This window comes from Candoia aspera, chromosome 4, assembly GCF_035149785.1.
Source record: "Candoia aspera isolate rCanAsp1 chromosome 4, rCanAsp1.hap2, whole genome shotgun sequence".
Lineage (NCBI taxonomy): Eukaryota > Metazoa > Chordata > Lepidosauria > Squamata > Boidae > Candoia > Candoia aspera.
Genome location: NC_086156.1, coordinates 72,247,707 through 72,536,064, shown reverse-complemented (window position 1 = coordinate 72,536,064; position 288,358 = coordinate 72,247,707). Strand labels below are relative to the sequence as shown.

The window sequence follows — 288,358 nt, the reverse complement described above, 5'->3', positions numbered from 1 at the left end:
GATCGGTCTCCTCCACTCAATCTGCCAGGGCCAGACTCCAGTCCTGGCCTTTTACAAAGATAACAAATCCCTGTTGCCCACTGAAGAGGAAGCCACCAAAAATACTCATAACGTTATATTTCATAACGGTATATTTTCCCTGGAAAAATGAATTTCTATCTCCTACCACCAGATATTATAAAGGTAAAGCTATGAACTGGGCTGAAATATAAAAATGTAAGGACCCATTATTACCCCTGACATTAAAACCCTGTGCATATCTTTTGTCCCTGGTTAACAATTATATTTCTCGGGAATATCACCTTAACATTTGTTCCTTTAACTTAAACTAGTAACAGTTTTGTAATCCATCCTCGTATTAGAGAACTTTTTTGGGGGCCTTTTGCTAGTGAATGACTAACATTCTGCACAATCAATTGATGGATTATGTGCCATCAAGTTGATGTCACCCATTAGCAACCACAAAGATAGAGATTCTCCAGGTGATACGTCCTCAACCTGGCCCTTAAGGTCTTCCAACCATGTATCCATCACTGCTGCATCCTTCCTTCCAACTTTCCCAGGATTACAGATTTCTCAAGAGAGCTAGGTATTTGCATAGTATGTCCAGAATATAATAACTTGAGGCTAGTCATTTGTGTCCCAAGTGAGAACTCTGGACTGCTTTATTCTATGAATAATTTGTTCTATGATTCATTTGCTTTCTTATTTTTAAGATAACTCTTAAACTGGTTTGTTTAACCATGATTTACTGAATCAACTTAAGCCAAAAGTAATAGTCTTGGATATTTTATAAAAAACAAAAACACATTTAACTGATTTTTAAATTTATCGTTTGATTGAAATTAGTAAACCTAGATTAACCATAATTTTTAAAAATACACAATCCAGAGTGTCCTTTGTTTGATATTGAAGGAAGGTATAGAATCAAAAGGCATGCCTACTGTATATGACAAACCACTTAAACTACTCTGGCTTTTGGTCTTTGTCTTCAACATTTGAGATATCCAGCTTGATTAGGATACTATCAGTTGATTTCTTAGCTTTGTTGCATGCAAAATGCGGGCTTCTTGGTTCTTTGCCCGGCACAATTTAACAGCCGATTGATCATGCAGAGCGGGGGAATCAAGCAGCTATTTATTCAAGATGTCTTGAAGAAATAGGGCCTCCCCATGAAAAGGGAATGACCTCGAGCATATCACAAGCGGCAATTTTATACAGTTTGACAGCAGTTATCAAAACAGTTCATCAGCAGATCAAAGCTTCTTATTGGTTAACTATTTCAGCACTTGTGCAGTTTCTTCACATACATGGTATCATTACATCCCACATGGTATCCCATAATAGTTCTTAGCATGTTCTATGTTTTCCCCTAAATCCCTACCTTGGGGTGGAGATTTTAGAATGGTAGTTAGCTAGAGGTCACTGCCCGGTGAGCAGCAGCGTTTGGTTTGTCACGTACTGTGACCCATCCCTGCCTTAAGTGCTGGCAACACCCTCATCTGGGGTCTGATAACACAGACCCCTGCCATCCTCCCTCTTCCTGGCAACCACACTGATAATGCAGGCATCCTGAGTCCATTTTCAGTACTTTTCCATTCTTTCCAGTTTCACGCTTCTCAGCTTCTCAAGTGTGATTGTTACTAGGTTAGACTATATGGTGACAAACTTGGAAAGAAGAGGAAAAGCAACATTTGGTAAAGCTTGGGGATGCCTGAGGATGGCAGTGTGATCCCATATCTCTCTGTTGGCACTGACATTGGATAGGGTGGCAGAAAGCTGAACATGACATTGCCCCTAAGAAACAACCAGCAGAAACTGAAAACTGTCTTTGACTTACCTGAGAAACATGGAGAAGTCACAAGAGTTTCTTCTTGTATTTTTAATATTTGGGTGATCAAGACATGTTGGCCAGAGGTTTAAGATCAGGGCTAGTCACAATTATAGCAGGCCAGAACTCTGCTTTAGACAGTTTGAAGCAATAAAAGAAACAGTACTTATGATTGCCCATTATTTATTTATTTGTTTGTTTATTAATCACATTTAGCCACCGCCCATCTCCCCCAAAAGAGGGACTCGTTTTCTGCAATCAAAATAATCGTTGAGTCATTTTCTGCAATCAAAATAATCACCCAACTGCTTTGCCTACTGCTACACTACTGACCTTGGAAATGATATTCAAATGTTGTGATGTGTCTGTACCCACAAAGATCAGAATCATGCAAGCCATGGTATTCCCTGTGACACTATGGAAGAGAAAGTTGGACTTTGAAGAAGCAGGATAGGAAGCATAGTGACGCTTTTGAACTTTGGTGTTAGAGCAGACTCCTGAGAATACTGTAGATGGTCAGAAAACAAACCAATGGATCATTGAACAAATCAAGCCAGAGTTCTCACTCAAGGCACAAATGACTAAGCTCAAATTATCCTACTTCAGACACATTATGCAAAAGCCCAGCTCTCTGGAAAAGGCTCTAATGCTGGGGAAGGTGGAAAGAAAGAGAATAGGAGGATGACCCCTCAGCAAGTTGAATGGACTCAGTTACAGTGGCAGTGAGTGCACAGTTGGAAGGCCAGCTTAGGGACAGATTGTCATGGAGAAAATCTATCTATGTGGTTGCTAAGAGGTGACAATGATTTGATGGCACATAATCAATCAATCAATCAATCAATCAATCACACCACTAATTATTCCATGCCCAAATCATTCCTAAGCCTCGCCTAAAGCCACTGTAATTTCCCCCAATTCATTCACTTACCTCATTTTCAAATATCAAGACCCTCTAGAGGAGGGGCATGGTCCAAAACTGCCCCCTCCTCATTCTGTGGAGCTGGGAAAGGGGAGGCATGACTGAAGGACACAGAAGAATGTTCTTCCTAAAGTGTGAAAAACCTGAAAACCTTGTCCTCTGAAGTGATCAGGCATAATGCTTAATGTTACAGACCTCTTTGTGTTTCTGTCCTTACTTCAATATGTATTTTTTTTAAAAAAGGAAGAAATGATGGCAAAACATGGAAGTGTTACTAATGAAAAACAATGGACACTGCACAAAATGCTGCATAATAAAAGTCTAATCTGAAAAGGTCTGAAGCTCTTTGTTGACTGAAGCAAAACTGGCTATTAGATATGCCTGTCAATACAGTTGCTAACCATTTCTGTAACAGAACAAGTATAACACAGATTCTCTCCATTTGTTCACCTATTCTTATAATGCTCCTTAGATTCTCTCAATGGGCAATTGTCATTCTCTAATCTGAAATACCCATACATTTTCTTATGCATAGGTGTACCTTCCTAATAAATCACATATATGCCAGAATCTTATTCCAGCATTCCAAACTGTTTTATATGAAGCCAATTCTTACTTTTCCCTCTGAAAATCTTCGACAGTTTCCCACTCAATGGTAAAAGCAAGTGAAGGGACTTTTGTCTGACCTAGGCAAAAGGTGAAAGTAGATAAACTAATCAAAGAGAGTGTTTGAGTAGTGATTTAAAACTAAAAGTCTGTGAAAATTTAGGTATTTCAGCACTACGCATAGGACTTACTATTCTAGAAGTGAATGTGGTAGGAGTTAAATATGTACCTCCATTTGCAAAGTTAATACTGATTGCAAAACTTTCCTTTCAAAGGAGTTTCTACTTCACTTATATCTCAATAACGTAATGGGAGAGAAAGTGCACAGTTGCTTCAGCGACAGTGAATAAACAAATGGTCCACTGGTAGGAAATAGAAATTGAGTAAAGAGACATTGAGGAATGGCATGGTTATGAGTAAAGGAAATATACAAATATCAGCACAATAGCTAGGCAAAGGGATCAGTGTTGACCAGTATTTACTCTTATAAAAACATGTATCTTACCCACCAGGATGGATTTTGTAGAATAATTATAAGAAATACAGAATTAGTTGGAACTAGCCTTTATATTCCATTTCCAGTTAACTGCAGAACAGCAGCATTTAAGCAGCACTAAAAGTTACAATAGGGAAGCACCTGGGAAGCTCAGAGCCGCTGGAGCAAAGAAGATAATCTTTCTGGTAGCCTTGTCAGTTTTAAAAGAGCAAGGGGGAGTGGAAGGATAGGAGGTACTTGGTTTTAGAGGGGAAGAGAATCTACCATCCCCGAGTATTTCCTCCTTTTTGATGGGGTAAAGAAACAAATTCCTTCTGGGGGCCTTCTGGGAAGGCTGTACCATCCGGCCACACTACAAGATGGAGCTGCAGAGTTGCAGGACCATCTGATACTTGACTGGCTGCCCAGAGGGATGAGTGCCAAAGCTGAGAGAGAGGAGGATGCTACCTGAAGAACCCGGAGGGCCTCAGGTTTCACCATGACCATTTGAAGGCAACAGCAGCTGTTCTGCCAACAGGCAGCACTCGGCCCCGGGCTCCCACTCCCGAAGCCAGTCAGAGGGGAGTGAAAATTGGACCCTAAAAGGGTCTTCGGTGGGATAGTGCTCACGCCGTCAAACAGTAAGTAGGCAACAAAATCCCCAGCTGCTGGCTGGCAGCTTTCATGCCCCACAAATCGTCCTTTGCTCTTTTCCCTCTCTGGAGTTCCTTAACTTCCACGTCTTCTTGCATGGCTGATTATTCATGCCTGGCTTTGACTACCCTGGGGCAAGTTACGGGTTGCTACTGCTGCTGCTGTTGCTGTCACACCTTTGGCAGAAGGAATGCTTGGCTATGTTTTTTGCCCCCCCCCCCTGCAAGAAAAAAAAAGCAAAAGGCTGCCATCCTCTGTTAGAACCCTGCCGGTTGGTCATGTGAACACAATGTGGAAGGGAAAGGGGGCTGTGAAGATGGGGGGGGGGGCAAAATAGAAGAGAGTTTGGGAGGGGGAAGGGGGTGTCTGTGGGCCTATAAACAAAGCTGACATGACCAACTGGGTGTGCAAGAAGAGTTAAAGGACATGGTTGGGATGGGAGCAGCAAAGAAGCTGCTAAGGTCTTACAGAGTTCCAAGACTCCATCCTCCTCATGCTTCTGAGGATGACTCGAATCTTGGCTTTAAAAGCAGAAATACCCCAGCTCCTGGCGTCTTCATCTATCAGTCTAAATATAAACCCAGGTCACACAGGGGGTTACATGGAAGGACTTAGAAGTGTTATTTGCTAATGCAGTATTTAGAGAGTAGGGTATGTTCTGAAGCTGGATTTCATCTGTGGAAGCACAAGGTAGGAATTGAAGCCTTCTGGGATTGTCTTGACCTGGAAGTCCCAGAAGCTGACTAGGTTGCTCAGTAGTTGCTACTCAGATAATGCCCATAAAAGACATTCTGTCCATGTTCAGAAACATTCTTATCTGTATTGTTTACTTTATATGTTTGAAGGATGAGCTTGGGATTCAGGCCAAGTTCAGTTTGAAATCCTGGGGGTAGAAGGGAAGTAAATTACTGTTCGTATATATTTCCGTTCAATCATGTCCAATTCTCAGAGGCTGCTTGGACAAGTCCCTGCAGCTTTCTTGGCAAGGTTTTTCAGAAGTGGTTTGCCATTGCCTCCTTCCTAGGGCTGAGAGAGAGGGACTGGCCCAAGGTCACCCAGCTGGCTTTGTGCCTAAGGCAGAACTAGAACTCAAGGTCTCCTGGTTTCTGGTGCCTTAACCACTATACCACACTGGCTGTCTGTTCTTATATTAGGTGAATGTTATTACTGATATTCCCTGGATATGATTTGATACTATTGGATCAAAAGTACAATAATATTACCCAAATGCTGTGGTGCATCTGAGATCTCACTAAAAAGCAGGGTCTTTGTTCACAGTTATGGCATGACTTGATTAACTCAAGTGCTAAATGTAGTAGGACAGGTGAACTTATCTTCTGTTTTTGAACTGTGGAAGGCATGACATACTTCAACCCACCCTCTTGGCTTGTCGATGGAGGAAGGATACAGTTTCTGTATGTTGCCCAAGGAGTTCAGATCCCTTCTGCATTGGAAGCTGAAATAGTCATGCAAGCTACTCTTCAACTACCCTCCCCAAGGGGGAGGGGGAGCAGCAGTTGATACCCTGTTGCCTTGATGGAGAATTCTCTGCTAGGTGACTTACCCCCCTTCCATACTGAATGTTCAGAAAAGAAAAGAATTATTTGTTCAATAGCCTTCCTAAATAACAGGTGAAATCCTTGTTTTCCTGAAATAACAAGCACTGGGGCTCAGACTGGTGTGGAATTAGGTGAGCAGTGTATTCGGCACAAGATCAAAGGTCCTTTAAAATTTGCGCATTGTTCAGCTGAACTTGGTCCTTAGTTAGATGCTGTTGGCAAATCATGGATTCAGCTGGGTCCTGTTCAAGTGCCCTGAATGGTGGGGGGTGGGGGGATATATTAATCTATTCACTAAACTACCTCGTGCTGGCATTTTACATCTCCTTTCAAAGAATTTTGGGAATTATTGTATGGAGAAGTGCTAAGAATTTTCCATTAAAGACCATCAGACCTTCAGATTCTGGGTTCAAACAATATGCTAAAGTAGGCTGAAATGTGGTTTATAGATCAGCGTATCGTGAGAATCCAGCAATTTCTTAACATGTGAAACAGTTTATCACGTATTATGCATACTTGTATGTTGTTAACCAGTGTTCAAAGTTCAGCACATTGTATAAACTCAGAGAGCTACAGTTCTGAAGGAACAATAGCTCTCCCTATAGTTCTGGAGTGTTTCTCAAGGTTTCCTTAAAGCCCTGTACACTGCAGATGCCGAGAACCAGTTCATGCAGGTAACGGAGCAGAGCTTCTCCGAGCCATTAAGTTATTTTTATGATTATTTTTCCAAATTTAAATGAGATTATGAAAAGGTATAAATGCATTGTTTTGATATCTCTAAATTTTTCAGTTTTTAAAGGTGTTTATGATACTTCATTTTCAAGGCTGCCACAGGGAAGAGAAAGGTTTATGCATCTCTGTTGTAATGCCCAGATGTAAACTGGATATAAGCATATTCTTGCTGTTCCTTGAGCCTGGTTTCTAAGAAGCAATCCCAGATCACACATGGTTACGAAAGTTTCCAAAACTGAGAAACAGGTTGTATGAAGAAAAGCTTCACTTTAGGTGGCCACTGATACATTACCAAAAATGAGGAAAGATACACTATGAATCTTCTCTTCTGGTGACTTGGAAATAAATTTCAAAACTTGATTAATTTAGAAGGAACTCCTGTAATTCAGTTAAAAACAGAGCACATTTCACCATAGTGGGGACGACTGTGCACGAATAAGCTCTGTGCCGGCAGTCCTGGCCATAACTGTTTACGGGCAACTTCAAAGCTCTTGTTCTTCTTGTTCAGACTCAGGCTGGACATCTTATCAATGTCAGCTTTTATCCTGGCTGTTTAGCACTTCAGAAGCAACTTCCAGCATCAAGTTTGGAAGCCTTAAAGAATCAGAACAAGCTGTTAATTCTGTTGTTATGAGCCATCAATTCTGCATTAGACCATCTGGTGCAAAGCAGACTGATGGCTTTTTTTGTGTGCAGGGAAAACAAACTGGGAAACTGCAAGGATTCAAAACGGGCTTATGAATACTGGAGCTTTTTGGAAGCAGTTAACGGAGTTTTTGATTCAAATATAATGAGTTGCTTTCAAACATGACCGCTTGCTTTGTTTCCCTGCTTGCCAAAAGGAGGAGCAAAGCAGAAGGGTCAGGCCATACACGACCACATGCAGCACTCACGGTATTCCAGAATTTACAAGAATGAGGCAGATGCAAACTTGAAAGTTGATTTTGTAATAATAAAATATAGTCAGTAACATGATAATAATAAAATACAAAACAGCAGATGACAGATGAATTTTTAAAAAGTTTTTTTTTTAATGGTAGAACAATTGGCAGATATAAGGATGAAATAAGTGGACCAATGATTTGATTTTGTGTGAGAGTCAGCTTTGGAGTCCTTGGTGCTCTCTGAGTTTTTGTTGGAAGTCCTGGCAAATCCAGCATGCCTCATTTTCATGTGAATTAGCATGTAAATTAAGTTGTCCCACAATGCAACTCCGAGGAAGCTGTTTTGTCAGCACCTGCTCATTCAAGCATTCACACACACAGTCAAGAAACTGGAGTTCTTTGAACTGGTTTATTGAAGCGTAATGAACGATACAGAAGGCAAGCTGCGAATAAAGACTTCCCACCAAAAACCTACTTTAAACTACATTCCCTTAGCTAGTTCCCTTTCCCACGAAACATGTCACTCCCCCTCCCAACCAGATGGCATTTCTACCATATCTCAATCTCCTGTCCTTGATGTGCTTATAGCCAAAACAACCCCTTACATTCCAACTTCGCAAACCCCCTTCCACCTCCTTCCCATCCTGCAACCTGTGAGAATGACACAATGGGAGATGTCCTGATAAGGGTTTCTGTGAAACCTTTGATCAGGAAATCTGACATGTTTGTCGCCACTCCCTGTCTCTCTCCTCTTTCCCCTTCTTCACCCAGGGAGAAGCAAGCATGCTGCTCTGCTCTCCATTCATCAGGGCCATCTGCTTGGGCCTTGATGAAGGATTCTGCCCCTTTCTTCCACGCAGCTCTTGGTAGCTGTAGGGCTGAGGGTTTAGGGCAAAAGAAGAACAAAGGAACTTCATCTTTTCTACCAAGATGGATGTAACAGAACAACGAAGAATAAAGTCAGTAAGAAATTCTTTTACTTATCTTAACCTAATCTGTCTAAGCATATAATTCTTTATGCTTGGGAGGGCTGAATGTGTAAGATCAATAACCAGTATTTTTCTGGCATGCTCATTGAAGCTATCTAAGATAATTTTCTTTTTCTGTGCCAGCTTCTCAGCTGTGTTATAGGCTCTGCTCCATTTTAGTGGTTCTAGCAGGCCACTAAAATTGGCTTCAGTTTTCTTGCAGACGTTTCATTGACAGACTAGGCAACATCTTCAGTGCCTAGATGATGATCACTGAAGATGCTGCCTAGTCTGGCAATGAAACGTCTGCAAGAAAACAAGGCTCAGAGAGCACCAAGGACTCCACAGTTCAACTGCTGCCAGCTTTTTGTGTCTAGCCTTTATGCTCCTGTGTTTCAAACAATACAGCAACTGAATCTGCAAAAGCCCACAGCTGAAGTTTTAAATGCTATAGAGCAATGTTTCTCAACCTTAGCAACTTTGTGGATTTCAGCTCCCAGAATTCCCCAGCCAGCATGCTAGCTGGGGAATTCTAGGAATTGAAGTCCACACATCTTACAGTTGCCAATGTTGAGAAACTCTGATGTAGATGAAAAAGTTATTAAATGATGTCCTGGAATCTTCTAATGATTTCATTTCTCTCACCACTACCTCCTTAACACAGCTCCTTGACCCTTCTGAATGTTGGCTGGGGAATTCTGGGAACTGAAGTCCACACATCTTAAAGTTGTAAGTTTGAAAAAGACTGCTACAGAGATAGTAGACATTTATTATTTGTTAATAGATATAGATAGTTGCTATTCAGTTTGGTAACAGACAGATTACTACTTTAGTTGAGCTGCATAATTGAAATCATTCTCTGGGGTTACCCCATGACTAAGAAATGAAATCAAGGGGTGCCAGATAACCTAGCATCTGTAATAACAACAGAGAAATTTCAGCAGATCTTGCTGTAACCTTTATGCAACTATTAAAAGTTCTGAAAGCTTTCCATTCTTCACATTTGATCACCTGCTGTAGTAAATAATATATGAATGGCAATTGGATTTTTAGTGATACAATCGAATTCTCAGAGCTTACTAGAAAACATAGTAAGGGGGAAATGAACAAACTGTTTAGTGGATTCAAAGGGAATTAAGTGGCAGGGGTGGAAGTTCTAGCCCTTTCCATAGGGGGAGTAAAAAACATCAAGATGATGGCTGCAATTGTGGTGCGATCAAAGTTCTGTCCCTTTTTAAGGTACATCACTATTTTCACACACATACCATGGATGCCCCTGTCCATCCCTGTAGTGAAAATCAAACTGCATTGGCCTAAGTTGGCAAAACTGAGATGGGGCAAGATTTGCACACATCCCATATAAAGTTGGCCTTCACTCACTCACTCACTCACTCACTCACTCACTCACTCACTCGATGTGCTCATAATGTATCTCTGAACAGGGAGACTTCTTCAAATACAGAGGTCCTTGTCTTCTCCTCACAACACACATTGCCCACCATAATGTTCAGTGTTACACTAGTAGGTGTGAACAGATTGTCTTCTTCACCAAACGTGTGGGATGTGTGGGTATACTGATACTGAAGCGTCAGTACCTTCTGTCTCCAAATTACTGGTATTTTCCAGGAAGTTTTATTTCTGATCATTTGCACTAATCTTTTACATAAAGAATAAGGATATAGTCATTGTTTTGCTAAGATGCTAAGAAGTTATAGGAAAATGGAGTGGGGAATGATGAAGATACAGAAGTTCTGGCTTTGCTAAGTGCCTACTCCAATCCTATTAACACATTTGTTAACAGTATCTGCCTCTTAATTAAGCATCCTTAGTGTTGTAGGTTTAACATTCTTCTGTCAAGGATTTATCTCAGTACAATTTCTTCTGCAATGAGAAGCTTGCAAGATCAGCCAGGTTATATCCTGCTGTTGCTTTTTAAACCTGTTTTCCGGAAGGGTATTTTAATACTGGCCTTGTTTCACTTCCAAGTATAAGATTCTCATCCGCTGGAGTTAAGTCAGCTTCCTTCAAGGCATCATATAATCTCAGAAAGTGAAGGAACATTCTTTGTGCAGTTTTCAGAGCAGGAAGTTTAAAGGAATAATGTGTGCCATCAGAACCACAGAAGGAAATAGATACAGCCAACTAGCATTGGGTTACAGGAGCCATTTGAGGTTTGATGGAAGTCTGCTTTTTAGGGTTGCCTTTCAACCCAATACTTGAAGTTAAATATTTGGAAGCCCTGCCTTCTTCCTTTGTGACCACTGTGTGATTGATCCCAAATGTGTGATCTGGTTATACTTACAAGAAGCTCATATACTGTTCACAGTGAAAGATAGACAGTTCCAGTGCTGCTTGATCAAAGCCAACAGTGGTTAGTCCCTAACTAGGGCTGTTCAGCACTACTTTTTCAAAATCAGCTAGAAACAGAATTCAGATGATTATTTCATATAACAGTATAATGCCATGCTATTTTGCAGTGTCCATTCTCATGATCAAGATCCATCTATAAAGATTTTCAGAATTTTAGTTCAATGTTAAATGGTAGCTACCTACTTATAGCTGCAACCCCTTTTATTTCTTTCTATTTGGTGAATGTGTTGTTTATTCGTTTAGTCGCTTCCGACTCTTCGTGACTTCATGGACCAGCCCATGCCAGAGCTTCCTGTCAGTTGTCAACACCCCCAGCTCCCCCAGGGACGAGTCCATCACCTCTAGAACATCATCCATCCACCTTGCCCTTGGTTGGCCCCTCTTCCTTTTGCCTTCTACTCTCCCTAGCATCAGCACCTTCTCCAGGGTGTCCTGTCTTCTCATTATGTGGCCAAAGTATTTCTGTTTTGCCTTTAATATCATTCCCTCAAGTGAGCAGTCTGGCTTTATTTCCTGGAGTATGGACTGGTTTGACCTTCTTGCAGTCCAAGGCACTCTCAGAATTTTCCTCCAGCACCACAGTTCAAAAGCATCTATCTTTCTTCACTCAGCCTTCCTTATGGTCCAGCTCTCGCAGCCATATGTTACTACAGGGAACACTATTGCTTTAACTATGCGGGCCTTTGTTGTCAGTGTGATGTCTCTGCTCTTAACTATTTTATCGAGATTTGTCATTGCTCTTCTCCCAAGGATTAAGTGTCTTCTGATTTCCTGATTGCAGTCAGCATCTGCAGTAATCTTCGCACCTAGAAATACTAAGTCTTTCACTGCTTCTACATTTTCTCCCTCTATTTGCCAGTTATCAATCAAGCTGGTTGCCATAATCTTGGTTTTTTTGAGGTTTAGCTGCAAGCCAGCTTTTGCACTTTCTTCTTTCACCTTCATCATAAGGCTCCTCAGTTCCTCTTCACTTTCAGCCATCAAAGTGGTATCATCTGCATATCTGAGATAGTTAATGTTTCTTGCAGCGATTTTAACTCCAGCCTTGGATTCCTCAAGCCCAGCTTGTCACATGATGTGTTCAGCGTACAAGTTGAATAGGTAGGGTGAGAGTATACAGCCCCGCCATATTCCTTTCCCAATCTTAAACCAGTCCGTTGTTCCGTGGTCTGTTCTTACTGTTGCTACTTGGTCGTTATACAGATTCTTCAGGAGGCAGACAAGATGACTTGGTATCCCCATACTGCTAAGAACTTGCCACAATTTGTTATGGTCCACACAGTCAAAGGCTTTAGAATAGTCAATAAAACAGAAATAGATGTTTTTCTGAAACTCCCTGGCTTTTTCCATTATCCAGCGGATATTGGCAATTTGGTCCCTAGTTCCTCTGCCTTTTCTAAACCCAGCTTGTACATCTGGCAATTCTCGCTCCATAAATTGCTGAAGTCTACCTTGCAGGATCTTGAGCATTACCTTACTGGCATGTGAAATGAGTGCCACTGTTCGATAGTTTGAACATTCTTTAGTGTTCCCCTTTTTTGGTATGGGGATATAAGTTGATTTTTTCCAGTCTGATGGCCATTCTTGTGTTTTCCAAATTTGCTGGCATATAGCATGCATTACCTTGACAGCATCACCTTGCAAGATTTTGAACAGTTCAGCTGGGATGCCGTCGTCTCCTGCTGCCTCGTTATTAGCAATGCTTCTTAAGGCCCATTCAACCTCACTCTTCAGGATGTCTGACTCTAGCTCACTGACCACACTGTCAAAGCTATCCCCGATATTGTTATCCTTCTATACAGGTCTTCTGTATATTCTTGCCACCTTTTCTTGATCTCTTCTTCTTCTGTTAGGTCCTTGCCATCTTTGTTTTTGATCATACCCATTTTTGCCTGGAATTTACCTCCAATGTTCCTAATTTTCTGGAAGAGGTCTCTTGTTCTTCCTATTCTATTGTCTTCTTCCACTTCCACGCATTGCTTGTTTAAAAATAATTCCTTATCTTTTCTGGCTAACCTCTGGAATTTTGCATTTAATTGGGCATATCTACCCCTATCACTGTTGCCTTTGGCTTTCCTTCTTTCTTGGGCTACTTCTAGTGTCTCAGCAGACAGCCATTTTGCCTTCTTGGTTTTCTCTTTCTTTGGGATGTATTTTATTGCCGCCTCCTGAACAATGTTGCGAACTTCTGTCCATAGTTCTTCCGGGACCCTGTCTACTAAGTCCAGTCCCTTAAATCTATTCTTCACCTCCACTGCATATTCCTTAGGAATATTAGTGAGCTCATATCTAGCTGATCTGTGGGTCTTCCCTAATCTCTTTAGTCTGATCCTAAATTGTGCAATAAGAAGTTCGTGATCTGAACTACAGTCAGCTCCAGGTCTTGTTTTTACTGACTGTATAGATGTCCGCCACCTTTGGCTGCAAAGGATGTAGTCAATCCGATTTTGGTGTTGTCCATCTGGTGAAGTCCATGTATAAAGCCATCTCTTAGGTTGTTGGAAGAGAGTGTTTGTTATGCAGAGTGAGTTGTCTTGGCAAAATTCTATCAGCCTATGTCCTGCTTCGTTTTGTTCTCCCAGGCCATGCTTACCTGTAATTCCAGGTGTCATTTGACTGCCCACCTTAGCATTCCAGTCTCCTGTGATGAAAATAACATCTCTTTTAGGCGTGTTGTCCAGTAGGAGCTGCAGATCCTCATAGAACTGCTCTACTTCAGCTTCTTCAGCATCTGTGGTTGGGGTGTATATTTGGATCACTGTGATGTTAGATGGCTTGCCCTGAATTCGAATTAAGATCATTCTATCGTTTTTTGGATCGTATCCAAGCACTGCTTTAGCCACTTTACTATTAATTATGAAGGCTACTCCATTTCTTCTGTGGTCCTCTTGTCCGCAGTAGTAGATCTGGTGGTCATTTGATGTGAAGTGGCCCATTCCAGTCCATTTCAGTTCACTGACGCCCAAAATGTCTATCTTTAATCTTGACATCTCACCAATAACCACATCCAATTTGCCCTGGCTCATAGATCTTACATTCCAGGTTCCAACGGTGTGTTGATCCTTTGTCATGAGTGCCGTTGAGCTAAAGTCATCAGCGCAATGGCACACATGACAATGACAAGGAAATAGGTGAAGGGGTACAAGTTAAGTAGCCATCAACCCACAACGACTAACGGCTAACAAACAATAGCTAAACGGATCACGGAGCCACCCAAGCCATCAGCGGCAATACAACGGGGATCGCCCAGCTGAAAGCAATCAGCAGAAGAATGGAAACCTGATGATGGGCGATCCCGGAAACCCTCACCCACCGGCAGGGCAACGCATGGGACAAAGGGGGGTGACGTGACCGTGAGCGAGGGGGCGCTGACCGGCGCGGGGTATTTAAACCCCGCACCGGCGCGCTCCTGTCACTCTCAGCTTTTTTCTACCAACGCTGTACCTGCCCTGCAATAAACCAGAGCCTGATTCGCAAACCAGTGTCTGAATGTTATTCAGAGGTAGGCAGCGCATGACATCCTTAGAACATCGGATTCGCCGTTCACCACCAGCACCGTCGGCCGCTAGCCGTCCTTTCAGCTTTGAGCTAGCTGCGTCATCACGTCTCGGGCTAGTTGAACTCATCCTCTGTTCCTCCCCAGTAGCATTTTGACCATCTTCCGACCTGGGGGTCTCATCTTCCAATGGTATACCGACATATCTCAGGTTGTACTGGTCCATTTAGTTTTCACGGCAAGAATACTGGGGTGGGTTGCCATTACCTTCCCCAGGGATCGCATTTAGTCTGACTTCTCTGTCATGACCTTCCCGTCTTGGGTGGCCCTTCACGGTTTAGCTCATGGCATCATTGAGATGCTCAAGCTCCAGCACCACGACAAGGTAACGATCCTTTGCTGAAGATTTGGTGAATCGTTCCTGATTAATTAACAAATAACAGTTTGGGAATGTTAGTGTAAACTTGATTATATCTTTCTATTTTTAAAGCTGCCTAAGACTGAAAATAACTGAAAGTATATGTTATGTAAAGAATGTACATTAAAACAGATACTCACAACTTCCTCAACCTCTGAACCAGAGAAGAGGATTAGGCTGTGTGTCACAGTCCCAATCTGGGATGGGGAAAAGGTTAAATAATGTGTTTAATATAACATGCCACTTTAAACTTTTGGGTGTATAACAAAAAGCTGTAGAAGGATGAAGAGTATAAAGGCAGCTTTTCTGATGTGAATATAACATAGGCTGAAATAAACATGTAACACAGACTGAAATAGGGAGAATGTGTCTGCTATTCTCTCAATAACCATGGGCTGAATTACCATGATCTCACAGAATGTTTGCAAACATTCAGTTTTCTAAAGGAGAAGATTCATTCACAGAATGATGCCAACGGGGAATTTTCTCCTAGTGTAAATGCAAAGTGTTTTCTATCCAGATCTGCTGGAACTTGATAATTACAGTGGCTGCTGTTTTGCACTATAGGTCCAAATATCCAGAAATATTTAACATCTCGTCTACTCCGGCTCACTTGTCCTCTTGAGATTTTTTTTTAGAACATAGGTTAAGTTGGGCTATTGATGTCTTTAAAAAATGCTAAGATTTACATATTTAATTTCAAGTACATATTTGACTTGCAAAATTGAAGCCATATAAATAGTAAAAAAAAGCACACTAAAATTACAGAAGAGTAAATTAAAATATAGCTTTAAATTAAACATTGGAAAAGCCTATCCACTAAAAATATTTTTTACCTAGTGCAAAAGCATTAACAAACCTCCTTATAGAGAGAATTTCTGAGGCCTGGAGCCTCAGTAAGTGAGGCCCTGCTGCCATTCATAAACCACCTTACTTTAAAAGATCAGAGGGAAAGGCTTATATAGGAACTGTTAACACCTCCAATGCCCTTCTATATTTTCTATCTATTTCTGCACTTTTATAGTTTTCCTTTTTTCTTTAGTTCTGTATTCTATCTCTCCTGTACTTTACATTTTGTATTTTACTTATACTTTGAAAATCAATACAGTTTTTTCTTTTTTTTAAAAAAAGAAAGGTTACCATATATGAATGGATAGAGAATTTCACAGGAGGGCTAGATCAAGGGACACCACAAGGATCTGGATAGTTATGGTTATTAAGAAGGGCCTTAATCCATGCTGCATGGAATGACAAGAAAACGAAGTAGGAAATTAATTATTTAAAAGCAATTTTAGACTAAAACCTTTACAGGGAAATTCCTGCTTAATATAGGCAAATAGTTGCCTATTTTTGTTCCTGAGATGGCTGCAGGGCTCTTCTGATGTAGGTCTTGATTACTTGAGACCAGAGTTGGATGTTTGTGTGGATGGCATAGAGCAGTGTTTCTCAACCTTAGCCATTTTAAGATTTGTGGACTTCAACTCCCAGAAGTTCCCAGTCAGCCACATCTTAAAATGGTTAAGGTGAGAAACACTGGCATAAAGTCTTAAACCCTGTTCCTGTGTTACAAATGCTGATATCACTCCATTGGCACCCTTTTTCCTAGGGATGTTCTAGCTTTCAGTCTGAATCCCCTCAGCAAGGAAACTTTCACAGGGACAGTGATACCCATTTTGGCTTCCAACTGCATGAGAAGCCCTGAGCTAAGACTCTACCCATAACCTGGAGGGTCCTCCCTGAGCCTCCAAATTTACTTCCTTGCCCAATATGTGTGGCATCTATTTGCTTAGCAATGGTTTGTCCTCTGCTATTATAAAAATGAAGTCAGAGTTTGTTCTTTTTAGCTAAGGAAGATTTGAAAGCACACAACTGGCCAATAAGCAATGGCATTCAGCAGCTGTGGTTTGTGGAATGGAGGCAGGTTGCGCATTGTGTGGAAGCCCACAAGCAGCTGGGTAAGAAGGCTGTAAGTAAAAGGGAGCGAGGGCATGAGAGGGGGAAAGCAGCTAGGCGGCAGACCGCAGGCGTGGCTGTCAAGTGGCAGGGTAGTGAGCCTGGGGCTTGTTTTCCTTGTATGCAGCTCCTCCTGCTTCTGTCCTTTGCTCCTCTTCCTTGGGAGGAATGGCCTGAGTCATCTTGTTGCTGAAACCCAACACCACCTATGATGGCCCACAGCAGCTGGAGAAACAGCAAGATGCAAAACTCTCTCCAAGGCTGGCTGCATAGAGAAGGCAAGACACACACACACACACACGCACCCTGAAACTGCTGCCGTAGGGCTTACTTTGTCAGTCCCAAAGGAGGGAGAATTAGAGTCTTCCCTCTGCTACCGGAGGCCCTGTCTCTCTTCCAAAGTGCCCTAGATAGGTGAGGTTCATAAATTTAGTATCAACAAAAAATCAGTATCAATAAATATACACTTGTGTAAGTCTTCAAAGAGCTTCATGGCCTTCATTGACTTCACACGCAGTTTTCTTGTGAGATAGGTCACCATTACTCTGATTTCATAAATGGGCTGCTGAAAAGCCTTTCTGTTTCTCCATGGTATCTTTTGCTTGGGTTTTTTTGCACAAACAAAAGGCAGAGTTACTTGTTTCCTGCCTGTGGCGTGTACTCTGCATGAGAACTGGAGACAGCATAATGTTAGGCAACGTGTGTGAGCTATGAATGAATTTCCTCTGACATGACCTCAGTCAAAACTCGGTTCTCTCTGCCTCATTTCTATATCGGTATATATAGGAGTAGTGACAGTGGCCCACCTTACAATATTATTTGAAGGAAGACTGAGAAAGGTACACTGAACACTTTCAAGCACTTTATAAATGCTTATTGTTATTTTATTTTATTTTATTTTATTTGAAGTAACCTTCCTATGGCAGAGTTATATCATCTTTCTGGACACTCATGGTTCATATCTACACTTTACCCCATACCCAGCTCAAAATGATTGCTATGTGGAATGTGCCTGCACAAGACTTTCAGATATGTGTTGCCTAATTTGCATTATAGATTTGGTAGCAAGAGACTCAATTTTTAAAATCGACCCATTCTCACTAATAATAAAGAACTTAAGGCATAAGTGTAGTATATTTTTTCTTGATGGTTCAAAATCTAGCCAGTTTAAACAGAGGTCAATATGGTCTCCAGTTATCTGATGCTATTCATCCCTCAGTACACTGGGGGTTTTTTATCCCAGCCTTTTTGTGGTATTTTTATTTATCTGTTTGGAATAAAACAAAGGGAAACACCTACATGGCGTATCTTGGGGCTCCCAAAGAAACGAGAGGATATAAATGGAATTCAGAAAATAAAGTGATTTCACCTTGAAGTCACAGAGCTCACAAGTCGTCGGGTGTGAGACCCTGTTCTTTAAGTTGGGTTCCCGAGAACAGTTGGGAGTATTGCTACTGTACCAGCCCCCCTGCTGCGTAGCAACCTCCCTGCCTGAGCTGCTGGAGTCCGTCTCGGGTTTGGCGGTGGAGTTCCCCAAACTTACGGTTCTGGGGGACTTCAATCTGCCTTCCCTGGGGCATGCCTCGGAGGCAGCTCGGGAGTTCATGGCTACCATGGCAGCCATGGGCCTGTCCCAGATCATCCGGGACCCGACTCAAGACAGTGGTCTCACTCTGGACTTGGTCTTCTTGTTGGAGCAGTGGCAATGTAATCTGAGGGGAGAGCCGCATCTATCCCCATTGTCATGGTCACATCACGCCCTGGTGGCCCTGAGATTCTCCTATGCCAACCCCCTCCTCAGGGAGGCAGGACCCATTCAGTTGGTCCACCCCTGGCAACTGATGGACCCAGCGAGGTTTCAGAGGGAGCTGGGGGTGGTGCCCAGGGATCTGCTGCACGGTCCAGCGGAGGCCCTGGCTGCTGCCTGGAATAGGGAAGTGGCCGGGGCCTTGGACAGGATCGCGCCTGTGCGGCCTCTCTTACCTCATCCAACCCGACACTCCCTGTGGTTCACGGAGGAGCTGAGGGTTTTGAAGAGGTTTAAGAGACACCTAGAGCACCGCTGGAGGAAGACAAAGACCGAATCTGACCGAACACAAGCTAGAGCCGCTATTAAGGCCTACCTTGTGGCGGTAAGAGCAGCGAAACGGCAGTATTTCTCCGCTCTTATTGCATCCGCAGATTGCCATCCGACGGCCCTGTTTAAGATCACACGTACCCTTTTGGGGAAGGTGGGCCCAGTGGCCCACCTACAGGGCCGTGTGGAAGAGTTTTCTGAGCATCTGCAGGATAAAATCACTCGGATCCGGTCTAAGTTGGACTCCATGCATGAAGCAGGGTCTGTGGAGATACCGAGGGAACGTTTTAGCCTTGTTATCTGGGAGCAGTTTGATCCGGTTGGACCTGAGGAAGTGGACAGGATCCTCTGGATTGTGAATGCCACCACTTGTCATTTAGATCCATGCTCCTCCTGGCTGGAGAAGGCAGCTCGGGAGGTGACGTGTGGTTGGGTACAAGTGATGGTAAATACATCCTTGAGTGAGGGGGTGTTCCCAGTTGCCTTTAAGGAGGCACTGGTGCACCCCCTCCTCAAGAAGCCATCACTGGACCCAACTGTGCTGGACAATTTTCGTCCAGTCTCCCACCTCCCCTTTTTAGGGAAGGTGGTTGAGAAGGTGGTGGCGTTGCAACTCCAGAGGGTCCTGGATGAAATGGATTATCTGGACCCCTTTCAGTCAGGTTTCAGGCCAGGATATGGGACAGAAACTGCATTGGTCACACTTATGGATGATCTCTGGCGGGAGCGGGATGGAGGCAGTGCATCCATCCTTGCTCTCCTGGACCTCTCAGCAGCTTTCGATACCATCAACCATGGTATCCTTTTGGGATGGCTCAGGGAGTTGGGGGTGGGTGTAGTTCTGCACTGGTTCACCTCCTTCCTCCAGGGCCAGTCCCAGTTGGTGGTGATAGGAGAGGAGAGATATGACCCTCGACCCCTCCATTGTGGGGTGCCGCAGGGTTCAGTTCTCTCTCCTCTCTTGTTTAACATCTACATGAAACCACTGGGTGAGATCATCCGTCACCACGGGTTGAGGTATCATCAGTATGCTGATGATACCCAATTATACATTTCTATCCCGGGTGAGGTAAGTGATGCAGTGACTGCCCTTTCTCAGTGCCTGGGGGCTGTGGGGGTCTGGATGGGGAACAACAGGCTTCAACTGAACCCTGGTAAGACAGAGTGGCTGTGGATTGATGGTGCTTCATCTTCCAGGAAATTGTCATCCTTAGTTCTGGATGGGGTTGCACTGCCCCAGACAGACTCAGTGCGTATTCTGGGAGTTCTCCTGGACTCACGACTCCTGCTCGAAGAGCAGGTGGCAGTTGTGGCTAGGAGGGCCTTTGCGCAACTTCGGGTTGTGCACCAGTTACTCCCGTTCCTGGATCGAGAAGCCCTCCTCATGCCCTGGTTATCTCCCATATAGACTACTGCAATGCGCTCTACATGGGGCTAAACTTGAAGAGTATCCAGAAGCTTCAGCTGGTCCAGAATGCAGCCGTGCAGGCTATTTTTGGTGCCCCTAGGTCAGCACATATAACACCGTTGCTGCGCGAGCTGCACTGGGTGCCAGTTTGCTTCCAGGTCCAATTCAAGGTGTTGGTTATTACCTTTAAAGCCCTACATGGCATGGGGCCAGGTTACCTGAGGGACCGTCTCATCCCCATTACATCGGCCCGCCCCACCCGATCATCCAGAGAGGGCATGTTGCGGACCCCGTCCATAAGAGAATTTGATCTGGCAGGGTCCAGGAAACGGGCCTTCTCTGTAGTGGCCCCCGCTCTCTGGAACATCTTGCCCCCAGAGGTGAGGCAGGCCCCCTCACTCCTGACCTTCGGAAAGGCCCTGAAGACCTGGTTCTGCCGTCTCGCCTGGGGCGGGAAAGTGAATAACCATTCTTGGGGGTGGCTCGCACCCTAGAGTCCCTCCCACCAGCCTGGATTTTATACCTTTGTTGGATTTTATTTATTTACTGTATTGTATTATAACTGTTTTATGTGATTTTAATGTTTATATTTTGTGCTGGATTTTACTGTAAACTGCCCAGAGTCCCTCTTTTGGGGGAGATGGGTGGCGGCTAACTTTGAGCAATAAATAAAATAAATAAATAAAATAAATATTGTAAGGTGATAGGATGTGAAAGAAAGTAAGAAAGCATCAGTGATGAGTACAGAAAAACTTTTCTTTCTTCCTTCCTTTAGCCCATTTTTGTTTTAGTCTAATGTGTTTCAGAGTTTTTTCTAAAGGGTGTATTTGAGCTATAGGTTTCAGTGTGGCATTTGAATATGGTAAGAATTTAATTCCTTTATGTAAATTAAAAAGAGGTAAAGTCGCAATTCTGCTTCCAGTTGACCAGGTAGTGTTATAGCTATCCAAACGGTTGTTTTTTTTTAAAAGCATCCATGATTTTTGAAAAACCGGGGCAAAGTTTACAATTTCAGAGTAATATTCCAGAAGGAAAAGGGCTAGCCATTTTTATTCAGGAATCAGGACCCATCTATTTTTTGTAGTTTACAGTTCCCCAGCAGTATTCTTTGTAAGGAATAGTCGAATGGGAACAATGGCAGTGTCAGTAGAGACTGGTATTTTAAAATAAATGCATGACCAGAAGAACAGTGAGAAATGCAAAACTCACATAAATAAAATCTATTGGCTGTGTTGATACATTCAGTCGAAATACATAGAAATGAAATGATAGAAATCTAACATAGATTGTGCCACTTTGGTTTATAGGTAGAGTTTCCTTAGAGTTTGTTTTCTTCAGTGCAGCCTACAAGAAGGTATGTACATTGAAGGTTTAAATCTCCAAGAAGAATAAAAGCTTTTTAAGAGTTACATGTACTGTTTGAACACATCCAAAGCTATTGCATCAGTAAGCTTGATAGTGGTGTATAGTTAAGTCCAGTCCAAAATTAAACTACTTCTGTTCTTCTCTTTAGCCTTCCCTCCATTGTCTCGTGACTCCACACAGAACTGATCCAGGAGCAGAATGCAAAGATGGCGGCCATGCCACACATCCCAGGTCCAGACAGCCTGCGCCCTTTCACCCGTGAGTCTCTTAAGGCTATAGAGAAACGGATTGCTGAAAGGGAAGCCAAGAAGTTGAAGAACCAACATGAGGAGGTTCTTGAGGAAGAAAAGGAGCTGAAGCCCCGTGGTGACTTGGAACAAGGAAAAAGCCTCCCACTCATTTATGGGGACCCTCCTCCACAGCTCATTGGAGTGCCTCTGGAAGACTTGGATACGTTTTACAGTGATCAGAAAGTAAGTGGGAAGAGTTAGAAATACAGGGAAAGATAGAATGCAGTAACAATATGAAGTGGTATTGTGAAAGTCTTCTCCAGACCAGTACTTTCCATATATGTTGGTCTACAAGTGTCATCATCCCCAGACATCAAGCCATACCCATTTGGAAGGCATCAGCTTGGGGAGGGCCGTATTACGGTATAGGCCATATCACAGTAATGAAGAAAATAAAGCATCTGCCACAGACTCTGCTTTGTGACTTTTCGTATCCCGAAGTCAGCTCTTCAAGATAGACCAGACAAGGAAACCAAAGCCATGCAGGCCAATATCACTTTTATTATAAAAATATAGTAACAGAATCTTGCAAGTCTGAATGTGCTGCCCCCTCCCTCCTTTTATCTTCATGAGGGACTTGGCTGAGATGGTTTCTCAGGTTACATTTCTGCCCGGTCTCAGGTCTCTTTCATTTGACTGTTGTCTTGGTAGCAGCTCTTCCTCCTGTCCCTCAAGGCCATTCCCTCGTTCCACTATACCTACCAGTGACTGGAGCAAGACAAGATTTACAAAGTTGCTCAAAAATGAAAGGCCATGCTTATTTGGAAGCATGTGTAAGAAACAACTTAACGGTTCAACCAATCTAGTGAAGCATTATTACTTTACAACATTTATATGTGTACACATAGTGGCTTTGTTTTGTTTCACATTTATTTGCTATCTCCATTACTTACTCGGTGACAGCCAAATCATACAGGATCTAGATGCACAGCCTAATCAGAATTAGCTTAAATGCATCTCTGGACAGTTGTGCATGAGAAAAGGATCATTTACTTGTTCCTTTCTGCATTGTTTTCCTAATCTAAATCTCCCTTAAAGCTTTGTGGATATGTTTTCTTTAGAGGGGCCAGTAGTAGCTTGGGTGGGTGGAAAGATAGACTGGGAAAATGGGGAAAGTTAATGTACGTACTCCAATTCCATTGCCTCTTTTCAATACAGGAATTCCCATGACTTTATATAAGTTAAAATTAAAATGTTTGGAGATCTAAAATTACTGGACATATCACATCTGTAAAGCCCAGTATCAACCCCACAGAAATGCTGAGCAATTGCCTGGGCCCTAAAATTAAATAAATAGGGTCCAGAAATCAGAACAGAAGCACTGGGCCAAGCAATCACAAATACGTTTATGTGCTCATCCCGGATAGGATTGATTTGCCGTTTCTCAGGTTCCAGAGGCTTTCTAGGAAATTGAGATGAACATCAACCACAGTGTATTCCGCACTTTTAAAAAAATGTTGGATTTTTAAAAAGGAATGCTAGTGTTGCTCAGTATTGCTATCTTAGAGTTCAGAGGCATTCTGGGGAACCAGGTTGATGGTGGCTGTAGCTGCTTCACCAGAATTCTCTTCAGAGTACCATGCAGAGAGAGTAGCAGTTGCCTAGAGCTGCTTCTCCTTTAACTGTTGCCCATTGTTGCATGACTGGCTGCTACATTCATCCCTGCCATTTTGAGCATCCCTTTCCTCACAACAAACCATTGTGCTCCATTTACTTCCTCTCCTCCTCCATAATTGCTTTAATATACAGAGAGAGGGAGAGAGAGAGAGAGGGAGGGAGGGAGGGAGGGAGGGAGGGAGGGAGGGAGGGAGGGAGAATAAAAAAGAGAATTTAAAAAAGGGTGGGGGGATCCCAAAGACAAAAAAAAGGAAACACCCAAAAGATATTATATTGTATGTGAGAAATAATTCAGCCTAGTTTTTAACACATCATTAAACCTTGACCACATGGCATAATACTAACCAGTCTTTCCATTATATTATAGGCAACCACTTTATAAAGGGAAGGTGAACACACATCAGCAATCCAAGATTGTAAATCTGGGGTTGCCCTGACTTGCTAGTACTGAGCACACTCTTTTTGCTGCTCCCAAAATATAAACTGTATTGATATTTAAAGCATTGTATGAACAAACTTATGCATATTAAGCCAAAATGGGGCAAGAGTAGAACAAGCTCATATGAGTAAATGTCTCCTACCCATATGACACTCCAACATAATGTGGTTGACAGCCAACCCTTTTAAAACATTCTTTGGTATTCCATTTTTAAAAAAAATCAAATCAGTCTTTTAAGATCATAAGAAACACTTCCCAGTACTGTAAGGAGTTTAAGACTCTGGTAGTACAGCTAGACCAAATTACAAAATCAAGAAAGATTTCAATTGAATATACTGCTATTTTTGCACTTTTATGTGATCCACTTATAATAACTCGAATGAATTAAAAACTTGATTTGGCAATCAACTGATTTATACAATTAATACCCTACTTGTCCGTGATTCAAAATAAAAAAAAAGGATTTACCTTTATTTTTCAGACCGGTATTGCATTACCCCAGAATGGAAATTTATCTTATGATTTAAGAGTGAAATTATACTTCCATCCCAATGTCTTTCAATTATTTCTTGCTGTCTTTAATATATCCATAGAGGTATGGCTAAAAGGGGAGCCAGACCCCTGCTGTCACGTAATAACTTTCTACCTGTGCCCATACAGTAGTATTTTTAAAAAATGTTCCATAAAGATACTGAATTCAAAATATATGCCTAATATAGTTGCCTAATATAAAAATATAAAATATATGCCTAATAAAGCTGAAAGTCAGGAAAGTTAAAATTCACATCATCATATGGTGGTTATAATTAAATACAGGAAACCTAAGGGTTTGTCCTATTCATAAAGAACTTTTAAATATCTTTTCAGTCTGATTAAAATAAAGATATTAGCAGAGGAATACCTCCAAATAAGTGTATCAATGCTTAAGTGATATTCATTTTAATGACATTTTTATAACAAGAATCAGCATTAATAGCTCTACATGGCTCTCTGGAGAGCAGTAAACAGTGGAGTATTGTAGAGATCTGTCTTGGGACCAGCATTATTCCAGCGTTTTATTAATGACCTGGATAATTTGCAGATGAACAAAATTGGGAGGTCTGGCCAAAACAAGGAAGGCAGAACAAGATTGCAACCTAATCTGAACAGGTGCAAGACTGAAATGAGAGGAATAAGATGTCCTTCAACAGGGAAAGGGAGGAAAAAACAGGGCACACATACAGGATGAGGGGATTCATGGCTTGGAAAAGCGCTGCATCAGGTAAGGACTTGGGTGTGGACACTGGCAAAAAGCTAAACACAAGCTAGCTGTGAGAAGACCTGACACACTTCTGGACTGTATTGGAAAAAGACATGAAGTCCTTATTCCCTTGTGCTATGTACTGGTGAGACCACACCAAGAGCATTGCATAAGATTCTAGGAATCACATTTCAAGAAGGATATTAATAGGCTAAACAAGTTCAGAGGAGGGTGACAGAGTTGATACAGGGACTTGGGGACAGTGTGAAGGAAGTAATTTTTCCGGAGAAAAGGAAATTGAAGGGAGGCATGATATCACTGTTCAAGCATATAAAAGGTCGCCATAGGGAAAAGAAGTCAGGAGCTATTTTCCATTGCCACAGAAACTAGGACCAGAAATAGTGGGTACAAGTTGCCGCTACTTAGATTTCACTTAAATATAAGGAAACCCTGCAGATAAAACAGGGGAACGGTCTAGCTATGATAGTTGTGGATTTTCCCTCTCTGGAGAAGAAGCAGGACAGCCACTTCTTGAGAATAATTTAATGGCTTTTCCTCCATATTACAAAAGGCTAGACAAGATGCTCCTTGTGGTCCCCTCTAGATCCATAATTCTATGATTCTATTTTCCCCCATAAATTCAGTGGGATTTTAACTATTTATATCTACAAATTTATTTATTTAGCTATTTATCTGAGTTTTTAAAATGATGTATCTACAAATGAAGAAAGTTTCTTCAAGTTAATTATTTTCAGATATTTAAAAGAATTCAAGCAAGATTTGAAAACAACTGAATGTAAATTTCCATAGACACATTAAATGTTTGAACCTATGGGAAGTTTATAAGTTAATTAAATAACCCAATAAATTTCTATACTACTACTATTTATATGTTGTCACCAATAATAAATTTGTTTCTTACTGGTATTCCTATGCCACTTTACTCCAAATGGCTCTATTCTAAAATGGTGATCAATGCTATTTGTCCTCTTTGATGTTATTGTACTTGATTCCACCATTGACAATCTTCTTGGGAAAATATAGTCTCCACTACTATCACATTTCTGTATGAATGTGTTTCTTCCTTACTACTCTATGTGCCACTGCCACTACAAGTGTTTCAGACTACACACTTCCACTTATAGTGGCTATCAGTAGGACAGCTGCCCTCTACCAGGGATAAGATGATTTATTGGTAGCATTAATTGACAGGTCACAATCTTAACTGGTTGTATGTGTTGGAATTATCAGGGATCAACTCAGCATTGTCTCTGAGTTGAAGCATCTCTATTGTGCTTGTGGGATGTCACGTGGGTCACCTGACTTCCTCTTCCTCTTTCTTCTTGGGCTTGGGGATTAACAATCTCCATTATCTTGTGGGCAGACATGCAAGCAGGGGGGCTGCAGAATGCAGCTCCTCGCCCTTTGTATTCCACATAGAAAGTGTCTACAAAGAACCAGTGATGATTAAATGCTTTCTACTGTGAATATACTTGTATCCAGATCTACTGAATAAAAGTAAGCTATCTCTATTTTCTTATCTAACTACAGTGTGAAGACTGAATTTATTTCTGAACGTAATTAAGCTTAATGTGCAAGTTCCTTCTTTTGGTTCACGCTTCTACTCTGCAAGATTGCTGTTAGCTGCTTGGAGTTCTTTTATTAACCTTTTAAAAACTCCATCAGTATGTAGTACTTTGGTCCCATCAGTAACATATTTCTGTATGTTACTATTCTAAACCCTGCTAATGTTGCTGCTAATTATTCATGGCTGCTTATTAAATAAGCTTACATCACATCTAGTGGAGGCATTTGGTAGTGTAAACCTCAGCTCCTGGAGATTACCAAACAGTTGCACGCTATCAATAGAGGTTCATTTAGAATATACGTAATTATCAATAAGAGATGTCATCAGCATATAAATGCAATTTGTGTAGATGATGAGATAATTCCATCTGTGATATCTGTAGTTTCAGAAATTTCCACTGCACCATATTAAAAGGCCTTTCCCCATAAAACAACCATCATCAGAAATTTTAATTTTTCTGAATTTATAATGTCAATTAGTAATCCAGTGTTATCATTTGCTTGGTGACCTCTCATAAAATCTGATTGTACAGGGTAGGTCACTGAAAGTAATATTGTCTGTAATGTATTTGTTAGGGTCATTGTCAACATTTTTTGTGTCAACATTTAACAAGAAAATCAGATGTCAACTTGCATAGCCAGCAGGAACCTTAGCAGCCTTCAAAATCAAACTGGTTATTTTTTTCTAAGTTACAGATGATTTGGTATTATACAATCAACAGTAATAATTCTGTAGAACTTGATCTTCTGAATAGAATCATTATATATTTTATCTGGGGTGGCTTTAATAGTTGAGATAATGTCACATTGTCACTTGGTTAATGTTTTTCTTTTTTTCTTCAGACATACATCGTCCTCAACAAAGGAAAAACCATATTCCGGTTCAGTGCCACTCCTGCTCTCTATATGTTGGATCCATTCCACCCTATCCGGAATGGTGCCATCAAAGTGCTTATACATTCATATCCTTCATAATGCTTGAGCTGGATATGGTGTGGAGCCACACTGGGTGGAAGTTTTGGGGGTTTCTGGTCAGTAAAATGTTGGGTATTTATGGCCAGCCAGATAAAGTACAATTTATCTGTTGTGGTTTAAATTACTTTAAAGTACAGTTCCCAGCAGCCTTCACCGCTGACTAAGCTGGCTGGATCTACTGGAAGCTGTAGTTCATCAACATCTGGCAGGATGTTCTCTACTATAGCAAGTTGAAGTAACTGGCTGAAGGAAAGCAGTTGGGTCTGTGTCAAGATCATGGGTTTTTTAGGGAAGGCAGATGACTCAGCACAAGACCACAAGCACATAGGAAAAAAGGGGGAAATGCTGGAAGGTACCTGTACAATAGTACATATATGACCTGGATATAGGATACAAAAAGGAAAAGCAGAGAAAAGTGGGAGAGGGGTGTTTGTTATAGCAGATGCTGCAGGATATGCTGCTGGAGAAGACGGTCACCTGGTAAACGGAGTGAAGTGGAGCTTGCAAGTCCAGTGATTCCAATCCTGAGATGAGAAGGAAGACTGGGAAGAACTTACTGGAGCAGCTTGTAAACGCATGGAGAGACCAGGAGATTGGACTGTGTTGTGTTTAAGGAGTTTTAGATACTGGACAGTGGAATTGCATGAGTTAAAGGCCTTGTCTGGCAGCACAACAGCCAGGAGAACTCACAGGCTTTCCATTATCAGCCATTGAGATAAGGAGGTAAAAAAGAAGTCAAAATACAGCACAAGCCAAAGTGAGGGAAAGAGAGTTGAGAGGCTGAGAATTAAGGAATAGTAATATGAACATACACACACACCCCGACACACACAGAGTCACATACACACAGTTATGTACCTACTAAGTTTTGTAAATTATATTTTCACTTGTATATATTAGCTCATATTATTTTATTTGTTTAAGAATCTTAGCGGTTAGAATAAACTCCCTCATTTGTTTAAGTGCTGTCTGTGTGGGTGTCTGTACTATCAGCTCCTATCCTGATCCACCCTCTCACATCTACCCTTATGGAGAACAAGGGTTTTGTCAGTATGTTTTCCTGTCTATTAATGACAAAGATTTCTTTTAATACTCACTTTATCAAATCATTTCCTTAGCCAACAGTGGATTCCAGCTATTATGTGCTGAAGACATGATATAACAGTCATAATTTCCAGTATCTAAAAACCCAATAGATTGGTTAGGCTACCTCCTTTTCTTTAATTCTCCAACATTTTCAGCTCATATTCCTAAATCACCTATCCCCAACCTGGTTGGCTCAAGTTTTTCATGATAGTGATATTTTTAGGGTTACTGTAACAGTTGCGCCCATCATCCTTCATAACTTTACAAGGGACAGTTGTACTTTGGGGTTCTGCTGTGTGCAGCTACTTGGGGAAGCAAGAGGGGAATTCCAAACAGCATGCTCAAGATTTCTTCATTGAACATAGCCTTGGATTCATTTCTAAACAACTTTTCTTAATTCTTTAGTTTGAAAAGCTGATTGCTGTGAGAACTGGATGACTTTTTAACAAGCACAAACCCATAGCCTTGTTGATAGCTTTAGCTGAATTAGTTGAACTGTGAATTTTTGGACTCTGGCTGAAAGTGCTGCTGTCCATAAGAGGTGTAGTTCTTAAGAAATAAGTATTTTGTGGGAAAGGGGTATTTTCAGTGGAGGTCTGAGGCATTTCCTTGACTTTGTTTTCAAATTATTCAGCATGTTTATCATGATAACCATCTTAACCAACTGTTTCTTCATGACTATGAGTGACCCACCACCATGGGCCAAGCATGTGGAGTATGTTTTCTTTTTTCTTTTCCTCCATCTTTAATGATTTTATGTCTGGTCCTTATTGCTTAGAATGGATGAAAAAGAGTATAATCGAGAAGGGCAAGAATTCACAAGACAAGGTGAAACTTGTGTGATCTAATCACCTTGACTTTTATAAGCATTTAGGGTATTTCTCTGTGAACTCACACAGTGTCAGAACTCAGTTTGCATGAGGGAGGAGAAGATGATAAGGCAGGTTTTTTTCAAATTGAGGACATCTTTGCCTTTTTATGAAAGATGAATTTGGACAGTCAGTTACCCAGTGTTGCAAAGGAGAGTGTTCCCACATAGTACCAGCTAATTAGCACTTATGCAACAGGTTTCTGATGTGCTTTGGGGAATGATGTGGTGATATCAACAGGGGAGGTGGGACAAACATTTTTGGCCCTTCAGAGGGCTTTTCTGGGGTGGATAGTTAAGTAAAATAAGTGTATAAAGGAAGCCTAAGGCATCTATTTTGCTGATTGTTTTGATTTTAGCAGCCTTGAAAAAACATACCCCTAAATTTCAGCCATCTCTAGAGCTTGCAGAAAAGGGTATGGTAGAAGGTCATGAGGCCCATAGTCTCCCATTCTTTTATAGTTCTTTAGGTCTGATGGCTGAATATCTGTAAGTTAAATGGCTCTCAAAACTGAAAATTTAACTCTGGAGTGGAAATACTGTACATCTAGGAAATAAGTATCAACCAACTTTCTTCTGCTGTAAATTAGTTATAATTTATCTTATTTTTGATGCTGGCCTGAGACTTTTATTAAAATAGGCTGTAAAAGCTGGAATTTTATGTTACTGTTAAAAAAATCAACAACATATATTTATATTTTCGTAATTAATTCTGTTTCCCTTGTTCCCTGACACTTGCTTGTTCACAGATATACTTTTACTGGCATTTATACCTTTGAGGCTATGATCAAGATACTCGCTCGGGGATTCTGCATTGACAGCTTTACATTCCTGCGAGATCCTTGGAATTGGCTGGATTTCAGTGTCATCGTCATGGCGTATGTTGCATTCTGCGAGAGTATTATGGAAACCAACTTTTGGAAATTGAATGGGGGTCAGCATGGGAAAAATAATTTCCTGTGATACTCTATGGAGATAGCAATCCATGAAACCACAACTCTTAATCCCATCCCCAAAGTGTTTTTTTTTAAAGGATGTATATCCTGCTTCTCTGAGACCAAGCAGAATTAAAGAGATGTTGCTCTCTAGATAGTTGGCTAGAACAGCTTTATTTAGATGAGTTTGTAATAGTTCGTGCCACTTTTATTTTTAGTAGTCCTTGATTTTAAATTGTTTTGTTTTTATAATTTATAAAATTTTATAAATAGTTTCTTCCCTTAGAGTTGTTAATTACAAATGTGTTGAGCACTCATTAAGCTGAAGGAGTGTTCATTGAGCAAGAAATGTACACTAAAATAACAAAACCAATTAATAAAACTTAGTAACTTGCCCCTTACCATTATTCATATACATTGCAAACCAGTCTGATAAATAATGGTGAAAGCTGGTCCTTAGGTGATCATGATCTGGCTGGTCTCTGTTTAAAGCTAGAATTTAGTTCAGAATATACTTTAAATCATAGCCACTGTTTAGGGTGATATCTGTAATCAGGCTGGCCTGGCAGAGCATGTATAGAACAAGCTATATACAGGTAGCAGTATACTGGTTTCTTTGTTTTTGGATGGACAGAGAACTGACTGAGGGACTAAACAGACATTACAGAGGGTGGCAGCAGGTGGCATTATCTCCATTGTGATATCATGCCATCCAGCACTTCTTCAGCCTCCCTTTAATTTACTGCCTGCTGATTGCCAAGAAGGGGGTGCCATTAATGTAAAAAGCAAATTTATTTTTAAATTGAATTATCCTATACTAATAATTCTAACAAGTAAAAAGCCAGAATACCTACAACCTGATATTTTCCATATATATTTCCATATCTAGCTAGCTAGCTAGCACTAAGTGAGGGAGACCAGCATGCCATAGTTTCTGCTCACTCAAGGATGGGTAGATGGCATGTTAATCCAGATAGCTAAATAACTAGCTGTCCGATGTTCAGGTACTGGCCCTGAACATACAAGGATCCCAGCAGGATTTCAGCAGAGCCAAATAGTAGTTTTCAAGATGAGCCTGAAGTATAGGTGAATTCTGAAATTCCTTATTCCAACCAGTGACCAAACCTAAAATAAATGCCCCAGGAGTGTATAAAATTAAATCCACCTTTCCCAATAGGCAATTACACAATGGAAATTTCAAAGGATGCTCTGAATTTAATATCATATAAATTTGTTTAAAATAGAAAAATGGAATAAAATAGGAAAACCTCTTAAAATATAAATCAGCCTTGGAGTTAAATTCATTTTAATAATATTTATCTTAACACAAATATTCAAAAAAATTCTAGACTGTCTAGATAAAAAGTCCAAATGTGATTTAAATTTGAATAAAACATGCCAATCCAGAATATATAGCTGAGAAAGTACATCAAAACGTATTTCAGAAACTTTCATACAACCCTATCAACAAAAAATGATAGCCGCTGGATTTTGTCTGTCTTGAATAAAGTAATTACAGCAATCAGAAATGCTATATTACTAAACATTTGTAAATACCAGTAAACAGTAAATAAATGTTTAGAGGGATATTCACATGGTTCTCCCTACTAAAGTGCACTCAGCCTGTAACTGAGGTAAGCAAGAATGGAAAAATAAACCTTGAATTCTTTCATATTTGTTGAACAGTTATATTTAACAAATGTCTAGATGATTTCTTCAAAATAAGTGATTAATGAAGGGTGTTGTCATGACTTTTAAAAACTTTATACATTCTGACATACACCCCAAATGGATCTAACAGAAGCAGATTTCTGTGCCTCATTAAAGTGTGTCTGTTCAATTTTAATAACACAGGAGTTACAAAGAATACTTTCTAAGTGAAAGTTGTGTTTCCGCCTATCTGTCTCCAGTTCTATCTCTCTAGCTTGTGCGTAGTCCCTCTGTAAATTGTCTTTACATTAACAACTTTCTTGCCTTTTTTTTTCTAGTTATGTCACAGAGTTTGTAGATTTGGGTAATGTCTCTGCTCTACGGACATTCCGTGTTCTTCGAGCGCTTAAAACTATTACAGTCATTCCAGGTGGGTAATGGGGATGATAAAGCCAAAGATGAATTTAGGGATATTGCTTTTTTATACAAATCAGTCAGGCTTGTAGTGGAGTGGGCATACCACTTTACTGGATCATGAAATCTGTAATTGATATTATAGTAAAAAGTAGAGTTTTGGTTGCCTTTATTTAAAAGCAATATAATCATGCTACTGAGGGGAACGGTGGCGCTGCGGGTTAAACCGCTGAGCTGCCGATCGGAAGGTCGGTGGTTCGAAACCGCGCGGCGGGGTGAGCTCCCGTTGCTCGTCCCAGCTCCTGCACACCAAGCAGTTCGAAAACATGCAAATGTGAGTAGATTAATTGGTACCGCTTCGGCGGGAAGGTAACGGCGTTCCGTGAGTCATGCTGGCCACATGACCACGGACGGGTCCTTAGGGACAACGCCGGCTCCAAGGCTTAGAAACGGAGATGAGCACCGCCCCCTAGAGTCGGACACGACTGGACTTTACGTCAAGGGAAACCTTTACCTTTACCTACTGAGGGGAAAGTGGATCCATTGTATGCCCATCATTTGGAATTATGAGAATTAAATTAAATTAAAGCACAGCAACAAATGACTTGCCATAGTTTATGTAACTAGCCTTCCAATTCTTTTCAAAATATACCTTCTTAAAATTTTCCTGCTAACAAATATAATTCATAAAAGAAGGTGTTTTTTTTAAAAAGTCAGATTGGAAGAAGGTCCATTTTATTGCCTATAACAAATGGGAATTTCTGTTCTCTCCCTTCTCTAACCCCCTCCCCAAAAAGGTCTGAAAACAATTGTGGGAGCTTTGATCCAGTCTGTGAAGAAGCTCTCTGATGTCATGATCCTCACTGTGTTCTGTTTGGCGGTCTTTGCCCTCATTGGCCTGCAGCTGTTCATGGGGAACCTGCGGCACAAGTGTGTTCGATGGCCACCCTTCACCAATGACACCCTGCAGGATGCCTTAGGGATGGATCCATTTGACAATAGCACTCTGAATGACAACTTTACTCTCAGTGGCAATGGTACCTTTGACTGGGATGAATACATTGACAATGAAGGCAAGACTCTTTTATTCAAGAAATCCACCATTTTAAAAAGTAAAAAATTGAAATAAACACAATATCAAAGATAAAAATGGAAAATCCAAAATAGTGAGGACAGGGGAGGGGGAGAAAAAACATGCAAACAGTGTGTGTGTGTGTGTGTGTGAGAGAGAGAGAGAGAGAGAGAGAGAGAGAAGCACGCCACACATATATGAATACTTATTTTAAGAAGATATACTCATGTATTAAACTGCTCTGAAAACTAATCAGGAAAAACGTAACTAAGAAATAAAGACCAAATTTGAATAATCAGCTAATAATTTAGCTAATACTAAAAAATACATTAGTATAATTTGGTTCTCCAGTGTTTTACAAGAGTAAATTTGGCCACTGGCAACAAAAATTAAATTATTTCTCATGCTGCACAAGTTCTGTATGCAACACTTGTGCACAAGATGTCAACAGAAGTTGTCAAGAGTTATTTATTTATTTATTTATTTATTTATAAATCAAATTTATAGGTTGACCTAATCATAACAACTCTTTCCGATTTCCTCAAAAACATTTGATCAAAATGGGTATATGGACATTGCCACTACAGATGGTAATACAGTATGACCAATTTCAATTCATCCCCTCTGAGACAATCTAGAACACTTATAATTAAAATAATGTAATTTCAGAGGACTGTAATACAATTTACGGATTTTTACAGTCACTTCCTGGTGACCTATAAGAAAGGTTTGTGAATTTGTTGAGCTTTGCCATCTCAAAAAATTCCAATATGCATTTTAATCTGGAAAGTATGAATTAGATCTGTTTCCTAAAGAATGTGGACTTAACAAAATCCTAGAGTATCCTTAATTATTGAATACAAGTGGTTTACAAATACAGATAGTAAACATCCCTATGTTGTCAATTATTTGCCCTGCTTCCAATGGCACATGCCAGCTTAGGATGAAGGACAGATGTATAGTTCTATTCTTCAATAGTTTACCACCGCTGCCGCCACCATCACCCACCTATTCAATATTACCATCTTAGGCAGCAATCTAACTTTGCCTGTTGTATGGCCTGCGTGAAACTGTAGATAATAAAAGATGAATTTCTCCTGATTCTCAGAATGTGATACATCAGGATCAGATTTTTGATGGAAATTCTTCTCATTGATCCTTATATTCACAGAGATAAAGTGAAAGTAACCCCTTAAGACTAATTGCTGTTTTTCCTTCTCTTTTTCTCTTCCACAAACCCACAAATACTCATACATGCTCCCAACTTTCTAATACATGAGCTCAAGGAAAAACAGTCACTAAATTACTTTAGATTTACATTTGTGTTTTTTGGTTCCAATCCATTCTTTTCCATTTGATTTCTTATCTTTCTCCAAGGAAGTTAGATTGCCATGGGCAAATCACTCTTCCATTTTAAAAGAATCCTATGAAACGGATAAAACAAAAACGATAACTTACTCAAAGTAATGAGTTTCGTGATTGTGTGGGGAAGGAAATACATTAGTTACTATATTACACAGATTCCCATCAAGTGTCTTACTGTAGATGCAGCTATATGAGACACAAGAGATTCTTGATTAGGATTTCCACTTGAGTGGGAAGATGATTTTGCTTTTAGTTAAAAGCAGCTATCGGCAGGGGACCCACTTATGATAATACAGTACCTGTATGTTTCATCTCAAGGACAAAACAAATATATCCCCCCATTTTTCAATGTCATGGCCTTGGTTCACCTTGATTAACTCCTATCCATAGTACCTGTATAGATGTTTTCCTTCCTGCTTGCAGTTCTGGCTCTCCTCCTAATTCCTATTCTTCTGGCTGTTTTTAAATGAAGGTGAAATTGCTCCAAAGTCAATTCTTATTCTTGCTTTTTATGTTTTGTTTGCTTGTGAAGCCAATTTCTATTTCCTTGATGGTGCACTTGATGCTTTGCTCTGTGGGAACAGCTCTGATGCTGGGTGAGTGAGGTCTCTCTCAACAGTTGAATCTTTTTTTGAGTGGGGAGGGGGTTTCATGTCTGGGAAAAGAATATGAGAGCCAGTTTGGTGTAGTGGTTAAGGTGCTGACCTAGAAACCAGGAGACTGTGAGTTCTAGGCCTCCCTTAGGCCTGAAAGCCAGCTGGGTGACTTTGGGCCAGTCACTCTCTCTCAGCCCAACCTACTTCACAGGGTTGTTGTTGTGAGGAAAATAGGTAGGACTGCTAGGTATGTTTGCCACCTTAAGTTATATATATTTAAAAAGTGGCATAAAAATCTAGTAATAATTATAATGGCTCCTAGCAGCATTCCCATTTCTGTTCCTCTTGCAAACTATACATAGGGGACTCCTAGTTTCCTAAGAGTCCATGGAACTGACAAGAACATATTGTAAAAATAATTTCAAACAACTGGGGTTGGAATTAAGTGCTAGGAAAAGCTATATAGAGTATGATGATTGTCAGGTTGCTGTACAATTCTTAAAGCCAGCAATATCTCTATAATAATGACCCTAGTATATAAGCTGGGACAAGAATGATGATTGTGGCTATCTAGATTATGCCTCAGATTTAAGAAGAAAATTCTTCTGTTATAGCATGATACCATATTGATATTTTTTGTATAACCCACTGTAGACAATGTCCTGAAGGATTTCTCTGCATGAAAGCTGGCCGAAACCCAAATTATGGCTATACAAGCTATGACACTTTCAGCTGGGCATTCCTTTCACTCTTCCGCCTCATGACCCAGGACTATTGGGAGAATCTCTTCCAGTTGGTAGGTTTATATATTATTATTGTTCTAGGAATTCCCTTTTACTTTTTAACCTTGTTCATGTTTCCCAGCATTTTTGCCAATGTTCATGGAAGCTTCTGAACATGTGCTGGGGTTGCATTTATCTCACCAGATAGAATCAGACCCCAGCTAGGGAAGACATTGAAGACATTGGTCCAGATATTCTATTTTTCAAACTTTTGTAAACATGCATGGGATGCAGGGAAATGGTAGAAAGACCTCTCCCCCCATGCTATTTTTCCAATTAAAATTTCCCCCACCTCTACTTGTATGCACCCCTATTAATTTTCCTTAATAGGAGAAATAATGGGAACCGGGGAAGGAAAACAGGGTACAGGGATCCAGCACTAGTCCAAATTCCCCATCTCTGATTTATTTATTCTTCAAATTTCTATCACCGCCCATCTCTCCCAGAAGGGGACTCTTGGGATTGTTTTACAAAAAGGTAAAGAGGTAGGAGCTCCATTGACAGATAAGAACATAAGGATCCAGCTGGGTCATTTCGAAGTCCCTAATGACCACCAACCATGGTCCCTTTGTCTAGTTTGATCCTCAGTCTCAGAACTGTATTTTAAAATGCCAAGCAATATGTGAAGTACAGCACAGAGGCTTTGAGTATGCTCAAAGTGTATTCCTCAGACTACTGACTATATACAAAGGCTATATATATATATATATATATATAAGAATGGAAGTCTGGACTTCCAGGTTCAAAGAAGGATAAAATTCTTCTTTTCTTATTCCAGACCCTGCGAGCAGCTGGGAAAACATACATGATTTTTTTTGTTGTGATCATATTCTTGGGCTCTTTCTATCTCATAAATTTAATCCTGGCTGTGGTGGCGATGGCCTATGCAGAGCAGAATGATGCCACCTTACTGGAGGAGCAAGAAAAAGAAGCAGAGTTCCAGAAGATGCTGGAACAACTGAAAAAGCATCAGAAAGAGCAACAAAGACTGGTCAGGACCCTTTTCTTTATGCTTATTTATTTTAATTCATCCAATTCCAGAAGGTTTAAGTATCTACAATTCCCCTTCCTCAAGGGATTCAGAGCCTTTTTGATAGCTCAACTTCATTCTGCAGGTAAGAGAGAGGACACTTCTAGACAAAGGCTTTGCCCCAGCTCAGAATCAGCTTAGGACCCCTTTGATCTCATAATATTGGCTACTTTGGGGGGTTGGCAATTTATTTCTGGTGCAATACCAGTTTATCTGAAACCAGAGCAACGCTGTTTTTCCCCTTGAACCACTGTGGCTCTGCAGAGCTTGTGGGTGGTCTGCTTTCCCTGCAGTGGAAAATGTTGTCTCCCACTGCCTCAGAGCCCCTGGACCCAAGACAGACTTCAACATCTCCATCCTGGTGTCTGTCTTGATCATTGTTCAGAATGCATGTTCCCCTCTCCCTATTTGAGCCATAGGCAGCAACATGCTATTGTGAAAAACACCTGATTGCAACATTGCCAGCTTTTATATGAAGTGCAGATGGCGGTTTTGTAGCCAGGAACTTCTTTGGGTTACAAACAAGAGGAAAAAAAGATATAGCAAGCCCTAGGAAGGAGGCAAGGGCAGACCATTTCTGAAAAACCTTGCCAAGAAGATTGCAGGGACTAGTCCAGGCAGTTGCTAGGTGTCAAGACTGACCTGAAAGCACCCCTCCCCCCAAAATATTATTTTGAAGGGAGGGAACTTTTGTTACTCTAGGACTGGATGAATGACATTCTTTATACTCTCTTATTGATCAGCTGAAGAGAACACTGATTAGCTAATGATGTGCTATGTATTCTCAGCACTTTGAAATTTGCTGAAATGAAGAAAATCATGAGTCAGCTTCGGTTGCTTTGTGAAATGTTGCAAAGTGGAAACCCTGTTGTGTGGAAGGGTCCAGAAAAAATGGAATGTAGAGAAGAAAGATTAAAGGAAAGCAAAAAAAAAGTACTTTTGTTACATTCCTTTGTTTACAGGATGAACAGGTAGCAGTAAAGCCACAATAAATACCAAGCTTTACTCATATTAATTCACTGGAAAAGCTTCTTACTATGATATATGGAAAAGGGGAGCTTACTTTTTTCCCCTCCTTGCTGTGGTTCTTCTGGAAACCCCACCAAATCTGTTATTAGCCCTGCAAAGGAAACTCTTTGGTACCAATGGGACCTTCTGAGACAATGTCTGCTGCAACTGTGGTGGTGGGAAAGGAAGTGGTGGACTCTTCCACACAGTTTTCAGCAGCTACTTCATTTTGAAAACATGCTTCCACAAAGGACCAGTTTAGATGTGGCAATTGCAGGAATACAGTTAACATGCCTGGCTGTTTTGTTATATAAATAACAGATCCAGAAGAGCTGGATTTAACACTTTCTCAGTCTGCATACTTCCAAGAACAAAAAGCTAAACTGGTTATTTACATTTAAAGAGAAACCTCAGCTGCAAATTGAAGCTCTTTCCAGCCCCCAGCTCCACCACCCTGTCCCTGCAAATAGCAGCTTCAGGAAGCTGATTTCTATCAGAATCATAGCAGAGACTAGTTTGAAGAACTTGTCTTTAGCCTCAAGGCGGTCCCTGAGGGGGCTCACCCCACCAAAACTGGCAGAGCAAGCTACTGTATATAAACAGGCAGTAAACCCCACACTCACACTGATGATGTTACCTTGCTGGGTACTGAAATGTCTGCAAGCAAACAACCAAGCTCAGAGAGCACCAGGAACTCCACAGGGCTCACTAATATTTCTGACCAAATTCTGTTCCCACCAATTATTAGCTGAATACTCCATTTTTTAAAAGATTAATCACTTCGTTGGCTTAAAAAGTATATTATTCAGGTTTGAACAAATTCTTATGTGTGTATGTGTATGTGTGTGTGTTTAGTTTTATTGAACTAATATTTGGTATAATTTGGCCCAGGATAGATTAGATTTATTTTTTAAAAAAAGAGGGGCAGTGCTGCTGAAGTTCTTAAATTTTCTTTTAAGGGTATTATTTAAAGGTATTATTTGGTTTGCTGAGTATTTCAAGTCATTATTGTTGTCATTATTTTAACACAAAGTGTGTGAGAAATTGACATTTATATGACATACCCCCTTTTGTTTGCACACTCCCTCCTCCCTGCCGTTGCAGCCTTAGAGTTTTAAGCATCAACTGTGAGCCAGCAATTTGCTTACTATTTCATTCCTGAGTGGTGACATACAGGACATAGCCTCTCAGACTCCTTGCCAGGTTTACTGACAGCAGAAATCTTACCAACAGGATTGGCTTCCTGGAGCTGCTTAAATGGAACACACATAGAAAACATATTTTATTCCTTTGGTCCTCAACAAATGATACGTTGCTTGCACAAACATTCAACATGACATTCTAAAAAACACAGAATGGAGTACAGGTAGTCCTTGTTGTTCAGAAGAGCTCTTCACCCAGCCTTTGGTGAGGGAGAGTAGGACCCCTTGCTTCATTCTATCTTGTCTATCACACTTGCCATCTTTTATCTTTATCTTTAATGTTTTATTGATTTTGTTGTAATTTTTTGTTTGATTGTTGCAAGCCATTGAGAGTTGGGCAGCATACAAGTTTAATAAATTATTATTATTTATCATTATTTGATACTATTTAGTGGATCAGCAGGTTACACCTGAACAGTGGAAAAAATGGCCTGTTCTGCAGAAAAAATTAATGTATAGATAACTATTAAATGACAGATGATCAAGACCTGTTGGAATCATGCATGTTGACTAGCAAATATGTGAAGGCTGTTGAAATATATCTTGTTTTATCATCAGAAATCAAATCTTTTTAACAAATAATGATACTAATATATGTTGCAATGCTTATATAAATATTACTGAGATGATATTTACAGAATTTTTGGATACTTTAGAATGCTGTACTGTATAAGTTCTGAGCATCGTATTTGTCACTATTACTCATCTTTTCCAACAGTAATTTTAATAAAGTTCATAAATACAGACATTTCCATTTCCCTGCCTGGTCCCCTTGAGATTTGTGGGATCACCACTTCCACGAGCCATTACTAACTTGGCTGTCCTACTGGCTGGGGACAAATGGAAATTGCAGACCAACATAACTGAAGGGCACCAGATGGGAGAAGAAGACTCTGAAAAAGTAACATAAATAACATACATACATACATACACAGCATTTTTTCATCCTTCTGAAATAGGATTCCATCTTCCTTACTCCACTCTGAAGAAATCCATGAGTTCAAAATTCAAGGGAAAAGTTAACAAGTCACCATTTCAGTAATGTCAACGGTCTTTTCCTGGTTCTTTTGCTGCCAGTTCTAACGTTGCTCAGTGTGTCACAAGGAGATGTTCTTTCAACCCAAATGAATGACTTGAATGTTCCAGATGCTCAGTAAAGAGGTTCTCGTCTGCTAAATCTCTTATATTTTTGCAGCTTCAGGAACAGGCAGCAAATAACAGCTCTGCAGAAAGCATCATAGTGGAAAAAAAGAAAAAAGCAGAATCAGATCAAAAGGCTCAGAGTGATCAAGAGGGACCAAAAGACTGCAATGGTCAGGTCATCCCACGTTTGGTGTTGGAGCGATCAGCTACAATAGATGAGGTATGTTCTCCACCGACCAGGAACTAAGGAGGAAAATATAATCTTCTTGCTGCCTATTCAGAAGTTACAGAAATCCTCATTAGAATTTTATTGGTGCAAGCTGAAATGTGGATGGCAAAGCCAATTTAGTGGCCTGCTAGGACCAACTGAATTGGAGCAGAGCCCATCAAACTGGACTGTAAGGGTACAATCCCTTTTTCATTTTCTCCACATCTATCCCAGTGTAAATGGAAATCAGCAAGAAGCACTGATTAATGAACACAGTTGTGAAAGCAGAAGGTTGTTCTAGGGGAGAAAAGTCTGCAGCATAAAAGGTAGCTTTTCAGCTCTCTGAGACACAGCAGTAAACGATACCCCATCCAAATCCAGTTTCATATTTCCAGAAGTCAGTCAAATTGTTTTGGTACTTGAGGCAGAAAACCTCTCTGCTTTTGGCACTGAAAACATAGCAATAATAAATTTTATAATCAATAATTAACTAACTGAATGCGTTACTACTTGATATGGCCATCTAGTGGTTAGCTTAGTCCTAGCAAACCCTGGTACTGAAGTTCTTATAGGGCTCAAGGAGTATCAACAATCACCTTTTGTTGATACAGAGTGATTTCCTTATTGATATGGTTACTTTTTTAAAGTCCTTCCTTTAACTAGAGTAACATGATAGCTTGAATTCCTTCCTCACATAGCTTAGATCTCCAGTTCAAGGGCCATTTCAGGTTTTAATGCTAATGGTCATAGAGGTTTCTTTATCCAAAAAATTACATTTTTGCCACTGATTTTATTTTAATCGTGGATCTCATTTTTCTGTTACAGTCAGACCCAGTGAGAGAACATGAGAAATCTGATCAAAACCACTTGTGTGTAGATGGCAGTGAGGGAAAGGGCCTGGAGAAGCGAGCAGAGAGTGCACTCAGCGTGGTCTCCAATACTCTGGAAGGTGAATGCCTTGACTTTAGAAGGAACTGAATTGCTTTTTGAAGTAAAAAAAAAGCTGTTTTTATAATATTTCCATGTTTAGTATGTTGTAGATTGCTCTAAAATAGAGATAGTATAGGAGATAAATGAGCAAATACCAGATTATTTGGTAATGGCTATAAAGTTTAGCCAGAAATCATAGAAATGGAAGACAGGCTAGTTTAGTTTGGTAACCAGTGAAAATGTAGCTTCAGAGCCATTTGTCACATTCATGAGAAAGTGTTTTGAAAGAGATTAGCTTCCTGCCACAAGTCTTGTGCCTTTTACAGTAAAGTGAACATCTTTACTTGAAACATATGTTCAACATATGTTTGACATATGTTTCCCTCTTATATATTATACAGTATCCATACATGATAGTACAGTATTAAGTTATAAAATCATTCTGGTTCTATCTGCTGTTTTGCTTTGTATCTAGTATTGTTTCCTTGTTCTTTTTCAGTCTTCCTACTCTTTTAATTCCTGTAGACACACCTCCTCTTATGTGGGTTGGTTCTGCTTTCTTTTAGTGTGTTATTAGTTGCAGCAATCTATATTGTATACCCCCAGTGCAACATAATGAAGGAGGTAAAACATGAGATTTCAGCAGACTTGATAGGCAAATTCTGGTAATCTCCAGTCCAAGTATGGATGGAAAGTACAGTATAGAAGTTGTAATCTGATATAGTTTTAGATGCCAGTTTGAGGAACACTGCTTTAATTAATTAGTCAATCTCATTGATTAGTTGGCTGAAGTTAGCACTCTTAGTAATTCATGATTTCTATCTAGTGAAAGTGATTGTGTGGTAGAGATTCCTCTTGATTTTTGGTTTTAGAACTGGAAGAGGCACACCAGAAGTGCCCACCATGGTGGTATAAGTTTGCCCACACGGTGTTAATATGGAACTGCTGCCCACCCTGGGTGAAGCTGAAGCGGTTTGTTAAGTTAATCGTCATGGACCCTTTTGTTGATCTGGGAATCACCATCTGCATTGTCCTCAATACTGTCTTCATGGCCATGGAACACTACCCAATGACGGAAGAGTTCAGCAGAGTGTTGAATGTGGGCAACCTGGTAGGAGAACTGCTCTTCATTCTTTGGTTTAATAGTATGACAACTCTGAAGTGCCTGCAAGAGAGAGATGACCACTGATCCCATAATAATGTAACACTTGGCAAGTTGGAACAAACAGGTGGTCCCTCTATTTTCAGCAGTGACAAATCAGATATTTCTGGTATATTTTTGATACCTAAAAGGAATTGACACACCTGTATCCTCCATGATGCTTGCTTGTTTGCTTGTTTGTTTGTCAGTCTTGCTACTGACCATCTTCATACTGTTTGGGAATGAATAGCAAATGTCATAGACATTTTGTTAAAAAGTGTTTTGTCTTTATTTTGATCATAATCTCAAGTAATTGGTTGACAATGACTTTTAGTTCTTTGAGAGAAACAAAGAACTTTCTTTATATTAGTTATACTTTTATTGATCTACGCAAAGCACTATTTTCTCACTATTTTCTTTTTCCTAAGCCCAGAGCCCAGCTTTTCTCATATTACAGGGTCTCATAGAAGGCCAAGTGAAAACGATTTTACCATTTCTCTACCCTATTTCAGGGTAGCAAAATGAGGAGGCTATATAAGCAAACTTTACTGAAAGCAATGACATTTGAGAGAAGACAGAGATGAAACTCACTGTTGCTGCCAAAAGAGGAGTTTTAACCTTACCATTCCTCATGCCCAAAGCCCTAGAACAGGAAGCATAATGTGGCCTCTAAGTATCATTGAATTAAAACTTCTATCAGCTCTTGACAGCATGGCCAGTGGAATGGAATGATGGGAGTTGTAGTGCAACAATATCTGGAGAGCCTCCTTTGCTCATCCTTGCTCTGAAGCAATGTTATAAGAAGATGCAGCATTGCCATGATGATGGCCTCACAACCACCAAGGCTGTATTCTCAGCTAGAGATTCAAGTCAGTGTGTAAACATTTGTGGAGATTGGGTTGCATAAGCAACCCTGCCTCTTCATTTAGTGTTTTGCATACAACTAGATTATTATGATTGGAGATTTAGGGGAGGCTTAACAAACACCTTTGTTATGAACTGACCATAAATTAGTTTTAACAGGAATCCAAAATTCAGCAAGGATTCAGGATCAATAATGTTGATCTCTCTAAGGAGATGGATGGACTCTGATCAGTTCCCAATAACTCTGGGGAACTTTCCTGCTGATGTTATTTTAGTTCTGCCAATGCCCTCATTTCAAGTAGGGGAAAAGACCTAGGTCCTTGGTTCACTGCCAAATTAAATGAGATGTCATCCATGCAGATCTCTGTTCAAGGGAGCTATACAGCAGCTTTACTGTATTAAAAGAAGTCTCCTATTTTAGACTTCTTTATGTGCAGGCAAATAAAGGGTTCATAAGTAGTCTCTGCATGTGGAGACCAGAAGGACATTGAACAGACAATTAAAAAAAAATCAGTTGCTGGTATCTTCCTACCAGGGTCACTGTAACCCATACACTAAAAGATGCTGAAACATCCTCATGCCTATGTGTGGATACTGAATGTATAGTTTGCATGTGATTGTCTCTTGTGGCAGGGTTATCTTTGTATTGGAATCTTGCAAATTTCATTTTCAAATTTCAAATGCCACATTTCTTCCATTATATTAGAATACGGTATTATATGATAAAATTGTAACTCAGTCACAATTTTTTAGCTAGGTTAACATGTGGTGTACATAGTACTACTTCTTTGGACCATATATTTTTAAAAATATATGTTTATACTTTTATATGCTTTCTTGTAATTGAATCTAAAGATTATGTCAATATAGCTATTATATTTGTACAAGGTAAACTTTTTTTTTAAAAAAAAGGACTTATTTTTACTTCCAAGTACTCAGAGAGATTAATAATTGGTAGTCCTTCTGTTTCTGTAATTAAATCTTTCAATATTTTCCCCTGTAAATATGTTGTTTTCATTTTGTCCTTCTAATGCTTCAGCTATCTTCATCTGAATGCTTCAATTAAAGCAATATTTAATTAAAATAATTGATAAATTAGAAGTAAAATCTTACATTACTATCATATAGATATTGGTTAATTCAACAGTTCTTACCTAGCTATGGGTATAGGATTGTCCCTTAAATAACTTAAACATCCAACTCTGTGAAGTTTTTGCTATTTTGCAGTATTTCTGGCAATTTATCTTAGAGAATTTGCAGGCCTGCACTCCCCACTGAGTTGGGTCACTAGCCAGTTTCCTTGGGAAACACAGCAGACATATTTTGTTCTGTTAACCCCATTGTATTTCCTTCATGAAATCCAATTACAAGATGAATGCTTCTGGGGCATTTGTCAGGTCTCTGATAGATTGCCAAGTCAGCAGTACTCCATCAACCCTGGAAAGCAGAAGAGCATCCAGACATAATAGTATGATGCTATTATTATTTATATCGTGCCGTGGCATGTCACAGGTTAGCACAAGGAAAAGGCAGGCTACTGATGAGCTGCTGTTAGGCTAAATATCATAAAATCTTTAATAACCATCTTTTTGGAGAAATGTTTAACTTCTATTTTCATCCCCTGAAGAAACTTAACTACAGAAGCAGAGTATAACTGCATTTTTGCATAATTTCTCCTTTATTTTGTTGATTTTCCTCTCCTTTTGTTTGCTCTTGAAACTGCGTTTCTCTCTACAAGAGAAAGGATACAGTATCATGGAGAATAAGAGTACCTCAGGTTAAATTCCAGAAATGTTTATGTCTGTGCCTTCCTGTTTGCTTGTCGTGCTTCCAGAGAGATAGTACATGATGGTGGACCATTCTGTCTTCTCTGTGGGTATGCAGATCAGGATGAATCTGGGCCATTTTATTGTCCAAGTCACTAAGGAGTATTCTGATTTGTCATTTGATGATTTGGTTTCTTTAAAATATTGTGCATCTGTTTTTGGCTGCTACTTTCCCTAACATTTGAAACTTTTGCGTACACCAGTGTTTCTCAAACTTGGCAACTTTAAGATGTGTGGCTATTTTATGAAAAAGTGTTATGAAGGAAGAAAGGGAGGGGAGGGGAGGGGAGGGGAAACTTCTGCAGTTTCCTCTGATGGCTCCGTCCCTGGAAAATTATCAAAATTTTGCCTGTCTTCCACTGAAAAGTATATGGACTGCCTGCTCTTGTTAGTTGTAGAAGGTAGTTTATGGCTACCTTTTGAATTAAACATTTTTCACTGGCACACTCTTAAAGAAAAATAAATTCTTCTCATTTTTAGAAGTCAAGTTTATATTTTCTTTTTCTGCAGGTATTCACAGGGATATTCACAGCTGAGATGGTGCTTAAATTGATTGCTCTGGACCCTTATGAGTACTTCCAGCAGGGATGGAACATCTTTGACAGCATTATTGTCACTCTCAGCTTAGTTGAGCTTGGTCTTGCCAACGTCCAAGGTCTGTCTGTGCTACGTTCCTTCCGTCTGGTAGGTGACTACTTCTGCAAACCCTTATGAAAAGACTTCTGCAGCTTCATTCTTTGACGCCTTGCCACTGAGGGCAAATCTTTTGTCTTTCCTGCACATGCTAGATGGGATAGTGTCATGCGCTGCCTACTACTGAGTAAAACAGAGACACTAATTCAGGGAAGATCAGGTTCTGGTTTATTTCAGCATAGTGCATAGCTAGAAAAAGCTGAGAGTGAAGGGAGCGTGCCGGTGCGGGGTTTAAATAGCCCGCGCCGGTCAGCGCCCCCCCCCCACCTTGGGTCGTGTCATCCCCCCAAGTCCTGTATGCTTCGTTGCCGGTAGGTGAGGGGTCGCGGGGCCCCTGCTGGTGCCCCGGGCTTCGCTCATAATCGTTTTCTTCCTCCGGCCGGTGATTGCTGTCAGCTGGGCGATATCCGTTGCGTTCCTGCTGACAGCTTCAGGTGTGCCTCGTGATCCGCCCTGTCTTTGTCGCTCTTTCTTCCCCCTTTGCGTTCTTTTGACTGGATTTTCCGGCCGGGGTCGTTCCCTTCTCCTCGGGGTCTGTGTCTGTTGTGTGTCGCTTTGCTTATCTTTTAATCCCTTACTCTTGTTTCCGTGGTATTGTCATGTGTGCCGTTGTGCTGATGCATTCAGCTCAACGGTGCTCATGACAGATAGGGTTAGGATGTTTGTTGCAAATTGGGAAGTGATATCTCGAGACCCCTTAAACAGTGCAGAGAACTGCAGATTAAATTGTTAGTGCAAAAACTGGGCAATGCCAGAGTCAGTTTCACAGCCTATGCTTTCCTGATGATTGCCCCTTGGTTTGCATTATTGTAGCTGTCTTGACCAGTGTTTCTCAACCTTGGCAACTTTAAGATGTGTGGACTTCAACTCCCAGAATTTCCCAGCCAGTCATCTTGACTGTTGTTACTGACACACTGCTGGAAATAGAAAAGTACCTGCCATTGCAGTAATAATGGCTTAACAGCAGTTCTCAAAGTTTAGTCTGAGGACCTCCGGGGGTCCCCAAGATCCTCTCAGGGAATCCGCAAAGTCAGATAAATAACTATTTAAAAATTTCACAGTTTTCATTTCTAATACAGTAAATGTCGATAGATATAACCCACATAAACCAAAGCTCCTCAATCATTTTTAAGAATGTAAGGGGGGCATGAGACCAAAATGAGAACTGCTGGCTTTGTATATTCTAACATTGCCATACAGATTTAGCCTTCTTGACTACATTTTGTTCAAAAGGAAACAAGCTAGCAGAATGTACATGTACATAGATGCATACATGTTCATGCATCTACAAAAATGTGCATCACAAATAAACATGCATCATATTCTTCTAGTTCTCCCTTTCTTCCTAGCAATCCAGCTTACATCACTGCAATTCTTGCTGCCGTTTGAGCAAATGCAGCTTCCAGCTTCTTCTCAGTGGGCTTTTCAAGATGCAGTAATTTGGGAAGGGATGCTTCCCTGTGGAAAGCCACCTAGGAAGCCTATGAGGATTGCATGCAACATAAAAACAGCCCATCCATGTTATATAGGGAAACTCAAGAAAAAAATAGCAAAAAACTATAGTGGAAACAACTCAGGTCTAAAATGCAAGCAGAAGCTTGTGATTTCAGAATACGTAACTTTAATGATCTAGAGATGCCTGTATTACTGTGGCTAAAAGCAGAATTCCATAAATTAATCATGGTCCCTCTTCCTTTTTCAGATGAGAGTTTTCAAGCTTGCCAAATCTTGGCCAACCCTCAACATGCTAATCAAGATCATTGGCAACTCAGTAGGTGCCTTGGGAAACCTCACATTAGTGCTGGCCATCATAGTTTTCATCTTTGCTGTGGTGGGCATGCAGTTATTTGGGAAGAGCTACAAGGAGTATGTCTGTAAAATTTCCAGTGACTGTGAGCTGCCACGCTGGCACATGCATGACTTCTTTCACGCCTTTCTCATTATCTTCCGCATCCTCTGTGGAGAATGGATTGAGACAATGTGGGATTGCATGGAAGTGGCTGGACAGGCCATGTGCTTCATTGTCTTTCTGATGGTCATGGTCATCGGGAACCTAGTGGTGAGTAACAGGAATGTAAGACTGAGGAAGTACAATAAAGCAGGGGTGATGAACTTTTTAATGTTTTTTTTTAAATTAGGCCTGTGAAGATCACAGAGGTGTGTAACAGTGATTCACCAATGTCACAATAAGGGATTCAGTTGTGTGTGTGTGGGTGTGTTTTAAAAGGCTTGGAATGTTATGTAAAGGCAGAAAGGTTTGCTTTAACATGCTGTTTTTGTCCCTACATTTCTTATTTTAGGAAAGACAAAATAATGCTGCTGAAAATTAGTTATTTGCTACTGAATTTCAGTGGTTTACCATCTTGGTGGAAGCTTCAAGAGACTGCAGAAATAGGCCACAAGTTGCCAACCGCTGCACCTTTTTTTTAAATTGATCAGATCCCTTTTATGAGTTTTGCAATGGAAGGCACAGTGTTTCTTTAATGCCAGTAACTTGATATGATATACCAAAAAGCAAGCAGACAGAATATGAAACACTATTAACTTCATGGATTTAGACATATTTTTTATTTTAGTAAGTACTTAAAAACACAATCAAAAGAAAAACAGAGAGAAAAGAATAAATATTCACCACTTCACCAAACTGGCTCCAACATTAGATGAATGCTGCATGTTAAAATATATTGTATTGATTGAGAACTTCAAGATTAAGCAAAAATGCAACAACTAGCGATAATACCCAGTATAATATGAATCATAGTAAAGCCTTATGTTAACAGAAACCCAAACTCTGGATGTGATACAAACCCTTGTGTATTGTTATAATCCATTGATGGTTTCCAACTTGAATTCTGTATCAGATTTGTTTTTCAAATATGAGGCTATTTCTGATATTGCTGCATATTCCTGAAACTCCCACTGCATATTTCTGACTTTAAATCAGAAGTGTTAAATGTGAAAGTCACCCGGTCAAATATGGATGCAAGAAGTTAAAGCAATTCCACTGGTTTGCCTCATGACCTTGCCATCTAACTGGAACCAGGAAAACAGAGGTATATTTTAGCTGAATGGTCCTGATGCTTCAGCCCATTTGGAAAGTATGCCACGTATCTATCCAGAAAATATTGTCCTTTTTAGTCAATATGCATGAGCTCAAATTATGGGATTGACTTTGATTTTCTACTGGAAACTGATACTGGAGCTGACACTTGTCAATTCCTGGCACAAGTCAAGTCCTCTTCACCTGCCTCTTTCCTCCCTCAGCAGGCAGTTTCTAGGTCAAGTAAGCATATTTACTTGCGATTCTCATATCTACTCAGTGGTTAATTTTAGACTCTGGAATTAGTAGTAACACTAACTTCAAAATATGATAATCCAGCCCTGCTGTGTTGGGGAGCTTTCCTTGCTCAGACTGTTGAGTGAGCCTATAGATTGTGTCCCAAATCCAGCCTTAATGGCATCACTTAATCCACCTTGAGCCTCTACATTACACTTTGAATGTTTATTTTGCTTATAAGTCATTTTCTGGTGGGCTCTTCAGTTCTCATTTTATTTCATGCTGAGGTTCAAACTATACATGCAGTTCATCTCTTATTCTGCTTGCAGAAGAAACATTCTACAACATAGGAATAAGGATCCTTTAGGGCAATGGGCATGTTACAGATTAGTACACAAATTAGTCTACAAATTAGTCATGAGGAGTTTGACTGTTAACAAAATGGCTGCTATGGTGCACATGGCAAGGTACAAAATGTCAACTTAGTAGAAGGCAAATTAGCAAGATCGTTCCTATCACCTGCTACCCCACTCCCATGCTCTTTGCCATGAGCTCATCGTTGACTTTTAACCCATCAGTGGGTACAGTTCTGAGCAAACCATTGGATTACAGGAACCCACACTTTTAGTTTCTAACAATGTTTATGGGGTTTAAGTGCAGCCCAGAGGCAGCATTGTAAATGAAGCTGATGCTAGAGGATGCTGCTTTGCTTTGTAACATGATAGCTTTCTATTTAGTTTTAATATAAAAAATCTCAAAACCTAAGGAGACTGCTGGACACCAGTAGAGGCATCTATATGCATAGACAAATACAGAAAAAACATTTTAGAGGTAAACAAAAAAGCTCTTCCCCTAAAAATGATCTCCCCACAAATCAAAATTTTGCTGCAGATATCTGCTGCTCTGGGTATTGGCTAAAAGTTGCTGTTGGGAAAGATTATTTGGACTCTTATCCTTTGTGATTAATGAAACAGCCCCTGGGAAGACAATAAAAGGAATGAAGCTTACTCAAAGCAAATTCCCAAAATGGTAGGTTCAGCTGCAGCTGCTAAGTGTACGCTACAAACTGAATGTGTGAATGAGATGCACATGTCTGGAAAAATTTCTGTGATCTGCATATGCTCAATGAAGAAGCAGAAAGGGCTGTGGCTCCATAATAAATCTTCTTCCATCCAGGCTAGGTGTGGAGAAACCCTGAAAAGAAAGAAAACATACCCCACCCCACCCTGATTTTAATGTTAGAAATTTAAGCAACAGGGTATCAATGTTGCTGCTTAACACCCCACAATTGCTGGATTCAGATATGTTGACTTATTTTCAGTTGAAACACATTTTCTCTATGGGAAAATAAGCAGGTGGGAATGTAATTCAAGCAAAGAAGGTAACAAAGAGAAAACACCTTTTAAAAAACAATAGCCTTTCTTCCTTCCCCCAGGTTGCAGCCAGACAACCACCCTTTTTTGGAAAAAGACAGTGGAGAGAAACTATATGCTACTAAAAATCATGTGTAATTTGCTCCCTCCTTTTTTGTCCATTGGGGTGTGCATCTAAAGGTGCAGGAAACTGCTGCTTCTGCTCCTCACCTATAATCAACACTCAAGCAAAATGGAGGAGTTTTGAAAGTTTCACACATGCCTTCTGACAGTTCTCTGAGGACTGGCTATTTTCCTTGGGTCCCTTAATCTTTTAGGAAACTTCTTGGAAAGTGATACGTGCAAAGGAACTGCTTGCTGTCAGTGAAAGGGATGACCTCAGTAAATGGCTGCATTGATATAAAATAGTCTAAGGTAAAATTAAAACAAAGTAATATATTAAAACTGGTTAGTACTTCAGTGGAAACCACCAAGAAATCCTGGGGCTGTAGGCATGGCTCGAACATCCCAGGAGAAGGCAAAGGCAAACCACTTCATATTGTTTCCAAGGAAAATATATGGATGCTTCAAGCTCAACCCAAGGGAACCTTTTGTTTTAGCACCACACATTTCAGAAAATAACCCCCCCTGCCATGCTAGGAATAGTGGAACAATAGTAGGAAGCATCTATGTATTCAGGTCAGGTGGATACTACTTGCTTTCATCATGATGAGAATCCCAGAGAGAAGAGTCTGACTGAATTTCTCAGATTATTTTGAAAGAATTAGGCAGATAACTATTTGCAGATCTCTAGTATTATATGTAGAATTGACGTTTGGAAATCCTCTACCTGAATCAATGGTACGTGGATTTTTCAGGTAGAACTTTGTCATGCAGTCCAGCTTTTATTGCATGAAATGAAGCTCAATTCTGTTTTTGGAGTATGCGCCAAAAGGCTTCTTGAAAAGGCAGATGCAAGGATATCAGTTTGAGAATATCCTTTACACTTTGCACTTTCTCTTGAGTTGTTTATGAGATAAGTGCATACCCAAAGGCTCATTATGACTATGATGTTGGTATGGGAATGCATACTAACTTCAGAATTCTATAGCCTCCTCCTGCTTAACAGTATCTATGAGGAGTATTACCAACAGTGCTGTCAAAAGGGATGTCTCCCGTCCTATTGCAATTCAGCTTCCATAGCATATCCAAAGGCCCCAATCTCTTTGTGGGATGCTATGCCTTGAGCATGAACAGAAAGCCCCTCCACAACACAAAACAATCCCATTAGTACGCATGTTTCTAAACCTGCACATGTGACTTCCAGTCTCCATTCTGTCGTCTCTCATTTCAAGCCAAGAACTTCTCATGTTAAGATTGTTGTAGCCTGACCTAAGGAACTTGGTATACTTCTGGAGTCTCTTGAGCTAGCTACCCTTTTTCTGCCTATGCCAGGTTCAGGACTTACATCACAATTTATGAGATTTATAGGAAAAAGAGTGGAAGTCCCCAACTTGAGCCAGCGTTAGAGTTATAAATGGTAGCCACAACTCTGTGCTGTAAGGGGTACTTAAAAGAAGCCCCCAAGAGCTTAAAGGAAACCAAAGGAGTTTATATAAAGGTCCCAGTTAAGTCATGAGGCATAAGATGTGTGCAAATAGCCGTGACCTTGAATATCAGCAGAATCCCTTCTCAAATGTATTCCTGGCAGGACAGAAGCACAAACATCAACAGCTGTGAGTGGGCAGGAAGCCGGCTTTTCACAGCAAACACATTCCACTTTTTTGCTGATGTTACTGTACGCCCTTGTGCCAGTCCTAATGGTGCTTATGATAAGAAAGTTGTGGGAGCGCACAGAAGAGGATTTTGCTTTCAGCCGAATGTGGGAGCCCAAAAGCAGGGTCCCAAATTCAGGAGAACTTCCTTGCTGGAGCAAACTGAGATCCAGCATCCTGTTTTCAACAGATGACTACAAGAAATCCAAACGTAGGCCATGTGGGTATTAGACTCCCCTGCTGCTTGCCCTGAAGAGTTGGTATTCAGTGGAATACAGCTTGTGAATATTGGAGGGTCTGGTTATCTGTCATGGCTAAGAGTAGCCGAAACCCCATACATTTGTCTAATCCCATTATGAACCCATATATGATCATAGCTTTCACTCATCTTTTGGCAATAGATCCTGTAAGTTCATGATGTACTGTGTGATGAAGAGCTTCCTTTTTTCCTGTTGAGAACTGTTGCTGATCAATATACTGGGGTTGTCTGGACCACAGTCACTAAACCCTGGAGCCCAACACTGCCTATTGCTCATCAGTTTTATTTCATAAGAGAAGAAATTTTTCTCTTCCCCCCTTTCTTCTTTGGCCCCTTCCAGACCACCATGGGTTGCCACCATTCTCAAAATATTAGAAGCATATAAGCTCTCCCCCCGAGTGACCAATTACAAAGCGCAAAATAGTGCAAATAATGACCCTTTCACCTAAGTATGGTATTGTGTGTCATTGTGATTTAGCGACCAAGTATGTTGGGCTGTCTCATAATGCTGTTTGCCAAACCGAGCAAGTGTTTTTAGGCTTCTCTTCAAAGAAGAGCAAATATTTTAATACGATTTTTGCTTATTGAATATAATAATCTTGAATCAGGCAAGTATCAATCAAGGTAGAATTTATATTCTTACCATTATACACAGTTGAAGAAAATAGTGGTTTCTTTGGGGATTTTAACTTGGGAAGACATTTGCTATAGTTTTCTTTCTATCTTTCCTCTGGAGCCTATCTCAGAAGCAGGGAATTAATTAGGGAGGAGGTTATTTTACTTGTTTTAAATATACCTTATCCATAACATACAGTATACATCTCACTGGCTTTTACTGCTACTGTATGTTCTCCACAAGTCTCAGAAAGCACGCCAAACATGCAGAAGTTGGTGTAATAGCGTAATACGGATGGGTTATGACTCAAGGTCTAGATCTGTTTCAATGTTTTAATGTAACCAACCTGCCACAAAGCTCCTGGCTGACAAGTTGATAAATAAAATAAGGTGGAGACTTCATGCTTAGATGCAGAGAGTAGCATCCTGATAAAATTGTAGGAAATGCTTAGATAAACAAAACATTTGAGGCAAGAGCAGCATCTTTGGAAGCAAAATAAACCGTGTTATAATACAGCAAATTCTTATTTTGCATGATTTATACCAGTCATATAAAATTCAGATTTTCTTAAAAGAGAACATGGATTATTTGGGAGCATAAGTTATTTTTCTACATTTCTTTTCCATTCTCTTTCTCTTTCGTTAATCCTTATGAATTGGGTGACCGTTTTCAGAGTGTTTCTAATGAACATGAATATGAATCTATCTTTGGTTACTGCCCACTGTTGTCTCGTGGTCACAAGATCAGGACTGGGGACAAAGATCCCCATTCCAGAGCATGTGAAAGCATTCTGAATAAAATTTTAAGTGATATTTGCTTTTGTTTTTTTAGGTACTCAACCTGTTTTTAGCTTTGCTGCTTAGCTCCTTCAGTGCTGACAGCCTGGCAGCATCCGATGACGATAGCGAGATGAACAATTTGCAAATTGCAATTGGCAGAATCACCCGAGGGATTGATTTTGTAAAGAAACATGTCCTCCTGCTATTTCACAGGGAACTGAAAGAGAAAACAGAGCTACCATCTGAGGAACCAGATGACAGTAAAAAGAACTTTGTTCTCAACCACATGGACACTCTTAACCATGTGGACACAGGCCAGGATTTCAAATTGGAATACATGGATGGAATAGTAAAAAAAGAGCAGCTCATTGATGAACTGGACCAAATGAACTTCATTAATAATCCCAACCTGACCATACATGTGCCTATAGCATCTGAGGAGTCTGACCTTTATGATGAAACTGATACAGGTGAAGAGACGGCTGATGACACCCAGGTGAGTTCTGTCCCAAAAGGCTAGTGCAGAGATGCAGCTAGTTGGAGTTCTTTGAAACATATTCACATTCAATGTCCTTTGATGAGACTTTCCTCAAAAATGTTTGTTCAAAGGTAGGTTGTCTATCATTACCAAATGCATTATGCATTGAAGGAGATTCTAGGACAATTCTTGTTCACCAGAAGTGTATAGTTTCATGGGGGAAGTGAAACTGGGAGGAAAGAAAATGGAGCGACTAGTAACAGAAGAATCAAAGGAGATTATGGCAAGCTACTCCTCTAACAAAAAGCATTTGTTCTTTTTCAAATGCATCCTATGATTTTGTTTACATACATACATACATACATGCATACATGCATATATCAGTATGCTACTTGTACTGTTTTCATGGAGAAAATCTATGTGGTCACTAGGAGTCGAAAATAACTTGATGGCACATAACCAATCACATTATTTGTACCTCCTAGTTGGTGGGATACAGGCAACAGTATGATGGCTTGCAAGGGAGCCTCTACTTGAGAAATCCTAGGTTGCAGAGGATGACATGATAATGCTAGGAGTGAAACTGATCTTTGGTTGCACTTGTGGTACATTGTCTAAAATGGGCCAAAATCTGATTTGCATTGTGTCCTTGCTGTTAGCAAGAAATGCTGTATATAATATGGGTATGGTTAAGGCTGGTAACCAAATCTACTCTTTTCTTCTCCTATTAAAAGTGTTATGTGAATGTCTTGATTAAACAAAGTTATAATGGGCAGCAAAAGTCAATATATAAAAGCATATTCAATGATGACCATGATATATAGTAGACTGAGAATATAAGGGAAGTAAATAGGAAAGAGAATGAATTAACAAATGAAATGGAAGAAAAATAGGTATGTTTTGTGTTTGTGAAGCTAAGAGAAAGGTGAATAGTGTAGTAAATTGGAATGAAGATGGACTGACCTTATGAAGAGGGGTTGATGGATACATGCATGGAAATGAAGCTTTAATTATGAATGAAGGGATTAAAGTGTGACTTGTTTGTTTGTTTGTTTGTTTGTTTATTTATTTATTTTTCAGACTTCTATTACCACCCATCTCCCCCAAGAGAGGGGGCTCTGGGTGGTTTACAATAAAATCAGAGTTAAAATCATGAAATATAAATTACAATATATAAACGAATAAATAAGAATAAAATAGATACCAGACCCAAGGAGCAAAGCTCTTATTCAGTGGGGAGAGATCTATGGTGCTAGCCACCCCCAAGAAGTTAAGGCAACAGGCTAGAAACTTTCATGCCTCAGGCTAGTCCCGCCTTAGGCATGAAAGCCGGCTGGGTGACCCTGGGCCAGTCACTCTCTTTCAGCCCAACCCACCTCACAGGGTGGTTGTTGTGGGGAAAATAGGAGGAGGAAGGAGTATTAGGTGTGTTCACCACCTTGAGTTATGTATAAAAATAATAAAGGCGGGATAGAAAATAAACAAACAAACAAACATTTAAAAGTATAAATTGGTATCATTCAGGTTGTAATGAGTCCAAACAAATTCTTAGATTTATGGTAATTGCATGTTGCACTCCAGTCTTTTACAATAGTAAAAGAACCAAGGATGACTTCTTGGAAAAAGACTGTAGCATTCTGAAGGAATGTGATTGGGGGAAAAAGTTATTTTATTAGATGAAAGACTGAAAGAATTAGTGGAAGATACAAGGGTGATAAGTGATTCTGATTGTAGGATGGACCATTTTTTTTGCTAGTGTCAGGAGTAGATATTGGGGGGGAAATGGACATCCAAGAAATGGAAAGAAGTGAGAAAAATGTGAAGTGGAAGTAGAATAGGTCTTGATGAAAAAGTATTAGAAGGTAGAATAATCCATCAATAGAATGAATGGAAAGTTGATAAAAGAAAAGAAGATGTGGAGCTGTTTGAAACAGTGAAAGAATTATGTTACAGAGTGACAATAAACATTTGTGGAGTTATCTAATAGGAAGTATGAAAAGGGATCTTTGGTGGAATTATGAAATGAAAGGTTTTGGATGAGGAAAAATGCATTTAAGAAAATGCTGCAAAAATGTAAAAGAAAGATATTGTATAATAAGTCTAGAGAGAAAAAGATAGATGTAATGAATATAGAAAGCAAGGAACTATTAAGACTAAAAGAAGCAGAAATAATGTACAGTAGTGATTTTGGAATCAAGTGAAAAGCGCTTAAACAAGAACGTATTTACTCCAGGAGAGTAAATGAAAAGAATACGGTGCTGATCTTGCTGGTTCTCACTCCTAGAAGGTAACAAGTCAGCATAAAACAAATGGCTGGTGCACTATTTACAATACAAAAAGAGAGGAAAAATAAAAATGCTTCACCACCCCTTATCATCATACTGTAGGCTTGATTGTGAGCTCATGCCCACCTTCAGTCGAGAACAGGCATCTTTCTCCTCCAGCGCGCTAGGCCTCTCTTCTGTCCCTCTATATTCCAGAGCTGAATCAGTGGAACTGCCACCAGATTGCTGAGGAAAAACCCAAGTGGCCATTGAAAGGAATGTGGTAGCAGCTTTTTTGATTAACACATTTTATTAAAAGGCATAAGCTTTCATGATCTTCATCTCACTTCACCAGATGGCTAGAGTGATATAGTATTTAAATTGGGGTGAGGTGAGAGCGGGGAAGGGAGGGGAAGATAGGTTGGTTATTCAGATGCAGGTTACATGTGAGACAGCCTTCTTTAATTGTAAGCCACCCAGAGTCATGAATGTGAGATGGGCAGCTATATAAATTGAATACATGCATACATACATACATACATTGCAAGCACCTTATCAGTTAAAAACTGTGCTCTGTTAAAAACCCATAGTGTTTGTTGAGACCTTCTGAAATTGCCTGAAACCTCTTGATGTATGTAAGTTCGGTAATTTCTCACTCAGTGGTGCTGTTAGTGGTGCTCCACTTTTCCAAAACAGTCACTTTGCTATTTAATGATGTCCTATTTTTCCAAAATAGTCACTCTGCTATAGAGTGTTCTGAGAGTCTGAAATGTGCTGTTACTACTTTGTCCTTGTTTTGAGTCCTGATTTCAAATTTGTGTCCATTAATTCTTTTATGCAAGATTTCTCCGATTTGTCCTATGTAGAATCCAGAGGGGCGCTGCTTGCAGATTATGGCATATATCACATTAGAGGAAGAGCATATCAAGGCACCTCTAGTCTTGTGAGTGTACTTCTTGGGGTCTATGATGGTGCTCTTCACAGGAGCAAGATAGATACCTGGATTTGTTGCCAGACTGCTTTGTATCATTCCACCAGATTTCCCAAATTTGCCAGTCCCATTTCTAGCCAGCAGAGCTGTCTCTGTATCCAATTCAGATACCCCAGAGCCCCTTCCTCCCTGCTTCTTCATCCTAACTTTAAATTGCACTTATCCGAACAAGCTGGTCTTCTAACTGGTACACATTCATATTACATTTTTGCACTTTCATACCAATGCCATCCATTTTTTTTTCTGTTTTCTCAGCCCCCTCTTGAAGGCAGGGATCTTCTCCCACCGTCACTCGAGGAGGACCTCCTTCTTCAGTCTGATTTTCAGCCAGACTACCCTGATCCTGGGTGTTGGTGCTTTCTCAATAATTGCACTGCCAGTAACAATCTGGTCAATCACTTTTTCAGCCACCACTTTTTTTAGTCAACGTATTTCTGTGCCACACCAGCTCAGCTGTTAGTGAATCCCATTCTTCTTCCTTTCTGATATTTTATCACTTTCTTTTTCTTTCCAGCAATTGCCACTGTCACTTTTTGGCTGCTTCTCCTTCCCTCTCTGTCCTAATGCTCCTTAATCCAGCTCTGCCCTCTCCTCAGCTTCTTGCCATGCCACAACTCCATGTACTATTCAACAATTCCAAAATTCCTGTCAACAGCATTCCTCTAACCGCCTTCTTAACTATCTTCTCTTTCTTCCGACCACTATTAAATTTCCCTGCTTGTTTTTTTAACAGCCAACTAATAGCTTCCAGCCGGCTTCCCTGTCCTGTTGTGAGTAGCCTACCCACTACACACAGACACTTGCCACCTTTTGGGGAAAGTCACAATGTTTAGAACTCACCCCCTTTTCTACCACCTGACTTTTCTCTCTCCCAGGACCTAAGACATACCACATTCCTCAGCTGCCATTACTACACACACAGAGAGTCATAAAATTGGTGTGTGGGGGGGGGAGGGGGGCTAGCCACTCTTCTTGCCACTCCATTCACCCAGAGCAAGGCAGGGGCCAGGAGGAATCTCAATATTAGGAAGACTGTAGTGGTTTCCTGGGCAGTGACATCTTCAGGATGTCATGACAGCAGATGGCACATTAAAAAATGCTTTCTGTGTTCCAGTGTAAGATACTAATTCGATAGCAATGAAGTATGCACTGAAAGAGGCTTATATAGTAAGCATTTAAAGAGAGCACTGTTCTGAATAGAAATGTGTTCCTTACGAAATGGACTTTCAAAGAGAGCGGCCTGTTTAAATGGAGTGTGTGAATGAAAATTTGGAGTCTAAATGTGCATGTTGCGTAAAGGCAAAGAAAACCAGACCCATTGTTCTTCACCATAAGAAAAAAGAGACACGGTACCTCCTGGAGAAGATTCACACAAGATCTTAGTCTTGTCACAAAGGCTAATATCACTGGAGGGAACAGATTACTAACGACAACATTTAATGATGACTTTTCCAGATACACATTTACTTATTTGATCAGTGAGAAAAGTCAAATGCTGGAAAAATTTAAGAAGTATATTGCAAGAGTCTCAGACTCTGCAAATACTGGAGACAAGCACACAATGAAGGAAGTAGTAAGAATGAACAAGAGAGTGTTGAGTTTTGAGGCAATAACATGTATCCTTGAGCCAAATGGGAATTGGCAAAGAAAAATAATTATTTTCTGACAGAAATGAAAGGATTCATGTTGCTTGGATGCCAGACCATAAAAGCAAGTTCTTAGGAGACCCACTTGTGCCTGCTATTATCTGCAGAACAGGTTATCACCAAGGCCATAGAAGTAACACAATTGCGGCATGAGGACTAATCCAATATAGTTCCTATCTGAGAATCTGGATCCAAAGCATACGCAAACATCCAAAGATAAAAAGAACCAAACTGAGCTATAGAATTGAAGAAGAGATGCTTGTTGGGTAGATTTAAGTCTATCAAGGAAATAGAATCCTGGAAGGAACATAAAAGCAGTCAAGAAGCACAGAAACAACACCTGACTGACTCACCTTCTTCTACCATAACTGCCCCTCTTTCTTTCTCTGACTTGCTTGATGACCATTCTTGCAGTAGAGTGGCAAGAGAGATGAGCAGAATTTCAGATGTCCAGATGCTTCGCATCGCTCCTAGTCCCCTTTCCCCCAACTGGTAGCAAGGTAGGAGAACCTACGCAAACTTGTTTGGTTTGCAAAACATTAATACAGGCATACCTCATTTTATTGTGTGTCACTTTATTGTGCTTCGCAGATATTGCGTTTATCAAACAGCATCACATGCTAGAGAAAAATCTTCCATGAAAGGAAGAGTCAATCGATGTGGCAAACTTCATTGTGGTCTTAGTTTAAGAAACTTTTAAATTAAGGTATGTACATTGTTTTTTTAGACATAATGCTATTGTACACTTAATAGACTACAGTATAGTGTAAACATAACTTTTATATAGACTGGGAAACCAAAACATTTGTATGACTTGCTTTATTGTGATATTTGCTTTATTGCGGTGGTCTGGAACCAAACCCGCAATATCTCTGAGGTATGCTTGTATATAGACAATGAATCTCTGTTTGTAAAACCAGTAGGGCACAAATCATTTTAGCCAGAATGATTCCAGGAGCTTCAAGTGCATGTGGGTTCACACTTTCCTATGGTTTTTAAGACTGGAAGCAAATTCGGAACTGAATAAAGGAACTACCTCACGCAACAGATAATCATGTGAGGGTCTTCCATAGCTTCCAGCTTTATTTGGCTGCCAATATAAAACTGCATTTAAAAATGTGAGATAGTTATGCAGAGGAGAATCTCTTACAACCAGAGGTGAAAACTATCTCCAATGCCAATGTGATTAAGGGTTTGGGGGCTTTAGAGTCCCATACAATACTATTAATTCCTTATCCCAGCTGTGCTTGTGAAATTTCCAAGAGTATCTGGCTGGCTTCTGTGAGAAAGAGAGTGCCAGGCTAGATAGGTAGTTAACCCAGTAAGTTCAGATCAGTGTATCTGTATGGGTGCAATGCATTCATCTTTTTGGTAAACATTTTCCTCTCACTCGTGAACATATTCCCATAAGTACTCTTAAAGCCATTGAATACACAGGTAAACTCACACATTAACCTCATGGATGTTGTCTCTTTTTGCTAAATTTATATTTTTCAGTGGTAAATTAATTTTTTTCTTAAAATCTATATGCTCACTTTGATCTCACAAATAGACAAATATATTTGAAACTGAGGTCCTTCAATTATTTTTGAACTACAAAGTGATTCCTTGGTCAGTTACATAGGGAATGCTAGGAGTTGGTCTAACAAAATATAGAAAACTGTAAGTTCTCCAGTGTCCATCCTATTTTCTAACCAAAGTGTAGGTAAAGGTAAAGGTTTCCCTTGACATGAAGTCCAGTTGTGTCTGACTCTAGGGGGCGGTGCTCATCTCCGTTTCAAAGCCAAAGAGCCGGCATTTGTCCATAGACACTTCCATGGTCATGTGGCCAGCATGACTAAACGGAACGCCATTACCTGCCCGCCGAAGCGGTACCTATTAATCTACTCACATTGGCATGTTTTCGAACTGCTAGGTTGGCAGGAGCTGGGACTAGCAACGGGAGCTCACCCCATCACGCGGATTCGAACCGCCGACCTTCCGATCGGCAAGCTCAGCAGCTCAGCGGTTTAACCCGCAGCTCCATCACATCCCCTAGAACCAAAGTGTAGTTTGTTCAAAATCGGTTTTGGCTTTACAAATAGATATGCTGGTTCTCTTTATTTCCATAAAAGCTAGAGGACTAAGGATAGGATTGGGGGATGTTATAGTGATTTTTTTTTAATCTGTTCAGTCATGTCCAATTCTTGGAGACTGTCTGAACAAGTCCCTGCAATTTTCTTGGCAAGGTTTTTCAGAAGTGGTTTGCCATTGCCTCCTTCCTAGGGCTGAGAGAAAGTGACTGGCTCAAGGTCACCCAGCTGGCTTTGTGCCTAAGGCAGGACTAGAACTCCCGGTCTTCCAGTTTTTAGCCTGATGCCTTCACCACTACACCAAATTGGCTCTCTGATTGTGATCTATAGTATAGGGATGCTATATTTTGTTCAGAGTTCTTGACTGAATAATTCTTGGTTCTGAATGTTTTTACCTGTGGTTGGGATGTATTGAAATATTCTGTTATTATACCAGCTACATCTTTCCTAATGGTCTCTCTATTTGATTTGACTGAGTTCATTGGTCTGAGATGTACTATATTGGGCCAATATGTTGCTAGTCTCAATTGGGCTGATTGATGATGCTGTATTGGGAAATGTAGTTGTAGTTTTCAGGATTTTGGTAATTCAAGGACCATACTTCAAAAGGTTGATAATGCTAGGATCCAAAATCAATTAAATAGGTGCCTAAAGCTTTTACCTCTTAAAATGCCCATATGCCCCCAAAATCTGGAGCAGGTTTTAGGGCCTGGCCACTCAGTGGGGCTCAGGACAACCATAATATTGGTATTGGTGGATGTTGCAAGTTATACTTGAACCTCTTTCTTGGGGCCTAATAGGGGGCTTCCATATGAAATGGCCGATATGCAACTGTCAAAGCCTTTCTTGCTCAATGTGTTAGACATAAAGATGATTTAGTGCCACTACTATGCACCATTTTACTTCGCCTTTTCATCAAATTCCTTCTTTTGTTCTACTAAATAAAGTGTGAAACATTTGCACTCGTGTGTTTTCAGGATCTTGACTTTGTACGCACACACAGATACTGTTTTGGATGTCAGTATATGTAGAGAAGAATCCTTTTCAGCACATAAAAACTATAAGCCAGCTGTCAGATATAAATGGCCTCCCAACATCTTGAGCAAAAATGGCTGTCATGTTGGATGGAAATGATGGGAATTTTAGGAGTCACCAAGCTGAGGAACATTGCTGTGTGATTAATGTGTGTCCCTGTTTTCAGTGCCACTGTTTGGAATAAGTGATGATAAAGAAAACAGAGTCATGAGCATCCATATATTGCCTTTTCCTGAGCTATTGAGATCAATTTCCTGCCCATGTAGGCATTGGTGCTTGAAATTTAGGAGATATGACTTCCAAATCAGAGACTCCAGCACATCCTGAAGCCTTAGCATTCTCTTCACTTAGAAACAAAGCTCAGCTTGGGAACCTGTTTCCTAAGGTCAGGGCTCAGGAGCAGGACAGCAAACTTCCTAAATCTAAAGAGAGGCTAAAGGCTTTTAGAGAAGCACATTGCCACTGCTTCAGCTGACAGCCAAAGATTTCCTATATAGTAGTGTCTTGTGGGAATAGGGCTATATTAAAGCGGCACCTAGTGGCATATTCTAGGCACACCAACCATTTTACCTCAAATTATAAATACATAGACAATTATTTATATTTTATACTGTATATATCCTCCTCCCCTTAAAACATGTATACTTGAACATTGGTATCAATTAAAGAGTTGGAGCTCCGTACTTGAAGTGAAACGTTTCCCACATTCTATCACATTATTTGCCCTGATAATTGCATTTATTGTAAATTGAAAATGCCACATTCTGTAAGTACGCAGTTTCGTAGAGACTAAGAATCAACTAAAGAAGAGATATAAATCTGGCAGAATTTCAGAAAAATCTACAAAAATTACTAAGCAGCTGCTTTTTAACAAACTAGAGCCATCACAGTATTTGTAGTCTTATTTGTGCCTGCCAAAATGTCTTCCCTTCCCCTTCCCCTTCCCCTTCCCCTTCCCTCCTTTCTTCCAACATCCTAGGATATTTATTTATTTGTTTTATTTATATGAATTTTATCCTGCCATAATTTTGTCATTTTATTAAATGCTGGTTACAGTGTCACAATAAACACAATGACAGAATTAAAACAACATGCAATGCAAATTGCAAAAGAAAAAAACTCTAGTAAGAGCAACAAGAGATTCAGATTAAGTTCCTTTTTTAATAACTCCCCCAAAATTCTGGAGAGGGAGCCAGGCTGATCTTAGTGGGGAGACTACTCCATAGCCTCAGTGCTGCTACAGAAAAGCAACACCTGTATCATCTAACACATTTGGCTGCATCCGATTGGAGGACATGGTCCTGTAGGTATCCAGGTCCCAGGCCATATAGGGCCTTACGGTATAAGCTAACACCAGCACTTTAAAGTGCACTTGGAACAAAACTGGTAACCAGTGCAGGCCCAACAATATAAGTGCAATATGCTCCCAATGTCAGGGACCAGCTAAGACATGGGCCACCACATTCTGGACTAATTATAATTTCCAAGTAGTCTTTAGAAGCAGTCCATGTAAAGTGCATTGTAGTAGTCTAGGCAGATGATGGTGAGAAAGTGTTGCTAAGTCCTCCTGTAGCAGGTAATGATGCAATTGGCACACCAGTGGAAGCTGGGAAAAGCCCCCCTTAGCCACAGCCTCCATCTATTGTTGAAGCAGGGGGCACAAGTTCAGAAGGACCTCTAAATCACAAACCTGCTTCTGAATGGGTAGGGCCTGTCCATAACACTGGCACCAAGGAGAACTCAGTGTACAAACAGCAACTCTATCCTGTTTGCATTCAGTTTGAGCCTGTTCTCTCCCATTTAGACCCTCACAGGCTCCAGGCATCAGTACAGAATATCAACAGCATCTCCCCCATAGCCCAGGCTAGTGCTGTATAGTTATGTACCCGACGATACTGTACCACAGTCTCAAAAACCACTGAGAGGTATAAAAGACAAGGAGAGATGCACTACCCCTGTCCTGGTCCCAACACAGGTCATCCAGGAGACCAACCAGCGCCATCTCAGGCCCATATCAGGGACTGAATCCAGACAGAAAAGGTTCCAAATAGTCTGGTTCATCCAGGATGCTGTGCAGCTGATCCATCACCACCTTCTCAACAACCTTCTCCAAAAAGAGGTTGGAAACCAGATGATAATTATCCAGGACCACAGGATTGAAAGGCGGCCTCTTCAGCAAGGGGCACACCACGGTTTGATTGATTTAGATTTAAATGGAGGGAAATTGCAGGATCTCAATTTGCTCACATTCCTATTGCTCAGGAATTCTGTTACATAATTTTTCAGCTATGTTGTCCTGAATCTGTTTAAAATCACAGGAAAATATTGCCAGCGTTTTCTGCTTTGGAAATTGTTAAATTTAAAAAAATGTAGACGCGAAAGGCTCATTAAAACATCCTAAATACATCTTTGATTACCTTGCTACATCTTGGCAGAAAAATAGCCAATTTTGTACTAAGTACAGTAGTAATGTCAGTTGTTGTTGAAAGAAAGGAATTATTGCTGCTGCTAGACATATGTGATAAAAGTGTGCTGCATAATGTTGTTTTCAGGGAGTGGGAAACTATTGCCCTTTTGTCTTAGGCCTCTCTGACTCTGTCCCATTCTGTCTTTCCTATCCTGTGCTGTGTGAACAATTTATATTGTTGTGTATAATTAACATCCATTAAATAACCTTTTTCTGTATTCTGTATCTGAAAAATGCATAAACATTTTCTGCAAATTTAATTTGTTAATTGTACAATCTGAATTTTGATTATATGTATGATACATGGTTTGGTTCACTGCTTTTAATGCATATTCTTGCATTATGCTACGGACTCATATTTCCATCCTGTACGAACAACAGTGGATTAATTCCAGGGTTATTATAAGCCACTCTTTGAGAAACTACCACACAGAGAAACCATTGTGGCTTTGCTGTTAAACATGTCACTACTATCACAAGGTTTTGTTAGCAAGCCAGTGGTAACTTACTACAAACCACACTAAATACTGGTAACACTTGTAAAATCAAATTTATTCCCCCTTCCCATGCTTCATATCTACAGTAAGTTGACTAAGATTTTCTGTGTGTTTGCGGGTGATCAATTTTTAAACAATGGAATTGTCTTCCAGCAAGTGGATCACCATCATCCAAAAATATAAGGCACTGCAACCACCATCAATCCATATGACTGGCAGGAATCAACCCAGGATTAGTATTGTCTGTATAAATGGCTTTTGCACTGAGCAGTGGTGTGTTCTAGGAAAAATGGGATCTGTGCAGTCTGTCTATGAGAAACTGACATATTTAAAAGCATGACATTATTGATCTACAGATCTTTCCATGTAATGGGCAATTCTAAATACAGTCCCCACTCACAAATAGATAAGCACTGCTGCCAAAGCCCACCTTCTTGACTATCATAGTAGAGAATTGTGCCTGGATCAACATGTTGTGCATAAAGCATGGTATCTGGTGGAGCAGGTTGGAAGCTAGTTCCAAAATGGAATTTTGGCAAGAATCAGTTCAAGTTACAATTATTTTATTTAATAATGTAACTTAAAATGTTTAAATCAACCTGACCACTTCCTTGCAAAGGATTTAGGCAGAAAAACCTATAATATTCCTACAAATGCTTAATACTTTAATTCTATTAATTTAATTTAATACTTAAATACTTATCAAATACATACATGTGCATATTTGCCATGGAAGCTCACTAGGTGACTTTTGGCTAGTAATTGTCTCTCTAAGCTACCTCACAGAGAAATAGAGATACTGATTTGTGAAAAAAATAGGAAAGAGCCTGATATGTGCTGCCTTGGGCTCTAAATGAAAGGCAGGATGTGAATCGTTCTTGTTCTTGTTCTTATTGTAAGACCTGGATTTGTGTTAAGCCATAAAGGTTTGGTTTTGGCTTATATATTGTAGTTATAGATCATTCTTAGTGCAGTGTATGAACTCAACCACTATAGTTTGTTCAACAAATCACAATTTAAACAAATGATTGTGTGGTTGATATTGAAATCCAGCCAGCATATATGAATGCACAGTACGGTGTGAATGTTTCCACCTATGAAATGCATGTCTGAATTTAAAGGTGTTATATTTCCTTTAGATTAATAGGTAGTTGAATAATCCCACTGGATCCTTTTCCATATTTTATTTTGCAGATTCCCAAAATTTTGATTTGATTCTTAAATCATAATGGCTGGAAAGCCCTGAATTTACCATTATATCGTATTTTATGAGAACAATTGGAAAGCAGATGGCAAGAAGATATAGATTATAGAGTTGTAAGTGGTAGGCCAGATTTCCTGTGGACAGTGTTCTTCAGATGTATTTAACCTCATAATAATCACACTGGTGTGTTTAATGGCTATGATGGCTGTAGGACTGTTAAAGTGATACTCCAGTTAATCTAAAGAGCACCAATTTGGAAAAGGTTGGTGTACTGTAACCTGTGTTCTGACCTGGGATAAACTTCGACCTAAACGCTCATACACATAAGCTAAGACATAGATGTTTGAAGGAACCAAGCTCAACTGTGCTAATTATAACTAGTTGTTTGTCATAGCCAACAGTAAGCTGAGAAAACAACAACAAAGATTTTGAAATTTGGTAGGAAAAACTATAGCATGAAAGAAGTATAAATTACTATTTACAAAAGATGAAATCAAATGTGGCCTGTAGCAAATCTAGTTTAAAATAATTCACAATTGCTTTGGCTAATTTAGATCGATTCCAGGTTTCAACCAGGAGCAATTCCTCAGTGTAGCCTAAACTGTTTCTCTCTCTGATGTTCTCCTGGCTGTTTCTTAAGCCAACTTCAGAAATCACAGTCCAGTTTGTATTGGGTTTTCAGTGGGACTGGGTTGGGCTTATTTTGGATTATGGCCACTGCAAGATCTGATTGTTGGGCCCCTGCTTCTTGCAGTTCTTGTGCAGACTATTCTCCCAGTGCCTCCCTTTTCCTTTAAGGACACAATTCCCAAATTGCCTGCTGCAGCAACCCAGGACACCACTGTGAATTCACGGGGGCATTTTACTACTTAATAAACAAACTTTTGGTGAGTTTGCCACAGCATACATTAGGGGCACTGTGAACAGAGAAAGTTTGGGAACCTCTTCTTTAAGGGATGTTTTTGTGCTGTCCCCCCACCTTCCCAGATGTTTGGACACAAACACATACGCCTTCACCCCACCCCACCCTTTCCAAATCTCCTTTGACACTTCGTGTTTATCTTGTAAAACTTGGGGCAAGGAGACACGTATATGGAAGCCTTAGAAAGCTGATTGGTTTTCTTCTCACACCACGTTTTTCTCATCAAGTTCTGATTAGACTACAGGAGTTAGATTTTAGAGAAAAGAGGCAGGCGGGTGATAGTTCAAAACTTTGCTTTTATCCCCCTGATTCTTCACAGCTTATTTTGGGCTCATCCTATATCTCCTGAACACAGTATAAGTCACAGTAGCCATTTTTATGACATGGACTCACAATATTGTCTTTGGCTCGTCTGTAGCCCACCGTTGAAGCAGCTTAAAGTCAGTCAGTCAGTTTATTTGTCTTAGTCTTTGGCCAGCTTAAATATAAATCAAACAATCAGAATACATAAATCTGAAATCTGTATCACTATAACAAAGGTTCCCAAACTTTCTCAGTTCACAGCACCCTTAGTGTCACAAAGATATTGCAAATGGATGTTGGCAAAACCAGCTTTGCAAGTGAACATTGCAAAAATTTAAAACCGCCCAGAGTCCCCCGTCGGGGGAGATGGGCAGTGATATAAATAAAATAATAAAATAAAATAAAATAAAATAAAATAAAATAAAATAAAATAAAAAAATAAATATCCCACCGCGCCTCTATGCTTTAATCTACTTTAAAATGAACCCTAGCTCTGGCCCTACTAATATAGCTATTCTCTTGCTCTCCTCAGAAGCCACTGTCAGATGGAACAGATTCATCCATATGCAGCACTGTGGATTACAAGCCTCCGGATCCTTTGGAGGAGAAAGCAGAAGCTGACGAGAACATGGAGAACAGTGAGCCAGAGGAATGCTTCACTGAAGGTAGAATGGTCAGGAAACAAACTCCATGTATTCTGCTCTCCAAGGACTCTGTTCCAGCGCTTGTGAAAAAAGAGTGCTCCAACTTGTACATAATGCTTTGGTGCCATCATAGAGGAATCCCAAATTGTGTTATCAGCATTAAGGGCACATGAGGAAATATGTTAATCGGTCTTAAATGAGCCCTGAATGCTCTGGCCAGTTACTTGCTCTGAGGAAGCACTTGAAATCAACTATAGCAAAACTAAGGTTTTGATCTTTGCAAAGAGACCTAAACTGTAAGCCTGGAGGATAAATGGCCAGAATATTGAACAAGTAAAATCATTTAAATACTTGGGCATGGTTTCCCATAGCTCCACTAAACGCACTGCACACCAAAACTATGCTATACAAAATGCTGAAAAAACAGTGGCCGCAATTCAGTCCTCTCATTTTACCAGAGGAGCACAGCCTGTCCCAGCAGCACGGAAGCTATATTCAGCTTAGCTCGTGTACAACTACTCTTTGGTGCCCAGCTAGGACCTTACCCTTCCTTCATTCCTCTGGAAAGGGTTCAGTCCAAATTCCTAAGGGCTATATTCCAGGTAGCCCCTGCATTCCAAATGTAGCATTAAGGAGGGAGGGAGGGCTGTCTTAAGCCGAAACAGGTCCATGGCCTTAACACTATAATACAGCACATCGGTTGAAATTACTGTTCTTTCCCACAGGTTTGAGTTCTTTCCTTTTTGAGGACAATTATAAATCAGTATGGTTCAGGACTATTTCACAAAAACTGCAACATCTTGGCTTCTCCAGGGAGGTGTTCCTAATAATGGGCTATGAGCGGGCACTTAGTGCATTTAAACAACGTATCAAAGATCTGGAAGTCCAACAGGACCAGTCTGCTCTACCTAAGAACGTTTTCCTGAGCAGTCAAGCCCATTTTGATAAACCGGCAAGATACTTACATTATATAACCGTCTCCAAATTCCGAAGGGCATTAACTCTAGCATGTTGCAATGCTCTTCCCACAGCAGTTTTGGAGGGCCGATACAAAAAAGTTCCATACGAGCTGAGATTGTGTCCCTGTGGACAAGGGGATATGGAAACTACAGCTCATGTCCTGCTATACTGTACCTTCTCTACAAGGACTCACAGACCCGTTTTATAACTCCCTATTTGATAAAATACCTGGGAAATTCAGTTGTTGCTAACTGATCAGTATAATTCAGTTTCTTTGAATATAGCTAAATTTTGTTTTACTGTCTGTAAAGTTAGGCAGACTTTGACTGCCCACTGATGATCCCACGATTATTATCATGTTCTGTTTTATTTCATTTTAATGCATTTTTATTTGTATTTGTACAAATTTGTATTTTATTTGTAATTCTGGTCTGTGACCGTAATAAAATAAAAATTGATTGATTGATTGATTGAAATAACAAAATGCCTGTGTAGTTTGCAATGAATGAATGAATATTTCAAGTACATGGCATAGATTTAAAGCAAGGTAGGGCAGCTGCAGCGTCACCATTGCCTGTCTCTCTCTCTCTTCCCCTGCAGCCTGTGTCCAAAGGTGTCCTTGTCTGTACGTTGACATCAAAACGGAAAAGGGAGCGAAGTGGTGGAATCTTCGGAAAATATCTTTCAAAATTGTGGAGCACAACTGGTTTGAGACCTTCATTATATTCATGATTCTCCTCAGCAGCGGAGCCCTGGTGAGTGTCTCTCCTTTGCAGTGAGTTTTCCATCTACAGTAATACAAGTTAGAATGAGGGTGATTTTAAATTACTCTAGTAATAGGCTTCTTTTAAGAGTATAGGCTAGTCTTCCTAATTGGTTAGATTTTATAGGCACCATCCTGTATTTTATTAGAGGAGTAAAAACACAAGCCACTTTGAATTCAGCAGATTATGTTTATGATCACATTTATGATCCAGCCTCTTCCAGAAAGGCAGTTTCAGTGCAACTCAGTCACTGTTCTCTCAACTCAAGCCAAAAATAGAGCTAAAGTTTATTTTCTAGTTACTGATATTGGCCACTTCCACTACAGGCTTTGGTGCTGCCCCCGGTTTGGTGCAGTGCCTCTATGTTCCCAGAATAAATAAACTCTTTGAATGAATTATTTATTCTAGCCAAACACCATCACTTAAAATAGCTTATAAGAACTAAAGTTGATAGTACCATGAAAGCAAGAGGAGATTACTGTATATATTACAGTTGTAGAGAGAGAGAGAGATTACCGGTTTTACTGGAGTTACCTGTTGCCACGGTCTATGGGCTGCTTTACAAAATTTTGCTAAACTGCAGGTCCACAAGTAAAAGGGTGAGAAGGAATTAATCTGGGTAGCCAGGAAATGTTTATTAAAGGGTTTTAATAAATCTATTGTGTCAATCACTATAAAATTCTGGGTGTAATAAAATATGTCCAACTGTTCTGATCACCCTGAGTCACATAGGCTGACTGTCTTCCTAATATAGCAGCTGTCTTCCAATGAAGCAGATGGAAGAATGCTATGCTGAGGCTGCAGTAAAGTTCTGTGATTTGGCAGTTCCAAGATGATAACATTTCAGTTGCCTGCAGACTCAGATTTGGTCTCCGAGACCTAGCATCACTGGGAATAGACTTAAGTCAATTTGCCATTTAGCATCCTGGACTCACTATTTGAGAAGCACCCTAGTAAACTGAACATAGCAAGCAACAACTCTGGAGAGAGATTTGGATTAGTAGTTCATCTAACAGTGTCCTCCTCCAGGCCACTGAAATTTACTGAATTCCAAAGATTATTGGAATGGGCAGGCCCATTGCACTGAGGTTAAACTTCAACCAGAAATTAAACATCACTAGCCAAAGATGAGTCTTCACTTTGAGTAAGCCAGACTGTATCCTCACGATGGTGTTGGGAATGCAGTACTTACTCTGCAATCCTCTTTGCTAAGTGTAGCACTAATTAACTGCAAGTAGTATCCCACAAGATTTATCTTGGTGATGATTTAGGTTTCTTATAGGAACAAAATACCATGGTTGGTTAAGTAGCTAATAAAGGAGGTAGCTGGAATTTTATCAGCCCAACCAGCAGTATTCTAAGAAATCAAGGAGAGATTAGATGAGGACTCACTCCAAATGTCAATCTAAATGGTAATTTTCAGGTACCTCATGGCTATTTGCAACAAGCATCTAAGTTGGTTTGCCTCTGGATCAGCTGTAGCACAGTATGGAATCAAAAATCTAATGGCCATGACAGATCTCTGGATGCAGAAAAATCTGAGCAGCAACTGTTCATCAGTCTTTAAACAAAATATTTAAAGTGCACTAAAATGCACTACTGACCAGTTATTTTTATAACTTGCTAAAATTATTTTTAAATGGTAGAATATGTTTTATGGGAAATATGAACATGAGAAAGAGGAAATAAACAAGTTGTTAAAATGACAATAACTAGAAAAAGCTACATATGGTTCTTAAAACATTTTTAATATAGTTCTCATGCTCATTTAATATAATGCTCACTGAAATTCTACAAGGCTATATTTTAATACAGGAAGTGAAAGAAAACATATTAGCGCTAAACCTGCTTAAAATAAATCACACTGGACAATATGGTGTTTATTAAAACAGTAATAACGAAGATATACCAAAGCAGGGATAAGCTCACATGCCTGATACACAAGAGAAAGCAATTTAGAAAAATAGCATTAGGGTAAGTCCTCGGAGCTTGTACTAAACTTCCATTCTTTTCAAAAGAAAATCTCCAAGATTTGATAAGACCAGAAGATATATAAGGAAAACCCAGGGCAATGATATGGTAAAGGTATCATGTAGATCAATGTTTGGTGTTCTTTAGGCTTATAGTACTGCTGTTTTCTGTTGAAACCCTGAAATCCCACCACCAGTAGCATTAGTAGTAGTGTAGGAAGGTGAACATAGAATTGTGGAACATGTCTCTGAGCACATACTTAGCACAGATTAACTGAATGTATCCCCATATCCTTCTTTCTGTCATCTAGAAATATTACTCAGTTCCATCTTGGTTTCTATTCACCCATTTTCAAAGCTTTCATTAGAAATTAAATATGGGATTCCCAGGTATTTTCTATATATTTTCACATCTATCTTTAGTGTCCAAGTCCTTGTGTGTATTGATTATAACCCCCCTTCAGTAATACGTAGGCATGCCCAGAAGGGTAAGTGACACTCATGCTGTGGCTGCTTTTGGTGCCTTTCTGTGTTGTCAAGAGTCCCACAGACTGCTCAGCTTTAATTCCCCTTTCAGGCTTTTGAAGACATCTACATAGAACGCAGGCATACAATTCGTACCATCTTGGAGTTTGCTGATAAGGTCTTCTCATATGTTTTCGTTCTTGAGATGCTGCTCAAATGGGTAGCCTATGGGTTCAAGGTCTACTTCACCAATGCTTGGTGCTGGCTGGACTTCCTCATTGTTGATGTAAGTTGCAACTTCCTGGAAGTGAGCGATCTGGGAAAGATTCCCAAAGATTCCCTTTTGGTCTTGCATTAAAATCTGGTTAACCATGTGATTCTGTTAGTTTCCATTTCAAAGTATGGCCCCTGAAATATAAGAAAACAGATTCCTTCTGATAAATACTTAAGGATATTTGACATGTATTCAGGAATCAGACTAAAAGTCCCCATGGCTGAGTTAAAATGTTATCAACCCACCACTAAGTTGGCAGAAAACTATAGTAGAATGGAATTTGATGTTCCTATTGCTGATCCGTATACTCCCTCTGTTGAATCTGTTCTGAATGGCTGCTGAATGATGCTGTTCTGATTATGATGTGCAGTGCATGATCAGCCAAATCCTACAGATTTCTGGAAATTGCAGGAATTCCGCGATACAGGGATACATTGGCTGACCAAGTTCTTTAATGTCGTAACAAGTAATGGCTGTGTACCGACTGATTGGTCAATGAGTATAACAGTCCCCATATTTAAAAACAAGGGCGACCCAGCTGACTGCGCAAATTACGGCCCAATTCTCTTCTTATCCCATACTATGAAGAACTTGGAAAAAAAATTTGGACCAGCGCATTCACAACATCGTCCAACTCCCGCCAATCAATGTGGCTTTGTCAAAGGATACGGGACTACCGATGCCATTTTTGCAGCTCGCCAGCTTATAGAGAAACACCGAGAGAAGACCCAACCACTGCACATGGCATTCCTAGACTTGGAAAAGTCTTTTGACCGTGTTCCACACCAACTGATTTGGTATACCCTTCGTGATCGTGGGGTTCCTGAATTACTCATCGACTGGGTCAAAATGCTATACAAGAACACTAGTAGCTGTGTGCGATGCTCAGCTGGCCTCTCTGACAGTTTTCCAGTGACGGTCGGAGTACACCAAGGCTCCACGCTGTTGCCACTCCTATTTATATTAGTCATGGATACCATCACACAAGATCTGCAGTGAAAGGCACCCTGGACCATACTCTACACTGATGATGTCATGCTTGCTTCTACTACTAGGAATGAACTGCAGTGGCAAGTACAGGCATGGAATGACCGCCTCAGCCATTTTGGACTCCACCTGAACATAAAGAAAACTGAGTACCTAGAGACTGTAACCACCCATGGGACACTCCAAATAAATGGAGAAAACTTAAAGAAGGTGGATATCTTTTGGTAGCTTGGCTCCCATCTCCAAGGTAATGGTGGCATCAGCGGTGATGTGCGAGCAAGGGTGAATGCGGCCTGGTTGCGCTGGCGAGAACTCACTGATGTGCTTTGTGACAAACAAATACCAACCCTTCTCAAATCTGAGATCTATATGACAATCGTTCGCCCTGTGGCACTGTATGGAATCGAGTCTTGGGCAGCAACGAAGGGTATAGACAGCCACCTCCATGTTATGGAAATACGCATGCTCCGTTGGGTATCAGGCATCTCCCTGCTTGATCACGTCACAAATGATGCCATCCGAGAACACCTAGGCGTGTCATTAATTATAGAGAAGATGAGAGAAAGCCGGCTTTGTTGGTATGGACATGTCCTTAGAGCAGAACCTTCCACTGTCACCAAAATAGTTTACCGTCTTAAAATCGATGGCCGGCAGCCACGGGGGTGACCAAAACAGAGATGGCAAGACACCATCAATAAGGACATGCAAATTGAGGGTCTGTGCCTTGAGGGTGCGGACAATCGGGGAAAGTGGTGTTTCAGGATCCGAAAAGCAGACCCCGTGATAACAGGAAAATGCTAGGAAGAAGGAGGAGGAGGAGAGGGAGAGGAAGAGCATGATCAGCCAAACAATTGGTTGGTTCTTCTGGCTTTGCTGCCCTCTTTAGGATCTTACCAGCAGGCAACAGTAAAATGCCTGCAGACAAAGCTAACCTGGAAGGGAGGGAGTATGTATGGATCAGTTTGAAATGGCCAGTAAGTGCCTTTCTGATAGAATCTGCTCCTGATCATTTGACTCTTCATCCATCAATGTACTGTATGACAAAGTGTAATAGAATGCACACAACCTTGTGTCACTGGATGTTGTCTGCTTAAAGGGGTACAGTATTTTAACACAGGTACATCTAAGGATAACTGTCTCACTCATGGGCCAGGCACAAGATGAAGGCATCATGGGGACATGGCAGAAAAATTATGTTGCCAGGATATGTTTGTATCATGGTTACATGCAAGCAGGAAAAGGCTCAGGGGTTATGGGAAGGCTAACCTAGATACATCCTCAATGAACGATGCAGAACTCTATTCCTTCTTCTGTAATTTCTATCAAGTTTGTTACTAAGCATTTCATTTTCTTACCAGGTCTCCCTCATTAGTCTAACAGCAAACTGGCTCGGCTATTCGGAGCTGGGAGCTATCAAATCCCTGAGGACACTCCGAGCACTGAGACCTCTTAGGGCCTTGTCCAGGTTTGAAGGCATGAGGGTAGGTGTGGTGTGACATTCCATGATTTTATTCCTTCAGTTTCCTTCCATGCAGTAGGAATTTCAGAGAGTTAGAATGTAATTCCTATAGAAAATAGTGTTAAAACTCAAGCCTGCCTTGAAAGCATTTATTTGGACTGGCAATATTGGTTACCCATTTTTTTCTCGACTGTATTTACATGTTGCCTTTCTTTTAATGAAGTTATAGTGGTAGACATGGAATGATTTCATTTTGTCCTGACAGATGATTACAAGCTCAAGACTATTCCAAAAGTGTTATGAATAAGTGGAGATGAAAGTTGGAGACATTTACCTCCGGGGTGGGGTGGGGAGGAGGACGAGGAGGAGGATTTGTATGCTGCCCAACTCTCAATGACTCTGGGTGGCTCACAACAATCAAACAAAGAAATTACAATAAAACATAAAGAAATAAAGAAAAAACTATGGCAAATGCCGTAGGCCTGGGCAAAGAGCCAGGTCTTCACTGCTCTTCTAAACAACAGCAGAGTAGGGGCCATCCAGACCTCAGGGGGAATCTTGTTCCAGAGGGCAGGCACTGCTACATAGAAGGCATGCTTCTGGGTCCTGAAGAATGACATTGTTTAATCAAAGGAATGGAATCGTGCCAACCCTGCAAGATTGAATTGGCTGGGCAGATGTTATGGGAGACAGGTGGTCCCTCAAGTAACAAGGCCCTATGTCATGTAGGGCTTTATAGATAACAAGCAGCAGCTTGAATCACACCCAGAAGCAAAATGGCAATGAGTACAGCTCATGAAGCAGAGGTGTTACATAGGGACACCAAGGCATGCCCACTACTGCTCGCATGACTGCATTCTGGACCAGTTGAAGCTTCTGGGTGGTCTTCAAGGGTAGCCCCATGTAGAGAGCATTGCAGTAGTCAAGCTGCAAGGTGACTAGCATGAGTTACTGTCTGAAGGGCCCCAATCTAGGAAAGCATGCAACTGGTGCACCACATGGAGTTGTACAAAGGCCTTCCTAGCCACAGGTGATACCTGCTCTTCAGGCAGGAGTTGCAAGTCCAGGAAGACCCCCAGATTGTGTACCAACCTTACAGGTGCAACCCCATCCAAGGTCAAAGATGGAATATCTCCAGATCAGGGCAATTCAAATACCCACAGCCACTCGGTCGTGGTAGGATTGAGTTGGAGATGGTTCCTCCCCATTCAAATCCATACAGCCCCCTGTCAGCCCTTTGAAGTAGTCCAGACAGGAAACCAAAATCATGAATACTAACTCTACCTTTATTGTAAGGTTACAGTAATAGAATCTTGCCATTCTGAAAGCACTTCTCCCTTCCCTTGCCTTTACTTTCTGGAGAACTAGGGAGGATCCCTTCTGAGACATTTTCTCCACCCCCATTGCCCTGGCTGCAGCTCTTCCTCCTGTCTCCCAAGGTTATTCTCACAGCCCATTATACCTCCAGGCACTGGGACAGAATCTTGACAGCCTTATTTGTTTTTATTATTATAAAATTATATTTAGATTATATTAAAATTATTATACAATTATTTATTTATTATGAATATAATGTTTTAGGACTCAGTTCTCTTGATTCTTGCTTTAAACTAAATTTACAGACTTCTGATACCTCTGAATTATCTATAGCAAGTGAACCCTCAGATTACCAGTAGCTCTAAAATATCTATAAAGATTTGACATGTTAATGTTCTATCTTACTGCCTTTTCTCCACTAGTATAAATTAAATTTGAATTCTCTTCTCCACCCTAATTCAGAATTTAAGACAAAACCAACTTTTTAAAAGGGCCATATTCTGAATTTGTGAAAAGTTTTGTTTTTTATTTGCTTTTATTAAATCCTGAGTAGATTCTTTCTCTGGGTACTAGGTGGTTGTAAATGCTCTTTTGGGGGCCATCCCGTCCATCATGAATGTCCTCTTGGTATGCCTGATCTTCTGGCTCATCTTCAGCATTATGGGGGTCAACCTCTTTGCAGGGAAGTACTATCGCTGTGTCAATACCACCACAGGTGACCTCTTTGAAATCCAACACGTAAACAACAAAAGTGACTGCATAAACCTTATCAACGTTGAAAATGCCACTGATGTCCGTTGGGTCAATGTCAAGGTCAATTTTGACAACGTGGGCTTAGGTTATCTCTCCCTTTTGCAAGTGGTAAGTAAGCATGCTTTCCCCTAGAAAACATTCTTCTTTAGGTGGAACCTGGCCTTGCACACATAGAAGCTCATATGAGAACCTGCCAGCTAACACTAGCCTCCTCGGCTGGTTCTTTGGCCTAGTTAATCCTAGCCAATAGGTTTATTTCTTTCTGGAAGAAAAACATTGCTTTGAACTTAAATTATTGTGACCTAACAGTCCAATTTTTAGAATTTCTGGGCCTAAGACAGCCATCCTAGAGATTAAACAGCAAGTTGACCTGGATCTGCAGAAACAGGGGAGCAAAGCCCCTTATTAATGCAATGGCATCCACTTCAGTAAATCTTTCCCACTACATGACATTTCTAATGTCCTGTTCCCCCACAAAGCATTAGAAGATTGTTTTAATTAGCCAGACTCAATTCTTTGTCCTTTGTGGTCTTGAAAGAAAGGTTCAGCAATATTTCACTATAAGATCACCTGTGCCTGAGACAGTTTTGTATATTTTGATTGCTGTACTCTCAATCAGCCCCTGGCATGCCAAATTATTAGTGTCCCAACTAAACATTAAACTCTGAACTCTAAAACTTTCTCTGCTTGTCTGATCTGGAAGAAACCCAAACTTCAAAATATACTTTTATGTCTTCATGCTGGAGTTATATATTGGTTGCAAAGAAAATGTCTCCTATTCCTTCAGAATAGACCCTATTTCCACCTCTAATATGGGGTGGTGGTGGTGTTTACCCTTCGCCCTCACTGAAAACTCAAAACACTTTGGATAGTATGTCCCCCTCCAAGGGTCACATTCAGAAATAAGTTTCATCAGGTTACACTGTAGAGGAAAGGTAATTTGCATCCATGAAGGTTGAGTTTCTACTTCTATTTGTTTTTATGAAGAAATGTCCTGCTGACGTGAGCATGTACTATTCTATTTTCTCTTCCCCTGTTTGTTCTTAAAAAAAACAAACTAGATGGTTCAGAACAAATATATTTGTTGTTCCTGTACCTGCTCAATCAATATATATAGCAGGTGGTTTTATTTTGCATTAAAAGGGACATGCTAATGAGGTGATATAATCTCCTTTATCTCCCTGTTTTAACGAAGCCAGTTGTGTGATGGAATAAACATAGCTGTCCTCATCCTTTCTTGTTCCCCCTTCACAAGGCAACTCTTCTATTTTTTATTCTTTTTTCCCCCAAAAGTTTAGAAAAAGAAAATGGAAGATGCAACTTCCAGGTTGAACTGCCTGTTGTGTGCTGTAAAAACATGTTTTTACAGATTCACTGTTCTCTATTCTCAACCAGAATGAATATGTCCTGCATTATTCTTCATTGTAGGCCACTTTCAAGGGCTGGATGGACATCATGTATGCAGCTGTTGACTCCCGTGAGGTAATTTGAAAAGAGAGAGTCACTTTCCCTCTTCTGAAGCTCTCATTGAGGAACTACCAGGGAGTTCATTGCTTCCTTTGCTTTTCCAGGAGGAGGAACAACCTCAGTATGAAGTGAATATGTACATGTATATTTATTTTGTCATCTTTATCATCTTTGGGGCTTTCTTCACTCTCAATCTCTTTATTGGTGTAATCATTGACAATTTCAACCAGCAAAAGAAAAAGATAAGTGTCTTTTATTTGTTTGTTTCTTTGTTCGAAAGCATAGGCCCTCTCTTTCCAATAAGTAGTTCTGGAGATGTTTTTTACCAGCAATGCCAACAATCGACTTACCCTCAGTGCAAGCTCCCTGTAGTTATTGGATGGGTCCAGGCTGATCACTTTTTGGCTGCTCTTCCCAGGAGAAAAGGGTACAGTGCAGCCGTCTAGTGGTCCAGGGTCTCTGACCAATGGCAGAGGCCAATATGTGCTTCTCTTCCGTTCTGGAGCTCCATGACAAATTTTGGTTCTGGTTTTCCAGTATAGAAATTGCTATCTGCTTTCCCAAGTATGTAGAACTACATAAATTGGAGCTGACCAAAGCAGAAGCCTAATATGCTTGGGATAAAATTATAAACATTTTTTAGAAGTGATTTCACAAATTGCTGTGAATGATCTGTGAGCCTGTAACTGCAGATTCAGTAACTGGCTTACAGTTCAATTTCAGGGATCAGATGTTAAGACTGAAGCCCACCTTGAAGTCCCAGAGCCCAGGAACCTGTCCTGATAACCAGCATAATAATCCACTGAACACATGCAGAGTAGTAAGCTTACTTTGAGTGAGGCCTTATTCGTCCCTAAGAAGTACTCCCAACTTACAAAGAAGAGAAACTTTCCCAACAAATACACCTTAAAAAAATCTTTTTATTAAGGCATTCCAAAAAAGTGCAGGAGATAGACAGATACATATTACCAATACTGGCATGCGTTGTGACATTGATGCATGGTCTCTGGTACTAACTTGAAAATTAATAACAACAACAACATGGTTTCACATCATGTCTAATAAGGGTGATTCTTTTTTTACTTTGGAGGCAAAGATATCTTCATGACAGAGGAACAAAAGAAATACTACAATGCCATGAAGAAACTGGGCTCAAAAAAACCAGTGAAGCCTATCCCAAGGCCCCAGGTATGCCATTCTCAAGATCCAAGTCTATGGTCAGTGTCCATGGGAAAGATTTCCTCAGACCCCCTTATTTAGATATAAAAGCTGGTCTAACTTTTCAGAATATTGGATTTGCCTCACTAAATGATACTACTATATTATTCTCACATTTTTAGTGGCTTTTATTGACTATAAACACAGAATAAAAGTTGCACACAAAACTAACTTACTTTGCAAAGGTCAGTCATTTCTTTTTAGATACATAGAAAATAAAATTCTTTTGAGCCAAATTTCTACAGGAAATAAAGGAACAGTCAACCTTTGATTTAATGGACCTTGGCTAAGCAGACTTTGGATGCAACAGACAAAATCTGTACAATGTATGCTTCTGCACATGTATAAAATCCCATTTGGATTTAATGGAGATTCTGCTTTAACAGACACCTCCCCCCCCCACATTAGTCTGGTAAATTGAGAATTTACTGTACAAGACTCTAGGGATCACAAAAATAAAGAATACAGCTGTCTACAGGTGATGAATGTTCCTCCCTAGAGTTATGAGAATTGCTATGAAGTCTATTTAACATAAGGGTAAAAATGGAGAAAAAAAATGGAAGTCATGTTTCTAGCAACTCTTCATACACCCCTAATTGATCACTATGTTTTTCTACCAACTTTTTCTGCTATTTCGTTCTCTCCTTTGCATCCCTTTTTTTCTGAAATCAAAGTCCTACAGTTCCCATTGTTTTCTAATACCATCATTTGACTTTTATCTGCTCATGAAATCTAGTCACCTTTATAGTAGTATTGTCTTTATGCTTTACAACCATGAAATTGAGTATCCTGGTGGTCCCTATAGATGCAAAGATATATTATAAGTGAATCCAAGTAATGCCTTAGATTATTATCTCTCTCCAAGGGCACATGGTTCATGTCTTGGAAGACAATGATGTTACCAGATGGATGAGATTAAAACATTTCAGCTTACTTCATAGAAGTTAGGAAATATTATGGGTAAAATTGGATGAATTTGACTTTACAGGAAGTCTCACAGTCCAACATTAGCCATTTTCTCACCAAATTTCAACAGCAATGTATCAGTAAGTTCTGGGGTCCACTAAATGGGCTGTGGGTTACCCATCCCTCCCTTAGGAAACCTCAGAAACCAAAGGGGCCGGTTGTCTAAGCAGAAGATGAGATTTTAGTGCAATACAGGGATCTTTGTATTTTCTCATTACTAACAAAATATAAGGAAAAAATATGCACTTTTTAGTACAGAGTTGAGAAACTTGCTTCTTTTTAAAAAATAATTATTATTGCTATTTCTTGTTTCTTCAACCACCTCAAGGCAGTAAATATGCTAGAATTTTATTTTTGGGTGGCACACTGGATGATTTAGTATTAGCCCTTTGCCCATTTCAACTTTCTTCTTTGAGTTTTTCTCCATTTCTCTTCCCTTTCTTTCACCTCCATGTTTGTCATTGTCTATGTGTCTTGAACCTTTCCTGTGCTTCTGTCGTACACCTTCCAAATTACTGAAGAACAAATATCAAGGGATGATCTTTGACCTTGTGACTCAGCAAGCTTTTGATATAGTCATCATGATCCTCATTTGTCTTAACATGGTAACAATGATGGTGGAAACAGATGACCAAAGCCAAACCAAGATAAACATCCTTGCCCAGATCAACTTGATCTTCATTGTCATCTTCACATCTGAATGCTTTCTCAAGATGATTGCCCTGCGGTACTACTTTTTCACTAATGGCTGGAACATCTTTGACTTGGTTGTGGTCATTCTCTCCATTGTAGGTAAGAAAAATATAAGCATCACTGATTTGTTTCTAAAATTCTTCAATCCTACAGTATGCACAATGGAAGTTGTAGAGTAAGAGTAAAGATGGCAAAGGATAACTACAATTAGTGAGCAGCGATTATATAACCAACATTACCTTACACCCAACTCTTGGAACAGATATGTGTCTATAAATATGCATGTCATGGACTTTTTAAAAGCAATATTAAAGATGAAGACATGCATGAATAAATGCATCAGTTTAAAATGTTTTTAAAAGGGCCTGAAAAATGAGGAAAAAGAATTCTTTCAAGACTGAAAGAACAGATAAACTGTACTTGTACATGCTGGCATGATATGCCCATGTACAAAATAGATTGCAAAGTTTGGCTGAAGTTGAGCCGACAACTTGGACCAAGTAACAATTGTGATCGTTATTGCTAAAATTGTATGTCGGCTTTCACCCTAACAAACCTTGAGTCCCAAAGTATCTGTGGTTGGAGGTTGTGATGAGATACCCTTGTTCTACAAAAGTACTGAAATCATCTTTGAAAATTATTCCAGAGTATGTCTGTTCCCTTCATAACTTGATGGAGAACAAAGTTATAGATGACCAAGTTTCCCTGCATCACCCATCCTCTGGAAGATTATCCATCTGGTTTCTTACCTAGAACTGATGGCTCTTCTAGTAATATTGCCAAATCCCCCAAAAGTATTAAAATAATTACAATTTGAATTTTCTTTGCTGTTTATGTGCAATCCATATTTCTGATTATGAAACTAGAATGCTTCATGACTATAAGTGGGACCTCCAGTTCAAGCTACATTCTGTTTCCGTCCTTTAAAAGGCATGTTTTGGATCAGTCTTTATATATCCTGCTATCTATCATGCCTGCACATCACTCTGAGAGTTCTTCCTCACTTGATCCTAAACAAATGACAAACCTTTCAGGGTAATCATTTTTTCCTGCCCCATCATCATAATGTCACCTTCATCTCATCCCCAGTGTAGCTCTGGCAGCTTAAAGTTGTCCTTAGCTCTTCTAGGTTTAAACCAGAGTTTTCTCTTTTTCCCCAAAACAATTTTTGTCAAGATCTGGCACACTTTGCTGATGTGGCTGGCATCTGCCCAACTCCTACTGCCTACTCTAGGCTCCTAGGGGTATGACTCCTCCCCTTCAGCTATTTGGCACTGCCCTCTGTAGCCACTTTTGCATGGACTGAAGGGGATACTGGCCCCTTGGATTCTGGAGTGGCACCTGCCTGACCAGTGCTTTCCAATGCTGCATCACTGCTTTCTAATGGAAGCTTCTTATAGACACAGAGTTCAGACTCTTTACCCATATTTCTACTTCACAGAAGACCAGTTTAAACCTGGAAAGAGAGCTTGGTTCTGCCTGCTGTGCTTTGCTAGTTCTGCCACCTTTATAGGATTTCATTGCTTCTGCTGACAAGGGCTTTCATACTTTTTATTGTTTTGTTATGTTGGGGAGAGCTGCACTATTTTGCCTATTGCATCCTGGCTTTGGGAGCATGGGTGCCAAAAATTGGAGATGGACTCCTTGGACCCAATGCCAGTCAGCACTGCCATTCTCTTGCAGCACTGGCTGAGCTCATTGTCATTGCCTTCTGCTTCATTCCATGACCATCCTCCACATGCATAATCTGTTAGCTGGGGTATTTTTTAACATGGATTTTTAGCTATTTCAGACGAACGTTAGACCTGCTTTCAGAAATAGACAAACTGACAGGTCACAGGCATGGAGAAGGGGTTGCCCCAAACAGGAACATTTGTTAGTCCGCAGCTTGACAGGTGGCTAAACCTGCCATCCTAACCACCTGTCTGTGCTTTGCCAATCCCATCCCACCTCACAATAGGAGAGTGATCAGTGGTTGTTTTCCCACCAGTAGGTGGGAGGGGAAACGAAGACAGGAAATCTATCAGTCCCTTTCCTTAATTTGCAACTTTTCCCAGCCTCACTCCTGTTGAAGAATAAGGATGGGCAATGAGAGCAATACAGTCTCAGTATACTTTCCTGACGTCTCAAAGTCAGGCGAGAGTACTTTAATGCAGCCACCTGGAAGAACCCTGGGAATCTCACAGCAATATAAACCACATTGCCATATAAAGCCAGTCATTTGTAAAAGCTATAAAAATACAGAGGCAAAGACCCTGGATAAAATAAATTTTAAATAAAATAAAAGCTTAGTTGGCAAAAACTTTCTGGGATAGGAATGTGTTCAGTAATCCATACATCAATAGGACATCTTGCACCATTTGATCTATAGAGTAATATTAACCATAAATCTAATATTTTAGTTCCATCTGATATTCCTGTTGCTGCATGTCAATTATTCTATTTAAATTCTGTATTCAGTTAATCATACAGCCTTCAACTTGTTCACTTTCTGGATCATACTTAGCAACAGCTTATAAATAAACCCCACTAAATGGTCTGAATTTTGTATGATAAATTTTTTGAAGTCAGTCAAGTATCTTAGCATCCCACCTTGTTTTGTAATTCCTTTTGGACTGTATGCTTATTTGCAGTTATTGAAACCAATGAGGTGGTGCTAGCCATTCTGAGGAGAGAATCTCAAATGATTTAATCTTTGTCTTATTAATAAAGTCTTGCAATCTATATGAATTATCATCACTCCACTGACCAAATTTCTTTATACATTCTCCTTCATAAAAATAAATATTTAATACTGAAGCAAGTGGTAATTGATCTGGAATTCTTTTTCTATATTCATCCTGTACTTTTAGAACACTACATATTCTTGAATGATCCTTTAAAAAATTGTATTTTTCTATTTATATAAAATCAAAGATACTTGTGCAGACTACCTGGAAGTCAAGCTTCTTCCATAGACACAATATACCTGTAAGATGTTGTAATCCAATCAGTTATCCAAGTTAGACAATTATGGTAATATATTTTAAATTTTGGTACAGGTAGTCTTCGACTTACGATCATTTGTTTAACAACCGTTCGATGTTACAACAGGGCTGAAAAAAGTGACTTGCGACTGGTCCTCACACTTACAACCATCATGGCATCCCTGAGGTCACATAATCAAAGGTCAGGTACTTGGCAAAAAATTGAGCCTTCTTTAGCAAAACATTTATTTTTACCACAGCTATCCTTCCAAACTAGGATTTCAATTTTCTCCATCTTGAAATATCTGCCATTATATAATTCCATGTGTGAGGTTTCAGCCAGCCTCTGACCCAGAAAACAAAACTCTTTCTGTGTCAGAAGGGGAAACAGAAACTTACCAGGAAGAAACCAGGAAAGCAAAACCCAGAAATGACTCAGCAGTGCGGGAGAAATTACAAACGCTGATTGGCCAGTCTTCGGAGGAGGATTTGAATCCTCCAATCAGCGTGTGTGAAAGACATGCAGAAAAGTGCGTGAAGGAGAAGGCAGCCCGATTGGCTGCAGAAGGGAATAGGCGTGCAAAGGATTGGCATAAAAGGCAGACACGCGAAGAACAAGCTGCTGGAGAGTCTTTGCCTTAATCCAAGGATCACATTCAAGAAATAGGGCTTGTTGAGGTCTCCTGTAGTCATCTCTTGCTGATAACATCATATGCAAGTATATGTGATCTCTAGTGAAAAGGCTGGATTAGAATTTATACATAATTCCAAGTCTAAGCAAAGAATAAGTGGTCTGGCTTTGAGCTCGCAGCCCCCATGGAAGAGTCCTTACCTGCGTCAGAAACCTAGTCTGTAGCCAGAGGGAAATCAGCGCCTGTGTTTCCTACTGAGGAGGACCTGTATCCTGCACCCACTGCCACAGAGGATCTTCTCCCTGCCGAATCCAGCAACCTCAGCCTCGCGTCCAGCTTTGGACCTCACCACCGCCATTCTGTGTGTTCCAGGTGCATTTCCAGCCTTGCTTCAAGCTTCCAGCCTTGTCCAGAGTCTTCAGCCCAGTTTTGTCATGCTCCAGGTTTCCAGCCTTGCCCAGGATCTCCAGTCCAGTTTCGTCATGCTCCAAGCTTACAGTCTTGCCCAGGATTTCCAGTCCAGTTTCATCATGCTCCAAGCCTTACCTAGGATCTCCAGTTCAGTCCATTCATGCTTCAAGTTCTCAGCCTTGCCCACAATTTCCAGTCCAGTCCAGTCTTGCTCCAAGCACCCAGCCTTGCCTAGGATCTCCAGTCCAGTCCAGTCGTGCTTCAAGCTCTCAGCCTTGCCTAGGAATTCCAGTCTGGTCCAGTCTTGCTTCAAGCCCGCAGCCTTGCCTCAAGTCTCCAGTCCAGTGCAGCCTTGTTTCAAGCCTGCAGTCTTGCCTCAAGTCTTCAGTCCAGTCCAGCCTTGCTTCCAGTTTTCAGCCTTGCCTAGAATATCCAGTCAAGCCCAGCCTAGCTTCCACATGCCAGCCCAGTTTGGTCGGTGTTCCAGATTGCGGACTCTCGCCCTCAGTTCCAGTCTTGCCATGTTCCCTAAAAACATCCAGTCACACAGCTTCGATCAGCGAATCCTGCTCTGCGGTTTTGCCACAGTGTGATTCTGTAACCTCGCCTGTTCTTCTGTTGTTGCCTGGGTGGTCTTGATCGGCAACCAGTATTACCTCATTTATCACATGGACTATTTGTTGTAAATAGTTGTCTTAATAAATAGTTTTGATAATAATCCTGTCTGGCCGCCTCGTAGTCTGAACAGGACACCATATCAAGAAGTAATTATTCTTAAATAAGCCTTTATTACTTTTTCTTAAATAAATTCCCAAATACCTAATCCTTTTTGCAGCAATGATAAAGCCTACTGCTTGCTGTAGTACTGTGTCATCATTTGGATCTTGTTTTTACTGACCCAATATCCTGATACAGTAAGGAACTATGCTGCTGCCAGCATTCCATTATCAGTTCCAAAATGTCCTTTAGGTCAATAACTACAAATGCAACATCATCTTCACATATTTCTAATTTATGATTTGATTTGATGATTCCTGAAAATTAATTTTGTCATATCTTCTTTGCTAATTTTTGTGATAATACAGATAGTCCTCACTTAACAATGGTAATTGGGACCAGAATTTCTGCCACCAAGCAACATGGTCAAAAAGCGCGATGTCCCATGACCATGCCACTTAGCAACGGCAGTTCCAGCACTTCCAGTTGCCATCTTTAAGCAAATTCCATGAGGTTGTTAAGTGCAATGTCACGTGATTGCCATTTGCGCCCTCCTGCTGGCTTCTCCATTGACTTTGCTTGTCGGAAGCTGGCAGTGAAGGTCACAAATGGTGATCACATGACTGTGGGATGCTGCAATGTCATAATTGAAGCCAGTCGCTGAACATCCAGATCGTGATTGTATCACTGTGGGGACACTGTGACTGTTGTGAGTATGAGGACCAATCCTAAGTACCACTCATTCAGTGCCATCGTAAGTTTGAATAGTCACTGAACAAGTGGTTGTTAAGCAAAGACCATCTGTTATCCATTTATGATCATCTTGGCTGTTTCTTCTTTATAAACACTCTGCATCTATGTAAGAAAGTTCTTGCTATAATTCATCTTGTTTATAGTCATGAATATAAGAAGCCATTCCAAATTATCAAAGGCTTTCTTTACATCTAGGAAAATCATAGCCATTTTCTTACTTTTCTGGTATATATTACCAATAGCATTCAAAACATATCTGATATTATCTCTCAAATATCTCTTGAGAACAAATCCAGCCTAATGGGAGTATATCACTCCAGTTAAAGGCCATTTTCTCTTTTCACAATTATTGCTCTAAAAAGTTTATAATCTACATTGTGTAATTAAATAGTCCATACAACTCTGGAAGAGTCAGGTCATTTCCCTCTTTATAAATCAAAGAAATTATAGCTTCCTTCCAGGAATAAGGAATTACTTGACATTGTTGAATTTCATTCATTTCCTAATGATTTAATTAGAATTTCCTGGAAGGTCTTGTAGTATACTTCAGAAAATCTGTCCAGTCCTGGAGATTTGTTCAGTTTCAATTTTTGTATTACTGTACTTCTTTTGTTTCCTCCTCAGCAATTGGTTTATTAAGCGCTTCCTTTTGATATTCTATAAATTCTGTAAGCAATATTGTTAATAATCTATTTTAATATTTGCTATATAATAGTTTAGTATGATTTCATGTCATTTTCCTTTACATATTATGCAGTTTTTTGTATCCTTTCTGTATCTAAGTATTTCAGACATATTTAAAAGCCACTCTTATTTTTGGGTGGCCCTGTTTTTCTTTCAGATTGATAGGCACTCAATCACTTGGCTTTGATATTAGGAGGAATTTTGTATCCTATCTGTACAATGTTTATGTCTTTAGAATGAATTATTGATAACCATTTTTGAAAATTGCATCTCTTTGATATGGTATTCTATGATATTCTGAGAAAAACGTAACACCTTCCTGTCTTTCAGGACTTGTCCTCTCGGATATTATTGAGAAATACTTTGTATCGCCCACTCTCTTCAGAGTCATCCGTTTGGCCAGAATTGGGCGTGTTCTTCGGCTGATCCGGGGAGCAAAAGGCATCCGAACACTCCTCTTTGCCTTGATGATGTCTCTGCCAGCACTTTTCAACATTGGTCTCCTCCTATTTCTGGTTATGTTCATTTATTCCATTTTTGGAATGTCAAACTTTGCTTACGTAAAGAAGGAATCTGGCATTGATGACATTTTCAACTTTGAGACTTTTGGCAACAGCATCATCTGTCTTTTTCAGATCACCACATCAGCTGGTTGGGATGGCTTATTGAACCCCATCTTGAACAGTGGTCCCCCAGATTGTGATCCTCATCTGGAGAACCCTGGCAGCCATGTGAAGGGTGACTGTGGCAACCCCTCCATTGGCATCTGCTTTTTCTGCAGTTACATCATTATCTCTTTCTTGATTGTGGTTAACATGTACATTGCCATCATTTTGGAGAATTTTAACGTAGCCACAGAGGAGAGCAGTGAACCTCTATGTGAAGACGACTTTGAAATGTTCTATGAAATATGGGAGAAGTTTGACCCTGATGCCACACAATTTATTGCTTACAGCACACTTTCTGAATTTGTGGATACCCTGCAAGAGCCGCTGCGAATTGCTAAACCCAATAAAATCAAACTGGTCACTATGGACTTGCCCATGGTTCCTGGGGATAAAATACATTGCTTGGACATTCTCTTCGCACTGACAAAAGAAGTGTTGGGAGACTCTGGAGAAATGGATGCCCTGAAGCAATCAATGGAGGAGAAATTTATGGCTGCAAATCCCTCCAAAGTGTCCTATGAGCCCATTACCACAACACTAAAAAGAAAGCATGAGGAAGTCTGTGCCATCAAAATCCAAAGAGCATTCCGTCGGCATCTATTAAAGCGGTCAGTGAAACAGGCCTCCTATCTGTACAGGCACAGTCAAGATGTGGATGCACTGATAGAAGAACCCCCAGAGAAAGAAGGGTTGATTGCACACAAAATGAATGCAATGTATGGCTCCCAGGTAGAAATGGAAAAGTCCCCAGAAGCAGCTCCGTCTCTTGTACTTGAGCCAATAAGCAGCCCAGAGATTAAGAAGGATTCTGGTGAAATTAAAGAGGAGGACAATCATGGCAAGAGGGAAGATGACTCTGGAAAAACTAAAAAAAGTGAGAATACCAAACGTGGTGTAAAAGAGTCACTTGTATAATGAAGACACATTTGGCCAACAAATGTTTGTGTATGGTTCCAAATGACCTTTTTCATAAGGCCCTTCTGCATCTTCTGTATTAGTGCGCAAACAAGGTTCTTTTGCCAGATTTCAGGTACTTAACTCCACATTTTAGCTCTGGAAGCAGGACCCCATCAGGTTTCTGGTTTGTTTGTTTTTCAAATTCACCACAATGTGCAAAGTGTTTTTTTTCTCTCTCTCATAATGTAAATGTGAATTATCTCTACTGCTGGTGAAAAGAAAAGGCATCTTAGTTTCATGTCAGTTTATATGTAACAGAGAATGCTCCAGAATCAGTTCTGATGATTCTGGATCCAGAATCATATAGTATCAGTTGAGAATCAACTCTTTATTAGCAGAATTTTTCAGCAGTGCTGGAAGAAAAGGGGAAAAGAAGGAAGTCTTTAGTTCACTTTAGTCACATTCAAGCTTTGAATGACAACAAAAGATCACTTTGGAAGAGTTTCACCAGAATCTCTTAAAATCCATGCACTAAAAACGTACCAAGAATAACTAAATGTTAATTGCCTCGATCAGTTATGCCAATTGTCCTACAGCTATATGTTTTACTAATTTATTCAGCTAATTATGGGGCGCTTTCTTAGGGCACAGAAGCCTTACATTGAACCCCTTGAACATATATGTATGTACATGGCTTCTGAAAATTCATTTACATTATTTGTATACTTTCAAGCCTTTTTTAGCCTTAAGAACTAGAAATATGCTTGCTTTTTCAGTCAAAGCTGAAGTTTCCAGTTTGCTGAAATTAATGCCCATTGCCAAATTCTGCCCAAATACAGAAATTGGATATGATCATGGGAAACAAAATATGCAAAGCCCTGAGCTTAGGACTGGCGCTTCTTAAATCCAGTTTGGAATGATTGGAAAATATCTGATACTGGCCGTTTTCTACTTATCTTTGTATGTCTTTCTTCATGACACCAGCGGTGAACATTGTAGTCTGTACTGGTTCTCAGACATGAACAACTGGGTAAGGGTCTCTGACTGACTTTTTAAAAAATAATAGTATTAGTAGACAAACTTTGGGCTTAGGATTCTTTCCAGCATGTGGGTTGAAAGTGAATGGAATAATATTTGAGATAACATCACAATTTAGGAACACAAAGCTGCAATGTCTTAAACATGGTTCAGTTTTTTATTTGAATGATTTGAGCAGGCTTTAAAAAGATTTTTGTTAGAAATGGCTGAAAATCCAATTAAGTCTTACATAGTTTCTTTGTTTTAAAGAAAAAAGATCGAATGTAATGTGCTAATCTGTTCTCAGGGTTCATTGTCAACTTTGTAATTTTTTCTAAGTAAATTCTCAGTTCTACAGATTACCTTGGAATGTGAGCTGCATTTTTTATTTGCCATATTGCTGTTTTCTTCTTTAAAGAATGTCTAAAGAGCTCTACTTTAGAATGTAAGATGTATTACATTCTGATTCACAGTCCAAATATCTAGCAGTTTGCATCTTCCTCTTCACTCGTCCATAAATTAGTCAGGAGCAGGAGAATTCCCAGGCACAGTGAGGAAAGAGTGGCCCAGGGGAAAAGGTACATTTCCCAGGAGATGACTTGTGCCTCGAAAATTGAACAGGCATAAATCTAATAGCTAGGTATGCCAACAAAACATCCCTAATTAATTCTATTGAGATTAGAGTATACAGTATCTGTCAAGTAAGTAGTATTGTGAATGTTTTATTTATTTTTAAAATGTTTGCACAAGAAGAGTTTCTCAGCAGTTTGTGCCTTCAACAATGTGGAATCAGTTTAAGGAAAATAAAACAGGAGAGAGTGCATTCCTTAACTTTATTCTCAGCCTGTCCTATAATCAGACAGGATTCCTTTTTACTTGTCCCATTATTCAAACTCTGCCTTAATGGCAGCCATTGCTGCCTTCTGTTGGTAGCAGAATATTGATTGTAATTCCACAAGTAATCTCTAGGTTTTATGTGAATTTAATCAAGCTTAACTAGAGGATGCTAGAAATCAACATTTAAATTAGCTGTAATTTCATGCCCTATAAAGGCATTAGATGAAATCAGATAAATGACCTGGGGTACATCCAAATGGAAAATGTAGTGGTTGCAAAAGGCATTGTTCATCTTTCTGTTACAGATGTATGTACTATGAAAATAAAAGTAAGTCTGGGAAGCATGAGAGGATTATAAATGGAAGACAGTGGCAATCATGGTCCCCAACACATTTTTCTAACTGAATAGCAGATATATACTATTAGATGTTCCTAGAATAGTCAAACCAGTTTAGACCATTACCTTTCTTGTTCTGGTAACCTTGTAATCCTTTCTGCCCAATAGATCCCTTTCTTCTGTTAGTTTCAACACAAACTAAGAGTACTTTTGTGCAAATGATTTGTTTCACTTTGGGACTGACCCTGGGTCTTTTAAATACAATGAGGTAATGGTGGCTTTATGCACTGGGAAGATTTCCTCATAGTAAGTGCTGAGATTTTTTGGTAAATCACTAGATAAATACACAAAAAATGTACTAAGTATGTGGAGTAGGATAAAAGTACTAGCAATTTATTTCTGTTTTGAGTGAAAGGGGTAGAGGATTTTTTTTTAATTCCAGGAATCGTGGTAAGTAAGGAGTAGGGCACTGATTGGGTGACTTTTTAAACAGGTGGAGGGAAAGAGATGAGCACTGATTGCTCTCTGCATTTTGAAATCTGAAATGAAACCACTTGTGAATTGGTATCAAGTTGGTTTGTGAGAAATTGGAAAAGTGGAAACTGGTAGCTGGACATGCCTTAATTGTGCACAGTGCTGATTGGCTGTTACTGTAACATCATGATTATATCTCCTTACTTTCCTGAGAATCAGTTTTTCAAGTTTTAAAATAACTCATTATATCCTTCTAGAACTTTAATTTCTTTATATATTGTTTGCTGAATCAGAATGTCTGCTTAGTTCTTTTTACTTGACTGAGTTGATTCCAGGCATTAGAATTAGGTTTCAGGTCTAAACCCTTATGACCTCTGCTTCAAGTCTTAATCCTTTCAATCCATGGAGATCTCTAATCTCAAACGCCAGTTAAACATTTAAACGAGATTGCCAATTTTCTAAAAAATACACTTTTTAACTTTTGGAATCCCAAATTCTTTCTCAGTTTATAATCAGCAATTGCTGGTCTTGGTTCAGTTTTGCACATCCCTTTGGGGAATGAGAGAAAAATGCTGCTAATGGATACTTGGCTCATTGTCCCAGTTAAATTAATCTTTCTCTCTGTTAAAGGCAGTTTCTGACACATACATCCAAAAATCCCTCTCCCACCTAGCTCTGATTTCCCCAGTCAGAAAGCACAATTCTTTAGGATAGCCTTTCTCAACCTGGTACCCTTTGCTGTTGGTGTTCTCAGACACAAGAGAGGAAAAAATCAGATGTACAAATGAAATTTATTCTATGCCAAATGAATATTGAAATAGTCCTTTTGAGGGGAACACATCCAGTAAACTTTCTTAGTAGCAAGTACTTCTTACAACTGTTTTTGAGAAGAAAATTTGTTCTAAAATGCACAGAACTTGGAATGAATTTCATTTACTTTTTGAGGGTAGTGCCATTCCTTTATGGGATAGTTCCCATACTTTCAAGCCATCCAGTACATATGGAGAGGTACTAGGCTGATGAAGGCTACATTATGAACTGAATTAAATTTTATATTATTATTATTATTATTATTATTATTATTATATTATTATTATTATTATATAAATGTTAAAACAATCTGTTGTTCTTTTTTTGCAGAGTAGATTGTAGGGGGTTAAATACCCAATACCCTAATGCTGGAAATGCTTTACTTTGCCAGTGACAAAACTGAATTGTTCCCTCCCTCAATTGGAAGATTAGTTTTCAACTTCTGCTCAGGGCAAGGGGTCGGGGCATCCAGCAAGTATGTTATTTGAGATAGGCTTTCAGATTACATGTACATGCAAACAACTGAGGAAAAAGGACTGTTTTCTTTCAAATGGACTCTGTTGCTTGTATATATAGATATACAGTATATATATGATATTCTATACTACAAAAAAAGCTTACTTCTATTAGACAGCACATTATTTTCTTTGTACATTTCTTAAAATAAACTTTGTAAATGAGTAATTACTACATTCAGAACTGTAGATCTGTTTCGTTACTAGTGGGCCTCCATCTCCTCCATCTTTTTCTTCCCTGTTTCTGTGTATATATGTTTGTTTGTTTAAAATGTGTTCAGATAAATCAACCTTAAAAACAAGCCCTCTGGTATGAATGCTCTCTCTCTCTCAGGAAGGTCAGAACTGTTTGCTCATACAAATCTCAAACACACTTTTTATTTATTTATGAGTACTCCATATATCTTATATTGTATTCAGTGGTAAAGTCAGGAAAATACATACTAAGGTTCATTGAATGCTTCATTCTATTTATGCTTAGAGGCCTTCCTTTTTTAAATCTTCCTATCAACGTTCCTGATGAAAATTAACCATTTGAAATCTTGAATACAAAAGGAAACAGGTGAAAATATTTCCAGTAGCTGGGAATATGACAAAGACTTCCCACTCCCATCACTTCCCTGCCCCTCAGCCTACCCTGGCCTCTGGAACATTGTTCTGTCATTTTTCCTATTTCCTTGAAATGGACGGAGGGATGGAGGGAGGAATGGAGAAAAAAGATTACTGATCTTGGAAATTCTGGATCCTGGAACCCAAATAGATCTGTTGGATCTCACAAGGCAAAAGGTCATATATTGTATTAGGTTTCTTATCAAATGTTGACTAGAGAAGGAAACAAATCCCAAAGCTGGGGTCTAAAGCACTTTGCTCGTCTACTGTATACTGGTAGTTTGGAAGGATCAGGCATCCCTACCCCAGTGCTTCAGGCAGGAGCATCATATCTCCCTTTAGCTGGATAGATGCTAACATAAAAAAGAGACACATTATATTATAATAAACGTGGGCTTAAAAATCGATAGTTAATGAAATGTCACTAGGAAAGTGAAATAGTATAATCAAGCAATAGAACACGAAAATTTGCTCTTCCCCATTCTCATGACTGAGCTTACTGTATACAGGTAGTCCTCGCTTATTGACCACAATTGGGACTGGCAACTCATCACTAAGCTCCACAGTTGCTAAACGGAAAATCATGGGATCGTGATGGGCTTATGACGTCACTTCCCATTCAGTTGTTAAGTGAGACATCACATGACTGACTTCACTTCCAAGTTCTCCATTAACTCTGCTTGTCGGAAGCCAGTTGCAAAGCACCCAAATGGAATCACTTGACCATGGGATGATGTGGCGATCATAAATACAAGGACTGGTCGCAAAGCTGGTTTTTTGACACCATCATAACTTCGAGCTGTTGCTGGACAAGGCAGTCAGTAAGCGAGGACTACCTGTACTTGCACTGAACTACCAATATAGATCCAATGGAACCATTCCCTGAAATCAAAGTTTTCTAAGCCTTCCAGTATTTTGCAATCTGTTTCTTTGCAGAAGTTAGGATATTAATTATCAAAACAGTGCTATTTTTTTTTATCCAGGGAATCTCTCACATGATTTAGCATTGGTAGGGGAATCTTCAGCCCACAGGCTATACATGGCCTGGAGGGATCCACTTCTGCCCTGCCAAACAGCTTAAAGGGGCCCCATTCTCTCCCTCTTCTCTATAAGACTCTATTATAGTAACTGTGGTCTTCAAAGAAGAGACAAGACCTGTCTCTGATCCACTCCACTTTAGAGATTCTTTCCCTCCCCCTTGTCTAAGAGAAGCTCCCTCTTCTCTTTTGCAGGGGCAGGGGAAATAGATTGGTGATATGTAGGAGAAACTTGGGAGCAACCCCTTCCTTCTTATCTCTGCATGAAGGAAGGAACTGAAATAGTCTTCCACAGAGAAAGTTTGAGAGCATTCCCAATCACTCTCTGAGCAGGTAGATGATGAGGTCTCCACTCCCCAAAGCACCACCTTTTGATGTCATCTGGGCTGTGGGGTGAGGGGAACTGGCCTTTGGTCCAGATGAATTTCCCCACTCCTGGTTTAGCAAAACCATTTGCAGAATTCCCAGAATATTCCTAGCTCCAATGGAGAACAAAAAGTTTTATACAGCTAGTAAAGATATATTAAAAATTACGTTAGATTTTCAATAGCTCCCTACTAAGTTAGGCAAGAGCCTCGTGTAGCACAGAGTGGTAGGCGGCAGTATTGCAACTGAAACTCTCCCTGCGACCCGAGTTCAATCCCAGCGGAAGCCGGATTCTCGGGTAGCCGGCTCAGGTCGACTCAGCCTTCCATTCTTCCAAGATTGGTAAATGAGTACCCAGCTTGCTGGGGAAGGTGACGACTGGGGAAGGCAATGGCAAACCAGCGCTATAGTCTGCCAAGAAAGTGTCATAAAAGCAGCGTCCCCCAAAAGGGTCAGACATGACTCGGTGCTTGCTCAGGGGACCTTTCACCTTTCACACAAGTTTTATTTATTTATTTATTTATAAATTTATTCACTGCCCATCTCCCCCTAATGGGGACTCTGGGAGGTTTACAATAAAATGCAGTTAAAACTTAAAACCATTTCAGTACAACAATACAATAAAATAAGAATATAGTAAAATCTAAGCGGCAAGAGATTTTAATCAGTCCGTGAGTGTAGGACACCCCTCAAAATCACTTAGGGCGCTAGCCATCCCCAGGTATAACTATTCCCCCTCCCATTCCAAGCCTGCTGACAAAACCAGGTCTTTAGTCGTTTTCGGAAGTCCAGGAGTGAAGGGGCCTGTCGGACCTCTGGGGGGTGGATGTTCCAAAGGGCGGGAGCTAGGTAAAGAACATCTTTTTTTCAGTGGAGTAAAATATGACTTGCCCCAAAGTGCTACAAAACGTTAAGTACAACATTCAAGGGTACAAGGTTGCAGGAAATCTGTTACTCTTTACTTGATATACATATTTGTGGGCCTGAGTCCCGTTTTATTTTGTATATAAGGGATTCACATAAAGCCTCTCTCTTCTTGCGTAAAGGAGCAGTGAGATGGCAGCTCCTGGCTCAATGTCCTTCAAATAGCTTGCATCACCATAGTAACTGCAAACAGTAACTGAATGAGGCAGTCGCTAAACAAGGACTACCTGTAGTAGTTATCCAAAATGTGCAAGCCAGAGATGGCAGCCATACTGTGCAGATGCAGGTTGTCAGTGCCTCAGGCCTTTTGCACTGACTGAATTTGCAACTGCTTCAGGGGATGGCTTCTACCATGCACCATTTGGATCAAACCTTTTCCAAGGTGAAACTGAGCTATTCACTTGAGTCCATTTGTTTCCAATTCTGAGTTTATTTCTCACATGGAAGGAAACTTTTGTATTATACGCATTTCACTTAGTAGTTAAAGGACATTGTTTTATCTACAATCTGCTGCTTACATTTTAGAATAGTATGAAGGGAAAAAGATCCCCCCTAGAGGATTGAATACTAAATCTTGGAAAGAAAAAGTCTGCTGATAAGGCAGCTAAGAAGAAGTTTGCTTTTCTATTAAGAGCAGTCCATCTTCCCATTCAACCTCACATTTGGCCTCATTAGGCAGAACTCTTACCAACCAAAACAAAGCGAATTGGAAGGGCACCAGACTGAGACAGGCTGCTTTAAGGAGACCCCAGCCCACATCACCTGTTTCCAGCCCCATGTCCACAAATGTGCTGTCAGATCTAGCTCCATCTTTTGGAGAGGGATGTTTTGAAACAAAGCCTGGAATTCCTGGATGCCCTCACTGGAAGCAGGTCCCATCTAAGCAACTGCTTGCTACTCTCTGTCATAAAGTAATGATAGCCAGTTGCTGGAACAGAGACTGATCTGGGGAAAATGACAGGGATTGGACAAAGAGCAATGAATAGGCATCCGTTTTCCAGCAGTGTCTAACAAGATGCAATAAAAACAGTCAAAAGCACACAACAAGAAACTCAATTAACAGTAAAAAAAAAAAAAGGCTGTATTTCTCCATTTAAAAAAATTAAACTAATGCTTAGCTATGACAAAGGGCATTCCTAAAATACATGACGCATAGTGTGATACCTCCAGTTTCATTAAAAATCCACGATATTGTCTTCATAGCAGTAGGGTAAAGTACGAAAGCAATCTTAGTCAACAGACCATATACAGGCAAAAATTTTAAGTTTGTCATCTTCCAACATGGCTTAGTAGGGTGCTACATTACTTTTAAAACAAGCAGTATGAAATCTCTTTCCATGAACATTTGCTGATGTCTTCTGTTTCCTACTTTCAAGCTTTTTGTTAATACGTCCACGATGTAATGTTTTTCTTCTTAGTGGGAACGGTATGTCCCTGTAGCACATTAATTCTGAATGTTCAAGAAATGTCCCATTGGAACAGAGAGTGCAGGCAACAGAGTAAGAGGGAGGGATCCATACAGTACATGACCTGGTACAATACCTGTTTCTCCTGGCCCCAAGAAGTTAACATGAAATCCGATTCGGTGATGAATAGGAATAGATAATAAAAGGGCCATTTTTCTAGGTGTGTGGGTGTGTGTGTGTGTGCATGTCAAGCTGACACTATAGTAGGCTGCCCTGATCAGTATCAGGTATAGGTAGGAGTTGCCTTACAGATTTCTCCCTAATACAAATGCAGAGGCCCATCTAAACAGCTACAACTATGGGATGGCCATAGCAACAGCCAGAAGGGAGGGAGAAGTACACCTTTCCACTCTGTGAATTTTGTGCAGGAGAAAACCTGCATAGGCCACCAATATGGAGCCTATAGAAAGAAAAAAAGGGATCTTTACAATCCATCTGCCACAACACATATGACAACTCTCTTTTACTTGAACAACTTTTTAAACAATAGCTGCATTCACAAAGAATAGACAGACATTGAATTGGAGCCTCCCTATTTCAGAGAGCCTATCAGATGCAGGTTTCACTTTGGGGGAGTTTTCAGAAATATTTCTGGCTGCTTCTGGCACCAGAATGATGAGTTAGATAGCACTCACTGTCTGATTCAAGAGGTTTATTTTTATGCTCACCAGTCCATCCAGTGAATGGCTGCTGGGACACGCCCAGCTGGTTGAATGCATTCACTATCACATTCAACTGTCAGCACAAATTCAGTTAAACAAATGTAGATTTGCTCCAGGAAAAAAAGGCCTTTAAATGACTGAACTGGTTGCTATGTGTTAGCCATAATAAATTATTTTCAATTATTGTACTCAATTGACGTTCTTATTTTTACTGCTGCTTCTTGTTCTTAGTTGTTATTTTCCTCTGTATACTGCTCTGGACTCTTTTGAAAGGAACAGCAGGGTATAAATAAAATACAAATATTCAAGGCACACTGTCCACAACAAGAGAAATGGTGGTGAACCAGAATAACTTCCCCCACTTTCCATGTGACACCCCATCAGTAAGTGCAACTCTTGCCAACCACACTGCTCAGCTGAGGCACCCCTGCCCACACAACGGGTGTCACCCTGTTCAAAACCCACCCTCGCCCACAAATCACCCGAGGGACTGCCCCTTGACAACTGAATTTACACACACAGGAAACAAGAGCTCTGCCCAGGAGAGCCTCAGCACTTTCATTTTGTCAAAAGAAGGAACTGAGGGTTGGAGGTGCTTTCACAAAGCTCCAGTTAAGCCCAATCCAAGATACCTTCCTTTCATCTCAGCTTTTGACCAGCTATGGCAGCTTCTTCATTCCAGATTTGCAAAGACTTTGGGGCTATGCTGGGGCTCTTACTTGTGGTCACAGGTATGGCTTCTTCCATCTCACCTCCTCCTTCAGCCAAATCTATTAAGATGATTTAAAGTCCTAGGTAGTTTCATGAGGTTTGCTGCCTTTTTCGTTCCCTCTCTCTCTCTCATGAGCCAATTTGATTGTCTTTTGGATAGAAAGACAGGGCCTAAATAAGCAAATATATAAAAGCTATTTTTATTGGCCTTTCTAAATTGATACCCTCCAGATGCTAGCACTAGAAGTCCCAGAATTTCCACAGTGCCAGGTTGACTAAGAATTGTATTCCTAACACATGAAGAGGATACCATGTTGAGAAGGCTGGTCTGTGTTCATAGTGGGCTGAGAGTAGGATCGCAGGTGAGGGGTTGTCTTACAAAAAACAAGGTGCACCCAGCTGGAAGAGATAGAGGGTGGCTTTCCAGTTATTCTCTGAGACTGGGGGAAAAGGTACCAAAAGAGAGAAGGGGAGGAGAAGAAATAAAACCAGATTAAAAGAGGGATCAGCAGAAAACTCTGTTGAGAATTCAGTGAGAAGCAATACTAAATGAGAGATAATGACATCCTCTGAGTTTTTGAGCACTTTTTATTTTAGAAATGAAGTTTTAGGAAACCGCAACTAAACACTTGAGGCCACTTTCTACAAAGACACCAGTACTCCAAAGACAGTGTGGTCTTTTCTGGATGGTGGAGATACTAGTTGGGGTCTTTGGTAATCTTTGAGTAAGGGCTGGAAATGTCTAAGATGGATCCCAGGACATTCTGCTCCAGGGAGGACCTTCTTCAGCCCCCTCCTACTCCCCCCCAGAGTTGTTCAGGGTGAATTTCACAGAAACAGGAAAGAAAAATGTGTTCATTGGGCTGTTACCAAAAAATGCAACACTTCTCAAATTCTGCTTTGAATTTGAGGAGAAGAAGCTAACATGTTGGTGTTTGCTCTCTAAAACAAGAAACCTTCTGTTTGACTCTCTCCAGAGAAGGGGAAAGCAGCAAAGATGGGCTTTCATATATTCTCTTGGGCTGAATAAAAGGATGGTGGTACTGAGACTTCTTTATCCAGCTAGGATAGCCAGATGTAATGGAGGGCAATTTAATTGTTGTATAAAAGAGGTCATTTCAGCAAGTCTGAGTGTAAAGTGGAATCATTTGAGGTTTTTTATTTAACAATATATGGTGTCCTGTCCTTTTTTCAAACTGCCCCCTGGGCTGAAATAGGGCTCTTCTCAAATTAAGACCAGGAATACTGTAGAAAAAAATTACTCAGGTCTAAATGTTGTGAATCATATTTTTCTCTCATCTTACTCCTAAAGAGCTTAAGATGGTATGCACGGGAGCTCCACAGTTTTGTTGGGTAACAATGCAATCCTAGGTACGTCTTCTCAGAAGTAAGTTTTATTAGGTGCAATGGAGCTTCTTTCCAAGTAAGCCTTGCATTTCAGCCTAAGGCTATAATATTGAACTCATGGTACCTGGCATCATAGGTTTTACTTTTCAGCACACATGAATATGATTGACAACATTTCATCTTCCTGGGCAGAGATTAAGTATAACGGGATGGGATCTTTACCCCCATCTTGTACTGAAAAGGTATGCCTGAAGCATGATCAAATTAACAGGAACTAAATGGGTGAACATTATTATATTGTTTCCTTTAATAATTTTAAAAATAGTTATTCTATGGAGAGAATATGCTGTTTTACTTTTAGGAAGATCACTATGACGAGATTCACACATCACACTAACTCATGTTCTATTTAATCATGAATTATTCAATAAACCACAATTTGTTGGGTTTACCCAACACACTAAGGCAAAGTCAAATAAATAACATTATGGTTCAGTATGATGCATAAACCCAGTCAATGACTAGGTTTACAGTGCTTATTAAGCCATTACGTAGTTGGTTTGGTTTTGGCAATGAATCCAGCCAACTGTAGTTTATTAGTAAGATTTGCAAATGTACCCCAGTGGGCAGTAGACAGTGAGTCTTGAAAACATAGAAAACCTGAAGGGTGTGGGAATAGGAGCTCTCATATCCTCGACATGTGAATACTCTACTCTGCAATACTTCCTTGCAGGTCCTAACTTCTGGATTAAGATCTCACTTAATATCTTTCTGCCGCTTGCTTTTCTCAGGGCAGCATATCCAGACAGCCAGTTTAACATGCTCTCTTCAGTCCATGAGGTAGCACAAACTATGTCAGTATGATGCAATCCACATCAGGAACAAGAAGGGAGAATGGTGCAATGCAGGGCAAGATAAGGTGCAAAGACTGGTGGGTTTTCTTACCCATGAGAAAAACATTCAATTGCCCTTATGGGGCTAGGAGAAGAGGCAGATTCTGCAAATGGATTACAGTGGTGGACTTAGTCATCTGTCAGAAGCTGATTGGGGGTTATTCAGTCAAGTAGGAGCAGCTGTCCCCTCCTGCTTTCCTGAAATCCTCTAGATACAACCAGGACTGTCACCTGATGCCATGTATTAGGTGCTGTAAGTGTCCATGGGATGGGTAAAGGTAGATGTGGGCTTGAGCTGTCAATAGTAAAATTGCCCTGTGAGTGCTTTTGCTATTATGCATGGACTGTCAGTAGGAGCTGAGAGGCAGGGCATTCAGTATAGTGCTTTTGTTGCTGAAACCTGCTTGTTTGCATGGGTGGCTAGGGCTCATAAGAAAGGCATTCAGCCCTACTGAGCCCCCCACTGCTCAGCCCCTGCCCACTTTCTGGGTTGTCTGCAGCATCTGAGCTACAGGGAAGACATCTCCCACATCCCCCACAGAACCTGCTGCCACCCCTGCATACTTGCTGACCCGGTTGCTGACATGGTGTGCAGAATATCTGGGAGTTCCCCGTCCATGACGATGAGGGGGTGGGGGTAGCAAGTACTGAAGTGGAAAATTCCTCCAATTTCAGCCAGCACACCATTGTGTTTGACCTGCTGACAGCTGATTTCCCACTTCAGCACCCACCACTGTGTGTGACCTTCCAGCTGGGCTGCCATCACACCACGTAGGGAATCTGGGATGGAAGAGGAGCTATGGCTTCAAACAGACTCTCCCCACCATGTAACCCACCTGTCAGCCACTTCAGAGAATGTGCCCACGCCGCAGCCAGATAGGAGCTGGATGGCCACACAACCCTCACCCCCACTGTTGCATCATCAGCTCAGTCATCCCCAAGGTGCGACACATCATGGCAAACAGCAAAGCTTATTTCAGGGAAGATGGAAAACACGTCAGCTTTGGTGGTTCAGAAAAACCCAAGGTCACCTGGCCTTGGCTATGGACTGGAATGAGAGGAAGGCCATGACATGTAGAGAAGTCCCAAAGAGTCAGCCAGACAGCCATCCTCAAGCTGAATTTAGGAGGACCTGTAGATATCAAGCCTGTCCCTGTGCTTTTTATTAGAAAGCCCTAGCCCATGTCCATAAGCCTCCCCACAAACAAATTTTGGATTTTAATGTTAAGATTTGTTCATCAAAATTTGTACTCACATTTCTGAATTGAAATTCAGCAACATTTTTTTAAACGTCTTGTTTTGTTTGTTGAACACTTGACTTTACAATGACTACTTGCACATCTCAGTTAAACAATCAGTTACTGAAAGGTTACCTATCAGCAAGGCATAGCAGTTTGGTGTTCATGCTGCTTTTTCTTGCTGGGAAATCCTTGTGAGGTCCAGCAGCCAGATGTGTAGACTATTTAGCCATGACAAGTCATGTTGCCTGGGGTGCACCACAAGGAGGCTAGTCTACATTGCACCAAGTTGGGCTGAGAGAAAGTGATTGGCCCAAGGTCACCCAGCTGGCTTTCATGCCTAAGGCAGGACTAGAACTCTCAGTCTCCTGGTTCAGAACCTTAACCACTAGACCAAACTGGCTCTCATATCAGCAAGTGATAGACATTAGTGGCTGGGTCTACAGATTGTACTAAGCCATAAATTATGGCCTGCCCATTACAGGGACTGGGCTTACACAACTCAGTAAAAACCTTATTTGATGAAGGGCTCATCCTCACATCCCCTTAATATGCCCTGATGACAGCTTTTATATGCAGTTTCCCCATGATGTTTGCCTTCCTATCATTCCCCAGCAAACAGCTGAGGCAACTTAAGGCCGTTTTCATCTGTTCCAGTTTAAAGCAGGGGCTTCCCTCTTCTCCCAGGACAAAATTTCCCATGGACCTGATCTTAGATGCAGCTGATGGTATGGTCAGGGGTTGGTGGTCTACCTAGAACAGTGTTTCTCAAGCCTGGCAACTTTAAGATATGTGGACTTCAACTCCCAGAATTCCCCAGCCAGCAAGTTGAAGTCCACATATCTTAAAGTTGCCAGGGTTGAGAAATGTTGGCCTAGAACTATTTGGCCCGTTAGGCTGCTACAGCAGTCCTCCCCACCTCTAGTTGCTGGTCATGTCCATGTCCTCCATGACCATTTTGGCTTGGGTGGCAGGAGATGAAGAAGATAAGCCCTCTCCCTCAGGGGCCCACATACACTCACCCAGCGCCCACACACACACACACATTAATGAGAGCAACTGGTGGTCATTTTTTGGAACAGTAGTAATGCCTGGTGATGGGGACAGAAATGGAGCCAGGAGAATCCACGTATCAACTTCTTTAACTTGTCCCACAATAAAACTAAAGAGAACATTCATCGTCCTTGTTCCTGAGTCAGAATAGGGCTCGTCTGCTGTGGCAGTGCAATTGATGCCAGTCTACTTTTCTGCCAGCTCACGGGCTGGAGGATAGCATGTTAACATGGCTGCCTGGTTATGTCCCTTGGGAGATGCACTGACTCCTTCTTGTCAGATACTGCCAAACACCAGTTTCTTCCCACCATTTCAGCCTTTGTCAGATTGCATTGAACACTGATTAGAACTGCTGCATCTTTGGATGTAACATGCAAAATATCCAATCTTCACCAAACATTTACACACCCAAAGACTATCCAGAGCATATCCATCATCAAAATTTACAGTAGCGAATTTGGGGGAGGCAAATGTTGCTTGATTTTATTTTACATTTGTTTAGACCATCCTGCCTAAAGGCATAGAAGAGAGAAAGAAAATCAAACAGCACCAAAATATGCAACCAATTTCAGTTCTGGTTGAATGGACAAAGTGGCCCTTTTTTCAGAGTGTTTTTCCTCTTTCCCCAGGTATGACAATCACCAAAGCCTCTAGTGAAAGAAACACCACTTCACAGAAACGAGGTATGTCAGTGCTCTCAAGATAATACTGTCTTCTAGTTCCTATTTCTGAAATTCCCTTGCAGAATCTTTTTTCCAGGGTTACTTTGAACCGATTGCTTGATTTTGGGCACAAGACCTGCATGGCTGCTATTTTTGGAACAATTTAGGGTCTGCAAAGCAATCCAATGTTCACATTTATGTCAAGCCACTGGGGGCTTTATGGACCTTTGGCCATCCTGTCCTTGGACCAATCCAAGGACTGTGTTTCCACCTTTATCTTGTTTTATTAAGAAGCCCTGGCAACAGCTTCTCTCCTCCATCTGGCCACCCTTTCAGCCAGAGAGCCTTGGATTCCATAAGACGATGAGCCCTTGAAATCCCAAGAAGCCAGTCTGAACTAAGAAAGGACCAGCCAGTGCCTGACTCTATCCAGCCCCCTGCTCCACCTGTCAGTCCCATCCCAAGGATGAAGACAAGGCAAACCAGGTTAGGAGTATAGCTACTATACTCTGGTAACAAATGAAGACACAAACCAAATATGTATCCCAATCAAAACTAGCCTTCCCCACCCTGGAACTCTCCAAGGGTGTTGGGAAACCTTCACCTATTGCATAACTGTTTGTCATGAAGCTTTCAAGGGTACAAGGACCTTCCTAGAAAAAACAACTCCACATCTCCAACTAAGAAGAGTTGACAGCCATCTGCCACTAGTCAGGAATTAGCTGGAACTTGGTTCATGCTTCAATACCTTACTTAGAGAGACCTGCCTTCCTAGCCTAGCACACGCCAGATGCTGGCTGCAAGTGATGAACCCAATAGTGCAGCATTCCTGAAGGGGACCTGGCTGGGGAAGATTGATAGAAAGTCCAGTAAAGATATTTACCTTTCTTTCCATCCTGCTCTCCACCTTTTTCTCTCTTCACTGTGGGCTTTTCTTCTTTTATACAGATACCACTTTCATGAATGTGATAAATACACGTTTCATTGCTGCAAGATGGGGGGCCCGAATTTCCCTTAGCTGTTCTTTTGGCTCTCTGGCAAGTTGGCATAAAGAGACTGAGAAGGGCAAATATGAGAAGATTGTGAACAGCTCCAGAGTCCAGGTGACCAGAAATACTTCAATGGTAATGATGCAGATCAACAAACTCCAGCACGCTGACAATGGCATCTACTACTGTGACATCAAGAACATATCAACGCAGTGCTGTGGTATTGAACTCAAAGTCATGGGTAAATCTTTAATCTTCTAAATACCCCCTCTTTGATGCTGCATGCTTGGGCACTGCCATCTGTGGGCAATGCCCAAGCAATACTCTAGACACCTGTAGTTCTTGGCCAGAGAAAATACACCAGCTAACATCTAGGGCTCTGTCAGTTCACACTGGCAGCCTGTCTTAGCTAGATATGTAGTGTTATACAAGCCAGGGATACTTAGGTACAAACATGCAATACTTGAACTGCATCATGGGATCTGAATTCTGTCCTAGGTATAGCACAGGACTATCTCCATTTCAAAGATGGAAATGAAAACAGTGGCCCAAACTGGATACTTCTGTCAATGTAGTTGGCCCAGGAGATATGACAGGTGGCAGTCTACAGGCAAAGCAGAGAAGTGAGGTGGGGTCATCTTGTTGTTGCTGTTATATATAACTTAAAAACAATTATAAAGAAAAATAAAAACTAACAGAAACTAATATATGGAATAAAGAAAGAAGAAAAGAGAGGAAAAAGAGAGAACAAAGCCAAACGTGCAGAAAACAAAATAAAGAAAGGAAGTATAAAGAGTAGCTTCTGATTTTCTTTACAGCAGTTATAAGTATAAATATAAATTTACCTCTTACTATATAGTCACATCATGATTTTCATTTTTTTCTATAATCTATTTTTTTAATCATCAGACCCATAAGTCATAAGTTCATCTTTTTCTTTCTATAAAGGGTTTCCAGTCAACCATAAACTTAGATAATGTCTTTTCTCTAATCAGAGATGTCAGTTTGGCCATCTCTGTAAGTTCCATCATCTTCACCATCCATTCCTCCATTGTGGTAATGTCAGATCTTTCCACCTCTGTGTGTATAATAATCTCACTGTGGCTCATCTTGTTTTTTGAAGGTATCAGCAGCTATGAGCAACTGCAGAGTAGGAACAATCTGAAAGATGCTATCATCTTAATCCAGACAATTCTTCTTGTCCTTTTTGTGAGCATACCTGTGTTCCTAACCCAGGGGAAGGTGAGTGAGTGGGACATTCATAACAGCAGTTCTGTTGGGGCCTTGACTGACCACTAGAATACAACGGTGATCCTTGATATGATTGCATGCGGGTGGCTTCTCACTGAATGCTGATCCAAAGGGGCTCTTTGGCATATTGAAGAGCTGCAGGAATATGGTCCAAGATTTGGATATCTATGGGACTACTTTCTCAAGATGGAATCTGGGGGGAGGTTTCCTGCAGACTCAATCCCCAGGAAATGTCACTAGTAAGGATCAGAGGGTGAGCCTTTTTATTCTCAACCCTCTTCCTCTGGAACAGCTGACTCCACATACAAGGGCGGCCTCTTCCTTATTTTCATTCTGGATAGCTGCTAAGATCTGGCTCTTCTGAAGGACCTTTGAGGAAGAACCTGATAGTTAACTCTTAAGTAGCACCAGCATTAAAATACATCTGGCATGATTTCATTTCTTGTTTCATATTCTGCTGTTTTTATAAATGAACAAATATAAAATATGGACAGATAAATGAGAAAACGTTTGAAACAGTATCATGCAAACTGGCATACAAATATTTGAAGACTGTGGCCTCCAGAAGCAACAATCTGAACAAACTCAAAGGTCTGCTTAAAACAATGCAGGCTGAGAAAACTCTTGCTGCTGAGCTTGTTCCTGAGCTGTAGCTTACCCCCACTTCAGCTCACCCACCCCTATGGATAGCACAGCCTTATCCCTGGTGCCCTCCTGATTTATTGAACTGCAGTTCCCATCATACCAGACACTGAAGCAAATCCTCAAAATAGAAGCTGAGGGCCGTGAATGGGCTGAGGTAAGGTCAAGTGCTTTCCTTAGGATGAAAAATATATACTGTGAAAAGTACCCAGGCAAAGCCGAAGGGGGAAGATAGGGTAAGGGGACCTTATAAAACAGATGGTGAAGAGAGTATTTTCTTGTTTTTGCCTCTAATCAAATGGATTTCAGAAACAATCTCAAATATTTCAAAATCAGACGTGACCGTAAAGTGAGCACAGAGAGACCAAGAAGCGATTCCTCTTTCAAATCATCACCTTTCACCTAAAGGATCTTCCCCAATTAGTCAGCCTTCTCTGTTGTCCATCTATAGAGAATAAGATTTTCCAAATATGGCATTTTTAATAAAAAAAATCAAGATTGCTGGGTAAATAAGCCCAACAAGAAATAAAAGAAAAAGGATGAGGAATGCTTGGCCAATAGATCTCAAGTGATTATCAGAGGAAATATCAAGATAATTGAAGTTTTATTATATATCTGTATTCCATTTTAGGGTGACAGAAAAGATGCCTCTGGGGAGGAACACACTTACGAGGTAAGCAACAGAGTGAGAAATTCTTAATGATAAAGCAGGAAAGGGAGAGAAGACTCTAATCGGGATCTAGTCAAGATAGGAAACAAACGGAGTCTACCTGTAAGTGGAACAGGAATGAATTTGCCTGTTCAATTGTACTCGGTTTCTCATTTCCCAACTTCAGCTTGTCATCTTCCCAACTCAATATCAGTCTGCAAAAACAAACAAACAAACAAACAAATAACCACATGAAAATGTATGTATGATATTCCATGCTCGGCTGTCGTCTTCAGGCCAGAGAATTGTAGCCAGAGGAGTTTAAACTCAGTAGAGGAGTCTATTCTTTATATGCAGAAAGACCGGTGTTCAATTCTCCTCTTCTCCAGGCAGGGCTTAGAAAAAGTGTATTTTGAACTCTGGGGAGCCACTGCCAGTTAAAATGAACAATTCTGCCTTAGATGGATCTGGTTCAATATAAGTCAGCTTTTTCCATTCCTGACTTCTGGTTGAACATCCTGCCTGTCAAGAAGCTGGACTAGATGAGCCTTTTGTCTGATTAAGGAGGATTCCTTTTATGTCCCTGTAGGGTATCTCTTGGCCAGTTCTTTTACTGGCATATAGAGAAAATCAAACTGAGTTAGAAAGCATGTTTCTACCCCCCCAGAACAAAGCAATTTCTTCCCTGTCACACTTTCCATCCATAGGTTGATTCTATTTTTGTTCTTCAACAGGGGCTGACGGTTGAACTAGCTGATACATATGAAGACATTGGTACTTACCAAGACAGAGCAGAGAAGTGGGATTTGGTGGAACATCCGTGTGAAGAATGAAAGGGCTTGCAGCTTGGAATCCCACAGCTGACTTAACGAAAGGGGCACCAGTTCCTGGGGCAACTAGGATCCACTATAAAAATTCCACTCTAGAGAAGCTTAGGAAATTTTGCTTGTCTCTTGCTTGCAGCTGAACTGCTAGAAACTACTAAAAAGCAGCATTCACAAGCTCCAGATTCCCTGGGGTTGTTAAGTCAAAGGCATACAAATCGGGAGAAGGGAGAAGACAGGTGGACACAATTTGAGGTATACCATAAAAATGAAAACAAAAATAGCTGAGAAGAGAGATGAATTTGTGAATAGATGGGTTTTCTGGTTTCAGTTTGCTCACACACTCCATCTCCCAAATGGCATCTTCCTAACCGAATAGGTTTTCTGCCCTCACTCCCAATTTGCCAGGCAATAAAACAGTGAATCTGATTAACTAATATCTAACATTGCGTTAGTTCAGTTTCTTCAACCCGGTACTCTCCAGATGCACTGGGACTACTACTCCCAGAATTCCTTGCCATGGTGGCCATGTGGAAAATATCCAGAATATATAAGATATAGGACACATTCTACAGACAATGCTTCCTACTGAAAGCTACAGTTTTGCAGTTAGGATTTTCCTTCCCAAAACTCATGGGAAAAAAAAACTTTCTAGCATCCTTATGAAAGAATTTAAACATATCTGTTGAACTTTTCAAAATAATAAAAAAATTTAATACTAATGTTTTTCTCAAATTTTGAATTAGCATATTACTTGTTTCAGGGGCATGAAAAAATGTATGCAAGCAGTCATGTATGTCTTCTAATTTCTACATTACAGAGATCTGAAGTTGTAACATTTTTAGTTTAATATGCATTACCAATTTCTTAGGAACAGCATTTTCCATCCGGGCTGCTTTGCTAAGAGCAGCAGAACTATTTGTGAATAATTGTACCATTTGGTCAATGACAGCTCTCCCATCCAGGTGCCCTCCAGTTGTGTTGATTTCAATCAATCAGCATGGCCAGTGGCCAATGCTGGGTGAGGATCATGTGAGTTTAATTCCAACACATCTGGAAGGCACCAGGTTGGGAAGACAGTAGTATATGGTAAGGACTACAGGGGTTTTTATTCCTGGGTGGACCCATCTGTCAATGAGGAAACCTACAGATACTGTATTTTGAAAACAAAAAACAAAAAACTTTTGAACGAGGAGACACAGAGTTGGGAGAGATGATTCCTTTTCTAAAAACATGCCTCTCAGAAATGGCTGGAGGTATTTTGCTGCCTAATATGGAACAGCTGTGACCTCATAGGCATTCATTCCTAACACAAAAATGGCAAAAGGTATGTTGTGAAGTCGCAACACAAGCTCTACCCTTTTGTACTAATTTTGCACACATGACTATATAAGGGGAAGAGCTTGTGTTGTGATGTTCTAATGCACGTTTCACCATTTCTAACCCCTCCCCCTGAACACCTGTGTGTCACTTGTTCCCTCATCCAGATCAAGTGTTTCCAGCTAATGCATGAGGCAGAAAATACCACAAGCCCTTTTTCCACTGCTTGGCAAGAAAAAAAACATAAAAAAAAAAAACCCCAACCATATATTGTCATTTCATGCTATCCCAAAACAGCCTGTTAAGGTAACCCTGCCATCAAACCCTCTCCTCACCAAGAAAGTGGCAATTCAAAGCCACATCCCACGTATAAAACATGTATTCAATTATTATCAAGATATTGGTCCAAATGACCTTTTATCTGTGACAGAGGTGCTCTACTTCATGCTGCTTGGGCTTATTTTTCTGCAAGTTACTGATCTGGAACCATTTCCTTCCTGTTCTTTCACAAAGTGAAGCTAAATACCTCTTCTTTTTGCAGCAGGAAAATGGGTGCGGGAAGCAGGGGCTGGGGGGAAGCAGCCTTACGTACAGGCAAAAGCAGAGAGCAGAAAAATTAATTTTCATAATTCAGTTTCAGTTCTTCCTACTATGCCCCCTCTGCTCTGGTTCTACTTCTGAGGTGGCATCCATTCCAAAAACTAAGCTTTATTTTTCTGTTTAGAATGAATCTCAGAGCTGGGGTTCAAACTCAGCTGCATTTAAAAATCAACATCCCACTTTTTCTTTCCAGTCTGTAAGAACTTAACTTGTCCTGAGCCAGCTACACCCAGAGCCTGTTTTATGCAAACTGAAAGACAGATAAAGGAGCACAAGGCTATCAATGACCATTAGTCACAACAGTCATTGCAGGGGCAGCATCCTGGGGATCTCAGGCAGGAAGATGCTATTCCCCCCCCCCCATTTTTGCCATCCTTTGTCTGAGTTATTTGCAGCAGGGACAAGGGACTGGCCCATTGTGATAGCTCTCTGGAGAAATGGGAAGACTAAGAGCCACATGTTCCATTTTGTAGCAACTATTTTGTAGCCCCAGAGCTTCTTCTGACCACTGCTTTAGAAAATTAAACCAGAAAACTCATGGAAATTGAACTGTGCTACAACAAATAAGGAAAAAAAAACATGGAAGGCAGGCTCTCCAAATCAGCCAAATCCCATTGTCCTGCCCACTGCAGCCCTCAAGCACTCACACAATGTAAAGTGTGGTCAGTCCATGGATAACCAAAGCTTGTACAATGATTTCATTCAATCAGGTGCCAAGTTCTACCACAAAAACAGAGTTCTGAAGCTACGCCTATAAGCTCTGGCTGAAAGGAGCCCCTAAATGCTCAGCACTGTCCCTTAGGTCACTACTTAGGATCAGACCCATGTCCTGGCTGTTTTTTTTTTCCCTTTCTCAAGCTGACAATAATAAAAGCTTTTTTACCAAGGTTGGCTCTAGAGTAGACTGCCACAAGATGTTCTGCTGCTGTCTTGGTATATTCCACAAGCTCCCCAAATTTTTAAACTCATGGCTCATTACATACATGAGTGTAAGAAAATGAGCCATTTGTAAGCATGCAGTGTGTCTCCTTCCTCTGGCTCCTCTATCCAGTAACTCCTGTCTGAGCTATAAGTAAGCAACCACAGCCAAAGGCCCAATGCAGAGTGAAGGCACCAGTATAAAGGAAAAACATACTGGGCTCATTCAGAGGTAGACTTGTATTATGTCCCATATAAGACATATGACTGCATCCTGCCTGACCTGATCTTTATTTGAGTTATTTAAAACAATTTTACTCCATCCTTCATTGCTACCTAATATTTTGGGACACAAATAATGAATTGTTGAAAGACTAATTACAAAAAATGAGTTAGCTATTGACTTAGTCATATTTAGAGCAGACTTATAAAATCAGTAAGATTTAAAATAGTGGTAATTAGTTTGTCTGATTAATCCAACCAGGTCTATTCTCTTGATTCCACAATAAAGTTGCTCAGATTCATTGAGGACTCCTAATGGGCAGAGTCCATGATGGTAATTGGGGCAGCATCTTGCCATATTGTCTGGGACTTCTTTTGACCTCTGAAAAAGGTGCTTTCTAATATGACCTTGTGGGTTTCTAACATACCTGTGGGTTCAACCTATGCTGCTCTTGGCTCCCACAGGGGGGCAGGAAAGGGCAAAATGAACTGGATCTGGGAAGTTGTTAGTGCCTCACTTCAGGAGAGGTAATGCAAACAGCCTTGAAGGAGGCCATGGCGCATTCCTCCTTTAGAGGTGCTCTCAGAATCCAGCTGTACTTGATAATTATCATGGATTAAATATATCCCTGCTTGGTTTCAGACCTAGGCATGGGACTAAGATGGCAATGGTCACTCTAGTTCAGTGTTTCTTAAACTTTTTTCTCTCAGGACCCCTTCCCACTTTTAAAAATTATGGAGGACCCCAAAAGAGCTTTTGTTTGCATGGGTTATATTTACCATATTAAAAATTAAAATTGATGCATTTGCTGCCACTACTGCTTCTCACAATTGTTTGATGTGATTTTAATATTATATTATTTTTCAGCATAAGGTGGCAAATAATTTTGATTCCGTGGATCACAACTTGAGAAATGCTGCTCTAGTTGATGACCTTGTCAGGATCATGATAGGATAGTGCACGTTCCCTCATCCTTCCGAACCTTTCAGCAGCCTTCAGTGTTATTGACCATGGTACCCTTCTGGATCACCTGCAGAAGTTAGGGGTTGGAGGCCCTGTTTTACAAGGGTTCTGTTCCTTCTTCAGTGGGCAGTTCCCATCACTGGTAGGGGGAAAGGAGAGGTTGACACTATGGCCACAGTTATGTAGGGGTGTGGTAGGTATCAATCTTCATTCCGTTTAACATTTCCATGAAGCTGCTAGGAGAGGTCATTCAGAGGCTCCAGGTGAAGTATTATCACTATGTTCAATTAGGCACCACCACTTTGGGAATGGCTGGAGATGCCATGGAAATCTTCTCTTGGTGCCTGGGGGCTGTTAGTGTCAGGACTGTGTTAAATTGTTTTGTTGTGGTTGTGTGAACCTCCAAGAGTCATGAACTGTGATGGTATACAAATACAATAAAACAAAATATAACAGAAATTGAGCAAATAACCATTTCAATTATATTTTTGTAGATTAAACACATGGCAGATTTATTCTGCTGCCAGGAATATTGTAAATTAGAAATCATGCAGGGCAGCCCAAAGCTGGGGGTAGGAAACCACCGAAAAAGCCTCTTTTGTAATAATCTATAACACATTTCCAATAACAATCTTTTATAAATAAAATAAGTAAAATAAAAATAACCTCAGCAGAACATCTTAAGTTATAGGCAGGCTGACATGAGGACAACTATTCTTTACTTTATTTCCAAAGGTATTTATTGCTTTAACAGTAAGTAGAACCATCACTTTGAATTGGGCCCAAAAGCAAACAGACCACAAATACAATTGAAGGGGGTGGCTATTTGATGAGGAAGAAATCTTTCATTTGAAAAGAGGGTACAGGTTCACATTAAATATCCCTGTGTAAATTTAGATGTACAGATACACGTTCAGTAATGGTTTCCAGAGGGCTGGCTGTGTTAAACTTTTCCAGCAAAACCTGCACTGAAAAAGCACTTGATGAAGTGGATTCATCCACAAAAGCTTAAGTGAGAATAAATGTATTAGTCTTTATTTTTATTTATTTATTTTGGTGCCTTTGAGACAGTTTTTGACTCCTGGCGACTGCTTGGACAAGTCCCTGCAGTTTTCTTGGCAAGATTTTGGAAGTGGTTTGCCATTGCCTCCTTCCTAGGGCTGAGAGTGTGTGACTGGCCCAAGGTTACCCAGTTGGCTTCATGCCTAAGTCAGGACTAGAACTCACAGTCTCCCAGTTTCTAGCCTGATACCTTAACCTCTATTAGGCCAACTGGCTCTATTAGTCTTTAAGGTGATCACAAAACTATAGAAATAATGGCATTGAAATATGTTGCCAGGTTCTGTGCAACAGTGCTCAAAATTTGTCGGTTGATGACCTGTGCTATAAACCAGATTTAATGAACACCAAGTTTGCCATATTAGAGTGCTTTGTAACTTGATAGATACAGCCTTCCACATACTAACCTTTTATCCTCCCCTATACACATCTAATGCTCCTCCCACTTCTTTTAGATAGATAGATAGATAGATAGATAGATAGATAGATAGATAAAATTATATATATATATATATATATAAAATTTTAATTCATATATCTTTTATACTAGCTTTTCATATTTTTTTAAGATTTAGATTTTTATGCTTTTTTAATAACTGTACCCCACCTTCCTTGTGATGGTTTGTGACCATAATAAAGATTTGATTTGATTTGGTATGTAATGCATCTCACCACAGTGCAGTGCCTGTGCAGTTTGCTGCCCAAATGCTAAGTGCTAATGGAGAACTCTGAAGCACTTTCCCTACCCATTTGATGCTCTTAGATAGCTCCTTTCCTGCCTTGTTAATTCTTTAAACCACACTGTCTTTTCCACAGCCTAGTCCTCTCTACAAGCATTTAACAACAACTCCCAGCATCCCCAATGAGCAAGCCACATAGTCCATTATATTGGAGGCTGCTAAGCTAGGAAACAGTTCTTCAAAGAAAATGTGCTCCATTTTGTCTTTTGTGTAGTCCCCAGCTATGATGCAACTTCATGAGATGCAAGTGACCAGAATTTCATAAGGTAGTCTAAATGTGATCATTATCTGAAACCAGCTCAGAGGGAAAGGAAGTAAAAAACACACCCAGATGTTTCTGCCTCTTCAGTTACTAGACATCAAAGCTGGATGGGATGCGCACTTCTTTCTTTCCCTCCCACAATGTCTATCCTAGGAGATGACCTTTATATGATGTTATCATCATGCCCATATGAGGCAAAGCCCAGAGGGGTTTCTGAGAAGAGGCCCACAACTCACCTCCTAAATCTGTGTTTATTAATGGAGTGACATCAAACCTTTTCTCGAAATGTCACAGACAAGAAGATCCCTGGGCTGGGTTGCATAAGCCCATGTGGGTGTGTTACCAACAACTCAGCAACTGATGAGTAGACAACACACTTGGCATCTAAAGATTAGCATACTCACCATCATGACCTAGAGAACAAAACTCAATTACTAAATCCTCCACATTTTGAACACTGAGTGTTTTATTTTGTTTTCAAAAGAAAAAAGTTTTTAGTTCTCAATGGGACTAAAGCCTAAAAGTTTCATTTAAGCGTACAATGAGCTAAGTCAATACCATAATTGTGCCTAATGAAACATTATACAAATGGCAGTAGTTGTTACCACAGTTTAGGATCCAATAAGGATTTTTTAAGGAATGGACTAAGAACTAAGTCTTCTCTTCCTCATTGACAAAAATTGAGTATTAGCAACATTTAAATTATGTAAAAGGTATTTTAAAGTTGTACACCTCATGTATTTAAACAATTTATATAGCCACCCAAACAACATGTGATTTAGGGCAGCACACACAAATGGAAATAATATATAATAGCAAAAATACATTAAAAATAATAAAACATATAATTACCAACTTCATCTAACCAAGAACAATCAAGATGGGCACAAAACCTCGCGCCCCAGTGCCTAGAGGAAAAGTCAGGTCTTAAAAGTCTCCTGAAAGACAGCAGAATCAGGGCCATCCACATTTCAAACTGTCCCATAAGGCAGGCATGGTAATAAAGAAGTACATCTCCTGGGTCCTGTCAGATGAAAGTGCTTACGTGATGGGTCCTGGAGAGATATATAGCATAATAGGCAGCATAAAGATACCATAAACAATAAAATTTTCAGAAAATGAATTCTTAGCCCTTTTCTGATGTACTTATTTTAAAGAACATTTAGGAGAGTGTTTTAAATATTTAAAAAGAGCCTTTATCTATTTATAATTGCACAAATGTTCTTGTAAAAATGTTTTTACAGTGTTAGGATGTGAAGCTCACAAATGTATAGACTGGTTTTAGCATTAATTAAAATCAGTATAAAAATCAGCACAGTAATAAATGGGGCATTTTGGAAAGGCAAAGAGGTGGCAGAGTCCATCCACTGAATACATCAGTCTTGTGTCAACACCAGAGAACTCACACACTGGGAGTTCCATTCCTTCAGAAATGTTTGGAGCACCTGAGATATCAGAAAAGATGGAAGACATACAGAAAAGACGGGAAGAAAGAATTCCCTTTCCCTACAGACTGAACCTTGGAATCAGTGCTACTTTCCCCTGAATTATGGAATAAATAGATAGGCCTCTAAAATTTTCAAATGCCATTTACATTTTGTTCATAAAAATTTGATGCACTAGCATAAGATTCTACTGTCCATGGAGACTAGGATGGGCAGCTACTTTTCCACATGATAAGTGGCAGGAGGTTGCATATAAACATGCAGACACAATGACAACCTTTCCACTGTTCACCCTGCCACACATTCTTAAACAACACCTGCACTATTCACCCACCTGAAATAAACCAGAGCACAGAAACCCATACATACATGTTCTTTCCCTGGCACACACATTTTGAAAGTAGGGTTTTTCCTTTGGTGCATATTCAGGTTCTCAGAGTTTGGGAACCATGGCAGGGAGAACTCCTGACTTTTAAAGTGTCCTCTTGATGGGATGGAGGTCACCCTTTTCTGCCACAAAGGAGAAAAGAGCATGTAGGCAGCTGGGATGAGCTAGAAAAGCTATAAAGAGCAGCAGAGAAGAATGAAATAATACAATATACAAACTACAATGTACCCCAAAATGCTGGGGGAACAAAATTACAGTTCCCCATCCTGAATTTTTATGAAGACTCCTGTCCTGGTGTTGCTGCTCATCTCTTCTCCAGCATCCAGCTGATGGTTGATCAGCTAGATCAGAGCTGGGCAATCTGTAGACCCACACACAACTCCAAGAACCTCTTTTCTAGTCCCAGAACCCCTCCAGAGCTGGCAAGCCAAAGTTGGTGGATCTTTTAAAAGGTTTGAGAAAGGGAGGTGGAAAACCAACATGTGTGTGCTTTAAGCCACTCATTCCACCCCTTAATAACAATTTCATAACCCTCCCAGAGAGCAGTTTATTTTTTCCAGTTTTGAAGGAAGTTCATACGTCATCCTTTAAGTCTCCTCAAAGAACCCTAACCTGTTAGCTACACTCAGGCCAATAGTGCCCTGGTTTCTGAGGCCTCCAGGCAGAACATAAAGGCAAAGCACAGCACCCCAGGGCAGAAACAGTTGCCTACGCCTGAAGTAGGATTTGGGAAGTGGGTGGGCTCCCTAGTCTCAGCAAGCTACGCAAAGAGCTTAGTGGCCACACAAAGAAGTTAGTGGCCACATGAAACCTGCAAGTGCCCTGTGATCTAAGCATTTCCTAAGGTTGCAGGCAGGGAAACTTTCTCATTCCCTGCCATTTGATCCTTTTAAATGGCAATGCCAAGGTGTGGCTGTGGGACCTTTTGCTGATGTGTCATTCTCACCCTAGACCAGTAGCCTAAGCCTCCTTAACACCACTTTTATGTCCAACAGCATCTCCATAAATTCAGGCAGGGGGACTGCTAAGTAGGAAAATGGTTTGCAGTTGGGAAAAACAGGAGGGAGAGCTATGTCTGCCACCATGAGCTCCTGAATGAATGGTGGGCTACTAATATCAATCAATATTTCTTCCATGCACAGTATTAAGCAAAAACAATCAGTTGAGAAAACTCTGTTTAACAGGAAACCAGACATATTAACAGTGCAAAGCAATCTGCTTGAGGCACTACCATGACAAAGAGATGCTTTAGGATGAAACTGGTGCCCAGCTGGTGTAATATACTATATATCTTTTTGCCCATTTGAGGTCTGCTTTAGTTATCAAAATGTCTTGGGTCAGGACTGAAAATGGAGCCATATTCTAATGCAAGTCTTTGCTGGGCTGGATCTACAAAAATTAGTATGCCAGTTCTTACTGTTGGTTACTATTCTTACTGTTGCATGTACAGTAAGCAAATGCCAGTACTTACTGTTGGTTTGGTCAGTTTCCGAACAAAATTCAATTCAAAGGACTGGTTCTGATCTACAAAACCCTAAAAACCAGGCTTTGTGAAAGACTTTGTGATGAACGTGCCTGAGTGCAAAGACTAGCTCCTAAGGCCTTGTTCCTGGCCCAGCACTGAAACAACATAAGTGATAACAGGAGACACAGCCTTTGCTGCTATGGTATCTCTCTCTGAAATTCCTTTTTCCATGGAACATACAAGTTGCTCTCTTGGGCTTAATTTCAGCATCAAATGATTTTTTTTTAATTGGCACCTTTTAAGGGGATGATTTATGTTGCCAGATTATTTATTTTATTGCTCAACTATGGTATATTTTATGTTGTGATCATTGTAATTTATTATTAATATGCCATCCGTGATTACAGTTGTGTGGTGGTGCTGCAACCAAAAACCCCGGGGGCCACAGCTGAGATAATTTCCCCATCAAATCCCTCCAAGTGATACAAGCCAGGTTTCAGCATTCCCATTTCATCAATTCACATGGTTTACCCCTCCATATATGCATCAGTGCATGTTGATGAGCTTCCAAAGATCAATAAACATATGTTCGTGTATAAAAACAGCTCAGAGGGGACAGGGGCAGCATCAACAAGAAAAGTGTTGAGCACGTCTGTGATTTGCTAACTGGACATGGCTTCAGGTAAGCTTTTGCACATCAATAGGGAGGTCACTACTTTTTAATAGATGGACAACTGGAATCTTTAATAGCTGTAAAACCACATGAATTCAGTAGGTCCAGCTTTTCCACTAAAAAAATGCTTGTCAATTAATTTTCCACATGATATGTCAAGCATAATGTAGCAACCCTGGTTGTTGTTAAATTTGGGAACTAGCAGGGTTTATTTATTTTTATTTCCTTTATTGGTATTTTGAAAATTTATATTGGTGGGCTTCATGGCGACAGAAGCAACAGTGAGACCCAGCTCTCCCAAGGGAAAAACAAACAACAAAAAGACAATGCCACTAACTGTAGTTTACGCAGCATATCCAGGTATCTGAAAAAATTCTCAGCTAACAAACTGAGAAAACAGGAACTACAGTACGTGTGAAACTGCTACACTGGCAACTAACTTGCAAAGCCTCCTATTTATCAACTCATCTGGAAACATTAAGATGCTCAGTTTGAAGAGAAAGAGGGTGTGGATGTACAAATCACACATCCTCTGTGGTCTGTGTGTAGCAGTGCTTCTGCTTTACATGGGTTCCTACTTGCTTTTGCTACCCAGAAAGTCAGCTGGTGCACTGTTCAACTGAAGCATCAGCAGAGGTGGAGCCTTTGTGCCTGTGTTTCTTTTTTATGTAAGTTTCTAGTCTTGCAAGGAACATGGATTTAGGGCTTCACTATTTTAATTAATCTGCATTAGAGCTGAAGACTTACCAATAAGCCAGCTTCTAGCTAAGAAGTCAACCTCCTCCTTCTTCTTCTGCAGGAACCAGTAGACCTTCTTCTTTGCTTATCATTGGTTTGTTTATCTTGGCTCTGCAATGGCCAGAAGGAGGAACTTTCCCCACAATACCACTCTCCAGCCTATTTGCCAATGCTGTACTAAGGGCTCAGCATCTTCATCTGCTTGCCACAGATACCTTCAAGGGATTTGTGAGTACTGTAGTAGTCCATGGTTTGGGACAGCTAAACCTCTAGGTTGCATCATCATTCCTGCTAATAGCAAGCTAGAGTGTTTAGCATTTTGGATGCAAAACAGGTTCATCTAAAAGTAATTTAGGGAACTCTCTAGGCTTGCAGACTATATTAAAACTAAAAAAAAAGTAACCCTCATCCAAAGCATGACAAGTATAACTTTAATTTTTAAAAATGGTATTGAAAAGTGCTTTTCCCCCTCACACCTTTTACATCTTCTCCCCAGATCTTCAGTTACTTCATCAACTAAGAGTTGCAGCAAACCATAACTATTTTAGATAAGGCTCTCCTTTGAAATGTTTACTATTTGCTTGCTCTCTCAAATAACATCAGTACTTGATGGCTTCTGATTTTAAGCATCTTTGCTCAAAGCTAGTGAATTTTTTGATAATTTTATTTAAAGCTCTGCTCACTGTCACCTTTTCCCCTTCTTTGTAAACTGTGGCATCTTATGGAACTTGTATAGGAGCGTTCCTACATCCCAGAAGAACAGCGATACTCCAACAAGAATTCTCAGTCTGCATTCTGTTACTCTGAAACTATCCCTGCACCCACTGGGAAAGATGATGCTCAGCAAAAAACAGTAAGCTGCCTCCTATCATGCTTTATTCCATGCAATAATTATTTTGATGCCCAAAATCTATAATCTTGTGTGCCTATGTGAAAACTTCCCACCCTCACAAAGTTCCCAGGAAGTATTAAACAAAGAGCAATAAGGGTGTTCTAATAAGTGGAGAAGAGTCAGACCGCCAGTCAGACACCCTGGTAGAAATTGGGGAGGGGGGGAGATGCTGTAGTCAACCATCTGCAGGGCTACTGATTCATCATTCCTAAGTTACAGGATCTGATTCCTTGTGAGGACAGAGCATTAGAAGCGCTAAGCTTTATCACATTTGCAAATTTCAAATACCTTTGGCAAAGATTCAGGCAAGGATCTAGACATAGGCTGTCCCTCTGTTGCATTTAACCATGGCACAAACATACCCTGGCAACACCGTTTTTCTGATGTTTCCCTATGAAGTTCCCTTTATCTTAGCTGCAACCCATGAGTAAGGAAAGTTTAAGCTGTCTTTTATCTAGGCATACTGTCCAGGCTCCATGAGTCAATTTTCTGTATCTCTGAGATAGAGATTCTGTACAGAAATACAGAAAACTCTTTGCCATCATTTAATTAATATTTTTGCACCCCAGAGATAGTATGCCTGGTCTTAGCTGTACCTGTACTGGTGCTTGTGTTTTCTCCTTAAGCCAATAGCATCCAATAGCCAAAGGTGTGTAAAAATCTGTTATGCTTCAGCACCTGTTCCATCAGAGGTAAAGTCAGGTGACCAGCCAGCAGTGGGTGGGATTAGAACGTGCTTATTATCTGGTCCCGGATGATGCAGGCATGCCCCTCCCTCCAGTCCCTGGTCTAACTCCTCTGCTGATGTCCTGCTGTTGTCTCCCCTAAAGATCTTGACACAGCAGCACTTGGCAGTGGTCTATCACAATTGCAAGATAGTGCCAAATTGCTTAACCAGCAGTATTATACTGTAGCATTACAGTGGAATAATGGGACCAACTCTCCCCACACCCCACTGTCTCCATACAGAGTACAGAGGCATCTGGACAATATATATATTATATATATATAATATATATATAAAAGGGGGGGTGGCACTTTCTGAGAGAAAGTGACTGGCTCAAAGTCACCCAGTTGGCTTTGAGCCTAAGGCAGGGCTAGAACTCATGGTCTCCCAGTTTCTAGCCTGATGTCTTAACCACTACATCATACTGACTGTTAAGATCTATCTAACAGAATGCTATTATCCTTGAACAATTTCTTTGGGCTCTAGGAGGTCATGGTAGAAGACAGAAGTAGCTTTTTAAATTGCTTTAAGTTTATCTGTTTTTCTAGGACATGGAACTGCTGAGGTTTTCACTGATTCTCATTCAGTCCTGGCTAAGTCCTGTACGGTTTCTAAGCAGGATGTTTACAAACAGTCTTGTGTTTGGGACTTCAGATAGAGTCTATGAAAAACTCCAAGACTTGGAAGAAGGTATCCAAGCTCTTATGAGGGTAAGCAATCCCTTCCAAGCAGCTATTTTTAAATACTATCACAGATCATGCTGTCCCACCTGGCTAATATTATTATGAAACTAGAGAAGATAGATGTCTCTACTCATAAAACAGAACAATCCATCCCAACTCTCAAAATTATTGTCTTCCAGTGAGAAAGCCTTGCCATTATGGCTTCTTAACATCAGAAAAATATAAAACTGTAACATGAATGGGGGGATTGATAAAAGATGAAGAAAATTACTTGATTACAGGTAAGTATGGGGAATTGTGTTCTGTAAAATTAAAAGAAAAATAAACCCCAAAATGAATCCACAAGGACCTGTATTCAAGGATCATGGAATCTGCAGATCAATGAAGAGATTAGCCCTTCAAAGTTATAGTCTTCTTCAACTCATTGTCTTCTAGACACAATTAACTCTAACTCCCATTAATTTGCAACCAGCACAGCCCTTGGCCTTCTACTCCAGAACTCAAAAGTTGCTAAACAATATGGAACCCAAGCTATAATCAGATGCTTTCCCAAGGTTGGGCAGTGGGAATTCTGACACTCTATAGATGTACCCCCACCCATGGATCATGCTAGAGTGGAGTTCAGAGGGTCACAATGATGCAGCTATGGGCTCACTATTCCTTTTATGTACGTATATGTATGTATATCTGAGTATATTTATGTATTTACGAATATACAACAGACATACACAATGATCAACAAAATATTGGTAACAAAAATTTAGCCAAAAAAGAAGGCAGAAGACAGAAACTACATAAAATCAAAAACACAATATAAGTAGCACCTTATACTTAAGTAAATGCTAGGAAATTTTCAAAATCTGCCAGATAGAGGGGGTGGTGGTGTTTTTTTTTAAGCAAAATGAGATGCCTAATGCCTTTGTGGTATTTTCCACTTACAACATATATTTCCAGGAGCTGGAGGATGGGAGCTCCTGGGGCCTTCAGCTGCGTAGACCCACCTATGAAAAGTTTGAGGTCAATCTCCGGAGTGAAGGCTCTTTGCTGAAAAACTACAGTCTCTTGTCCTGCTTCAAGAAAGACCTGCACAAAGTGGAAACCTACCTGAAAGTGATGAAATGCCGGCGCTTTGGAGAAAGCAACTGTGCCATCTGAGGGCACAAAAGACCTACCTCTCCACTCCATTTTTCTTGTGCAGTTTTCTAGGAAAAGTGAATGTGCTGCCACTGCTCCAACTGCCTACATCCCTGAGTCAAGGAAAGAGCAAAGCCTATTTCATTTCAATGCCCTGCTATTTGTGAGGACTCTCAGTGCTCCTTCACATCTATGTAAAAATAAATGCAGTTTTGCTGCTGAAGAATTAGTGCTCTAAGCTCAATTAAATCTGTCTCTTAAACAATAAAGACCGCAACCTTAAAGGCAGTGACCTTATTTTACACAGGATCACAAATCTACTGTCAGAATAGCAATTCTGCTCAGAAACAGGTATCTCTAAATCTATTTATAAATGTGAGTAATTTTCCACGTTAATTCTTATAAAATGATTATGACAAACAAATCCAAAGAAAAGACTACATGAAGAAGCCCATAAAAGATGCCCATTCATATAATCTTATTAACTTGTACTTTAATTTTTTTTTCATAATAGTATGTTCTCCATGAGGAAAGCAAAAAGGAGGGGGGTTTATCATTCTTTCCTTGTTTTTTCCATTGAAAAGTCACACAAAAATACCCTAACAATTTTGTCTTTCGGCAAACAGCCTGATCATATTCTAGAATGCAACCTTCATGTTATGAATATTCAGGAATTATTTCCCAAAGACTATCAGGATTTAGGCTCCATCTTGGCTGCGTAGCTGGCTTTTTCCATCCTTGTAAATCTAAGAGGGGGAAAGTAAGTGTTGGCAAAATCCCAGTTCATAATGAAGGTAATTTCCCTTCCACTTGTGCAAATTTCCACTTAAGGCAACAAAATTATCAACCAGCACTAGTGGGACTCAATGGGATCTAAAATACTTTTCCACCTTCATTTTTTTCACATCATACTCTGAGACAGTCTGCCTACTCCCACCAGCTTATTCTATAAGGGAAAAGGGTTTGGTTAAAGGCCATTGTGGCCAAGGGAAACTTCCAAATTCAGAGGTAATGTAAGGGAACAAGTAACAGGCTTGTGATCATGCACAAGTTATTTGCTTCGCAGCAGTTGAAAACAGAACGTCAGACTAGAGGGGTATTAAATTGAACCCCGCCCCCTCCAAGCCATTTAATTTCTGGGGTAGGGGAGGTATGGCGGATAATGGGATAACATCTGCTCCACACTGTGACTAATAATGGAATGGGATACGAGCATTACTTGTAAAAAAATAAAAGATGCCATATATAGTCAAGCTTTCAGAACTAGAACTCCTTTAATATCTGGCTTTCGTAGTGAACAGACGTTGCATTTATGCAACAGTGAAACAATGGCTATGTTCATTCGCAGAGACATGTACCTCCTGCAGCCCTTGTGGTACCAAAAAACCATGCCCTGCACTAATCCTAGGTTGGGAAAAAAGCTCCCTATACTTGTCAAGGTAGTTCTCACATTATATGTAGTGGTAATGAGTTCTGCCACTGAAACCAACAAGTTCTGAGAACTGAGCCAGGGTTGGCTTAGAACCTGACATTTCCTTCCCTGGCGACCTTGGTTACCTTGATCCTCTACTGCTGAGTACTTCCTTCCTTCTGGCCAGTGTGGTGTTAATAATAATTTATTAAATTTATATGCCACCTGACTCCCAGCAACTCTGGGTGGTTTACAAATTGTTAAAAACATTTAAAAACTAGTAACATTCAAGAAGCACAAAACAAAGATGGCAGAGAAAACAAACCTGGATGGGAACAAGGAAAAGGAAGGAAAGGGGTGTCAGTCATCCCCACCAAAGGCCTGGGCGAAGAGCAACATCTTCAAGACCCTTCGAAATACCAGTAGGGTGGGGGCTGTTTGAATCTCTGATGGAGAAGGCCTACAGATTTCCATAATGAAATTTTCTTTGCATGCCCCCCTTGTGCTGCAAAATATTCCTCGGAACACATTATATATGCTAAAAAGTGATCAGGTCCAATTTATATATGTAGTTTAAAACTCAGATGCACATCTAAAACAAAACCCCTAAGATGTAGTGGCATCAATGAGGCAAAACCATATTTATACAGGACAAACAATCACAATTAGTTTAGCTACCTAACTCTGTCAAATGTACATTTCATTTCTTGAATAAGCCACAACTAGCTAAATTTAGACTGCATGTTGCGTGAACTCTGTCATGTCATTTGTAATCCACAGGGCTGATGAACCCAGTCAACCATGGCTTATTCCATAAACAGCTAACCATAGCTCAGCATACTGTGTAAACTCAGCAGAAACATAAAGTCCTCTAGTCTTTTAATTAAGTTTGTGAGTTGCCCTAAACTGTGTTGTTGAACAAATTAGAGTTGGCTTGTGTACAAAGAGCTAACTGATTTACAAACCCCAATGAGTTGACTCACAACGAATGGATGGCTTAGCCAGATGCTGGAATCCATAGCTGAGTATTCTTTAAAGCATTTCAGAGCTGATGCGTGTAGATAGGATAAGAAATATCCTACAATATATCAATCGACATATAGGATAAGAAAGTAAAGTCACATATTGTGAGAGAAGAGCAGCACCCAAGCAGAAAAAGGAAATGCCTTCCTAACACAACTAAAGCAAACCCAGCCATTCGGTAGCATTTGTACATAACGTTTCTGATTTCGTTCTAAGTAAACACAAACGAGGACTTCAGGAAATATCCTTCCTGTAAAAAGTATTTTTCTCCCTTCATCCTTGCTGTACTTTGCTTCCAAATTATTGAAGAAAATGCATTCTGGTGTTACCTGGAATTGTTAGGCTTCATTATTAGCTTTTAAGGAAAGGTGATATTGACATTTCTAACATGGCAGTCTAGGCCTCGTTTTTAACTTTAGGAAAACATTTTTTCTTGTGGGCCAAGGCCATTTCTTCTGGTATGTGATAACTTGCCTCTTCAGCAACTACAATAGGGAGACGTATTCTGAAAGTCCTTGAATACACTTGCAAGTTTTAAAAGATACAAACCCTGCTGGGAAAGGGACTAACTTGTAAATTTGTCATTTGTGGAATGTTATCTGGATTACAGTTTTCTACTGTTCAATTGTCAGATGTAATTAATGTAGGCTGACCATACGTCCCGAACGGGACAGCCTAGTTTTTTTAACATTTCCAGACTGTCCCATCCTTTTAACATAAATGTCAATTTTCTCCCATTTTCTTAAAAACCTTACTTAAAAATTAGAAAGTTCCCGTGAACATGTCAGAATGCAGTCTGACTTTGAGTGGAAGGAGGGGGAGCCCAGCAGAAACGGTGGGAATAAAGCCACAGAGCTCAACCAGCAGGAAACCTAAAAAGAAAAAAACAGGATCAGCTGGTAGGTGGTGATCAAAGGGCGAGCCGATTGGCTCCTGCCTTGAAATGGCAGGAAAAAAAGAACATAAAAGCACAGCCAGAGGAGGAATGGCTTGTTGGGGACAACTGTTCACTAGGCTCTCCAGCCCAGCTTTCCCTTTCACAAACGAAGGAATCCGAAGATTCCCAGCCCAAGAAAACTGGAGATGTTCCTGCCTGCCGACCCAGCCCTGCCCCGTTTTGCCATCCCAATGTTCCGCTTTTAACCCCCCCCGTTTTGCCATCCCAAAATCCCATTTTTGTCTCAAGGAAATATGGTCAGCCAAAATTAATGTCTTTTATTGTTTGATTACTTGGTTTATGATGTATCACATATACTAAATGTACGTATCACTTGTTTCTGCACCCTCTAAAAGGTTTTGACCCCCCCCCCCTTAATAAAGGCTTTTTGCTTTTGCCTGAATTGCTGTGTGATTCCTGTTTTCAGGTAGGCAGAAAGCCACCTTTGCAAAGGTTAAGTTGCTTCTCTCCCAAATTCAGGGAATGAATCTTCAGCTCCACGCTACTGGGAGTGCCTGAGTTTAAAGGCAACGCTGGCACTTGCTGGAAGACCGCACGCCCCAAGCCTACGCCCTCTAACTCTGAAAGCGCGCCAAGTTTAGGAGTGCTTCCTCTTACGTCACACGCATTCATACTCTCCCACCAGCACAGCGTGTTGCTGAAATCTCGGGCTGAATCCCGATACGTCTCAGAACGACTGAAGTCCCCAAATCCATTCCCCTCCTCAATCTGCAAATACGTCGGTGGGCGTTGGACTAAGGGGGAAGGGAGGGGCGGTTTTCCCCACGCGGCGCGCACCGCCTTTTTCCTTAGCGCTCGTCCCTAGCATGGCTGAGATTCTGGAGTTCCGTGTCCCCCCTGGGAACGATCGGACTCTTCTCGTCTTGGGCCTGGAGTCAGATGCGTCGGAGGCAAGTAACGAAGAAGCAGGGGGTGCCTTTTTTTCCAACCCGTTTCCCTCCCCGTGCGTCGACGTCTTTTCAGAGTTTCGGGGCGCTGTTTTAGTCAATTTGCGTATGCCAGCAAAAGCCGCTATTTCTACCTCTCCGTTCATGTTGGGATAGTTACTGCCGAGAAAATTCTTTGAGCCTGTTGGAACCGTGTTTGAAAAATGCAAGCTTCCCGCCTTAAGCGTTGGAGCCGTTCAGCCAGCAACCCTGACTTGTTTACGCGGGAATAGCCAGTGCCGAGGCGGTTATTTGCTGGGTTGCCCCCGTGCGGACAGCGGGAGTGAGGGCGTGTTTTACCATGGCGGCAGCGGGCCTCTTCAAGTGCAGTCCTAGTAAAACTGTACAGTACCTTTTGCGCGAGCACAGAACCTGCTGTTCGTTAAAGCAGTTCGTCTTTTTTCAGGCTTTAATTCATTGAAGTTATGTTATATTATTATATTTTCAAATTTCGTCACTGCCCATCTTGCATGAAGCGACTCTGGGCGGTTTACAATAAACTAAAAATAAATACAAATTAAAATACACTAGAAAACTATACTGCTTAAATACAAATATAGATATAAAAGTATAAAATATAAAATCCAAGATGGTGGTATTAACAGTTCTTAATTTAAATTTGTAAATTCATGGAGCCTCTTTAGGGGGAGCCTCTTTAGGGGCACTACCCACCCCCAGGATTGGCTCCCACCCTTCCTGCCTCAAGTGAGATGGCAGAGCCAGGTTTTTACCCTTTTCCAGAAGGCCAGGAGAGTGGTGTTGCCTTTAAACTCAGGCACCCCGAGTGGCATGGAGCTTGCAAAGGTGGCTTTCTGCCTACCCGAAAACACAAATCACGAAGTATTTCAGGACACAAAGTATTTCAGGCAAAAGCAAAAGCCTTTATTAAGGGGAGTCAAAACCTTTTATAGGGTGCAGAAACAAATGATACATACATCTAGCATATGTGATATGTCATAATGCAGGTAACCAAAACAATAAGGACATTGATTACATATGAGAATTGAACAATAGAAAACATTGCTTCTAGATAACATTCCACAAGTGGCAAATGAATCCCTTTCCCAGCAGGGTTTGTATCTTTTAAAACTTGCAAGTATATTCAAGGACTTCCCGAATACGCTCCCTATTGTTTAGTTGTTGACAAGGCAAGTTAACACATACCAGAAGAAATGGCCTTGGCCCAGAAGAAAAACATCTTTTCCTAAAATTAGAAAACGGGCCTAGACTGCCATGTTAGAAATGCCAATATCACCTTTCCTTAAAAGCTAATAATGAAGCCTAACAATTCCAGTCAACAGTGGGAGCCTGCCTCACTATTACATTACTCTTATAACATATTTAGTTGTGTAAAATTTGCCTAAGCCAATTTTCAAATCATGCAGAGCCCTAGTAGTAATCTTGGAGTCCCTACCACTTCCTATCTAAATTATAGTATATAGGCCTGGATTGTGCAATCAGGCACCTATTTCTGAAACAAGGCAGCATCTTGAGCCAGGCTGACTCATATATTGTGGCTTAAACTTCCATATCATCGCATTCATTTTATTGAAAATAAAAAATAAATTCATAAAACTTAAATTCATTCCAAAAAAGTCAGCCACTGTCCAAAAACAGAGACTTTCATACATGTACAAGGCTTGATTTTTGTTGCAACAGACTAAATGGCTACCTTAAGCATTGGAGTCGTTGCAGCAACCCTGCCTTGTTTACGCACGAATAGCCAATGCCTAGGCAGCATTTTGCTGGGTTGCAGACAGTGGGAATAAGTGGCTCCCAACTGCAGCTCTTTAAAGCAGCTGCATATTTTCCCAGGATTGTGCAGCTGTTCTCTGTAGCTCCAGAGCAGTCGTGTGGCTTGCTTGATATGTGCCCCTTTGCACCTCTTAGCACCTTGCCACTTAATCTGAAGTGCTTGTAGAGCTCTTCCTTTTTAACACCATTTATAACAAAACATTACATTCCTATTAGAAGCAAATAGTGAAAACTGTTGGGAAAATATCCTTAAGGAAGTAGACAGTGCTTGGAAGCAACATTCAAGTTCACCAAACATTGTCCTATGAAAAAAAGATTTCCAGTGGGGCTGTGCAAAGTTTGAGGCAAAAGTGTTTCAGAGTGCACAGGAGTGCTCACCCAGGTAACTCCTGTCTGCAGCTTCAGAACAGTTGTGTGGAAGACTTATTTGATATGTGCCCCTTTCTACCTCTTAATATCTTGCCACTGAATCTGAACTGCTTGTAGAGCACTTGTTTTTAAGCAGTATTCAGGATTTATTTGAGCGGGGGGCATACTAGGATTAATTTTTTTAAGTACAAGGATAAACAGGCTTGTGCCTTGGAACATTTATAGAACACCTTTCCTTCACAACTGAATTATCACACCCACCCCTTCGTTCTTACAGAATGGAAAAGAAGAGCTGTATTTAGCAGGTATGATTTCTAAGAAAGATTTGAGCTGAGTCTCCAGGTTGATGATTGCAGCAGAAAATCTAAACAGCACTTCCTTTCTCTCATGGAATGAACATGGAACACGATCCACCAGGAAAGTTCCTGAAAGAAGCTTAATTGGCATGAGCTAGAGCTGCTTCAGCATGCAGTTGCCTTTTTGCTCATCTGGGATTTGTAGTGTTTCAGCAGGAAGTCTAACAGATTCTGTCCCAGGGATCATATCTGTTTGCCTCTCAGCCCTGCCATCATTACCTACTATGCAAACTTCTCTTCAGCAGCAGCCCAACCTTATCTGATGCTTTAATTCTTTATACTAGCCTTCCCCTAACTGGCCACTCCAGATGTGCTGGGACTGCAACTCCCAGAAATCTCCAGCTAGCACCAGAGCAGATGGTAATTCTAGAGAGTTGCAGTTTCAACACATTCCTCACCAGTTGGCTTTTTCACAAATATTGGCTCATTGTCTTTTCTAATATATTCCTCTGTATGTTTGTCTTTTTTCCCTCCAGCATGCTCTGTATCTTACCTTCTCTGCATTTGGGCTGCTCTATTCTGTAAGACTCTACAGAAATGCTCCAGTTGCTGGGCCTGGCTATCACGCCTTTGTCAAGTTCTACTCTGCCCAAGATGCCAGCAGGGCACAACGTGCTTGTAATCAGAGGTCACTGTTTCAGAATACAGCTCTGAAGGTATGTCACGGCGTAATCTAAGACCATGGAGTTCACAGCTCATACTAAACCATGGTTTGCTTAACAGTGTATTTACACAATGAAATACAATTGACTGCAGTTTACAGACCTCGGTGGCTATGTTCATACAACACTCTATGCTAAAACCTAAGAATCCATACTGTGGCCTAGTGCAATATATGAACCAGATGTTAAAACTGAAAGCCTTACAAAGTAATGAGGTGCTGCCATGGGATAGCTTTCAGTGATTGGAAGCCCGGTTTTATCAAGATCCTGAATAGTTCTTAGCAGATAATCAAGAATAGGGTGCTGGCTTTTTTCCTTGGTAGGCAAGTTGTTTTATCCTTCCAAGGGGTGAAGTGAACTTCCTTTGGAATAAGTGAATGTCAAGGTCACTAAAGATATCCTGTTCTCTGAGGCAAAGAGCAAAAGAGTGTTCCCCCTTGTATTCCATATACAAAGCAACCCCATTAACTGTTGGGTCTTATTTCAGTACTATTGATGGTGTAGAATCCTTTAGCCTTACATGGTTATCTGTGAAGAATTTGATCCTGTTGGTCCTGAAGAAGTGGACAGGATCCTTGAATCTGTAATGTCCACCTGTGTTTTAGATCTGTGCCCTTCATAGTTGGTTAAGGCCTCTCAGAAGGTGGTGTATGGCTAACTCCAAGCAGTGATGAATGCTTCCCTGAGAAGGGAGTGGTTCTGCACTTAAGGAGGCAGTGATCCACCCCTTCCTCAAGAACCAACTGTACTGGGTAATTTTCAGCCTATCTCCAACCTTCCCTTTTTAGGGAAAGTTGTTGAGAAGGTGCTTGTGTTGCAGCTTCAAAGGGCCCTCATTTTAGCAGATTATCTGGATCCCCTTCAGTCAGTTTTCAGACTGAATGCCAGCATGAAGATGGCATTGGTTGCACTTGTTGATGACTTGTGGCAGGCCCAGGATGCAGGTGGTACATCCATCCTGGCCCTCCTTGATCTCTTGGTGGCCTTCAATACCCCTCTTTTTAAAGTCTCTGAAGTTTTCCAGGATGCTGACTTGTAGCCTATAGTCTTTATCGAGGCAGTGCAATTGCAGAATTTGGAAACACATACAGTCTTGCCACTGAAATGGTTAGCTGTCTTGGAATATTAAATGCTACAGCATCCGGATGTGTTGGCTAGAAATACAGTATGTGGGTGGAAGTTCAGCACTTCCGAAGACAACCAGTTCAGGAAAAAGCGTGCTGCACCATTTTACTGCCGTGTCATGGAATGGGGGGTTGTTTTATCAGTACTTATATCGCCAGCAAATATGGTTTTCATTCCCATTCCTTTAAATTTTATTGAAATATAAATGTTAAAATATATTTATGGAAAGCCAAAAAAAAGTCAGATGGTATAAAAATATCACGTCCATCTCTTTTTACCTATTTGTAGAAGAAGACAGGAAGATACAGTACATGTGTGGATTGGTGGTATCTTTCTTTCCTGTTGGGTTCTTAGCAGGACTGAAATTCAACTTCTGATGGCTTGCATTTCCTCTGGGAGAAGAGAGGCCTGCTTCTGTCCACCCCTCTAATGAGATGTGGGTTCTTCTTTTTCAGGTTTGCATTTGTACCAGACAACGGGCACTTACAAAGCAAACGTTAGCTTTGAACAGTTATAAATGCCAGGAATTAGCCAATCACTACCTTGGTTTCAATGGCTGGTCCAGTCGCATCATCACTGTAAGAATGACTTGTGGTTTTCATTTTGTTTCTTATTTTTCTATTCTTTTCATAAGGATGCTAAAACTAAATCTGTTATTCAAATGTCTGGCTGTCCTCCAAAGACAAGAGAAAACATTGCTCAGTAGTTGACCACATGTGGCAAAAGTGGCCCAGAGCTTGCCAGTTGTTGACCACTTGCGTACATTTGCTTACCTCAGTCCAATAACCTCCAGATGTGGCAGATAATTCCCATTTTCCCCATCCATGCTGGCTTAGAGGGTGACATTCTAGTCCAATGCATCTAGAGAACATCAGATTGAGAAATATTCAAGTAAATTGCAGGTGATATTTTGCTATACATGGGGAAGTGTTTTAACTGATTCTTTCTGATATATAATTTAAATTGTTCATTTTCTATTTATAGGACCATGATGTTCCAAGAAGGGCTTTGGGGGGGGAAATTAATTCAGTCAAATCTATTTATGTATTTATATTTCAAATTTTGTCACCACCCATCTCCCTCAAAAGATATATTAGTTGTTGTACTTCTTTTCCTCTGGACATTTATTTTCTTACTTATTGTAACTTACGCCCCCTTGTAAAACTTGAACACTGTCTGAATTTGGCCTAAACATCCATTTCTTTTTTTCTCCCACTTTGGTCATTGCTTCTGTGATGTGAGCCCTGTAGTCATTTTCTCTCCTGAGAAAAGACTCTGAGGAAAGGGAGAGGCCATATTCCCACCTTGTAGTGGATTGGAGGATGCTCAGAAGCTATGCTAAAATCTCTTTTTTGCAATGCCTTCAAAGCCCAGTGAAAGAGGTGGGTTAATACATCCTTCCTCACCTTGAATTCCAGAAGACAGGGAAGCAGTCTCCCACTTGTTCCAGCTGCTTCCAATCAGTTCCAGACTCTGTCTCGATGTGAGAGACCAGGTGCTGCTTTTTCCCTGAGTGTAGGGACTGCCAGGGGTACAAGGCAAAGCAAGAACTGCACCCATGGTGCAGAACACTGGCTGACAGAATGCAAACTATGTGCCATGGAATTAAGGGAAGGGGAATGAAGAAGAATTCACCTACAATGGATAAAGGCATGGACTCTTGCTTTCCCTTTCTGTATATTACTTGGAACAGCTGCAGAATATACCTGGCTTTGAAGATGATGAGAAAGAAGAAGGGGGAATTTTGCCCAGGCACCATCATTCAAAGTATCTGTGCGTACAAGAATTAAGCATCCCCCATTATGGGATTTGTACCAGAGGGATTGGTGTGGCTAAACTTCATGTAAACCCCAGTCAAGGTAATGTGGGAATGGAGAATGTAGGGGAGGCTGGAGTGAAGTACCCAAAGCAGTATAAAAGTAGTACTACTACTTACAGTGCAGTCAGAAATAGAGTTGTTCTCTGCTTGGATGGGGTTTTGCCCACCCAATAAAGAATCACATTTGGGATGATTCTTGATCAAGGACTGTTAAGAAATGGGTAGCTCTGGTTACAAGGACTTCAATGACAGGATAGTTCTCTAGAGTAGCCTCCCTCAGCCTGGTATCCCCCAGCGATTGGCTGAGGTCAATCGCTGGGGGATGATTGCCTGAGGTCCCATGTAGCAAGCTGTTAGGAATTCTAGGAGTTGTAGAACATTGGAGGCACTGGAGAAGGTGAGGTTAGATCTAACCTGATTGAAGAAAGCTTGATTGTAGATAGATAGAAATGTGCTCCATTATATTTATTCTGCACTTCCTCTGAGGAGCTCAAAGTAGTTCCCACAATTAAAAAACCAGGAGATTGTGAGTTCTAGTCCTCTCTTAGGCATAAAAGCCAGCTAAATGACTTTGGGCTAGTCATTCTCTCTCAGCCCAACCCACCTCACGTTGTTGTGGGGAAAATAGGAGGTGGGAGCATTACATACAGCACCTTGATGAGACATAATTACCATCATCATTATCCTTACAATATTGGAAGTAGGTTAAACTAAGGTGATGACTGACCTAAAGTCTCTTGATTAAGATCACACATTGCACTATTCAACAAGCCATGATAAAGGCTTAGTTTGGCATAATGTGCAAACTCAGTCATTGAGTGTCATAGCCACATAGGACTTGATTTCAGCTCCAGGCTTCAGCTCATGATTAAATCCACTACACTGGTAAAAGGCTGCTAAGCCAGTGTTTTGCCACACAAAATGACTAGCGTAAATGAAATTATTAGTAGACCAATTTTTATTAACCTTATTTATTTCCATATGTCAAATAAAGCTCTTTAGATGTTAAAATTTGAATTAAATCTGAACTGGCTATTGGTTCAAAAATGTTCAGCAGTGCCTGTGCTGCCAATAGATCTTGAACTAATCTGTTACTTTGGATTTCTGTCTTTCAGAGTTTCTCGTGGCCACCTGCAATGCTCAGAAGCTTGCAGTGCAACAGGCACTTTCAGATGCATTTCAGAAAGTACTCTTCATAATCCTAGGCAAGGCCATCATCCTTTCAATTTCTTCTTCCATGGCACTTCCATCCATTTCCCATCCAAAGAAATGATTGAATATTTGTGTAAATAAATACCAGGCATACCAAACTATTTGTTGGCACTAGATCAGATTTTCATTTTTTTTTTCAATTTGGCTGGTTTGAAATCTTAGCCCACACTTGGCTGGATTTATACTCTGCACTAAGCCTTTGTTTGTAGCTTCACATACTACAGGAACTCAATTTGGCTTATTCAATAACTAATGGTTATATGAACTATGGCTTAGTGTACTTTCTGATCCTTTTGTCAGTTTGAACAACAACAGGTTGCAAGTAAGTAAAAACAGAAGTGCATTCCCATGAAGTGTTCCTGAAAGCCTTGCTGAAATAAGAAAGAGAACCAAGAATGTGCAAAGCCAAGGCTCGTTGTATTCATACTTATCATGCTAAATCACAGTGAAGCAGTCTGACTGCTTTTACACACACATTCTCTAAAACCTCTTTCCTCTGCCTCAGATTGTTCATATCACCTAATCTAGCCCTTTCAACCTGGTGCCCTCCAGATGAGTTGGACCCCAGCTTCTATTATTCCAGTTAGCCATTGGCCAGCTGGAGGGTCCAAGTTGAGAAGTCTGACCTGATATATTCTTCTCGTGATCACATCATTTATCTGCTCTGTACTGACTTTTTCTTTCCAATGTATTCAGTCTCGTGCTTCCACGTACCCTCTGTGCCGCCTTGTCTTTCTATTTACCCTTACAGAGACTTTGTTTTTCTTACCATCAATAACCATAAAATGACTTCCTCCATTCCCTGGCTCTTCCCTTTCTCCCATGTTTCCTGCATCACTGGAACTCCTGAACTTCACCTGGTTCATTTTGTTGGTATATTTATATTGCTGATACTCATATTGAGAGTGGTATTTTCCAACTGATCTTTCATCAAATGTGCCATTTCTGGGGAACTTTACTGTTGATTGTTACTGAGGACAACTTTAGCCATAACTCAGGCAATTCTGTCCACAGATCTCCCATATCACATCTAAACTGAATTTAAATCTTATCTTTAGCCACAGTATAAACTGATTGTATAGATTATAAACACTCTACAGCACTTAGAAAAAAAAATAAACAGTGCTGTTAATTTTAGTTCAAAAATCCTAAATTGAAAATCTATAAAATCGTAAATAAGTTTCAGAAATGTTTCAGAATACTTTATATGTTTATGGTTGATTTGTTCACAGTTGGCCTTATTTTTGATTGCTTGTTTCAGAGAATGGAAAGTTGGCAGTAGAGCACAGCTCTCCTGAGAAAGACCCCATTGACTGTTTACCAGAAGAGGAACTTGGGGGTCTCATTCAGGTGAACAGAAGCCTTTTCTAAATGCATTTGCGTACCCTCAGGTTGCTTTGAATTAGCATCCTCAGCTCTTGGGCATCATAGTGTATAGAAGGTGGAAGGAATGAATAGAAGTAATTATCCCTCACAAGCATTTTAGATCATAGAATGCAATTGTTGCTGGGATAGTTATATCAGTATATCAGACTTGGACCAAATACTGATGGGAGACAGATGGGCTGGAAGCCAGAGGTGCTACAGTGCGTAACAGGTCACTCATCTGAAGGAAATCAACCTTTCTTAGCAGCTCAGGTTGGCCCTCCAGCACTGCTGACTTCCCAGGATTGAAGACTGAAAGATTGTAAGTAGTGAATTCTTGGGAAGGATTGCCTCTAGTTTAATCACCATCCCTAGAGGCATAGGATGCCGGCGTCTCATATATAGGCTTCCCTCTTCAACCCCTATTGCACTGAATAGGTCAGCATAAAAGGAAGCGTTTCTCAGTGAAATAACTACCTTTTGCAGATCATTTTCTAAGGATTCCAAGAAATCCATTGGCACGTGCAGTCTTTGAAATGTTCTTTGGCTACCTCTTGCGCACAGGGTCTGTATACATTTCAAATAGTGAGGATATGGCAAAGCTGTAGAATGTATGCATCTCTGACAAACTGTGATTACAAGAGGGAAAGACAGTTGTTGGGAAGAAGAATGAGATTGTATATGGGAGAAGCCCATTCTAAGCAATTTGTTCTGTGCTTCTATAAAACTATGCATAGAATACCCAATACAGAGATTGGAATTTTTCAAATTGTATTCAAAATCTGAGATTCGAAGAACCCAGCCTGTGCAAAATAATTGTCAAGATGTTCCTTCCCCTCTACTCCCAGGTGACCGAATTGTCACTTTCACAGCTGAAATCTGAAGGAGAAGAGGAGATCTTGTGTGATTTTAACATGGATGGAGAATAGCAGATGATTGACACAGATTCTGTTTTCTTCTCACTAATCTGGAAGTGTATCCTGTTCCCTCCTAAGCACATTATCCAGCCTGGAAGTTGGTTCTCCTTGTTTTTGGAGCATTTGGGTGATGAGGCTACCAAGTGAAAACTACCAGTCAGAAGATAGCACTCTTCCAAGAAAATTCTAATTGCCTATTTATGGTTAGTGATGATTAGAAAGGCAGAATTATTTTTCTGATTTTTATATTTTTCTAATAAATGACTTACTAATAGAAAAGGATTGGTTGGCTCCTTTTATCTTTTTTCAAAGGCAGCAAGTGTTTTCAATAAAATGGTATCAGCTTTCTATCAAATATACCCAAGAGGATGATTATTGCCCCCCCCATCACCAAATAATTATTTGAGAATTGAGGGAGCAGGCTGGTAAGAATAGAAGAAACAGTTGAAAAGAAGAAGCAAGAGGTGCAAATGCTGGCCAATACTCTTGAAAAGTATGGATGCCCTTGAAGATTAGGCTTGGTAAGGTCAGTTTGGTGAAATTCCCTCTTTTCTAACATCTTTTCTCCCTTTCCTTTCCCTTTCCAGTTACCTTTTTCTTTCCCCTACCCACTATCCAGTTTTTCCTCCACCTTTCTCTCCAGTGCAGCTGCTGCTATTCCTCGCCCCATCCCGCCCAGTTGTCCTCTTTTTTTTTCTTTTTTTGTCAGAAGTAAGGAAGAAATGTGTGGGAATGTATTGGTTTGAGTGCATTGGTCGCACTTATGGATGATCTCTGGCAGGAGCGGGATGGAGGAAGAGCATCCATCCTGGCTCTCTTGGACCTCTCAGCGGCTTTCGATACCATCGACCATGGTATCCTTCTGGGGTGGCTCAGGGGGTTAGGGGTGGGCAGTGTAGTTTTGCACTGGTTCACCTCCTTCCTCCAGGGCCGTTCCCAATCGGTAGTGACAGGAGAGGAGAGATCCGGCCCTCGACCCCTCCATTGTGGGGTGCCGCAGGGTCCGGTACTCTCTCCTCTCCTATTTAACATCTACATGAAACTGCTGGGTGAGATCATCCATCACCATGGGATGAGGTATCACCAATATGCTGATGATACCCAGTTATATATCTCCATCCCGGGTGAAGTAAGTGATGCGGTCTCCACCCTTTCCAGGTGTCGGGGGGCTGTGGGGGCCTGGATGGGGAACAACAGGCTTCAACTGAACCCTGGTAAGACAGAGTGGCTGTGGATTGATGGCTCCTTGGGTTCCAGGAAGTTGTCATCTTTGGTTCTGGGTGGGGTGGCACTGCCCCATTCGGAACCAGTGCGGAACCTGGGGATCCTCCTGGACTCGCGACTCCTGCTCGAAGAGCAGGTGGCAGTCGCGGCCAGGAGGGCCTTTGCACATCTTTGGGTGGTGCGCCAGCTACGCCCATTCCTGGACCAAGATGCCCTCCAAACAGTCACTCATGCCCTTGTCATCTCCCATATACACTACTGCAACGCGCTCTACATGGGGCTACCCTTGAAAGTACTTGGAAGCTTCAGCTGGTCCAGAAGGCGGCTGCGCAGACAGTTATCGGGGCTGTAAAATCAGCCCATGTGACACCACTGTTATGCGAGCTGCATTGGGTACCAGTTTGCTTCCAGGTCCAATTCAAGGTGTTTGTTATCACCTTTAAAGCCCTACATGGCATGGGACCAGGGTACCTGAGGGACCTGTTTGGTATATTGTTTTCTGCTACAGATAAAGGTTACTATGGTAACTAATCATTTTGGGGTGAAGAGGTTGAATTTAATTGTTCTCTTTTCAGGTGTTAATAGTTGTATAGCCTGAAGCGAGGGCAGTTTGATTCTTTCAGTTCCTTCTCTTTAGGCTTGTAGAGAATATGCAGCTGAGGGAGAAATCTCTCCTCTCTGAGAGCCTGTGAAAATGCAAAGCCTGTAAATATGTTTTTGTGCTTTTCTGTAAATAAATTTATTTTTATAGAAATGCCTGGTGTGTGACTTTTCTGATCTCTCCTGGGCTAAAGGCTTTCTAGCACTCTGCCAAGAGGTTATGGGCCCAGTAAGCAGCCCAGTAAACCCCAGAGAGAATAGAGAGATCAGCTCCACACCTCATGCACAATTTAAAGGCAGGTAGCAAAGACCTGTGAAGATTTTCTTTGGAGCCACCTGGAGATTTTCCAGCAACTGCCGGTCTACAGGACAAAGAAGCCAGCTGAGGTAACTTGCAAAAGAAGGAAGAAGCCATGGCTACCTCCCAGCCCTCAGCGATGCCTCTGGAGCGCCTATCAGAGACCAACTATTTGAATTGGGCCCTGAAGATGGAGATGTATCTTCGCAGAGAGAATCTTTGGCTGCCAATTGGTGAGCAAACCCCCCCAAATCCCAGTGCTGAATGGCTTAGACAGGATGAGCGGGCTAGAGCCACCATTATCCTGGGAGTTGAGGACAATCAGCTAGTCCACGTGCGAGGCATGCAGTCTGCAAAGCAACTTTGGGATGCTTTGAGAGACTTGTATGTAAAGGCAACATCAGGGAGTAAAGTTACCCTGACAAAAAAGTTGTACAAAGCCTACCTTGCAGAAGGAGATAGCCTTCCTGAGCACCTGCATCATATTCAGCAGCTGTTTGTTGAGTTGCAGGAGAGAGGAATGGAATTTACACCTCTCACAAAATCCTATATCCTCCTGTCCTCACTGAATGTAATGTGGGACACGCTGATTTGTGAGGCTATGCCTGAAGCAGACCTCACCCCATCATATGTTACACAGCGCTTACTCGCTGAATGGGAGAAGAGAGAGGAAAGATCCCCCCCCCATCTCTTCTGGAAAGCTGCAGTACCAGAAATCAAGGAAAAAGAAGGGAAAGGAAGCTGAGGCCACAGCGCTAGCCAGCCAGCAATGCTTCACCTGTGGTTCAGCTGGACATTTGCAGAAAGACTGTGCCTTGAGACCCAAGAGTAGAAAGACAGAGAAGAAGAACACAAGGGCAACACAGAAGAAGGCTCTTCAGACAACCCAGATTGCACAGGTTGCTGAGAAGGGTAATTCTGATGTACGGGTGTTAGATTCTGGGGCCAGTTGTCATTTATGTAATTGTAAAAGCTCTTTTGTGTCACTGTCTAAAACTGAAAGACAAAGTGTATCTTTGGCTGATGGGTCTGTGACCAAAATTATGGGACAAGGTGACTTGTATTTATCCTGCTTAGGAGAAACTGTAAAAGGTGTGTTGTATGTGCCAAATTTACAATCAAACCTTTTATCTGTGGCACAATTGGCTGCAACAGGGTATATCATAACATTTAAGAAAAATGGTTGTGAGATACGAAAAAATGGGAAATTGTGTGCTACTGGTATGTTAAAAGACTCCTTGTACATTGTGCAAACTGCAAGGAAGCCAAGTTGCAAGGCTGCAGTTGGTAACACTCCATATCATGACCAATGTGTACACCTGATGCATAGAAGATTTGGTCATGCTAATTTCAAGTATATAGCACAAATGCCACAGCTGTGTGCTGACCTAAAGATAAAACCCTGTGACAAATACTTAGATTGTGTAGTTTGCAAAGAATGCAAAACACTGAAAGCTTCTGTGAGTAAGCACAGTGACAGAGTTACTAGACCTTTGAAAATTGTACACTCTGACATTATTGGTTCTTTTGCTCCAAGTTTTGGACAAGCAAGGTATGCAATGACCATCATTGATGATTTCTCAAGATACACATTTATCTACATCTTAAAACATAAAGACGAGGCATTTGAGAAATTTAAAAGTTTTGTGACATGGGCAAATGGAAAATTCCCTAGGCCTGTATCTGCACTCCAGTGTGATAGAGGAGAGTACCTTTCTCACAAATTCAAAAGGTTCCTAGCAGAAAAGGGGATAGAACAAATTCTTTCTAACCCTTACACCCCTCAGCAAAATGGTGTTGCTGAAAGAAAGGGCAGAACCTTGCAAAATGCGATGGAATGCATGCTTAAGGATTCACATTTATCTTTTAAGTATTGGGCAGAATCAATATCTACTGCCTATTATGTACAAAGCAGATTGTATAACTCTGTGATTCAGGACACTCCATTCCATTTGTTTTATGGTGTGAAACCAAAGGTAAACCATCTTAGAGTGTTTGGTAGCACTGCTTGGGTTCATATTCCAAAACAACAGAGAAGGAAAGGAGGCCCCACAACAAAGAAAGCCATCTTTGTTGGCTATGAACACAGCCAAAGGAGCTACAGGTTCATAATGGGAGAGAAAATAATAATTAGCAAAAGCGCTTCTTTTGCTGAACAAAACTGGGGGAGATTAAATTCTAGCTCTCCAGTTGATCTGACCACCACAAGAGAACAGCAAGGACTTGCTGATAGTGATCTTTTGTCTGATGAGAACATTAAACCAGAAAAGCAAACTGAAGGTCTGTCTGATGAGACAGCTGCTTCTCAGGAAAGTGATAGGAGTCAAAATTTAAGCCCTGTATTACCTCGCAGATCTCAGAGGAGTAATAAAGGTGTTCCTCCATCATGTTTTCAGGCTGAAACAGTAAAGGCTTTTCACCTATTCACTGAACCTGAGTCCTTAGAACAAGTGAATGCTTTACCACCTGAGATTGCACAAAATTGGCATTCTGCCATGCAACAGGAGTTAGCATCCTTGAAAGCAAATAAAACATGGAAACTGGTAAATCTACCTCCCAATGAACGCTGTTTAGGTTGCATGTGGGTTTTCAAACTGAAAAGGGATGCTGATGGCAAAATCCAAAAATATAAAGCAAGGTTGGTTGCAAAAGGGTTCACTCAAAGGAAAGATTTAGACTTTGACAAGACTTTTGCACCAGTTACTAAAGGTGAATCGATTAGATTACTGTTAAAAATTGCTGCACTCAAAGGAATGTCAGTTCACCACTATGACATTCAAACTGCATTTCTCTATGGTGATTTAGACCACAAATTATACATGCAGCAACCCCCTGGCTATGAAAAAGGGGAGAATCTAGTCTGTGAACTGCAGAAGTCAATCTATGGGTTAAAACAAGCTGCTAGATCCTGGAACCAAAAATTAGATGAAAAACTGCAGAATTTTGGTTTTGAAAAAAGGAAAAGCAGATCCATGTATATATATGAAGAAAGGCAAACAAGGCTGTATGTAACTGTGCATTTATGTTGATGATTTGCTGCTGTTCACATCAACAGAAAAACAAAGGCTTGATTTTGAAGCCTGCATGAAAAGCCATTTCACAATAAAAAGCCTTGGAACAGTAACAAATTACCTAGGCTTGGAAATACACAGGAAGAAGGATGGTAGCTTTCTGTTAAGCCAAAGGGGAGATAATGTTACAATATTGTGAATGGAAAGACATACAAAGTTGACAAAGAAAATTGGTTTGTGTCTCATTCTGTAGCATAAAAAGGGGAGTGTTTGGTATATTGTTTTCTGCTACAGATTAAGGTTACTATGGTAACTAATCATTTTGGCCGGGTGAAGAGGTTGAATTTAATTGTTCTCTTTTCAGGTGTTAATAGTTGTATAGCCTGAAGCAAGGGCAGTTTGATTGTTTCAGTTCTTTCTCTTTAGGCTTGTAGAGAATATGCAGCTGAGGGAGAAATCTCTCCTCTCAGAGAGCCTGTGAAAATGCAAAGCCTGCAAATATGTTTTTGTGCATTTCTGTAAATAAATTTATTTTTATAGAAATGCCTGGTGTGTGACTTTTCTGATCTCTCCTGGGCCAAATGCTTTCTAGCACTCTGCCAACAGGACCGTCTGGTCCCCATAACATCGACCTGTCCCACCCAGTCAGGCAGGGAGGGCATGCTACGGAACCCATCAGCAAAGGAATTTCATCTAGCGGGGTCCAGGAGGCGGGCCTTCTCTGCAGTGGCGCCCACCCTTTGGAACATCTTGCCCCTGAAGTTGAGACAGGTTTCCTCGCTTTCGGACTTCCCGAAGAAACTTAAGACCTGGTTCTGCCACCTTGCTTGGGAGCGGCAGAGTGATAGCTCCACCTCGGGATGGCTGGCGCCATAGGACCTCTTAGTGATTGTGTTCCATCTCCACTTGGATTTTACATTTGTTTTAATGTATATTTTAATGGTAATTTTTACGTGGTTATGTTTTTAGTGCTATTTATTGTAAACCGCCCAGAGTCCCCCATTGGGGGAGATGGGTGGTGATATAAGATCAATAAATAAATAAATAAATGTTAGGTTCTGTCAATGGCAACCCACCCCAGTATTCTTGCCGTGAAAACTAAATGGATCAGTACAACCAGAGATATGTCGGTATACCATCGGAAGATGAGACCCCCAGGTCAGAAGATGGTCAAAATGCTACTGGGGAGGAACAGAGGATGAGTTCAACTAGCCCCAGACGTGATGATGCAGCTAGCTCAAAGCCGAAAGGACAGCTAGCGGCCGACGGTGCTGGTGGTGAACGGCGAATCCGATGTTCTAAGGATCAACACACCATTGGAACCTGGAATGTAAGATCTATGAGCCAGGGCAAATTGGATGTGGTTATTGGTGAGATCTCCAGATTAAAGATAGACATTTTGGGCGTCAGTGAACTGAAATGGACTGGAATGGGCCACTTCACATCAAATGACCACCAGATCTACTACTGTGGACAAGAGGACTACAGAAGAAATGGAGTAGTGTTCATAATTAATAGTAAAGTGGCTAAAGCAGTGCTTGGATACGATCCAAAAAACGATAGAATGATCTCAATTCGAATTCAGGGCAAGCTATCTGAAATCACAGTGATCCAAATATACGCCCCAACCACAGATGCTGAAGAAGCTGAAGTGGATCAGTTCTATGAGGATCTGCAGCTCCTACTGGACAACACGCCTAAAAGAGATGTTATTTTCATCACAGGAGACTGGAATGCTAAGGTGGGCAGTCAAATGACACCTGGAATTACAGGTAAGCATGGCCTGAGAGAACAAAACAAAGCAGGACATAGGCTGATAGAATTTTGCCAAGACAACTCACTCTGCATAACAAACACTCTCTTCCAACAACCTAAGAGACGGCTTTATACATGGACTTCACCAGATGGACAACACCGAAATCAGATTGACTACATCCTTTGCAGCCAAAGGTGGCGGACATCTATACAGTCGGTAAAAACAAGACCTGGAGCTGACTGTAGTTCAGATCACGAACTTCTTATTGCACAATTTAGGATCAGACTAAAGAGATTAGGGAAGACCCACAGATCAGCTAGATATGAGCTCACTAATATTCCTAAGGAATATGCAGTGGAGGTGAAGAATAGATTTAAGGGACTGGACTTAGTAGATAGGGTCCTGGAAGAACTATGGACAGAAGTTCGCAACATTGTCCAGGAGGCGGCAACAAAATACATCCCAAAGAAAGAGAAAACCAAGAAGGCAAAATGGCTGTCTGCTGAGACACCAGAAGTAGCCCAAGAAAGAAGGAAAGCAAAAGGCAACAGTGATAGGGGGAGATATGCCCAATTAAATGCAAAATTCCAGAGGTTAGCCAGAAGAGATAAGGAATTATTTTTAAACAAGCAATGCACAGAAGTGGAAGAAGACAACAGAATAGGAAGGACAAGAGACCTCTTCCAGGAAATTAGAAACATTGGAGGTAAATTCCAGGCCAAAATGGGTATGATCAAAAACAAAGATGGCAAGGACCTAACAGAAGAAGAAGAGATCAAGAAAAGGTGGCAAGAATATACAGAAGACCTGTATAGGAAGGATAACAATATCGGGGATAGCTTTGACGGTGTGGTCAGTGAGCTAGAGCCAGACATCCTGAAGAGTGAGGTTGAATGGGCCTTAAGAAGCATTGCTAATAACAAGGCAGCAGGAGACGACGGTATCCCAGCTGAACTGTTCAAAATCTTGCAAGATGATGCTGTCAAGGTAATGCATGCTCTATGCCAGCAACTTTGGAAAACACAAGAATGGCCATCAGACTGGAAAAAAATCAACTTACATCCCCATACCAAAAAAGGGAAACACTAAAGAATGTCCAAACTATCAAACAGTGGCACTCATTTCACATGCCAGTAAGGTAATGCTCAAGATCCTACAAGGTAGACTTCAGCAATTCATGGAGCGAGAATTGCCAGATGTACAAGCTGGGTTTAGAAAAGGCAGAGGAACTAGGCACCAAATTGCCAATATCCGCTGGATAATGGAAAAAGCCAGGGAGTTTCAGAAAAACATCTATTTCTGTTTTATTGACTATTCTAATGCCTTTGACTGTGTGGACCATAACAAATTGTGGCAAGTTCTTAGCAGTATGGGGATACCAAGTCATCTTGTCTGCCTCCTGAAGAATCTGTATAATGACCAAGTAGCAACAGTAAGAACAGACCACGGAACAACGGACTGGTTTAAGATTGGGAAAGGAGTATAGCCGGGCTGTATACTCTCACCCTACCTATTCAACTTGTACGCAGAACACATCATGCGACATGCTGGGCTTGAGGAATCCAAGGTTGGAGTTAAAATTGCTGGAAGAAACATTAACAGTGTCAGATATGCAGATGATACCACTTTGATGGCTGAAAGCAAAGAGGAATTGAGGAGCCTTATGATGAAGGTGAAAGAAGAAAGTGCAAAAGCTGGCTTGCAGCTAAACCTCAAAAAAACCAAGATTATGGCAACCAGCTTGATTGATAACTGGCAAATAGAGGGAGAAAACGTAGAGGCAGTGAAAGACTTTGTATTTCTAGGTGCAAAGATTACTGCAGATGCTGACTGCAGTCAGGAAATCAGAAGATGCTTAATCCTTGGGAGAAGAGCAATGACAAATCTCGATAAAATAGTTAAGAGCAGAGACATCACACTGACAACAAAGTTCCGCATAGTTAAAGCAATGGTGTTCCCCGTAGTAACATATGGCTGCGAGAGCTGGACCATAAGGAAGGCTGAGCGAAGGAAGATAGATCCTTTGGAGCTGTGGTGTTGGAGGAAAATTCTGAGAGTGCCTTGGACTGCAAGAAGATCAAACCAGTCCATCCTCCAGGAAATAAAGCCAGACTGCTCACTTGAGGAAGGCAAAACTGAAATCCTTTGGCCACATAATGAGAAGACAGGACACCCTGGAGAAGATGCTGATGCTAGGGAGAGTGGAAGGCAATAGGAAGAGGGGCCGACCAAGGGCAAGATGGATAGATGATATTCTAGAGGTGACGGATTCGTACTTAGGGGAGCTGGGGGTGTTGACTGACAGAAAGCTCTGCGTGGGCTGGTCCATGAAGTCATGAAGAGTCGGAAGCGACTAAACGAATAAACAACAAAAAAAGGGTTGACAATAGCAATATCCTTCTGAGTGCCTTTTACTGCAAGTGACCAGCAGAGCAGCTGTCTTCTAGTTGAGTATTCTTTTAAACTTCTGAGACCCAGCACTAAACACAGGTCATTATCATTACCTGCATTTGGATGGCTTGGTCAGTTGAAAGAAACCATGATTCAAGCCTACCATTTAAAGCACCAAGAAAAATGGTCCACAAATTTAAACAACCTGATGTAAGAAATGCAGTCTGTGACAAATCAAGCATTTAATTTTTTAAAAGTCTATTAACTTTGAACAATTTAAATACATACATACATATATATATACACAGAGAGAGAGAGAGAGACGAATAAACAAGTTCTGTCAGCTTGTGTTTCTGTAAGTGAGAGAGAATGGTTTCATATACAGAGAATGGTCAATGGATATAGATAGGGATCAGTCAGTGTTATAAATGGGGCATCTTATTTTACAGACAAGTAATTTAAATTGATTATTAAATAAACATTTATTTTTGTGCTGGCTCTTTTCTTCAAGGGTGGATTCTGGGAGGGGCCTGTGTATCAACAGTAGCCACAGCAAACCACTGTACCGAAATAATAAGTATGTGATAATCTAATCATGCAAAAGCCACCTGCAATGATGTACTTGTGTTAGGACATCTGACACAAGTATGTATGCCATGGCACTTAATGCACATGCCACCATTTGTCCCTTATTCCCCCACAGACATCTATAGTGTTTATCACATCCAAGTGTAACAAATGTGAAGCCAGGAGGCACTGCTTTTCAGTTCACTGGTTCTTTGGAAGAGTCTTCCTGTGGAGATCAGGCTGATATCTTCCTTGATTGCATTCAGGCAGATGTTAAAGACCAAGTTGTTCTGGAGAGTATTCTAACTCATTTGGGGTCATTTTTTTGTTGGTGGTGCTTTTTTTTTCTTGAGTTGCCATTTTTTGTATTCTCAAGATGGTTTTATGTTTTTAGATTTATCATGGATGTTGTAAATTGTACCACTGATGTGATCATGTAAGCCACCAAGAGTTGAACTGGTTGCAGTGGGATACAAATGCAATAAATAAATTTGCTGGGGAAGAAGAAAGCTGACTATTGCACAGGGAGTTTCTGTTTATAATTTATTTCTATCTACTCTTCCTTCTGAGGAAGATTATCTTAAATTGAGGATCATCATCTTTTGCGGTAAATATTATGTTTTACTTATTTATTTTCTATCCCGCCTTTTATTACTTTTATAAATAATTCAAGGTGGTGAACATACCTAATACGCCTTCCTCCTCCTATTTTCCCCACAACAACCCTCTGAGGTGAGTTGGGCTGAGGGAGAGTGACTGGCCCAAGGTCACCCAGCCATACATTGTAAATGACATTGAATGGATAGGTGCACTACCCTAAGCCATAATCAGATGACTGGTTCTTTATATGGCTTTCCAGCACTACCCTCCTTCCTCTACCCCTTAACCCCTCAAACACATTTTTCTAGCCGTAAGTAATTTGCATTAACATGTTTTAGTAGCTGGAGAGTGATAGCCAGGCCTTACAATCTGATTTTCCAGTTGAAATATATGGCATTCCCCACTATGGCTCTGATTGACCCATACAATCCAAAACATAGGAGAATGTCTGAGAGATCTCATGAAATCAACCCATTAGCTATAAAAAAGGCCACTACCTATATTGTTGCCATGGTTCTGGCAATTCTATGATGCCAGGAATCATGGTAAAATGATGTCACAACCAAACGGAACCCTTGGAATGCACACTCACAGAGGCTTACTGTGAAAAGGCTAAAAGATCAGGGAACCCAGACATGGGGTGGTGATGTGGTGGCCTTCACCAGCCTCACTAGTGCAGCCTCCATATGGAGAGGCATGTGGATGTGGTTGCTTGGTAACCGCATGGAGTCACCTCCAGTGTTGGCTGCCATTTTCCAAGGCATCCTTTACTGGGGTCAAATGAGCAAGAGGGGAGCAGGGCCTGGAATCCGCTCTGTAGCATGGGACGTGTCGCCACCTCTGCTACCCATCTTTTCTTCCTTGGGATCCTATTGGTGTCTCTTAAGAGGTTGGACGCAGCCATAGAGCCTTGCCCAGCCTTGTGCCATTGTACCTTAGAAATCCTCAACTGCAGCAGGACCACCAATCCTCCTGGTCTCCACCACGTGCCTATTCCAGAGCCATTTGGTCATCCCTATGTTTTCATCTTATTGTGAGTATTTAACTCTTGGAGGTAGCCACCCTACTCCCATAACTGGAAGGGGAAGGCCACTTTAAGGGAGGGGCTTTTGTTATCAGTGGGAGGAAGACGGGACATAACATCCCCAGGCACAGTAAGCATGTAGGTAGAAAGTTGTGCATCTTACGTGTAGGCCTTATTCATAATGTTTTGGCACAACGTGGCTTGATTTGTTTTGTTTTGGTAGCAAGTTGGGTGAAGCTAGGCACTAGTTTGTAAGCTATGGTTTAGGATTTAAATGTGTCATGAAATCAGCTGATTGTTTTTGTTTTTCAATTTTGACTTGGGTTTTGTGCCATATGTGCACACAATCATGGATAAACTTTAAGCATTGCATAATGTGGATTGTGCTTCATTTGGCTCTGCATGTTATGTGAACTCGACTATAGTAGTTGGTAAACCTACAAATCTAATTCATAAACCATGTGTTACATGTGACCTTGGCAAATTCAACAGAACACTGTAAAAGCAATCCATGTTTTAATGTGATATGTGAATGAAGATTTAGGATACCACTGTGTCATTAGATAATGTTCATCCAAAGGAGATGGCCGAAGAAGTGAATTGAAAAAACTGATATGCCTACATACCCCGTAGGTAGCATTGTATCTTCCTCTGCCAGGGTTGCTGTAACTTTACATGATGTTTCAGATAGTACTCTTCAAAGTTTAGCAACAAATGCACAAGGCTGGAATTCATATTGCAGTTTTTCCCAACGTGGTCCCCTCCCCACCAGCACACCATTGTTTCACCATAGCTCCAGCTTTGATGGACGATAAGACTGTGCTGACTGCAGATAATGAGACCTGTGATCCAACCTATCTCAAGAACATCAGATTGTACATCTTCAGACATGGATAGCTTCCCACACAAAATGAGGAAATACCCCACTCTGCTTAAAGAAAAAAAAACTTGTTCTCTCTGAGCAGCCTCCATCAACAGTTGCCCACAGCTGTCTTAAATGATGTAGAAAATGTACTTTCACTTCTGTCTGGTTTAATAATTTTTTTGCTATCCCCTTCCCTTATCCTCTGGCCAAACTTGAAATCCAGAGGCCAGGATAATTTTTATTTTTTTAATTTATATAATTTAAAGACCACCCTACTCTAAATGACTGGTGGTGTGACCTCATTCTCTCTCAGCCCTAGGAAGAAGGTAATGGTAAACCACTTCCTAAATTCTGCCAAGAAAACTGCAAGGACTAATCCAGGCAGTTGCCAGGATTCAGTAATGACTCAAAGGCACATTCAAACAGAAGAAGTAGCAACCAGCTTGAATATTTTTTGTAACAATGGGCAGTGGCAGTATTATAATGTTGAATTACAGCCCCCATCATCCCCATTCAGCATGGGCATACTAGCTGCAGATAAGGGCAGATGTGATCCAACAGCTTTGGAGGCATAATGGCTGTTGTAGTTCAACACATCTGAAGGGCACCTAGTCCAAAAATCATCTAAAACCAAAGTAGATATTTATTCTGAACTCTGTGGGCAGGTGGGAGTAAAATAAAGCTGGATTCATTATTAACTTACTCAAATTTTAGATTAAGCAAAGAGGTTTATTAGAAAGAAAGGACTGGGGCCTTTTTTAAAAAAAATACTACTTATCAAATAAGAAAAAAAATTAAATTACAAGAAATTTGTTCACTGATATTAATTAGAGAAACATCTGCATATTGGTATATGTAAAAATCATCCAGGTGGATTCAGTGGTCAGTATCAATACATATTAGAAGGAGGTGACAAAATAATAAAACAGATCTTCATTTTTATTACATAAAAGAGCCAGTGTGGTGTAGTAGTTAAGGTGCTGGCCTAGAAACCAGGAGACTGAATTCTAGGCCTCCCTTAGGCATGATAACTGGATGTGTGACTGGGCCAGTCACTCTCTCTCAGACCAACTCACTTCACAAGGTGGTGGTTGTGGGAAAATAAGAGGAAGGAATATTAGGTATGTTCGCCACCATGGCTGGATGGCTGGATGGCTGGATGGAGATATTTGAGGCACAGAAGACTTCCAATTGTATTGATATATCTAGAAATTGGGGAAAATATGTGTGGTGGATAAAGAGGATGAAGTCATAGCTCCTACATATTTTGACCAAGCCAGCTGTATTGTTTGTTTCTTTGTTTATCAAATTTTGTCACCGCCCATCTCCCTCAAAAGAGTATTGTTATGAGAATATACATGAAACAGCAAGCATATATGGCCTTAGAAGGCTTGTTTGTTCTCAATTTTCAATTTAATTTAATGTTTGGTTTGGTTTTTAGCAGAAATTTTCAAAGCAGCCCTTTGCACCAGTGTAGAGCCAAGTCAAGAAATACTAGGATCAGTTTCTTACTAATAGTTTTATATTCTAGTTGTGGGCAACCTGTGACCTTTCAGAGATTAGTGAACTGCAACTGCCAGCATCCCTCACTGTTGTTTTTGCAGGTTAGAGCTGCCAAGAGTTGACAGGCCACAGATTCACCACTTCTGTGAATAACAAAGATGAGAATGTGTCTAAGAGGAAGCACACCTGAAGCTCCTTCCCTGCTTTTCTTTAAATAGCTGTGGCTGGTCCTGAGAAGGTTCTGTGGTGGCTTGAGTTGTATCATCTTCTCTTCAGATATTATCTCCGTTTAGTGTGTCAGATTAATGTGGTGTGCAAACCAGAGACAGAACGTGCTGTTTATTTCAAGACATCCTAGCCTGGGAATCTCCAGGCTAGGATGTCTTTGAATTGTATTCTCCTATATTCACTTTCCCCCTTCAGGGATTTCAGTGACAACGCAATTTCTTCCATTGGCAAACAGGTGTGGAGGGCCTATCCTTGGACTGAATACTTGTAAGTATACTCTCATGTTAAACCTCTCTCTTCAGGGAATGCTTTTTCTTTGCCTTAGGTGGACCAGGAGCAAAAAAAAAAAATGGTAGCTGAAGAAGAAGGAAAGTCTTTTAGATTTAATTCAACAGTTGCTGCCTTGAAAAACTATATCCACTTGAACTCCAAAATTAGTTTTAGCATTCCTCACTTCAATAATCACACCTTGTTACTGCCCCACCTCCCCACTCTAGCCCTTGTTGACCCCCCATTTTTTTCCCCTAAATGTTGCTTAGCAGTTATTCAGATAGTTCAACTATGGTTGCAAATTCATTGAAACTTGGATGGTTGACCAAGGTCTTCCGTGCCTTCAGCAACAGCGCAAGTTAATAAGGATGCATTTAACTAAAGCCAAAGTAGCGATAGCATAAATCTAACAACAATGCCAGATCATTTAGAAAGAAAATCCATGTTTCTCAGATTTTTTTTTCAAAATATTGATTGCATTGCACAATATCATAACTATTTTTCAGATTTACCTTTTAGAATGTGATCAGAATTAGTGGGAATATTTAAACTAGTCTTTGCTAACTTGGCAGATCCAGATGTGTTGGATTACTATTTCATAATCCTTGGCATAACAGTGCTGTCTAGGATGATGGATGATAAAGCAACTGGAAGGTGTCAGATTTTGGAAAGCTAGTTTATAATTTCTATCTTGATTTTAATTTTTTTCCCCAGAGAAGATTAGGGGATAAGGAATTCAGAATGAAAGGGGAAGCTTACACCCCCTGTTAGCAGTTAAGGTTATAAATGTGTCACTGTCAAGACTTTAAGCACAGAAACTGGATGTAAAGAATAAATATAGTCTAGCAATGGTAACCCACTTGCTTAAACAACTTCTATCCATGTAAATAATGTGGAAGGAACATGCATTCCCATCCCCATCCTTGAGCTAGCTGGAGGCAAGGGGGGAATGCTCCCTCCCAACTAGGTCCCCTGATGCTTATGCATAGCAAGTATCTCACCACTGCAGGTGGATTAGTGAAAAGGACAGCGTGGTGACTATCTTCTACCATAGCAAAACGCTGTGATTTTGTCTTTGTGTTGTTCTAAATTTTCTTCCATCTCTTTAGGATTCTCAAGAACAATCACTTGAGCAGACTGAACAATAAATCTCTGGATGGCTTGCTTTCACTCACACACCTGTGAGTTTCTGTTTCTAGCAGTATCTTACTTGCTATCTCAAAGGAGACTGTCCCACTTTTAAAGCGAGTGAGACTTCTAATGATCTAGTTTCTAACGACTAGGGGCATGCAATTTTAAAACTCATACTTTATTCATATTGTTTCTATGGGCTTGGGTCTTCCCTTTTGAAGGAGTGATTTGCTTCCTTGCACCTGAAGCTGTATTCCTGGCTCCCTTTTGAAATGATTGCCTCATCTGGTCTCCCTGGTACTGAAATTGCACAATAGTGGTGGGCTGGCATTCTTGGGTAAAAAAGCCAGAAGGCAGAACTGTTGGCATACACCCACAATGAACACGGAAACATGGAGGAACATTAGACTTTTAAAAATTATTATTTTTGTGAGGAGGGGGAACCAGTGTGAATTTAGGCATTGACCTCAGAAGACAAGATGAGACACTGAGTTGACCAGCAAATGGATGTTGATTGGCTGAGAGTTCTCTGTGATCAGCTACTGCCCCAAACAGGCCAACACTGATAAGCTCTTCTCTACAATCTCTACAATCGTATATGCCTACAATCATAATATCTTGGTGTTTAAAATAGTCCAAATCAGCCTTAGGCAAACTGGAATCAGAAAAGTGGGCAGTCAAAAAGCTTGGTTGTCTAGAAATGTCCTCAGCCTTCTAGCAAATTAACTAGAAAGTAAATTTGAACTGGATCAGCATCTGCCAGCATTGAGCATCCTTTAAAGTACAGATTCTTCAGTCAAGCTCTGTTCCAGGAAGCATCTCTGACATTGAGACTGCTTTGTAAATTGTGGAGCAGCTTCACTCCTTGCTGCATAGACCATGTAAGAATTTATGAGAAATCACACTCCATTAGCATTGGCTCCCTTGTGGTCTGCTCCTCACATAAGAACACTTTTTTTCAGGATTGGAGTTTGGGTGGGGGCCTTGAGGGCTATACCCTGGATGAGAGCCTAAGGACAGTAGCCATCTTGTCTTGTTTGTGGCTCAGTGCCTAGAAGGGGAAGGCAGCCATTTCATCTGCTTCAAGTCATAAAGGGATCTGAGGATATTAGAGCAGCCAGAATGGATATGTGTCCAAAGATTTCATGGTCTTTCTATGATTTTGCTACTCTGCCTCCTGGAATTTCAGACAAAGACTGAATGGACTTTTGGATAGAAAGTCTTGGCTATAATGGGAGTTGTTGGATTTTACAATGGTTTAAGTGTTACAGAGGTTTTGACTGTCTAGTCCACTCACTGATGGGAGTTGGAGGGGGATAGGAGTTTTAATCATGATGATAAAAAGTTTGCAGATGCTCATAAAAAAATGTTTTCAAGATATGTAAGAGTATTCTGTACTTCAGTGATAGATCTCTCTTGTTGATTCTGGATATAAATAATGTTTCATATATACTTAGATATAAAATGCCATGTCTTATTTAGCCCATTATTTATCAAATTTGGATGCCACCACAATCACAGGATGCTTGGTGACTAACAAGATACAAAAATATAATGAAGTATAAAAAAACAAAAACAGAACAGATAAAATCTAAAGAAAATATATGCCATCAGTCCCCAAAAGCCCTCCAGAAATGCTCTTTTCTTCAGCCTTTTCCAAAAGGCAGGCAGTGTGGGAGATAGACAAATCTGCAATGTGTTAGTACAGCCTTCCCCAACCTGGTACCCTCTAGATGTGTTGGGGCTATAATTCCCAGTCTTCAACATTCTGTTTGGCTGCCATGACTAATACTGCTACAAATATGAATTCAGTTGTAAGGGGGTGGATGGAAAAACAATGGCACAAGGAAGTTTGCTATGTTTGATGATGCACTACACATGGGCTTGTTATCTTTTATTAAAGCTACATGTTGCAGGCTAGCAAATAAATGAAAAACACATAAAGCAACTGTGAGAGGTGAAGATGGAGCTGGACATCTTTTTCCATCTCTAACATAATCAACAATGTGGGCTGTTTTGAACAGGGATGTCTCGTGTAATCAAATCCAGACCATAGAGAGAAACGCATTTGAACCTGTTCCGTTTCTGCAATTTATGTAAGTTGCCAAGCATAAAACAGTCTAAACCATGGTGGAAACTGGGAAAGGAGGCAATTGAAATTGTATGGCTGTTAAACCTCCCAGTCCTATGTCTGCCAATCACTTACTATTGAAGTGTTGGCTCTCCCTCAACTATCTTTAAATGGGGGTGGGGAAGAAGACTCAAGGTTGTGGGGGGCAGCTTTCTCTCTGGAGGGCTTGTCCCATAATCCCAGGTGAGACAAGATGACTGTTTGCTAAGGGAATATGTATTCTGCATAAACTCAGAGGTATCCTAAATTACTTTGGGCTGAACTCTGAGATCTCAGGGTGGATCAAGATTTAGTCCTAGGCTTGATTGTCAGTGTCAGACCTGGGTCCTCATAAGTGGGAAAACACTAAAGTGCTTTTGTGGAGTTACAGGACTTACTATGAGCTTGAAATCCCCAGGGTCAAGACCGTATTGCTTGCAGGGGCTTTCAACAGGTCTATGTGCATACATTTGCCCTTTGAATCATGAGCTCTGAACAGTCCTATTAAGTAATGACACCCCAACCCAAAATATGCACTGGAGCTGCTGACTGGAGAACTAGCATGGTAATGGAGGGAGCCTGGAGTAGTTATCCAGAAGGTCAGAGTGGTAGTATCCAGCTACTTTATTAGAAGAAGAAATCAGCCTCATATTTGGCTGCAATGATTTCATGCAGCAATTCTCACATCCCCATTCAAGGAGGGAAAAAAAATATCCTTTTTGATCTGCCTTGTTTTGTGTGTTGTTTACTTTATACAGTGGTAGATGCTCTGCATAGTTCTCATGTTTCTGTTTCCTTTCCAGCAATCTCAGTGGCAACCTTATTGAGCAGATAATGCAGGGGGCATTTCAGGCTTGGCACGGGATGCAGTTTCTATTCAAGTTGTAAGTGAAAGTGAAAGTCTTTCAGATAGTGGGTGAGATAGCCGGTTTCTAGTACTGGGGCATACACTAATGCCTGCAGGGGTTTAACAGGTTTGTTTGATGGATTTCAATCCCAAATACTATTCTTTTGAAGGATAAGGAGGAGATACAGCCTCTGAGAAGGGACAGCCAACAGGTCTCTAAGTTTCGCCTCCAAGCCAGATGTCCTGATCTCCAAGCCCACCAGGACATATCTGGGATACTTTTTTTATAGTGTCATTATGACCTCACATTCCATTTTTCCAATAACACTAGTTCTTCCTATATTTATTCCACATTTGCTTCCTTGAAGTAAGGACTGACTAGCATCTTGTAGGTAAATTCTTACTTACGTATACAAATATATAACAGATAGGCACAAGTGGAGATTCATGGCACTATTAGCACAGCAGAGGTCCTTAAATTAATTGCTACCACAATATATCCTTAAGGCAGCCCCCTCAAAATAGTTACAGAGCTTTAAGGCAGCCCTCTGAGATGCTAAGCATTTTCTCAGAAACTCTCTTTTTTCACACAGTGTTCACACAACTCATCCTTAGAGAAGGAAGGGAGGAAACAATGCCTCCCTATCCCACTTTTTTTTAACCTTAGCTTTTAACAAAAAGAAGGTACTGGTTCAGTGGATGCAATGACTATCAGGAGATGGGAAGGAGACAAAAAGGCTGTGAAAAGGGCTCACATCAAAAAGAACATGGAGTATAAGTGTTTATGTTCCAATGCTAGAAGCCTCCAAGTCAAGACAGGGGAATTAAAATACTTGGTTTTGGAATGAGGACATAAACCTAGTGTGTAGAATTGAGAGATCCAGTAGATATGCTCAGTCCTGGATCTGACCTAATAAAAAGGACAGGAAAAGATGCACTGGAAATTCTGTTGCTCTATGTATCAATGGCCGCGTAGTCCAATATGCTAGAAAGAAGTGAAAGGTCAGATTTCTCCATAGAATCACTACAGATGGAAATTTGGCTACAAATGTGAATTATATCGAGGGATACATTATCACCCACCTGATGAAAATGTTGAGGGTGATATTGACTTAATGACTATCCTTAAAATAATTGGCCTTGGAACCCACCGGAAGGAAGACTAATCAAGATTTAATCCTAAAAGACGGCCATAATCTAGCACAAGTTGTTGTGGAACTAGTAGGAAACAGTGGTCATAATCCTGTTACATTTAACCTAGATGCAAATAAAAAAGTGCTAGCAGACCCCAATGCAGTCATATCTGACCACAAAGGTGACTGCTCAAAAGTGAGGGGACTGACAAAAAAAAAAAGAGGCAAAGTTCCTTATCAGGGGCTTTTGAATAAGCTTGGTGGTAAGAAGAGCCTGTTCTTTAATTGAGTAAAAAACAGAAAGGGAAGAATACAAACAAATGGGCAATCATCAGAAATAGATTTAGAACACATGAAAGATAGCATTTCACCTAGTACAAAATAAACCTGTTGAATTCCTTACCATAAGATATGGCAACTAACTTAGACAGCTTTAAAGGGAAATGGAGAAAAGATACATCAGAGGCTATTAGTCTTGAGGACTCAGTGAATGTTTGCAGAAAGAACTGAAAGTTGCTGAGTATAGGAGCATGCTCCTGCCACTTAGTTGACTGGAAGTGAGAACTAGGTATGTCAGATAAATATAAAACCTTGAATGCAGTGGGAATGGGATACTTCAGTGTGTGTACTTCTTAAAAAGAAAATATAGGGCCCATAATGGATGAATGATTGTGGATTAAACACAAAAGTGGTTGGCTGGTATGAAAGAGGTACAGTAAGCTGAGATGGTTTGATCATACCGAGAGACTGAATGAGGACTGAAATGCAAAGCAAATACATGAAGGAAGATTGAATGCGAGGAGAGGAAAGACTATGACTGGATGGAGTTGATGAGGTCCTCAAAAGAGGGAGGTGAGAAATTTAAAGGCAGCGTATAGGCTGGGCCTGTGTGTGATGGAAACAAGGATGCTTGGTAAGGTAGGAAGATATGGATAGATATAGTAAATGGTGCTGATATAAACAGATTTATATTTCCTTTCCTTTTCTCAGATCTCCTGCCTATAATTTCTTTTGTATTAGTAGGGTTAGTAATTAGTAATAATGTTATTTAAGGTCAAAGACCAAAGGAAAACTTGAGTACCTTGTTGCTCATACACTGCCTGAATTCTTCCTGTTTTATTCTCCTACCTTCAACTCTGCCAAACTGATAACCAGTTCTTTTGTCCTTCAGGGTTCTCAACCATAATCCACTGAGGGTCATTGAGGATTCCAGTTTCTACAAATTGCCCTCACTGAAATTCCTGTAAGTATGAAGTTGCTTATTTAGCTTTACTAAGGGTTTGTTTGCTCTGGAAAAAGTCTTCAGCTGATTTGGGTTGGGCTGGGCTATTACATCTAAAGATCAGTGTGGTCCTGGATTAGGGTCAGAAAGACCCAGGTCCAGATTTCTATTCAGTCATGAAATTCACAGCATAACCATGGACCAGTCACTAGCTGTCAGCCCTTTAAGGTTGTCCAGATCAGGAAAAAGATTCCGCAAGAAGACTAGAACTATTGAGACTTTCAGGTAAATTGCCTTGAGCTTTCAAGGAAAATATGGCATCTATTCAACAAATAAATCACTTCACAGTGTTATTTTTGTGAGGAGAAGACAAAATGGGCATGATTTATGTGTGTATGTAAAGAGGAAAAAGAGTAGGCAAAGACTGTATATATTGTATTTGCAGTTGGCAGCATTTGATTACATTAAAGACAGGTTTTAATCTGGATACTGGTTCTCATGCCTAGGCTGGAATTTATGAATGAATATATGGAACTGGATGGAGTTGCTTTAATTCTATATTTGCTTCTGTGTCAGTTCAGAGCAAAGGGAATCATCCCAATATATTTTGTACCCACTGGAAGACTTTAGGCAAGTTGATTTTTAAAGCTAATTTTTAGAAGAAGCATTGGAGCTCAAGTCTTGTTCAAAATCAGCAGTAGTATTTTTATTTGGTGTGTGCTTATATCTAAGCATGTTGCAAGGGTTGTTTATTCTCCTACGACAAAAGCCCTGTGAGGTAGGTTGGCTGAGGGTGAGTGACTGGCCCAAAGTCACCTAGGGAGTTTGGACAGCTGAGAGCAGACTGGAACTTGGGTATCTCCACTCCCAGGCCAGCACCTTAACCACTATACCAGACACTCCTGATATGGAAGCCAATGCCAACCATCTCAGTGATGGGCTGTGGTTATTTGATAGCAAGGGAAATATCTGTGTGTACTTCTTGTTTAAGCATTGCTTGATGTGTGGCAGGACTGATCTGGCAATTGAAACTCAGCTCCAGGGCTAAGTCATGGCAACTTTCCATTCCAATTCTGCACGATGTGGAGTTGTATACAGTATTGTTCAGCAGCAGCAGTCCCTTTCCTACCACCTTACAGCAGCTGGCCAAATTATTTTATTACTTTTAAATTACCTTATTGTTATGTGGGTCCCATCCTTTCCTCATGTTGCTCAGAGCAGCGGACATAGTAAAATTTATTCATTTTAATTTGAACAATCCAGTCGATAAACTGGGTTTACAACACTCAACTTGGTTATTGAACATGAATGATGGCTACTGAACAGTGCTTGCACAGTGTGCTGAACCATAAACAGGCTGGAATTATACATCATGCTAAGCCACAAAAGCACAAAGTAAGATTTAAAATAACCTAGTTTAGCATATTCCACAATTGTAGAGCTAGGTTTTTAACTGACCTAGTTAACTGTGTTGTAAGCCCAGTCATAGACTAGGCCAAGGGATAACCAGTGAAATGAGGTCCCCCACTCAACTTCATGTATTTATTCTCCCTGGCTCTGTTCTGCAAGTAGTCTCTCTCTCCCTCTTCTGGAAAAGTCTGCATGTCATTTTTTACAGGGACCTTGGTTCTACAGAAATAACCCCAGATATACTAGAGAATTTGCTCAAAATCTCCTTGAAGTTGAAAACTCTGTAAGTACCTCTGACCTTTTTCTGTAGCTTCCAAGGACAAAATGGGAAGGAGGCCATGTTATCCTTCTTCCCCCTTCTTTTCCCTCTCATACTTCTGAAAATGACAATGCAGGTGTTGTCATTTTCCTCATGGGGAGCATTTACTAATGTTCAAACTGCTAGCTCAAGCTGCTACGAATTCATATTTCCTGACAAGGATGCTGTTATCATGGATGTTTTGCTGTGGACATGGAAGTTGTCCCAGAACATTTCCTTTCCGTACTGCTTCCAAAAATACCCTGGAGTTTCTTAGAAACCTACCAACTAAAGTTTATTAATGTAAACAGCAAAACTGGCAGCTAAGATTCCCTTATAGATAGCTTGTACATTGCTGCCAACCTCCTCCTCCTCACATACATACAGTATGAACATCCAGGGAGTGCTCCATTAGCATGCAACAGTAAACACTGATAGGGAATTTAGGATTAAAAGTGCCCTAAAATACTTGCAGTACACATTGGCTTTGTGGCAGATGTGCTTGGAGGTCTGGAAAAGACCAGTTAATATGGCAAGTATTGACTGAGATCAATAAATTTGCAAACCACAGTATGAGTCATGAATTCATAGAAATATAGAAAGCATAAAAATCTGTCTTAACTAAATGGCCTAAGTACTGTCTACACCACTTTTCCCTAATTTGAAGCCGCCTAGATATGTGAACGTCATATCTGGCTGGCTTATCAAACAGTTTTAGAGCTCACCAGGAGAGAGAAAGTTGTTTTATATTGTGCTTGTAGGACATTGAAGTACAAAGAAGCCAATCATATTTTAGCCTGATAGCTTTAGAATTGACAATGAAGATGTTGAAGTGGTAGATAGCTTCTGCCTTTTAAGATCAACTATCAACAGTAAAGGAACTAGCCATCAAGAAATATGCCACAGACTAGCACTTGGTAAGGGAACAATGAAGGGCGTGGAAAAGATGTTCAGATGTTGTGATGTGTCTATGTCTACAAAGATCAAATGAAAACTGGACTTTGAAGAAACAAGATAGAAAGAGTATTGATGCTTTTGAACTCTGATGTTGGAGAAGACTCCTGAGAATATCAGAGATAACCAAGAAAAGAAATGGGTTGTAGAACAAATCAATCCAGAATTCTCACTCAAGGCATAAATGACCAAGCTCAAATTATCATATTTTGGACACATTATATGAAGAAAGACCCAGCTCCCTTGAGAAGCCCATAATGCTGGGAAAAGTGGAAGGAAACAGAAGAGAGTGAACAGCTGGAAGATGGATAAACTAAATTACAGCAGTGCTTGATGTATTGTTGGAAGACCTGAGGAGCCAGAAGGGGACAGATCAACCTGGAGAAGGTCTGTCTATGTGGTTGATAACAGTTGACACCAACTTGATAGCACATAATCAATGTTGTGCAAACCGAATTTGTGCAGTTACTTTATGAATCATGGTGTCATGTGAGCCCAGAAGATTGATTTAAGTCAACTGTGATTGAGTTTGCTATGGAAGAATGTGCTGTGAACACAACTGCTGACAGTAGCTTTAAAGTTTTAAACGGGTCTTTCCCAACTCTACCTGAAATTATCAGGGATTGAATTGATTTGTACTTCTTTTTCCTTTTCATCTGTCACTATAAAGCGCATCACAGCTTCACCCTTTCCTCTCTACTGATTCTGAACATTAAAAACTGTTTTGTTTCTTTGTGGAATTTCTGTTTTCTGACATAAAAACTGACATACAGAGCCTAAAAGTTAGCCAGATGCCAACAGGCCCGCAACTAGGGTCTGTGTCACCTGGGGAAAACATGGATTCCACACCCATTTTGGCACACCCCCCAGCGCGCGCCTGGGGTACATGCCCCGCTTGCCCCCCTTAGTTGCAGCCCTGGATGCCAAGGTTCTTTCTAGTTAAAAGGATCTCAAGAAGCAGGGCTGAAGAGCTACTGCCAGTTAAAGTTAGGCAGAACTGATGATGTACCAAGGATCTGATAAAGCTAGATTCCAGCAAGATATTACCTCTGTTTCTGTAGCTGAATTCTGAATTCAAGAGCAATCTCTAAGCTGAAGTACCAGCCTGCCTAAGTTTCTGGTGTCTGGAGAATCCCAGTTACACAAGGCCCTAAGAAGCTTTGGCCTCAATGCTTGTTTTCCTGCCTGAGCAACTCAACTCTAGTAATGAGGCCCTTCTCCTGATGGCATTGTATTAGCTATTTGCTTCTGGTCCTCTTGATTCTCTGCTTGGAAATGTAATATCTGACTAGTGAGATAGATATTCTGACACTCCCAAGCTGGGGAGCTCCTATCACTCTTATTTGCTACTCTGTATCTTGAATTGTCACTACAACCCAGTTCTGGGTCACACGGACATCTTACCTTGTCATCCTGGCATCTGAAGGTCTGGAGCCTGATGACATTGAAAAATGAAGAGGAAGTCAGCTTCGCATGGTCGCCAAGTAATGATTTAACCAGACCTAATATTTTCCTCACCACAAACTAGAACTACCTTGTAAAGCATGAGGGGGTGGGCAGGGGAAAAGAGATTTTTCTTCAGGCAAAAGACTATCTGGAAAACCTAAAAGTCAAGTTTCTTCAAACTGCTGCCCTCTAGAAGCGTTGGGCTACAATTCCCAACCTAGTAGGGGAAGATTGTTCCAAATCGTGGCACCAACTGAAAGGGCTAGATTGAACTTGGAGGTTACAGATCACTGTAGCCTGTAGAAGTAGTAATAAAAGTTTATGAGGCCATTGTTCTTTTTCATCCACAGTATCTTGCCTAGGAAGATGTCTTGCTGCCTTTGCAGAATTCAGGATGACATTGAAGTCTTGTGTAAGACCGTCAAGTTGGATTGCATCAACAAGTGTGCCTCAAACATCACTCAGTGTGGTAGGCCAAAAGCAGTTTTCCAAAATGTTTTCTTTGTGTCCATTCAGCCATTCCTGTCCTTTCACAATTCTAATCTGAGTAGATTGGTTTTTGAAAAAAAATCCAGTGATAAAACAATATGTGAGTATGGGAGAAGTGAATAATTTATTTACAAATCAATGATTACATATTCAATGAGTGCATAAGCAAGCATTGGCATGCATCGTAAAATTGACCCACAGCTGAAGCTACAGAGTTGGGGGTTTTTTCTTGAATTCTCTTATCATTTCTGATATCCAGTTCCAAATATCAATTATTGGGGAAGCAATAGGTACCTCCCATCTCTATTGAAAAGATCCTAGATTGTCTCTTTGAGATTTGTCTCCTTGGAACCATTGGTCACCTATTCCAGTACTCTAATTTCTCAGTCTAGGCAAAGTAGACTAGGGATCTCACTTACTATAAGGCAGCTAAAGGCCTGGAATTCAGGATGGGTCTTCCCACTCTATCTTGTGACATGTGATAATTGAGATATTTTTTTACTCGAGTTAACAGAAAAAAGTAGAAACATTTATAATTTAGAGGGCCTAATTTTTTATTTTAATCCAAAGATTTTTTATTTTTATTTTATTTATCAAATTTTGTCACCGTCCATCTCCCCCAAAAGAGGGACTCTGGGCAGTTTACAATAAAGCTAAAAAGATTAAAATACAATTAAAAACAAGATTTAATACATAAAAATATAGAGATAAATATAAAATAGCGTCCAAGATGGCAGTTGGAAATTCTAATTCAAATAATAAATACATAGAGAGAACCTTAAGGTGCTAGCCATCCCCAGGATTGACTACCCCCCAAAGATTTTATTAAGTGGTCCAGCCTTGCCCAGCCTGATGCTTTCTAGATAGCCTTTAGCTAGGAATTCAATGATCTGCGGTTCCGGTCTCATCTGAAAAGCACCACATTGGGGAAGGCTGGTGTAATCCATGGATGAATCTTGAACTATTGGATCTATGTAATGACCACATATTGTCTGTGGGGAACTCTACCTACTTTTTTAGTTAGAATTCCACCATGGATGGCTATATGGTTCTGGTTTTCAAGCAGATTGTCACCACAAACTCCTGCGTTAGGCCAAACAAGCCAGTTTTATAGCATCTTCCCTTGGAGGCTGATATCATCTAATCATCCAAATGTCAAGATGATCTCCTGCACCGATTACTCATTATTTAACATCCATTGTGTAACCTGATACATATCTGCTTAAGAGTAATTGAAGCTAATCCTGGGTAAATGGATATAGGATTGAACTGTAAACCACATCTAACTCTAATTGGATAAGCTGATTTATACCCAACAGACCCAGTTATCTGTTCCACCCATTCTATTTGCTACCTATAGACATAGGAGAATTCTGTTTTTTTCTCCCCCCCACTTTTTTTCCCCTTCTTTCTGAGCAGAGAAAGAGGAGCTTTTGGGAAGTATGCAAGATGAAGTAATGAAAGTACTAGAAACAAGGAAACTGAATGCCAGCAGCATACTGAGTATTGTGCCTGAAAAACTTTTACACCATAATGTTACTCTGTCACTCTTGGTGACCCATGGACACTCTCACTTAGGTATCCGTTTTCATAAACACAACCCAAGTCTTTTCAAATCAGCCAGTCAGTTAAGTAAACTGATACCTGATGAATACGTGGACGTGAAGTGGAATGATAAAAATGAGCTGGAGAAGCTGTACAAGTTAGCCAATCTGCTACAGGTGGCTCTCAAGGCAAAACTAGCAGAAAATGAAGAGGAGACTCAAGAGACAGAGGTCCAAAAGGAATTGCCTATTGAAGTTTCAGAAGATTCTGGTGACATCATCCTGAGGACTAAAAGCCATCTGAAAAGGGTGAAGAGAAATCTTTGGCTTGGGAAAAATCCAAGGGGAAAAGAGTCATTTCTTAGGTTGCGCAGAAAAAGGCAAGAATTTGCAAAATCCACCAGACAACTTGCAGGAGAGCAAGGGAAACTAGCCTCAGGTATCATGGCTGAAAGATGGAGGAAGCTAGCAAGGGGACTAAATCCTCAGAGGGTTGCTTCGCTTAGCAGGCTTCATCGAGCAGCACTTCATTCCCTACATAAGCGCTCTATTTTCCATCTTCCAACAAAGCTGCCTCCCTTGACTGCTTCTATTGTAGTAGACGAGAGTGCTGAGGACCTGGCTGGTAAAGTGGTCATTATTCTGAAAGCTGCCAACAGATCATCAAAGCCCAGCCACGTAAAGGACATTCTGATCAGTGAGGAGGAGAAAGAGGCAGATACTCAGAATGGACAAGACGCAGAGAAAGGTCTTGAGCCTCAGGTATCAAGTAAGGAAAACCTGCTCAATCACTTAATAATTGGAGGGGGCAAATCCAGAATCCCTACTGATGACTCAGAAACTTTGAATGAACTCTCACCTGATATAACATTGTCCCATGAGACACATTGGGAGCATCATGAACAGACCACCTCTGCTCCCCCTTCACTTGATTTTTTGCCAGCCACTGATGACTATTTGCTTCAGGGCGATCTCTTTGAAGCTGAGTTGAACAGACGGTTGGCATCCCTCATCCCAAATGAGCCTGTCAGGAACCTCATCTCCCACGTAATCCGTATCCTGAAAATGGACTGCACAGAACCCACTATCCAGATGGCTTGTGCTAAACTCATCTCTAGGACAGGCCTTCTCATGAAACTCTTCAGTGAGAGAGAAAACATCCAGGAGGCATCTGCTCTATGGAAGTCCTATTTCTGGCCTGCTACAAATGAAGCCAACATGACTACGCCAAGCTCCAGGAAAATGCAGAAACCTTCTGATGAGGTGAGGGCAAATCTAGAAGTCTTAGCAAGTGTCCTATTAGGAGCTTTACCAACATCTGGTTATCCGGATGTGTGTCTATTTCTTTTCTTTTTTTTCAGGGGGCCAAGTTGGTGTAAATTAACTGCACATCCATTTCTGTAAAGGCAATTACTGTTTTAGAGTAAAAGCTATGTTGGGTCAGGTTGTTTATAGTAATGTGTATGTGTGAAGACTGCTCCTATGCCAGATTCTTATATCTGTACTCTAGGAACGGTGACATGTGTATGTATGTAAGGTTCTTACAGATGGCACTCAGCATCTGGGGAGAGTGGCGTATAGCACAAGGCAAGTAACTGAAGAGTAAAAAGCAAGGAAAAACAGAATGAGGTTCATCAGAATTAAATGGGTTGTGATGCAGAAGAAACAATTCAGAGATTTCATATACGATAATACGATTTTAGCAAAACTGGATTGGTAGAACTATTTGTTGCTTTTAAAGTGTAGGTGATCTCTTTCAGACAGGCCCAAATGTACTTTATTCTTTTTTGGGGGGGTGGGAGCTTTTATATGGATTAGAAGAACCACAAGGGTCTGCAATATTTCTTTTATAAAGATGATAGCTATTAAAGAAAATGGATGCATTGAACGACAATGATCTAATCAAATGTTCCCTGCACTAAGATAATAACAACGATGATGATCATGATCATGACAAATCATTGTCTCTGGCCTAAATTAATTTCTGCTTTTGAAATTTGACAGGCTATTTTAAAGGAACAAAAGGGATATTGTAAAAAAATGTATATCTGAAGACTTTTTATGCTAATTTTTTAAAAAGCTTCCTTAATATAGATGAAAATGAAACTTAGACAATAATATCATACATATTATCTGCATTCATATAGTATTAAATAAGATTTGCTTTAATCATGATTTTTTAAAATAATCCAGACACAGTATTTCAGATAAAGTAATGATTACTTGTTTACCTAATTCCTGGCAAGTTTTTTTTTTCGTTTTTAGTTTTTTACTCTTACACATATGGTATCTCCCATGTCCTAGCAGCAATAAGATTTTCCCCATATAAATTTATGGGACTACATTTTTATTTTATTTATTTATAAATTTTGTCAATGATTTATGAAGATTTTTGTTAAAGTTGTATAAACCTAAGTTTTTATAAAATGTATGTCTTGCATGTGCACTGTAATTTAAGAATTTTGAAGTGAGTTTATTATGAGGGTCCATTTATAAGACTGCCTGTGGGTTGTTTTTTTTCTGATATCACTACCTTCTCTTTTATGAAATGGGTGTTTTGTTACATTTTGTGGGACTATTAGATGATTTGGCATACAGAGGTCAAGATTCTTCCGGTATTCAGTGGACTGAATATTCAGTCTGGTATTCAGTGGACAAGATGGATGCTGAAAAAGTTGCCAGGGAAAATTACAAGTTTGGTGGGGGGAAGCAGGAGAAGCCAGTTTAATCTGAAGAGTAGTTACTTTTTGTCTTGCCTTGAATAAGGCCCTTGGGTGTGACAAAATATAAACCAATAATAAACTAGGATAATAAGTTCAGGATAACAAGCCATAGTTAAAACATGTAATGGATTAGTAAACTATTACTATTAATTTATTTTACAGCCAAAAGGCCCAAAAAAGGATTAGTAAACTAATTTTAAGCTATGGGTTCAGATTGTAGTTGTTGCCAAAAATTGTATAGGTTGGGTGATATGGGCTAAGACATTCAAATTAAGCAAGCAAATTCTACCTTAGCATTATCTGAGAACCAGACTACTATAGGGCAGTCTGGTATATTTTATTTATTTATTTTATATCCTGCCTTTATTATTTTTATAGATAACTCAAGGTGGTGAACATACCAAATATTCCTTCCTCCTCTCATTTTCCCCACAACAACCACCCTGTGAGGTGAGTTGGGCTGAGAGGGAGTGACTGGCCCAAGGTCAACCAGCCGGCTTTCAGGCCTAAGGCGGGACTAGAACTCTCTGTCTCCTGGTTCCTAGCCTGGTACCTTAACCAGTAGACCAAACTGGCTCATATAGATATGAGCACAAGTTGCCCTTAATATCATTTAGTCAGGATGGAGAAAATGTTAAAATACATGAAGGCCTATCTTCCATTTTTCTTCTCTTTGTCCAACCTTGCAGATAGCAAGGCAGGGGATTCCACAATATGGGTATGGCAACAAGTTGCTGTTGGCTATTTCGGTGACAGCAGTGATAATGGTTATTATTGCAGTAATTTGTCTGATTGAGGTAAGCTGAAATATTTTTTAGAGATCCTTAATTTACTAACCTATTGTATTTCAAAGTCCAGTAATGAAAAAAGAAACTTCTCCAAGGTCACAGTATAGTGCTTCAGGGGAAGAGCTAACATTTTTTTGAACATTGTAACTCAGGAGGGCCACATTATTGCAGCCAGGGTTTAATATGATATATTCAATGTCAGAGGGTGACAGCAGATGTGGCAGTGATATAGTTAACAACACAGGAAGGGGTGGGACTGATTTTTTTAAAAAAATTCTTGGTGGGGGGGTTGGGCAAATAGGGGTAACTAAATAGCTGTATTGAGCTTGGATTCAATCCACCTCCAATTCTGATGGGGAACCTCTGGCTGGTGGGCTTGATTTGGTCCATAAGACCTCCTTATAAGGCTTACCAAGACCTTGTTGGAGGCTACATATCTCTTTATAAACAGAAGATGGAGAAGAGTTTTTTTATTGAGAAACAGAAAAAGAAACACTGTGTCATGAGTAAGGATGGCGAGCAGGGGGCTCCCATCCAGGCTGTAAAGCGCATGCATAGTGCTGAGGAATTAGGTATCCATTCAAATAGATCGGGCCCGCCTTAGCCTTTGGGGTTTATATGTCTGGGTTGTTCCCACGCTTCTTCAGTTTGTTAGGATTTTCTGTTATGTAGCAGTAATAAAACACTAGAGACCTATTCCTTGTCTCAGCGTGGTTCCTGGCTGTTAGGACACATTGTTCTCTGTGCTGGCCATTGATTTTAACCCACTGTGAATCTTTGCATTTATCCCTCACAACCACATCTCTCTTTTCTGATTAAACAGATCTGTTCTCAACGATCTGCAAAAGGAAGGGAAGGAACCCCTCAGGAAAGACGGTAACTCTTGCCAGGAGATGCTTAGTTATTTGCAAGTTTCTACTCTGAAAATCCTGTTCATGAGGGCCAGTCTCAGAATTTGGTGCCAAGGAACCTATTAGTTTCACTTTTAAAAAGCAACATTTTAGTCCACAGGATGCTGCATGTAAAAGTTGAAAACACTGAGAACGTGCTAAATCCACTACTCTTTTGCTGGCTGAATTTGTATATATAGCACAGGCTTCCTGCCACATTCCTTAATTAGTCCCATATCCATTATACACCTAAAACTCTCCTCTAGGCAACCTTGAACTGTTTTCAGTGGTTAGGGCTCTTCTCTGAACATACACTAAAGCTGAGATTGCCAGGCAGGGCCTGCATGCCAACGAAGCCAAACACAAGTAAAACCCCAAACAGATTTGTGGTTATATGCAACATGTACTCTTAAAGCCCTGGAGGCAATTGCAGGTGTGGGTTTCAGCATAAGAGGGGATGAAGCCTTCTACTGCCTGCGCTTTCCTTGTACATGCACAGAAGAGCCTTGTGACTGGAACAGCGTTTTGAGTACTCCATTTTGAGAAACATATCTTCCATTTCAATGATAAGAGTTTGTCTACTCCTCCAATAGTGAAATATGTGCCACAGTTGGTTTGAACCCTGTCAAAAGGGTTCTACCTAGGCTAAGATCTCACTGTTTTTCCTTTTTAATTGTCTCTAAAAGGACTTTTCTGGGTAGAAAGAAGAAAGGTACACCAGAAAAACAGGTATGTAAACACAGAAGCAACTGCTAGTGATCTGGCTATTCAATCTTCTTGTTGGGTCTGAAAAACATGGGCCCACATTAGTACTATATATGTGGCTTAGGCAAGCCTGAATTACCCATTATTAATAATAATACCATTCACAATATGACTGACCTAATTAGATCAATCTAAAGGATCATTTCATTCTATATGCCTCTAACCAGCCAAATGTCCTCCAGAAATGTTAAAGATAATAATCCACTCTTGCCTGACCCTATTACTTACAGTAATGTCTTACAGTTTTGTGTGTTTGAACACAGTGAATTGTGGCTTATGAAATATACCAAGGTTAACAAACATGGCTTTTTGTAGGTTGTGTACACAGTATCTTTTCCAACTCTTTCAGACCTGTTCAGAAAGTAATGATGTACCCATCAATTTGGGAGATTGCATGTGTGTAGCAAGATTTCTCTTCTGAAAAGATCCCATAGGAATAATAGTGATTCACACAATTTTTTAAAATCAGAGTTGTATCTATCAGACCAAGCGACAGAAGCCTGGTTCACAAAGAACACTAAGCCATACGTTCAGTTTATAGATCATAATTAAACCTAAATTAAATAACATGTATTAAGCATAGCACCACATGCAGACTTTAGGAATGCCAGGGCTGGGGGAATTTTCTAAGTGCAGCTACTAACTACTAAGGTTACTAGCTACTAACATTAATGAGCAAAAGTGCAAAAATGTATTCCAGGATTCTTTGTCATACATAGAGAGGGAGCTAAAACTAGTTTTTGTCTAAGTTGTGACCTAATTAGGAGTTAACAATCAAGCTTACTCTAATTTGAGTACCCACATATTCCTTCAGCTGGATCCTCCATTCCAGTATCTGTAGAATTTGAAATACAAATAGAATGATAATGCAACAAGAAAATTTAAGTCTCAGACTGAAGTTTTGTGATCATTTCTCACATCCTTTCCTCGTATTCAGACTTCAGCATCTTCATTTGATAAGCCTCTTTGGCTCAAAGACATGTATCAGCCTCTGGATGAAATACGGAAAAAAGACATGATTGATAAATTACATGATGAAGAATCCTCAGAAGAGGAAGACATATTCAATTGGGCCAGTGCAAGGTATTTCTCCCTTTCCCTTTCCCTTCCCTTCCTTTCCTTTTTTTCCTTTCCTTGGGACAAATTTGAATTTGTCCAAATTTGGATTACTGCAATGCGCTTTACATAGGGCTGCCCTTCAGGTGCCCTTGAAGACAACTCAGAAGCTACAACTGGTCCAGAACATAGCGGCGCACACAGTATTGGCTATTCCTAGGTTTGCCCATGTTACACCTCTGTTGCATGAACTGCGCTGGCTCCCAGTTTTCTTCCAGGTGCAATTCAAGGTGCTGGTTATCCGCTCTGAAGCCCTACATGGCATGGGACCAGGTTATTTATGGGACCGCCTCTCCCTGAGAGTATCTGCCCATCCTATCAGATCAGATGGGGTAGGCACACTTGGGGTCCCTTCCCTGAAATATTGCCATCTAGTGGGACCTTGAAAGTGTGCCTTCTCTGTGGTTGCTCCTAACTTATGGAACATCCTCCCCCCGGCAATTCAGCAGGCCCCCACTCCTTTAGCTTTTGGGAAGGCCATCAAGAGCTGGCTTTTTACCCAGGTGCTGGGATAGAATGAGGATATCTGGAGCTGGTGGTGGAGCATCCCAAGGGGATGATTGAGGCGCTGGGTTTTTGTTTTTGTTTTATGGTTTTATAGTTTTATGGTTTATAATTTTATAGTTATTGGGTTGATTGTTGTGAGCTGCCTAGAGTTGTGTTTAAGATGGAAGGCCATAATTAATTTAATTAATTTAATTAATTAAACAGAGATAAAAGTGTGGTGTTCTACAGAAATCCTTATTTTCTTCTTCCATTGACAAAAGCCACAACACTTGTGTAAGATTGAATAATGTGTGAAACTGCAGATGTTGCCCTTGCTGACTGAAAAATGTTCTATTAATATGCTGCTTGTATAGTTTGATGGGGACACTAATTAGCTTTTCTAGCTGTGGCTATCTTCTCTGAACCATTAACAAAGTCTTGACCTTCGCATACACCACTGCCGAGCCAACGTATGTAATATTGCTTTGAAAATAAAGTACTGTACCGTGTTAGTTTACAACCTTCATACACAAGAGCTGTAGATAAAGAAAAAAACGATACAAGCTGCAGAACAAAAATTCTCAGACTTGATTGTTGTACAGCAAACTCCGTATAATTTCAGTTCTTCTTGGTTTATCAGGCCCCCAGAAGTCCCTGAGCCTCTTCCTGTGGAAACACTGTAAGTAACTGCATGTACTACAAAAAGATTACTAATGCTGTTTTCCTGTTTAAAAGTTAGAGCCCCACAGCGAGCCTTCTGCATTTTTGATGAGATGAAATTATTAGACATTTCTTAGAGTGCTGTTTCCAAAAGAATTGAGCTACCAGGCAGAGTTCAAAACATTGTGACCATAGTTATGGTACTTCACTGAATTTTTAAATTTTCAGTATGTTAGGTATGTACTATGTATTTACCCTCTGCAATAATGTATTTTATTTTTAAAATGTATATGCATTTTCATCATATTTTAACAATCCAAAAGTAGGGATACAATTCAGTTGACATTTTACAAACAGCTACAATTGATAGAGAGCCAGTCTGGTACAGTGGTTAAGGCACCAGGCTAGAAACAGGGAGACTGGGAGTTCTAGTCCTGCCTCAGGCACAAAGCCAGCTGGGTGACCTTGGGCCAGTCACACACTCTCAGCCCTAGGAAGAAGGCAATGGCAAACCACTTCTGAAAAACCTTGCCAAGAAAACTGCAGGGTCTAGTCCAAGCAGTCACCAGGAATCAACACTGATTCGAAGGCACGCGCACACAGAGAAAATGATTGATAAATAAATCCTCCAAAAATCTTCATTTAAATCCCTCAAAACTTGTTAACTTATAACAGCAATGCCATCTGGATGAAAACACGGCAAAACCAATTAAACAAACAAACACCTGGGTGAACAGATGTGCCTTTAACTAGTAGAATAAAGAAATGGTGAAAAAAATTGCAGACCTGGAAGCCTAGTATTGAGAATGATGTCTTGTCACCAATAAATTCCTGGTAATGGGAAGCACTCCACCAGACATCCAGGTCTTCAGCTGTTTAGGGCTTGGTATATTATAACAAGTACCTAAAATGCAGCTCAATATCATATTGTGGGTCAGTGCAATTCTTTCAGGTCTGGTTTTCACAGGAGGTTGCCTGCTAATTATGGCATTTTACAATACTCTCAAGGGTAACCCTCCCCCACCACACAGACAGAGTAATTCAATCTTGAGGTTACCAGATATATCAGGTTGCTCTGAACTGGTCATCCCTGATCGTTTCTCCCCAACCATTCATTCCTTTATTATTTGGACCATGAAATGGCTGGAACTGGAAAATGGGACTTCCACCACAGCGACACGTTTCCATTGATAGTGATGCTTTAAGAGCATCCGCATATAGTCAGATGCAAAGCTACAAGCCTCAAGAGCTGAAACCAATTCGACAAAATTGGCCTAGACAAGATATTTAACATCTCACTAGGACTGCATCACAAGTGGTTTCAAAATCAGGATTATGAGGGTGTGTGTGTGTGTGTATGTAGTCACTTCCGACTCTTCGTGACTTCATGGACCAGCCCACGCCAGAGCTTCCTGTCGGTCGTGAAAACGCCCAGCTCCCCCAGGGACAAGTCCGTCACCTCTAGAATATCATCCATCCACCTTGCCCTTGGTCAGCCCCTCTTCCTTTTGTCCCCCACTCTCCCTAGCATCAGCATCTTCTCCAGGGTGTCCTGTCTTCTCATTATGTGGCCAAAGGATTTCAGTTTTGCCTTTAATATCATTCCCTCAAGTGAGCAGTCTGACTTTATTCCCTGGAGGATGGACTGGTTTGATCTTCTTGCAGTCCAAGGCACTCTCAGAATTTTCCTCCAACACCACAGTTCCAAAGCATCTATCTTCCTTCGCTCAGCCTTCCTTATGGTCCAGCTCTCGCAGCCATATGTTACTACGGGGAACACCATTGCTTTAACTATGCAGACCTTTGTTGTCAGTGTGATGTCTCTGCTCTTAACTATTTTATCGAGATTTGTCATTGCTCTTCTCGCAAGGATTAAGTGTCTTCTGATTTCCTGACTTCAGTCAGCATCTGCAGTAATCTTTGCACCTAGAAATACAAAGTCTTTCACTGCTTCTACATTTTCTCCCTCTATTTGCCAGTTATCAATCAAGCTGGTTGCCATAATCTTGGGTTTTTTGAGGTTTAGCTGCAAGCCAGCTTTTGCACTTTCTTCTTTCACCTTCATCATAAGGCTCCTCAGTTCCTCTTCACTTTCAGCCATCAAAGTGGTATCATCTGCATATCTGAGACTGTTAATGTTTCTTCCAGCGATTTTAACTCCAGCCTTGGATTCCTCAAGCCCAGCATGTCACATGATGTGTTCTGCATACAAGTTGAATAGGTAGGGTGAGAGTATACAGCCCTGCCGTACTCTTTTCCCAATCTTAAACCAGTCCATTGTTCCGTGGTCTGTTCTTACTGTTGCTACTCGGTCATTATACAGATTCTTCAGGAGGCAGACAAGATGAGTTGGTATCCCCATACCACTAAGAACTTGCCACAATTTGTTATGGTCCTCACAGTCAAAGGCTTTAGAATAGTCAATAAAACAGAAATAGATGTTTTTCTGAAACTCCCTGGCTTTTTCCATTATCCAGCGGATATTGGCAATTTGGTCTCTAGTTCCTCTGCCTTTTCTAAACCCAGCTTGTACATCTGGCAATTCTCGCTCCATGAATTGCTGAAGTCTACCTTGCAGGATCTTGAGCATTACCTTACTGGCATGTGAAATGAGTGCCACTGTTCGATAGTTTGGACATTCTTTAGTGTTTCCCTTTTTTGGTATGGGGATATAAGTTGATTTTTTCTAGTCTGATGGCCATTCTTGTGTTTTCCAAATTTGCTGGCATATAGCATGCATTACCTTGACAGCATCATCTTGCAAGATTTTGAACAGTTCAGCTGGGATGCCGTCTCCTGCTGCCTTGTTATTAGCAATGCTTTTTAAGGCCCGTTCAACCTCACTCTTCAGGATGTCTGGCTCTAGCTCACTGACCACACTGTCAAAGCTATCCCCGATATTGTTGTCCTTCCTATACAGGTCTTCTGTATATTCTTGCCACCTTTTCTTGATCTCTTCTTCTTCTGTTAGGTCCTTGCCATCTTTGTTTTTGATCATACCCATTTTTGCCTGGAATTTACCTCCAATGTTTCTAATTTCCTGGGAGAGGTCTCTTGTCCTTCCTATTCTGTTGTCTTCTTCCAATTCTGCGCATTGCTTGTTTAAAAATAATTCCTTATCTCTTCTGGCTAACCTCTGGAATTTTGCATTTAATTGGGCATATCTCCCCCTATCACTGTTGCCTTTTGCTTTCCTTCTTTCTTGGGCTACTTCTGGTGTCTCAGCAGACAGCCATTTTGCCTTCTTGGTTTTCTCTTTCTTTGGGATGTATTTTGTTGCCGCCTCTTGAACAATGTTGCGAACTTCTGTCCATAGTTCTTCTGGGACCCTATCTGCTAAGTCCAGTCCCTTAAATCTATTCTTCACCTCCACTGCATATTCCTTAGGAATATTAGTGAGCTCATATCTAGCTAATCTGTAGGTCTTCCCTAATCTCTTTAGTCTGATCCTAAATTGTGCAATAAGAAGTTCGTGATCTGAACTACAGTCAGCTCCAGGTCTTGTTTTTACCGACTGTATAGATGTCCGCCACCTTTGGCTGCAAAGGATGTAGTCAATCTGATTTCGGTGTTGTCCATCTGGTGAAGTCCATGTATAAAGCCATCTCTTAGGTTGTTGGAAGAGAGTGTTTGTTATGCAGAGTGAGTTGTCTTGGCAAAATTCTATCAGCCTATGTCCTGCTTCGTTTTGTTCTCCCAGGCCATGCTTACCTGTAATTCCAGGTGTCATTTGACTGCCCACCTTAGCATTCCAGTCTCCTGTGATGAAAATAACATCTCTTTTAGGCATGTTGTCCAGTAGGTGCTGCAGATCCTCATAGAACTGATCCACTTCAGCTTCTTCAGCATCTGTGGTTGGGGCGTATATTTGGATCACTGTGATGTTAGATGGCTTGCCCTGAATTCGAATTGAGATCATTTTATCATTTTTTGGATCGTATCCAAGCACTGCTTTAGCCACTTTACTATTAATTATGAAGGCTACTCCATTTCTTCTGTGGTCCTCTTGTCCACAGTAGTAGATCTGGTGGTCATTTGATGTGAAGTGGCCCATTCCAGTCCATTTCAGTTCACTGACGCCCAAAATGTCTATCTTTAATCTTGACATCTCACCAATAACCACATCCAATTTGCCCTGGCTCATAGATCTTACATTCCAGGTTCCAATGGTGTGTTGATCCTTAGAACATCGGATTCGCCGTTCACCACCAGCACCATCGGCCGCTAGCCGTCCTTTCGGCTTTGAGCTAGCTGCGTCATCACGTCTGGGGCTAGTTGAACTCATCCTCTGTTCCTCCCCAGTAGCATTTTGACCATCTTCTGACCTGGGGGTCTCATCTTCCGATGGTATACCGACATATCTCTGGTTGTACTGATCCATTTAGTTTTCACGGCAAGAATACTGGGGTGGGTTGCCATTACCTTCCCCAGGGATCGCATTTAGTCTGACCTCTCTGTCATGACCTTCCCGTCTTGGGTGGCCCTTCACGGTTTAGCTCATGGCATCATTGAGGTGCTCAAGCTCCAGCACCATGACAAGGTAACAATCCTTTGCTGAAGATATATATATATATAAATCAAATAAATATTCCCTGCCTATCTCACTCAGAGAGCGAGTTTATCCCTAAAGTGCCTTATGAAACAAACTTAGACATATCTGAGGGCTACAGCATTCTATTTATAGAAGAGGTTCATATATTCAGGAGCCCTCTTGCTCATTTTTGGAGTGGGACTCTAGACTTCGGCCCAGTCAAAGCAAGTTTTTATTCCATCGGATCCAAATCTCACTCTCATTCCTCAGAAGTATACCCAGAACAGAAGAAAAAAACTACACAGGTTCTAGAAGTCCTGTAGCTATATTCCTTTATGTTGGGAGCAGCAGCAAAATCAAAACAAAAAAGAGCCTATTTTGTTCAATGACAAATACTGATCGTATATTGGCTAAAATGGGTGTTACTCTATCATGTCCTATTCTGTAGGATTGTCTCTGTTAACTGTCTCTCAAGGTATAGAAGAGACGTGAACCACTGGTGTTTTCAGAAAGAATCCACCTCTGGTACCAAAGCTAGAGAAATATGTCTATGTATTTATTTGTTGGATACACTGTATGACTTACCATTTTTTCTGGGGGCTCCAGGTGGCATTCATGACAGTGCCCCTCATTTTATCCCAACAGCAATAATCCTGTGAATAGGTTCACCCAAGGAAGTGACTGGCTCCAAATCCCCCAGAGGACTCCATGATATTTGTGGAGATGTGAACCTGGGCCTCCCTCTACCTGGTCCAACACTTTAACCCTGTTATCCTTGAATTCACACCCTGAACTATGAATGAACAAGCAGAAGCAGAATAAGAATACATAAAAGGAAATGTATATAAGAATCAAAGGCTTGGAAAAAAAGGAAGAAGAATTTGCTTAGGCATTTTGGAAAAGCAAGACTTGAAATTCCATGAAGTTAAGGCCCTGGCTGCACACGTGCCTCCTCTAACATGCAGACCACACCTGGTTTTGCAGCAAAGCCGTCTTGGGATGCTCATGAGCAACCACAAAATTGTCACTCTCTTTGAAGAGAATGTGAAATACTGGGGTCACATAGGGAAACAGAAGACCACAACTTTGATCTTTATTTATTAACCCATCTTAAACTTGGGTTAACCTCTGTTTCTGTTTTCTTTTCCTAGAGAGCTGTCCCCACCGCCACTGCTGCCAGCTCCAGCTTCAGCTCCAGCTTCAGCTCCATCCGTAGTCTTGGCCCCGGCCCCGGCCCCAGCCCCAGCTCCAGCTCCGGCTCCAGAGCCTGTTAAAAAGGCCAGTTCAAAGAAACTGTGAGTACCTGTAGAGTTATACATGTGGGACATTATTTCTTAACTTGCAGATAGATCCACCCAGAGATTCTAATTCATTCCATGTATGAATCATATTTACAGAAAATGGTCCACCTCCTAGCTGCTATTCTAAGAGTGGCCTCTCCAAATTCCCTGCCCTATCTATAGGCAAAGAAATTGGGGAGGAACAATATTTCATTTAATTTCTCCAGGAGGAGAAATTCTCCAACAGATTGGAGGGCACTATAGCCATGTTCTTCTGCTTTTTCCCCTCATAAGGGTTTGTTTTATTGCTGTTGCTACTGCTGCAAGTGATGGGCAATAACAATTACACTGGCAACATGGCCACAGTTTAGAACCTTCCAGTATAATGTGGCCTGAACTATTTACTCAACATTCCAGAGGGCAATCTACAGTCTGCCACAAAAAGAGAGAAAGGTAGAGACTATTCTGAGAAAATTCTGCAAAGGTACTTCACATGAGACAAAAGAAAATAACAGATTTTTTTCTCAGAATAAATAGATTCTGCTACAGAGTCAGCTTTAAGCTCTATGTCTGTACGGCATGCCAGATAATGTGGGTCTTTCTTTTTGACCTACATAAGAGCTGCCACCACCACCATCACCAGCAAAACACTGCAGTTTGAAAAGATCCAGGTCACGTGGACAGACACTCTTCGTCCAATGCTTCTTTCCCATCCTTTCCCAGTTTTCCACCTTTTTTCCACCTGCAGTCAGCCTTCCGTGCTTACTGAACAAGTTCCGTTCTGCAGTTTACTAGCATATGTGGTGATTTCATGAAGGAGAAAAGACACACAGTTCTTACCAAAGGGCAATCCTCTTTGGTTTTCTCTTCTAACTCTTACCTGTTCATCCCTCTGCTCTATTCAATCTGCCATTAAATCATATAAATCCTTTTTAGAACATTGCTGTTTTGACTGTTGCAAATCTCCTCTCTCTGGGATCTTCTGTTAGCTCAGTCCTCCCATTTAAATCCAATGTTATATGGTCAAAATTGTTTACTTCTCTTATTGCTCTAATCACATGATGTCCCGTCCCCCGCACCCCGCCATTAAATCCTTGAATTGGTTTTCTGTTTGCTCTCAGATCCAACACAAATTCCTCATTCTTACCTTCAAATCCCTCCATGGTCTTTGCCCCTTTCCTCATTTCTGTGCTTTTATACAGTATGTAGACAAATTCCTGCCCCTGTTTGTTCAGTATCACCACCAATACCTGCTTAAAGGTTTTCTGCTTCAGTCAATGAATCCCAGCCTTTCTTCTATGCTGACCCCGATGCCTAGATTACCATGCATAATGCCTTAGCTACTGCCTCCTTTCATTCAAAATCTACTCCTCAAAACCCACTTTTTCTGTAAAGGTTGTAGAACCCCATGGAGTATTACTGTTAAGTCTGAATTTGTAACTTAAATTCTTTCATATTCCCTATATCAGGTCTAGGACCACAATAAGTAATATATTCCCTGAATTATCCTGTTTCCATTCCAGTCTTCTTTCTATGGCTTCCCTTGGGACTGTTTCCACATTCATTACCACCACCAGCACCATCAAAAATATCTTTGTACCTAGAAGTATCACATTAGTGCTGGTGGAGGATGTTGCTTCTATGAATTTGTTGAGTCCCTTCGGATGCACGGTTCCATGAGTTACTGTTGTGTTATGTGATAAAGAAATACTACCTTTATGTTCCTGAAGCTACTGATGAGGCATGTGATGTGCTCTTAAGTATGTATTGCCCAGAGAACAAGAGGTAACTAAGAAAGGATTGATATGTGCACAACTAAGAGTGAGTAGAAACATAAAGTTGCTTCCTTGTTCCCAGATCCTTATTCATTTCCAGTGGGTTGGTGGAATCCTCTTGTGATCTCCAACCAAAGCAGTAGCTTTGTACTAGATTATACAAGTGGATACAGATAATCTCTAGGCATAAGGACTTAGGACTTTGATCCAGGCCTTATACTAACCCCAGTGACATTTTCCAAATACCAAATGTGTCACCGAAAAGACAACCTAGTATAGCAGGCAAACTGGTGCTTTGTGGAAATGTTTATCCTATCTGCTCTTCATCTGAAGAGTTGCCAAACTATGCGTAAATGAACTAGGGGTGTTAACCCCCTCAAAGGGCTTAACCTTCTGAAGTGACACATCCACATCACAGAAACTGATCCCCTAAAAATGCCTTAGTATTACGTCAGACCTGAAGGTTTGCCTTCCCTATGCCAATGTTTGCGTAATAAATAGTGTGCAATCAGTTTATCTAAAAATGTTTTTGTTTGTTTTGTTTTTATTTATAACCTGCCTTTCTATCCAAGTAAGACAATAAAGACAGCTAATGACACAATAAAAATACACAGATGGAAAATGAGAAACTAAAATATTAACATATTTTAAAATCCTATTTAAAAATAAAGATCATTCTTCTCAAACCAGCTTTCTGGCTGAAATTATTTATAGTTGTCCCTTTTGGCTAGCAGAGATGGGCACCTCTCGTCATTGCATTGCTTGAACTTTTTGGCTTATATCTATAAAGAAAGGACTCTAGCAGGTTCAATCATGTCTTGGAGTCTTACCTCCACATGTAACAGTATAATTTTCCTATGAGCTCCAGACTTGCCACTTAACCACTGCTGAGGGAAATAATCTCAGGATTCCACCAATACCCCAGCACTCCATTCCCCCATATGATGGTCCATTGCATTCTCTCATCTGCTGTTGGTTACCTTTAAAGCAGGTAATAGAACAGGAACTCTACTTTGAATACCCATTTCTGTTGCCATCCATTGAATGACCTGGACAAAGTACAGTGTTGAAGAACTTGCTGTGTTTCATTATGCCTATGTAAGGTTTGCTGCTAAACCTGAAGGGTTGCAGGTACAGGTGTTATCCCTATAACACTGTTCACAGATTGATGAGAGCAAGCCTCATGAAAACCACTCACCCCATGTCCTGTGTACTAGACATGTGGGAGAAGTGTTGCACTGCTACTACCTTTATATATATACTGTATATATAATTTTTATTAAAGATTTTTAAAAGGAAAATAAAAACTAATACAAACTAATATAAAGTAAGGAAAAGAAAAGAAAAAGAAAAAAGAAATGAAAGAGGAAGCTAAAAGTGCAGGAAAGGAAAAAAAGTAAAAGAAAAATAGAAAACAAAGAAGTAGCTTCCAATCTTATTTATAGCAGTTATAAGTACAATTATAAATTTACCTTTTACTCTGTGGTTACAACATAACTCTCTTCTTTCTATAATCTATCCTGTCTAATCATCAAAATCATAAATGATAAGTTCATTTTTTCTGTTTTATGCAAAAAGTCCATAAGGGGTTTCCAGTCAGCAATCAATCTTTACTCCCACAATCCTCTCATCTTGTCTTATATATCTATTCAATATTTCAAGAACCAAAATAAACGAGAAGGGACAGTGGGCATCCCTGTCTTGTTCCTTTTTGTATCTCACAGGGTTTTGTTAGATCTCCATTAACAATTATTTGTGCTTTCTGTAAATTGATCTTACCTATTCTATAAAGTTCTCTCCAAAATTCTTATCTCCTAAAACCTTGAACAAGAAAGCCCAGTTAAATTGTCAAGGGCCTTCTCTGCATCTAAGAAAATCAATGCGGCTTGTTTTTCATTGTGTTGCTCCAAATATTCCAGAATGTCCAACCCATTTCTAACATAGTCCTTTAACTGTCTTTTAGGTAAAAACCCACATTGATCCTCATGAATAAATTCTTGCAAAATTATTTTCAGTCTATCAGCTAGAATCATTGTGAACAACTTGTAGTTATTATTCAATAATGATATTGACTGTTTTCTCTTGACTCTTCTTTTCAAGTTCACTATTATGTTGTGTAAAATAATATCTAATAAAAGCTTTACTTGCCCTCCAAATCATTCTTAAATCAGTACCTACCTAAGTTATTTTCAAAAAATTCTTTTAATTTCTTTTTACAATCATCCACTATTGCTTCTTTCTGTGGCAACATTTCATTTAGTCTTCATCTATAAGAATTAGATTTTCTTTTATAAACCAAACTCACAGGATTATGATCCAAAAAAGTCTTTTGTAATATCTCTACTTAAGAAAAAGTAGATAAAATCTTTGAAATCCAATTCATGTCTATTCTTGAAAAGGATCTATGTCTTTCAGAAAAGTAGGTATACTCTCTTGAATTGCCATTTTTCTGTTTCCATATATCAAGCAGCCCTAAACTGTCCATCAAATCAAAGAAAACTTTTGGTAATTTGCCTTGAGTGATTTTAACTTTTTTCTCAGAAGTTCTGTCCAGTTGTGAGGAGATCATTCTATTCAAATCTCCCATCAAACACCAATATTCATAAGAGAAACCTATTAATCTCTCCATAAGTCATTTAAAAAACAATACTTTGTCCTCATTTGTGGCATAAATTCCCAGTATCAAACTCTTAGTCCCAAGCAAATTAATTTCCACCCCAACAAATCTGTCATGCTCATCAGTCAATACAAGTTCTGGTTTTAGTTGGGGATTTATATACAAAACTTTTTTTTTTGTTCCTGCTGAAATAAATTCTTCTCTCAAATTTTTATAAATCAAATATTTTGTGTCCTTTTTTCTAATATGTGTCTCTTGTAAGCAAATTATATCTTGTTTTAATTTTTCCAAATGATTTTTTTCCTCTTTTGAGGAGCATTTGCTCCATTTATATTCCACATTAAGTGTTTGTAATCCATAATCAAGCCAAAAATTTAGAGAAATCGATACCTGTAGCGCCTAGTTCAGTATCATCCCTTTCAGTTTCCTGTCGTACCTGTTGGAGTTTTTATGTAGTCTCATCTGAGACCTCCATTTGAATCTCCTCCAATTCCTCTTTGAATTTTTCTAGAAATTCCTTTGCCTTCTGGACAGAATTCAGTCGAAACCTCTGCCTTTTAAAAGTAAAAATCACACCTTCCAATTTGTCCCATTGAAATAGGGTCTTTTTCTGCTTTAAACTCTCAGTCAAAAAAGAATACTTTTCTTTTATGCACAATTCTAATAGGAATTTCTTTAAGAACAATTCCATCTGTATTATCAATCCTCAGTCTTGTATTAAAATGCTGCTGAAAAACTTGATCCCCGATCTTCTTCCTGACAAAGTGCACCAAAACATCCCTTGGAACATTTCTTGTTCTCGCAAATCTCTCCTCAGCTGTAAATTAGTTACATCTGAAAGTATTTAAGAAACGAGGCTTGTGTGAATCATATAGGCTGCATTATGGCTGTGAGCTTGATTGAAATCCCTTGACTCCCAGCTGCTCAGCTCACGAGCAGATGGCAAAAATGTCAGTTCCTTTAGTCTCCTCATGAGGAGCAGCTGTCTGGAGTGCAAGTGGGTGATCTCACAATCTCTCCTTTTTCCAGAGAGACTTTGCCGGCCAGAATTTGCCATCCGGCTGATGATCTGGCCACAATGCCATCCCCACTCCTTCAGGGACATCTAGTTTGCCATGAATCCTTGCTGGAAGCTTGTTGCACTGCTATTGCTAAATAAAAGTTATTAGTCAGAAAAGGAGCTACCACCAGAGTCCTTCTGACTTTTGCCACTGTAGACTAACATGGCTGTCCTCTTACAATGTCTACAATAAGTAGATATGGAAACTGCAGTTGTTTGAAAATCAGTTACAAAAACAGCTGGGGGGAGGAAACAAACTTTTGAATGAAAATATTATTAGCAGGCAGAATTGGAGCAGATTGTTGTGTATTCATGAAGCTGTTCTTACATGACAGGGAATAACACATGTGTAGATCTGCCCCAGAGAGCCAGTTTGGTATAGTGGTTGAAGCACCAGGCTAGACCTGTCCAAGCAGTTGCCAAGAGTCAAGACTGATTCAAAAGCACCCCCAAAAAAATCTGCCCTTGCTTCATTTGATATATGACAGAGACCGAACAGTGTATTGAATAATGTAGTGAACAGCCTTACTGCAAATATTTATTTGAAATATCTGATGAAGCAGAGGATTCCTGGGCCAAATGAATACATGCTTAGCTAAAACCTGGATTGTCTAGAGCAGGGCTTCTCAATCTCAGAGCCTTTAACATGCTGGCTGGGGAGTTCTGGAAGTCCACACACCTTAAAGTTGCTGAGGTTGAGAAACACTGGTCTAAAGCCTCCTTCGGGTTTTAAGAGCTTTGAAAACAGATGAGCCATCAGCCTTCCCATCCTGGGATGGAGACAAGCTTAGCTGCAGCAGATTTCTTTTTAACTGCTGTTCTGTTAAAATGTCTTTCTGTTCTTTGTCAGATCTGAAAAAGAGACTCCCACTACTGAAACTTCTCCAAAGACTGAGTGAGTAGTTCAGTTAATTAACGGCTGCTTTGCATTCTCTTCAGCTTAGCTGTATTCAAGATGTTTCTAAGTGATGCATTTGTTTAAAGCAACATCTAATTTATTCAGTCACTATTGCAGTTTCATGGTTATTAAAATTAATATTCCTACATACCTGAGAATCTACTCCCTTGCATATACAAGCTAAATATAGACTACACTGCACAGAATTGTAACACACTGATTTCTCCTGTTTTAAAAAAAAGGAATCTATTTCTATAGATAGGTAAAAGAAAAAAGTTGGAAAAGACAGAGTTGGCATGTTTTGTATGAGTCTCTACCCACTCCCTCTGTACTCTGATTGCATACCATAATGGCATGCAATCCGCTGGAAAAAATAAACAGTCCATTTCCACTACCTGAACATATTTCAGTTGTTAAGAACATTCTGAAATTAAAGATCCAGGTCAGGGAAGGCAGAAAGTCAGTCTGAGGATGCCTCCAAATTCTAGCACTCCCTAACCTGGTTGAAACTACAAGGCAAAGAGCAACATCCTTTCCAGATCTCCAGAATCCAAATGAGAGTTTCTAGCTGAGTGCAAGGAACCACCCAAGACCATTTGCTGTCCAAAAATGAGCAGCAGACAGTACCTCTCCCCCCAAGGAGGCCTAATTTATTTTGGCACCCATGGAAGAAGATTACATGAAAGCCTCTCACCCTCTCTAGGTGTAACTGCATTTAGTGAATGAGCCTACGCAGCCTATTTGCTTGCTGGCAGAATAGGGATGGAGAACTGCTTTGCAGAATGCTTTTGATGCTGGGCTCAAATGAGGATTGACCTTTCTGCCACAAATTCATTTACTTGCATAGCATGTTCCAACTTGATAGTGTCTTGGATAAGAATGCTTAAATATGAAGTTGACCCTCCTCCAATCCCAAAAGTTGAGACCACAGTGTGGGACCAAAGAGCACCTCCTTGCTGGTGTCTCATTCATATTCCTCATGACTGCAGTTGGGGTGGCGGGGCAAAGAAAAGCAAGTGTAAAGGCAATAATATTTGGAAGGGAAGGACTGAAATGATAGATCCAACATCTGGAGAAGCCATACAAGAGGAAATGACTAGGCCAAGCTGTCCAGGTAATGATAAAATATTCAATTGCTACCAGAGCAAAACTCTAGTTAAATTCTGCTTTTAATTTTTTACCAGGACTTCAGGAACAGAAGAAGAGGGAACTGAAGGCACTTCAAAGAAAGTGTAAGTAGTTTCAGTGTCAAAGTCAGGATTATATCTCTTTAACATCTTTTGAAGTGGTTCGGAATGCATCTGCAGATCCACATTTGCAGGATACCTAATTTGTGAAATATCTCATAACTTGCTTATTTCATTGTTCAACAGCAGAAAGAAGTAGTTCTAAGAAAAGGAAGGAGAAGAACTAGAAAGAAGGAAAAGCAACCCTGGTTCTAGAGGATTGGCTATTTCAGAAAGAGCAGTGGAACGTTTTTGACAACATCAGATGGATTTTTTTTTCATTTAGGGCAGAGATTAAGGAACTAAGACAATATTTCTGTTTTCCTGAAGTTAGACCATAGCTCGTATTGTCTCTCTGTTAAGGACTAGGATGATGGGAACTATAATCTAGTGCATCTAGGGGTTGTGGATTGGAGAAAGTTCCATATTTACTTCATAATATCTGTATTAATCTCAGCTGAAGATGATTTTTTTTAATGCTTTAATCTGACAGTTTTAATTCAATAGATTTCCTATTTAAAGGCAGTGTCTGCCTTTTCCAGTTCCACAGTATCAAACACCTGTTACAAAAAGGAGCAAATTCTATTTTCACTGTACATTTATTATATGTTTCTGTTGCATCTTGTGGATGTAATTTACTATAATTTTTTTATCTACCTGATTCTAAGAGATTGGAGGCTTTTTCAGTTTTGCTTTTGTGTTTAAATTGGATCCCATATTTACTCTTTGAAGAACAGCCAGAAAACTTGCAGAAACCTATGGACAAATGGCTGTTACTGGAATTGAAAGTGCTTGGTAAATTAATAAAGCACTCTGCTAGAGCAGTATATAATTAAAATAGGATTAAAACGAAAATAAAACATAAAAACAGTAAAACGTAAGTGTTAAAAATCACATCAGTTTGAGAGTGGCATTAAAATTAAAACAATGCCCTGAAGTCTTTACTGCCTTTATAGCCTAAAACAGTGTAAGGAAGAGGCCTTGGCAGGGAATTCCACAATGTGGCTGCTAGTACCACTCAAGTAGTGCCTCAGACATGACCAGGAAGCTTCTGTAAATTATGGGATGTAGAAATGATTTTTCTTTCCAGATAACATGCATACATTTCTCTTCTGGTCAAAGAGGTTTTGCAAAGTTGTGGGTTATATTTCCTTGTAAAACCTGCATGACTATGGACCAAAAAAAATGAAGCATATATACATCTTTAAAAATAATAAACCTTTTAATCTGTCTTCAATTTCTAAAAAAAAAGATATCATTCCTCTCTAGCTCAAATGGATAAAAATATAAAGAGGGAACTGAGTTTTTTTTTCTAGATTACTTTCTTTTGTGGCTTTTGTGCTGGAATACAAGACATACAAAGCAAAGGTATATGTAGTTGATGAGAAAAATTAGCTTCATGCTAATCTTTAGGTTGGTTTTCCTATCTTTTTCAGATCTAGATCTCTTCAGAGAAAACATTTCCTTTCTGAAAAATCTAGTCCAGCAACATTGCAATTCAGGGAGGGAGTATAAGACTCTGCATATGTACACATGACATCCCAGACTTCCTTAATATATCCAGTTTTGGGGATCATATTTTCCAATGTATGCTAAAATGATATTTTCATATTAGCTTGGTTTAGCAGTATCTGGAAATACAGATTTAGAAGTCTCAGTATTTGCTTTCTGGCAAAGAAGCTAACATCTTGCAACAGGATTAGCTGTACTACTCAGAAAAGAAAGTGCTGCAAGGTACCTTGTGTAATATATGGAGAGACATAAATGTGAGGAATGAGGCTGAGTTGGCAAACTAGAGCAGTGTTTCTCATCCTTGGCAACCTTGCTGGCTAGGGAATTCTGGGAGTTGAAGTCCACACATCTGAAAATTGCCAAGGTCGAGAAACACTGAACTAGAGAAAAAGACTCCAGGACTGTTGAGAAAGGGTAGGGAGTGAAAAACAAACAGAAATTCAAAGGACTAGTTAAAATATCTCAGGCAAGATAGTAATTGTTTTCTGCCTGTTAACAATTCTCGTATTTTGATATAAAAATATGCATCCTGATCTATATAACCAATTCACAGATAAGCCCCAGAGATTACAGTGTGTTTTACTCCTAAGTAAATTTGCATTTGGATGCCATAATAATCCTTCCAAATACTGGTTTACTAGGGATGAACAGTACTCTGATATACAGTATGTTGTTCAGTCACACCCATTTTATTCCTCCTACCTATTAAAATAACTTTGGTGGTGTATTTAGCACAGATGTTCGTTTAGTGGGACATAGGAATAGTCATACATTTCATTCAAGCATGCCAAGAAAGAGAAGCCAGAGCAAAGCAGCTTTTTCCTTAGGCTAGTTGGAAGGGGATAAGCCAGAGTTCCCAACACAAGGCTTCTGGAAGCTTGTTTATGGCTCACCTTAGGGTTTCAGTTCCCTCCTTTCCCTACCCCTACCATACTCAGAAGGTGATGCTACCAGGCCTCTGAAGCAGCTGCCGCGACAGGACGCTCTAGGTAGTGACTGAATCCTCTCCTCTTAGAGTGGCTGCCCGCCAGAGTGTGGCTGAAATGGCCACTCTGACCCTGCACAGACAGTACTAGAATCTTCTCTGGGCAGCTCCTAGAATGGTTAATATTCTCCAGGCTCTTAGCAACCACATTTAGGCTGGCTTCACATGAGTTGCTAGGCCAAAATGTGGTTGGCTAGTTTATGGCTCCATGTGTTCTGCCCACCAGGGAAACTGGGCTAATTCAGGAATTGAGTTCATGAGGCAGTGTATTCTACAAGATCGGCATCAGTAGTGCTGATGGGAAAGCAAATGGGGAACATTGCCAATTCTCTGGTTCTTAGCAGAAGGTGAACAGCAACACGTCCATTCTACTCTTTGGGCTTTCAGTTGGAAATATGAATGAAAACCACTTGTGCTCCAAACTCTGGCCATCCTGCCTAGACGTTCATAATCCCTCAATATTGTTTTCAAGCTCTTTCTGGCAGTGTCATTGATTCCTACATAAAACAGAAGAAAGGGATAGTGATTATCCATTATCCTCCTACCTTTAGCTACTTGAGCAATTGGAAAAGCCAAGCAGGAGTAATCAAGAAGCAGAATGAACTGTGGAAGGCCAGTCTTAGGACTCTTTCAATCCTTGCTATGTGTAGTTGCTCTCTTCTGCTCTTTTCTGCATGGTAGCTACTCAGCATGGCAAAAATTCAACAGCTATGAAATACTGTATTAATTTCTTGCCCTGGTCAGAAAAATAATGGCATCTCAATATATGGATATTACTTTAGAAACATCTGAGAGTAAGGATACTGGATCTACTATAATGATAATAGATAATTGACAGAAGTTGAGCAGACTGAAAGAAAATCGAGTTTAATAAGCACATTGTAATGTAATCTTTTATTCCTTTTATACCTACAGAAGTTCAGGAGAGGAGGAGGAGGAGGAGGAGGAAGAGGAAGACTGACCATACTTTTGTGAATACAGCTGTATATTATCTAGAGCACTGTACAAATTTCTATTGTTATTTATACTGAATATTATTAAATACATTCTCTGACATGCACCTCTTTTATTGTTATCCTTATCCTAATACTTAAAAACATTTCAGAACAGCCATTCTCCCATCTGGAGCCTTGCTATTATGTTGGGCTAAGATTCTTATTACTCCTGGCCACGGTGGCTACCACTGATGAGATCTATAGGTTTCCTGGTGCCAGAAGGATGTTGTACAAAGCATATTACATGCATTCACATGATGTTTGTATAATGATTACCAAGATTACCCTGTATGTATGTAAGTATTCATTTATTTATCGCATCTTTACAAAGTGTTCAATAATATTGTTTTCAGGTTCTCAGATACAGAATACAGTGTCAGATCTGTGTCTTATAAAACTATAAACTGTAATATAAAAAAGTAGCAGGGAGTGAAATAAGACAGTCTCACAGTATGACTAAGAATCCACAACATTTGCAGTGCAAAATGAAAGCATAGCAGATCTTTAAAAGACTGGGGGATAAAACAATATTCACTTAATGGCAAAATAACAAAATTAGCTGTATAAGACTGTCAGAAGGATGTAAGAACCCCACCCCCCATTTCTCCTCCTTGATATCGCCATTCTCTAATGGCACCTTTATTGAAAAGAAAGAAACCTGTACCTGGCCAGCACAAGGAAACTTGAATTTTGTTCTTAAGTTTGTTCTTACCCACATCCAATCTGGTAATTTGGTAGAAAGATGCTCCTCCCTTTCAAAAGGAATAGTAGATGGTCTTTAGGACCCTGCAGTCAGTTCTCCATGTTGGGGAGGCATGCAGCTGCTGAACACTTGTTTTTTTAACCAGAGACCAGATCTTTAACTTTCTGAGAAAACTGCTGAAGGTAGCTGAAAGACCCATAGCCCACTCCCTGGGCGAGCAGTCCCAGCCCGTTTTTGCCTGGCAAACAAGAGCAAGGGCATGGAGCAGCTCCCTTTCTTTTCCCAGGAAATGGGACTATGGAGAAAAAAGGGCCTTCCAAGTTTTCATCAACTCCCTGAGGAAGGAACATTTAGACTAAGCCTATTGGTGGGGAAGAGGTCATTCTAAAGCGCCCCATGGCACTGTGTGCATGCTCCTTGGAGCCTTTGCAATTTGTGTAATCTCTTCCTCCAGCTGGAACGTTTTGCACCCCAGGCTTGTGAAAACCAAGAGTTACTAGTAGTTTGTGCTGTGCTGTGCTGTGCTGTGCTTTGCCTGTGCTGAGCTTTGCCTGTGCTGAGCTTTGCTTTGCCTTGCCGTGCCTGGCCCGTGCCTTGCTTTGCAAGTGTGTCTGTGCATGCACATGTGTTTTGCCTGCTTGCGTGTGTGAACCCTTTGTTGTGCTCTCTCAAGAAGATTCTCTGGGCTACCATAGATGCCCCATTGGCCTTAAGGCCCTGCTTCCACAGTTTGCTCCCTTGATGGAGAAACAGCCAAGGACAGCTGCTTAAGAAGCATTGAGAAATATTAAAGTTACTTCTAGAACCCCTTTATTCATAGGAAAGAAAGAACTATTGCAGGAGATGAGGGGAGCACATGTAAGGACAGCTGCCATGCTTGCAGCTATCCCTAATTTCTATAACTGTATGCCTTGTTTGTAAGAAAGTTGATGATTGATAACAGTATATACTGTAGATAGGAAGTTTGAGAAAGTGCCATGCTCTAGAAGGGACCAGAAAAGATAGTCTGAGTAGGAAGGAAGGAAGAGGAACGTTTGTACTTTATATGGTCATAATCTCTAATAATGAGCGGTACCTATTAATCTACTCACATTTGCATGTTTTCAAACTGCTAGGTTGGCAGGAGCTGGGACTAGCAATGGGAGCTCACCCCGTCACGTAGATTCGAACGGCAGACCTTCCGATCGGCAAGCTCAGCGGTTTAACCCGCAGTGCCTCCGCATCATAGTTTTTCATAGTAGAAAGCACTTAATCATCAGTGATTCTTTGTAAACACTTTCTATGTGGAATAGAAAGGGCAAGGAGCTGCATCCTGCAGCCCCCCCCCACTTGCATGTCTGCCCACGAGGTAATAGAGACTGTTAATCTCCAAGCCCAAGAAGGAGGAAGAGGAAATCAGGTGACCCACATGACATCCCACAAGCACAATAGAGATGCGATTTGCTAGAGCAACCTCCTTATGCTTATGAGACAATGCTGAGTTGATCCCTGATAATTCCAACACCCCTTCTCAAGTTAGCATATCTCAGAGTCCACAAGGTTCGACTTCTTCCGCAGTTCTTGGTAACTGCTCTTCAGCAACACCTTCTTGAGAATGTCCACAGTCATGTTCCTTGGGGGACAATAGTCTAGTCTGACTATGCCTTGCTCTTGCATGTCCTTTACTACATGATACTTAACATCAATGTGTTTAGTTCTCCCATTAATCTTTCCTGACTGTGAAAGTCTAATACAGCTTTGGTTGTCTTCGTAGACCTGAATAGGGGTAGATTCCTCTATTCCCATGAAACCTCTTTGCATGCTTCTGCTGCTGACACATACTCTGCCTCTGTGGATGAATGTGCCACTGTAGCTTGCTTACAGTCCCCAGCTTGCTTCTCCACCCCCATAGAAAAATACATAGCCACTAGTGGATTTACGGTCAGTAATGTCTTCTGCCCAATCTGCATCTGTAAACCCCACTAGTTTAGGATTGTCAGTGGCTGATAGCTTTAGTTTTAGGTCTATAGTGCCCTTTAGGGACCTTCCCACCTGCTTAACACCAGTCCAGTCTCTCTGTGTGGGTGCGCTAGTTTTTCTGCATAGAACATTTACTGCAGCTGCTATGTCTGGCCTAGTGGTGGTGGCTAGATACAATAGCTTACCTATGGCACTTTTATAGCCATTGTTCTCAGGTAAAAGTTCACTAGGTTCCTGTTGCTTGTGGAAACCTGTTTCCATTGGTGTTGGCATAGGATTGGCATTTTGCAGTCCTAAATTCTCCAGCAGTACTAGGATCTTTTGCTTCTGGCTCAGAAGAAAGCTTCCATCTTCTTCTTTTTCAATCTGTATCCCCACGTAGTAGCTGGCATTGTCCAGCTGCTTGACTTCTACTTCTTTGTTCAAGTTGGGCACAATTTCATCAAAGTCTCTTTTGCTATTATGGCAAATCATCAAATCATCCACATAACAAAGAATGTACACCTCTCTGCCATTTCTGGGTCTTGTATAGAGACAGGGATCAGCTTTGCCTTGAAAAAACCTTGCTTAAGAAGCACTTGGTTCAACTTCTTATTCCATGCTCTTGCTGCTTGCTTCAGGCCATAAATCCCCTTCTGAAGTTTGCAAATGAGTTGCTGTGTCTTGGGATTGGTGAAGCCTGGAGGTTGCAGCATGTACAGTTCTTCCTCTCTCTCTCCATGTAGAAATGTAGTCTTTACATCTTCTGCTCATGTTCCTGGAAGCTGCTAGACTCAGGAGCATTCTGATTGTGGTATGTTTTACAACAGGAGCAAAACATTCATCATAATCAAGTCCATACTCTTGTGAATAGCCTTTTGCGACTAGTCTAGCTTTGTATCTTTGTACTTCTCCATTTTCATTTTGTTTGGCTTTGAAACCCATTTGCATCCTATGGCTTTCTTGCCTGTTGGTAGTTTTGTTAAAGTCCATGTTTTGTTCCTGTGCAGAGCTTCTAGCTCTTCTTGTGCTGCCTTCTTCCACTTGCTTGCTTCATCTGGTGGCATTTGCTGGACTTCGTTCCACGATGCAGGTTCTTTTGGTAACGACGACCTTGCGAGGTAGGTGAGTCTCTTGGCTGGAACTCCTTTGTTGGGTCATGATGAGCATCTTGGAGCAGGTTCAGGGGTGGCACTTGGTGGTTCAACCCCTTCTGCATCTGTGGCCTCATCATCTGACTCTGGTGGAGTTTCTGCCTGGGCTTCTATCTCCCTCTGGGTTGGTGTGGTGGTTATATCTTCGAATGTTGGGCTAAACATCTCAAGCTGGTAACTGCCACTGTTGGTTTCTGCGCAGTCATCATCAGCATGACTATGGCGGCCTCTCTCTCATTCATCAAAGTACACCGCTGTCATGTTCACCATTCCGGTGTTTGTCTACATCGTAACGGTTCGCTTGCCAAGGTGCTGATACGTGTCCGGGCTGGGAGGGTGCTGCTGAGAGCCTTGTACAGGAGACGTGCTGGACTGTGCCAGGAGGAATGTGTTTAGGCTATCTCTGAAATGTCAAGGTCTTTTTGCCCGTTGATCAGCAGAGCTCGTTAGGAGCACCTGGGAATGTGGGGCGAACTGTATGTGAGGGAGGGGGTGGGGTGTTGTTTGCAAAGACGCTATTTAGTTTGAGTTTAGGCACGCTTTTCTCATTCTCAGCTTTTTACCTGTTTGCACTCTTTTCTAAATAAATCCAGAACCTGAATTGACATTTTGAGTCTGAGAGTTTTATTTAGAGTAAGGCAAGCATCACAACCACTCTGCATGTTCTTACTTTTCCTGTCTTCGGGTTCAGGATTCTGTATCGCTTCCTGGAGCATACCCGATCATGATGCCTTCTTCAGCTCTGGGATCTAGTTTGGATCTCTTCTCTTTTGGTATGTGTGCATAAGCCTTGGATCCAAATACTCTCAGATGCTTCACGCTTGGTTTGCGTTCATGCCATAGCTCAAAAGGTGTTGCCTTGTTGGCTTTGGTTGGCAGTCTATTCTGTAAGTATGTAGCTGTTAAAACAGCATCTGCCCAGTATTTGTCAGGCAGATCTTCTAAAAGCATACATCTTACCATGTTCATTAGTGAGCAATTTTTCCTTTCTGCAACTCCATTTTGTTCAGGTGTGTATGGAGTGGTTAGTCTGTGTTCTATACCTAGTTGTGTTAGGTATGTTTGCAGGGTTTGTGAAATAAACTCACCTCTGTGGTCGCTTTAGAGGGTTTGAGGGGTTCTGTTGAACTTGTTGGTCACCATGGCTACATACACTTTCAGCATGTCCAGTTTTGGGATTTCTCCTTCATTAGGTAGTTCAGACAGTATCTGGAAAAATCATCTATAAAGCATAAAACGTATTTCCACCTGCTGAGGCTTGAAGAGATCCACACAAATCAGCGCGGATAAGTTTGAGTGGCTTGGTTGCCACCTTTCCCTTTGTTTGGATATGGCTGGTCTTGTTGCCTTTCCTTTGATGCATATCACACATTTTGATTGGCATTTATCATGGATGCTTATTTCAAAGTCTCTTACCATGCCTTCAGTTTTCATTCGGAAGATTGCATTAAAATCACAGTGCGCAAAACGTCTGTGCCAGGTGGTGGTGCTGTTGTCCTCCTTTCACTGCTGACAGGCGAGGCTGACATCTGGTGGCGGTTATTCACAGTGTACCTGGTAGATGTCATCCTTTTGAAAGCCTGTAACATAAATCTTTTCTCCACTGGTGACTTTACATTGTCCATTAGCGTTAAAAATCACATCAAAGCCTTTGTTATTCAATGTTGAGACACTTAGCAAATTAACTTCTAAATCTGGCACATAGAAAACATCTTCTGCTATGAGATCTTTGTATTCACTTCCATCGATGCATCGCAATGGCACATTTCCTTTTCCTTGAATTGAAGTTGAATTGCCATCTGCTAATGTTATGCTTCCTTCTGTGGTTTCATTCAGCTCACAAAAGTCACATTTATTCCCACATCGATGCCAGCTGGCCCCTGAATCGATTACCCATCATCTAGGACATTTATTGGTATCAGCTTTATAAACTGTGTGTAAAGCCTTTTCACCTTTAAAAGAGTTTTCCTTGGATTTATCCTTGAAAAAATCCTTGTTTCTGCAGAACCTTGCAATATGTCCTTGCTTTTTACATGAATCACACACAGTGGCTCTCTTTTCTTTCCTTTTGTTTTTCTGATGTGTCACTGATTGCTCTGGCTCACATCTACCCTTCGTTGCTAGGTAACTTATGTCTCTGCCAGCCTCTCTATTGTTATGCAAAGTTTGTCTTCGAGTTTCTGATCTGATCATTCCCAATAGTTGAGAGAGGTTTTGCCTCTTCTAAATTCAGACCAGCAACAAATGGAAAAAAATTATTTGGTAAAGTACTCAGCATGAGAAAGACATCTTAAGTTTTTCATTCATGAGATTCTGGACTGTGCTCAGCTGATCAAAGATTGCCTGTAGCCTGATCAGGTGGTCATTTACATTTACATTGTGTTCCAAATTGCATGCATGCAGTTCTCATAACAAAGAGATCACTTGCTGATCATCAGCTTCTGAGTATAGGGTGCATAAATTCTCAGTCATTTCCTTAGTAGTAGCAATATTTTTAATCTCTGCTAATCTGTGATCTGGGAGGGATCTGACAATAAGAATTTTAGCTCTCTTACCCTTTTTCTTCTATTGGTTTTTGGCTTCCTCCCCATCCTCTGGTTTAGGTTCAGGTAAATCCAGAGTGTCTAAGCAATCTTCAAAATCTAGCTGCATCCTTAATCTGAATGGTCATGCTGAGATCCTCAGTCAGTCTTGGTATGGGGGAAATTCCCTCCTACTTCTCCATTGTTCAGAGTGAAGAAAAAAAAACTTTTCTGAACTTTGCCTTTTAAATGTGCAAGCAGCTTTCTTTTTGGCTGTGAGGTCAAAGCCCTTTCAAAAACAGTTCTGGGTCAGTATACTGAACTCTGCTGGGTTGTTGTCATACTCCCGGATCACAATGTTCCTCAGAACATCCTGATCAGACTCGCATCCATCTTCATCGAACGCATGTCAACAGACAGAGAATCGCCAAAGGGGTGTTAACCTGGAGTGTGAATTCATTTGTTTAGACTAGGCATTTATTGCCCAAGGCCATCTGGCTGAGTACCATCTGGGCCATCTGGTGGCAAAGGGGGGAGTACATGCTTTGATGGGTAGAATGGGGGGAAAGTAGAGAATGTGATTTTTAAATTGTAGAACGCACGGGAAAGAAGCCATTCACAACTTTGCTTTGTACCAGACACTTCGCTTCATTAAACAGTTACTAGAACCCAAGTCTCAGAACTGTCTTTGAGTGAATGCTCAAGCGTGTGGATCGTTACATAAAGTTGTGAAACATCAAACCGAAACTTTACCTGGGGAATCTACCAGTTGAGAGTTGAGGAAAATGTCCAAAACCCTGACAATGATGACTGCCGAGTCCTTACCTTCAGAGGACACTGACAAGACCATCCTCTATGGGAAAGCAGCATCAGAGATAAAGGAGATGTTGGGAGAGGTAGAGAGTGATGGGGCCGAGGAGACTGGGCCCATAACCCTTGATGGATTTTTAAAGGTTAATAAAAGAACTCCAAGCAGCAAACAGCAATCTTGCAGAGTAGAAGTGTGAACCAAAAGAGAACTTTCAGATTAAGCTTAATTATGTTCAGAAATAAATTCAGTCTTCACACAGTAGTTAGATGAAGAAAAATAGAGATAGCTTACTTTTATTCAGTAGATCTGGATACAAGTAGATTCATAGTAGAAAGCTATCACTGGTTCTTTGTAGACACTTTCTATGTGGAATAGAAAGGGCAAGGAGCTGCATCCTGCAGCCCCCCACCCCGCTTGCATGTATGCCCATGAGGTAATGGAGCCCACGAGGTAACTATCCAACCTCCCACAAGAGAAGCTATGTAAGAACATAATTCAGATGAGCACTTACACACTGCAGCAACCCAGAACACCAGAAAAAAGAAAAAGATATCTGTACAGCATCTTTCAACAAAATGGATACCCGCTCAACTTTATCGAAAAATGCCTCACCACCCAACCTACTATATCCCAACCAATGGAAACTATGAAAAGGATAACACTGCCATACATCAGAAACATCTCAGAAACCACCAACAGACTGTTACAACCACATGGCATCACTGTAGCACACAAACCAACTAAAACTCTTCAAAACATATTAAGCAACCTAAAAGACCCAATAACCCAAGAAGGAAAAACAGGAGTTATTTACAACATACAATGCAAAGACTGTAACAGCCACTGTGTAGGACAGACAGGCAGAAGACTAGCAGAGCGCATCCACAAACACCAACTGGCAGTCAGAAGACATGATGAGAACTCCTTAATCTCACAACACATGGACAGACTCAACCATAGTTTCAACTGGGAAACGGTGAGCATCCTAAACCAAGCCAAATCCAAAAACGCCAGAGAATTCCTGGAAGCCTGGTACTCAGACAAAGTAGCCATCAACAGACACATAGAGGTAAACAACATTTACATACCATTCAAAAGAGACAATAGAAAAGCCAAAAGACCAGTACACTCCCTTGCCAGCAATCAACACCCAGATATGCAAAAATCAACACTAGGATTAACACCAGATAAACCATAATACACCCTAATCAAGGAACTATTAACTCAGGCAATCAACCAAGCAGCAAACAACAGCCCAATCAAAGAACTCCCAAGGAGAGAACAACACCCCCACCGACACAAGCAGGGCAAGCCACTGTATATAAACTGAGAGCAAGGCCCACTCTCTCTTTGCACTGAAGATGTTGCCTAGTCTGGCAATGAAATGTCTGCAAGAAAATGACAAAGCTCAGAGAGCACCAAGGACTCCACAGTAATGGAGACTGTTAATCCCCAAGCCCAAGAAGAAGGAGGAAGAGGAAATCAGGTGACCCACGTGACGTCCCACAAGCACAATAGAAATGCAATTTGATAGAGCGACCCCCTTATGCTTATGAGACAATGCTGAGTTGACCCCTGATAATTCCAACAAGTAATAAGAAGGATTAAGAAATGTGATTCAGAGAGCTTGAAGGCATGTGTTGTGTGTCTGGATCTGATTGATTGTTGCACTTGGGTCTGAATTTGTGGTAATGCATATGAAGGAATTCTAGCAAAGGAAAAAAAACAGGTATGAAGTTTAACATGCTTCTGTTCAGTGAAGATTAAAATCTAATGAAGCATGTGCTTTGGAACTCCTTGCCACTGCAAAGGAGGTGGCAAATCATTGCTAAATGTGTGTACCAATTTTTCTTCCTTTATCTTGAAGCCAAGGAAAGGAAGACAAACAATTTTTTTTGAAGAGAGCCAGTTCAGTGCAGAGATTAGCAGCACTGGAGTAGAAACTTACCTTTGAAAAGCAGCCAGCTGGGTGACCTTGGGCCAGTCACTCTTTCTCAGCCCTAGGGAGGAGGCACTGGCAAGCCACTTCTGAAAAACCTTGCCAAGAAAACTGCAGGGACTTGTCCAGGCATTTGCCAGGAGTCAAAATTGGGTCGAAAAGTACAAAGGTTAGGGGAGAAGCCCCAGCCTAATGCTTTTTAGGAAAAATGTCATGAGAAGTTTCCTACTCTATTTTGAGGCTTTAGTTCCCTGAAAACAAAAGCCCTGAAGCCATACCTTTCTTTTTCACTCTGTCCTGCTCCAAAGAGTGCTTTGCGTGCGTGCGTGTGTGTGTGTGTCCCTGCCTCCTTTTATGCATGCCTATTGCTAATTTCCACCACCATGTTCATGCATATGTGTGTGTGGCCTTAAGCCTAAGCCACTCCATCTTTGGGTCTTTGTTTGACCCTGCTTGTTAATGCTTCAGATATGCGAATGAAAGGTTGTGAATGGTTTTTGTCTACTAAGTCCCAGTTTATCGGATGAGCTACACCTAATGACTTCAACCTCACAAGGCTTACATATGACATACATTTGAGCTGATGCATTAGATTTTAGTTTTTATTAAACTTCCTTGTAAAACTTATAAAAGGATGCCAGCCAAGCAATAGGTACGCATCCTGGAGCAATAAATTGAACTAAGCTAGCGAAAAAGGAAAGGGCACCACCAGGTATAGCAACAGGCAGTAAAATCTGAATGAACTTTAACCAATGTTTCCCAAAACAACTATTTTCTACTGCAACTACTGGATCATGGTTATTATATTCAAACTTACAAATAAGGCTGTGTTTAAACACTATAATGTTGCTGAAAATAACAGCATCACAGTTCTTGTGTCACTTTTCCATCTCTGAACCCTTTGTTAAAGTAAACTGCCCTTTCTTTTCTAAATAACAATGTCTGCTAGCACTTTAAGCTACTCAAAAGGTTTCTTTATCTTTTCATTTCTGAGTCACTCATTGCTTTTTATAGGACCCCCGTGCTTTTCCCTTAATTTTCTCTTCTCTTGCAAGTTGGACTTTGACTTTTCTCACCTCTTCAGGGTCATCTGCTAAGAACACCTCTTTAGCAGAAACCTCCTAGTTAAAAGCTTTATTTTAAGCTTTACCTTTTTCCCATTATTCTACAGTTTGCCCCTTCCTTCACAAATTTGGCTATAAGGAGCAAATTGAGGGGGGTAATGGAAGTTTATATTTTGTTCCAGGACAAGCACTAAATGGCTAGATACCCCAAGATCCTGATGGGCAGGCCAAAATTCCTGCATCCCTACCCCATGACTTCCCAGATGAACGTGCATCTTCCATATGGCCTTACTATGAAGCACTTCAGGAACTGGCTACTTGACCCCAGACCAGCCTGGCAGCTACCTCAAGTTTAAGACCAGATCTACATCAAGCCTCCAGATAGAAGAACATCTTCCAATCAAAGTGGAAGAGAGCTCTTCAAATCTTATCAGAAGGCTTCAGGTGCATGGGGGAAAGCTGATGTCCCCTTTCCTGCACATTCTCACCCAAACACTGGTAAGAATCAAAGAAGGAAGCATTAGAGACTGAATTATAAGTAACATTAGGTTTGTTCGTCTGTCTGTCTCTGCCACATTTGGTTACCCCCTTCCTTTCCCATTGACGGCAAGAGCTCCCATTTTTGTTTGAAATCAGTGTCCCACATGTTCAAGCTGCCTTAGTTCAAACAATCGCAGCACCAAGAAAGGAGTATTTAAATGTTATGGATGTTGGAAGATCTGGCAAATCCAGCATGCCTCATTTGCATGTGAATTAACATGTAAATTAAGTTGTCCCACAATGCAACTCTGAGGAGGCTGTTTGTTGCCACTCCCACTTCCTCTTCCTCTCTTCCTTCTCCAGCAGAAGCAAGCACAGGGATGTGTGCTGCTCTCCTCCATTCTGGGCACCATGTGGTGGGCCTGGAATTCCCCTTTCTTCCATGGAGCTCTTGGCAGCTGTAGGGCTGAGAGTTTAGGGCAAAACTAAGAACTTAGAAAAGAAGAACAAAGGAACTTTCCACCAAGATGGATGTAACCCAAGCAACAATAAAGTCAGTAAGAAATTCTTTTACTTCTTAACCTAATACGTCTAAGCATGTGATTCTTTATGCTTGGGAGGGCTGAGTGTGTAAGATCAATAACCTGTGTTTCTCTGACATGCTCATTGAAGCTATCTAAGATAATTTTCTGTGCCAGCTTCTCAGATGTGTTATAAGCTCTGCTCCATTTCAGTGGTTCTAACAGGCCACTAAACTGACTTCAATGGAGACATTCCTGTTTCCCCAGCCAGGTGTTAGACTGGGCAAGTGTTTGCTGCTCATTCACTGGGATGACACACAAGCCTAAGAAGGAACACACTGGAAGCTGGGCGGAAAGGAAGTGTGTGGGTTCTCTTTTTGCCCCACCTGGCACTTTAGAACAGGTATGTGGTAATATCCTCCTGCACACTATATAAATGCATCTGACTGCTGGGCCAGGGCTCTAAGTGAGATTGCCTCCCATAAAACAACATGGAATTTTATATGAGGAGCTCAGCCTGTAGTGTTGCCATCATAACTTTGTGTCCAGTATTTTAGAACAGATAGCACGTGATACAGCTCCAAAGCAATTGGCTCCCTACGCAAAAAATGATAGCACTAGACAAATAGTTTTCAGAATACGTTACTTCTAGACCAGATTCTTGTAGCCTAAGGTGATGTTTGTACAGTAACTAGGACAGAATGCTGTACCTTTGCACCTGAGAGCCAAAAGAAGAGATCCATTCTGCACCTACAGACCCCAAAAGCTGCAAGAAGCCATGGACTGAACCCTTTGATGTCTATGGGAGATCTTGCTGGTTGCTGGAATCACCCAAAGCATGGACCAAATCTTTTAATCATCCTTCTAGCCAAATGTGGACTGGAAAACACAAGCTAAGGACCAACTCTTCTAAGCCTCTCCCCAAAAGGAGTGACCTTTCAACTCCAGACCTGCTTCAACAAACTGCTCATGATGCTTGACTTGCGCTTATACTGCAACTTGACCTTGTGCCAAGAGGAAAACCCAGACCTGCACTCACTGAATGTAGGAGAGGGGGGACACTTGTTTTGCTTTCCTTTCTCTTCCCTACACAGACACCTCCAACAACTGTGGAGACAGAACACCCTGACCCAGACTCTGCCCCTGGAGGAAGCCCAGCATCCCTTCGAACCAGGTGAAGCCTGCAGTGGTGGATCACAGTGCCAAATTGCTGTGCCCCTGGCTACCATAGATCAAGCTCGTGAGGGATCCAGAGGCTGACCAGTGGAGCTTGAAAAGGCTTTCTAATTGATTGTTTTAGAAAAAGAAAATATTTAATGATACACAGATTTCCGCCTGGATTGGAGGGGGGGACCAGTTGGGGATATAACAACAATGTTTCTGGGAATTATAAGCCTTGCAACAATAGGAATATCTGTCTGCTGCCTTGCCCTATGATTATTCCCTTGCTCAGAATGTTCTAGGAATTCTCATCACACACAATAAGCAAGAATCTTGGGCTGATGCTTGGAGTAATTTGTGGTCATGGTTGACTGATGTTTCATGGGTACAACAGTTAGTATATGTTGTAGTAGGAATAGCTATGATTTTGTTTTTTTCAACCTTTTCTACATTTTGCAAATCTTCATTACCTCAGGCCCAACCTGACATAACTGAAATGTATCGCAAGCTTGATGCTAAATATGGTTAAGTGTGCTTTAAAGTTTTGATATAATTTTAATGCACAAAGGGAGAATTGTCAGAAGGATGTAAGAACCCCGCCCCCCATTTCTCCTTCTCGATACCGCCATTCTTGCTGAGAAACACTTCCCGCTTCCATAAACCAATCAGCGCAGGAAAGGCAGAAAGGCAACAAACACCTTAGCATAAGCAAAGAAAGGGCTCCCCTCTCAGAATATCAAACGATCAAAGGATAGAAAAAAACTGACAGACAGGATCCACAATCTGGCAGAGATAGAGCCTCAAATTGACCAAAGGAGCCAGAAACCACAAAAGTCACAGGGGGTGGAATGCCTTTGTTCTTTAAGGCTCATTCAGAAAATCCTAGAGAGAGATCCCTGAAACTAACAAATAGATGCGAGGCAAGCAATACTTCTCACCTCCTCTTCCATCAAAGGGCCACATTTCTATATAAAGGGGCTGGTGAGAAAATGCAGAAAATGTCTGCTAGCACTTTAAGCTACTCAAAAGGTTTCTTTATCTTTTCATTTCTGAGTCACTCATTGCTTTTTATAGGACCCCCTATATGCAGGTGTGGCCACCTTCCAACCAGCATACTCTGTACATGCTCTTGGAAAATAAACCTTGAACCTTTGTTCCAGCAACTGCCTGCGTCTTTTCATTCCTGGCTTGGGACGAACACTGGTAAGAATTCCTTCTAACAAGACTAATCTCCTTTTTTAGTGAAAGCATTCTATTTTCCTCACTTCACTTGGCAGGAGCACCCAAAAACAGCCTTTACAAAGGCTTTCATGGTTCAAACAGAGAGCTGTGAGAGTAGGCACTCTTTCTAAAAGTTTGGTCCCAAGTCAAAAAGAGCACTTGATGTTGAGCCCAGAAGCATCCTGTGCAGCTGATAAAATACTGGAGTAGCATGGCCAAATTGCTCAGTCTCCAACAATCTTGCAGCATTATTTTGGCCAACTGAAATTTCAGGACTCTTTTCAAAGGTGGCCCTTTGAAAACAATACACTGTGGCAGATTACCAGAGCATGAGTAAGGGTAGGCAAGTTGTCACCTCCAGGAAAAGTGGTAACTAGCTTATCAGCCAAAACTGATGAAGAGTATTTCTTGTCACAGAGGCTGCTCAAGTTTTTAGGGACAATGCTGGATCAGGAAGCTCTCTCAAAAAAGGGATATTTTCAATACCAATCACACACACATTTTTCCTATGTAACTGAGAATCCAGAAAACTATTAAGATAATTCAGAACGCTGTGACTAGCAAATGCTATAATTTCCTGGGCCTGTCCAGCCTAGGAAGTTTCTCTTGGATCAGTTTAGAGGTATTATTAATCCCTGTAGTTAATGTTTGGAGAAAAGAGTTAGATTCCTGGGTTGGCTTCAAAGCCTTTGGCAAAGAATATATTTTCATAAATTAGCTATCACATCATCTCCCATTTTTGGTACCATGCATGGGATTGATGCCGCTAATGCTAGAACTGCAGCAAAACATGATACTTGGCTACAATGAGATAATACAATGTAAATTTCCTAAATTTACTGGCTTAATGTCCACACAGCACAGAATTTAATGCATTTAAGAAAGAAACAATTATTTTTTATTTATATTTATTTATTCAGTTTAATGGCTGCCCAATTCTACAAGAATCTGGGTAGCTTACACACTACTGTAAAAGCAAACAAAACAAAACTATGAGAACAAAGAACTTACCCACTTACTTGGGTAAGATTTCAGATAAAATTCCAGAGGAGCTTAATACCACCCTACCCCAAGCCCTGGGGGAACAGCCAAGTTTTCAGTGACTTTTTGAATATCATCAAAAAGTCGCATGGATTTCTGGGGAGATGCTGTTCCAGACCACAGGTGCTGCAACAGTCAGTCAATAATCCAGAGAAAAGAGAGACGTAAGTGTTCATATTGCCTTCTCTAACCAGAAGTAAAGTTTTGTGAGCTCAAGACTGGCACATATTCATGGGTGCAGAGAACTTTTAAAAATTGACTAAAAGTCCTCATTGCTGTGGAAAATTCAGAAATACAGAGCACAACAGAGGAGAAGGAAGCATGTTTATTTGGGTGCCTGCCTTACCAGAAAGAGGGACTCCAAACAATGGGAAAGCAAAGGTTTTTATAGAAGTTGAGGACTACAAGGCAGGAAATCCTAGGAATCTGATTTGCTGGCAACTTTGGGGGAAGCTTGGCAGGTCCTTGTCTCTGTGTACCTGGGGTTATTTCTATTGTTAGGCACAGCGACCCTTGGGGGTGGGGGCAGCGGAACTGGGAAAGTCCATTGTTGAGGAGATGGAATCTTGAGGCAATAAGGCTGATTGAACATTGAGATTTTTCACTTTGAATTTTTTTGGGGGGAGTGCCTTCAAGTCAGTGTTGGACCCCTTGTCTGCTTCCTAGGGGTGAGAGAGGCACTGGCCCAAGGTCAGCCAGCTGGCTTTGTGCCTAAGGTGGAACTAGAACTCACCATCTCCCAGATTCTAGCCTGATGCCTTAAACCCTACACCAAACTGGCTCTCTTTTCACTGACTTGCTATGTTGCAATTCCCTTATTAGGGCTGTCCTTGAGCTGTACTGTGGGCTGGTGAGGAGGCTTCTAATCTTTTGTTTAGATGGGATTGCAGGGGGCTTTGTGTAGGGCAGGGAGGGTCAATAAAAAGAAAATCCAAGGTAAATTGATCTAAGAATCAATAGGATCACTTTTCTCCTTCTTTTTCTCATCCATGGTAATCCAACTACATCATTTCTGTCTTGAAACTAAGCCTGAATCCCAATTAAAGTAGATTTTTAAAAGCCAATTAACTAAAAGGCGACAAGTTGGAGGTGACCCTAACTTTCTCATGCTTTCAATCATCTAGCCTAGTAGAGGATGGCAATACCCAACATTGTCGTGTGATGAGCATAAATTCAGCGTCTGATCTGGCCCTCTTAGCAATGAGAAATAACGTGTGGCATAAACTGTAGTTTACCCCCAGATCACTAGATATATCTTTTTGTAACTGGACTGTATTGTTGTTTTGCTTTATAAATCAAGTACAGCTTTCCTTCACTGCACATAGTGTATTTCTGCTTGGCAGGTATCTTTTAAAAGCGTAAGGATTCTCCAAAAGAAAAAAAATGGTCAAAGCTGAATTTCATTTTATAAAGCTAATTATTATTTATAAAGCTAATTACTAATTATTTTTTGACCTGGAAGCCTGTACCAGAGGAAGGGAGGATTCTGCATCGTGAGTACCTTCTTTCCTATTCATATGTTCCAGGACCCAGACTGCAGCAAAGATATTAAGAGCGTGTTCAGAGTTTTATCCAGGTGAATTTGGATTCAGACCGAATCCCGTGCTCAGGTCAGATCAGCTAATGTCATCTGATCTCTTTTGCCGAAAACGGTTCTCAGAGTGGCTTTTGGTAAAATTCCAGCCTTCTGTTCGTGCCCAGGAACACCTTTCCTGAGAACAATTTCAAGACCAAGCTCAGAAAAAAAAAAGTGTCGAGATAGATCACTTCTCCACTGCCCCTATATTTAAAACTCAGTTTCGGAGAATCGTTACTGTCGCGTAACTCCTGCATTCTGTTCCCCGAGTTGCTGGTTTGGTCAGTTTCTACGGTCGCCACGAAACTCATCCACGCCACATAGGGGGCGGGAATAGACGGGACCAGAGAGGAAAGGATTAGAACGCCAGAAGCGAAGAATGGACAGCCCACAGCTGGTGAACAAAGCCCCGCCTCTTTAGCGCCTTTGCTCTCTGATAGGCCGTTATCTTGCTCCGCCCACCACTCGTCCTAAGCACAGAGTTAAGAATTAGAGTACGCTCTCATGGCTAGGGTGGGGCTCTAATTCCTTTTGATTAGTGCGCTCAGTCCATCAGAAATCATTGTTAAGGTGTCTCGCGAAAAACGAGCTTTTTCTCCGTAAAATATTACAGAGAAGTCCAGGAGAGAATCATAACTTTGATGGAGGAATCCTCTTTCCTGCCGCCTGAAAACCATCAAAGGGAGATGTTCCTGTTCATTCTAAATGGCTCTTCCGGGGAGAGCGAGGAATGGGTTGATTTCTTCCTATAATCTGCCCTTTAAAAAAAAAAGAGGCTAGTCAATGCAAATCTCATCTTACTCACAAACGTATGCCTATGAAAAGCAGCAAACGGGGCCGGAGCGTAATGGCACTTCTCACCAGCATTCCCCAGCAATAGATATTGAAAGACAGATACGCCGCTTCGGTACTGAAGGTAATAGAAGCCATTGATAGCTGATCCTTCATGAATTTGACTAATCGTAAATTTTCATACCCATCGCTAAGTTTTGCGGCATTTGTTGTGCAGGGCATTTCAGAATTCATACTATATGCTGTATGAAGTACTTTTTTTTTTTGTCTTCGACGGATCTAAGAAAGAAGGAACCAAAAGCACGCTACTGCCCAATCACACTGAGGTACAATTTATCCTCTGGAAGCTCCCATTCCTCGATCTCAGAGTGAGAGAGAAAAAAAAACAGCTATTGAAACTTAGGACTAGTTCACTCTACACTTTTTTCGGGTTTTGAAGCTCTAAGTGGCACGGTGACGTTAGGAGGCGCGCTCCCGGTGAGCGCGGCCGTTGTTTCAGCTCACTTCCGGGTTTCCCCGTCGAGTTTCTTCGGGGTTGCGCCGCGGAGCTGGTGAGGTTCTTTTCTCCACTCCCCCGTCAAGCCCCGCCCCCTGGTGGGGGAACGAGTCGGTAGTGATATTGTTGAGGAAAGAAGGCGACGTGGAGTTGAAGGAACGCAAGGGGGGAAAGGTTTGGGGAACAAAAACTGTACGGAAGATGCGGGAAAGAAGGGTTAAAAGGTAGGTTGTGGGAGAGAAACGTTGCTTGGGACAATATTTTTTTTTCCTCTTGTCTGGATATACGGCAGTCATCCTTTAATGGGAAAAAGATCAAAACTCGGAGTGGCGCTCTGTTAGTTAATTAGTGCGGTGCCACAGAGTTGGCTTCTGCACTTGGTGACGGTATGGACAGATGCTCGTTGTCTTGATTTGTTCCGATAATAACTGGCAGCTCTTCCAGGGACATTCCAGGAATCTCTGTGATTCTTTACACACGTTGTGTTCCCTGGGTTCTATTTAATCCCACTTTGCTAAGTGTAATCAGTTTTTCTAGTCCATCATCCCCCTGAATCATGCCCAAAGTCTGTGAAATTGATCGGTTTTTCCTGCAATTCAGAAGGATTTGTCTTCTTTCTCTCATTCTTTCTCCAGCTTTCATAGCCTACATTACTACTGACCACTACTTTAATGAATCAATGTTGTCGTCATTCTTATTCTATAGGGTCTTGTCTAAGTTTGTGGTTGTGTTCCTCCGTAGGATTAATCTTCTATTTATTTCTCCTGTATATGTCCAGGCTTATCTATTTTTGAGCTCAAGAAAAAAACTATCTAACACCTTGACTTCTTCACCATCAACTGCAAGTTCACTAAGTAAGCAGGTTGACTTTTTTGTTGGTTTTGTAATAATTAATATTTAGACACTTCACTTTCCATTTTTATTTTCATAATGATGTCTTCTAAGTCTTCTTTAAACTAACAAAGTGCTGTTGTCTGCATATCTCAAATTGCTTCAACACCCTGTTTTGATTGTGTCATTTCTTCCAATCCTGACAGTCTTATAATATATTCACTGCATAAATTAAACAAATATGAAGTCAGTATGATTCTTGTTTTTCTACCTTCTTTATTTCTCCAAATTCAGTTTTTGCAATAGCTTCTAGCTCATGTAGGAAATCCTCAGAAGAATAATCAGATGTTCTGGGCTGCTGTCAGCCTCCATATGTTGCACACTGGTTAAATTTCCACAAAGGTCTTGCTCTATTCAAATGAGGCAGAAATACAGTAAATGTTTCTTTCTTCTTTGCTATATACAGAGAAGTAAACCACTGTTAGTGTTGGGCAGCACAGGTTAGAGGTAGGCAACACGGGTGGCAGGTTTAGCCACAAACACTTTGGGGCCTCCGAGTTTACACTCTGGTTTCTCCCAGACCAGCGAATAACTGTTCATTTTTGTGAGGAAGAGCAAAGCTCTGGTTGGGGGGACTTTTGCTATGAGACATTAAATTGGTGAGACCGTTGCTGAGAGAGATCCCTCAGAAAGGCATCAAGTTTATGTATATGATATCAGATGCACATCATACCCTATTGCAAGTTTGCTTATAGAAAGGATTACCTGCAAGAACACCTCTTATCATTTAACTATTTCAACAGAAGTAGTTCTGTTAGTTCAGTCTTCTACCATAGCACCTTCCAGATGTGTAGACACATCAATTCCACATCTCAATGTACTTGCTACAGCTGTACTACAGGGAAGATTTAGTAATATGCCTTTTAATACACACTTGTATGCCAGTGGCTCTAGGAGATAGACCCACTTTTACATTATTTTTATTTTATCGTCAGTTTATCAGGATATGTGGACTGAAATTATTACTCCTCTCCTTGTAAGTAAACCCAAAACATCAGATCTCTCTTACTTGAGTCTGCTGTAAGCTGATAGAGGCTCTGTCATTATTTACCAGGTGGCTGAACTCTGTGCCACAACCTGTAAGATTACACTAAAGGGCAACATGGGAACATTACTGTATTTAACTGATAAGTAAGTTGCTTTTGCTATCTTGTTATGGATTTAGGTTTATTGTACCATGGGAAGCTCTTATTTGTTCAGCATTTATTTGTAAGTTTTTATAACGTTTACTCCTTTTACAATTATATCTGTATGTGTGTGGGTATACACACATACAAACTTCTATTTGATATGCTTGTTCATTTGATGATGCTAGTTTATTTTTTATAGCTATTTTATTAAAGATTATACTTACAATACTTAATGATGCTAGTTTATGACCATAATAAACTTTAATGCTAACAGCTGGAAATTCCAATGATTCTTAGCAATGGTTATGCTGAGAACTGAAATCCATACTTTTGGAGGGTGCTCCAGTTGAAGAATACTACATTAGTCTATTGTAGTCTGTTGCCTGTTGAGGACTGAGAAATTTATTATGACATAAGCTTTTGTGGACCACAGCCACAAGAGTTTGTCGACCATTAACTAAGTTGCGGTATGCTTGCATGTTAAGACTTCTATCCAACCCAAGCAATCTTACAGGGCAGTTCTGTTCCCCTTCATCAGAGGCACTGAGAAGTCCAGCATTTTGGTGACGACTGACGGGGCCAAAGAGAAGGTAGAGAGCAGGGCCGCAACTAGGGGGGGCAAGCGAGGCATGTGACCCGGGCGCCACGCTGGTGGGGCGCCAAAATGAGCGCTGGGGGGGGCGCCAAAATGGGTGTAGAATCCATGTTTGCCCCGGGTGACACAGACCCTAGTTGCGGCCCTGGTAGAGAGATAAAAATGGCTATGTTTGTACAACACCCTGGCTGTCATGAGTAAGGATGGCGAGCAGGGGGCTCCCTTCCAGACTGTTAAGCGCATGCGTAGCACTGAGGAATTGGTCAGCCATTCCAAGAGGCACAGATCGGGACCGCCTTAACCTGCGGGGTTTATATGGCTGGGTTTTCCCACGTTTGTTGAGTTTGTTAGGATTGATGTCCTGACTCCCAGGAAACACTCTGAGACTGGGAACTGGTCTCTAATGTTTTATTGATAATACATAACAGTAATCCTAACAAACTGAACAAACATGGGAAAACCCAGCCATATAAACCCCGCAGGTTAAGGCGGTCCCGATCTGTGCCTCTTGGAATGGCTGCCCAATTCCTCAGTGCTACGCATGCGCTTAACAGTCTGGAAGGGAGCCCCCTGCTCGCCATCCTTACTCATGACACTGGCCAACCATATTTTAGTCTACCGTGTTGTACAATCTAGTCCATATGATTAGTTTAGGGAGGAGTATGTAATGCAAACTCAGCATGTAAACTAACTTAAGTAAATCATGATTAAGTTAACCATGAACATGCCCATTGTGCAATGTTTCTTCTTTTGTTTTTTGTGGGTTTTTTTTTAAACATTGTTCTTCCTATTGTAAGGGAAACTTTGACTTGCTCAAGAACTGACAAAAATAGCCTTCCCTATTTCACCCATGGCATTTCCCTTTTCTTAAGCTACCAGATCTGGGCAGCAAAGAGACATGGAAAAACTTTTTGCTGCCCTCTCATAGTCATCTCAGTTCTAGCAGCCAAATCTGGTAGCTGTCCATTCCTTTCCTGAGTTGGAAAGAGCGGTGACTATTTGCACGGAGGTTGGGAAGAGAGAACAAATGTCATATTTCCATCTCCAGAGTTGGGGGTCTCTTTTAGATATCCAAGGGAGAACTCTGATCTGACCTAAGGCTCCTTCAGGGGCCATACGATTGCAGACCTAATCAGAATTGTATGAGTTGTATGAATTGAATGAATGGTTGTTTGATTGGTAGGTGTAGAATTTCCAGTAGAAAATAAAAAGAAAAAAAAGCAGACTTCATCTTTCTTAGGGGGAAAACAGGTTCTTTGAAAATAATGCTTGCAATTGCAGTTTCAGTAAGCAAAGGAAATGCATCATTTGAGTCAGGTTTAACTCTTGAGCAGTTAAGATTCTGGCCTAGAAACCAGGAAATGAGTTCTAGGCCTCCCTTAGGCATGAAAGCCAGCTGGGTGACTTTGGGCCAGTTGCCCTCTCTCAACCCAGCCCACCTCACAGGGTGGTTGTTGTGGGGAAAATAGGCAGGAGGATTAGGTTTGTTTGCCACCTTGAGTTTTATGTAAAAAAGGCAGAATAAAAATCTAAAAAACAAAACCTCTTGCAACATTCACGGACACATTCCTGTGGTTATTTCAGCAACAGTTATGGATGTAGTTTGTCACTGGCTTTGTCTGAGGTGTTCTTCCAACTTCCCAGGTATTTCCCATGTAAATATTGACTTGTGTAGCTTTCCAAGATGGTTCAAAGTTGGTTTCCTTATTGAGCTTTTATCAGTATGTATATATTGAAAACTGAAGGTAAAAATACACTTCTGAATAGACACATAGGATTGTACTGTAGTATATACTTATATAAAGTTTTATGGAAAAGTAGTATCATGCTATAGTTTAACTCAGTGTTCTTCAAACTTGGCAACTTTAAGATGTGGCTAGGAAATTCTGGGAGTTGAAGTCCATACATCTTAAAGTTGCCAAGTTTGAAGAACACAGTTCTAACTGCACTGTGTAGGGTTTTTTCCCCCTCACAAATGGTCAGGGTGGGTACTGAAACAACACAAGGAGGGGGGATTTAAAACTTTGGCCGGCACCACAGTTCCAGTCAGAAGCGGCTTCCCTGCTGGTTACTGGTAGTGGGAGCAATGACCTGACTGGCAGCAGGGCCTTCAGAAGGAGGGGAGGTTATTCCAGTTGGCAAAGTGTGTTTTGCAACCCCCCCTCCCATCTTACTGCTTCTCCTAGGCCATCTTTTTGTGAAAACACCCAGGCAAGCATGGAAGGGCAAGCTCTGTAGTAACATTGTTCCTGAGAAGCAGAACACACCTAGATTGGAGGGCTTTTATTTCACTAACCTTGCATTACCATTGCATCAATATGTCCTGAGCACTGCAAACTGTTTCTTACCAAAGAGAATCTGATGTTCTACTTGAAACGTGTAGTGCAAAAACACTTGTAAAGCTGAGCGATCACAGGAGCCTTATTTTGCTCCCAGTTACTGGGCAGACAAGTCAAGCTTCCGGGCATTTGAGGACACAGCTGCAAATGGACACAAAACATCTTGCTTTCCACATCCCGAGTCAGGTGACCTAGCCCTCCCCAACAGGATGCCATGGGGCTGACAGTGTGACATGCTGCTCCTAGTATATTAGCCATCTCCCCACTCCCCCATCTACTCCATCTATCTGGAAAGGCAGTTTGTAAATATGTAGGTGCCAATTTCTAACACCTTGAAACACCTTAAATCCTATTCAGGATTGAATAAGGTACAGAAACACATATAAGGAGCACAGGGCTATATGCAGTACTTCTGTTCCAACATTCCTACAACCTAATGTTTTAAGCTGGGTGATCTGAAAGATTTTTCCACTTGTTTTTGCTTTAGATATTTCTCCTAAACAGATGAAAGTTAAGGACTACCTTTGGGCAAATCCTATGCAATATGTTGAGTCTTGTACAAAACATATCTCTCTTAATTCTTAAAGCAGCTGCATCTTTTTCCAGCTAGGGCAGCTGCTTTGTAAGATGCTTCTGTCAATTGCTACATGTATGTGTTTGCACAACTACTTTGCCTTGGTTTTTTCCCAGCAAAATGATGAGGCATGTACCTGCATGTAGAGGAAAGTGCTTACAAAGCAGCCATACAAGTCTGTGTGCTCCCAGAGATTTAGAGGTCAGGGCTGAAATACACAGAAATGCTAGAAGCAAAGCCTCTGATCTGACCTTCAGTTCCCTTTTGAGTCATAAGGCCCGAACAGACCATTAGTGGCAGTGTTTGCGTCATACGCTGATCACAAACTAGACAATCACATTTTAGCTTAGCAAGTTGTGTAAAACAACCATTTTTGGTGGGGTTATGGTTTGATGTGTCATATGGGCTCAGAAAATCAGATTTAGTTTAGTAAGCTATTGTTAAGTATCATAAATGTGTTGTAAACTTGGATGTGTTTTCTTGCATAAGATACCCTTTCAGTGCCAATTGCTGTGAAAGAAGAGCAAAAAGATACTATTATATTCATGCACTCCTTGGAGACTTTCCACTGGCATCTAGTTGACCATTGTAGGAATAGAATGTGAGATTTGAAGGGCCTTTCATCTGAACCATCACAGCTTTCCTTCTGTTTTCCATGCAAAGTGAGGGTAGGAAGGGCTAAAAACGTTGAGTAGTTTGGGGGATCTTGACATGCCATTAGTAAAGTTTAGAGGAGGAAAGAGGCCATTTTTTTCAGAAAATATATAGCCGGATCACTGCTTTTTGTAGCGCGGAAAATATCAGGAAATTTTCTCCAGAATTACTTCAGGTCCTATAGAGTTTATAAGAAAACTTCTGTCTTCCGGATGTTGAATGCTGGTTTGGTTTGGTTTTGGTTTTGGTTTTTGTTTTTAAATATTTGAAATATTTTCTTAAGGCTGTTGGCTCATGGTCATGGAATCTTTTTTCCTTTCATAATAGTCTCCCTGGGCAGGTGATGGAGAGTAAGGTACTTGTCATGTGCAGTGTTTAAAATATTCGTCACACTCTTCACTCTGTGGTAATCAAAATGGTCTGGAATACAAAGCTATGGGCAACAACAACAACAAGCTGTCAATCCACTGTGACTGCTGTTCCCAACATAGACTCAGCAGAAAGCAACTACAAGGGCTTTTCAGGTAGTAGGTACTTCAGAAAGTTTTGGTGTAGCTGGTGTTTTAATAACATCAAAACTACTGTTGAAGTCTGAAATGAGTAAATGAATCTGAAATGAATAACTTCCATACTGGAGTAGGGGAGGTTCTGAATCAGTTGAAGAATGTTGAACTATTAATTTAGTTAGCTTGTAAATCTAAGCCTACCTAAGTCTAGGTAGATTCTAAGATGTGTGTCACTGCTGTATGCTTGGGTAACCTTTGAAAATCCTTGAGAGAGGAGGAGACAGTCTTTTTGGAGATCAATTTAAGCTCTGAAGCATTCTCTATCATTTACAAAGTTTTCCTGAAATGTATTTCATTTTCTGGAATAAATGTTAAGCCTTCTAAAATAGGGGTCTCCTGCAACTTGTATACTAATTTTACTCTATTAGTAATAGTAGTAGTAATAGAAGTTGTTATCCCTGAACTCTCCAAGCTCCAGAATGCTTAGAAACAATCTTTAGGGAGAAAGATCTTTAAAAGAGAAGTAAAATGATCTCTAGAAGTCTGTTTAGAAGATGTCTCATGCAAAAATAAAGGAGTGTTAAAAAGAACAGGAACCTTCAATTTATCAATGGGAGAATAGGCATGAAGGTTACTCAGTCAGTTTTCCATATTAGATGAAAAAATTATATTTCTATTTAAATTACAGTAATTATTTCCATATCTGTATCTGGAAACACACACATGAGTACATATCTGCATACATGAGTGCGTGCATATTTTATGCAAATGGACGGCCTGTTCTTTCGGGTGGGTTAATGCATCTTCTCCTTGGGTGAGCAGGCTGAGTAGGAGATAGGGCTTTGTTGTCAGTCTTCTTATTTTGTGTAAAAGGGATGGATTCTGGAAGAGGGACTTTTTATCTTCACTGATCGAGTGATTTGAAAACGTTTCTTAAATTCTTCACCATCATCGTAGACAGGTCAAGCTCAGCATCTGATAGACTTCACTTTTCAGCATACTAAATCAAGAATTAAAATGCAAGAAGGCAGCGTTAGTCAGATGATGAGAAAAAGCCTTGTCATCCATTTTATGTGGAACAGTGCAACTGTGCCTGGGAGACGGATGGCTTATAAGTTTCCAGATTCTAAGTTAGTCACTGTGTGACTTGGCTTAGTTGCTTAAAGCTTTCTGTCCCAAGATGATGACCTGGTGTCTGTTATCTGCTCCCATCTGCCTTTTTTTTAAAAACAGCTAATCCAAAGGAGGAGGAACTGGACCACCTTTGACCAACCAATTTGTTGTTTCCAAGAACTAACTTTGGGAGAGGAGTAGTAGCCATAGCTAATGCTCTTTTATAGTCTGTGAGGTTGCCTCACTGTTCACATCAAGGTAAGTAGGTAGAATGATGTGACCACGATTTGCTGCCATGCCAGAATCTGTGCTTGCAGTACGGGATCTACAGGTCTAACTGTCCATACGCCGTACATTTGGATGGGGTTTTTGACTGTCATGTATTTGGGCTATTTTATTTTTAAAGAGTGCTCCAGTTTGCCTTTGAAGGTTTCTGCTTTTAAACCAGAGGGTTGTATCAGGTAAGTGCAGGTCTTTTTATGCTCTCTGCCACTGGTTTTAAGCTAGCTGCTCAGACATAGGCAGACAATTGAGCCAGGAGCTATGCCTCTCCTGCCCATTCCCCGTCAAGTGTTGTTGCTAGTGTACATTGAGGTGCGTGTTTGCTTTGTTTGTTCCAGAGAACTGTGGCTCCATTGAAGGGAGAGCTTGCGCTGCTTTGTGCTTCAATATCTGTGTGCCACGCTGCTCTTCAGCAAGATTCTCTCTGCTCCCCCCTCCCCATTCCCAATAGGTTTCCTTCCAGTGTTTGTTTATCAAGACATTTTAGGGAGCCATGCCTTGGAGCTGTCGCTCATGCTGGCACTTCGCCTGGTGTTTTTCAGAATTCTGTTATGAGAAGTACGAGGCAACAATAAGGGACTCCAGATTTGTCAATACAAGCAGCCTTTCACAGGCAGCAAGTTTTTGTGTCAAGTTCATGTCAATCAGCGTGTGTTTTCATCCTTGTGTATGTATAAACAGTGGTATTTAAGAGGGCCCCCACATGTTTCTGGAGTGTGAAGGTAGGACCTAAATGTATCCTGAAAGCAAGCTTGTTAAGTGTGATAACGTCTGTGAAATAATGAAGGAGAGTTTCTGGTTTGCTTATTGCTTTGTGTGTTCCAGGACAGAGTTTCTCATTCATAATAGGTGTGTGTGTTTGTGTGTGTGTGTGTGTATTTTATACCCTGGATCATAAGATACAACACACACCTACAATAAGATACAAAATTGGGGTCTCGGGATCCATGTTGTTGGCAACAGTATAGAGATGGCTTGCCTGGTGCTTTATTCTGGGATGTTACCTCAGCTTTCATGTCCAGTCTCAGTCTCTCATCCCAATGTTAACCAAGTCTGACCCTGCTTAGTTTTTGTGAGGTTACTCAAGCTTAGCTGAGTAACTCAATGTCCTTTCTTCCAAGGAACACACAAACACACACACACACACATATATCCATGGGCATTCGATGTCCTTTCGAATGGATTTGTTTGGGTTCTGGTCTTATGCTGTAGCTGGCTACTTTATAGTAATATAAGTATTCAGATTCAGCATTTGAGAATTCAGTAATAAAGAAAAAAATTGTGGAGACTTTGCAAACAGTTCAAGCTTATGTTCTGTTCAAGTCAAAGAATTTCACAACCTGTTGTAAAACTGGGCATAGAGGTTTCAAAATTGCTTTGCTGCACCTGCTTTCTTCCCCAGAATTTTGGGAGGAGGGAGAGAGAGAGATAATCACACACCCAGAGACATATATTCATTCATTCATTCATTCATTCATTCATTCATTCATTCATTCCAGGAAAATATAAATGGTGATTGGCAGAATTTAACTCACTGGGTAAAATGTAAATGAAGTGGGGGGGTTGGGGAAGGAAAATAATTTTGTATGCTCGCAGACCATTTATGATATAATTTTCCATATAAGAATTGGGACCTGGAAGTAAAAATAGAATTTGGAGCCATGTCATTAAGCATCAACCATCAGTCTCACTGCCTGTTTGAAAAGAGATGTGACTATCTTCTGCCAATCATCTGTCCTAGGCCTGGCTAGGCAGTTCCTGCTATTTAGTATACATGACTCCCACATTCCTTTGCCATTGACCAGTCTGACTGGTTTGACAGGAGTTGAAGTTTAAAATATCTGGAGATTGCCAAAGTGCCTGTCTGTGCAGAAGATCTCCAGCTTTCATACAGAGATGTTCACATTATGACTGGAGACGCTAAATATTGAACTCAGGGCTTTCTGTCTGCAAAGTAGTGTCCTACCACTGGGCTGTGGTCCCAATTCTTCCCATAACTCTTGAAAATCAGCCTTATCACCAATTCTGCTATGAATATATTTTTAGGAAGAAGGGAGTATACTCCTAAAAGGCCACCCAGTGAATCTAAGCCAGGATGAGATTTTAGTTTGGATTTGTGAGGTCCCAGAGATGCGACCACTGTACTATATTATTTCTTTGTTGTCCCTGTAAGGAAGTCTAGTCCATGCAAACATGAAGAGATGAAGTTCCTCTCCAACGATAGGAGGTCAGAGTTTAAAAGAAATGCACCTTGTGGTTGCTGTGCTCAGCTTTTAAAATCACAGCGTTCAGAGTTCAAGAAGTCTTGTGACAAGCCCAGCCTTGAGATCAGGGGCTTATTTTCTCCATTTTACCCCTTCTCCAGAGTAGCAATGCAGCTTTTGCCCTTGGTCTCCTGAGCCTCCATAACCCTATCCAGACAATCCACCCACCCCAATGGAGCAGATGGCTGTTTGAGCATCAATGGTATCAGTTTGTGTTTTGCTTTATGGTAGAAAGGAATTGCTTACATCCTGAGGTTCTAGCTATGGTGACTGGTACATGGGCTTCAGAGGAAATGAGGGGAGGGAGGGAAGGAAATTAGTAATGTTATATAATATTTAGTGCTCTGCTAAGTATGTGGGGAGTCAAGTTCGCAGGAGTTCTGGGGAAGTCTTTGGGAGAATGTTTATACATATCCAGATCTAGACGAGTGATGAAGTTTGGGGTGGTGAAACAATTTTATCACTGGTTGGATTTGGGGATAAGCTATATAGGGCAATGCTCACTTGCCTGAGTCACCTGGACCTGTTGCTTCATAAACATGTTTCTGCGGCTGACTTGTTTTCTGCTTACAGTGTCGTGGCATCTGCATGTTTTTAGGCCAATTTCTTTTGTTCTTCCTAAGGGAGAAGGGAATTATTACTGACCATTAGAGGCTTGATTAGCCAGCCTTTTGGCTCCTTCTTACTTTTTTTAGCCATTGCCATCATGGAAAACGTTTTTCTTATATACCTCACAAATAAAGACGCTTCTGTCATCACTCAGTAAACCTAACTACTGTCGTGGGGATCAACATTGCTTGATGGACAGTTGGAAAGATCTTTCCAACTGTTCTCTCCCATCCATGCTCAAATGTGTCTTCACTCACCAGGGTCTGCTTTTGTGTAAATAAATAAGAAGGTGACAGATAGCCCAGACTAGTTATCAGCAATTCTGCTTTGCTTATGTAGGGCTCTGCTAAAAGCTCTACACTGTGTTTGTTTTTCTTCAGGTTATCATGTGACGTCAGCGCAGGACAGAAGCAAAGATAGACATGCATTCCAACCATACAACTGGGAATGGCTGCCGAGCACAGGAAGTCACCCAGGTGAATACAGACTCCTGAACTAATATCTGGAAATAAGGTTGCATTGGCTGTGGGGACTCATATCCAGTAGCTGGAAAAAAGTTGTCAGATGAAAGGGCTGAGCTTAACATGGAAGTGGTATAACGCTTATGGATAGATGGTGTATAATTTCTTTCCACCCTGTCAGAAGATGTTGCTGTTTCTGTCAACTATAGATAACAGCATTCAAGCTTAAAGGCCTGCTCTGGGACCTATTCTGGACATAGCACGTAGGGTCACCTTCCAGTTTGCAAAGCAAAGCACAACATTTTTGGTAGTTGCAAGTATTTCTTTCTTTCTCCAATTTTCTTATCTTCCAATTAGCACCTTCATTTAGGTTTCCTTTAAGAGACCATCTTTATCATCTAAACTCACTTTCCCCAACACTATTATGTTTTTGGGCTTCAACGTGATAGTGAAGAGCAACAAATTGAGGACAACTGTTTTAAATTCTCAACATATAGTTGTTGTTTTTTCATAAAACTTTTATTATAAGTTTTAAGAACAATAATAATAACTACAACAAACTAAATTAGAACAGAAAAAGTGAAAAAGAAAGAAATAACATAAAAAACTAAAAGTGCAATAAGAAAATAAAATAGAAGAAAATAGAAAAAGAAAGAGCAAGATACAAAGAAAGATAGAAAGACATAAAGCAATATTCTTCACAGCCGTTATTAAGTACGATTATGTTTCAACCTCTCTCTCTAAAGTTACATCATGACTCTCTTCTTTCTATAATCTATCCTGCCTAATCATCAAAACCATAAATCACAAGTTCATTTTTTTCACTTTTATGCAAAAAGTCCATAAAGGATTCCAAGTCACCAGTAAATGTAGAAATTGTCAACATATAGTTGTTTTTAATTATGGATCACTGCAATATAAGATCACACTGTGAACAAGGAAAACTAAGTACCAGTAAACTCTCAGATAAAATAATTTTGGGGGCATGAAATAGCACACATGAAAGGTACAGTATCTGTGATCAAGCTTAAAGCAAAACACTTAGATCATGGTCAAGTGATGATTACAGAATTGCAGCGTCTCCCACCCCATTTTTTTTTCACTGATTAGATGTCAATAAAAACAGATAACTGATTTTCCACTAGCAGGAAACTAATGTACTGGAACTTTGAAAGGGAGGGTGAAGCATTATTGTAAAAACATGTTGCTCAATAGGGTATTTTAAAAGTTATTCTCAAGTAAGGCAAACTGCACGGCTTGAAATAGTAGATCTTGAAAATGGTGCTCTTGGGCAAGATCAACCTTAAGATAATAAGAGTCAGGGATGCTTGTGGGTCAATTATGAAATGTCTTTAATCAGCCTCCAGTCTTCTGCTTCAAGGGATAATTCATCATATAATAATTTTTTAAAAGTATTTTTATTATCTGAGACCAAAATTTTGAATGTTTCCAAGCAGGTGCTACACCAACATTGGAGCAGATGGTCTTATTTCAGACAGCACATAGTTTCTTTTCTGCACTGTTATTTTTCATATATTTCCAACTTTTTAGCATCTTTCCTGAACTGCATTGCCCAGAGCTTAATAGAGTATTCACTGGTTCAGATCTGCCAGTGTTTACATAGCAATAATAGCAAAATTAGGGAGTGAGGTAATTTATCTAATCTTGGTGCAGCCTAAGACCACCTGTGTTTATGTTACTTTAGTTGATCAAGAAGCAGCTGGTGAACTCCATCAAGGCCCTGCAGAAGCATTACGTGACCTCTGATGCTCTTGTAACAAGTGATGATCGGGATGCTAATGCTCTTTGCTGTGTATTGGAGGCCGTGTTTGTGCATGGTTTGAAGACCAAGCACATCAAAGCAGAAGTTGGAGCAAAAGGGAGAAAACATGGGGGGCGCCTTCCCCAGCCAGTGTTCTGGGCCCTGCTAAAATCTGTCACACACAGGTGAGACTGAGAGATGCTGTAATTTTGATTTGGGAAGTTACAATAGTGTTCAAGTTTATTTACAGGGTGAGTATATGATGCAGGAGTGAGATTTTTGGGTGCAGAAAATCATCTGATGTGTGAAATGCTAGGGAACTTGTCTCCTCTTATATAGGTTCAGTAGATAGAGAAGCCCCATGGTGCAATTATGCCTGCCTCATTTATCACTTGGTATTTTCACCAGAAGAGAATGCATCAAACCCAGCTTTTTCCAGTGGTCACATCTATTGGTAGCCTCCTTGCTTTCCATTGCCTTTTGGAGCTGTCCTTTTAATGGATGTTGTGTTCTCTCCTTCTTGGCTATTTTCCCTTTTCAGAAACATAATTTCTGAGCTGGAACACTTGGACTTCATCAATACAGATGTAGGGCGTTGCCGTGCATGGTTGAGGCTGGCTCTGAATGATGGCCTGATGGAGTGTTACCTAAAACTCTTGCTTCATGAAAAGGCTCAGCTCTCTGAATATTACCATTCACCTGCTCTGCTTCTGGATACTGAGGAGGTTGAATTTCTCCTCACCTATCTGCAGGGCTTGTCTTCTCTGGCCTTTGACCTCTCCTATAAATCAGCAGTTTTGAATGAGTGGACCATCACACCTTTATCCTTGTCAGGCCTTTGCCCTGCCTTGGAACTGTTGGACCCTCCTGTGGGGCTGGAACCTCGAAGAAAGGAGTCGCTTAGTTCTCTCTCACAGTCTTCTGGCTCTGATGAAGTCGAAGCTCACCCAGCCATCCTGCCTGTCCCTAAAAGTCAACAGGCAGATAAACTCACAGCTTCCAACCTGAGCATCAGCACAACAGGTTCCTCCCAGCTATCTTCCAGCCTTGGATCTGACAGCCTTCTCCCGGCAAATTCTACCTGCACCCACAGCCCTGCCAGGGGAGAAGAGCCCATCTCCAATGACTCTGAACTTGACATGACAACAGCAACAGCAGACTTGGACCAGTCCCTCCAAGAGTGAGTATGATGGTGAAAGCGATATACCATATTATATCTTAGCTCTGCAAGAATTAAAGCAGGTTTTCAGTGGGATTCAGCATGATATTAAAATAACATTTACTGGGTACTTAATAATGTGGTTGGGTGATCAGTATGGGAAATCAACCTGCATTTCTTTTCTGCCTTTTTTCCAAGCCTCAAACAGAATGATGCTTCTCCCATCATTAATCCTGTTTCTGAGATTTTTCTACCTCTTTAACTGTGTGTGAGGTTCTCCCTTAGTTAAACAGACTTGCTATTTTATTCATGACAATTGTTCTGATTTTCCTTTTGGCAATTGTGTGACATTGCAGCAGCATAAACAGTGGTTCATGGATTTGTTCACAGTATGTTAACATTATTTACAAGCTAAAACATTGAATGTGTTTAATGTTTAATTATATATCTGATAGTCAGAGTTTATCGATTATAAGTTTGTCAGTGGTCCCATTTTTAGAGCTTGAGGAAGCTATGACCTTGTCTGAATGATTTACTCAATAAATCCACAACTAAGGAACAATTTGAACTCATGGCCAAGTTACTGTATATTATCCCTGTGACTAGAAGCTTCACTTCATTCCCAAAACACTGTGTATGATAAACACTTAACTGCTCTGTTCTAATCCTGTAGTCCAACTCAGTACATAGAATGCATCCATTCTATTCGTGTGTTAAAATACCTTATTTTGATCTTGAAATGGCGAATATTGGATGCATTGAATTATATGTGGCTAACCTCAGTCATCTTTGATTACCTTATTTCTGAACCCCGTGTGGTACATTGAGAGATGGAATTACTGGAGACATGTTGTTCTCTGTGTTGCAAATGTTTTAAACTTCTATTTTTCTTTCTAGGGTGTTAGCAGAATTTAGCAGAGCACAGAGAAAGTTGGAACCTGTAGGAGTTCATGAAGCTTACACCCTCTCTCAGTCTTCCCCACCAGAGTGTCCCTGCCCTGCCAGCAGTTTCCGCACTGTGCACCTTCCTTGTATTGTAATGGCAAAATGCCCTGTTGATGTCACGCTACCTGCAGTGATGACAAATTCACAGCTTCCCAATTTACCCAAGACTGGAGAACCCCTTAGTAGTACCAATGACCAGCAGGCTTCCATGCTAGCCACCATACCTGTGGCCAAAGAAGTTGTGGACGTGTCCCAAACTCATCGCAACATCAAGAGAGGAACTAAAGGCCGGACCAGTGAAGTCAGTGGTTACGAAGGGAGCCTTCCAGGGACAGACCAGCTTCCTTCACCAGTCTCACCAGTGATCTGTCCTGTAAGAATTACTTGTTTTGTTCTGTTGTGCTTTCTTTGTTTTTGTAGCCACTGGAATTCTCTCTGGCCACTTTGCCAAAAATTGGTAATAAAGTTGCCAACCAGATCAGCCTGGTTCCCCATTGTTTTGAAGTAGGGAACACATGGAAAACTTTAGTCTAACCCTAGAATAAGGTTAATTATTAAGCTTGATAAAGCAGAGGAAAATCCTGGCTCATTTTGTATCATTACCTGATCTGGTGAAGCCCTTTACCCTCTACAAATAGTAAGGATGGTCCTTGGCCATCCCTGGTATTTCTGCCACAGTTCAGCATCTTCTGGAAGGCTGTTTATATAGCCAAAGGTTTTGCATCATGCATGCAAAATAGGGCTTTAATTTTCAGTACCCCCCTCAAAAAAAACCTTTTAGGAAAAGCATTAATTTTAAAAAATAATTTTAAAATCTCCCTGAAATAGCCCATTGGAGGTTGAGCCTGCTGTTCACCATGGGATGCTAACTCATTATTTGGAGAACTGAGAAGGTTATGTTACCTGCCTTCATATTTTTTTAGAAAATTGTTTTTACTGAACTATAACAAACATTATCAGGTAACTGAGTTAACATAAAATCAAGATGCATAGAAAATAAAGATATAGAAAATACAAACGAATCTACTAAAATGTAAATAGGCAGATATTGTACATGTACAAATTTACCATATATGTAAAGTATTATCTATTCCTATTGAGATAAACCATAAAATCCATCCAAATTTGATAAAATTGTGGTTCCTGACTGATGTCTCATTATTTTAACCTTGTCTGTAATTTTTCTAATGTAGCAATTGAAGAGGCCTTGTTAATCCACACTTCAACTGTTATGTTATCTAGAGTTTTCCAGTGTCGGGCAATTATTATTTTAGCTACTAAAATTGGATAAGTTTCTTATTTTTAAGCTTGAGGTGTGGTCCTGTAAATAAATGCTGTAACCCTAACTCTGGGGTTAGGCTTGTTGTTTATTCGTTCAGTCACTTCCGACTCTTCATGACTTCATGGACCAGCCCACGCCAGAGCTTCCTGTCGGTCGTCAAAACCCTCAGCTCCCCTAGGGACGAGTCCGTCACCTCTAGAATATCATCTATCCATCTTGCCCTTGGTCGGCCCCTCTTCCTTTTGCCTTCCACTCTCCCTAGCATCAGCATCTTCTCTCTTAACATTGCTACTTGGTCGTTATACAGATTCCTCAGGAGGCAGACAAGATGACTTGGTATCCCCATACTGCTAAGAACTTGCCACAATTTGTTATGGTCCACACAGTCAAAGGCATTAGAATAGTCAATAAAACAGAAATAGATGTTTTTCTGAAACTCCCTGGCTTTTTCCATTATCCAGCAGATATTGGCAATTTGGTGCCTAGTTCCTCTGCCTTTTCTAAACCCAGCTTGTACATCTGGCAATTCTCACTCCATGAACTGCTGAAGTCTCCCTTGCAGGATCTTGAGCATTACCTTACTGGCATGTGAAATGAATGCCACTGTTCGATAGTTTGGACATTCTTTAGTGTTTCCTTTTTTTGGTATGGGGATATAAGTTGATTTTTTCTAGTCTGATGGCCATTCTTGTGTTTTCCAAATTTGCTGGCATATAGCATGCATTACCTTGACAGCATCATCTTGCAAGATTTTGAACAGTTCAGCTGGGATGCCATCATCTCCTGCTGCGTTGTTATTAGCAATGCTTCTTAAGGCCCATTCAACCTCACTCTTCAGGATGTCTGGCTCTAGCTCACTGACCACACCGTTAAAGCTATCCCCAATATTGTTGTCCTTCCTATACAGGTCTTCTGTATATTCTTGCCACCTTTTCTTGATCTCTTCTTCTTCTGTTAGGTCCTTGCCATCTTTGTTTTTGATCATACCCATTTTTGCCTGGAATTTACCTCCAATGTTTCTAATTTTCTGGAAGAGGTCTCTTGTCCTTCCTATTCTATTGTCTTCCACTTCTGCACATTGCTTGTTTAAAAATAATTCCTTATCTCTTCTGGCTAACCTCTGGAATTTTGCATTTAATTGGGCATATCTCCCCCTATCACTGTTGCCTTTTGCTTTCCTTTCTTGGGCTACTTCTAGTGTCTCAGCAGACAGCCATTTTGCCTTCTTGGTTTTCTCTTTCTTTGGGATGTATTTTGTTGCCGCCTCCTGGACAATGTTGCGAACTTCTGTCCATAGTTCTTCCGGGACCCTATCTACTAAGTCCAGTCCCTTAAATCTATTCTTCACCTCCACTGCATATTCCTTAGGAATATTAGTGAGCTCATATCTAGCTGATCTGTGGGTCTTCCCTAATCTCTTTAGTCTGATCCTAAATTGTGCAATAAGAAGTTTGTGTTCTGAACTACAGTCAGGTCCAGGTCTTGTTTTTACCGACTGTATAGATGTCCGCCACCTTTGGCTGCAAAGGATGTAGTCAATCTGATTTCGGTGTTGTCCATCTGGTGAAGTCCATGTATAAAGCCGTCTCTTAGGTTGTTGGAAGAGAGTGTTTGTTATGCAGAGTGAGTTGTCTTGGCAAAATTCTATCAGCCTATGTCCTGCTTCGTTTTGTTCTCCCATGCCATGCTTACCTGTAATTCCAGGTGTCATTTGACTGCCCACCTTAGCATTCCAATCTCCTGTGATGAAAATAACATCTCTTTTAGGCGTGTTGTCCAGTAGGAGCTGCAGATCCTCATAGAACTGATCCACTTCAGCTTCTTCAGCATCTGTGGTTGGGGTGTATATTTGGATCACTGTGATGTTAGATGGCTTGCCCTGAATTCGAACTGAGATCATTCTATCATTTTTTCGATTGTATCCAAGCACTGCTTTAGCCACTTGACTATTAATTATGAAGGCTACTCCATTTCTTCTGTGGTCCTCTTGTCCACAGTAGTAGATCTGGTGGTCATCTGATGTGAAGTGGCCCATTCCAGTCCATTTCAGTTCACTGACGCCCAAAATGTCTGTCTTTAATCTTGACATCTCACCAATAACCACATCCAATTTGCCCTGGCTCATAGATCTTACATTCCAGGTTCCAATGATGTGTTGATCCTTAGAACATCGGATTCGCCGTTCACCACCAGCACCGTCGGCTGCTAGCCGTCCTTTCGGCTTTGAGCTAGCTGCGTCATCACGTCTGGGGCTAGTTGAACTCATCCTCTGTTCCTCCCCAGTAGCATTTTGACCATCTTCTGACCTGGGGGTCTCATCTTCCGATGGTATACCAACATATCTCTGGTTGTACTGATCCATTTAGTTTTCACGGCAAGAATACTGGGGTGGGTTGCCATTACCTTCCCCAGGGATCGCATTTAGTCTGACCTCTCTGTCATGACCTTCCCGTCTTGGGTGGCCGTTCACGGTTTAGCTCATGGCATCATTGAGGTGCTCAAGCTCCAGCACCACAACAAGGTAATGATCCTTTGCTGAAGGGGTTAGGCTTACCTGCCTTCATATTAAATAGCTGGTGATTACCAACTTTTTTTTTTCTAAAGATGAGAAATGGCAGAGCCTTTTATATTCACAAGCAAGGGGCCTCACAATGAATGAATGATGTTGATCAAGCACTTCGTTTACAGCTCCGGAAATGCTTTTCTTGCAGCTGCACTGAAACTTCCTGTCCTTGGCTTCATTTTCCTCTAACTATAGTGCCTCATTCCTGGCTGTGAGCCAGTCTGTCATACTCGGCAGGAAGTGATGTCACCTTGCTGATCACTTGTCCCAAATATCAGCCATCTATTCCACAGATATCCAGAAGAAAGACTATGGAATATCTTTGTAAGATCGAGTGTCCTATGTTTTTCCAGTCATCCCCAAATTTCTATAAGAATGATTCATGATGATATGAAAATTAAAAAGACAGATTTCAATTTTGCTTATGTTTCTCTCTCTCTCTCTCTCTCTGTGTATATATATATATGTATGTATGTATTTAAATTGTTCAGAGTTAATAGACTTTTAAAAAATTAAATGCTTGATTTGTCACAGACTGCATTTCTTACATCAGGTTGTTTAAATTTGTGGACCATTTTTCTTGGTGCTTTAAATGGTAGGCTTGAATCATGGTTTCTTTCAACTGACCAAGCCATCCAAATGCAGGTAATGATAATGACCTGTGTTTAGTGCTGGGTCTCAGAAGTTTAAAAGAATACTCAACTAGAAGACAGCTGCTCTGCTGGTCACTTGCAGTAAAAGGCACTCAGAAGGATATTGCTATTGTCAACCCTTTTTTTGTTGTTTATTCGTTTAGTCGCTTCCGACTCTTCGTGACTTCATGGACCAGCCCACGCAGAGCTTTCTGTCGGTCAACACCCCCAGCTCCCCCAAGTACGAATCTGTCACCTCTAGAATATCATCTATCCATCTTGCCCTGGGTCGGCCCCTCTTCCTTTTGTCTTCCACTCTCCCTAGCATCAGCATCTCCTCCAGGGTGTCCTGTCTTCTCATTATGTGGCCAAAGTATTTCAGTTTTGCCTTTAATATCATTCCCTCAAGTGAGCAGTCTGGCTTTATTTCCTGGAGGATGGACTGGTTTGATCTTCTTGCAGTCCAAGGCACTCTCAGAACTTTCCTCCAACACCACAGTTCCAAAGCATCTATCTACCTTCGCTCAGCCTTCCTTATGGTCCAGCTCTCGCAGCCATATGTTACTACGGGGAACACCATTGTTTTAACTATGTGGACCTTTGTTGTCAGTGTGATGTCTCTGCTCTTAACTATTTTATCGAGATGTGTCATTGCTCTTCTCCCAAGGATTAAGTGTCTTCTGATTTCCTGACTTCAGTCAGCATCTGCAGTAATCTTCGCACCTAGAAATACAAAGTGTTTCACTGCTTCTACATTTTCTCCCTCTATTTGCCAGTTATCAATCAAGCTGGTTGCCATAATCTTGGTTTTTTTGAGGTTTAGCTGCAAGCCAGCTTTTGCACTTTCTTCTTTCACCTTCATCATAAGGCTCCTCAGTTCCTCTTCGCTTTCAGCCATCAAAGTGGCATCATCTGCATATCTGAGATTGTTAATGTTTCTTCCAGCGATTTTAACTCCAGCCTTGGATTCCTCAAGCCCAGCACGTCGCATGATGTGTTCTGCATACAAGTTGAATAGGTAGGGTGAGAGTATACAACCCTGCCGTACTCCTTTCCCAATCTCAAACCAGTCCGTTGTTCCGTGGTCTGTTCTTACTGTTGCTACTTGGTCGTTATACAGATTCTTCAGGAGGCAGACAAGATGAGTTGGTATCCCCATACTGCCAAGAACTTGCCACAATTAGTTATGGTCCACACATAATTTTACTGAATTTTACTCCTGTTTAAATCTAGTAAAGCTCAGAATCATCCCACCCCTCCTTCCCCATTCCGTACATCACCTTCTTTTCCCCTGTTCTCTCTCCCTTTTCAGCCGTGGTCCCATCCAAGCTGAGCTCTGTCAAAAGCTGATACATTCTGAACAGCAGTTCCATGATAGCAACAACAGCAGGCTATCCTGCTAAGGGCAATTTATTATTTTCTTGCATCAGCTCAGCTGTTTTGAGTTCAGTAAGCTCCAAGCCAGAAGAATAGCTTGTTTGGATAGTAGCACAAAAGTTATCTTGCTTGTTGTGTTATTTTCCAACAGAAAAGCTGGATCACTGAGGATGATTTTCACCTTCCCTCCCCTCCTGAGGAAACCGGAAAAGGCCTCTCCAGTTTTCCCAGTGCCTCACAAGAGAGGCTTGCCAGTAGCCAACCTGCCGTGCCATTGAGAGGCTCTGACCAAGGCGAGCTTTCTGTGTCCTCAGCAGAACCCAGCAAACCCAAACGGTCCCCTGGGAGGGAGCCAAAGGGCTTTAGTGTTGTTCATCGGAGACAAATAGGTAACTTGTGTTTTGCCTAAAGGAGAAAGATGGAATGGAATGGGAGGAAAAGATGTGCATGGTGGTTAGCAGAATTTACAGCAATGGAAGTATTGTCCTCTTTGCTGTTTACAGAAACATCCTCCATGCTAGAGAGCTCCCTAATACAACTCTTCCTCCCTCTTCCCACCTGCAGGACTTTTCAATCCATTTCGCGGCCTGCTGAAGTTGGGGACCCTGGAACGTCGAGGGGGTATGGGCATCTGGAAGGAGTTCTTCTGTGAGCTCTCCCCTCTAGAGTTGCGGCTATTTGTAGACTGTGAGGAGCGAGTATGTGTGGAAAACTGTTCCCTTTTGAGATGTGAGTCCTTGGGACAGGCTCACAGCGATGGCCGCTTTGACCTGGTCTTTTCCAACAAACGACTGTGCCTCCGGGCTACCTCTCAGGATGAAGCAGAGGACTGGCTGGACCGGCTGCATGAGGCCCTGAAAAAGTACAGGCCACAGCAGGATGAAGGGTGGGAAACTCTAGAGTGCCCTGAGGCTGTGGAGGATCCTGAGGATTTCTCAGCAGGTGGACAACCCAGTGACTTGTCTTCCTTCTTGGTGTACAGTGGAACTGGCCCAACTGAGTTGGACTGGTCGTGTGCCTTGGCACCCGAGCTAGATGCAGTCAAGGAGTCTGTCCTGTACTTGGAGGCTGAAAAAGCATGGGTCCCTTTTATATTCTCCTTGTCCTTAGAAGCCTTGAAATGCTTCAAAGCCAGAAACGATGAAAAGATACTGAGCAACAGCTTTGGAATTGAGACCATCCAAGATATCCTGCCAGATGTGAGCCTGGGTGGACCAGCATTCTTCAAGATCATCACTTCAAAAGCAGTGCTAAAGCTGAGAGCTGAGAATGCAGAGGAGGCAGCTGATTGGCGAGACCTGGTCCGCCAGGTGCTCATGTTCTACCTGGAAATGGCTGAGGAGGCCCTCACACTTGGAGGCAACCTGGATGGCAATTCACAGGCAATCCTGAAGAATACTGTTAAGGAGAATGGATACTTGCTGCAGTATCTGGTTGCCATCCCCATGGAGAAGGGCCTGGACTGCCAGAGTTTCATATGTGCAGGTAAGAATGTATGGGATGATTGCAAAAAAAATAACTTAGTTCAAGCCTTTTTTAAATAAGTGAAATATATATTTCCTCTTCCAATTAAACAACTAAGTTTGAGAGTTTTAGTTCTCCATGTATTCATTTGTAGTTAAGGAGATTTTAGGACACAAAATGATTGGTGGTCTTTATTATTACAGTGCTAATTCTAACATAGCTCCAGATTTAATCATGTGTAGAGGAAAGTTATTGGAATGTGCAAGTCTTAAGTCATTATTAACAGGCCTCTATTTCACTGGATCTCTTCCAGGTATAACCAAATATCAGTTTAACTAATAGAAATAACAAGAAATTCTTAAGATGGATTGGCGGGGGGTGGAGGGCCAGTCCTGAAATGGTAATAGTTCTGTTTTTTGTAATTCATGCATCGATTCATTTTATAAATGCCAAAACCATACTTTGTTTTCAGGGCTATTTGCCAGAGAAGATGATAAAGTAAAGCTTGAAAAACTTTAAAGGAAAATACATAGAATATTGGAAGAGATTTTGTTTGGGCTTCTCTAATTAGCATGAATTCATCTCTGGCTCAGTGAAAAGCTGGTCTGTTTACAGTTCAGAGATTGTGAGTACACAGGAAGAAGGATGTAGGAAAGGCAGGCAGTGTGTGGCGGGTGGGTCGTATGAGCAAATGTAGGTTGTGAAGCAAGCTGCTGCTATTGTTCTCTAGTTCATAATCTTCACTGTCATCTCTATTTACAGATGGCTGCACTTTTCTTGTTAACACGTGCATTTGGCTTTTAGTTTTTCCTTGCTCCTACAGGTACACATTGCACTACTCCTGTATCTGTAATTATTAGATTGAAATTCAGTAAATACCCACTTTTTGCAGTTTGGATAAACTGAAGAAGTAAACTGGCAGATGTCCAAGAATCCTACAGTATAGAGCTCAAGTCTAGAAACAAGATGGTGTCTATGAGCATCTTACAGTAAAGTTCAGGAATTTCCGAATATTTCCATTGACCAGAAAATGTGGGAATCCATTTTGCTCCTTGCCAGAGATGTCCCTAAGATGTCCTTTTATGAAAGGTCAGGCCACACTTCCTGATATCTGAAGAGATCTATCTTACTTTCCAGCCCCGGGGTGGGACACATTATTATATTTTTACCCAGCTAAAAGTCAGAGTAAAGAAATAGGCTAATGATGTGTTCCAAAACATTATTGGCCTTGGGTTTTCTTTATGCTAAAAATGAAAAAGTAACACAGAAGAAAGGAGGGTTCTTACTTGGAGCATCTAGAGCAGTGTTGCTCAACCTTAGCAACATTTAGAACTCCCAGAACTCCCCAGCCAGTTCACACATTTTAAAGTTGCTAAGGTTACGAAACACGGATCTAGAAGATAAGGCTGAACATTAGCTGATTTCTTAGCTTTCCCAGCCAAGGCTCTTTGGGTGTCTTGGACTTCAGCTCTAATATCCTTCTGTTAGTATGGTCAGTGGGAATTATGGGAGTTGAAGACTGACTTCTCTGGAGACCAGCAGCTGCGGATAGGCTGGCTAAATGCAGAAGATTCTCCAAAGGCCAGAGATCAGATTCTGGCTGTCTAAGTTGTCCTTGTGGTTTGTGCTTTCCTTCCAGGCTGCTCCAGACAGATTGGCTTTTCCTTTGTGAAGCCTAAGCTGTGTTCATTCACTGGCCTCTATTACTGTGACAATTGCCACCAGGATGAAGAGTCCGTGATCCCTTCACGTCTGATTCATAACTGGGATCTTTCCAGATATCCGGTAATGGTGGGAGGAGGGCATAGAACACACAAGCCCTTTGTGTGAAATTGCCTCCCATGTCTTTTTTAAATCCCAAAATCAAGAGAAAGCTACACAACTAAGGTCACAGAATGACTGTAGTCCTCATTATGAAAGAGAAAAGCTTGAGAATATCTATAAGGATCTCCTTCCCTTGTGCCATACCTGCATTGCAAGTTAGCTGAGTTAGGTGCAGATTTTAAAAAACAGACTGGTAAAATGTGACCTTCCTTCCTTCCTTCCTTCCTTCCTTCCTTCCTTCCATCCATCCATCCATCCATCCATCCTTCTGTTTCTCATCCTCAGCAACTTTAAGAAGTGTGGATTTCAACTCCCTAAAGTTATTAAGGTTGAGAAACACTACTGTAGCTGAAGGTGGCAGGGACCACAAAGTGTGAAATCTCTTAAGGGCAAGGTAGCACTCTGGTTAGGATTTTTCAACTCATGAGCTGCTACTCTGCTTTCTTTTTATGTCCCCTATGGCCAAGCTCAGTAAACAGTGTAATTTCTCTTGAGATTGGCAGAACACAAACTCAGCCTCCAGTCCAAATTATAAGAAGATACTTACTAGGAAGGGAGCCAATGAGAATTGCACTATCTGGATTTCCTTTTGTAAATTACATAATTCTTTTGCATCACTTTCCTAGATGTCACCCAGGGACTTTTACAAGAACATTCTCATCTTGTTGTGTCTGTCAGGTTTGTTGCCAGGCCCTGAAATTCCTAGCCCAAATTCAAAATCAACCCTTGATCAACCTGAAGCTGGTGAATGAAACCCTCTATGACCATGTAGACCAAATGAGTCAAATCTACAAGAGCCGTGAGCAGCTGAAGCTGCTGGGAGACTACCTTGTTCTTTGTCGCAGTGGAGCCCTGAAGGAGATCAGCAAGAGGTGAGTCAGAGGCATAAGGGGCTCCTCTCCAGATCAGTCTGTTAAGACTGAATTGACTCCAGCCCTCTGCCACAAGGATAGGCAAGCTGCCTGCTTCCAAGAGCTACAAATGATTCTGGCCAATCAGTCAGCTATTGTATGTGGGTATGGATGCACACAACCACTTGCAAATGCCTAGTGCAGCACATTTCATTCATCAGATAGACACAGCTGCGGTACCCTGACTTTTGTTTCAGTGTTGGCTGTTTGGGACATAGAAAAGTTCTAGCCTTTAGCTGTCCTTTTCTCTCTCTTTTTCTCTCTGGCCCCAAATGGATCCCAGAAGCACTGTGAGAGAAAAAAAGGAGGAGGGCAAAGTTGTTTCCATCTCCCCAAGTTGGGAGGAGAGGGGTCTTTGTTGGATGCCGCAGTAGACTTCTGGGGGTGTTGCCTGCAGCCATCAGTTCCCTAATCCCAAACCTGTGCAGTCTGATATATATAAAGTGTACATTCTCATTGTAGAAAAAACGTTGCTGGAAAATTAAAGAAAAAATCTCAATGCGTCAGTAACTAATTTAGCCATGGGTCAATACCATCAGTGGGTTGTCTGTGACCCCTGAGAAATGGAGAGAAGTCAGCAAAAGGTAGAGCAATGGTGTAAGAAGCAGATTTAACTGAGATCAAGAAATGTGAGTTGGGTAAAAAGTATCTTGTGATATAGTAGCTTGATGGAAGCAGGGAGTAGGGAAGAGAGGCACACAGTAAAAGAAGAATGGACAAAACAGCCAAAAGAGATCAGCTTGTGTACAGAAATGGAGCAAAAAGCATTTAAGAATCCTTGCTGTCTCATCAGGGTTGTATTTCTTCTATGTCCTATAAAACTCTTGGGATGCTGTAGAGAATGAATTTTAATAAACTCTCAATAATGATTTTGTTCTTTGAAGGCTTGACCACCGGCACTACCTCCTGGAGTGTCCCCATAAATACAGTGTGGCTGACCTGAGGCAGGTAGGAGATCTGGAAATAATCAATTTCAATCTTGAGGCGGGTGGAAATTCAGCTCAAGAAAATGTTACCCATCCCTTCACCCTCTAAACCAGATTCCCCACAATCACAACTAGCAACCCCTCCATACAAATTATTTTACCCACCGTGAGATGTTGCAGCAGTCAGTGCAGAGCAGGAAGCAAGAAGTCCTTGAAAGCTGGTCTGTGCATGTTCAGAGGCAATGTTTTTCTCTCATAACTTTGTCGTTTCTAAAGAGCGTTGCAAAAAGACAGCGAAGCTCTCCATGAATTCTCTGCCCAATGGGTATTCTGTTCATCAGTTCTTTCTCCTAGTCCTGTGTGTTGCAAATTCTTTGTTGCCTGCATTGGATCTGCATTAACACCTGCTGAAATGGTTTTAAATATAGGAATGCACAAAATAGAAAAATCTAAGTTGTTTCAAACTCAGAACAAATTGCTATGTTCCGGAAGATCTGTCAAATCATTTTGGATCAGCTGTAGTTCAGCAGAAATAAAACCCAGAATTTTTTTTTTAGTTCTTCTGGGGTTTGGATGAAACAAAATCTGGAGGGATGCCAGAATCTTTTACAGGGCAAAGAGGGCACATTCACCCTTCCTTTCTTCCTTAACTTGCAGTAGGTATGCCCTCAACCCCTCCAGCACCTCCCCTCGCCTGCCTCCCCTGCTGCTACTGCTACCACCGCTGCTGCCAGTGTCCAAGCACAGCAGGTCCCACTGGCCTGCCCACTCCCCTCCCATGATCCTTCCTGTGCTTTCCCTTACCTCCCTCCTCTCGGCTGCCACTGCCAATACAACTTGTCTGTGCACCTGTTCCTTACGGTGATGGTCTTGGCAGTAAGGAATAGGTGTCTACCGTGGCGTATCCTGCCCACCCGCTCCCTGATCTTCTCAGCACCATCCCTTCCCTGCCAGCCATCAGCTGCTGCCAGTGTCCATTCCATATTCCTGTACCTATCCTCCTCCAAACCACTTCTGCCTGAGCACAACCATATACATTACAAAACAAGCCTGTTCAATGTCATGTATGAACCGAAACATATGAAATACATGTATTATGGCTTGGGCATGGACCACCCAAAACCAGCTGTTCCATGCATAGAAGAGTTTTAAATCAGACTGGCATCACAGGGGCCTTGGCTTTTTTTTGCTGAACGATAGAGGTTATTACGCTGTTTTTAAATGCTGTTCCATATTATGAGAGTTCCTGTGAAGACAGAAGTAGCTTCCCACCAGCTGCTCATGGACCTTCTCTCTTCTTAGATAGCAGACGGTGTGTTTGAAGCTTTTCTCCAGTTGCTGATCCAATTTGCCTCCCACCATGTCTACAGTTGTGATCTTTGTACTCAGAGGGGCTTCATCTGCCAAATATGCAATAAGAATGACATCATCTTTCCCTTTGAATTTGATACAACCACCAGGCAAGTATTACCTGCCCAAGAAACAAAAATAAAATTGAGTTCTCCTGTATATATTCACCATATCTTGGAGCTCACCATGATAGAACATCAGGAGGTGGCTATCCTACATGGCACAAGACTGGGTTATTTGTGGCACTGTCTCTCCCTAAGGACAGCTGCCTATCCCACTTGTTCTAATAGGGTGGGCACACTTTGGGTCTCCTCTTTGAAGTAGTGCCATTTGATGGGACCTAGATGGCATGCCTTCTCAGTAGCAGTGCCTGCCGTTTGGTATGATCTCCCCCACCACACAGGATGTTCTGTTGGCCCTAATCCTCTGGCCTTTAGGAAGACTTTAAAAGTCTTTAAAAGTCATTTCATTGGGCAAGGGTGTGTAAGTTCCCATCGGAACAGGGTACAAATGTGAGCCAGGTTGCATATTACCGATTATTGCTATTCATTATAGTTTTAATTGGGTGGTTTTTTGTAAGCCCCCCAGAGTTGCATTGCCCAAGTTGGGCAGCCATATAGATTCTGCAAATAAATAAATTAATAAAACAAGTCCATCCTTCCATTCATTTACATAGCAGTCAGAACTAGTCTAGGTAGGACACAGGATAATTAATTGAAATTTTAATGAAGTCCTTAAAACTTTATCATAGCGAAAAGTAACGGAATGCTTGTAAACATATAAATGTCCTTCTTAGAAAAGGTTTCTTTGTTCTAGTGGGGGCCAGACACTCTGACAGAGAGATTACTGAGAAGCTATGAAAAGTTAAGAGCCACAGAGTAGCCTTAGCCCAAGATTATGTAAGCAGTAACATAGCACATCCAGAGGGTGTCCAAGTTGGAGAAGGCAATCAGAAGAAGGCTGAGGAAGGCGCATCTCAATGCCACAGGCTCCTAAAACGATTTCAGTCACTGGTTCTGTCTTTGAGTAGCCTTTACGTATAATTGCTCATCCCCCAAAGCTACACTAATGCAACCACACACATGCCTATCACAAACATTGCCAACCTTTCCTTTTTACTGTGTATCAGAGCAGGAAGAGTGCCTCCTAGCTCAGACAAATGGACTTCCTGCTGCCTGAGTCAGGCAATTTACCCTGTGAAACAGGATGTGCCTGGAAGTCTCCTGACAGTAGCTCTGGGGAGTTTTCTGATTCTGGCAGCAGCAGCAGCAGCGGCGGCAGGCACTTCCTGAAGCATCATCCTGCCCAGGTGGCAGCCAGGGATCATTTCCTCATGCACACCTAGTCAATCATGGAGGCACACCCACCCACTGTGGCCAGCAAAGATGAGTGAGACTGTTCACCATTACTGGAGGGGCAGCCTCTGAAGTGACAGGCAGTGAAGATCTGTTGCCTTATTAAACAGAAGCTTCAACCCAGGAAGTAATCTCAAAACCCCTTCTTAGCTGTCAGGCAGAGGGAGAGTTCAGAGGCAAAAAGGTAATGCAACATGCAAGCCTATAGGTCTAAACGTGAAGAAAGAGACAGTTGTAGAACAACCTAATTTTTCTCCCTCTGTTAACTAGCTTTAAAAGTTGCCTTATAGCTAGTCAAATTAATTAACCACCTGATCCAGTGTTTTTCAAACTTGGCAACTTTAAGGTATGTGGACTTCAACTCCCAGCATATTGGCTGGGGAATTCTCGGAGTTGAAGTCCACACATCTTAAAGTTGCCAAGTTTGAAAAACACTGACCTAATCCAAACCAGGAGGGTACAACTGCCTGTGGCGGCTGTGCTCCCAAAAAGAACCAAAATTAAATTTCATCACTTTATTTCCTTGTCTAATGTAATTAAAATGAATTCTAAGTAATGTGATGAATCGCCAGTTACATATTTAATACCTTTCCCCTTTATGTCATATTAAAAAATGCAACTTGAAAACTCTGGAGGCCGCACTGGCACACCCAAGGCTTTGGCAGGCTGTCTCCGGGTCCTAGACCCTGACTTTTCCGCTTTGACCTGCTTTCCAGGGCCTCTTTCCAGTTATCTGCTCCCTGATTCCTTTGAACTGGTGATGACTGGGACAGAATCTGGGACCAGCATGTGCAATGTATGTTGTACGTAAAGCTATCTATCCTCTCCCAAAGAATAATCTCTGAGTATCCAGGGAAGATGCAGAGTTCTTCAGCCTTTTTTTTTTCCTGGTAGAGAAATGGAATCTGTGAGTGGAAAGTTGTTTCAACAGTCTCATTGAGGAGGACTGGCATCAGGGACACAACCACTTTGTTTGTTTGTTTGTTTGTTTGATTTCTATAGCCACCCATCTCAACAAGTTACTCTGGGCGGCTTACAACAATAAAACCATAAAACAATTAAAACAATTATAACAATTATAATTAAAACAGTTAAAATATAAAATAAATACAAAATAAATATATATGGCTGCCAAGCGAGCAATGCATAGATATTAATACAGCCAAGAGACGGGACCATCCACACGCTTGAGGCCCCAGGCCCAGGCACAAAGCCAGGTCTTTACGGCCTTACGAAAGGCCAACAGGGTCCGGGACATCCTAATTTCTGGAGGATGTTCCAGAGGGCAGGCACTACGGAGGAGAAGGCACACCTTCTAGTTCCTGCCAGCCGACACTCCCTGGCTGATGGGACCCGCAGCATACCCAACCTACTAGATCGAATTGGACAGGCAGAAACAACTGGGAGAAGGCGGTCCCTTAGGTAACCCAGCCCCGTACCATGAAGGGCTTTAAAAGTGACAACCAGCACCTTGAATTGCACCTGGAAGCGCACTGGCAACCAATGCAGCTCACGTAGCAGTGGTGTTACATGTGCGAGGAGCCAATGCTATTTACTATCCGTGCAGCTGCATTCTGCACCAGTTGAAGCTTCCGAATGCTCTTCAAGGGCAGCCCCATGTAGAGCGCATTACAGTAGTCCAGACGGGAGGTCACAATGGCATGAGTGACTATGAGCAAAGCCCCTCGGTCTAGGAATGGGCACAGCTGGCGCACAACCCAAAGGTGTGCAAAGGCCCTCCTAGCCACAGCTGCCACCTGCTCTTTGAGCAGGAGCCGTGAGTCTATGAGGACCCCCAGATTGTGCACCAGGTCTGTCTGGGGCAGTGCAACCCCCATCCAAGACCAGAGGTGGAAAAACCTTAGCACCGGGAGGCCCACAAATCCAAAGCCACTCAGTCTTGCTTGGGTTGAGTCGAAGTCCATTGCACCCCATCCAGGCCCTCACAGCCTCCAGGCACTGGGTCAGGACATCCACAGCATCACTCAAGCGGTCTGGGGTAGAGATATAAAGCTGAGTATCATCAGCATATTGATGGTATCTTACCCCAAACCGTCGGATCACCTCCCCCAACGGTCTCATGTAGATGTTAAATAGGAGAGGGGAGAGAACCGAGCCATGCGGCACCCCACAAAGTAGGGGACGTGGGCTGAACGTTCCCCCCCCCATCAACACCAACTGGCACCAACCCCGGAGGAAGGAGGAGAACCAGCACAATACTGTGCCACCCACCCCCAGCTCCCGAAGCCGGTCCAGAAGGATACCATGATTGATGGTATTGAAGGCCGCTGAGAGGTCAAGAAGAGCAAGGATGGTCACGCTGCCCCCATCCCGCTCCTGCCAGAGGTCATCTAAGAGTGCGATCAATGCCTTCTCAGTCCCGTAACCCGGCCTGAACCCTGACTGAAAAGGGTCCAGATAATCCGCTTCATCCAGGGTCCTCTGCAGCTGCCATGCGACCACTCTCTCCACAACCTTTCCCAAAAAGGGGAGGTTGGAGACTGGACGAAAACTGTCCAGGCGGTTGGGTCAAGCGATGGCCCCTTGAGGAGAGGATGCACCACTTTACTTGTGGTTCCAATTGCTATATTTCATGCTTGAGATATGAAGATATTCTAAGAGGGAGGAAGCGCAGGAAGAGATTATCTAATGCCTTCCAGCTGTATTGGACTCTAACTTGGCTATTGAGCCCTAATGTGACCTTCTTAAGTAGCTTACTGCTCACAGGTGATGATGAGTTGCTTCTAGAATTGATCTACCTGTTTTTCTTACAGGTGTAGTGAGTGCAAGACTGTCTTCCACAGCCGTTGCCAAGCAAATGTTGGTTTCTGTCCTCGTTGTGTCCGCCGGCAGAAATACCACCAGCAACTGCAAGAATCCCTTTGGAAATGATCTCAACTATATCAGTCCTCTGGATAAGATTCTGGGGTATTCCAGAAGGCAGTTGGGAAAAGGGCTTAGTGGGCAGAAGCTTAGGAGCAATGGAAGGGTGCTGCCAGCCATACACCTTCTTCCATGTGGATTGTAACCCTACAGCAACCAACACAACCTCGCCATCAGCTCTGGGGAAGGAGCCCACAGAGATACTTCCTTGAACTGACCCATTGCTGCCATTAATCTTCACTCACTCATGCCTCCCCAGGCAAATTCATCCTTGTCCTTAAACTTGGTGAATACTGGATATATTAAAGAGATATGTAGCAAGAACTCCCAAGGAGACCAAATTTTAGTGGATGCATCTTGATTTAAATTGCCAGAGAAAGGGAGTTTTATTTTGTTTTTAACTGATGCACTTTGCAGCAGAATTCTTGTGCCTTCTGCACTTTACAGACTACTCTTGAAATGTCCTGTGCCAAAATGGCTGCTGAATTCTTTAGAAATGCATTCCATCCTTGGTGTCCTCCTCAAGCAAAGTGACCTTCTTATAAATAAGCTATCATTCTTCCGCTCCTTTTTTTTTTAATGCTAAGCCGGTGTATTCCAAACCTGATTTTTAATTTTTTCTTTCATTCTCCTATGCAGATAATTAACTTTATTTAATAAATAACTGATTTCTTTTATGAGTCCATTACTTCTGTGCTATAGCTTATTTGCATAGTGATTGTTGGCTTCTTGAGGCTTTATGTTCACAAAGAGGTAAATAACATAGTGTATTCAGGAAGATGTGCCACAGAATATCCTAATAACACTGAGGAGAAAAGGTTGAAGCCTGTATGCTGGGAGGAGCCAGATGGATGGATGGATGGATGGATGGATGGATGGATGGATGGATGGATGGTTGGATGGTTGGATGGTTGGATGGATTCATTCATTCATTCATTCATTCATTCATTCAATGTGTATAGCTGCCCATCTCAACAACTGACTCTGGGTGGTGAACAAAATTAAAATAAAATAAAAACAATTACAACAATACAAAAATTAAAATACATAGCAGCCAAGAAATACTGTACCTCATAACCACTAGCATGACCAAAAAACTGGGTCCCTGCACATGCTCGGAGCCTGAGGCAGATGATAGTGTTACAGCTGGAATGGGCAGGACTTGCCTTCTCTTAGAGGGGGTTGCGGTAAAACGGATGGCCTAAGATTTCCAGGGTGTAAGGCACATATTTTGCCTCTTTAAATCTTTGAAACTGAAAGGATTGATGGTTTTTTTGTGACAAGAAATGTACTTAAAGCCTTAACAAAGGCTTAAGTCACCAGTTTTGCCCCTTTCAATCCCTCCAGCCAAATATCCCATCCCAGAAGCCTGTAAACATTGGCCATGTCCATTCCAAGGGCTTTCTAAAGTCCACAAATGTAGCAAACCGTGATGAAATGAAAATGAAGACACACAATGATGTAATGACACAAATGCCATGATTACATACTTGGGTCAGAACATCTGACCCAAATACATAATTTGCAGTGTTTGCGTGATGCCATCATCGTGGACATGTCAACATTTCTGCTTCCTCCCCTGTGATCACCCATGGGTAGATTCCCAGTAACACAGCAATGTAATTTAGAAAGATGTGTATTTCTATAAACTTCCTTTTTTCCATAAAGCAAGGCTGATTACATAACTTCAGTCAAGAAACAGCAGGAATGCTGTCTGATACATGACCACATGATACAAGCTGGGCTTCCAGTTCAGTGTTGCACTGTCAGCATCTTGTTCTTGGGAGTAATTTTCTAAAAATATAGGATCCTTGAGACACAAAATAATCAATTTACTGCATTAACTTTGATTCTGAGTCAAAGGAGAAAAAGACATTTTTCCACAGATGTTCCTACATACAAGACACTCAAGTTCCTTGCTCCATTCCTGTAGTTAGATCATGTGTTTGAATTTAGTTCCAGAGTTGCTTATACTGTTGTATTGTGGGGTTAATTGTTGGGACAGATTTTCCAGTTCCTCCAGGAAAGAGAGAAGAAGGCACATTGAGAATTGAGCAGTCATGCATATTGTAATTTTTATGTTATATCCATATTTTAGTTGACTTTCCATTAAAAGGACTCCCAAAAGGAGTAAGGATGTCAAAACTGATTAAGATATGTTGCCAAACTGCACCAATCATTAAATTATATTCCAAAACAGTAAAAAGAATCAGTTTTTCTAAAGTCGTTTAATCCACAGGCTGCATGTCACACGCCCCAAGTTCATTGGTGAGAAATTGCCCTATTACTGACTCTTGTTATTTGGCTCATACTCCTTTTTGCCCACCAAAAAAATGTTTTTGCCAGCCAGTGAGTTTTGGCCACTTACTTTGGTTATTATGCACTGATGCCATAATCACAATGATACCTTCAAATGCATTTTGCATGACATATCTATGCAATATTCATGTGACTGAGTTGTTGGTTAATAAAAGTTTGCAGAACCTGCCTGTGTGGATTTATCCGCCGCCAGGCAAAAACTGGATATGTGATTTTATCTCTGGTGGTGGGCAAACAAGGAACAAGATTCTGCTATTTCGTTTTGTTTCCGTGAAGGGTGTGTGTGTTTGGGGCAAGGGGTTTGGTTGTTCGCTTATTCCCATCTATTCTTGCCCACAGTTCTTTTCCTGACACATCTCTTTCTTGAGTCCATCCCCCAGAATGCCACTCAACAGCAAAGTGGTCTTTGCCTCACAAAAGCTGCCCACCCTGCTCTAAAGTAGAGCTTCCACCTTTGATCTGCAGAAGTGGTTGATCTGCTTACAGCTTCAGTTTTTAGGCTGAAATTACATCAGAGAATTAATTGGGACAGGCAGACAAATACATTGCATAGGTCAGTGTTTCTCTAAGGGTTAGGGTTAGCAACTTTAAAATCTGTGGACTTCAACTCCCAGCATGCTGGCTGAGGAATTCTGGGAGTTGCACATTTTAAAGTTGCTGAGATTGAGAAACACTGCTGGGGGGAGGGGGGAATGTCATGGTATATGTGGATAAGACACAACATTACCTAGTTACGAAGAAGTCTCCAAAACAGCCTGTGAAGTTATGGAACAACTTAGCATCAACCACACATTCACAGAGGGGAAAAAAAGTTGGACTTGTGATAAAAGCTAAAATCTGAGAAAAGTTGCATGCTAGATGCATCTTGGGAATATGTCCTTGGGAATAGGACTTTGAAAATGACGGCAGATTTCAGGGACAGCACAGATAATGCGTCCGTTATTGGCAGTATCTAGCTGACTTTGGCTGGTAGCTAAACAGAGTTGGACCTGGATGGGAGATTGCTAAAAATACCAGGGCTGTAGACTGGGCAGGGAAGCTGCGAGGAAAAAACACTCAGAAAGAAGGCAGTGACAAGCCACTTCCATGGCATCGGTTGAAAATGATGTGGGTACATCCATGATGGCACCAGAAGATGAGCTCAGTTTGACGGCAACTTCCCTTTTAGCAGTTCTATATTACTGTCATTATAGCGAGTCTGCTTTTAACAGGGAGATACCCAAATAAGCATTTGGAAAATGCTTTTTGCCAATATGACAGGAACGCTATTAAATAATGTTAAGAGTTTGGGAAATACAAATAAGCATTTATTAATATTGGCTTAATACAGCATTGAATTAGATGGGAAGATGATGTGGTTTTAATGGCAACACCTGCCTAACACATATGGGCAGGAAGTGAAGTTTGTGGGTGCAGTCTGGAGGAAATGCCTCTTAAGGCTGGGCTGGAGTTTTTTGTTGCTGCACTGAAAAATGGCATGCAGGCGGAAACTGAAAACTGGAAATTAGATTCATCTGCAGCAGCTGGTGTCCCAGCTGGGAATCAGTGAACCTGCAATATCTGAAGGCTATCAAGTTGAAGAAGGCTACAGAGTCCTAGCTGCAAGTGTACTACAAGCAGAGAACAGGCAAGTCTTTCAGAGATGAGCCCAGCCTGTTCTCAGGGTGCAAGCAAAGTATCATAAACTGGCTAGAAGGGAGACTTCCTCTAACTCTACACATCTGCCAATAAAATCCTGAGCACAAACTGCACCCTCCACCCAACCATTCCAAGGCAACGTCCCCAGAGACATTGCACAGCCAGCATTACCGTTTGATGCTATGAGATGTGGCAGAGTATATACAGAACAAAATGCAGGCTGAATGTATTATAAAAGCCTTGTTGGGAAACATCCTTTCACCTGAAATGGAATCACTTTCAGCATTTTATCCTGCTGCTTGTTTATTACCAAATTGTTTGCTCTTGTTTTAGCTTGATTTTTGTAGGCAATTCTGGAACGTACATACTCCTCACAATTCCATCTAATCTGCCTCCAGTTTGTTTCTCTTATGCTATTTATTTAATTTATATTCCACCCTCCAATTTCATATATCTCCTTCCCAGCAGGCTTCCAAGGACTGCTAAAGTAGGGCCAGGACAGCTAGGTTGCAAACATCTAGATACCCAATAGATGGCAGCAAAGAGATACAGACAATTTAACTTTTTGCAGCTCAGATAAAGTAGCTCTATAGGCTAATGCAGTGTTTCTCAACCTTGGCAGCTTGAAGATGTGTGGACTTCCAACTCCCAGAATTCCCCAGCCACCCATTCTCTCTTTCAGTAAGCTTAGAAGAGATGTCGCCATCAGGGAGATTGGATCTGAACTTTTCATGGTTTCTGTCAGCTAATATTCCCCTGCCAGCATGGCCGTTACTGAGGAGTCTGGGTTAGACACCCAAGTTGGGAAAGGCTGCCTTACACAGTTCATTCTTTTTGTCTGTAGATTGCTTGAGTGTTCATGGAACAGAGAGGAGTGATTAAAGGGGGGGAAAAGCTGAAGAAATAAATGAATAAATACAAAACGTTCCACTATACAGTCATAGCCCGTTCCACACATCCACAGTCTTAGACACTGCTAAGAAAACGGAGGTGGAAAAATATCTAGCCTTTGCTACCAGAATGGGACCGCTTTGTGCGTCACTGTAAAAACCCACCCTGCACATGCTCTTTTTCTCCAAAAACACTGGGGGAACTGTCCTGTAACAATAACAAGCCCGAGAGGCAGCTGGTTGCCTTCCTTTCATTTCTGGCTAAGCGAATACAGTCCTCTGAATGTGGAAAAGCTGCATGACCCCAGGACAGTTCATTCCATGCTGGGATCCTGTGACTGGAGGCAGGCTAGGTTAGGGAAGATGAAATACTGAGGCGGATGGAAATCGTGCACACGCAGACAGACAATCTCCGTGTGTGAGTCACTACCCACTAAACAGTGCCTCCCCCCGCCCCACCGCTGCCTGGAGGAGACTTCCTCTGAGTAGGAAAGCTTCCTTCCTCCATCCAGTGCAGTCTGATGGGAACACCCAACTCACTCTGCGGGCTTTCTCAGGCACTCAACCCCTTCATGGCTGCGAGGGGCACAGGGGAGAAGGGGAACTAGCTGAGGTATTTGTGGGAGAAACCAAATTGCCCACTTTGGGCTTGAATGCAAGGGGTCTAAATCTGTGGGGCTGGAAACACCTGCTTCTGTTGGACGTGACCTGAATGAAACAGGCAGCCCAGAGCAGGGTGTGGTGAGCTCCGGGTGCCTTGATGTTTCTTTTCCCTCAGCAGTGTTTTTCTGACTTTGTCACGCAGGACTATCATCAGTGCTTCCCTTGGAGTCCAGAGTGATGTTCCGGACAGGATGGGCTACTTTTGATCCTCCCGAGGGCCCCGCACCTCAGGATGCTTGCAACAGTGAAAGACGGCGGGGAGAGCGTCCTGCCTGAGCATTTTTCTGCACAGCTTTTGCTGCTTTCTTAACTTGCCAATCTCTTCTCTTGAGGAAGCCGAAGCGCTCGCTTTGAGATATTCCTCCCCACCGATCCTCACAGAGTTTAACATCGGAGAGGAGGACCAAAGGCAGGTTCAGACCAAACACACAAGTCCAGGCGGGTTGATGCGGCTCCTGACACAATCAACAAGGAAGAGCCACACCTGAAGAGGCAGGACAGAGTATGTGGCCGGAGACAGGAGACAAAGCTGGCAAGATGTGAACCGGCAGGTAAAACCAGGGGCACAGATGGGGTCCAGGTGGGGCAGGCCAAAGGAAGGCCAGCTGAGGCCGGAATCTGGCAACATGGGAAACTGGTCCTGGGGGTCTCCTTTTCCAAAATGTTGCTCTAACAGCTGGAATCTTAGCTGTAGCTTTTGATTGGCCCCTGAATGTTTGGTTCTGGGCTTCTGTGCTTGTCTGGGCAAGCCTCTTTTGTGGGTTGGAGAAATGGAATTTTGCCCAGTGCGGGAAGTACACCAAAAAGGTTGGAAAACTGCTTGCCCACAGCTTTCTCCTAATCTCTGCCATCAGGAGAGTCCCCAGCACATTCACTTGACATGCTAGAGTAGATGAAGGGTTTGAAAGTCTGCCCTCTTTGACCCACAAGCCCTGTCTAATATAATCCCTGGAGTGTCAGGGATTTACCCAGTGGGGCGAAGGGCAATGAAACCACGATTCAGATCCCAGCTGAGCCACAGGACTGCCCTGAGGCCTTGAGAGATTGGCTAGGCTTCCGTTTTCCCTGTCTCTAAACTATTAGGAGCAACAAGGCTGCGCCTACTGTAGGTGGAAGATACAGTAAACAACTATCTGCTCTTTGGAAACATTAAATAAAATGTAGGTGCATCTGTTGATCAGAGCACAGTCCCTCAAGCTCTGCTGTGAGGCAACAATTGCAACCACAGCAAGTTAGAAAACCAAAGTCCTTCCCAGGAAGTTTTTCCCTGAAGTCTGGAAAGAAGAGACATTTTGGAAAGTCCTCTCCAAGCCCTCTTTTCTAGTAGCCACTGATAGTTATGCACTTGATTGACTCAATCAGTGTTTCTCAACCTTTTTGCACCCATGGCCTCCTTCCGACCTTGTTTTTCTCCTAGGGCCCTTGTCCAGGTCCCATTAGCAGTGAAAAGGATTGCTACTTACACACTGTATAAACAGAACATACGCTTTTATTTATAATAAAGACAGTGTTTGCAGAACATCTAATACACTTTGCTTTTCTGTAGTCCCCTTGGCAAATGCCGCGGCCCCCCATTACAAGCTTTTCACTTGTGACCCTCTTGAAATATCCTAGGGCCCCAAGGGAGCCATATGGCCCCTGCTTGAGAACGGTAGAACTAAATAATAGTTCTTGGTGGCATGGCTTTTGGTTTAATAATACATCATCGTACTTTTCATCATGCCAAGGGAAGCATGTTCCTGAGCACCAAACCTTGTTGTACTATACTCAGGCATGGCCTCTCTGTACTACTTGTTCTTTTACTGTGAGCAACAGACTTTATTCTGGGCCAAGTGCAGTAGCTGTATTGTTGGTCAAGTACTGAGTAGAAACCTGAATTTGCACCAGCGGTTAGCCTGATAGATTTTTAACATTCCAGCCTTCCAGGGGAGTGTCTTTGTACATGTGCAGAGAACTTTTTCCTCCCCGCTAAATGAGGAGCCCAGACATGTGGTTAATTGCTTGGTTTTCCTGGGAAATAATGGGTTCACACAGATAATGGGGAAATGTTACTGAGGGGGATGAAGACCATCTTTCCTCCAAATAAGTGATTCCAGGGTTGGTAGAAGCTGCATTTTCCAGGACAAAAGTTGTGAGATCTTCGATTGGGAAAGAAAAGCATTTCTCTCAGGAGTTACTCAAATTGTGTGTCAGGAATCAGCATGTAGACCATAAAGCAAGGGAATAAATAAATGTATATGACTGTACATTTTCTGTAACTTTCAAGCCTGAGCATGTTCACTAATTTATTTTTATCCTAGCAACATGGATCTATTTCTTTTTTTTAATTTCCCCATTTGAAGGCAAGTGTTTTCTGTCTCACATTAGTCAATTTCACTTCATTTGTTGATGAAACTAACTAAGAAATACAGGGAAAGCAGTCTGGTGCTATCAGCAGCCTTAGCCTGTGGGGAAGTGTAACGTTATGCATTGAGCTCAGAGAAGTTACAACAGCAGAATAATAAACTTTTGTTAATTTTTTGTTCACAATGTTTATTTCAGTGTTTTACACAGTTGGGAGAAAAAGAGTGGAAAAAAGTTTTCTGGGATAGTATATTCTTTCTATTTTGTTTCTCCTCCTGAATGAAGAAGAATCTTTACTACGGCCAATGACTAATCCATAAAACACCTTTCATAGATAAAAGTGATATTGAGTAACCAATTAGATAAGCAGATCAGCCAAACTGCTGTACATCTTACATGTTACATGACAAAATTTGGGCACACTTAAGGAACTGGAATCCCTTGAATCTGAAAGTAAATGTTTGAAATAAAACTGATCAGAGCAATCAGGATATTTAATTCGGTTTGGGGTTAACAGCTCATGGCAATTGTCAACATAAAATGCAAAGTATAATAAAACATTTCGTGGTATTACTGTATATATCTTTGGCATTTTTGATTCATAGGTATAATTGAAGGACATGTTTACTACTGTGAATGTGACAAGAAAGACCATGTGGTAGCTGTAAATTCTATAGGTAAAAATGCACAGAAGATTTGCAATCCTAAACTCTGTTTTAAAAAGAAATGGAAAAACTAAGGGTGTTCATTATCTTGCTTGTGAACTTCCACTGGCATCTAGCCAGCCAGAGTTTAAAACAAACTTCTGGGTCAGATGGAACTTGGTTCTATTCTGGCATGCAAGACCATAGAAGAAGACTCAGCCCAGCCAATGTCAGAAACCCCTGCTCCAGTTGGTGAAGAGGAGAGTCCAAAAGAAATTAATTTTAAGCACCATAGAACATTATGGCTATATGATCAGAAAATCTATATGGAAGGAATTCCAACTCCTGCTCATTGACGTTTGACATTTTTGCCGTTGTAATTTATGTCTTAGATTATATCCACTTGTAAGAATTTATTTGTTATCTCTTTGCAAACCAGCTAGAGATCTGAAAGACTGCTCCAAAACAGCTTCAATAAATGAATGAATTGCAGCAAGGCATCTTCTAGGCATCAGAAGTAGCTTGGCAGAAAAAGTACAAGCAGAAGAACAAGTCAGGCAGGGAGGGAGATGTCTGAGATGCTAGGAGGGGAAAAAATAAACAGATTGGGCTACTTTCACCTACTTTAAAGGTGAAAACAAAACAGAACTTCAGGGCAGACCAGAAATATTTTGCTGTGTGAGGAGGACAAAATGGCATCTTGCCCCCCTACTCACATACAACTGAGGCAGCCAGTAACATAGGAAATACACACAGAGCAGTTTGTGGAGCAACCTGAGATTTCTTCTCTAGTACTTCCTTACAGTCCCCCATCCCCACAACCCCACTCAGCCTCTGCTGCCTGTGAGAACCATCTCAGCCTATCCTGTCTGCCTGTAGACATTACAAGTACAGTGGAAGTGGTTTGAACCCACGTGCTTTGCCCTGAAAGCACAGATGTGACAGAACTATCTGCATCATCCCCAGCAGTATTTTGCAGAGGTAGTCCTGTGCATCTGCAGCCGCAAAAATATTGTCTTGGTTAAGAGGCAGGAAGAGAAAGCAATCCTGGCAGAAAACAAAATGAGAAATAGAGGCACCCTGAGATCACACCATGAAGGAAGGGGAGTCTGCACAGAAGAGGAGAACACAATATTAGTTCTGGAGCACCAAAGTGGGGTAGCAATTTCTCATGGAACAATAACAAACAGTTGGTTACTGATTAATTGCAATTATGCTTAGGCCATTTCAGTTGTAATGCTCATTCACGCTTACCATTAACCAGGGATGGCATGAGGAGGCATCACTAAGCTGTGGTTTGGCAGTTGCCCTCAGATTCATCTCTGAACCAGATCAGTGAAAGGCAATTTCTTAATTCAATGACAGTAGAGAACAAACTGTTCAAGCCAACCTGATCCTTCACAGATGTGTAGTCACTCTGTACCACTGGCATTGTTTGAGGCTGAAAATTAACTATCCCACTATGCATTGTGTAGCTTGCAACTGAAAGTTAGAACAAATTACCAGTGGGAACTATAGATCTGAAGAGCATTAGGTTAGGGAAAACTCATCAAGGATGAGCAGAATAATGATGCAAAAATAAGTGAATGTGTATCACTTATTTGAACAGCAGAATTCTGTCACAAAAACAAACTCTATCCTTTCTCCTCAGATTAAGTATGCACAGGCCTGTGTACAGTCCTGCTTGACAAATATTTTTCTTCTTCTTCCAGAGGGAAATAAATTGCCCATTGGAAGCCACTTTGGGACACTAAAGATGGAGTCACCAGGCAGAGAGGAGGAGACATACGTGTTGGTGGAATATGCCTTTGAATACACCTCCAAGGATGGTCAACTTATCACAATCAAACCAAATGAGAGATACATGCTTTTAAGGCGAACCAATGACCACTGGTGGCACGTTAGGAAGAGCAAAAATTCCCGGCCTTTTTACATCCCAGCTAAATACGTCAGAGAGCTGAGCCCCTTCACGCCTACTGAGAAGCCAACTCCCACAACCTGGCTGGAGACTACCAATTTAGGGACCTCCATTGCAGTTGGAAGTGATCAGTTGCCAGAGTATGAATATCGATTTGTGACAGCTGTTCAAGAATGCAAAACAGATACCTCACAGCAGCATTCCAGCTCCTTAGGTGTAGAAACAGTGGCGTCTTTTGAGGATAATGGGAAGATTCTACCCACTTCTGGAGCAGTGAGAGGCACATGGCCCCCTCTCAGTGCCTCATACAGTTCCCTTAAGCCTCCTTACCCCACAGACTCTAATCCTCCTCTGGCAGGTCACAGCCATTCTGCTGACCACATGAGGCCTGCTGTATCCCTGGATGACTTGGCAAGGTTCACATCTCCCAGCCAGGCAGGTGTGGGGAACTCTGGATTGTACAAAGCTGCCTCATGGGCTCACCCTCACCCGCTTCTGAAAAACAGCTCTGAAAACATCTGCAAACTGGTAAAGGACCAAGTGAAACAGGACAGGCAGGAACCCTGGGCCAAAGAGGTACTCTGACAATTTCTTATCATAGGTCTGTGTTTCCTATCTCCTGGATGTGTTAGAATACATATCCCCTTATTCCAAGACAGGGGGGCTATGGGAATTGTAATCCAATAGATTCTGGAAGATATTAGTATGGAGAAGACTTTTATACCTGGAACCCTCCAGAGCTCACTGGACTACAACTTCCATAATTCTTGACACCGTGGCTATAGTGCAGAGTGATGGGAATTTTAGATTAATTGGATCTGGGGATGTCACATTGAGGAAGGCTGTCAAATGTGAGACTAGAAATGGCAGGTGCTTAAAAACCATACTGGGCAGCTCTAGCCATGTTGACGACAACTCATTTGTAATTTCTGGCTTTTTCTCTGGCTTATTATTTAGCCTCACCACCTGCAGGTTTCCCCAGAGTTCACTGTTCTGCAGTCAAGTTGGTAGGATCCCTGCTAAGGGTATGTTGAAATCCCCAGTTTTCCTTACTGGTGATGGGATGCCACTTCCCCCAGAATCACTTTTTCCTTGCTGAAAGACATTCTGATCTCAGCTTCGGTTCCAGATAACTTCACCAAACTATTCTTTCCCTGCAACTGATATTCTCAGTTTGCTAAAATACCTTAGCCTAGTTTGTCTCAGATTCTGCCATTTCAGACTGGAGATCTTTTGAAGTAGAATACTCCCAAGTTAAAACCCCTAATGCCTGACACTGGAAAATATCATATTAAGGAGAAGTCTTACTACAAGCATTCAGTTATTTATGTACCCACATACGTTCTGACATAAAGTCATTCACTTACTCTCCAAAGTGGTATTATCTGAAAAAGATAACCGAGTATAATTATTTACACCTATTCAACAACCATAAATGACAGCTCAACTTTCGCCTTTGATAACCCAAGCTGGCTCCGCACAATAGACTGGGCTGGGGTGAAGTATGATAGGCTAGTTTATGGCTCAGTATGTTGCACAAATGCAAGCAATCGTATTGATTCAATAACTCATAACATGGGCAAAATACAGCCTTTGCCTGGTGATGGTACATGAAAGGGAGGGATTCTACGCCTCAGAATCTGATGGTTTGTCAGAATGATGAAATGAGTGTCCAACATCACAATGCAAACTCCAGCTCTTATATATGGGTGTGCAGTATCAGAACACACACATACCCACACGTGTGTGTGTGTGTGTGTATCAGTGTTTCTCAGCCTTGGCAACTTGGACTTCAACTCCCAGAATTCCCCAGCCAGCATGGCTGGCTGTGGAATTCTGGGAGTTGAAGTCCACACATCTTAAAGTTGCCAAGGTTGAGAAACACTGATATATACTAAACAACATACTAGGCAGCCACATTTCAGCCTAATGAATCCATCCAGACAATATATCAAGGAACAATTTAGCAGTTTTGGAGATAATCCTAGTAGCACAGACAAATAAGAATGCTCCTTTCAGAATATCTAACAACTTGTCAGGGAGAAAAACCAAAGGCGTTCCCATGTAAACCTATCACTTTGGGACAAATACTGAAAGTAAAGGAAGTACCTGTTGACCTAATCAAGGGGCTGGTTCTCATGGTTAGCAGTGGGAGTGTGATTTGAATAACTTTCAATTCCCATATTCTATGCAGACACAAGCAAACCAACAGGAAAAGGCAGAAATCTGCAGAGTGCAAGAGAGAAGTGAGCAGAGCAGTTGAGGTTCACATAATAAACGATGTGTAACTTCAAATGAAACTCCTGCCAGCTTTAGTTTCACAGCTCTACTCCCAGCCATTGGCAACCTGACCTACAGCTCAGCTTGGCCTACAGATACCTTGAGTAGCAGGTTCTTGCTGATCAACTGCAGTTTGAAGACACATGAGCCAACCAGATTCTTGCTCTAGTTAGCTGGCAATCCTTGTTGCTATTGAGAATCTTTACTTTTTCTTAGTGCACAGTACATGTAAAGCTACGCTGGCCTGTATTTTGGTTCTTCTTGGCTTAGTATACATGTGAACACCCCCATTAGTGCATACTATTATGTATGAGCCAGGCTCCTTTGTTCAACAGCCCATGGTTTAAAAAATGCTAGCTTAGCATCTGAACCACACCATAGCATTGGAGAGGATCCAGCAACATGCCACTTTGAGACATTCCTGTGACATCATGACACATGTAGAAAAAGGTTGGGTTCGCATCATGACATCTGACACACACTTACCCCTGGGTGATGCCATTGAAGGGATCTTAATGGACTAAGAGCGTGCAACTTCCATAGGGCTTTTGAGAGACTGCTCTAAGGATGCACTCCAAAAATGGGTGGGAAGAAGTCCAAAAATTAGGTTGGTTATATGTATGGACTAGATCTGTGCAGTGCTCCTGATTCAATTTCAGAAAGGCATTTCAGAGTATGAATATCCCTGTATACCACTCTTTAAAGCTGCCACATCTTTTCCTGACTATTGCCATGCAATTCAGAGAATCAATATGGCTGCTTTAAAGAGTGGCAGACAGGTGCTACAATTGTGTCCTGACAAATTCCTAAACACCTTCCAAAGCAGTGCACATCTTTCTCTGATACCTACAACCTTCCCTCCCTCCTTCCCATGATATAAACACACATGGATGGGAGGGAGGGACTAGGTAGAAAGAGTTGGGGGAGAAACAGGGAAATGGCTCTTGGGAAACAAGGTGTGTGCTGTTTATACTCTGTAAGCCATCCAGCCCTCTTCCTAATGCAGGGAAGTCACTGAAACCTGTCTCCCGAAGGCTGAAAATTATTAGCATTCCAAGGATTCTTTGGGAAGGGGGGGCAAGGGAAAACATGATAGTGAATAATGCTGGATTGCGTAGGTTGATTAGAAAATGTCAGCCAATTTAATTGCTACTGATTCTCTGACTAGCAGGAAAATTGGATGTTATCAGAAGATACTTTTAGCAAGTCAAGGTGCATGCTCAGCAAATGCAAAATAAAAAGTGAGTGCCATAAACAGTTCTGACCTGGTGGAAGATTGTTTTTTTAGTCACCAGTCAAGTCACAGGTCAGAGTATGAACCTGAATATTTCACTTTCACTGTGTGGCAATGTGGCAGAAATATTACTGGAATCAAATTTTTCAGGAGATATATACACACACACACCTTGTTGGGATATTTGTATCACAGTATATTCCCAGCTCAAGTGGCAGTGCTAACACTGCCTTGGTAAATTTTGAAAAATTAAAGGGGGTCAGTCCTAATTAGTTCTTGGATGGGAGACCACCAGGTAATACTTCAGCTGTAAACTAGACTAGGAAGTTAAAAAAAAATCCTAGGAGACAGCAGTGGCAAACCCCTTCCGCATTATTCCCACAGTCCACAGTCCATTATTCCCCAGGAGTTAAGTTCAATTTGAGGCAGCCTTTACCTTTTTACACCAATATATAAGATCCATCCACTCTTACAGTAGATTAAAAAAATGATTGACTAAATTGAAACATAATTTCTATACACTGGCTAAAATGAAGGATTACCCCTTGTAAATTAATTTCTTATCTCTGTTTCAGTAAGAGCCTTTCTGAACAGATCTATTGTCATCCCTCTAGCCTCTAACTCACTTTTATTTTATAGCCTTTATTGCTTTTTGGTGTGGCTAAATATAAGCATGCATAAGTTACAGTAGAATGGTCCAGATTTTGGTCCAGATGAGCCATGGGTTGTGTTTTTTTAAGATCATACCCCATATTTTATAAGTATGCAGTAGCAGGCATACAGTACAGTATTTCTTTACCATGGTGAGGCATGTTGGATTGCCACATCAAACAATACTAGAAAAATATTGTTTAGAGCAACCTGGCACCTTCCAGATATGTTGGAACTAAAATTCCCAAGCAGCAGAGTGAAAGCTCCAGAAAAATGGAGTACAGCACCTGTGCTAAAATGCATGTAGTATTATTTCCTACTACTTAAGCCCCAGCAGGGGGCAGTATTTCCCTAATACTTGATCTGTTTATGGGGCAGAAGGGAGGGATAAGAGAGCTTAAGAAAACTGTGTACCATTTTCTAATGTTTGCCTACATTAAACACACACAGGTTCCTGCAAACATAATACTAGCCCATTGCAAAAAACAGCTGATTTCACTATCAAATGCTAGTTTAGCATTTGGAGTGAGTTTTAGACTTATATGAGTGTTTTCACTCCATGATTTTTGTTCCTACCATTTGCATTAAGAAGTGAGGGAATCCCCCCTTCCTTCCTTCCTTCCTTCCTTCCTTCCTTCCTTCCTTATTTATTTATTTATTTAATTTATAGACTGCCCCATTCTATACAATTCTGGGCAACTTAGCGAATGCAATAGTAAAAACATTAAAAAAGCAGAATATATAATTCAAAAGAAAGCAAGAGAAAAACAACCATCAATTAAACAAACAAAAGATCCTACAAAAGGGGCTACTACCCATTCTAACGCAGGACCTTGGGACAGAGCCAGATTTTAAGGGCTCGCATAAACAGCGTCAGGGTGGGGGTCATACAAATCTTGGCTGGGATGGTGTTTCACAGGGCAGACACCATGATAGAGAAGGCCCACTTCCTAGGTATCACCAGGTGACACTGTTTAATCGGTGAGACCCAAAGCATGGCAACTTTGTTAGACCATACGGGACAAGCAGCAACTACAGGAGATTGGTGGTCCCTCACAACAGGCCCTATGCCACGAAGGACGTTTTAGCACCTTGAATTGCACCTGGTAGATTATGGTAACCAGTGCAACTCACAGAGCGGAGGTTTACATGGGCATGCGATGGGCTGCCCATCACTGCCCATTCCACCACATTCTGGACCAGCTATAGCTTCTGAGTGGTCTTCAAGGGCAGCCCCACTGCATTAGCTTAATTGCAAAATGACCAAAGCATGAGTGGCTATCTTAAAGGCCTCCTGGACTAGATATGGGCATGACTGGCACATGGAAAGAAGGCCTTCAGGCCAAGGCCTTCTTGGCCACAGCTGCCACCTGCTGCTCTATAGATTTGTCCACTTCTCATTTTAATAAAGGATTTAAGATAGCACACACACACAAAAAAGCCCCACCCAGGCAGAATAATAGGCGACTATCCAGCAGGGCCCTAACTTGACATTTTAGCATGTAATTAAGGAAACCAGACTTCATCTGATTTGAAATCTGCCTGAAATCTACCTTGGAACCCTGGAAAAGAAAAGGGAGCTCTGGAATTCTGAACATTCGCATCTTGCATCCCATATTGTATAAGCCCAAAGAAGCCACAGATTGGATGTGTTAAAATTTAAAGAAGAGGTTTCTCAATGCCAGCAGTTCTGAAGTTTCTAGGGTTTTTTCCTTGCAAATAAAAACAAAAGATAAAGATCTTCAGGCATAGATCCTTGCTTTGATTTAGAGCCTCTGTGTGTAACTGTGGTGCTGGAGGAAAATTCTGAGAGTGCCTTGGACTGCAAGAAGATCAAACCAGTCCATCCTCCAGGAAATAAAGCCAGACTGCTCGCTTGAGGGAATGATATTAAAGGCAAAACTGAAGTACTTTGGCCGCATAATGAGATGACAGGACACCCTTTCCCTGATGCTAGGGAAAGTGGAAGGCAAAAGGATGAGGGGCCAATCAAGGGCAAGATGGATGGATGGCATTCTAGAGGTCATGGATTTGACCTTGGGGGAGCTGGGGGTGGCAACGACTGACAGGAAGCTCTGGTGTGGGCTGATCCATGAAGTCACGAAGAGTCGGAAGCGACTGAACAAACAACAAAGTGTTTGTGTGTGTGTGTATGTGTACATCCATACATACACCTGTATATTCCCTCCCTCCCTCCCTCCCTCCCTCCCTCCCTCCCTGTAACTTCTGGCAAAATTCTTGCATTATTCCCAGCAATATGTTAGGCAGAAATTTAGCAGGAAACACATTTCCTGCTAAGGAGATGCTTATGGGGAATGAAAGTGGCACTTGCTTTTCTTTTCTTTTTCCCACCTCTGCCTGTCATGTAGCTTCTCAAACAGCTCAGGAGTCCTGTCCTTGGGAAGGTGGGTACATTCCAGTGTCTTTAGTCATTCCCCTGTTAAGGTGCACTACTGTCAGTTTAATCTACTTGGCTGTACTATAAATAGGAGGGTGGAGAAGAATGCATACCAAAGACCACACCCTGAGGGGACATTGGCCAGGGCTGAAATAACTGGCAGCAATTGGCAGATGCCAAATTATTCTCCTCTCAGGTGACTGTCCTTGTGATCTAGCTCTGGATCCAAAACACCACAAGAACTGCATGGGAGGAATAGAGATTGTATTTGTTTTGCAGATGAATATTTGGGTTGAGAGGATTTGCATTTAATTACCCTGTTTCTTTCAGCTTCTAACTTGTCCTGTCCCAAAGGTTCTGGATAGATTTTTGAATCATTAAAGAAACAAAGTACAGTTTTAAAAATTAGCCAAGCAGTTTAATGGACCAGGTGTTTGACATAATATCCTGAGGATTGTAAGCTTGCTATCTGAAAGGAGATAAAGACATTGATAATGTCTTGTTTGAAGTGATCTGGTAGGTTCATGAACCCATCCATTAAGTTTTCTTACCAACAACATAGGCGTGATTTCCCATTGCCTTCTTCCAGGTAGCAGAAGGTAACATGTCTATATGCCAGTCAGAAACACAGATAAATGGGGATGGTTAATCCCCTGCTGAAAGATCATAAAATGAGGCATGAATCTACAGAACCATGGGACAGAAACATTTGCCTAATAATGCTACCACATCTGGAGTTTCAGCTGATGCATTGGCATTGTTGGATAACCAGGAGCAGGGTACTAATGAGAAGTTAGCTACTGGTCAAGAAGAACAGTGGAAAATGCTTAACCAAATAAATAGCTGACACTTGTCATTGGAATGTCCATACTGGCTTCAGTGGTAGCCAGTCGAAAGAGATCATTACATTTCAGAATATCGATAACTACATTATCAGAACTGTGACTGCCTGGCTTAGGCAACATGTGAATCAATGTTCTAGACCAGTGCTTCTCAACCTTGGCAACTTTAAGATGTGTGGACTTCAATTCCCAGAATTCCACAGCCAGCAGTGAAAAGGGATGATATTATATTACTCAGGAGTTATCCAGGACACAAAAGGCATTGGTTTCATATGGACCAAAGGGATTTTCAATCTTTTTTGAGTCAACCTGCTCTGCTCACATTATTAGAAACTATTCAAATGCACTTGGTCATTGTCTATGCAGCAACAGGGTGAACTCAGATGAAGCAACCCCCAGCTCCAAGCTTCCTTGGACTCCCTACCACACAGTAGTATGATCATCACTGCAGGAGACCTGAATGCCTGTTTTAGGGTAAATTGGCAGGAATGGGAAGAGCACTTGGAAATTCTGGCCATGGAGTACTAAGTGACACAGATGCAAATCTATTACCATTTGCAGCAGAAAATGGGCTTATCATTGGAAACAGCATATTCCAATATCCTACACAACACCGACTTACATGGTGCACTCTGTGGAAAGGATGCTGTGGACCTGGACTGCTTTATAATACATTTAAAGACATTCATGTACTACAGGAAACAGACTTTGGGTCTCAACACCATTTTGTACTGTATATGCAACCGGGCAGCTCCAGCTGAAAAGACCCACACCCAAAGGAAAACTCTCATGCCCTAGAGAATGGTCTCAACAGGCACCCCTATTTTTAAGCAACTATTTCAACTAGCCTTATCCAACTGCTTTGCAATGCTTGCAGAACCAGAAAATATTGAGATACTGCAAGTCAGTTTACTACAACTGTAAGTGAATGAGCTAAGTCTCTTTGCCTCGTCCCCTGAAACACACCCAGGTCTGAATGTCAGATGAGAGTGTGGACATGACTGACCAAAGAAAGAGATGTAAATTAGTTCATGCATCTCAGTACCAACAACTCCAAAATGCTATCTACCATAATCTGTAATTGGACAAAGACAGCACTGAGATAACATTGCAGAATTGCAAGAAGTTGCACACTAACAAGAATCCTGTACACTGTACTGTATTGTGATATCTTGGAGTTCATACATATAGCATCAATGACACCAATCTTAGCGGCAGTGGTACCTTTGCACCAGCATTGATTTCTTGAACTAATGGAAATAATATTTTCACCAACTATACAGCCACCAATAACCTGATATACCACCTGCAGAATCACCCCAAAAGTTAGGCCGGCACAATGAACCAATACTAAATGAGGTGCCACTCACTGGAGAGGTCAAAGAAGCTATCTATGTGCTACTAAAAATCTTGTGTCTCTTTGATACTTTGTAACCTTTAACTGGGCAAAATGGTGCATCATAGGGCAACAATTTTCAAACCAAGATACCTCAAATTGGCTAACTTACAGAATGCATCCAAAATCTGGGACCCCTGACTCCCATGGAATAGAAATGTGGCAAATTTTATAAAACATGTTATGACATAAAAATTATCATAAAACATTTTATGACATAATACAAAATGTCATAAAACATTTCCTGTGGTCAGCTCCTGATGTTTGTGCTATACAGTTCAACATGGGATACTTTCAAGGCAGATACATCTCTGAATATCTCTCTGAATTTTTAAGAACTTTTCCAGTAAAGGCAGTACATTAAGAGCTCTGCCATTGCTGAAGGCATTAAGGAATCTGGTTAGGAAATATCTCTGAAACGATGACCCAACAGGTCACAGGTTGTCTGGTAAAACAACTGAAGCAAGGCAAAATTGCTGGATGCAATGAGGTCACAGCAGAAGCACTGACGTCAGGAGATGAGCCTTTGCTATGACAACTGCACTCACTAATTCAGTTGATCTGGACATCTGGAAAGTAAATATCAAGCACATGGAGGAAAGCTGTCATAGTCCCCATTTTTAAAAAGGAGACAGTCACATGTGTGAAAGCTACTGTGGGATTAGTCTGCTCCCCATAGTTGGTAAAATATTCATGCAGATAATCCAACTCTGAATATAAGGGCAAAGAGAACAAGAGGCTCACAAATAACAGCCTGGTTTCCATCCAAATGGAGGTGGTTGTGATGAGATATTTATACTATAACAAGTAATGGAAGAACAAATCTGATGTGGCAAACAACTGATCATAGTACTGGCTGATTTTGCAGATGTCTTTGACTGTGCATCATCCTGCTGTTTGGAAAGCACTTGCCCCTGAGGGAAATCCAGGTAAGACCATTGGTTCCTTATAGTAGGCTTATGATCACTCAACCTACAGGAGTCACATCAAAGGTGGACTGTCAGAGGGCTTCCCAGTCTGCTCTGGGGTACTCCAGGGATGCGTCCTATCTCCATTTCAGTTCAATACTATAGCAGACGTCGTTATGAGAAACGTTTTCACAAATAGGTGTGGAATTGAATTTGGCTGAACTTGTGTGAGCAGATGACATTGCAATTTTTGTTGATAGCCACTAATACTGTACTCTCTAGTGACACTGGGGATGCAGCACAGCCATTTGGACTGGTCATCAGGGTGGAAAAGACAAAAATACTAACCACTGATAGCTCACCAGTAGTCATACATCTAAGTGGAGTGCAATTAGAACAAGTACAAGAATTCAAATACCTCAACTCTGTAGTACAGGAAAAGCAGGCTGTCTCAACAGCTGAACTGAACACTGAATTGGTGTCACTGCTGTAGCTTTTGGTTCATTCATCTGGTGCTTATGGCAGAAGCCTAACATTGCCATTTACACCAGAATACAAATGCTTTGGTAACTGTTACTGCCAGTGCTATTATATGAGTTGAATCTTGGACACTTCTACAGCCAGAGATTCAAAACCTAGAAATTTTCAAATGTGCTGTCTCCATAGGATCATTGGTATCACACTGATAGACTGCATAAGAAATGAAACCATCTGTCAGCAATACTGTAATCAGCCAACAGTAGCCAATGAAAGCCAAACAGCTGCTGAGATGGTTTGGCTTATTTGCAAAATGGATCTGGTTCACAACCCATAAAAGCTACAATAATGATTTGGTAGTATGAGCTACACTATTTGTAGGCTTGATATGCCTCACATGGTTCCTTCAAAAAGCATGGGAGGATGAAGCGATAGATCAGAGGTGGTCATGGTGTCTGCCTTAAAGGAGATGGTGGTGTACCCCTTTATGAAAAGGTCCTCCCTAAATCTGGGCAATCCTTATAATTACCCAGTTTTGGGGGCTCTAGCTACAGACTGGCTTACAAGAAGATTATCAGGACCAATTTTAGTCAGGAATCAGACCTGTGCATGGTCATCCTGGTGAATAATCTATGGTCCAGACCTGGATGGGGAAAGTGCTCCCTTCCTTGTGGTATTGGTAGGTTTTGATGCCATTAACTATGGTATCTACACTATCTGAGCAAGCTGGAAGTTGAAGGCAGTGGTTCTGCTCTTTCTTGAGTGAGTAGTACCAATCAGTGGTAGTAGAGGGGAGGTTATCCAAGCAGCTGCTTATTCATGGGGTGCCTGAGGGATCATCTCTCTTTATTGCTTAACAATCTCTATTATTTAACATAAACACAAAGCTGCTTGGGGAGGTTAACTGTTAGTTTGGGGTGCAGTAATGTCAGTATGCTGATGATACGTAATTATACATCACTACTTCATGTCACACTGAGATGTGGGAGTCCTGGAGGCTGTTGGGGTCTGGATAGGCCAAAACAAGCTTAGGTTGAAGATGGAGGTGCTGTTTGTTCAGCAGCCATTTGGCATTTTGCCTGATCTGGTAAAATGGTATAGTATTTCTTCTCTGTCATCTCTGGTCATTTGGCATTTCTGCAGCCCAGATTTAATAGCCCCAAATAAAGAAACAGACCTTGAGGGGTTAAATCTTACAAACACACTTTCCTCCAGTCATTCTTTCAGCTAATCTTTAACTTGTAATGTAATGTAATTGAAAATTTCCAGGGATCCTGCCTGGCTGGCACCAACAACCTTGGGTATGAAATACCTATTCTCCTATTCCCAGATTTATGGCATAGGAAGGCACTGTGCTACAGCCTCACATTCTGCTTTTTCTCTCCAAAGCCAGCCATGTCCTCTTTTCTTGTGGTAGTCTTGCTTCCTAGCCACAATTTACAGAAATGATTCATTAGCAAAAAAAGGAGCTGATGGATCATGAGGCACTGAAAGGGTTAAGTTAAGAAGGCCTCACCCCCTTCCTTCCCTTATGCAAATGACCAGTTTGCTTCACCTGTCCCAAGAGGTGGGGGGGGGGGGGGCTCAAGGGCTGGGTGGAGCTGTTGGCTAAGGAAAAAAAACCAACTAGGGAGATGGCCAGGAGCGAAAAGTCCTCTGGTAACTTGTTTTTGCTCCTTGGGTAAGTAATAGTCTGAATGTTAAATACCTGTTAAATACTTGTTGAAGGTTTGTAGAAAAGGGCTGAAAAAAAGCGAGGTGGTGTTGTTGTTAAGGTTACTTTCCTCTTGCTGAAAAGGAGCCTGGGGTAGCTCAGCCGATTACTTCACTGCAGGCAGCGCTCTGTGTATCGTAGGATTCCTTGCAAGATGTTCCAGGATTTTTAAGTTTTCTCACATAATACTTAAGTATATTTAATTGTTTACAGTCTAATTTTTGGTAAGTTTCAGTCCTTTACAAACTTTTGGTTGTACAGTAGTTTGTGGCACAGCACCTAAGATGGAAACTTGATGATATCAAATAAGGTAATTGCCCGTGTCTGACAATCTTGCTGAAAAGAACTTTATTTGCTGTGGAATAGAATGATATTCCATTGCAGTTTATATCTGCGCTGTATGCTGATCAAAGGAAAGCTGGATTGAAGCTTCATATAGGGATAATCCGGGTTATGTTCAAAACTTTTGTGTGTTTACCTAGGAGTGATTCTAGTAATTCCTTGATACTTTACTCTCAGTACATCTGCATTTAATTTTTGCATACTATGCTAAGCCAGAAATGTTAAATGTACATTTATTAAGCAAACATAATAGCCTAGTTTGCATAAAACACTACACCATACTGCTTGGGTTCTCATATGTCATTGAACCAGAAGCAAAACAGATTTGAGATTTGCAAAGAGCTTCCTATGAAGTGGGCCACAGAGGCATTTGGTTCTGCTGAAAGATCAATCTGATACTGGATTAAAGGAGGCAATTAAGCCAAGTGTCTGCCTCTCACACATTTGTTAAAATAAGACAGTAAGTAGTCCTTGCTCTTTTTGAGCTAGTAAGGACATTTTGAAAGTGTGTTGTGGGAATGGCTGCCGTGGGACAATTTGCCATTAAGATTATAATATGTAGGACTAGTCATAAATATCCATATCCATTTCCCAAAGGCAAAGTGATGAGGCTGAAGGAAATGTAATTTGCCTAAGAAACCAGGGGCAAAGCAGTACAGGTGGTCCTTGCTTAACAACCACTCATTCAGCAACCATTTGAAATTACAGCAGTGCTGAATGAGTGGTACTTACAAGTGGTCCTCCTACTTACATCAGTCTCAGCGTCTCTGCAGTCATGTGATCATGATCTGAGTGCTTGGTGCCCAACACATAATTATGACATTGCATTGTCCTGCAGTCACATGATTGCCATTTGTAACCTTCTTTGCTGGCTTCCTATAAGCAAAGTCAAAGGGGAAGCTGGCAGGAGGTCACAGATGGCAACGATGTGACATCCTCACTTAATGACCTGTGGTGATTCGCTTAACAACGGCAACTGGACGTGCCGGATTTTCCATCACTAAATGTCACAGTCACATGATGTCACACTTTATGACCGTGTTGCTTAGCAATGGAAACTCCAGTCCCAATTACTGTTATTAAGTGAGGACTACCTGTAGCGGCAAAGAAAGTGGAACAAGTCAACAAATTTGTGTTCCTTGATAGCATGCTGTCTGAAGATGGGAAATGGACAAATTTTAAGAAACACAGAAAAGTAATGGATGATACATGGTTTGCTGTGAGGAATAAATGTTTGTCAGGAGAAGCTAAAATAGTTGTGTATAAGAATGTGCTTCTGTCCACTGCTATATTGGAGTGAGAATTGGGTCAGACAAGAGATAGAGTCAAAAATGGATTGAGAACAAAAGCATGTAAAAGAAATAGGTTGGGGTGGATTGGTGATAGATGCTGATTGAGGATCAAATCATAAACAGGAATGTTAAGGGAGAATAGACTGGGAAGAAGACTGAAAAAGTAATGGCTAGATGGAGTTTATGAGAGCCTCAAAAATGGAGTGTACGAAACATAAAGAACAATAGGAGTGCGTGAAGCAGTATGTGGATATGATGATAGAGGCAAGGATGGCTTGGAAGGTACGAAGAGGCATAGTGAATGATGTTGGTGTAAACTAGGTTTAGCTACATTTTATTTTTTCTTATCTCAGGTTTTTAATTTCTCTTATCTTCTTGTTCCATTTCTGCGCTTTGCATATAATAGCTTATCCCAGAAGGCAATGGTCTGGTGGATATGCATGTGTGTATGGAAACCAATAGTGCTTTGTGGCCCTCTTTAAATTAAAGCTGCCAGTTTACATTGATGCTTTGTAGCATGCCCCATTAATATTTTAATTTTTTTTTTTAAGTCAGGGAAGGGAAGGTTGCTTGGTAGGTGCAAGAGTCCCTGGCACCACTTTGGGGATCTCAGATATAGAGTATTTTGACGTAGAGGCAATAAAGAGACAGGCTATTTGTCTTAAAATGGAAATTGAAGTTATTGTACAGTCATTTGAAAAAGTAAGTACACCCCATGTAATTTTTTTTTCTTTTTTAACATATGTGGACATACTAATATTTTATCTTCTTTCAAACAGTATAGAAAGATAAAGGTGATGCAATTTGACAAAAAACTATGAAAAATGGGCTTTGCAATGATTTATTCAACAAAAAATAGATATGCCATTTCCTTCTGTAGAAAAAGTAAGTGCACTCTTGGCTCTAATAACCTGATATTGCCCCCTTTGGCAGAAACAACCTCAAGTAAGTATTTCTTATAGCTGTCTGACAGTGTCTGACATCAACTGGGAGAATTTTTTTTCCTACTCCTGTGATGGAATGTGAGGGTGACCTTGGAAGACTGGGTGTGGGGAGAGGCCACCTAGGGAACAATCAGGTAAAAGGAAAGGGAGTCCCCGAAAGGGTAACCGTCTAAAGAAGAAACTTAGGAAAGACCCACCCTGACCTCCCGAGTGATAAATAGGGAGGGTGGGAGATTTGCATTTTCAGACTGGCAAGTTTCTGTTAATGTAGCCTTACAATAAAGTAGAATTAGCTCATCTAGTCATGTTTCCTGTCTGGTTTACCTGGGAGGGCTGACAATTCCATGCAGAAATCACCACGCGGCATCTTGATGGGTTTTAGATAGTAGATATATCTATACACACACACACACACACACATATATATATATAGATGTATTTATTTTGTCAATGACAAGCAAATTAAAAAAAACAACAGAGTAAAACATTAATACAGCTGTATACTGAAAGACAAATCACATAATACTATTACATAGATTCCTCTAATACTGTAATAATACACTGATTACCCAAGTGATGATAAATTTAATAATTAAAAACTAAAGACTATTATATAGAGTGTTCATGATCAAACTTTAGTCTTGCCCTGATGTTCTTTCTGGACAACAAAGGTTTCTTCCAGGCACACACCTCACGTAGATCTAATTTGTGCAGCTTCTCTCTAATGGAAGACTCATGCACTTTGACATCAGTAGTGTTGAGAGCTACCTGTAGGTCATGTGATGAAATTCTGGGGTTCTTAGAGACTTTTTTCAGCATCTTGTGTTCTGCTCTTGAGCTGAACTTGCTGGGCAGCCTGTCCTGGGCAAGCTGGCAGTTGTTGGAAAATTCCGCTTGTGGAATGATTGATGTCCAATTGTTTGGTGATCTTTTTAAATCCCTACCCAGGCTCATAGTCATCTATAACCTTCTCTCAAGGCCTCAGAGCACTCTTTTGATCTAGGCATGGTGATACCACACAATTCAACAACAAAGAGCAAATCAAACTTAATGTCTGAAGTTTAAATAAAACAGGTTCCTCCCAGGTCCTCTCTAATAATGTTCTAATCATTTGCACCTGATCTGGTGCACTTGATTCTAATTTTAGGTATTTGAGGTACCCGTAGTGATAAATGTAGGGGTGTACTTTTCCACATGCAAAATTTGCAGTTTTTATTTTTTTATTTAAATTACACACTGGACTATAAAATGTAAATGGTGCATGATATTTGTTATATTACATCCCCTTTATCAGTATTGTTGAAATGAAAACCAAATATCTATATGCTGAAATATGTTGAAAAAGTAAAAAAAAAAAGTGGGGTGTACTTAACTTTTTCATGTGACTGTATGTGAAGAGGTCCAACCTGTGGCTACAGCTGAGCTTCTAGGGAGATGCCCCTGTTCCATGGTTTCATTTCTTGCACATACTGCCTTGTAAACCACACCCATGTAATTGAACGCTGTTGCGGTTTCTGTACCCAGGTCAAAGTCAACATTAATGCAACAGGAAGATGTTCTTTTTTCTGGCTGCTCTTTAAAGTTAAAGGATAAAGTTTATCCTTTTATTTATCTTTGTGTGGGTGCACATGTGTGTGTATTATTCTGAGTTGCTCACCTCAAAGGCAAGGTGTCCTTTCCTTCCTTCAGGATTAGAATGTGACTTTGCTATTTTGCTGTTGGATTTCTTCTACGTAAGATTGGCAGTGGAGGAATGAATGGGGGGAGAGAGAGCACAATAGGGATGGCAAAATTAAGACTTTTTTGTACTTTGAACAGTTGCTTACATATCAGGTTCTCCCCAACAAGGCAAGCACATTTGCTATTTTGACATTTGGTCATCATCATCATCTCAGAATTTTCTCCTTTTTTATAGCATCTGTGTCCTAAAGCAATGACCCCAGTTTGTCTGTGGGAAGAACTGGCCTTATCATCCAGCCACAACAGAAAAGTACATTTGGCCAATATCTCTCTTCCCTTCAGCCCTCAAAGTCTGATGAGCCACATCTGGATTGCTACCAAGTACTTGTGTCTTAAGAACTGTACCATCCATAATTGTCCCTTAGTCCTCTGCCTTGTCACCTCTTTATATCCTGGAAAATAATTTTCCTGTTGGTTTTTGGAAGTAACAACAATAACAAAAAATCTCAAAGCCTATGTAGGCTGCATTGCTTGCTTCATTGAATAATTGCAACCAGCCTTATTTCAATTGGAATTTAGGCAAAGGGCTACCTCATTAAAAAGTGTTAGGTTTTTGGTGTTCTGACACATCGGTAAGTCTTTCTTTTATTCCTACTAAGGTAGAAAAGGAGGAAGAGATTTTAGTGAGTTAAAACAAAATGCTAAAAAAGAACATTACGTAGGACTCATTACCATTTTATGCCACAAACCCCAACAGGAAGCATGTGAAAGGCGAAGGGCCGAGTTCTTGTTTTGCACTTTATGTTGTGTTGCTTTCTGTCTCTTGATTGGCCTGTGGTTGAGAAAGCAGCTTTTTTTTCCCACTCTGCCATTTTCCTTCCGTTAAGGCACTGCTGCTAAGCTTTAGGCGGATCTTCTTGTTAGCAATGGGTGACTGGATTCCTAGATCACTTTCCTGGCGTAAATCACCCCGGACATCAGACTCATCTAAGGTATGGCGATGGGAAGGGTAGGAGATTGCCCTTTAAGTCAAAAGACTGCTAGACTTTGCTTGAAGGCTGTCCAGAACCTGTTGAGAGTGCTGGACCAGAAATGGGTGAATTAGATTCAGGCCAAATCTTAGTGAAGAGACATCACGCTGCTTTTCAAAGTGCAGGAACCTAGCAAAAAAACCTGCAAGAGTGGCTCTCAGTTTAATTCTCCAGGAAAACTCAGTACTAATTCAGTACTAATATACTACTCAGTTTCTGCCTATCATTGAACCTTTGTTGTCCAAAAAGCTGAATTTCTGCTTATCAGATAGTTGTAGAAAATATCAGTGCTCTATAAAGAACAGGGGAAAAAAACTTAACTACAATTAAGTTCACCACATCTTGGTGGCAGCAAAGTCCAAACATTAATTGTGCACTGTGTAAATAAGTGCTTCCTTTGAAATCAGGGAGTGTTTAGAAATACAGTAGGTCATGATAAGAGCTGTAAATAGATGAGCAATATGCAAACTGGTGGTCTCATGTAATGGGCTGTAAGACTAACCTTGGGAGACAGGAAGAAGAGCCAGAGCCTAGACAAGAGTCTGAAAAACAAAATCTGAATCCAAAGGAAGAATGGGGGTGGAGTAAGCATCTCAGAAGGGATAACCCCCCCCCCCATTCTCTGGAAAGTAAAGGCAGGAGGGGGAGTAGTGCTTTCAGACACGCAAGATTCTGTTATTGTAACCTTACAATAAAGGTAGTATTAGTACTCATGGTTTTGGTATCCTGTCTGGACTATCTCGAAGGGCTGACATCTCCAGATGTTTTGAGTTATAATTCCCCCGTTTGTCTTTGCTATGCCTTATATCCAGAAGGTGTTCAGGTAGGAATGACTGCTCTTAACTGTGTCTTTCTGTAATGTGCAAATTGGAATATAGTATGATCTGTCCTTTTCGCCAAACCCCACTTGAAACCAACAAACCAAAATAGAAATTGCTTGAACAGGATAGGCAATCTGTGATGTCCTTCAGATGTTTTGAACTAAGCCTCTGTGATTTTTAGTTAGGATGACCATTGGTAAAAGATTATTAGTTTAGAACATAGAAGGTGCTAGATTGTGTGCTCCCCTGCTTGACGATTGCAGACTATGCTTGAAGAATATTGGCAAAAAGGAAATTGGCATGCAAAAGGTAAAGGAGAAGGAATAGCTTAAGAGCTTGATCGTCCTTACAAGAAGTAAGAGGAGAAGCAAGTCAGTTGTTTTGGGCTGTCACTGTATGCAAATGAAAAAAAAAAAGGAACTCAAGGGGACTTACTTTTGAACAGGCATACGTAACAGTCTCTTCTCAGGTCTGCCTCTCCTGCGTAAAATCTGGTGCCTTCATGTCTTTCCTCTGAACTGTTTTTTTTCCAGGACACAGCTTTTGAGGTAACTGGGCGAGAGAAATACTGGCTGTGGGCATGTGCAGAAAGAAAAGGAGGGAAGGGGATAAGATCAGAATGTAGGAATTCCTCCTTTCACCCCATGATCAGGTCTTTAAAGGTTTGCAGAAACCGTTGTAAGACATGTCCTACTCAGCAGATTACAGCTGGTCCAGACTGGGTTTAAGTAGGGGAGGTTGTAATTGAGAATACTGCCTCAAGTGACTCTATGGCTGAAAACACATAACCGACATGGAGAGCTTAGTGTCTTAACGGTTGGGTTGCCACATGTCCAGATTTCTTGAATACATTTTCTTTTTGCCCTAGCATGCTCTTCCAGGCCAGGAAGAAAAACTATCCCCTGAAATTGGAGCAGAAGCAGCAGGCAGCATGTAGCATTTGGGGAAAGGATGCTACTGTATACAATATGCTAAGATAATGATTGAGTTGCCACAGCAAGCTGCACTACAAATTATGCATTCTTATTTTAGCCTAGTCCACCATATTATGCAAATCCAGCCTATTTTTGAACGAATTTATGGTCAAGAAGAGACTGAAACAGGATATCCCCAGGTTGTAGCACTTTCAGCTGGTGTACTAAATATAAATCTGCAGGCTTCACATTCAGAGCTTCTAATTTTCTCCAACGCATGCTCTTCTCTGAGCCTGGTCCTGACTATTGACATTATTTGCTCCTTTTTATTCCCCAAGTAAAAATAACATACAGTGGGTGGAGATACAGATATGTATTTGTGCCTTCAAGTCATTGTTGACTCCTGGCGACTGCCTGGACTAGTCCCTGCAGTTTTCTTGGCAAGGTTTTTCAGAAGTGGTTTGCCATTGCCTCCTTCCTAGGGCTGAGAGAGAGTGACTGGCCCAAGGTCACCCAGCTGGCTTCATGCCTAAGGCAGGACTAGAACTCACAGTCCCCCAGTTTCTAGCAATTTGTAATTTATCCTCTTCTGTCCATGTCCATCTCTAAAATGTGATCCTCTCTGGCAGATTTTGGTGGAAGTAATAGGTACTATATCGGGAAAAATGTTACACTGCTACCCTCTCTTGTAACTTTGGCTGTGTATGGTGAGTCACAGCATCATGAAGATCCCATGAGCCACGGAGCTGAGCATTCTGCTTCACTCTGATAGATTTTCCTTTGGCAGGCAGTTCTGTTTTGGTAGCACTTCTGTGCTGAATTGTTAAGCAACTTGGATCTGTTTTTATCTCCAACCCCTAGTACTTACATGCCCAAAAATAAATCAGCAACTTCCTCATTCAGAGATAGTCCAGAGTCTGTTGGCTTTCTTGTTGCTTTTGAGACTAATTTGTGTGTCCACTCTGTGTGCCAACACATAGCAGAATCATGTTTTTTCTCTTTCCATGTCACCCATTTTTAAATCTTACCTCTCAAGTGTCCATGACTTTGTGGCTGTCCCTTGTTAATCCTGATTCACAACTGTCTTTTTGTTGAAGACTTGTCCTCCCTAGTATCTTTATTTCTAAAGACTTCTCCTACTCCGTACTCGCCAAAAATGCTAGATTACAATTGTCCTCATTCTCTGCCTGTAGGACAAATTTCCAAAAGACATTTAGGCTGAGGAAGACTATTCAAGATCGTAAGCAGAGTCTGATCCAAATCATAGCCCTGAACAATTTTAGACACTTTAGAAGTAGGTTATCGTCTGATTAATTCTCACCAAACTAAATTCCAGGAGTTTGAATCTGACCAATATTTGTTGGTCTTAATTCTAACCCAGTCCAAAAGTTAAATGGTGATTTCAGTTAAACTTCATCTGGGTGGTGTGATTCGTTTTTCTTGTCATAGTCCAAAAGGTAGAAAAAGATTGAAAGGAAGGGGGGAAAAAAGACCTCTATGTTCACTGCCTTGAGTTATTTATAAAAATAATAAAGGCAGGATAGTAAGTAAATAAATAAATAAATGTAGCCAGTCAAGTGCTTTCTCACTTCTGACCAGGAAAATAAAATCATTTAAATTCCTAGTTTCTTTTCTGTGTCTCTCTTATATAGTGGCTTAGCAATTACGGGAATTGGAGTCCAACATATCTAAGAACTGGATTTGGCTAGGCAGCCATAACACTGCACTTAGCGTAGAAATATTAGCACATACATATGTAAGATAGAGCAATACACATTCCAATAACAGCATCAAAGGTGAGGAAAATCATTTGAAAGGGAGAAGTGATCATCAGAATTAAAAAGCAGAATCCAGAGAAAAGCCGTTTTAGTCCAAAATTTCCCCTTTATTTTGGATTCCAAACTTATTCTATTTCTTTGCTCCAGATCTCAGAAATATGAGGTCTTATATACATATCTCAGCAGAGATAAATCTTGGGATTGCAATATACTTAATATATAACTAATATTTACTGAAGTTTTATTTTGTCAGTTTAGCTGTTGAATAGATTTGAGGACAGTGAGCAAGAAGAAAACTGGCTTAAACTGAAAACTATGCATCTTTGTTGGCATAGTTTTGGAATTTCTTCACACCTAGCTACTGTTAAAGGACACAAGTACACAGTCGAAAACGGGTTGGATGGAAGACAGTTGGACTTTGTGGAGTATGTTAACTGTCAACTTACAGATCAGCTAAGACTAGGTCAATTGACAGGGTGAAAACAAGGGAAGCTGGAAGATGTAAGCTGTTTGGTAAATCAATCAATATTTTATTACAGTCACAGACCAGAATTACAAATAAAATACAGATGTATACAAATACAGATAAAATGCATTAAAAATAATATTAAAGGTGGGATCATCAGTGGGCAATCAAAGTCTGCCTAATTTTACAGACAGTATAACAAAATTTAGCTATATTCAAAGAAACTGAATTATACTGATCAGTTAGCAACAACTGAATTTCCCAGGTATTTTATCAAATAGGGAGTTATAAAACGGGTCTGTGAGTCCTTATAGAGAAGGTACAGTATAGCAGGACATGAGCTGTAGTTTCCATATCCCCTTGTCCACAGGGACACAATCTCAGCTCATATGGAACTTTTTTGTATCGGCCCTCCAAAACTGCTGTGGGAAGAGCATTGCAACATGCTAGAGTTAATGCCCTTCGGAATTTGGAGACGGTTATATAATGTAAGTATCTTGCCAGTTTATCAAAATGGGCTTGACTGCTCAGGAAAACGTTCTTAGGTAGAGCAGACTGGTCCTGTTGGACTTCCAGATCTTTGATACGTTGTTTAAATGCACTAAGTGCCTGCTCATAGCCCATTATTAGGAACACCTCCCTGGAGAAGCCAAGATGTTGCAGTTTTTGTGAAATAGTCCTGAACCATACTGATTTATAATTGTCCTCAATAAGGAAAGAACTCAAACCTGTGGGAAAGAACAGTAATTTCAACCGATGTGCTGTATTATAGTGTTAAGGCCATGGACCTGTTTCGGCTTAAGACAGCCCTCCATCCCTCCATCCCTCCATCCCTCCATCCCTCCTTAATGCTACATTTGGAATGCAGGGTCTACCTGGAATAGCCCTTAGGAATTTGGACTGAACCCTTTCCAGAGGAGTGAAGGAAGGGTAAGGTCCTAGCTGGGCACCAAAGAGTAGTTGTACACGAGCTGAGCTGAATATAGCTTCCGTGCTGCTGGGACAGGCTGTGCTCCTCTGGTAAAATGAGAGGACTGAATTGCGGCCACTGTTTTTTCAGCATTTTGTATAGCATAGTTTTGGTGTGCAGTGCATTTAGTGGAGCTATGGGAAACTCTTCGGTAAATATTACTCTGTTTTTGAAATATTAGGGTACCAGTAAAAAATGTAATGAAACATCCAAAGGAACAGTGAAAGGCTTGAGGGATACATTTGTTGGCAGATTGCTGGGAAAGCCTTTAGCCCAGGAGAGATCAGAAAAGTCACACACACCAGGCATTTCTATAAAAATAATTTTATTTACAGAAAGCAAAACGAAAGCAAAAACATATTTAAAGGACTTAGCTCTCATTGAGAGCAAGCCTGGCTGACTACATGCCGGCAGACAAGAGAAAGAGGAACTGAAACAAGTCCGGGCAGCTTCCTCCCCCCAGGTGCAATAATTGACATTCGAAAAGGGGGCAGTTGAATTCAACCTCTGCACCCGGCCAAAAATGATTAGAGACAATAGCACCTTAATCTGTTAGTAGGAAAACCATTAACAACATTGCAGGTTTGATTTACTTTTGAGTGAAACAGCAGAAAGCATTTGTGTGGGTTTGGATGTATTTAATGAATTGTTTCCTTATTAATATAAAATGTCAGGCCATTGCAAGCAAGCAGCACTACATCTCAAAATAATTGTAATCCTGGTATTTTTTGCCAAGGCTGTTTTCTACACTTTAAATAAATTTATTTATGCACAAATAATCTTGAAGATTCCTTTAATTTGTATGGTCTTTCTCTATACAAATGTCTTCTGGAGCAGAAATATTGAACATGGAATAGTTAAAACTTTGTGTCTCTCCTTAAATTGTGTATTATCTGATTTCTTTTGCCCCTTGTTATACTGTTCTTTTATATTTGAAATGGAGTTTGTTAGAGGTATTAATTATTAATTTTTAAAATGTGATTTTTCAATCCTGGCTCCTTAGCAGCTAGCCAGGAATTATGGTTTAAGCCATTCAGAGGGCTAGTTAAGGGAAGAATCTCATATAATGATGTGACTGGATGACTTTCCTTTATTGTTTTCACAGCCGTTTGAAGAGGTGGCCACAGATCCAGTATATGTGAACCTACAAGAACTTCAGTTGGAGCACAGGACTGCCACTGCCAACAATGCCCAATCCTCACTCCAGCCATGCCTCAGCAGCTCCTTGAAGAACTGGGAAACTCACACTGACACCGAAAGCGGTCACTTGTTCTATTACAATTCTGTGACTGGTCAGACAACATGGGAGTCTCCCTTTGAGGCTTCCTTGGATAGTGTGAGTCCCTCCCATCCTCACTCTCCCAGCCCTGCCACACCTGCTAACTGGAACCAATATGTAGATGAGGCCAGTGGGCAGATATTCTTCTATAACGCAGCAACAGGTGAGACGTCGTGGGATGCACCCCAGGTGAATGAGATTCTCAGTCCTCCAGAGATGCAGCCTGCATTTACTCCTTACAGCTCTCTGGATCAGAGGGTAAGTGGATGGGAGGGGATTATAGGTATTGAGTGAAGTCTTCTTGGCACTGGCAAGCCATGGGAGGCAAATGCAGTTAGTGGTAACAGGATGGCTCATACCCCAAGACAGTGAGAGGGCACATGACGACCAACTTAATGTGTTTTTTTTCCAGTCCATGAGGTAGCATAAAAATATGTTGGCAAAATTTGCTTTGTCTCTAATGCCTCAGTAATGAGGGTTGGGGGGGTACTGTCCTAATTTATTGCAGGGCAAGTTAAAGTTCAGTAATTGGTGGATTTGCCTGCTGGCGGGAAAAACATCCACCAATAGCTCTCCCTGGTATAGTCCAAGGGTAGAAGGTGAGTTTTAACAGAACAGCAGAGTGACCTGTGTGACAGAACCTTTAAATACAAATACTCTTCTAGCTGTAGCACCCCACAAAGCAACCTGCATGTCAATTGGGCCATTTTTTCTCTACGTGGATCACTTTAGAAAGGCCCTGATCTATTTACTGTAGTGAACTTGGAGCTGGCTGTTTTAGGGTTAAGTCAGTCCAGCAACACAAACAAAAATGGTCATGTGGGGAAATTGGCAGTGACCAGAGAGGAGAGACATGTTTGCAGCAGCCAATGGGAATTGGGCTGTTTCCATCCCCTGCCATTTCATCACTGCAGTTGCCACCATTGGGAGAAGATGCTTTGGGAGAACATTGCTTTCAGACTGGATCAGAAAGATCCATTGTTAGCTGGCTTTGGTTGTAGGCTGGGGCTGAGAGCAAGACATGTAGACGTGTCTTAGAAAAAACAAGATATCTATGAGCCGAAGTTTGGGGGAAATGTAGATATAGCCTGTGACTCAAGTTTAATGAGCATTGCTATGTTAAGTACATATTAAATACAAAAGAAAATGATAAAATAACATAACATAATATAATACTGTGGTGGGGATCAGGCCCACAACTCATATAATTATAACTGGGGAAGAAGCAGGTCTCCAGGACCTCCTTAAAGGCCAGCAGGGCTGGGGCCAACTGAATTTTGGGGTGGAGAGATTGTTCCACGGGGCAGGCACTATTCTCCTGCCTTGGGGGAAGAGACCTCTAAGTCAGAATCCCCTGAATTGTTTGAGGAGGAGGAAAAGTTGTGTATTGTTGATCTCTTTTCTGGAATTTTTTTCAGCCACCAACTCCAGAAACTGACTATCCTAGCTTTTCTCCTGATGAACTTGAACACTACCCAGAGGAAGATTATTCTCCAGTTGGCTCCTACAAGCAATTTGACTATACCAGTATTCCTTCAGCATACCAGGGCTGGGCTTCCCATGGCAACCAGGAAGGACCAATGTTTGATGGCAGCCTTCATGTCTCAGACATGGTAAGGATAGCTTGGAAAGATTGGTAGTGAGGATACACATGGAGATTCAAGTTCGAAATGAGGAATTTCCAGACCATGAGAGCTATTAAGCAGTGGACCAGCCTACCTCCTGGAGTTGTGGATGCTCCATCACTGGAGGTTTTCAAACAAAAGTTGGGCAGTCATTTGTTTGAGAAGATCTGAGGATTCCTGCCCTGGGCAGGAGGTTGGACCAGAAGACCTCCAAGGTCCCTTCCAACCCTATGATTCTGAGTATAAGGTTAATTTTACTATGAGGCTGAGTGAGGCATTCTAGTGGCAAAATCAGAGCCCTGTTAAAGTAAAATGTCAATTATGTAATCACATAGAACAAGGGATTTGCTCTACTATGTATATACAGCCATCATAATTTATTCAGTAAACCATGGTTAAGCAAACCAGCATTTAGTGCAGTGTGTGATCCCAGTCAAGGAGATGAACACCATGAAAATGTCAGCCTGTAAAGCAGACTTTTAAAGCTTAATCAATTGGCATACAAGTTCCATCATCTCCAACCAGACACTAAGGCAGGCTGCTTTAAAGTGTAATACAGTACAATTTCCAATTGCCAACAGCAATTGGAACCTGCTGTAGCTAGCTGCCAGTCTTAGCACTATTTCCTTTTATGTTCCAAATCCCATTTTTCCGCTCCCCTCTCTAGGAAACACAAGTTGAAGATATTAAACTGAACCTCCTTCTAGGTAGTAGGCATATCTTGGCTGGTAATAACAGCCATTTACACACACTATTGAAAAAATATCTTTAGGGTTTTAATCATTATTAAGAAAAATGAGTTGATTGTCACTGACTGTCAACATATATAAATAATATTTGAAGGAAAAAATAAAACCATTTGTAAAAAAAAGGTTGTTCCTTAGAATCCAATACCGATGTAATATTTCTCAAGGCTGGTTTTGAGATTAAGCTTTGAGAAAAGGGGAGGGGAGGGGTGTAGTTGAAATTCTGCCTTTTTCTTGATTTTTATATTAGAAACAATTTAAAAGTGGCATGGGGACATCTGCTGAAAGTAAGAGGAGCTTAAGTGGGCTACGTATTGATAAAAATAAGTACAAACTTGAGTGGGACAATACAGTAGATTAGGATACTGGAGAACTCTGGTATACATGCTTCCATGTTGTTTACGGCTGATGAAATTATTATACGTAGGTGACCGCATCTGGCCATCGCCAGTGTACCAGTAGTGGATCTAGTCTGGGCAGCAGCCCTTTTGCAAGCTGGTCCCCCAGCCTGCCAGCTTACCCTGGCTCAAAAGAGGAGCAGGTAAGGAAAAAGGGGTCTCAGCCTGCTGATGGAGGATCTGAAGTGGGGTTTGGATAAATGAATTAAAGGGAGAGGCAAACTAGTATCCTGATCCCTTGCATGCTTTTGAACCATTTTGGACCTTTTGGAAAGATGGAGGGAATGTTGGGAATAGGGTGGCAAACCAAGCTGCCACTTCCAAACAGCTTGTTAACTCCTGCAGTTACAATTCCCACATCTTCAATTCCCTGACCGTTTTTTCCTTAAATTGTAACTGAGAGCCCAGGCCTGCCAATGTATATAGAAGCTTGTTGGGTAAAAGAATGAAACATCATTTGATTTGAGCTTCATGCTGGTACAAAATGGGAGGCTTAACATTTCAGAGCAGTAGAAGAAATCTCTAGAATCATTTTCACCCTAGGGAAGGTGAAAAAGGGCTCCTATTTCAGTCAGCTTGATAATGCAAAAATAAGACGTCTACTAACTAGGCTCCCCATTGTCAGTATCTTCCTGTACTCTAGACTAAATTAGACAATATCTGTAGTGTTGTATTGGCTTAATACCTAGATGTATTTCCTCTAACAAACTTATAGCGGCTTAATTCAAATCAAGACCACCAGGCTTGGGAAGTGAGGAGAGCCTACCTTTCCTCCCAGTCACTTTGGGTTTGTTTAAAAACAACCACCTCCAATGGCCTAAGATTGGAGCTGCTCAGCTACTGATCCTACCTAATAACAGGGCCAACCTTTCCTCTGATGTGGGGTTTTCCCTAGCAACCAGGGTAAGTTTAAGTCACCATATTTTTTTCTCCACCTCCCCAGTTGAAAACTCTTGAGAAAGCTGGGATGCTCTATCGGACAAAAACCGCTGATAAAGGGAAACGCCTGAGGTAAGAATGGCCTGCTTTGTATGTCTTGGGGACTTCCATTACCCTTGTAATTCTCCATGCACTGACTTATTTCAGTGTTCTGATGTAGGGGGAGACAGGAGGGAAGTTTAGAAGAGTACTTTTTTTCTTGCTTGATCCCGGAGGTACTCTTTACTCTGATAGTTAAAAACATGTCGGGAACAGCGGGCACAATCTTCCTTGTAGTGGTGGAATAGATCAGTTGATGTTGCCTTGTAAGGTCCTGCTTTCTCCTTGTCCAGTCATTCAAGGCACAAGATGGAATCTCCTTCTCTGGTCATGGTGCTCCTACTGGGACTTCCTCAGGCCACTCAACAGCAGCCTGGGTATCAGAGAACACTTAGGCACTTTTACTCCCTGCCTCTAGATTGGCAGAGTCTTAAGCCACTGATGGAAATGGAGTCATATTCCTGAGTCACTGCTAACAGGGAAAGTACTGGTAGCCATTGCTTTTTTTCCCCAAGAAATCTTCCTTAAGCATATCAGTGTCACCAAACAAGCAAGGGTTGATTTAAATAAAGCAAGTGATCAGGAGAATTAAGAGCTGCTTTAAGCCATGCTGAAGGGGAAGATGTTTGCCAATTGACAACTGCCTGCCTTTGTACATTTTCTAGAACTGAATGGGTCTGCATTCCTCTGAATAAACACACTTCTTGAAGGACAGCTTCAAGCTGCTTCTCAGCTTTTCTGCCTACTCCTTTCTGGCTTACTTGTGAGCTCTTCTTTGGAACTAAATTGTTGGCCTCCTGACTGTGCTTCCCTCTCATTCTTCAGCTAAATATTTTCTGTCTGTCTTCATTGCATATTATTTTGAGCCTGTTCCCTCCTCATGACTGGGTTGATCATTCAGAGAGAGATATGGCATACTCCTTCTGTGTGATGATAATCAGGAGCAGGGTGTGTTGAAAAATAATGAGAGAAAGAAAGAATGTGGATGACTATGTTTGGATGGTAACACCATTTTGTTCCAAACTGAAATTCTTCCCTTATTCTTCATTTTATGCCAACCCAATTAGTGTTATTCTGTGAATGATGTGCCCTTTCTTTACCTTCTCTTAGGAAGAACTGGAGCTGTTCATGGACAGTCTTGGAAGGTGGTGTCTTAATATTTTTCAAGGACTCCAAGCATTCAACTTCCAGCAGTGTGGTAAGTCTTCAGCCTTAGCTTGCTGCTCTGAGGTAAAAGACACACCAGCTGATGTTCCAAGAGGACAGGGAGTTGGGGAAGAAATTCAAATTTACAACTACAGTTAATTTAAAAACCATCTTCCCTAATATGAAGCTGCCCATTTACTAAGATCTCCTGAAGAGTCTCTTCTTCTTATCTCACTGATAGCTGCATTTGGTTAGGAAAAATAAATTTCCAGACTTTGAAATCACTTCCCATATGTGTTTCTGTGTGTGTGTGAATAAAATTTCTGTTAGGTTCATATAATTTTTATAAATTAAGGTTATTTTTTAAAATATATATTACTGCTCAGAAAAAAAATCATAACTCTATTAATATGATACAACATTAAAAATAAAGCAAAACTGGGATGAAGAAGACTTGGGCAATTACACTGTTTATAAAATAACAACATTTTACCAAATTGTTTTAAAGTTCTCTTTCTTGCCCCATTCTTGGAATAGATTAATCAGATGTTGATAAACTTCACATACAAATCATCCTGATGTAGAATTCCAGAAGAAACTCTTTCCTTCATTTTGCCCCCCACCCCCTTTTTCTCTATTTGGAAGGCCTGCAAGTTCTTGGTACGCTTAACTACTTTGCTGCTGAAATTTATTGGATCTTCTAATGATGGTTGTCCTTTTTTGTCTTTAAGTCTATTCCTTGCTTCCTTAGGCACTTTGATGGGAAAATAGGATAAATGTTTTTCATAAACTAGGCCAAAAAGGTCACTGTCCAATAACTCCTCTCTTATAAAATTAGTAGGTTTGTTGAATGCAACTTTTCATCATCATCCTCAACCATCTTGCCATTGGTAATGTTAGTTGTGTGATGATTGAAGTATTATTTTAACACTTCTGGAGGACACAGTGATGGAGAAGGTTGCCTCTGTGGGCTTTCATCTCTAAGAGCTATACCTTACTTTAAGTTAGAAACTTTTCTGTTTTCATTTATATTCATACTAATTGATTAGGAATATATGTGCATAACTAAATCTTCCTCACACGGACATACTTTGGCCAGAAATGTGGGTATCTATGGAAGCAAGATACATTTTTCAGTCAGAATAAATGGAGATTTGTAATAAAATTTATATGCTGGATGGATATAATTTGATGGAGGAAGGTGGGAGGTCAGTGAGCAATGGCCCAGTCTGAACATTTTTGTGGCTTCCACTTCTTTTCCTCTTTTCACACTTAGAAACATCCCTCTGTGTTAAGCAGCCCAGAATATACAGTGGAACTTCTTGGAGCATCTCTTTCCTGGGCCCCCAAAGACAAATCAAGCAAAAAGAATGTCTTAGAGGTAAGAAATAGTGGCCATCATCGCCAAGTATGCCAGAGTTTAGGGTAAAGGAAAGAAATGACCCTCTTCGCTGGACCATCTCTGCTACATGTGGCAAAATGAAAAGGCATTTCTCTTATTGCCACAATCAGTTTAGGAAATGTATTTTATGCTGCTTGGAGAAAAATGAAGTGCTTTTTGTCAAAGGATAATAGGCAGCCTACTCCTGCAGATGAAGTTATGATGGGGGGGTCTCCAAAGCACCCTATCCTATAAGGATTGCGAGGGCTAGCCTGCTGTTAAAGAGTCAGTCTAGTTATTTCTTGATATGAATTACTGTTATGGGAACGCAATGTGTTTTATCCTGTGTCACTCATAAAATGATTCTAAAAACTGATGAAGACTTGCAAGTATAGCCCTGTATGCTACTTTGCAAATGGCACTGCACCCGTGCAGTTCTGTGCCATTGTTCCAGTGTTTCTCAACCTTGGCAACTTTAGAGTGTGTGGACTTCAACTCCCAGAATTCCCCAACACAGCACTGACAATTCAGTTTGACTTTGAATTTCAGCAGCATAATATTGAGAGACACTGGCAGCCACCAAATTGCATGGAAGGGAAATATATTTCAGTTTACAGGACAGAATTGCCTGGGCAAAGATGAGGCTTACAGGGTAGCTTAAAGTCTGATATTTTTCATCTTAGAAATGTAATAGTACTAGAATATGCTATATAAGTGATACTCTATACATCCTTACAACTGGTCCTGAATTAGAGTACTTTCCAATGTTCTTTTGATTGTGGGGAACAACTTTTACCCAGGTAACACATGCAAATGCTTGTTCTGTTGCAGCTGAAGACACGAGATGGCTCAGAGTATTTGATCCAACATGATTCGGAGTCCATTGTCAGCATGTGGCACAATGCAATTAATAATAGCATTAGCAGACTGGTAGGTCTCTTGTTGCTGAATCTATGCTATGCCAAATGACGGGAAGATTTTTCATACATACAACAGGGTGGGAGTCATCAGAATGGTGTATGCCGTTCACCTTCCCTTAAACTCTCAGAGCAGAGAGAGACAGATGTTATGTTATGTCATGCTCCCATGTAGGGGGCTTTAGCCTTTTCAGAGGTTACTGAACTACAGCACTTCCCACCATTGGCTGTGCTGGCTGGCATTGCGGGGAGTTGATAGTTGAGCAGTGTCTGAAAGGGTACAGATTTCTTATTCCTACCATACAGCATGGTACAGTTACAATCTCTGGGTTATTTTTTATGTTTTGTTTCCTGAATGTAAGTCAATTCACATCCAGATCAGGGGCATTTTAGAGCATTGGGAGGTTTTTTTAGTTTAAAATTTCCTCATGCCATCTCAGTATCTCCTTTCTGCCAGGAAATCCTTTTTTTTAACAGCAAAACAGTTTTGAACATGTGGCGGTGTTTCTCAACCTTGGCAGCTTTCAGATGTGTGGACTTCAACTCCCAGAATTCCCCAGCCAGCCATGCCACATGTCTGAAAGCTGCCAAGGTTGAGAAACACTGCTCCGGGGGAAAAATACAGCAAGCTTTTTCAGTGCTAACCTAAGCATGTTTACTCAGAAGTAATAGCACTTGATATGAGGCTTCTGTGCCAGTTTGAAAGTAGCCCTGGACCTCTATATATCTTTGACATCTGCACTTTTGGAGAGCTGAGGTGATAGTTTTCTGGCTCAGCTGCAGACAGTGTAGTTGTGGCTATTTTGGGTCCTCTCCCTGTTGGGGGTATTGTTGAGCTTGAGGTCCTGCAAGTGTAATGTTATTTTAAGGGCTTTCTTCTTCATGAGATTGGATAAAAGGAGAAGGGATGCAGCTGGTAGACTTTTGTTGATTTCCCCTTCTCTTCAGCAGTGAACAAGCTGGTGTGACATAAATGTATGCAAAACTTGTCACTGAACTTTACATGCACTCAATTAGGCAACACTTCTTTGTGGTTTTTGTTTTCCTGTTCGAATAAATGGAAGAAAACCACACATTGAGTATGCTTCCAGGCAATCCTTTTTTTCTGCAGTTGCTCTGCCTCATTCATGGGATTTTTAAGGAGCATCCAGATGACACTCACTCTCATTTGTAAATCTCCCATATTTGTTACTACAATACTACTACTGTTGTCTGCTCAAAAAAAGGAAAATAAAGGAGGGAGAGGTGGAATATTTACTGATTTTGAGGGACTGGCAATACTAGGATTCCGCAGTTCTTCCAGCATGGGGAAGGCATCCTGGCAGGCATTACAACAGTTGCTCTTTATTTCTTTCAGCCTACAGATTTACCTTTGGAAGAGAGTGAGGATAATTCAGCAGATCTAAAATCCAAGGAACAAGTAGGGAACAAAGAGAAAGAAAGTGAGAAGAAGAATCCAGGTCTGTGCTCTGTCCACTGGTAAAGTTATGTGGTCTGAGGTTGACAACAGCGGTAGAGTTTTTGATGAAAACCAAAATGGAAACATACATATTTGCAAATTAACAAGTTCAATGAATACCGTGGACATATTTTATCCACAGATGCTTAGTAGTTTTCAGAATTCAAGACTTTTTAATCCTTCTTTTACCTAAGATCCTTAAAGAGGATTTAGTAACCAGGGATCTTTAATTAGGATTTCAAGTAACCATAAAATTAAGGTTTGCTACTGAATTAGAACTTGTCTGACAATTTTCTCAACAGGTTGGGCCTTTATTTTTTTCTGAGTTCAACAATGAAACACTGAAATGCAGGCTGTTGTTTTGTTTTGTTTTGTTTTGGAGATTCAGAGAGAAATGGTGAAGTGCTGGCCATTCCTGTAATACTTGTTTCTTTTAACTGGGTGAAATTGACAAAGAGTTCAGCCAAGTTTCTCTTTCCTGGCCAAGTGGCAGAAAGAACTCTTGTAAAAAAAAATTCAGCAGTCTTCAGAAGACATGCCAACAAAAAGGAAAGCAATTGGCACTTGCTTTCCTGGCATGGGTGGGAAGGAAAAAGAAGTAGGGGACAGAACACCTGACTATCAGTGTGGCCAAGGGGGAGGACATGGTTGAAATCCAGAAAGGAATTTTGTAAGCCGTTTTAATTTCCAGCTAGTTTACGCGCAGATTAGCAGCTGAAGGCTACAGCGTGGAAAAGCCTAAGAAGAAGGCTAAAACTGTAGCATGCCTGAGTCATGTACATTGAAAGAGGGTGTGTTTCCTTACAAGCTGTGAAAGGGGTTTAAATTTAAATTAAAGAGAAATAATCCTGGAACATGATGATTAAAATAACATAGCAAATTCTGTTATATTTCCAACCTACTTTTCTCCAAATGGGTGGGATGTTATGGAAGGTCTAGTTCTATACCCCTGAAGTTGGGGAAGAGTGCCTTACCAGATTGCAAGCTGTATCTTTGAGAAAGTCTTGGATCCTTACAAGCTTTTGATTGCTCTGGAATCAAGGAAAGAAGGATACTTACATACACAGAAGATCCCCATATTGATAAAACTCCTGTTGTTTAGGAGGAAGAGTGGTATATAACTAAAATAAATATGACTACTGCTATTTGTTACATAGTAGTAGTGATAGTATTTTTAGAAATAATAATTTTCCATGCATGATAGTAGAATCCCCTTTATTCTCTTTCCTATGCTGTTTATGTATTGATGTCTGAATATTTGTAAAGGTGAAGTCTTCTTCAATTTGAGCTTGATTTCTAGTGATTTCATGAATGTGTCTATATAGTACTCTTGGCAGCAGTACAGAATAGGAACCAGCAGAAAGCCATTTGTGAATTGATTTTACTCTTTCAACTAAAAGACTATACATCCTCCCAAAAGACTTTTTTTCAAAACAAATGAACTTCTAGCATCACATATAAAAAGCCTCTAAAATCACCTTGATGGAGAAACGTACATTTCCTCTTTTTTGCTGCTTTTTTTTTTCCTGAAAGATGACAGCATATTCAAGTTTCAGCATACCTTTAAAACAATGCTTCCATCCCCACATGGGTACTCTAATGCCGATTGTCCCCTTGCAGCTTTCTGGCACTCATCCAGCTCCCTCAACTCTGAGAATGAATCCAACAAAGTCCGTAACAAGCTCCGGAAATTTCTGTTGAAGCGTCCACCTCTGCAGTACCTGAGAGAGCGAGGCTACATTAAAGGTACATTCCCAGGAGAGAGAGAACGCTGTTCAAAAAATGGCTTTTGAGTATCACTCCAGCCCACAGTTGGTTCGCCATTTAATTTGTAGCTAGTTTAAATACTTTTAACATTTAACTTTTGGGGCTCAACCATCGCTTTCCAAGGCAGTACTAAAATCTACATGGAAGGATATTAATTTAGAAAATGATGTGATCCATCTTTCTTGCCTGATGTGATGTGCTTTTTGTTTTTGTTTAAATTCAGATCAGGTGTTTGGATGTGCTCTTCAAGTTCTGTGTGACCGTGAGAAGAGCACGGTGCCTCAGTTCGTCAGGCAGTGCATCTCCACTGTGGAGAAAAGAGGTATAGGATACTCCACATCTCACCTAAATTGAACATCTGAGCCCAGGCAATCCACATCTTCAGTTTTACGATGTGCATGCATTATGCAACTTGTTCAGAATTTCCATAATATTTACATTTTGTGTCATTCATTCTGGTTTTATGACTCATAAAAAGCTCTGTTAAGTTGCTTTTGTACTGAAGCAAAAGAAGTGAAAAGTTGAGAAAAGGCCCTTACTTTGCACCTATTTTTCTCTTGTGGATATATTGATAATGGTTGCTATCTCTCTCCCTCTCAGGCTTGGATATTGATGGACTTTATCGGATAAATGGTAACCTGGCTACAATACAGAAATTGCGCTACAAAGTTGACCGTGGTAAGCCACTGTGACTTGTAAGCAGGATAGTTAAGTGCGGCATAACACCCATTGCCTGTAGAAGATCCCAGGTTCATTAATTCCTGTGGGTACATTTGAGATGTGTACAGCAGGCCTCCTGAAACCTGAACACTGTCCAGATGTGTTGGTATCAACTTCTTTGTCTTATCCCCAACACACTGCTGAGGCTTTCTGAAGTTAGTGAATGATATTCTAGCATGAAAGAAATGTTTCCCATCCTACTGTCCATATCCCACATGGACATACTAGAATGTATGAAAGAACCCTCGAGGGGTCAGGAATCAGTACCTATTGACCCAGCTTCTCTCTTGGAGCCACTTTGCCGTGCCATGCTTTGCCTCACATACTAGACAAAGCAAGGTGAGGAACATTTAGTTCAGTGTTTTTCAACCATGGCAACTTTTAAGATCTGTGGAATTCAACTCCCAGAACTCCCCAGCCAGCATGCTGGGAGTTGAAGCCCACACATCTTAAAGCTGCCAAGGTTGAAAAACTTTGATTTACCTCAGCATAACTTTTTAACACTAACTAGTCCTACCCGTAGGACTTTAGGTAATCTGAGTTGCTCTCCAGGTAGAGCTGAATTTTAACTCCCTTCTGGAAGCTAAGTGCGCTCTGCTCACTTCTGGGGTGATTAAAGGGGGTCCTCTTCTTTTCTTTAGCATGATTCTGAAACAAATATTATTGTGATGTTCTCTGGTTCAAGGATTGTGAATAAAAGTTGATCCAAGAATCAGTTATGGTTGCAGTGCTATCATTACCTTTTTCTTCAGTGCTGTGGGACATAGGAAGGGATTGTATAGCCTGAAGTGTTGTCATTAATTTTACAGATGAGCACCTGGATCTTGATGACGGCCGTTGGGATGATGTTCACGTTATCACTGGGGCACTCAAACTCTTCTTCCGCGAGCTGCCTGAGCCACTCTTCCCCTTCAGCCATTTTGACAAATTAATTGCTGCCATTAGTAAGACAATGTTGTATTCTTGGGAAGGATAAGAGGACTATTTAGAGGCTAACTTGAATATAAATATCAAAGCCCTAACTTTTTGGGCTAAAAAAAAAAGCTAAGGCATGAAGAAACTAGCAAGCCGCTTTTGAAAATGTTGCCAAGAAGACTTCATGGATTAGTCTAGGCAGTCACCAGGAGTCAAGACTGACTCGAAGGCGCGTGCACACACACACGTGTTTTGCCCTGTTATAATTTGTGGGATGTTCAGTAAAAAAAAAAACCTTGAAGTCTGCCCTCACCTAAGCTATAGGAGGCAGCATGGCATCTAGCATTTAGACTAGGCTTGGCATAGCCTCTCTTTGTAAGATCAGATTAGGAGAATGTGTCTCATGGTCTAATATGCACCTTTTCCCTTGCTTTTGACTGCTGGAAAGAACAGGGTGGCAAGAAAATGCATTATGGTATGATGTCCTGTATTTTTCATAGCATTAAAAAAATAACAATAAAAGGAGAAGGATTTAGACAAACTGCTGTTATTTCTTAGGACCATTTGTATAAAGAATAAAATGAGTGAAATCTTTTTTTTGGGACTGCAGAAATTACAGACCCCACAAAGCGAAGCCACCGCTTACGGGAGCTTGTGCATTCTCTACCTCCTGCTAATCTCAATACCATGAGGGTACTTTTCCAGCATCTCTGCAGGTAAGCAGCTCCATCTTCCAGATTTCTCAGTTGGTTTGGGCTGTCAAGTGCTAATTCTACAGTAAAAGCAGTCCTGTGGCCATAGATCCTGTGTGAATGTATTGCCTCAGCCACAGTCTCCTCCCATCTAGAGTCAACCCTTGTGGCCTTCCTACCTTTAAGTTCTTGCTAGAAGGCAAATCCCACCTCATTCCCTTATCCCACCAAGCCTGCCTGCCTGCCTGCCTGCCTAAATATTGCATCACCATGGGAATTTAGTGGGTGACACTTTTAATTGCTGTGCTGCTTGAAAGAAAGAATATTCAGTGACACTTCAGCAGCCAGAGGGGCAAGAAAGGGGCAGGCAGGTGGCTAACAATCTTTATAGAAGTGCACACTTCATAAAAATAAATGATAAAATTAAACCCCAACCAAAAGAGGATTGGAACTTAAGTCCTATTTCTGATGGCATCTCAGAGTTGTTCTTGTGGCTTCAAGGTGTCCTTTTCTATTTTTCCAGGGTTATAGAGTTCCGGGAGGAGAACCGCATGTCTCTGCAGAGTGTTGCAATTGTCTTTGGGCCAACATTATTGAAACCAGAGGCAGAAGAAGGCAATATGCCTATGTACATGGCTTTCCAGAATCAGATTGTGGAGCAAATCCTTAGTCAGTTCAATTATATATTCCCAGAGAGCTAGACACAGTTGTATAATGGAGTGGCTTCAGTGTGAGAGCAGGTCCTATTGTTGTGAGGAAAGAGGTGTCGCTGGCTTGGGCCACAGACAGAGACAATGAAGCTGGGAGAGAAACATTTGGCAAGCAATTAAATCATCTCCGCTGGATTCAGAAAGCTTGTTTCTGAAGGTTGGAGACATGGATGTTGTAAACTCTGTTGGACAAGAAATGGGTGAATTGCTTGGCACAGCATTCTGGATCAGTGATCTTCAACACTTTCTGGACTACATGATCTGGTGTGGATAAATTTTGTGGAAAGGGGGAGGCTTTATGGGTGAATCTAAAGAGTTACTTTTCAATTGAACTAATGATTTTTCAAGCAACATGGCTTGTTTTGAAGGAATTGAGGGAAATTGTATTGCTATGGATATACTCTGAAACTTCAATTATTTTGAATGAACAAAGTATTCTTGAAAATGTGAGATTGGGCCTGAAGAGGATCAGACATTCACCTGGTGAACACTTGTTACCCTGACTCCACTTTATTGACTGCAAGACATAAAATGGCAGATTACTAATATATGATCATAGTATTGGCATAACAGCATTATAATACAGAACTCAGATTCGTATTATTAATTTCTGTGTATCAGTTGCTTGTTCCAATGTATGTGTGAATTATCTGTGTTAGGATAACTTGCACTTTGAGATTGGTAAAGTGGAATTCAATCTATCTATGTACCTGATCCTTGGGTAACCCTGAATCCAATATAATCAAATACATGTTTACAGTGGAAGAGGGCATCCCATGAACTGTAGAACCTGACAGTTATGTCACCAAAATTGGTTGGCAAAATGGCCAAAAGTTGTGGCCCTTCAGAAGATTGGGAGGCTGAATTGCAGTGCCTGACCTCTCAAACATTGCATACCCCTTGGTTTAGAAATTACCCAGAGAGTTTGGTGCACCTAGAGCTTTTTTTTTTTTTGCTAAAAATAACGTAGGGAAAGAATGAACATGGTGTATGGATTTCTTTCCAATTCCTTAATAATAGCTCTGTTCTGGGTCACTTGACTGGGAGGGGGGCTTAGGATGTAGGAGTTGCTAAGCTGCTTTCTGATGGCCTCTCCCACAGGGACACACTGTGGAAATTTATCTGGACTTTTTTTCTCTACCATCTCCAGGCTGGTCCATTTGCAGACTTACTTTTGCACCTCTTGTTCTGTTCAGTTTTCAGAGTTATTCTGCTGAAAGGCAGAAACAGTGGTGGTTCAAGGGTATATGATGCCCCTGGGCCACATTGACTGATGGCATCACCTTCTGCTGAAGATCTGTACTTTTAGAAAGATTTGGTGCCATAGGCCAGTACCTACTCAGCCTTAGCCTAAAGCCAGCCCTGGATGGAAAGAATTCCATCCTCCTTTATATGATTTCTTTCAACATTCCATTGGATTGAAACAATGATCAAGGTAGCAAATGCATGCAGAAAGTTATTCAGCTGACAGATGGATAGCAGTTGGGGTCACTTCAAATAATGTTATGCAACAGTCCATTGAGTTGAAAAAGTGTTCCTCCACCCACGTGACCCCCATTTTTTTCAAAGTTAATGTCTGAATGGATAATGATCATCAAGCCCTGAAGCCTTTGAGGTTGTATTCTTCTGAGGAAAGATTAAATTTCATTAATCTTGTAAAAAATTAAATTTCATACAATAAATTCCCTCCATTCTGTAGGGAAACATTTAATACAGGCAAAAAAATCTGAAACTACTGCCATAAAAGTACATTAGCTGGGCCAGGACCATTCAGTGTTCTTCTAAAGCTGTAGGAGAGTTGATCATGAAAACAGCCCCTTGTCGTCCTACTTTTTTGGTCTATCTTGATGGAGGGAGGAGGGTACTGCATTCAGGCTTTTTAGTGGATAATGAAGCTGGAAGACCCAGCATGTTGTCCAGGTACAGTACATCTCCTGTGTCTTTATCCTTAATCTCCAGCTACAACTACCCAGCATTCTTCTATAGAAATCAGAATATTTGAAAAACCAGGCTAAGCCCTCTACTACTATGCCTGTCACATGAGACAGCTGTCTACTATGAAAATGTTGGAGAGCTAAAATCTGCTTTTTTTTTTTGACATTTGGCTTTGATATTCACTATTCTTTCTTAGAAGGCTCTGCATTAGCCTAGGATTGATGGTGCAGGGGGAGGGTGTGTGTGTGTTTTAAGTACTAATTTATGGTATAATGCATACAACTATGCCTCTGGTAAACATCAAATATAGTTTGATACTTTTCCTAAAATAGTTCAATCTCAAATATTTATTCAGAAGCTAAAATGCAAGATTCAGGTGCCTTAATTAGATAAAAAATTTAGTGAATACAGTACTAATTTCATCTCCTATATAAAACAAGTTTTTAAAATGATTATTACAATTGGATGTTTGCTCCATTGTGGCTACACCTAAGGGAAACAGATATTCAGACAATAATAGTCTTTCAATAAAACATGCTGGCTGGGGAATTCTGGGAGTTGAAGTTCACAAGCCTTAAAGTTGCCAAGGTTGAGAAACACTTAAGATACAGCCTTAAAATGAGCAAAGTGGCAACAGATGGGATGGGGCTCCTCATCAACTTGGCAATTGTAACATTTCTTCTACTGTGGCCTGCTTATGGCAGGGTTCTCCAAACTGGGGCACACAAAAGAAAACTGATCAGACTTGAGCAGGCAAAGTGGGAACACGGTCAAACCTCATCCTAGCCTTTGCTCCTCACTTCACCAATGCAAAACAGCAGTGGGCAGTTGTACTACAAAGTTTGAGAAGCCCTGTGAGATATAAATTAAAATGTACTGATTAAAAGTGGTGTTTTTATCTCTCGTCCAACCCCATCATC

At 41.0% G+C, this 288,358-nt stretch overlaps 7 protein-coding genes and 1 long non-coding RNA gene across 16 annotated transcripts; all 8 read left to right on the top strand.

Moving 5' to 3' along the window:
• The first annotated feature begins 21,906 nt into the window (after window positions 1-21,906).
• Window positions 21,907-91,538, top strand: SCN4A (sodium voltage-gated channel alpha subunit 4). 4 transcript variants are annotated; one of them, XM_063300515.1, is made up of 25 exons: window positions 21,907-22,188; window positions 27,732-27,850; window positions 29,575-29,664; window positions 30,567-30,695; window positions 32,741-32,832; window positions 33,614-33,889; window positions 35,786-35,849; window positions 36,504-36,645; window positions 37,410-37,622; window positions 41,067-41,234; window positions 42,048-42,171; window positions 43,025-43,263; window positions 46,494-46,667; window positions 48,379-48,735; window positions 54,787-55,239; window positions 69,146-69,278; window positions 70,818-70,972; window positions 73,529-73,702; window positions 76,036-76,158; window positions 78,027-78,314; window positions 79,635-79,688; window positions 79,778-79,915; window positions 80,757-80,861; window positions 82,379-82,649; window positions 89,044-91,538. In XM_063300515.1, the coding sequence occupies exons 1-25, from the start codon at window positions 21,922-21,924 to the stop codon at window positions 90,294-90,296; spliced, it is 5,601 nt and encodes a 1,866-aa protein (XP_063156585.1). In that variant the 5' UTR covers window positions 21,907-21,921; the 3' UTR covers window positions 90,297-91,538. The 4 variants fall into 4 exon arrangements, with proteins under 4 accessions (XP_063156585.1, XP_063156584.1, XP_063156583.1 ...); XM_063300514.1 differs by having other exon boundaries at window positions 21,922-22,188; window positions 54,787-55,230; window positions 69,149-69,278; XM_063300513.1 differs by having other exon boundaries at window positions 21,922-22,188; window positions 54,787-55,230.
• Window positions 91,539-99,904: 8,366 nt separating this feature from the next.
• On the top strand, window positions 99,905-110,313 carry CD79B (CD79b molecule). The gene is made up of 6 exons (XM_063300511.1): window positions 99,905-100,063; window positions 105,204-105,257; window positions 106,185-106,466; window positions 107,349-107,467; window positions 108,750-108,791; window positions 109,502-110,313. The coding sequence occupies exons 1-6, from the start codon at window positions 99,994-99,996 to the stop codon at window positions 109,598-109,600; spliced, it is 666 nt and encodes a 221-aa protein (XP_063156581.1). The 5' UTR covers window positions 99,905-99,993; the 3' UTR covers window positions 109,601-110,313.
• Window positions 110,314-120,454: 10,141 nt separating this feature from the next.
• Window positions 120,455-124,166, top strand: LOC134495238 (somatotropin-like). Its single transcript, XM_063300510.1, is given in 5 exon segments — window positions 120,455-120,579; window positions 120,581-120,613; window positions 121,122-121,238; window positions 122,553-122,714; window positions 123,642-124,166. Coding segments are annotated over 5 exon segments (591 nt in total). The 5' UTR covers window positions 120,455-120,501; the 3' UTR covers window positions 123,843-124,166.
• A 3,791-nt stretch (window positions 124,167-127,957) lies between these two features.
• On the top strand, window positions 127,958-138,001 carry RDM1 (RAD52 motif containing 1). Its single transcript, XM_063300509.1, has 7 exons — window positions 127,958-128,103; window positions 131,096-131,275; window positions 132,862-132,984; window positions 134,100-134,265; window positions 135,341-135,430; window positions 136,699-136,787; window positions 137,651-138,001. Exons 1-7 carry the CDS (start codon window positions 128,020-128,022, stop codon window positions 137,729-137,731), a joined length of 813 nt encoding a protein of 270 aa, XP_063156579.1. The 5' UTR covers window positions 127,958-128,019; the 3' UTR covers window positions 137,732-138,001.
• Window positions 138,002-151,982: 13,981 nt separating this feature from the next.
• LOC134496319 (leucine-rich repeat-containing protein 37A2-like) lies at window positions 151,983-172,091 on the top strand. Its single transcript, XM_063302053.1, has 13 exons — window positions 151,983-152,053; window positions 153,166-153,237; window positions 155,212-155,283; window positions 156,101-156,181; window positions 158,449-158,520; window positions 160,118-160,192; window positions 162,958-163,076; window positions 164,516-165,903; window positions 168,053-168,160; window positions 168,975-169,027; window positions 169,728-169,770; window positions 170,744-170,889; window positions 172,049-172,091. The coding sequence occupies exons 4-13, from the start codon at window positions 156,132-156,134 to the stop codon at window positions 172,089-172,091; spliced, it is 2,097 nt and encodes a 698-aa protein (XP_063158123.1). The 5' UTR covers window positions 151,983-152,053; window positions 153,166-153,237; window positions 155,212-155,283; window positions 156,101-156,131.
• A 5,729-nt stretch (window positions 172,092-177,820) lies between these two features.
• Window positions 177,821-189,012, top strand: LOC134496244 (uncharacterized). The gene is made up of 4 exons (XR_010067887.1): window positions 177,821-177,894; window positions 184,182-184,226; window positions 185,414-185,461; window positions 188,868-189,012. It is a non-coding gene; the product is annotated as an uncharacterized LOC134496244 (long non-coding RNA).
• Window positions 189,013-206,363: 17,351 nt separating this feature from the next.
• PLEKHM1 (pleckstrin homology and RUN domain containing M1) lies at window positions 206,364-238,894 on the top strand. Of its 4 annotated transcripts, none has more exons than XM_063300504.1 (12): window positions 206,364-206,590; window positions 207,145-207,220; window positions 217,704-217,799; window positions 219,490-219,731; window positions 220,088-220,726; window positions 221,603-222,023; window positions 227,656-227,893; window positions 228,069-228,989; window positions 230,608-230,753; window positions 231,471-231,664; window positions 232,588-232,651; window positions 233,932-234,481. In XM_063300504.1, exons 3-12 carry the CDS (start codon window positions 217,746-217,748, stop codon window positions 234,301-234,303), a joined length of 3,291 nt encoding a protein of 1,096 aa, XP_063156574.1. In that variant the 5' UTR covers window positions 206,364-206,590; window positions 207,145-207,220; window positions 217,704-217,745; the 3' UTR covers window positions 234,304-234,481. The 4 variants fall into 4 exon arrangements, with proteins under 4 accessions (XP_063156574.1, XP_063156576.1, XP_063156575.1 ...); XM_063300507.1 differs by lacking the exon at window positions 206,364-206,590 and adding an exon at window positions 238,109-238,894 and having other exon boundaries at window positions 206,650-207,220; window positions 233,932-234,089; XM_063300506.1 differs by lacking the exon at window positions 207,145-207,220.
• Window positions 238,895-244,075: 5,181 nt separating this feature from the next.
• On the top strand, window positions 244,076-286,200 carry ARHGAP27 (Rho GTPase activating protein 27). Of its 3 annotated transcripts, XM_063300501.1 has the most exons (16): window positions 244,079-244,278; window positions 248,427-249,208; window positions 271,876-272,307; window positions 273,468-273,662; window positions 274,848-274,961; window positions 275,762-275,829; window positions 276,907-276,994; window positions 278,219-278,323; window positions 279,155-279,253; window positions 280,598-280,700; window positions 282,320-282,445; window positions 282,690-282,788; window positions 283,067-283,144; window positions 283,996-284,130; window positions 284,712-284,817; window positions 285,317-286,200. In XM_063300501.1, the coding sequence occupies exons 2-16, from the start codon at window positions 248,471-248,473 to the stop codon at window positions 285,492-285,494; spliced, it is 2,664 nt and encodes an 887-aa protein (XP_063156571.1). In that variant the 5' UTR covers window positions 244,079-244,278; window positions 248,427-248,470; the 3' UTR covers window positions 285,495-286,200. The 3 variants fall into 3 exon arrangements, with proteins under 3 accessions (XP_063156572.1, XP_063156571.1, XP_063156573.1); XM_063300502.1 differs by lacking the exon at window positions 283,996-284,130 and having other exon boundaries at window positions 244,076-244,278; XM_063300503.1 differs by lacking the exons at window positions 244,079-244,278; window positions 248,427-249,208 and adding an exon at window positions 265,678-265,782.
• The last annotated feature ends 2,158 nt before the right edge of the window (window positions 286,201-288,358 follow it).

Excerpts from the sequence above, each read along its gene's own strand:
- SCN4A (XM_063300515.1), top strand. The coding sequence starts at position 21,922 with ATGGCGGCCATGCCACACATCCCAGGTCCAGACAGCCTGCGCCCTTTC. Across the intron at positions 37,623-41,066 it reads AGAAAGAGCAACAAAGACTG|CTTCAGGAACAGGCAGCAAA; the intron begins GTCAGGACCCTT and ends ATATTTTTGCAG. Across the intron at positions 69,279-70,817 it reads AGAGGAATGCTTCACTGAAG|CCTGTGTCCAAAGGTGTCCT; the intron begins GTAGAATGGTCA and ends CTTCCCCTGCAG.
- CD79B (XM_063300511.1), top strand. The coding sequence starts at position 99,994 with ATGGCAGCTTCTTCATTCCAGATTTGCAAAGACTTTGGGGCTATGCTG. Across the intron at positions 100,064-105,203 it reads GCTCTTACTTGTGGTCACAG|GTATGACAATCACCAAAGCC; the intron begins GTATGGCTTCTT and ends CTCTTTCCCCAG. Across the intron at positions 108,792-109,501 it reads GGGAGGAACACACTTACGAG|GGGCTGACGGTTGAACTAGC; the intron begins GTAAGCAACAGA and ends GTTCTTCAACAG.
- RDM1 (XM_063300509.1), top strand. The coding sequence starts at position 128,020 with ATGGCTGAGATTCTGGAGTTCCGTGTCCCCCCTGGGAACGATCGGACT. Across the intron at positions 128,104-131,095 it reads TGGAGTCAGATGCGTCGGAG|CATGCTCTGTATCTTACCTT; the intron begins GCAAGTAACGAA and ends TTTTCCCTCCAG. Across the intron at positions 134,266-135,340 it reads TCATGTAAACCCCAGTCAAG|AGTTTCTCGTGGCCACCTGC; the intron begins GTAATGTGGGAA and ends TCTGTCTTTCAG.
- LOC134496319 (XM_063302053.1), top strand. The coding sequence starts at position 156,132 with ATGCAGGGGGCATTTCAGGCTTGGCACGGGATGCAGTTTCTATTCAAG. Across the intron at positions 156,182-158,448 it reads ATGCAGTTTCTATTCAAGTT|GGTTCTCAACCATAATCCAC; the intron begins GTAAGTGAAAGT and ends TTTGTCCTTCAG. Across the intron at positions 160,193-162,957 it reads TCCTTGAAGTTGAAAACTCT|TATCTTGCCTAGGAAGATGT; the intron begins GTAAGTACCTCT and ends TTTCATCCACAG.
- PLEKHM1 (XM_063300506.1), top strand. The coding sequence starts at position 217,746 with ATGCATTCCAACCATACAACTGGGAATGGCTGCCGAGCACAGGAAGTC. Across the intron at positions 220,727-221,602 it reads TTGGACCAGTCCCTCCAAGA|GGTGTTAGCAGAATTTAGCA; the intron begins GTGAGTATGATG and ends TTTTCTTTCTAG. Across the intron at positions 231,665-232,587 it reads CTGAAGGAGATCAGCAAGAG|GCTTGACCACCGGCACTACC; the intron begins GTGAGTCAGAGG and ends TGTTCTTTGAAG.
- ARHGAP27 (XM_063300501.1), top strand. The coding sequence starts at position 248,471 with ATGGAGTCACCAGGCAGAGAGGAGGAGACATACGTGTTGGTGGAATAT. Across the intron at positions 272,308-273,467 it reads ACAGCTCTCTGGATCAGAGG|CCACCAACTCCAGAAACTGA; the intron begins GTAAGTGGATGG and ends AATTTTTTTCAG. Across the intron at positions 279,254-280,597 it reads ATAATAGCATTAGCAGACTG|CCTACAGATTTACCTTTGGA; the intron begins GTAGGTCTCTTG and ends TATTTCTTTCAG.